This window comes from Ascidia mentula, chromosome 8, assembly GCF_947561715.1.
Source record: "Ascidia mentula chromosome 8, kaAscMent1.1, whole genome shotgun sequence".
Classification (NCBI taxonomy): Eukaryota; Metazoa; Chordata; class Ascidiacea; order Phlebobranchia; family Ascidiidae; genus Ascidia; species Ascidia mentula.
The window spans coordinates 8,164,791-8,401,516 of record NC_138573.1 but is presented as its reverse complement, the minus strand read 5'-3'; the positions used below and the strand labels follow the sequence as shown (position 1 = coordinate 8,401,516).

Sequence of the window (236,726 nt, the reverse complement as noted above, 5' to 3'; positions counted from 1 at the left end):
CGGTAAAATTTGACATCCTTTCACTAGGGTCGCTGGCACACCTTCGCATCAACTTACGTTTACTTGAATAAGGACCGGCGCCGCATTGCATTTCAATTACATCAACATTACCCTGAATACAACTAGCGCGACCTAATTACGACCTCGAATGATTTCTCAATTCTCATCTTGTCCACTACGAATCTCGTGTATTGTCAAGTCATTTTTCAACACTAAAAAAGCCGGGCACTCATGAAATTTTACCAAACGAAAACTTTTATTGAATATACGAAGTCGTTGAATGACCACGCGACTCTGAACAACGTGTCAAATAAAGCATTGTAGAGCTGCTGTTGTGAGATAGGTCACGAACGCCAAGGGCCGACCGTCGCTCATTTCAAAACCGAAAACCAAGTTACAAGTCCACGTGCATCAGAACTTAGGCTAAGCAACTACATGGGATTCTACGAAAATCAGCGTCAGGTAATAGGCTTGAAGGGTTGCGTGGTTTAGAACAACTGACACTTTCAGAGAAAAATAAAGACCCTCGGCTCAAGTTTGGATGTTCCAATAACTGAAGCTAAAAGGGAATCTGAGCAAAACGCTGCTTGTAGCAGGAACCTTTCGCGCGGTGTTGGGAAACTATAGAGGGGATCATTTTCCGGTTTAGGCGGGAGTTTTATAGAGGATCAGTTGCACCTTGCTTGTTCAGCAATTCGGGAGAATAAATAATACAGGCCTCACTGAAAAGTTCACTTTTAACTGGCCGCATAACAAAAAAGCGCAAGAGTTTTTTTTGTACGAGGTTTTTAAACTATTTGGTTTGTTCTGGAGTTGTGCAAAGCGAAACCAGCACAAAGTTGAGATAGAAACAAGTGTGGAACAAAACAAAACACAAGTGTATTGCATAAATATCTATCAGTAAAGTGTCTTTTTCACATTCCGTTGTAAGCCGGTCCTCCGCCGCCCTCCGGACAAACCCAGTTGATGTTCTGACTTGGATCCTTGATGTCACATGTTTTGCAGTGGACGCAATTCTGGGCATTGATCTGAAGCCGCATCTCACCCTCTTCACCGCCCTCAAGTGGCACATACTCGTACACACCTACATCAGATTGAAAGGTGAATAGGAAGATTGGCTAAATCTTAGCATGGGACAGAATGAACCACGACCTGGTAGCAGATAGCGTTCTACTTCACCTTAATGTATGTTTACCAATTGCAACACAAAAAGAATAGCGTTGAACACAAGCATGGAGGTAGTGTGGTTTGACAAATATTTTTGGTAACATTTTAAACACAAGCAGTCCTATTTCCCATCAAGCAAGTAATTCAGTGCAACGCGTATGCCAAAGCAACAAGCCTAAACGACTAACATGACAATACAGTTCAATGCCAACTTGAGGTCAAAATCACCCACCGGCAGGACAAAATCTTTGCTCCGGTCCATCAAACATGGCGAGGTTCCTCATCACCGGGATGTTGTCGTTTTTCAGTGTGAGGTGGGCGGGCTGATCATGCTCATGGTTCGTCCCACTCAACGCTACTGATGAGAGGAGGTCAAAGGACACCTCGTTGTCAGGTTTGGGATATTCGATTTGTCGACATTCTGCTGCTGGCTTCAGGTGCTTGTAGTCTGGACCTGGGATATTTTAATGTAGTTGGTATATTTCCATCTAAATTAATCGTGACAGAGATTGGCGATCACTGGAATCTGACAAGTTGCAAGGCAAACGTCATGTTACGTGATGTGACATAGAAGCCCTAGTGACCAATTTAGGTAAGTTTTTTGCGGTAACTGGCTGATGCAACACATGTGGAACAAGCGCAGTATACTTTTACGTCGCTTTTGAGGGAACAACACTCGTGTATGTCAAACTTATCCAAACTGTCATTTAAATACTGTCCAATCATAAATAAGATGTACGGGGACTTATATTTGGGCACTAAAAAACAGTGCAATGTATTGTACACAAAAGCAGATGCTCTGACGTCAAATTTACCCTGATGTGTTCGTGAGTTGTTTGTAGTATCGCAATAAATACATCCTGTCTGTTTCGGAGTTGCGCATCCCGTTTAACTCGTACCTGCTTCACGGATTAACGACCGACAACAGATGGTTTCTTGTTTTCATTCGCGTTAATAGTGAACAATTACGTGGAAGCTTGTAGCAGTGATTGACGATTTACGAATTGCATGCAAGCGTAAATGTTTCTAGGAAAGGAAACTGGTGTTCTTTAGGCGTAAATTCATTTCAATGAAAAAACATACCGATCGACTTAACCAGACCGTTTGTCCCATACACCGTGTGCGGCAATCACAGATGCAACAACCATTGTTACATTCTTCAACCACAGGCAACGCCGTTAACAAACCAGTCGACAACCCTGTAGTTTAACATCTACAACAAGTGGTTCTAAAACTTGTCAAGGTCAACCCCCTAGATTTCTTTGAGGCGCACCAAATTTTGAAGTCCCGATAAGTTTAATTTTCTAAAAAAAGCCACATAGAAACAATAATCAAAAACAGATAAGCAACAGCATTTAACTCGAAATGTTCCATGTGTACGGGAAAATAATTTTTTGCTTAATATCTGATGGATACAGCTTCAGTTGTCACTTTGTTTGTTCTCTAATAAATGCCATGGATCAAAAACCCAATTACGATAAGAATTGGAGCAGTAACAAACGATCCGTTGCAAATTATGTTTTACGATTGTAAACAACACATGCCACGTTAGACTGTTTTAGGAACCCTTATCTAACGTATCGAAACCAATGGGGATTATAATTAAACAAACCCCACAATGATTTAAGGAATCTGGGTCCTATATTTTTGCCCCTTTTTGGTTTATACGCTTAGTAACCAAACAGGGACCTTACATTTTATGTGTCTGTTCTGCAAGTTATTGTTTTTCTTTTACAGCAAAATACAAAAAACTGTCGTTTACAGGTAATACCTTTTGACTTAAACGTCCACGGTTCTTTGCCACGACCGAGAACATAAAAGAGTCCGGTGTACACGAGTCCTCCGAACACTCCGAGCATTGAATCAAAGGAAAGCCTGACATTGCGCACCGCCTTCAACTCCTTCCAAAGCCAACTCTCTTTTAATTTCTCCTCGTACTCGGGAACGAAAAATCCTAAAATAAATTCAGAGTTTTAGGAAATAAGGTTTAGCTTATATATGCATGTGTGTGCATATATAAGGACGTCCGTAGAATTTGTGCAAGAGAAAACTGTTTTCAATAAAATTTTCCTTCTTTGCTAAACGTTAGGTTTTACAGAAAAAAAATCTGCCAGTAATAATTTTGTGAGGGGTTGGCAACGACGACGGTATTGCGTGCAAATTTAGAAGACGAAACACTAGTCACCAAGGATTTTAACTTAGTGTTCAGGTATTAAAGCAAAAAAAAGAATGTTTTTTGTCTATTAAAAGGGTAAGAAGACTGCGGAAAGGTTGGGGACCTCTCCTTTAACGGAAGATTCCAAGGGAATTTTTCGGCTATTTTGGTTTAGGGATACCAGGATCCATATTTTTGTTTTCCACATTCACACTTCGCCGGATAGTTTTGCACAAGTGGCCAAAAAGAAAGCCTTAAAGCAAGAAACATCCCCTGTAGTTAAGGATGTAAAACGCGACAGCGATAGGTAATCACATTAACATCCCGCAATATGGACATATGTCACGATTAAGACGTGCTTATTGTGAGTTTGTAACCTTTTTTAAACCGTATCGTAAATTAAAGCATTTAAGTTGTAGCCGATATTGACACCCCGTTAACATGGGGAAAGTTGTGGTTACCTAATATTTGCATTTGACAAATGTATTTTACCTTTTGTTTCTGAGTTTCTGCTTTCGTCTGTAACTGCGTTGAAAACTGTCTCGGCGCAAACGATTCCGCTTTTCATTGCAGTGTGTGTGCCCTTGATTTTTGCAACGTTCATGAAACCTGGACTGCAGCCTAAAAAAGGTCAACAAAACGTGTATAAATCCAAACAACTTGAAGAGGCGAAGGTTATTTGTGGTTACTTGGAATAAAAATTGTTTTGTTTTATAGCAACAGTATTTACACTATATAATTGTGCAAGAAATGTTTTAAGAAACTCAACATCATTGAAAAGCAACAAAATTTTCAGCTACAATTCCACATGTTCCCGATGCATGTCAGGTAATTCATTTACTCTTTACATGGCCTTAGATGGAAACGTAGCCGATTCAAACTTGTAAGCCTTTTCGGCGACACAAAACAAGCGTAGGCTTGCTGATCCAGTCAATAACACAATCTCCAACGTGGAGGGGTTAGGGCGTTACCAAAAAAAACTTTGAGTTACCGATCAGGCAACCGCCTGGGAACGCCAGCTTTGGAATGCTCTGGAATCCGCCTTCGTTAAGGGCACGGGCGCCATACGATATTCTTTGTCCGCCCTCGAATGTGGGACGTACGGAGGGATGCTGTTTAAAACGCTGGAACTCCTTAAATGGGTTGAGGTAGGGATTTGAGTAGTCTAGGCCAACCTGTGAAAGTTTTAATTTGGTTCTTACTAATTGCCAGAATACTGCAGCTTTTGTCTCTACATCATGCATTTTCAAAAAATTATAAATAGAGAGTGTTTTAAAGGAAACGCTTTTAACATGATGAAACAATGGATTTAAAAAATATACCAATATGAGAACAAAGTACAACTTACCACATAACCAACAGACACAAGAGGTTCACCTTCATCCAGGTGGTAAAGGAATGAACCAGCATAAGTTTTATAGTCCACAGGCCATCCAACAGTATGCTCAACATAACCTGGCTTCCATTTGGATTTATCTATTGACCATAGCTCCTGCATTGTAAAAAAAATATGTAACATTTACTTAATTGAGTCGCAAATGATGTAGCTTAAGAGGCACAAATATATCGGATTTGTCACCACCACACTACCTTGATGCCAATGCCATATGATTGTGGTGAACAATTCTCTCTTAGTCTGAGATGTTCTGACTGATACAGCTGCTTGGCCAAAGCTCCATGGCAGCCTTCAGAGAAGACAGTAACTTTTGCATGAAACTCCATACCACGCTCAAAAGTGTCCTAAGAAGAGTCATATCCACATATATATACTAAGATGCATAAGATAAGAAAAAAATAACAACACAAACCTTTGGTGCCCCATCCTTCTGGACTCCAACATCATTGGTAGCTATGCCTTTGACGCTTCCATCTTCATGCCACAGAATTTCTGAAGCTGCAAAGCCTGGGTATATCTGTTATGATAAGCAATGTTTAGGAATAAACACTTTTGCGAAAATTTAACCTTTACCTCAACTTCAAGCTCTTCTGCTTGCTCTCCAAGCCATTTCACGAAGTTTCCAAGTCGAACAAGGTAATTTCCTTCATTGTACATCGGAAATCCTTCAAAATAAAAAGCCAATTTGGTATACCATACCAAGAGTAACAGAATATATAAAGGTTTTACCTTTCAAAATAGGAATAGGAATTTTCCATTTTTTGGTTAAAAACGAAAACTTGTCGTGTGTTACAGGGGTCTTTAGTGGTGCTCCTTTTTCTTTCCAATCAGGAATTAATTCATCAAGTGCATGTGGTTCCAAACATGCCCCAGACAATGTGTGGGAACCTACAAACACAACAAGATATAAAATGCAGAAAAATCAAATGAAAATCAATGTGATAATTACCAATGGTTGCAGCTTTTTCAAATAGACATACACGAATCTCTTTCCCCTGTTCTTTAGCCAACTGCTTGAGACGAATAGCACAAGATAAGCCTGCTGGCCCCCCACCAATGATACAAACATCAGCCTCATCTGTATATCGTTCCATCTCCACATCTTGGGAAGGTAAAGTCATTATATGATTTTGTATAAATATAATTTATGCAAGTTACCTGACCATCTTTCATCTTTATCCCTGGGTACCACGCTATAATGTGTGGTAATCTTTGGTTGGGTTGATGCAGATCTAGCTCCTAGTGGGACCAAGCGACTCCAATTCATTCTCTTCATCACACAAAAATGAAGCCCACGCAGTTTACCAGCACTGATGTGCTTCATGTTTTTACAATCAAATTAGTTTCTTTATTATTAGATTAACTGCTACATGTAACACAGGTAACAGCCGGGTTATATGTGTTCAAATTATGTTAACTGTTCTTGTATGTCAACTAGGATCCACTTTTTTGATAAAATTATTGTTTGAAGCACTTGCGTTCCCAGAGAAATGCGCACCACAAAACGCTAGAACGATATTGCCTTATACACAACTTTTGTTTTATATAGACGAGTGTTGGTATTTCAAAGCACAACCTTGTAAGTTTGTTTATCCTTGCCAAACTCCAAGTTCCAGTTTGTTTAGGAGAGACCAAAGATCACTTCGTTCTGGATGACTGATTGACGTGGGTGTGTGGGTGGCTTAAAAGTATCTAGTAGTGTCACGTGGATGTAAAAATGTCTTCTTTGCCCCAAATAAAAATTGTAACATGACCATTTTACTTTTTTTATTTGGAGATCTTTGTTTCAATCTTAGTGCACAATTTTTTTGACTTGTTTTACAATTCTTGTGTTCGGGGTGCTTTCTGTTAAAAAACAAGTATTTTCTTTTTAAACCACAAATGTGTTTATCAAACGTATTAAAATCATATATATAAGCAGCTCAAAGGGTTCGAATTAAAACTTGTTTGTTTCAATCATGAAGACTGTCTTTGAATTTACCAGGCTTGTGGCGCCCCCACGTGACATAATGCCAAAGATAATACAACTGAAGCATTGAAATGAAAACGTGATCCGACATTGCAAGTTTAGGCATCACGCATTTTGCACAATGGTGATTTATGTGTTAAGGTTGATGCGTAGCCATTCATAAAAACGTTGTTTTTATGCATTACATCTTGCTACAGCGTGTTTGTATTTTGGTACAAGCGTGCAAGTGTAATTTTACTGGAACAGGCAGGTTTGTTACAGGTATAGTCAGTATTTTTGTGTTTTTGACAGTGCCATACTCTGCTATAATGAAACCTGTTGGTTTATTTGCTCTCACAGACTAGATCATTACTTTGTAATGGTACAAACTTTCATTATTTTGTAAAAAACGCTATAAATTTTATCAACCAAGATGCCAACAAGTCAACCACTTCCACCAAAGGAAAAGAATCTTTTCAACAGAATACTTGTAAGTGTGTGTCTTATTACACATTATGTCCATTACAAATGAACAGTCTGTTTATTTTGTGCATTTTTTTAGAAATGCTATGAGCAAAAGCAATACAGAAATGGATTAAAATTTGCAAAGCAAATCTTGTCGAATCCAAAGTTTTCGGACCATGGAGGTAGGGTATGTTTATTGCAAGTATATACACAAAGGTGTGTTTCTCTTATACCTAATTTATGTCAATAACTCTTTGTCTTTGTTAAGATTTGGTGGATTACATTGCAAGTTACTAAGTGTTTTGATAACTTTTGGTTAATCCAGAGAATATGAAAAGTGTGTTTTAGGCTATAATACACTGCCACGTGTATTTGTTCATATGTTGACATCCCAATTGTTATTTCTACACAGAAACTCTTGCAATGAAAGGCCTCACCCTAAACTCAACAGGAAAAAAGGAAGAGGCATATGATTTAGTAAAACGAGGATTAAAGAATGACTTAAAGTCACATGTGTGTTGGCATGTTTATGGGTTGCTTCAAAGGTCCGACAAAAAGTATGATGAAGCCATAAAGTGTTACAGAAATGCACTTCGGTGGGACAAGGTATTTTCAAATAATTATTTGACCTGTAAATTTTGCCAAAAACCTGTAAACTCAACACTTACTTTTTCTTGTAGGACAACTTGCACATTTTAAGAGATCTTTCCATGCTTCAAGTTCATATGAGGGACTTGGAAGGATACAGGGTATATCTGCTGTTTAAGTAATAATCAGATTGACTGTGCCCGATTTTCAAAAGCATTGTTTTTACAGGAAACTAGATACAGTTTGCTGCAGCTAAAACCTGGACAAAGAGCTTCTTGGATTGGTTATGCCATTTCAAATCACCTGCTGAAAGATTACACGGTTGCCTTCAAAGTGCTCGAAGAATTTGCTAAAACCCAGCAGGTTTGTAAACTGTGACTATTTTGAAAACTAAGATACATAATAGGGACATTTTATTTGTCATATTGACTTGTTTCAGAGAAAATAGCCTTTTTTATTATTTTTGCGTGTGAGCAAACACATACAACTTTTTTGCAGAGTCAAGATGCACCTTATGAATTGGGTGAGCTGCTTCTTTTCCAAAATGATGTGCTGAGGGAAGCAGGACACTACCAACATGCACTTAACCATTTGGAAGAAAATAAAGCAAAGATTGTGGATAAACTTGCTTGGCTTGAAACAAAAGGTATGATCTTCAGAGCACACAAAAAATTCTCAGAAACTTACGTAAACCAAACTCAAAAGTACTATAGTTTACTATAGTTTGAATTATTATTATTAGCTGATCTTCTGCTTTGTCTTGGAAAATACAAAGAAGCAGAGAAAGTGATAACGGACCTTGTGTACAGAAATCCTGAAAATCACAGGTGGGCAGTTTGTTTTAATGCAACCAAACTCGAATTCTTTTTCATAACTTCCAATTGCTTCTTCAGGTACTATGCACAATTGGAAACAGTGTTAAACCCAGAGAATGAAGAGGAACAGTACCAAATATATGAAGCTATTCAGAGGGTGTTTCCAAAAGCTGACTCACCGCAGGTTATTCCACTTACCTTTACAACAGGCAAGTGTTACTGTACAATATGAATAATAACTGTTTGAGCAATTATTTTTTGTTACAATTTACAACAAGAAATGAATTATAGGTTTAGCTCTTCAGTTACTTTTGCTGGTTTTGAAATACTACTCTAAAATTTTAGTAATTGTATCTTTTAACATATTTGTTACAGGCAGCAGATTTGAAATGTCAGCAGATAGATTAATGCGCCATCAACTTAAACGGGGAGTCCCACCTTTGTTTATGACCCTAAAACCCCTGTACAATGATCCCGAAAAAACTAAAGTGATAGAGAGGTTAATGCAAGGCTATGTGGAAAACCTTGAAAAAATATCCAAGTTTTCTGAAAGTGGTATGTTGAATTTAGCCCATATTTACCAGAATTTATTTTGTGATTAATTCTAGAACTGTCACAGAAGTACTTATCCAATGTTTGTAAGTAATTAAACAGCCTTTTATGCTGTTTATACGCTAAATATATCTAATTGAGCCTAAAATTAGTTTAGTTGAGCAAATTTACTTATTGCACTGGAAATATGAAAAAACTTGTGAGCATTAAAAACATTTTATAGACTCCACCGAAGAACCACCAACAACATTGCTCTGGGCACAGTATTATATGGCGCAACATTTTGATGCTTTGAAGCAACATGACAAAGCCCTGAAAATTGTCGAGAAATCGCTTGAACATACACCAACACTCATTGAACTTCATTCAATGAAAGCCAAAATACTCAAGGTAGGTTTTATAGTAACTTGTTACCATATATGGAAGGACATGTGTTCAAGGCTAAACTACTTTTTTGCAGCATTTGGGTGACACTATGGGAGCTATGTCAAGCATGGATGAGGCCCAATCATTGGACACAGCTGATCGGTTCATTAACTGCAAATGTGCTTCATACATGATCAGAAATGGAATGATATCTGAAGCAGAGGAAATTGCTGCAAAGTTTACAAGGGTTCGTCAAAACATAGATGGCTTTGTCTTGTTGAAAATCTCCTAACGCTGTAAATTACCAATGTCTGTCCAAAACGTATGTAGTTTTCCTTTTGTTACTTTTCTTTCTACTCCAGGGATTGAAAATTTATTCGAGATTGTGTGCAAACTTACTGTGACCAATTATTTGCAATGATGGGTGTCTAGAAATATGAATTAATGCGTTTTTTTACCTCTGTTTTTCTTTGGCAACAGCATACTGCTTGTTAAAAATAACATATCATATGAATATTTAGGAGAATGTTAGTGTTGAAGAATACCTGAAGGAAATGCAGTGTATGTGGTTTGAAATAGAGTGTGCAACTTCCTATGCAAAGCTAAACCAATATGGAAATGCTCTCAAAAAGTGCCATGAGGTTGATAGAGTAAGTGATTCAACATAAAAATAGCTTGGGATTAATTTCTCTTATCCAATTTGATAAACATTACCTTTTTATTTCAGCACTTTACGGAAATAATAGAGGATCAGTTTGACTTCCATCAATATTGCATGCGAAAAATGACATTGCGTGCCTATGTAAAAATGTTAAAGTTGGAAGATTGTTTGCGATCCCATCATTTCTACTTCCAAGCTGCCAGGATTGCAATTCAGGTCAGCAAGACAGCTGCTACGTATCATTGGATGTTATGTCACCCCAGTATTATATTTATCTCACTGGCAATTATATAACACTTAGCCTTACTATTTGTGTTTGTGTATTATGCTAATTAATTAGCAGCTGGCTTTAAAGCATTGGTCTCCATTGAGCATGAGTCTCATCAATCGCTACGTTAATGTAGTATTGTTGTGTATACATGAGAGCTTGCGTGCGTTGTGGTTAAGGAAAATAGTTAAACATGGCTTTATCTTTTCTGTCAGGTCTACCTGCACTTGCATGATGAACCTTACAAGGCAAGTGGGAGTGAAACTGATGACCAGGATACGAAGCTGAGCAGTGCCGAACTGAAGAAGATGCGCAACAAACAGCGCAGACAGGAGAGAAAGAAAGCAGCGGCTGAAGAGAAGAAAAAACAAGAACAGGAAAAATCTGGAAAGCGGAGGTTTGTCATTATATGTTGGATATTTTGCCAGCAGTATTGTTTTAATTTAAAATTTTGAAAAATTGCAAGACATAGTAAAGCATAAGGCGAAAATTAAAGCGTATCGTTATGTACCAGTTTTGTAAGTGAAATCGATTTACATGCAATGAATTTATCTTTTATCTTCCACTTCAGGCAACAGCAAAAGAACCAGAAAAACGAGGATGAAGCTGACGCCAAAAAAGACGTGGAATTTGACCCAGAAAAACTTGCATCGGTAATTTATCTGCCCACGTGATTGCAGTCACCAGAACTAAATGTACATTTCAATGCAGGTAGCTGATCCGCTGCAGCAAGCGTCCAAGTTTCTGGCTCCCCTGCAGCTGTTCTGTGCTAAGAAGTTCGAAACGCATCTGTTCGCCTTTCAGATCGCAGAACGTCGTGGCAAACTGCTTGTTATGCTTCGTTCGCTCTTGCGCTGTGATGAAATCGCCGCCGACGAAGGCGAATTAACGGAGTTGCACGTTTGCAAAGTGCGCTTTGCCAAGAAAGGTGACGGACATTTGGCCGTAATAGTTTGCTAATCTAGAAGTTGTTAATGTGGTGTGTAGTTGACTAATCAAGGGGACAAACGTGTACTTAACTATACTAGTATAAATGGTTGAGAATTTTTAATGCAACGCCTCAAAGCCGAAATTAATTAGAAATCAAAGTTAATTGGGTAATATGTTCTAATCATTGTTACGCAACCTCTTCTGTTACAGTTCGTGATGCAAATGACGTGGCTTCGGCGGTGAGTGACGTCATCAACCAATTTGTGCCAAAGCTGTTCTATGATCTCGATGCTGAACAGTTTAACTGCGTATTCATGGCAGAAAACAACAATTCGCTGATCCATCTTTTCGCGGGTATGTTTACAGCATGTATTAAAGTGTGCCGTTTTTTCTCTAGTGTCCTTTTTACGTTGCCTAAATTCCCACAGGATGCAGATCGATGTACCATCTCGACAACAGCAGAGTGGATGAAGTTGTTAACATGTTGCTCGGCTTTTTCGAGGGCGAGGGAAAAATTGAAGCTTTAAAGGTGAAGTCTATCAAAGATAATCAGTTTGACTCCGTGTTTTAATAACAGCCAACGGTCAAGTTATTTTCAATAAAACTTTTTTTTGCGGCATTACCAAAAGTAAATGGTTAAGTTTGGGCCGTTCATATTTATTGTTGCTGCGGTAATTGCCGTCATTTGAATTTTTGAAAGCTTTTGGTAACACAAAATATGTGCAGACGTGCGAAACCATTTTCGCATTGTTGAAGAAGAAAGAACTGGGCGTTCTGACGGAAGAAACTCTGTCTCGATTTCGAGACAAGTTCAGAGAATGGCACCCAAGGGCCGGTGCGTTTGGCACCACGCCACGAAACCCTGCAACCTCTCCAATTGTGAACGGGATCGGGGAACACGAGGTTGAGTCGACGCTAGATGACGCTGCGGAAACAAATTTAAACCAGCGGAAAACCGAAAACAGCGAACAACAAAACAACAGCAATAACCACACACTAGAGACCTCAGCCTTGATCGAAAATCACTGTTCCCATGGCGACTGAGCAAACTTGAATCCCGCTATCAAGGTTTTATGTCTCCTCAGCGTGCGTGGAATTCTATTTAAAAAAAAACAGGGCGTAATATCGTCTCGAACCCCTTTCAAATCTTGTTTTAAAAAACATGCCGCCAACACTGTAATGTATAAACATTAAGCAACGTATGTTTCAGTTTGGTTTAGTTAAATTTGTCAGTAACAAATATCATAAAGCTCGTGCCGGTTACAGAACATTAACTACAACTTGTTCTCTCAGAAAAGACTGTTTCAGTTATTTATTGACTGACAACGAGCGCCATCGGTGCTACAAACTTGTTGCGTGCGCATTTCAAAATCCCTGTTTACGAAGTTAACATCCTTTGGCAAATAAAACTACGAAACTTTCACAAGTTCAACGATTCTGGCAACAGATCGCGCCTGTTTGTTTAAGTGTTCTCTATAAATTGCCCGTCACCTTCGGGGTGGGCATTATGCAATCTTTTGTTAAAACCATACACAGATTTATCAAGGACTACGGTCATACCGGGCAAAATCTTTGTTTCTTGCATTCGGTTTTGCTGTCAACACATGTTCCATATACTGCAAAGGCATGATCCTACTTGTCCCGGTGTTCACTGTGCCTGTCAATGGTGCCGACTCCAGGCACTTTAACACCAACTGTTTTTGCTTAAATCTGGCCACCCTTCATCGTTATGCTTTTTGGCGCGTTTGCTCCATGATATTTGTGTTCGCCAAATTTCGCGTAAAAATGTCCTTGACCCAAATATACAGCAACTCAAATTACAAATAAATATATTGTCAGTTTTTCATATGAGGTTCTGATAGAAGGTTTGCTGGTGGTGGGAATTTTAAAGTGATGGTTTTGGATTTGGAATTATAGCTGGCATCATCAAAATGTTATGTCAACTTACAGCAAAGAAGCAACAATTTATTTGCTTTCCAACATTTATCATCGAGCGACACATACATTCAAGAAAAGATGTCACTGGAAGGCCATGTAGTATGATGTGAAAATTATATTCGAAAATCGCGGCCTATAGGACTACTCTGCGAATGCTGGAAGCTTAAACCTACGACTAACCGATCTGACACACCACTGGTTTAACCAGAGAACACTATAATAGTGTTCTTTGGTTTAACATATAATTGTGTATTTGTAATGGATACCGAAGGAAAGTTGGTACTTGTTAAATGTATTATGAATAAGATGTTCAATGTTTCGCCTGCGCTGTTGTAACGAAAGTCACTTCTTTAAACTTGCATCTTTTATTTTTTTTTCCTGTCCCATTCGGCGAACCAGCGATGTTTAAAAAGAAAAACACTGGTGCTAACCATATTTGTCTTGTAAGAAACAAGACAGATCCTAATCTTAGCAGGTGTATGTTTTTTTCATGTTCAGGTCGCAAAATACACTATTGCAAAGGCGATGCGACCTAAATCACAAGTAATATGCCAAGGATCAAAATAACGTTTGTGTCAAAAACACGATTGGAAACAGAAAAAAATTACTCATGAACCGATGTGAAAGTTAGGCGGTGGCTGAAAATTCTCAAATTTCAAAAACGTTTGTTTACCACTATCGGTCATAATGGTGAATCCGAAACGTTAACTGCCCTTCGCTTTTATGAAAATGTATAAAAGAGACATTTAAGCAAACGTTTTTATCTAAACTGATATAACGGGCGTTAAGCACAACATAAACGTTCAGGACCAGATACTTGTGCTCGTTAATCATGGTGCAACACATTGAACACAACACAATAATGTCCCCAGTTTTATAACTATTTCAGTAATTTATTTTTTAGTGGATACGATAACTAGGCCAGTGAACATATGTTAATGTGTAAAAAAGTCAGTGTAGTCATACGACATTTTTGAGATTTGTACCGGTCAGACTGACTGCGGTGACGAAACCGACAAGCCCGGACCTGCGTTGCTTTCCAGTCGTAACGTTTTTCCGCAACAATGGCTGTAGTGAGACCGAACACTAATTGAGGTTAGTACATTTAAGCTATTGTCAGGTGTGCTTTAATTTAATAGTGAAGTGCATGAGTGCAGATTTTAATTTGGTTTAATGTTAATATTTGCCTTGTACATGCAGCTATGTTCACTTATCCAAAATATTTTTGCCTGTGGTATTTTTTATTGTATAATGTGTATGTGTGGAAAGGTGTTGATTATATCGATCTTTTGTATGTTGGCTAAAATTATAGTTATTATATATAGGCTACGTAAATTAACATGTGAAACAAAGTATTTAGTTAATTGATTCAAATATTTTTACCAGTAAATGTTTTTGAGAAATAGAAGTTTGTGCACCAGGTAGTATTCAAATCAAATATTGCAATGAAATGTAGGATATGTGGTTTGGCAACTTTGGAAAGGTTTTATGTGACTATGCTTGGAAGATAGGTATGACAAAAAATATATACTCGCATTCAGCTAATGTGTGTTTGCAAAGTGTTTTGATAACAGTTGCAGAAAATTTACACTATTAGCCATGTCAGTCTAGTATACTATTTATACTAAGATCTCTGAAACTGTTACTTAAAAACTTATTGAGCCTTTGTAACCTTTTTGTATGAAATTACAGAGCAACAAGTTCCCTCTGTGAATGAGTTTCTTGATGCTGTATCATCAGTGCCACACAGGGTTGCAATTCTCTGCAAGCTATCAGCAACCATGCCAAAGTTCGGAGATACAATTGCCGAATATGAAGTTTTAAACCCCATTGGACGTGGTGCGTTTGCCTGTGTGTACAGGGCAAAATGCAAACAGTCAGGTTATTATGTTGCAATTAAAATGATCGACAAGAGGTGCATGAGAAAGTCTGGTATGGTGTCCCGTGTAAGAAGTGAGGTTGAGATTCATGCACAGCTCAAGCATCCGTCAATTCTGGAGTTGTATCATTGCTTTGAAGACTCTGACTATGTTTATCTGATCCTGGAGCTGTGCCTCAAAGGAGAGCTAAATCGGTTTTTGAAGAGCCAAGGAAACTCACTTGGTGAAGATCAAGGTGTGTTTGTTTGCACAAACAGTTTGGCAATTGATAAACCTTAAAAATGATTTAAATATTTGTGAAATAAATCGTATTTGTAACAAATTTAATAAACATATTGTTATTTTTAGTGCGTGAGTTTCTTGGACAAATTGTTGACGGAATGTTGTATCTACATGCACATGGTATTTTGCACCGAGACCTAACTCTGGCAAATATGCTTTTGGATGATGATTACCACATTAAGATAGCTGATTTTGGTCTTGCAACACAGCTTGCACTTCCCTCTGACAAGCATTTTACAATGTGTGGAACTCCAAACTTTATATCACCGTAAGTGCTATGTGTAGGCTAGGAAATAGGGGACACATGTTTTTCTTTTAAACTAGAATATGCATTGTGGTGGACAACAGCAGAAGCAAAAAATTTAATGTAGGCTATTGGCAAGATATAATTTTCTTTAATAATGTCCTATGACAAAGTAAACACCCTTGTCAGGATTGACATAGGATTATTGTTATTAGGAAGTCTCAAGGTGTGGTTTTTGTTTGCTTAGCATTTTACCCTTTGTGGTGAGTCAATCATTCATGTTTATCTGACAGTAAAAATGTGACGGTTGGGGCTGAGCACAATGTTTACACAACTTATCAAGTACAAATATTTTTCTTCCACAATTCCACCTAATATGTTATTTAAATCAACTTTAAATACATTTGTTACTTATTTTTATGTAATGTTTGTGTTTTGTGATGTTATTAGATCTTTTATTTCTGTAGTAAAATAATAGCTTTTGTTAATCTGTCTGTTGTTGAATTTTAATGGTAGTATTGGTCACAACTTAGCTTTGGCTTTCTTATTCAAAGTGATCGTACTATATTTTGCGATTTGGAATTCGGAATTTTAAATCTACCACGTGTGCGTGGACAGTACCCGCCAAATCCTCGCGCCGTTTGGTTGTTAAATGCCCCTTCGTCAGACATGTCCTGGGCCTGCACCAGCTTGTCACACAGCGGTCACACCGACCCAAACGCTCGCGCTGTGCCTACACCCAAAACGCGGCAGGCACGAGCTCTATCGCTTTTCTTACCCGACGCCGCCTTTGTTTGGCGGAGGTGGGCCCATTTTCTGATACCACATCTATTGTCCAAGAACTGGGCTTCAATCGCTGCTTGTGCCTCACCAACAAGTAATTGGGAAAAGGCATGTGGCCCGGACTTGTTTTTTTTTCTATACGTGTGTTGCCACCTCCATCACGCATAGCGCCATTCGAGGACTTCCCAACGGACGCGTGTTTGTTGATGTACTTGTGTTTGTGGGTATTGCGGTTCGCGTTGATTAAGTGCCGATTGATGTGGATGTCAAACGTGGCGTATGTCAATGGAATGTGCCTGACGATTGATGATGGTTCAAACCTTGCCTCGTGTCGAGCGGGTTTAAATGTCGTTTTGGCTTCCAGACGTCAAAAGTTGTTTGTATGTCATGTCATAAAAATACAAAAAATAGGTAAAAAAAATTTGTACTCCCATGTCACAAAATGCATTCCAGCTAGTGTTAGCTAATATGTGCAATACTCAATTGAACGCCAGGTTTGTGTATTTAGGCCAACCGCCGCTGACCGCCTTCGAGGTTGTGTGTACACATACACCGTTTGTAAATGTAATATTGCCAAGCAAATACACGTGTAAGACTCAATTTCGGTCCATTGTTTGCCATCCAACCGTCTTGACTGACGACCGTTAAGCTATTTAAATCTTGTCCACTTCTCAGTTTTAAACTTGGAAACTTTCGTTAAAATCCCTGCGCGAAATAGCAGTTGTAAACTATAAAATGCTGCCCTATTTTTTACTAGCCAGCATATTCCCAAACAAACCGTCGACTTGTAAGCTAATATTGACTATCGGGAATGTGTTGTTTGAATCTTGACAAACTTGCATTCGCACTCTGTTCAGAATTTGCAGCAAACCGACGGTAGCGACATGGATGTGTAACGATTACACTACCAGTATTTTTTTAGTTTATCAACCGCAAAAAAGAATCAAGTTTATTTATTTTTAGGAATATGTATATTCGGGTAATTGAGGAAAATAAATTGGTGGATAATAAATCGCTACAGCCAACTTAGTCGTATCACGAGACAAGAGTACCGCTTTGGCTGGAAAAATAAACAGGTTTGGGCTTGCACCGACACACTTGTTTTCAGCGCCTAAATTCCCAGGGCGATCATCATGTTAGAACAATCATCGCATAACCATTTCCATTGTGGCGTCACAAGCCACTATTGTTTCCGAAACTTTCTGTGCAATGCGAGTATTTCAAATGTTGGTCGTTTTTCTTTGCCAAGTAATGTGTGACAGGTGTCGCTCGGCGTAGAAACTTTTACAGTCAGTTGTTTGTTCAAACTTTTCAGTTGTGTGTTTATACTTTCGGGTTGTGTTTTAATACACTAGCTATGTTTGCAGGGAAATAGCGACAAGGAGTGCCCATGGACTAGAGTCCGACGTATGGTCTTTGGGCTGCATGCTCTACACCTTCTTAGTTGGAACTCCACCATTTGATGTAAGTTGTGCTATGTAATCATACAAGATCAGTAACAATTGGCAGCGTTGAGATGCAGGTTTAAAGTTAGATATGTCAAGAAAGGTGTACACTTGACTTTTACTGCAGTATTTAAAAGGACAACCCTAATTAACTTTGTATTTGAAGCGTGCCTTTTTTTTCTACGCTAATGTAGCAGACAGATAACAGAAAAATCAAAACTTGTCAACATTTTAACAGACCAATGCGGTGAAAAGTACATTGAACAAGGTCGTCCTGGGCAACTATACTTTTCCCGATCATGTTTCACCAGAAGCGAGAGATTTAATTGACCAAATGCTACAAAAAAATCCGACGAAACGGATAAGTTTAGCCGCCGTACTGGATCACCGGTTCATGGTATGTGCAACGCAAAATAAGTACATCCTACAATTTGTATGAGTTTTTTTTTTTTTTTTAAGTTTTGACATATGCATATGAAAAAAATTTTCATTTGTGATAAAGATTGCTTTATCCCATGTAAGTCTGCTAGTCGTTCCTTTTTTCCTTACATAGAAGCCGGGAACTCGTAAGGGCCGCGAGGCGTCAGTGGACAGCGGCAACGCAACGATGACCACAAATGTGAGCAGTAGACAGGGCACTCTGCACAGCACACCTCAACAATCACACTCCAACACATCGAACAATTCAGCAGGTGATACTTACCAGAAGTCACGTCTGCCACCAAGAACCCGGCCTTTCGTCGCTTTGCCCCCGAGAACCCTGGAACCTGTGGTTGACAACTCTATTGTCGAGGGCTCTTACCAAGAAACTCTAACAAACCCAAACCCAAAGCATCAACCGGAGTCAAATTCGCGGAGACGCAATGACCGTCAGCGCTCTGAAAGCGGAGTCCGAACTTGCGACCAATATTCAACGCGACACGACAATGAAGCCCCGGTTGCATCACGCGTCCACGACATGCCGGGAAACCGACCTCCAATGTGGCGACAGCGATATCAGGAATCGTCGGATGGTTACTCAAGGTGGGATCCAGGTTATGACAGCAAGTACAGCGATGAAGCAGCCAGGGGTGCACCGAGGCACAGAGTAGATTCGTCAGAAGTCGGTCCGCTGCCCTCGAAACCAGCATTTAAAAGTGGACGCTCTGATAGGCAAGACGATTATCCTTCGAACACGCGCCGCGTTCTACAGTCAGTAGACAGCAATTCCACTGGAAGCTACAGACGACATTATGGCGGTGGTTCAAGCGATTCCCTGGCGTATGATGAAAATAGTCAATACAGTGGTTATCCTGACGTTTCGGCGATGATGCCTAGCGATCCATTTTATCCACCAGGGGGCAGCTTCCAGCCCTACCAGGCGAAGTATGAGCCTGGCTTTTATAGGTCGTCTTCGAGCGGATACAACAGCAGCAGGTCAAGACATCCCCCGTCTCCGCCAGTTCGGGACAACGGCCGACCCGCGGAATACGATGACCCATGTGGGGATAAACAGCCGATAAATAGATCCTCGTCCATGCAAAACCTATCACAAATCGAGGAGCAAAGAGCTCAAAAAAGCGGCAGCCGTCGACTAACCAGATCCGCATCCTCACGTCGTCACCACTCGAGGGACAAAAACTCTGTGACGAGCAGCAACTACTCGGGTGCGGTTACAGGTGACGACAGGTCGAGTTGTTACGAGGACGCACCGCAACACCCGACAGACAGTAGTCGTGGACGACCAGCTTCGCGCAAATGTAACAGCAATGAAAACACCCAGCGCAGTGATAAGCGGCCACTGCAATCTAAATCTGACAACGTGTGGATTGCATCTGAAACCAAGTCTTCACGGGAAAGGCCGCCGCTGGGTGAACAGAATTACGCGCATGAAAGACAAACCCGCAATGAGCAACACGACCGTTACATGTTGCGAGTTCGTGGAAACCAGGCGGACGAGGAATGTAAGGAGAACATTCCAGAACACGTTGCAAGGAGGAAAGTGGAACAGGTATAAACCTCATATTCCAATAAAAAAATACAGTGATGTATATTCGTAGATTCTTCTCTTTTGAATTATTGTTTTCAGACGGTTTCTGTTAATATTTCAGTTTGCAATTAGTCAGTTGATATGCGATGAGGGTGTGATTACACCATATATCGGAATATTCAAATACTTAGCTGTCACGCTTTTTAACTCCAGTTTTATTGCGTTATCACAGCCTCAGCATAAACCACCGAAACCAAGCAGCGACAGGGTACACCAATCCTCAAGGTCATCACACCATAGTAATGCCAGTGGAAGCAGAAACCAAAAGATCTTGCCAACGATCGACTCGCGTCGATTGAGACCTATACGACAAAAGGCAAAAAATTCAATGGTAAATTTTTTGTACAATCGAGTTGTATCGTAATAATTATGTTGTTTTATTAATATTCATCGTGTCTCCACTGTAGGTCAGCATTTTGGAGGATGGAGAAGTTTGTCTGGAGATCGTTTCTAGTAAGACGGGGAAGGACATCGTGACGGAAGTCCTCCGGGTATTGGACAACGGAAGAACGATTAAGGTAACCTGTTTTCAACGTTTTTTATATCCACCCCACCATAGGCGCCTAGTGTTCATTTTTCCATGGGGGGCGGCTATATTATGACGTTATAATTTGTTACTATGACGTCATCAAGTATCGAAAAACTGTGTTTGAATTTCAATGCATGAGGCGTATTAGCCAAAAGGGCGGCGTTAACGATGAACACACTAGATCGGTCTACTACACGACCAATAAGTACCTGTTGGCATATTGTACTGCGAGACTGACGTTGCAACAACCGATGTCAGTTACGCGAGCGAAACTAGGTCAACATATTTTGTGTGCTTTGTGTAAGAAACACATTGTTTTAGGTCTTTTTTCTTCGAACGTTACGAATGCGACGAGTTACATGGTGCGGACAGACGCGCGTAATAGCCCTCCGTTTTTTTGAAAATCGCCCCCTCCCGAACTAGGCGCCTGTGTACCCCACCCATGATATCTCACTTGCACGATACATAAAACAGTACATAGTAAAATGTCTTAATAGTAGAAACATATTAATTTGCGACTACTCTTTGGCTTGTACCATTATCAGGAGTGGGGACTTTGTTTTGTTTCATCCGCATGATGGCGCAATTTTGTGAAACCTGCTTAACTCTTTGTAGATCTACGCACCCGAACCTTGCAACGGTGATGCTGGATGCCCGCTATCACAGCATCCGCCAGTTCCTCCAAATGACGCCGCTGTGTACTCGTCCACCAGTATGCCGGACAAATATTTCAACAAGTTCAAATACCTAGCAAGGTATTTCGATTTACATTTGCTTTCACGGTATTTTGCTGCCTATGGAGTTTCTTATATGGATTCTGGTAACAGGTTCGTCGAGCTGGTGAGATCCAAAACGCCGAAAGTGACGGTATTTACAGCGCAAGCAAAATGCATGTTGATGGAGAATCACCCGAACGCTGATGTTGAAATTTGCTTTTACAAGGGTCAGTCTACTATCTGTACCTGGAATATAAAAACATCATCACTATAAAGATAGAAAAACAGCGCCAATAAATGAACAATACATGTAAAGGTAGCGTTCCAAATTTTCACAGGTGGCAAAGTTCACCAGACCAAGTCAAAAACATTGGTGAGTGACGTCAGCGGCAAAGCGGTCACTCTCGATTCGACGTTGGGTGAAATGGTCAGTTCGGAAGGTACAAAATCCGAGCAGATGTCCAAGTTGTCTTCTTTGGCACAAGACATGCTTCAACATGCCATAGAAAGTCGACAACGCTCCGTAGATGTGGAAGCTGCGATATCGGCGTTGGAGCAAAACGGAATTGGAGGCACTTCACATTTTCCTATTACTGTATCGAGGTAAACCAATGACCAAAGCCGGAATATTATGCTATGCGATTGCTGGTTTTAAGTGTGTTTCTCACTAGAATGAAAACCACAGTAAATTCGAGCCCGCGACACCTTCACCAAGTACACAGGGTTGGTCCTAATGGAAATGCGGGGCCCGATAGATACCTGTACTGCACCCAAACAAATATGTTTTTTCCCCTTAATAAAGTTTCTTTCCAATTTCCAAATTGAATTGCTTCGAGCACGACATTAACGCATTTCATCCATAGGCGCCCACCGGGTGTAGGATCAAACAGCGCACACAAGGCAACCACATCGAACGTTTCGAAGCAAGCGAAGAAAGATTCCAGCGCTCCAAACACACCAAGAAGAACGGGTCCAGTTGCAAGTTCCGCTTCCCCTCGGACACCGGACAGCCTTCCGTGTCCTTCTATTGCGGCCACAGCCTCTCCAAGCACCGTCCCGCCAATTCATTTCAGCGAATCCGTACTTTCCTTTCGTTCGAGCGCTACAGCTATGAGTCGGACTCGGAGTGTGGTCAGTGTTGGAAGGAAAGGTGAGGTGTTGTTAAATTGGCATTGCGAGGCTCGCGCCAGTGATTCTTTACCTCTTTTATCTATACCTCCTGGAAAGCACTAAATTTTGATTTATTGAAGAATTTTATACTTTATACAACATTAACTCAAACCTCGAAGACACATTTTTTACATTTGAACGATGGCGCTTCTTCGCGAAAGTTATAAATTCAGTGCATTCTCATACCGTCCTGTTAAATAAAGCGAATTTAATTGTTTCCAGACCCACAAAAACGCAGTCACTTTATGCCAATCGCCGACGATTCCCAAGTCACAAAAGCAGTGAACATTCCTGGCGTGGGAAGGGCGTGTCACCTCTCCACTGGCGATATATGGGTCGTATATTTCGACCAATCACAGATCCTCGTTCAGTCGTCAGCAACGACCGTCGTTTATGTGGGAGCTGACGGACGCCGTGAAACGTAAGTTTTTTTTAAAAAAACTTTTTAATTCACTTCCACCTGGAACCAATTGTAACAAAATAACATTTTTGTAAGGTTTGCCTAGTTTATCTCGTGTGAAAAGTTGTATGTAATCAAGCTGTTACTTAATAAGAATTTTCTTTCAGCAGCCACTTGGCTTCTTGTACGAAAGTAGTAAAAATCTGTTGCGGCGACGTGGTCCGTAAAAAATTAAAATTTTTTTTTAAACAGAATTGGTTGAACATGCTTGTATGATGGGAAACCGATGGTGGTTATAGCTTCACATACAATACATTGGTTCTATTTTTACGCAGATTCGGACAAACTGCTCGACTTCCCGAGCACGTGAAGGTGAAACTGACCCAACTTCCGGCCATCGTTGAACTTCTCGTTAAAGCCGCGCGACAAAACTCGGAGGAAGCTCAATAATATTGATCTGGTTGTTTCTTGTCACGGCTCCCAGCTTGTCCAATCATAGCTGCTGCTTCGAATGACAGTCGAGCCTCTCTCGATATTGCATAAAGACATTATAAGCTGGGTATCTTGAGCGTTATTTTTTCATGTACGAGTAATTATTTGTTTATTGGCGCCGAGTTTAATTCTGTACATAGTCAAATGGTATATTTTAGTTCTTTTATCATAGTTGTTATAATCGACAGGCCGCCGTTTTGCGTTGTTGGCAATTTGTAATGTACAAACGGGACTTTTGTATTCAAAGTTATTTCGCTGCTATTGAATTGATATGTTGTGCTTTTACTGCTGTTGCTGCTACAGTCCATACTCCGCGGTCTTAGTTGTCATCACAATAAACGTTGGTTGAATAAGTTTTGAAAAGTTATGAATAAAGAAGTCAGGCAAACATTGCATGGAAATCTATGAGGAAAGCTAAAAAAGTTCTCGGGGTGGAATCCGTCCATTCCGACTTGAATTATTTTAATTCAAATAAAAGAGAGTGGGCACACTACCATGTCTGTTTTACCTCTATCAATAGCCCTAATTGCAAACTTTCGTGCCGTGACACGACAAATAAACAGATTGGTACCGAGGTTTCAAACGCCCACAGTGACGGTGCGTTTTTTGGGGTAAAACATTGTGTAGCATGATACGCAATAGCCGATTTAAATTAGTTGTGTATTATAAGTTTTCCTACGCTTAGTATATCAACCTTGCAAAGCAATTTACTCCAATCCTATTTAAACAACTAAAGGCAAAGCTCTAAAAAAGAATATTTTATTGCAAACCCGAATATCAACGAAACGTTGAAACACGATACCAGAGCTGATGACAGTGAAGATAATGCTGGAAAAAATATCCATAATTTTGAAGTTTTAAGTGCAGTCAACGCTCGTCTGAAGGTCACTCCAATATTTGTCATCGGCATCTGTCAGAGCTGTCACAGTGGCAACTTCGCCGCTCAAATCGAGAGTCATTATCTTGCACATGCCGATGATCGTATCGCGACAATTTCGCATCCCCAGGCCCAGTTTGTTCAGATCATCGGGATCACTTCTCCGTTTTATTGCTTCCACCTGAACAAGAATGTAATTTTTTTAATAAAAATGTTGAAACACGATCAGTTAATCGTATAGGAGAATACTCCCTGCGATTTGCTGTAAACTGACGACGAATTTGATACAATTTGGCTCACGATAGGGTTTAAATCTTCCTTTGTGCAGGGCTTGGAAATCAGCCGGCCCACATCTTCTTTACAATTGTACTAACTTATATAGCCTGGCGGATGATGTTACGTGGTGCAAAATAAGAAAATAATCTTTATCGTAAATCCAAAACTTCGCAAGGTTCAACAACACAATAAACAGTGAAGGGAACGTATTTATAAGTGTAAAAGTAGGCTCCCTACTACGACCTGCTGAGACCTTTCAGATTTTGGCTTCCAGTTTATTTGAACGTGGTCCCGCAGACAAATCTCCGTCTTACCCTACTAAATGGCATGCGCTGGATTTCTACAGGACAAAGGGACTTTCACTCTTGTTATTGACGTCACACAGTTATGAACTATTGATGGTACTTAATTTGAGAGCGCATTGAATTCTTAGTGGTATCAGCGTGCTTTGTGAGGACTTTCACATCCATCCGGCTAAACATTCTTCACCGTCTGATAACAAGCACTACCCACACATTCGTCACGTTTAAATCTCAATGCTATTTCACCGCCCAACAGCCTCATTGTTCAAGTTGTTGTACCCAAGCACGCAAAATCAGATTCACGGCCGCCGAATATGTACCTGCCGAGCTTTAAATCCGATTAGTTGTGTCAGCACCGTGTCGTTGAACTGGACATCGAGCGTACCGGTGCCGTCACAGATTTTCGCCTTCAAATTCCAGCCGTTGGTGGCGTCACCGTGCAATTTTGATAGCAAAGTCACGATGAATGCCTTGACTGAAAGTCGTCGAACAACCTTGGGTAAACAAATTGAGTTGAACCAAATTACCGTCAAGTATGAAATTGCCAGTTAGGCCACTTGCCCAAGGACAAGTCCGCACATGACAATCCGCATGCGGTTGGTAAGAGTTAGGTCATTACAACATCTAACTTAGCGTTGTGTGTTTAGCACGACATTATGCCATTTGTGTTAGCAAAAAACGATTAGAATAACCTTGTAAAAGTACTTGGGAAAAGAATGTGAAAGGCAACCACAACGGTACAACGTTCTAAATATGCTGATAAAAATTATTACGTTTTTCATTGGACTGAAGACGATGAAAATGTCAACTCAAATTTTTAAACCGCTTGGGTAGTTTAATAGTCGTGTAATAAGTTTTGCAGGCGTGTGTGTCGAAATACATGATAAGTTTCCTTTAACATTGAAGGATAAACAAACCGTTTACCTCACCTTATTTGAAGAGCTAAGCTGACAAATGTAATTAACTGTGGGTTGCTCTGTTTCTTCCACAAACTTTGCGAGCTCGACCAGTTCATCATCTTCCATCGCGCTGCAGTCGGGTGACGTTAAACATGCATTATTGATAGGAGCCTTCTGTATTCTGGCAATAAGCGGCGGACACGACTCTTCATCCTCTTGTTTAATTTCCCGTTTAATGAGGCTTGTTTTGGTGTAGCTTGGTTTAACAGTAGCCTGGCGATTGTGGCTTGCACAGCCTCGCCCAGGATCGGCGTTCGCGTACTTTGCCAAGTTTTCCGACAATGGTTTGAAGTTCTGTTTGAATGCGTCTTCAATTGAAATTTGTTTCGATGGTTTGTTGTTTTGACGTTTCCCGCCCGTCACAGCATTTTGTGAAACTGAATTATTAAATAGACACAAATAAATACGTGCATGTTAGGTAAATACCCATAGATTCCAAAAACATTGATATTCTACCTGATGTTATTCGACAATCATTCACCATCACTTTGTTGTGATGATGTGCTTGTTTAACCTTTGTATTTGATATACCACATGTTTTTATTGTGCTCTGTGGCAGGATTGGTTTCAACTCCGGTGCGGCTGTAGGATTATTTGCCTGTTAGAGTTACGGGCCAGTTTAACTAAAGATACCTTCAGGATAAATTGTGAATTTATGAGAAAACATACTTGTTGTGATTCAATTCTTTCCATTTCCAATAAAATGTCATCATCAGTAAGTTCATCACCAAAATTATCCGACATAGAAGTTGATTCATTTCGGTTAATATTTCCATGATTGGCATTTGTTCCAGTTTGAAATTCAGAGTTAACACTTCCCTGCATAGTATGACTTGTTGCTTCGTCTGGTAAACCTAATTTTTGGATATCAGCATTTTGTTTGTGATTGTAATGATTGACAATACAGTAACAAAACAGACTAATTCACCTATTATGTCCCGATTTTGTATAGGCTGTGGTTGCTGGTTTGACTGCGGCACCGGCTAAAATAAAAAAAATTCACCACAAATGTAATATGGCTTTTTGACATTGCTGTAAAGGAAGAAGGGGTGTGTATATATGCATACATTGTCTGTCTACCCAGCCATTACTGTTTAAGTTAACATAAATTCTTATCACAGCATTAATAAATGTGATTTAAACTAATTGTTTATAAATATGTATATATTTACCTGTTGATTGAATGCTCTACACAACAACGCTTCTTTGGAATTTCTTTCAAACAAGTCTTCAACTTCACCACCCAAAAGCTGCACATTACTTGGTGCCAACATCAACATACCTTTCCTGCATGTAACGGGCCCCTTGATTTTCACCTGATTTGTTCCAGAAGATATTAGGACTGTGTAAGGTAAAGATAAGAATAATGACTCACTTTTGTTCCAGGCGGCAGTTTGTCATTGAGACAAGATATACTCCTGTATTCCATTCCGACCACTTCAGTTACCCCATCTGTTAAAGTCATCTTCAACATTCTGGTTGGTTTCGCTTCCCATGGCTGACAAAACATCAAAAGTCCATAAGTTACAATTTCACTGAATTTAATTTACCCATGTTATATTCCATAAAGTGAAGTGAAGTACAGTATAATATCCAATTGCTATGTTAGCATGCCCCGTTAAACAATTTGTCCTCATTTACTTTTTGAGTAATTTGAGTTTCTGCAGATACGCGTGTATTTGGGTTGTCACGGTTCTGGAACTCCAGCAACTGGCCATATAGTGGCTTAGATACATCCATAATGGTGTTGATTTGAAGACAGAATCTGATAATACATAAAAAAAAATATTTTGTTATTGCCAAGGTTTGCACAAAAACCAATCATGTCTTTACATTCCGTTTAATGTGTACTTTTCATCCATAATCTTACGCGGAAGCCTGGCAACACTCAACTCCTCCAAATCTGTAAGTAACCACTGTTCTAGGACTTGCTGTCGTAGATTTTGGCTTGTTCTTCCCTAGAGTGGAAAAGTCATTTGAGTTATTTTTAACAATGCATGTAATTTTAAACAAGCAACTACAATTTGAATTAAAGATTGAAATCCATACCTGGTTTTCTTCTTGCAGCCATTCCAGACAGGCAGTGAGCCAGTCTTTTGGAACATGGACATGCTGGGATATAAGCCAGGAATGTACTTGTTCCATGTTTAACACAATTCTACACTATATAACTAGCCAAGCAACACAAAATCATGTTCTGAAAGTAACTGTAATTAGTAACATATTACGTTACACAAATCAAGAACAACTGGAATATATTTATGAATTTAAAATATCTTTATAAACATCATAAGCATGACAAAAAGTATAAAACATTGATCATAAAATAAATAGTAAACAGTTTCTACAAACATTTTAGCATACATATCTGCTAATGTAGTCAGGTCTTATTGTTCAAATGTTTGTGCCATATATTTTAAATCAACTATTCAATATTATTTTGTTTGTATATACATATACATGCAACTAAATGAGCACACAAAAATGCAATCCATGTTTAAGTATAGAAGTTAATATTTGTTAAAAAAAAACGTTGCGTAACTAATTTACATGAAAATACATATTATCGTATCATGCTTCTGTTGGGCATTACTTCACCTATAAAAAAGAAAAAGTTTGTGTCGAGGTACTATGCACATGCAATATTAAATGCAACAGACAGATTTTTTGCCACAAATTACTCAAAACAGTACCAAACTCTTCAGCAAAAAAATATACGAAACAAAGTGATCAACTTATTTTTTATTTGTACCCCAATTATACGTCAAATAAACCAGTTTGTAAGGTTTACTTTCCAAAATTGCTTTTAGGTCATTTTTCTTTTTCCCTTCTGCCATGTGCTCCTTCACCCACAACAATACTTCAGAGCTGTTGTCACCGAAATCTTCTTTATACCATGAAAAGATCATACTCAAACCAATCATTTTTTGATCAACATCAACACGGCACCCCTCATCACTTTCAAGAAAAGCGGATGCTGCTAACTCAAGCTGGGCTATAATGTTTTCTGCAGTATATGTTTTGATTGGTGGACAGCTTTTTGCCCCACAAACTAATGCAAAATGAATCAAAGGTTCATGTGGAATAAGGATATGCTTAAACCTGGGGTCAGTTTCTTTAAAAGGTCGACTGAGCATGCCAACACCTTTTCGATTTGACCGCAGGACACCATTCTCTATTTCTTGTAAGCTGTAAGCATGTGTTCCAATAAGATATTGACATTTGTTGAAGAACTTGTAGCGTTGATAAGTGCTCTCAGGGAACCCAAAGGCAATATTTCCATGAATAACAAGTGCATTATAAACATTAATGAAAAAAGCAACTATTTCATGCCTTGTCAAACTGTCAAGTTGTACACGTGCAAGCTGGGCAGTTAGCTTTTTATAGTCCTCAAACTCAGAACTTTTTCCTATGCCAGTATAGTCAACTGTTTTGCCATCTGGTGACAAATACTTTGCATACATTTTTAACACATGTTTTCTGAGAAGTACTGACACTTCAGATGCTGAAGCAATTGAGACATATGATGGAATATTAGCATTTAGTGCTTTAGAGGGCAAATCTTGTATCAGCCTATACAATGTGCCGTCATCATTTATGGTGGTATTATCAGAATCTTTAGCTGAAACTGCAAAATGCTTGTTAAGAATATCCTGAGCAATTTGCTTTGCTTCTTGCCTATCAAGCTGCCGTTTGTGTGCAATGTAGGTGATAAGGTCATCACCTTTAAACGTTTTTGGGTTGGATGAGAACAAAAACTTTCGGTGATCATAAATGATTTTGCTTTGCTGACTGAAGCTTTCAACAAGATCAGCCAGATCATCTTTTTCACTTGGGGTTTCAATAAATTCCTTTTTCATTTCAATTGTCTCCTCGAATTTTGGTGAATTTTCTGGTGCAGGTACATCTCGGACATATTTAATTAACTCATTAAGTTGTTCATGACTCAGATTTTGAAAGTCATCATTTCCACCTACATGTTTTTCATTGAAAAACAATTGTGGAACAGTTCTCTTGTTGGTAAATTGAATCATAATATCTCTCTGTTCTGGATAATCATCAACATTAACATTTTTGTAAGGCAAATTCAGTGATTCCAACTTTGTTTTTGTGGCCCTGCAATGGGGGCAGCCCGTGGTTGTATACACCAAAATTTGGCCTAGGTAGGCCACACTTCCATTTGAAATACTCATCGTCAAGTAAGAGTATGAAATCAATTTACGCCAGGTTATAGTTGTCTACAACAAAAAGTAGAACACAACACATTAGGTAACAGATGAAATTTTGTTGACCAAGCCTTTACACACATAAATCAAACGTACAGGGCACACCCACTCGGAACAAAATCTACACTGTTGTTATTTGTTCTATAGGCTCTTTTGGTGTAACCTACGTTTAGCAACGAACCAATTATCTTAGCTGTCTCCTACACCACGACCCTAAAACCTTGTACAAATATTTCGTGCCACCTCATGTGAAGTCATGACGAATATGGTGTCATCATCTCTGAATGATGCAAATGCATTTAAAAGACTTTGCCGTCGATACACGCACAGGCCCTCGACCCAACTCGTTGTCAAGGTAAAACACCAAAAAATTCAAAACCTTTTTCGTGCTGTATTACACTTGGTTTCTGGCTTCGCATGGATCCCATACATTGCAGCCTAGCTGGATCAGCCACCAGTAATTTTAGATCTCGTTCCATGAAACATTACTGTGTTGTCTGATTATAGTGGTAGAGATCCCCTACGTATACGTGGAGGTTTTTGCCAGGCAAGTTGTGCGCACCAGCGTACTCTGACCACAATATACCCCGTAAAACCGCCGAACTCCTGTAGCTTGTTAGAGCTTGAATTTTCAGATCTCACTCCGACTTATCAGGAAAAAGTGGCTGATAAGGACCTGCGTAGTGGGGCGATTCTGCCAATCAAGCCATTGCATGAAACATTACTGCGTACTATACTTGAGTTCGAAAGACGACTTACACCTGCGACGCCGTGTGACTTTTACTTCGAATAAGCCACGGTGACCTGCCATTGCTACGTAAAATACCTTAGCAAACTAAATGTTATTACACACTGTTGGTGCCATAAATTGCTGGGGTCGTAGTGCAAAATCACTGACCCTATATCTAAAGAATCCATTTTTGATAGGGATGAGTCTGGACGAAACCAAAAATTCGACCGAATACGTAGCCTATATTACAATAATAGGGCGAATCCGATAGTCAACGAATGCGATATTACCTAACTACAATATGCCTGAAACGGTGCATTCCGATTTATCCATGAGTGTGCGCAGAAATAAATTGCCCACGCTTTTTGTGTCAAATCCTGATATCCACAAAAATAGCCCAAAATAAACGTAACAAGGCGCACGAAAGACCAGTAAGTCTTTTCATCAAAAATACAAGCGGTGCATGTGACATTACGACCAATAAATTTAAGATGGCATATATTCGACTTCGGCTGAATACAGGTCTTTAAATCTATATAAATCTTATACTTTTCGAATCGTAATTATACGTTTTATTCTTGTTGTATATATATGGCTGGGCCCACCAAACGATGTTGCCAATTGCCCGCCAGCCATTGTTTCGGGGTATAAGACGGGTAAAATTTGTTATTTTCGATATTTGCCGTTTTGCCGAAGTGGTGCACCAGTGAATCAACGGACCCAGTACGTATATCTACAAATTTTTACTGAGAGGAAGTGGTATTATAGTCACCCCTAGTTACGATCTCCCAAAGACTGTATATAGATCCTATAATTTACCTTCGCTTTCTTTTCCTAAACAAACAACATGTATTTTTTTATGCTGTATAACTTTTGGAAAAAAAATTAAAAATTCAAGTGTGTTTAGCCTACTTGGCAAATTAAGGAACTTACTGATGATTCTTGTACTCAATTGTATAGGCCTTTTAAGATAGTGGGTTTAGGCTAATTGTAGATATTGGCGCCTCATTCATAGTTCACATGTGTAAAAAGATTGTAGTAATGTGATTTACGGAAAAATGACACATAAGATAGTACACCATGGTTTTGTAAAGGCTTACATAGAACACTTAATATCTTATGGGGATATACAAAACCGAATACGAACTTTAATCAAACACAATTTTTCTGAATTTGAGTTACTGTGTCCAAGCAACCTTTTCGCATGCAGGATGTTACGATTCCTTTTTGTTTTACCGCGAGAATGCAAATATAAGTGGTCGCTAAAAATGACAAAAAATGAAGAGATTTTGAATTCGCATAATATTTCCTAGTTGGGTAAAGCATATTAAGCGGCACTGAAATGTCTTTTGATTATATGTATTGAAACGCCCTTTTCAGAAGCCTGATGATGTTCGGTATGTGCTGATTGTTTTCGTCAGCCATGACTATGAACGTCTTTCAAATTCACGCAAGTGCCCAGTAATTACTATCTTAACTCATGTAAATACAAATAGTTGTCGTCTTAATTGTTACATCACAGAAGTAAAACTATTCAGTGGTGACAATCAATGCTTCCTGAGCTCCTTAACCTACGAAACTCAATATTTTTGTTTTTTAATTTATTTAATTTAAATGAAAAATATGCCTGAAACGTTCGCTAATATTTTGTATATCATTGGACCTTCGACCAATCCCTGAAACGCTGCCATCGAACCCCAGGTTAAGAACCACTGCAGTTAAGCCGAAAAACACACGTGCTATGAGATGTTTTTGCAAAGCAACGACATGCCACTGTGTCTGGTATATTTTGGAAGTTCGACACTGAGGTAAAAGTCATACGACCCATGAACCAAGTGAAATACAAATTTTGGTTTTATATTTTGTTGGTGTTGTACTTTAAAGAATATGCCAATGAGTACGGGGGAAGCGTATACCGACAGCAAAATTTCTGACTTTTAAATGCAGTTACATCACAGGTGATGATGTCATATTTAGCATGACTTGACATAAAGTGTCTGGCCACCATTGTGCAAAGTTTCAGACTCACAGTGTAGAAGATAGCTGAAATAATAGGTGTGGTGCTAAAGTCAAGACCAAACCAGGTCCTGTTTTGGCATAGTTATCTTTGGGGGACCTTATGCCCCACAACCTGAGCGCAGTTAACAACAATTTGGTCAGAATTACTACAAAATAAAACTGCACTACACTCTGCCGTATTGTTATGTTGATAAATAAAAGCACCAAAGGAGGGGATTTTGTTGAAACAATATTGCCGGCTGATGTGCGATCATGCGTATTATCTAAAACAGAAGATCCACCAAAAACAAAGATGTCGCTTTAGGTCAGAAAAGATCGAATATACGTTGGTAAGCAACGTAACGGCAAAGCAAAAGTGTTTGGAAAAAATAGATAATGTTGTGATTTTGAGGTGCAAGAATTTGTGTTGATTGATAAAGATGAAAGGCATTTATTTATGCAATACACGGTAGGTATGTGGATAACGTCAAAAACTATTGAAAAGTTCGTAAGATTTATTTACTTTACACATTAATCAGTAGCTTTGCAAAGCAGAACTCGCAAATTACCAAACAGGGTGTGTTTCATGTCGGTATTGCGCTGCGGAATGTGCTTAGATTCATCCAAGTGTGACGACGTCGCGTGTTTTGCAAACGCAAAAAAATAGTGCAAGCAAAAAAATGTTGTGAAAGAAGTCCGCAGTACGATGCCAAAATCGAGCTATTACACTTAAGGCAGGCTTTGTTAACTAACCGGGAAAAAATCGGCAACTGAAGAAATTTAATCAAAGGCTACATTATGTTTCGTTTGCAGTTCCTCTTACAATTTTACCTGAACACAATATCAGTCTCCAATGCAAACATCTTGTTTACGATCCAAACCATCAGATGTGATTTGTCATCGTATTTGCTTAGCCCAATGTGGAACTTGACGTCATGAGGTGTTTTTCGATATAACGAGTCCGTATTTCCCCAACTACGTGGGTAGTTCAAAGTAACAAAGACTATTACCAACTCCCGATGGGAAATTCCGTCGGTCGTGGTTTGACAAACTTACCTTAAACTGGCACCCCAGATGCCCGCTTGCTTATTTAAATGCTTAGTGGTGGTATTTGCTTTTTCAGGGTTGCCCGAACCTCGGTTCATTTTAATTACAAAACAATGAACTACTTCTATCACGACTTTGATATAATTGATAATTGTAAAGAAAACAAAGGTTTTAGACAAATGTATTCAAGCGAAACTTACAAGGCGGGATATAACATGACTTGAAGCAAGTGGTTATATCTCAACATGGTCACAAAGCGCATATAGGTACATTTATATCTTTAAATCAACAGCACTATATTACCCCCGTCTGTGCGTAAATTCACAAAGTCATTCGAAAAAATCCGAACAAACAGTTGTTCAGCCAACTGTACAAACTCCGCATTCCAATATTATTACGCAAATGGAAGGCGTAAATCCCCTGAACTCGGGAAATAAAAGTCTGGTGAAATTCACCCCGCGAATAGAGTTGCTTTTGTCGGTACAGGTTTGCACTGTACTAATTCTAAGCGTACTTTAGTGTAATTTGTCTGTGTTGTTCTAGAAAGCTGTAAGTGCACATACACGCTGAACAACAAAGAAAACTATGGATGACAAAACTGTGAATTGTCCGATTGTTTCAACAAAAGCAGGAAAAGTTGAGGGCTTGGTTTTGTCAAAAGCTCTATGTGAAGGGGCAAAACAAGTGTTCGGATATTATGGAATTCCGTTTGCCAAACCCCCACTTGGCGAACTTCGATTCGAAGCACCTCAAAAGTAAGTTCGAAACATCGACCGAGTTGCCCAATCCACATCATGTTAAATAGAAAACAAGATCGAGATTCTTGTCCTCAATCACTTGTGTTCGAATCTCACTGTGGTTAATGTAATATACATAAATAGCTTTTGAAAAGCAAGTGGTTACCTCTGTTTTTGATGTTTATCCCACTACGTTAAAATTCAGCTTTCGTATTGAAAAAATTACTCGTTGTGATGATCCCTGGTTGATTTGTTAATTATTTGAATGTGACTAGTAGAACCTTTTATCATTTGTATAACTTTAAGGTGCGAGCCATGGGAAGACGTTCTTCAAGCAAAGATTCCGCCACCATCGGCTATGCAAAGTCACGATTTTGGCAGCAAAGTTCTTCCCTACCTTTCCTTCCCACTAGTCACGAAAGAATCGGGCGGAATGAGCGAAGATTGCTTACGGGTTAACGTTTTTACTAACAACCCTGATCAGGCGGCAAAAATGCCGGTCAGTAACATCTCTCTTCAACATTTAATAGGAAATAACATTCAAACAAAGTTCTTAAATTGCAGGTGATTGTGTACATTCACGGCGGTGGGTTCACTGTGGGCTCGAGTGCTGCTTGTATTGGGAACGTTTTGTGCGGAATACACGATGTTGTGCTCGTCGGAGTCCAGTTCAGAGTGAATGCGCTGGGTTTCTTTAGCATGGGTAAAGACACACCTTGGCCGGGTAACATGGGTTTATTGGACCAAGTCATGTCTTTGGAGTAAGTTCCGTTGCATTAGTATTGTTCCGAATGCACAAAAGCGTGGTCTTTTAGGTGGGCTCGGGACAACATAGCGGCGTTCGGAGGCGACCCAGACAATGTCACGCTGCTTGGACAAAGCGCCGGCGCCGCATCGGTTCACATGCACGTGACGTCGCCTCTGTCACGCGGTCTTTTCCACAAGGCAATTAGCTGCAGCGGGTCGGGCACCAATCTGCGTAAGTTATACAGCATTTTGCGTATCACAAAACATATCAAATATTTTTTTTTGATTGTTAAATGTACTTACACAGCTCTTGTGAAAGAAGACATGTCAAAAGAACGCGTTCAGTTCCTTAAAGCTTTGGGCATAAATGAAACAGATCCGGCTAAAATTATGGATCAACTCAAGGCAATGTCGGCTGAAAAAATGCTGGAAGTCCAATACGATTCGGTAAATGCAACAAATAGTTTTCCTATCTTTGGTGATGAACTCGCACATTTCAACAATTAAAAATTATGTTTTAGCCAGGAAAACAGATGTTCGTTCCTACCGTAGACGGAAATTTTATTCCTAAGCACACGACGCAGTTGTTATGTGAAGGGGATTTCGCGCCGGTGCCCTACGTCACAGGCGTCAACATCACAGAAGAAGGGAGTTTATTGACATTGGACTTTGAGGAGGGATTTTCCGAAGGCCTCTCTCAGGAGCGAGGAATGGTGCTTGCGAAAGAGGAACTAACTGTAGCGGGAATCCCGGTGAGTATATTCCACCTGCTTTGTATTGCCCTTATCAGTGGTTTCTGTTCAACATTATTTCGACCCTGCGAATGATTTCTTTGTTGTATTTGATTTTCTACAGAGCAACAAGGTTGACCAAGTGCTCGAGGCTTTAGTGGATGTCTATGCAGAGGAGTATGGGAAAGACAAGTACTTCTGGAGCAAACTGGTGTCAAACATTTTGGCTGATAACAACTTTATTGTTCCGGCGATCAACACAGCAAAAGCGCACTCTGGTAAAACAAAACAACTAATCAGGTTGGCTATAAAGTTAAAACATCTCTATTCGTATCGTCAGGTGCTGGAAACAAGACGTACCTGTATCTGATGTCGCAACAACTGCGCATGCATCACGATAAGGCATATGGTAAAGGTGTGAAGCAACGCCCGGAATTTTGCATTACTGACCACTCAGACGATCTCGCCTTTACGTTTGGCGATGCATTTGTCGACGCCCCGATTTACAATGAATCAAAGTTTCACGATGACGAGAAGGCTCTCAGCAGACAATGGATGAAAATGATCAGCAATTTCGCAGTCAACGGGTATGTCAGTAATTTTAGTCAAAATGCCAGAATGTCATAAATTACAGCTTAATGTTAAAATTTGTCTCAGGAATCCGAACGACGAAGGTGAAGAAATATGGAAAGAGTTTAGCTCAGCTACACAATCTTATCTTTCCCTGAAGTTTCCGGTCTCCTGCGAAACGTCCATGATGGAAAATCGTTACGACTTCTGGACAAAAGTAGTGCCTGCAATGCTTCGTTAGACATCTATCAACTATAGGGTGTCTGTACATGTACGTGCGTTATCTCATGAAATAAACTTTTTTCGGATGAGTTGTGTGCACATGTTAAAAGGAACTTGAAGTGGAAAAGCTGATTTTGCAACTCATTTTGTCTTGAAAACATGGTCGTACAAAAAAAATGGCTAAACCAAAACCAACAGTATCACATTATGATTTTTTATGATCGGCCACCGCATTTCCTTGGACCGGCCCTGGCTTTGTGTTTGAGAGATCTATCGGGTATGGATTTTACGAACCCTGAACCAAACCATAAACCTGTCAATAACAATTTTCCAAACACGTAACCGAATGATAAAAACTTAAAAACCTGGACAAAATCCGCTATACAAACGGTTCGGACTGTATCCGATAACTAAAGATAGGCAATGCTCGATAGTAAACTATGGGTACATTGATTGTTGATGAATGTGAGGAACCTTAAGTGTAAATTGCACTTGGCTCAATTTAAACAATATGCTTTCTGATTATGTAAACCTAAAATGAGATGGACGTGAAAAAGACTGTTATATTGCGTCCATAGTCCTCTTGTATTGTACCTGGTTGTGAAGAAGAAAAAATTACCTCCTTTTAAAAGTGTTCTAAACTTGCAAGCAACGCCAAATATAAAAATATTTCGTAATGTTCACGTACATTAAACATAATACAAGGTAGTCCTTAAAATGGCCTTTGACATTAAAAAATATGCGGTAAAATTATTACTGTTCGGGTTATGTTACTGTCACTTTACTGTTTATCAGAATTATGTCACCAACTTTCTAATTTGTACTAAAATAAGTCGCATGAGCGCAATGATATATACACGTGAATGTAAATTGCCATGTGTGGCGTTTTGATCCATTTGTGTGCTTACGTTAATTTGTAAATTTATATTCCAGAGCAAAAATGCGAATAGAAACTTGCTCGTTTTGCTCATCACCAGTCTATCCTGGCCATGGCACAACTTTTGTGAGAAATGACTGTAAAGTATTTAACTTTTGTCGCGCTAAATGTCACAAAGCATTTAAGAAGAAGAGGAACCCAAGAAAGGTACATTCCTGCTGCTGCTTTTATTAAAGATAAAGTTGGAAATCACTAAATTTATATATTGCTGTTTCAAGGTAAAATGGACTAAAGCATATCGAAGGGCAAATGGCAAAGAACTGACAAATGATGCATCTTTGGAATTTGAGAAGCGGAGAAATTGCCCTGTTAAATATGACAGAGAAACTTGGCAGAAGACAGTCGGTGCACTTAAACGTATCGAAGAAATTAAAGTCAAGCGTCATAACCAGTTTATTATGAACAGGTAAGATAGCAAGAATGTGTGTATATGTTGTTAGGTGTTAACAAAACAAGAAAGAAATTTTAAGGTTACCTACCTGCCAGATTGGAAAGTTTGTTTTTTGCGTGAAGGATTTTTTTCAGCGATTGTTAATTGTACAGATGATCTCAACGTTTTTTCATGTGTAATACTCTAATTAATATTTAGGGGATTGGTAAAGTGCACAACATTTTTGCCGATGTGGCCTACCTGCTATATTGTAAAACGTCATGCGCAGAAAATCACGAATTATCCAATCTGGCCGACCTGCTATTTTTAACAATTAAAAACAAACCTTATGATGTTAAATACTTCCATATACTGAGTAGTATTTTTTTATGAACAAGAAAACCTTAACATTAAAAAAATTATATGTTGCATTTACCAAGACCTATAAGCTATAACAATACCTAAATGAGTCTCAAATGTGTGACTGTTGTTCCACCTTAACAATCTTTTGTGGTGTGTGCTATTAAGCTCTAGTCGCATTAGGAAAAGAAGTATTTCTTTCTGTTTAACATATCCTTGAATAGAAAAAAGCTGTGAGATGACCAATTTTGTGTTTTGCTGAACAGGTTAAAAGTTGGCAAGACTGTGGAAAAAGAGGCTGATATTCGTGAAGTCAAGCAAAATGTTAATCTTGTTAAATCCCCCGCTGCTGGATTAATCCAGAAACGCCAGGAGGAAGAAATTGTGGAAGTTCTTCCTGAGGAAGACGAGGAAATGGAAAATGTGTGAGCTGTGCTGGAAGTGTACAAAGACTTTTTTTACCATTGTATTTGTTCTTGCTAAACTTTATTGGTGTCCCACAGTGCCATTGCGTTGCTCTAAGTTTGATACTTTCACATGTCATAATGTATTCCATTCAGATGATAAAATTAACTCGAAGAAATGACATGCTAACTGAATGAAATTTTTTTCTTGGAAAAAAGGTCTGGATTTTGTTTTACTGCACATGAAATGCTAGACTTTCCTTCTAAAATATTTAAAATCCATTTTCTAGACGAAGAAATATTTCCAGCAAACCTAATTGTTTATTTTAAGTGCATTCTACGGGATTAGTACACTAATAAGGAATTCATGATGAACGAATAAAATCAATGATCACTAAAATAAAAAAGGTTTCAAGGAATGTTTGTGTTATTGTGTATACATTGACAACGGTACACACAGAATAGTGTCTATTTCAATTGCTGAACACAAACAAACAACTTTTTAATGAAACATGTCAATATTGATAAAAAGGCAGCTAAGGTTTCTAAAAAATATGATACTGATATAATGTTAAAACTTGTGCCAATAAAAGTAAAAGTACAAATGCAGGTATGTGGTGGATGTGCCAGAAAAACAAATACAGTTTGTATTGAAAATCTCATATTTTGAAAGCAGGTATGTACTGCACAAGTATGGCGGACTAAAGCAGCAGATGTTAGGGAAGCACCCGAGAAGTTGGTGAAAGGATGTTGTTGGAAGATCCAATATGAAACTGACCTTCCTTCCCCACCATTTTACCAATGACTTCAACCTAAAATTGCAATTTATGAAATTATTCTCTCCATTCAGTGGCTCACAAAATGGGGTACATGTACCCACACTTCTACATTGTCAATGGCTACAACACTAACAACAGTCTGTCTCTTATTAAAACAGTGCACTCGCAAGTAATATAGTTATAGTGCAGAGACTGACATGGGGCATTGAAGAAATTGAACACTAACAATGTTATTTAAGGGTATAAGAGCAGGGTTGCTCAAACTGTTCTGGTGTGCCGCGAAATTTTCAAATTCAGAACTTAACATTGAAACAACAAAATTGTCAAAATGCTTTTGGGGGTACTGATAAATTTGAGAACAACCCCCCCAAAAAATGATATTGATAAAACTATTAGGTAAATTTGATGAGAAATGAATTCAATACAACCGCCACACATAAAATTATGTGAACTGACCCTGAAGGTGAGGTTTAATAGCACAGACAAGGCTTTTATTACAGGCTTATAAATAGAATCGTTTTCACTTCCTGTTTTTTTAAGAGTGGAGAGTCATATCCGCCTAACCTTAATAATGGTTATGATTAGGTTGATTGTAGAGGAGGTGTAATAACAACCCATTAAGCATAGCAAATAATTATTGCTTTTAAGCGAGCTTATTTCACAAGTCGCACAAGACTCTAAAATCGTTTATTTAGGCAATATACAGCTTACCTGAAAGCCTATTTCGGCGAGTTTCGTGTGCGGCAATATGCCTCTCCCGTCAAATATGAAGGCGGGTTTTAACATTTTTTCGAAAATTCGCTGATAGTCCAAACTCTGGAAAATATCACACGTGAGCGCTGAAACCAGTGCGGTGGGTTGGCTGAGGTTCGACCTACTTTAAATTCGTCCCATTCCGTACAAACGGCGATTGCGTGTGATCCGTTGCAGGCCTCGTAGGGGTCGTGACAGATGGAAACAAGATGGTCAACTTTTTCTGGTTCATTTGTTATTGTTGGATGTTGTAGCTCCCTGCGTCCAAACGAGAGGGGTTACGAAGGTACAAAATGTTTGTTTTAGTTACACAGTCACACACGCACATCAGCCGACAAGAAATGGTATTTTTACAATCTGGCACAAACTTTAGTTCCAAATATGTAGTTCAGAAATCGTTTGCTTTGTGAACATGCAACCTTTCGAAATGTTAGCTACCACATCCATCGCCCTAAAAGTAAACATGGCCTTAATTCTCCTCACCGTTTTATTTGCTTTTCGGGCACTTTGGGATCGTAAATGACAAGGTGGGCACCCTCATCCAAAAGGTATTTCGAAACATAAATTGATGAAGATTCACGAGTGTCACCTTAAATATTTAACAAAACTACTCGTTACCAGAAGTTGTACAATATCGTTTTATTGCCAAGGCAACTAACCTGTGTCCTTCTTAAAAGCAAAACCCAACAAAGTGATTTGTTTTCCTGACACAGTATTAAAGAGAGATCCAATAATGCGACTTGCAAACCTGCGGCGTTGGTAATTGTTGATTTCAATCACCTTCAAAAGAGTCGATTTATATATATTTATACTGAATAGACATGAAAAGCAAACGTTAAGTGCACATGCTATGCTTCTATATGCAGCAAGTTAACATTAGATAACTTAGACAGCCATATGCAGACAATATTTGACATGCGTTTACCTGCTGCCAGTAATCAGCGACTTCAGGCAAATTTAGAGCTTCGCACAAATAAACAAGGTTTAAAACGTCCTTCTGGAAACAACTCCCTCCAAACCCAATAGAGGCATTTAGAAACTTGTCACCTACACAAACAAAATATGCTGAAATGTTCTAAACACCCTTTAAAACGCATGCTTACCAATACGAGTGTCTTTCCCTATAGCATTAGCCACTTCACTGATATCAGCACCTGTTACTTCACATACAGCACTCATGGCATTGATACTGCTAATACGCTGAGCAAGGAATGCATTGGCAGCCTTAAAAAAGATTTTCGGTAAACTTGGGCATTTGATACAATTTACATGACATTTACAAGCCTCTTACCAATTTCGATAGTTCAGATGACCAGGTGTTGGTTCGAATAATTTTCTCATTTGGAACCCAGTGGGCATACACCTCTACTAAAGAATTCAAAGCCCGCTTGCCCATTTCTGTGTTGTCACCACCAATAAGAACTCTGTCTGGTTTTAGAAGATTAACAATTGCTGTTCCTTCTGCCAAAAACTCTGGGTTTGACAAAACCTACAAAACAAGTTAAATCATGCTTTATTTCAAATCACCAGCTTTTATTTAGTTCATTTTTAGGACTTCAGTATTTTTATTAACCCTTTCAACTATTTAAATGAATGATGTAGGTTAATCCCAAAAGATATGTGCAAAATCTTTTCGGTTTTATTTAATTTTGGAATTGGCCACAACCAACACATAAAATGAGTAAAGAGATATTTAAACGAGCAGGGCTGTTGACAAAAAAATTGTTTCATCATGCTCTGTAGATTATTAATTTAAACCAGGTCTTTCTTGTAAGATTAATTAAACACCTAGATGTTTACACATTTGCATTTTCAAGTTTTACAAGAAAACAAATTACCTCATATGTAGAACCAGGCTTATTGTTTGCACATAGTATGCGAGATATACTTGCTGCTGCCCGAACTGGTACTGTGCTCTTCTCTACCACAATTTTGTGTCCTGTGGTGACAGAGGCAATATGCCTAGCACAAGATTCCACATACTTTAAGTCAGCAGCTCGTCCCTTTCCAATTCCATATGTTTTTGTGGGTGTATTAACCTAAGGTAGAAATGAAAATATATGACAAATTCATTTATCATCAAATTAGGTTTTTCTTTTAGGTCTTAAACATTTGCCTCTTTTCATATATATACAAGGTTTTTGATCACAGTTTAACATCGAAGTAACGTTATTATTTAACATATATGTCATTGCTGGTTCCCAATAATTATATTTTTACCGTAATAAATTATTTAAAAAAGCTGACTTACTGAAATAAAAATCAGGTCTGCTTTGATGATAGCATTGTCAATGTCTGTTGAAAAAAATAGGTTCTTTCCCCTGCACCGTTTGACAATTTCTTCTAATCCAGGCTGAATAAAGTCACAACAAATTAAAAACAAACATTATCAAACAAAATATATCAACAGATTTACTAACCTCATATATTGGAAGCTCTGCAGAGTTCCATGCATCAATTCTGGCTTTGTTAACATCCACAACAGTAACTTCAATTTCAGAACATTTAAAAGCAATGACCGCGCAAGTGGGTCCCCCGACATACCCAGCCCCAATGCAACAAATGTGTTTAACTGTCATCTTACCCTAAACTTAATACATTGACCTCTGACACATTAAGATAAGATCTGTGGGTAAAACAAGAATCGTTGCAATTTCGAAATTTAGCCCACTTGAAATCAATAGCATACTTTATGCATGCCAAAAAATGTTTGTTAGTTGTAGCACCTTTCATCATGCTATCAACGTCTAGCCTTATGTTTCCATGCTATTTATGAACGTTTGTATGTATAGTGAGAATATATTCTTTATCATTCTTTATATAGACGTTACAGCCGTCACGGACCGGGCACCCCAGAGTGGCAAACCCTGTCATTTAATGCATATGCGTACTACAGACTTTGAACCAACCTACATCTCTTCTACCGATCACAATCGGATGTAATTAGGCATATAGAAACAACATTAGCATAAAAAGCTGCTAATTGAACAATTATGAGCGATATTCGCACAAACAAATCTATAAAATGGTAGCAAAGACCTGTTGAAACAATTTTCCGTCTGTGAAAAGAGCGGAAGGATCTAGAGATTGTAGACACTGAGCAAAGGGGATGACCCTTTTTTCATTGACACGAGACAAAAGCAACGAAGCGTAAATAGGTTTCGTTTAATCATAGTATAAAGAGTATACTACGGTTTAATTGTTTTTTTGATAGTCAAGGAATAAGATGTTATGATTTACCACATCATTTTCATTTGAATTAGAACAACCACGTTTGCGAATGTACATTGGACGTGTTTGAAGTAAACTTTGCCAAACAAAGGTATTTTCACAGAAAATATCAAGATAACAACGGTACATCCCCACAATAAACTAGGACAAATTGACGCCAGCCTACCGGCCAACAGTTCCTGGTAGTATTTGCTGTGTACAACACACCGGCTGCGTGCGATGTTCTGTCATGAAAGTCGTCGTAATCAAATTTTAAAATAGTTTTCTCTGTGCACGAAAAGTGCGCTAACTGTTGCCATCGCGGTTGATTTCTTGCCACTGGCGATTTATGTACATCGGTAGACCGCGTGTAGTTAATAGATACCTCAGTTTTTAATGGCAGAAACAAAACAAACAGACAGAGTCATGCCTCGTGCGAGGTATCTTCACCTGGTAAGTTTTAACTTTTAAATGCTAATTGGAAAAATATGCAGCGCAAAACTGTACTTAACTATCTTTTGTTTGTGTAGTACAAGTTTGCTAGCAAGGTAGATTTCCTTCTAGCTGGTGTTGGTTCCATATGTTCAATTGTCACCGGTGTCAAGTATCCAATTTTTTGGTTTTTGTTTGGCAATATTATTGAACAGTTCAATGAGTTTGGCATTTTAGCAAAGTGTGGTGAGAACTGCAACGGAACAACCAACTTTTCAGTGAAGTTAGTACGACTTTACAATACCTCATAATATAATGTTTCCTAAAATTTGTTTGGTTTTAAGTGCTTTTAGTGCCATTCTTGGACATGATCGTGCTGAAAATATCTCAATTGCTGAGCAAAGCAACTTGTCAATTCAACGTGTGGCATATGTGGGCTTGGTAACTTTCGTCGTGGCCAGTTTGCAAGGGTTTTGTTGGAGTTTGTTCGGATCAAAGTAACTATGAAAACTTGGTTTGGCGCAGTGGTTCTTTTTCTTTCATTTCCCACCTTAAATGAAATTACTATTTTCCAATGGAAGGCCTATTTAAATTTTGATACTTGGAATTTAATTATTTAATTGTTATGCATTGCGTGACCAAATGCCAACAAGTGTACGACAATCAGTAACACAGAATATATAACATTTTTCTTGCAACTACTTTTGTATATTTTCGGTCGACTAATGGTAATCACCTACAACCCTATAATTTCCCACTGGTTAAGAAACACTGGTCCAACGGAATAGTTAAAAGGGCACAATATTATAGTTGGTAGGATTATACAATATTGCATGATTTTTGACACGTAAGGCATGATCACCTAGCTTACAATCAAGCGATTTTCGGTAATTTGACATAATCAACAAAACAGCACTTTATGACATGTGTGAGAACTTCACTCGACCTTTGTGTATTTTTAGACAAGCATCCAAAATTAGACTCTTGCTTTATCGTGCCGTCCTTCGTCAAGATATCGCTTTTCACGAAACCGCTTCTGTTGGTGAATTGAACAAACATTTAACAGAGTAAGATTGCAACGATGCTTAAAATTACTATCAGGAGAACACATACAAGCGTTCATGTTTGCAGAGATGTTGACACCATTGAAAATGGCCTTTCTGAAATGGTTCCAGCCACGATCACCAGCATATCTTCAGCGATTATGTCGTTTGTTGTTGCAATGCTTATTAGCTGGAAACTTTCTCTTGCCGTTCTTGCACTTTCTCCTCTCCTTGTTTTTTCTCGAACGTTGGTGCTTTGGGTAAGCATACATAGGCTGTGTTTGAAATAGGCGTGATTGAAAATACCCATATATCTTTTTCAGAGCAACAATTCATTCAAAGTGCGTGAGCATAACTCTTATACAAAAGCAGGAACAACAGCGGAAGAAACTGTATCGTCCATCAGAACTGTTACCAGCCTTGGATGTCAGGAACAGCATTGTCGTAGGTGGGCATCACTACGTTGTCATTTCATTAAAACGCCATAAATTTTAACCCCTTGCTATCCAACGACAGTTACGAAGATAATTTGAAGTTTACTAAGACTACGGCATTGAAAAATGGATTAATCATGGGTGGCAGCATAGGTTGCACGAGAGTATCGATGGGTCTTATTTATGGGATATCCTTCTGGTACGGAATTCAGCTTTACATGGGCGGAGAACTACAAGGTGGTGGCGAAATTGCCAGCATCTTATTTTTAATTCTGTTCATGGCCAGAAATTTGGGAGAGGTTAGTGACAGACTGTTATTACTATTTTTCTTTGAGCTACGCATGGTGCGATAAAAAAACGATGATAATGCCAGTTTACTAAGCAGCCACTTATATAAATATAAATGCACACAACCTTATGACATTGTTATTCGTGTTGCGTGTTTTAATTAAGTACACTTCATATTTTATTGTAAATGACACAAATGCTACATTGTATATACAGGCAGTCACTGGGGCTGAAAGTTTTGAAAATGCAACGTTTGCCGGAGGACAAGTGTTGCCACTAATTGATCAGAATTCCAACATTGATGTTTTTTCAGAAGATGGAAGCAAACCGGATAATTGCGATTGGTCAATCGAATTTCATAACGTTGATTTTTCCTACGACATGCGTCCTAATGAAATGGTACATTGCTTCTAATCACAAACAGTTGCTATAAGTATTTTTAATCTTTTAGGTGTTGTCAAAATTTATGTTCTGTGTTCCAACAAAGAAAACAGTAGCAATCGTTGGATCCAGCGGATGCGGAAAAACTACTGTAGCAAAACTTGTCCAGCGGTGGTATGATGTTAACGTAAGTCATATTGCCCGTGCCGTGTTGCATGTAATAACTTTGGAACGTATCAATATTAGCGATGTTTACGAAAGCAACACAACCAACAAATTGTGGGATTTTAGAATGGCACTGTGATGATTGGAGGTCATGATGTTCGAAAGTTAAACGTGCTTTGGTTGCGACAACAGATAGGATTTGTTTCGCAAGAACCCACGCTTTTCAACACAACTATTGCCGAAAATATTCGCTGGGGACGTGATGACGTCACTGAGAGGGAAATGTTTGAAGTCGCCAGACAAGCCAATGCCCTTGATTTTATTATGGGACTGCCCAATGTATTAACCACGTTTGTACAAGCAAAATGGATTATTTGTTTAAATTTTAAGTGGACTTTTTTAATTGTTATTTTTAGGCTCGTTGAATTTAACTGCAAACGTTTAAAAAAAAGGCGTGGCTTGTTACAGAAATTTGAAACAGTGGTTGGTGATCGTGGAATCAAGCTCAGCGGAGGCCAGAAACAACGAATAGCGATCGCTCGAGCTTTGGTACGAGATCCGAAAATCCTTTTACTGGATGAGGCAACCTCTGCTCTTGATGCGGAGAACGAAGCCCAAGTTCAGTCGGCACTGGAAAAAGCATCACGAGGTCAACTTTTTAGACCCTGTTGTCATCTTTTTATTTTTTGCATTTTTTTTATTAACCTTTCGTGTAGATCGGACAACCATTATTATTGCCCACCGCCTGTGCACTGTCAAAAATGCCGATAAGATCTATGTAATGGACAATGGGAAAGTGGTAGAGGAAGGAAGGCACATAGATCTTGTCAAAAAGCCGCTTGGTCGATACAAAAGTTTAATTGAGCACCAATCTTTCAAAGGAAACTGCCGCAGACAGAATAAAGCACCAGAGGAAAGTTGTCGTAAGTTTTTGAACAAAATGTGAATGATCTCATGATTTGGGCTTAATTTTTTGCTACGTAATAATCGGCTATACCAGAATTAATTATTATTTTATGTTTCGACAGATGACCAACTTATATTGCCCGGGGCGTGCTTGTCGCACAAAGATTGTGATGATAAAAATGGAAGCGACAAAGAATCGGTTGGGACGGATAAAAAAGAAGTACCTTTTTTCAAAGTTCTTGCCTTGAGCAAACCGGAGTGGCCTTTTCTCTCTGGTGAGCCAAAACGTATCATATGATTTATAGGTTTTATATAATTTAATTCTTTCGAATTTCGAAAGATTTACTGTTATTTCTCTACACCAATGGCCATGGGGCGCTTGTCCAGATATTTATTGATAAATTTAAATTGAACAAAGCGATCAGACTTTGCAAATATTTAATCGCAGAAGGCTAACTCAACTTACTTTATTTGAAAAACTCCTGATATTTTCCAGTGGCAATTGTGTTTGCTGCAATCGCGGGTTCAGCGGACGGAATTCTTGGATTGTTGTACGGTTATTTTCTTTCTGTGTTTTTAAACTACCAACAGAAAGTCCTTCTATCTATTGCTGCGAAACAATTGACAGCTGCATTTGTTGGAGTTAGTTTAATAGATGCGGTGGCGTATACATTGGAGGTGGGAAAACACATTTTGGCACAGTTACTTCACGTTTGCCTTAGTTTTATTCGATTGCTTTATGAGTAGAGAGCCGCATTTTTCAAATGCCAAGGAGAGCTGAGTTATCGGTTGCGCAGTGGCCTCTTCCGTGCTCTCATGAAACAAGAAATAGCATATTTTGATCGAAAAGAGAACAACTGCCCATCTCTTTGCACACGATTATCCTACGATGCAGAAAAAGCGACCGGAATGACCATCGGCCGCATTAGTTACCTGACCAAACTGGTATCATCACTTGGTAAATTTGCACTTGTTGCGCAACGTAAGCACCACAGATAAACACATATTATTAAACATATGATTTTTTTGCAGTTTGTGCTGTCGTGATATGCTTTGTTCTGAGTTGGAAGCTTGGGTTCTTCGCTATTGCAATTACTCCTGTTATCCTGGTCTCAACGTTTTTTGCTACAGCGTTCTTTTTGCGAAGATCATCCAAGGGCGAGTGTATATTGCAAACTTAGCTTACACAATTCATATTATTGGCTCCACTTTGCTTATCTTAAGATAGAAACAAACATTTAATTTTTACAGGCTTATAAACTAAAAACATTAGTTGTCCATAAAGAAACTACACAAATGACCTTGATTGGCAAATTTTAGAAAAACTATTTTTCTGCCACTAAAATTAACGATTTGTTTTAACCAGCGTTTCGTCTGGTCAACGGCGAGACTTCTTCAGTGTTATGGCGCAGCGTCGGTAAAAATAAAATCTACGTTAATTTTAATGCCAGAAAAACTGCCTAGCAACAACAGCAGGGCTATTTGTAATGTATTTTGAAATCACTGTATGGTTTATAGAAGATGAAGTGGGAGAAATAATTGGAAATATAACAACCGTTGTCAGTCTAACTGCCGAGCATCGTGCGCTAAAAGCTTACGAAATCGCACTTAATGAACAAAAAAGGTAACTTGAAACTGTTTATTTTCACAGGTGTACTATAGGTTACAGTGTTATTTTTACAGGCCTGCAATAAAAAAGGCGTGTTTTGTTGGACTGTCTTTCGGGTTTTCACAAGCTGCCGTGCTTTTTGTATTTGCGGCCGTATTTCGGTTTGGTTTGTATCTAATGGTTAATGATGGTCTTCCGCCGGAAAATGTTTACAAGTAAAAATTGTTCCATTTATTTCTTCCCTAATCCCTGAGGTAACATTTAAGCCAAATGCACATTGAACATATTCCAATCTTTCGTGCAACCACCTCTTAAGCGTGATGGTGACAAAAAAGATTATAACTTACACTGTTACATGAAGCAAAATTTACAGAGCAATGCTGTTGTTGTGTTATCCTTGTTCCATTAAGAAAAAACGATTTTGACTTACTTTTGCAGGATAACAGCAGTTATAATTTTTGCCGCTATTTTGGCGGGACGCAATGCACCGTTTGCGCCCAACGTCCAGGTAGCAAAAAGTGCTGCCAAGCGTGTATTTGCGTTGTTGGAAAGACAGCCTAGAATCCTTCAGACTACGACACAAAATCACAAACCAGTATGTGACTTTATAAATTAGCAATGAGTGGATCGAATAACTGTTGCCATGTTTGATAGTCACATTGCACTGGAAACATTACTTTTGAGAATGTAACATTTCGGTATCCAACTCGACCCCAACACTGTGTCCTTGACGGCCTCAACTTTGCTGTAAAAAGTGGAGAAACTGTGGCAATAGTTGGAAAGTCTGGATGCGGAAAATCAACTTGCGTTCAACTACTGCAGCGATTTTATGACGTCGACAATGGCTTCATTGTATGCAATTTTTAATGCAGTAACGCGTTGGTGGAAATAGGTTCCAATATTTGTTTTGTTGCAGAAATTAGATGACTGTGACATTCGAAAATTAGACGTATCCTGGCTTCGGCAACAGCTAGGTGTTGTAGAGCAGGAACCCGTAATTTTCGACAGGACGATTATTGAAAATATACGGTTTGTTGGTTTGTTTGTTTGTTAATTAGTATCGCAAATCAACAAATTACATGGTTCCAATTTGATCTCGCGCCTTTGTTATTTTATAAAATTATGTCAAACAAACATTCCATTACATAATGTAGCCAACAACAAAAGTTCTTACACTTGTCAGTTCGTTATTTTTAGTCTGGGTGAACCCCTTCAGCAAGTTGATGTAGAAAACCTCATAAAGACGACATACCTTCAAGAAACACTGGATATTCTGGAAAAAGTTGGTTACCTTTTGTCCCACTTTGCCGTTCCCCATCATACTTTAAGTGTGTTTTCCTCTAGAGTGAAACGAAAAATGTGGGTAGAAGAGGTGCGTTTTTGTCAGTCGGACAAAAGCAGCGTGTGGCAGTAGCGAGAGCTCTTGCTAGAAATCCGAAGATTTTAATCTTGGACGAGGCAACAGCTTCACTCGATGCTGAAAGTGAAAAGGTTTATAAAAATAAATTCCTTGATTATTTAAAAACCATTTGCGCGTTTACAAAATAAGTTACCAGTTATATTAATAAATGAATGTTGTGTTTTTGGTGGGTAAACTCATTTACAATTTTAGATTATGCATGATGCACTGGAGTGTGCCAAAGTTGGTCGCACATGCATTATCGTTGCACATCGCCTTTCAACAGTGAAAAATGCCGACAAAATTGTTGTCATTGACAAGGGAAAAATTTTGGAGATCGGTACCCACGAAGAGTTAATGCAAGGTCAAGGAGCATATTCAAGGTCGTAACTCATTGCATTGTCCACTAGTGACTGGTCGTACGACCCACACTTGTGTTTTTAGATTGGTCGAAGCTCAGCATGTCCAGTAGTTGGACCCAGGAAGCTGCCAGCAACACTTATTTTTTTCCTTTTTTTCTGATCTTTATTGTTAGATCAAAATACGACGTGCTTAACGTATATAGTCTGCATCTCCTAATTATGACACACCTTGTCAATTCGAATAATTGTATTGTCATTTGAAGCAATGGTCAGTTAAAAAATTATCGCATATTTTTGTTACATGCCTCAATCACGGAAACCGAGCGCTAAATATATAAAATTTTCATTACACATAAAAATGGTTATTGCTGATACCGAGCATGCAATGGGTTTTCTTCCATTATTTTTAACTGTATCCAAGTCTTAGGCTAACCCACTTTGGCTAGTTTAGCTGATATATCATAACATTTAAAAAAAAAATTATACGCCCTTAAATTTGATACATTTCGTGTTTAACGTTAGGTTAGGGGCTAGCAACGGATGCCTAACGATAAATAGGCCCAACATAATCATCGTTCATGTTGCAAATGAACAAAAATAATCGGTGTGCTGCAGACAGGGAGTCTACGAACAAGTGTCCTGCACAACAACTAGAAAGGGAGTCCAGCACGACCACAATGCATGAACTTGATGCATGCAAATATTGCATCAGAAATACTTTTTCCAAAGTCGTATCTTTCATGGTTGGCCACAGCATGGCTTCCGGAGACCCACTAGTTTTATTTTTTCATGCATTTTTGTTTGATATGGTAGGGCGTTGTTCATTATGCAAAATAAAATTTGATTTGGACTAGTTTGGGAATTTACCCTATATTGCCACCGAGCGAGTTGAATCACGATGATGGTCTGTACAGTTTCACTTTATATTTAACGAAACACCAAAAAATTGTTTTGTAAAAGAAGTTTACAAAAATTTGAGTAAAAATAAATGCTGATATTATAACATAAAAATTAAAAGATTTACAAACGTGAAGTAACGCTTAGTTTGTACTGGTTTGGTGTGCGATTTTCCAAAGTGTAAACGTGACACTGGTAAAGTAGGAAGGATAAAACATTGCGATGCCACGTGCGTAGTATTAACAGTGACGTCATCAAATTATCACTCGTTGTCCTATGTAAGCAAAGGAAGTGCAGAAATAAATTACAATATAGCATAAAATCAATCAATGCAGCAAAACAGCTCATCTTTTTTCCATTAATATCTACTACTGTAATAAAATTTTACCAACTTTTTTGACAGAATTAGGCTACGTACGCAATTAAAAATGACTGGGGTAGAAAAATTAAATGAGCCAGTAAAATCTCCTAATGATCAAAAAGAGTACAGGATAATTGTTTTGCCAAATGGACTTAAAGCAATCCTGATCAGTGACACTTCTCATATGGGCGATGACGATGACCAGTCCTGCAGTGACCATTCAGAAGATGAAGAATGTTCAAGTGGGGATGAATCTTGTTCAGGTAATTTTGTTGTTTTCCCTATTGTTTCTTTAATTTCACCCAAATCATAAACCAAATTTTAGAACCAGAAGATGGTAATGACGATGATGCTGAGGATGCAAGTGATAAAAAACAGGCTGCTGCTGCATTATGTGTGGGTGTTGGCTCATTTTCCGATCCTGACAACATCCCTGGACTGGCACACTTCCTTGAACATATGGTGTTCATGGGCAGTGAGACTTATCCCAATGAGAATCATTTTGATAAATTTATTACTTCCCATGGTGGTTCGGACAATGCCAGCACAGATTGTGAGCATACAATGTACCAATTTGAGATTAACCCAAAATACCTCAAGGAAGCTTTGCAAATTTGGTCCAAGTTTTTTGTTTGCCCACTGATGACATTTTCAAGCATTGACAGAGAAGTTAAAGCTGTTGATTCAGAATTTCAGATGGCTTTGGTAGATGAAGAGTACAGGTTGGAACAATTAATAGGTCACCTATGCCAATCTGGTAACCCCATCAAGAAGTTTTTGTGGGGAAATGAGGCATCTTTGAAATTAAATCCTAAGAAAAGTGGTATTGATGTATACAAGGCCTTGCACGAATTTCGAAAAATACACTACCATGCTCAAAATATGGTACTTGCTGTCCAGTCCAATGAGACTTTGGAAACTTTAGAAAACTGGGTATTAGAAATATTTAGTTTTGTGCCAAAACCGAATGAGCAAGGAAATAATGCCAGCAACTTCAAAAAAACAAATATCCCACTGCCCATTAATGAAGGTAGTGTCTTGTGTCATGTTGTACCAATACAAGATATACAGGAAATGCATTTCATCTGGTTTTTGCCACCTGTGAAAAAACATTACAAATGTAAACCCTTGCATTATGTAATGTGGTTGATTTCACATGAGGGTAAAGGTGGTTTGCTCTCTTGTCTAAAGGAACGACATCTTGCTACCTCTATTGCCACAAATGATGAGGAACGATCTGGTTTTGATGACAGCTCTTTGTATGCTCTGGTGTCAGTTGATATTACTTTAACTGAACACGGTGTTAGAAACAAGTTGGAGGTTATTGACCATGTGTTTGCTTACATTGAAATGTTGAGAAAAAGTGGCCCATCTCCTAATGTATTCAAGGAGATCCAACAAATTGAAAAGAATAATTTTACTTACATGGATGAAGACACACCATTAAGCAACGTTGAAACAGCAGCTGAAAATTTGTTTCATTACACACCTGAAGATGTTTGGACAGGTATGATGTGTGTTTTTTGCCTATATCACAAAGAACTGGAGAAGTTTACATACATTTCATGTGTTTTGTGCACATAATTTTAAAATTTCATTGCCATTCACAGCAGAAATTATGTACATTAGAGAACATTTGTTAGTCTGCACACAACCAAAGCTTTCAGATATATTAATCCTACATGCTCAAATTAGGAATTGTCTAATGTGGCGTGTAAACAACTAACATTGTGCCTAAAACTTGTCCATTCAACAACACTGAAGTTAGTTGTTTCATGGTCAGGTAGTACTGTACATTACAAGCAACCTATTCCAGGCATTGATGTTAATGAGGTGCAATTTAAATTTTTAAAATTTACAATGCTAATCCAGTTTTTGAATCTTTGTTTATTAAACTTTACTTTATTACATGTTTCAGGAGACTACTTGTTGCTGGAATACAATCCTAAACTAATACAAGGAGTTCTTGATGGTTTAACTTCAGATAAATGTATGATTTATCTATATGACTCATCCAACAAAAACCTTGAAAAAATCCAGGTAATTCAAAAAAGTTTACATCAAATGAGGTTAAATTCCTACACACTGTGTATTTTGTTGTTTAGGAAGAACCCTGGTTTGGGACAGAGTACTCAATTGAAAAGTATGAAAACATATTTTCTAATAAGTCTTCAAGTAACAGCAATGGCCTTAACTTCCACCTTCCCTCTCCCAACCAATACATTCCCACCAACTTTTCACTCATAGATGATGGAGCTGACAAAGATTTGCAAACAAAACCTTATGTGCTGGTTGATGAACCCTTGCTTAAAGCATGGTTTAAACCAGACTACAAGTTTAATTTGCCAAAAGGATTTGTAAGATTCATTTTGAGCAATCCAGTTTACACCACAACTGCAGAACACCAGGTTTATCTCAATTTACTGATTGAGGTATTGGAATACAATTTGTCAGAGGTGATGTTTGATGCCAATGCCGCTTCATTTTTTTATGCCATATCTATCAGCAACTCCAATGATTTGCAGATTAAGGTAAAATGCTTTCATGTGTACCTTACTTTGTGTATAAACTGATAGATTTTCAAGTTTCAGATAAACCTTCAAAAATCTGCTCCTGTTGTTGTAAAAAAGCATTTGTTTGCTACAATACATATAAACAATGAAACAATGAATACATATAAGCAAATGATATCCAATATAACAAAATAAAACTTTGAGATAACAAGCCTTCCACCTATATTTTAGATATCTGGATTTAGTCACAAGCTGAATTTAGTGGTTGATGCTCTGTTTGATCATCTGTTTAACTTCACTGTGACAAAAGAAGTGTTTGAAGAGCAACGTCTGCTTTTGAAAAAGTCATACTACAACAAACTTCTTGAATCAAAACAATTGTGTAAGGATATTAGACTTACACTTTTGGAGCGACTTCGATTCTCACTCACCGACAAGTATGCAGTCACGGAGCAGCTTTCGTTCCAGACTTTTCAAAATTTCGTAAAATCGTTTCTCTCCGGTGTCAGATGCCTGGGTCTTATTCAAGGCAATTTCAACTGTAAGAGAGGCATGAGGCTCCTTGATAAATTGCAAAAGGAACTGAAAAACTCAACGGCCTGTAGATCGGTGGAGAATGAACGCATCCTGATTGTCCCGAACGATAGAACTTTCATCAAGTTAAGTGCAATGAATCTGACTGACGACAACTCCATGGTAACTATCTACCTCCAAGCCTGGCCATGTAGCATCAAAAACAGCGTCAAACTGGAGTTGTTGAACACAATTATGAGTGAGCCGTGTTTCGATATACTGCGCACAAAAAAACAACTTGGCTATAGTGTATACACAATCGACCACCACACTGCCGGCGTCCTTGGCCTCTCCCTTAACGTTCGCTCGCAGAACAGCAAGTTTAGCGTTGAAGAGTTGACCACCGCCATGCAGGACTTCTTGTGCAGGGATTTTTACAAATTGCTTAAAGATATGTCAAATGACGAGTTCGAGGAACAGTTGAACTCGTTGATAGAGCTTAAAACAGTTGAGGACACGCAGCTTGTGGAAGAAGTCGATCGTCATTGGGACGAGATCGCCTCACGGGATTTCGTGTTCGACCGACTTGAGAGAGAAGTTGCAGAACTACAGTCGGTCACCCACCTTGACATTATCAACTTCTACGAAGCAGTAGTGATTCGCAATCCACGTCAGCTGACAGTGCAGGTACGCGGCAATACTCCACACCCTAGTGGTAATGGGTCCCAGCACGAGACTGCGAACCTTACTCGGCTCCAGGTTCTCGCCCCACAAGGATCTCCTGTTGGAAATGAAATTAAAGATATTCGAGCATTTAGAAAAGGCGCCCAGTACCACCCTGTGTGCCATACAAAGTTATAACTGTACAAATCTAGAAACTTTAGTGTTTTGACGTGTTTTTGTCGTTGTAACGAAAGATTACAGTTATTGGACGTTGAAGTTTACCTTTACTTTTTAGTGTTGTGCGTATGGGATTCCCCTTACCAATCTGGATTATAGTGTGTCGGATACCGAATATTATTTCTTTTTGAAATTTACTGGTTTTAAAGTTTTCAAACTGTTCACTTCCTTTTATTGTGATTCACTGGTTGGTGCGTTGAACTGCATTCATCGTCATATTGCAAACGGTAAATAAATAAAATTAAATTGTATTGAAATTCAAAAAGCTTTGTTCTGGTAGTTCTAACCGATGTTCAGCCCCTGCTGCCCTCTCCGAAACATGGCACAGTTTTAGCAAAATTAGGAAACACAAGAAGACAGTGCTTAATGGAAAATATACGTTTGCACGATTTCGCCAACAGAAGCAATTTTCAAAAGTTAGTTTTCAAATGTTGTGTAGGCAATACAGTACAGAAATTCTTGCAAGAAGTAAAACTTCTTGTTATTTCCCCCCTGAGCTGTACTTTTTTACAAGGTCTTTGTTTGACATTGGATTCAGGAAAACGATTGTGGCGACGTCACAGTAACGTTTTGTGGTTGAATTGGTTGCATTTTTGCATGCCATGGTCGTCATAATTAGGCCTAATCAGGGCGTCGATTTTTTATTGTGTGTCGAACATCTTGAGAAAAATTGTCGTGCGTGTCGAACAGTAAAAATGTCGTATCTAACTAACGCATGAAACGATCAGGTTTAGTTCAATTAAAGGATTCTTGTACCTACATAAGTTTAGAATACACGTTAAAATAACGACAAAACAATTACTTTTGCAAGTTGTAGAGGCTGTTATGTCTCTTTTAAGGTCCGATTGAACGAAAAATGGCACTAGTTTCGTAACAATGCAACATGTTCGGTAACAATGCCACGTGTTCGGTAATAATAATGATCCTTGTTTGGAAACAATGGTTAGTTTAAAGCGCTTATTCGCTGAACGTTAAAGCAAGTGCTGGTTGGTTTTTGCATGGATTTTGTCTAAAATTTATTGCGGTTGCTTTTATTTAGCCATCTAAAAAGACAAATGTATTTTAGGTGGGGATCCCAAAAGATGATGCCATTAAGTTTTCAACGCTACGTAACCTTTCCGTTGTTCGATAATGACTCGAAATACAAATTCCTCCCCAAATAATTGTTTGCGGTTTGAAGTTAAACGACTTATACTGGCACCAAAATCTTCGAACCACTTTTGCCACCAGCATGTACTGCAAAAATTTACAACTACATGTTAATAGGAAAATCGTTGCCGTCCAATCTCCGAAAGAAGAAACCTAGTAAGATCCATGTGAATGTTGCAAGATTGGCGTGACCGATATATTAGGCTTAATTAAGTTATTATAGTAATTCAATTTATGGACTTTTGTAGATAACAATAGCGTTGTTCTGTTCGTAGTACTGATGCATACCGGTAACTTAACATTTATTCACGCCCCCCGTGTCAAACAGTGGCGTCGCGTGTCGAATACTTAGAATGGTGAAAAAGGCATAAATCGACACCCTGGGCCTAATGTTTATTTGGTTAGAATATACTTTTAAATAAAATACCTTTAAATTTCTCTGCAAGACTGTCCTATGGCTTCTGAGTAAAACTTATTTCCGGTTAAAACGTTATCTCTGCTAATCATTGGAATCAGAATTTGAATTTGTACACGCCTGTCATTCGATTAAATCTTTACTGCCACAAGGTGTGCTCGCGGGCCGCTACGCTTGACCAGTGTTTGTTTTATTTGGTCAAGCGTTCAAGAAATCCTGTTGGATTGTTGCTCTTTGTTGAACTTCGTGAGTACACTTTTCTCAGGTGGACTGATGTTAAAATTGTAATGATGTTGTTAATTTAAACGTGGTTTTTATTCTCGATCAAAGCGCAAACTATTTACAGTATTGCAGTACCTCAGAAAGTTATGTCTGTTCGTTTTGCGAGATTATCTTTTCTTAACTACTAAACTTTTTGTTATTTTTGTCAAATGCTGTTGGAAGTGTTTTTTTAACCGTTTTGTCAGACAAATAATTGTTTTCTCATTTATTTTTCTCATTATTTCATAAAGAGAAAAATGTGACTTTTTATATATACTGTTTTACTAGCTACTTAATTATTGATGAAATTTTATTAAAACAAAAGTAGTAGAAATAGGTCTTATGTGTAATGGTTTTCCTTTAATACCACCAACATAGCAATTACTGCATGACTTTAAAAAGGGTTGTTTTGTCAACTAATGATATGGGATAAATTAATGTTGTTTAAACTGTGGAACAGTGCAGACAGCTTTGACATTTAAAGTCTATTATTTTAAAGCATATCTGTCAATGCAAATTACCCTTTTCGATCATATAATTTTATTCTTATTTTTTGTTTACATGCTAGTGATTTTGAGTCTACAAAAAACATTTTAGGCAGCAAGTAATTGTCAAAACAATGCACATTTAAAAGACAAGTTGCCAAGCACTCCAACCACAAAACTGCATTTATTTACTAAAACATCAGAATAATTGATGTATGAAACAAGTATCACTTAGGTCTGTTTGTCAGCCTCCTGGCCATTGTTCCTTGTTAAAGAGATGACAAAATTCGTCATGTTATCATGTCTAAAAGTTTTACATCAATACATGTTGAGGAACAAAACTTGCTGTTTTGTGAAGTTTTAACATAAATACAACACACAATATTACTACTACAATGTTTGAAAGGAATGACTTATGCAGTATGGATAGTGTGTGTCAAACTTTATGCTGGTTAAGCGTGATGATTTGTAAACGACCTTGTTGAAATTCTGCCTTTCGAGATTGAAAACGGTGCGCGTACTGCGCCACCGAAATGGCGATTTGATGAACCCTGAACAGGCAACGAGCAATTAAATGGTACCTAACGGCGACTTTTGAAGGCAACTGCGTCTCGCTTCTTTCAGTCGCCAGTGAGGCGCAGTTGCCAAGCCGTTCGCGCGAGAGATCTAGGCCGTCTGACGGGCGCCAGCTTACTCTCCGCACCGCCTCCTGCTTGTTTACAGTTGTTGGCTTTAGTTGCGTCAGCGCACTTCAATAATCCAACGCCAAGATTGGGAAGTTAAAGGCAGATCGGTGTTGTCCACACGCCAAGATGAGAGAGTTAACGTTTTTGCGACGAAGTGAAAGATACTGCGATATTAACATACTTTGGTTTTGTATTTTTTGAAGTATTCCACTCTTTGATGAAACATGAAGACGAGCTTAACGTAAATATATATATTTTGTTTGTTACGTACCTTCTCGTGTCGCAGACAAAGCAAGAAATGGCCATTGTGTGGCTTTATAATAACGTGCGGTTGTTTTTAAGTTTCTCGATTGCCTTACGGAAATCTGACGCCACTCTGTCGACTTGTCGGCCTGCGTTGAATGAAACGAGCCACTTTGCTAGTCCGGCTTTGTTGCAACACGAATAGGACGTCTGATCACTTAACTGGCGATCATTGTGGATTGCCACGGTAGTGAGGTCACACATTTGTGAGATGTTTGTTTTGGCAGTGGGTGATTACTTAGGCCATAATACAAAGCATGTGGCCTTGTTAAAGGCGCATGAGGAAACAGTGGTCCATGTGCAGTTGAGCTTGTTTTTACGTTTAGGGAGTTGTCATCAAAACTTGTAGTATTGTACTTATAATGTGTGTTCACAATTATTTGTTTATTTTCAAGCCATTCATAAGTTTTTTAATGACTGTAGGTATCAAGCTAGCGGTCATTAATATAACCTCTTTCTGCAATTGCGACAATTGATTGCCTTGTATTTATGTATTACGGATGTTGTTGGGAATTAAATGCTACTTGAAACTCTCCTATTTCTAATCAACTCCTTGGTATATTTTACTTAACTTTCAATGCCCTTTCTCCCATCTACCATTCTTTGTTTGCAAGGCGGTTTCAAAGTAAAGGCTCTATGTAAAATATGTATTTATTTTAAGTGAAAAATGTCAGTGAAGAAAGGTAACTATCCTCTTTTACAGGTATATAGGTCAAACAGTTCTCTTAACATTAGGAGCATTTTATTAATGTTTGTCAGATTACAGACTGGTTGAGGGTATGTCACAATTGAGATGTAGATGCCTGTATGACTGCCCTGATGGAAGGGACAATTCAACTTGTTTGCTGGAACCAAAGGGTGAGTGCCGCAACCTAGCAACCAACAATGTGTCAATTTCAAACTTGAAATTGGGAACCTTTGATCCATATTCCTAGCATGCTCTTTCCTTCAGTGGTTGCTTGTGTAGCCCTCTTTCAGAAATTCATGAGAGGAGTAATATTGGACAATAAAAAATGTCTATTGTAAAACAGACTATCATACTGCTTCATAGGATATATATGTATACATAATAATTTTTGCATCATGATTTACAACTCAGGAGATAATTTGTTATGTGCAACTCATGAGGGGTGTTGGTTTTCTTGCAATCCAATTATACCCGATTTAATGTATTTGCCCTTTTTGTAACACTGCTAAAAAATTTTAGCTGGTAGTTTTTAATGTTTTTAGCAAAGTGCTACAAAAAACTATTCATAAATGAAGATGGTGAAGAGGAACTACATGCAGGTTGCCTGGGTCCACCAACCAAAAAACTTGACCAATGTCATGTAAGTATCATGATTCTCTTGTATGCCTTCTTTGAAATGACATTTTCGTTTTTCTTAACCTTGTACTCCAATTGTGAATGCAATATTTTTATGTTGAATATTAGAGTATGGCAAATCCAGAATTTGAGGATTTAACCGATTTGAAATGCTGCAACAATGCGACCATGTGTAATGACCATCTTGTTATGTCTTTGCCAAACCCCGAACAACCTAAAAGTGGTAAGTTATGTGTCCTGATATACTTTCTTTCACCCACAGACCAATCTGACAGTTTTGTATTTTGCTTGAAGGCTTTAATCTCATGATCATCGCAATTGCAATCATGTTATTTGTGGTTTTCGCCACAGCTGTCGTTTTATACACCAGGAGGTATGTACTTTAAAGCATTTTTTGACTTGTTTATATGGCCACAGTTCTTTGGTCATAATTTTTCTAGGGAAATAGTATGTCTGGTTTTTTTTTGTGTCATTTGTCCGTCATTGACCCAATTTTTTTAGAAATGTCACAAAAAATAAAATCCGTTTCGGACACAATGTCCCAAAGGAAATTGGCTGGTAGATTATTAAAGTTGCTTACATTTTTGCGAACGAAAGTATTATACCGTAAATGACCAAAATAAATTAAAAATGTCCTAAAGTTTTGCTGACATTTCGGTCATTTGACAGAAATTTTTTAGTGAAAAAAAAAACAGTAGTATCCTAACATATGTGCCACAGGTAAGAGGGCGCTAATAACCCCCAACAAAATTCCACCATCACCAAAGTGCTGCAGGTGTGAGGCACAGGTGTGCGCACAATAGGATTTATCGAGGGCGTGCTATTATCTATTGAGCTCCATTGGTAGGAACCTGGGTTAAAGAGTGGTCGTGTCCACACAGTGCTGTAGGAAGGGCCCCTGAGTCATGGCTGCTTGAGTCTGATAATACCCTACTGTATTGTTTACTGTCGCTACAATTCGCCTTTGAGCCACGACGCTTGATTGAAACGTCTCATCTTTAAACCACACACCTTAGTCCAAGCTGCAGCCGTCTCTTTAAACCAATCGACTTAATCCTCAATTTAAGCATTCCTCAGCATTAGTGTGTTGATCGACCGGTCTAAGGCCTTACCAGCAATTAAACCGCGCCGCTGCGTCGAGTGTGGGACCTTTATTATTTTATTGTGGCCTTCACCTGATAGTAGGTTCTGTTAGTGCCAACTAAAACCGCCAGGCGGGGAATGTTTCTATTTGTCGCCGACCCCAACGCGTGTCGGGTTCCCCATTCTCGCGCCTCGGCCGAAATTTCACACCTCGGCGTTCTTTGACAATTCCATTAAGTCGGTCATTCGACTCTGGCGTTCGCTAATTGCTGCTTTCACACCGCGTGTCAGGCTGTGCAAGCGAGAAGCGGAACGACGGCGGCAGGTTGAAAACGAAAACAAGAATGCCGACTTCCCGGTTCTGTACGGACCTCGCGGGGGAAAGCAGAAGGGTGTTAATGGAATGATGAACGATTGGTCTTCTATGGTCGATACATCGTCGGGGTCTGGGATGCCCCTGTTGGTTCAGCGGACTGTTTCCAAGCAGATTGAGACTGTGATGGAAATTGGCAGGGGAAGATACGGAACGGTATTACCCTTGTGATGAGTAACATTAAAAATCACTTCCTTTGTTTTATACTCCCTATCAAAAGTGGCATAAAAACACATTTGTGACTAAAATAAATTGTGAAACCATGTAAATTACGTCTGTTTGTGGTGTAAAATGACAGAAGCAACTAAAGTCATCACTGAAATACATCAAGTTCGCAACGTATATGAAATAACGTAACAAAACCTTTGAGTTACCACAGATAAAAAACCCAACATATATCGACATTGAAATCGTGAATTTCATATTTTTACCTGATAATGTGATTAGGTGATGTTGGGAAAATGGCGTGAGGAGAAGGTGGCCTTGAAAATCTTCAACTCCAAGGACGAGGACAGCTGGTTCCGGGAGACCGAGATTTACCAGACGGTTTTACTCCGCCACGATAACGTTCTCGGTAAGTAGGAGTTTGTGCGACAAGCGGCCACCACATACCTCTAACGTTACCTAACGTTTACCTAAAGAAATACAAATCGTTGGTATAACTGTTAATACATGTTTGTTGCATATTGATAAATCCAAGCAGCTTTTGATAATTGCTGATGTGCAATAAATTCTTCGTAAGTTTTGGAGGGTTTCAGTCGGAGCGCGGCCAACAACTGGCTTATTTGCTATTTATTTGATCAGATTTCAATCGCAGTTGCATGAAACGAAAGTTAACATAAAAATAAGCCCAAAATGTAGGGATCATATTTATTGTTTCTATGTTTGTTCTAAAAATATGCTTGTCAACCACAAGCACAAAACCAGCACATTTGTTGGACAAAAACAAACAATTCGATCTAGAGCGTAGGCGCGAGTTTTCTCCTTAATTTGTCGAACAAATTAAAACATAGAAATCCAAACCATTAGAAAGACCTCGGATACGTTGGGTGTTTATTTGTACGCTCTTGAATCGAGCATACTTTTACAACAGCTACCCTCCAACTTGCGGTCATGAGCATGTCGGTTTATTTGTGTGGCGCTGAGATGACGTTCCTCGTATGTTTTGGAAATGCTTCAGCTTTTCACGCAAACTCCCGCCTCGAGTGAAAATCATTCATACTTTTCCCAACACATGTATATTTTCACTACCCCTCCCACTTGCTTAACATGATGGTTTTACAAACTTTTTGAATAGTACTTTCTGTGTTTAACTGTCATATAATGTTGATATATTTGGTAAAACGACCGAAAAACTATGTTATACAGTGGTCTGACATGGTCTGGAGTCGCAGTGACATTGGGTACGCATGTAATTCCTTTATGCGACCCTCTGTTTGGTTAGCCCTATAGTATAGAAGGTCGATACGTTTTCAGAAAAATGATATAGGAAATTCAAACACAAGCATCTCCACCTTTTGTTATTAACGGTTGGATTTTCGTCATAACCCTGCAATTTCTCCATGGCGTCTCATTATAAAACTGTGTGTAGCGCAAACAAGTTTCTTTCAAATACCGTTTGAGATAGGGGTTGAATTTGCATGGTATTGCCCCCCTCTCTCTGTGTGGCTCCACCCATCCGGTCTCCCCAGGGACCAATTCGGCGACATATCGCTTTGGCTTTGAACATTTGCGCCTCTGAACCGCTGCGGATAAAATGTGACATCATGCTGCTTCGTTCCAGGTTTCATTGCGGCCGACATATCTGGCACTGGTTCGTGGACGCAACTCTTCCTTATAACGGAATATCACGAACATGGCTCACTTTTCGACTACCTGCAGAACAAAATCCTCAATGTTGCCGAGGCCTTAAAACTTGCCCACAGCGCTTGTTCAGGTAACAATCCCATTCATTTTCTTTTTCTTTTAGAGCAATGATAAAAAAATCCATTCAGTGTTCCAAAGTTGTGTAGCAATTTTTAGCTGGATCTGGTCAGCGCCGAAAAAATGCATCTCCTGTATCACAATACACGTTGGTTATGTAATTACCTGATAATTTAAGTGCTATCGCATTTCTTGTATAGGCTGAATGGTATCAATGGTTCCCTTCCCATAAAGTGGGACGTCACATTTAGTCAGTGGTCATTTTCTCCTCCGTACAATTAGTTCGCAACTATGTTTGAAATAGTGAGAAGTTGAGAGTAGAAAGTTTTCTGTGAGAACACTGAAGGACGTCTAGTTGGTTCTCACGAGGTAAACACTCCCAACGCCTGATGGCCGTCCTCTGATTGTAACCTGTTAAAATTGCAGGATTACAACGCCGTGACTTCAGTTGCGAGCGTTACGAAACTTTCGTGCAAGAATTTAAATCGCAAAGTGATAATTTTGCCAGTGCAAGGTTCACTTCACGGTCGTTCCCTCCAGGCAACGGTCGCAATCCCACAGGCATTAATTAGTGGCACAAAGCTGTAGTTCCTCTCCCAGTTTCGAGGCTTCTATTTTCGTGATAATCCGACCTTTTGGCAGCGAAGTTGTGGATGGTGGAACCTCAAACGCCGTCGTTCGCACGACAGAAAGGACGAGTTATTTATTTACTCCCGTCGCTGATCAGATTTTCTGCCTCGTTTGTAATCGCTTCACTACACAGAGATCACAGAGCGTGAACCTTTCCGTTAATCCCGCAACTTTTAGAAGCGTTTTGTCGGAACTTTCCATGGAATTTACACGCAAAACAAATTACAGCTAGCATTGAACACAACTAACTAGAATTTATTGTCTTCCTTTATTCAACATTTAATTTGCATAATCCGGGATAACATAAATAGTCCCATAAAAAATTATCCGTGTTGCCGTATAGGCGTATAATTAACAACACCAATGGTACCCTTTTATCCTTGTGCACTCAACTGTGCACGAAAACGTATTTTTTTATTTTTCTGAAACCTATATGTAGAGCAGAGTTGCGTAACTCTCAGTTCCTACTGGTTTTGTATAAATATTGCGGCCCACTCTGCATCTGCGCTGTGGTCTGGAAAATTAAGTTAGCAAATTGGAGCGTGCTTAGTGGCATGTTTGAAAGCCTATGATGTTTGTTGCATCACTGATTTCGTCGAAATGTTTCGAGTTGGCTGCGCGACCGTAAAAAACGAACTTAATCTTGTTAAATGTGGCGAATTTCGCAGAAACTACTAATAGTTCTGCAAATATTGCTTTTTGAAGGCACAACGTTTACGAAGGTTAGACATCGCATTTAGTGTTACAATAATTTAAGAAAAAATACAAATGGTGTCTAGGATTTTTCCTTTGGATTATCAGTTGCGGTGAACACAATTTCGTTTTTAAGCTCAAGCTTATACTTCAGGACAAATGCAGGTTATCTCTGCCGCTACCTCGATCGACCGACATCAACATATTGCGTAAGCTCATTCTTATCGCCCTTCCATTACGCGAATCTAACCATCCGGACTTGCCAAACACACGTTTGGGATTAGATGAAAGATCGTATCTCTGGCTCAACGATTGGCGTCAGATTACTGTAGATAAACGTCGTATTGCAATTATACCCTCCACGAAGAGCGTGTGCCTGACCTCCATGTGAGGACGATTTTAAACCATGGTCAATGGTTAATTTGAGTCATACGGCCTCGTGATTTAGCCACTCTCGATAACCAGCACACACGATTGTAATCAAATCCGGATTTATTTCAGGTCTTGCGCACCTGCATATGGAGATTACCGGCACGAAAGGCAAACCGGCCATCGCACATCGCGACGTCAAGTCCAAAAACATTCTGGTGAAACAAGACGGTCAGTGTTGCATCGCCGATATGGGCCTGGCCGTGCGCTATTCTAGGTATGTTGCCGTCCTGTTGGCAGTTGGCCCCAGTTCGGAATTTTGTAAACTTCACCGTTTTTGTATGCATGTATCTGATATGAACTCTGTTGTAAACTTTACATAAAACGTTTTAATTCATTCCCAATTTATCTTTAAAAGTCCATTTGATGACGTGGTGAGAAGCGAAATCAGGTTGCAAAGATCTGGTTAACAAAAAAATGTATTTGATTGTTAGCAATGACTGAAGAAGTCGACTGAATACAAAATCGTGACGCTAGGCTCTAACTTTAACTTTCTTTGTGACTAAAGCGGTGTTGAATAACATGGCATATGTAATGTTTACTCAGTGTTTACTATACGTCACTGCGTTTTCACCATCATTGTCCTGAAAACCGGAAATTAAAAAGATACTCCCTTATATGCCGCGATAGTTTTATTAAACGGCACCTCGGTATATACGTGCGCGTAGCTTCAGATATTAAGCAAACATTGCCTTGTTTGAGGAATGTGCTGGATTCATAGAACGGACTGCTCGTAAACGACCGTATACCGCTCGCTCCATCCCTGCTTATAACTTAAGGAATGTCGCGACAGAAGCAAATCGAATGTAGTGCGCCCCCCGCCACCAAGTCAACACACGCGACAGCCGCTTCGTGCTTTTGTGTGCAGGGCGTCCGACAAAGTAGAAGTGGGCTCGTACGACCGTTCCAGGCGCCAGGGCACCGTGCGTTACATGGCGCCCGAAGTCCTCGCCCAAAGCTTCCATCCCGACTCATTCGAGGCATACACGGCGTCAGATGTCTATGGCTTTGCTCTTGTTTTGTGGGAAATCATCAATCGCACCGCTGTGAAAGGTATGAAAAGTGAAAAAAAAACTTGCACCTAAATCTCTTTTCTGCGTTTTTCACCTCTCCGTGTCGACGTCCTGGCTTAACACTTGTCACGTGTTGACAGGTATGGTGGATGAATATCATGTACCTTATTATGACGTTGTGGCGCCCGATCCGGATTTCGAAGAGATGCGGAAAGTTGTTGTAGTGGAAGCCATTCGACCGGAAATCATGAAACAGTGGCTCGGACACCCGGTGTGTTCTGCTTTATTTTTGTGTTGCGTGGTGTATGAACACCATTCGTGTTGTTGGAAGCATGTCGCATATGGCTTGAACGAGGAACCTTATGAATCATAAGTTAAACAGGTTTTTTTGTTAAGACATCGCACCATGATAATTAATATTAGAGATGAAAGAATATAAATAAATAGATAAAATAACGTTTGTTATAAGTCGATGTATGTGTACCAAAAAGGAGAATAACAGAAATTTTAAACCCAATTGCTGTGTCATGGCAGATCGTCTCGTCGTACATAACAACGATGCGTGAGTGTTGGTCGCAGAGTCCCGAGTCTCGTCTCTCCATGCTGAGGGCGCGTAAAACGCTCAGCCAACTCGTGAACGGCTTTCAGACGCGCGGAAGCAATTCGGGAACGGACTCTAGTGGTTCGGATCGCAAGCCCTCCGTTTCATCCACCAGCGAACCGCTCAGCAGCAGCAGCGGTGGTAGTGGTGATGGTGAACTGATCCAAAACAGACAGCCCTTGTCGCACTCTGAGCAGTGCGTCACTATCTGCTAAAGATTGTTGCGAGTTTATGCAGCAGCCAAATTGATACTAGCTTTGGGAAACACGGTGTACAGAGTCTTCCTGCCTATCAAGGGCTAGTTTGTTTTTTTGTTTGTGATGCGGGTTGCCTATCATTTACGTCCTCAGCCGTGTACGAGGCCCTGTTTTGTTGTAAATGCTCGCCGCGTAAAATTTTTCTACTTGTACCGTGTGGTTACTTTGTTTGTTCTTTTTAATTGCATTGTTTTTATTTTTCTTTGTGGGGTAAACCGATGGCTAAAGCTGCTGTTGCAATTTCTATCTTTTTTGCAACCATTTTACGGTGCTGTGATTTTTCAACACTTAATCAAGCAAACATTCCTTTACTGTTTTCGCCTTGTCAACTTACGGTACTTAACATAGTCGCCAGTTAAAGAAAAAAATGTTTGCAAAATTTACACGGTCGCACCATTTGTTTGACTGCCACGGCCAAGTTGCGTCGAATGATTTTACTATTTTTCAAAAGTAATTTTTTCATAATAAATTTTTACACTTTTGTGAGTAAGTATATGGTGCAGGTTTCTCGTATACTTCAACGAATTTGGCCTGTGCTTATTAGACAGTGCTACATTTGTTGGATTGGTTTACTTGTTATGTAGTCTGTCACGTTACATCTATAAGTGATAATTTAACAGGAAGCCCATAGTTTATGCTTTTCGACAGACGAGCAAAGGTAAGTTAATTTTAAGGTTTGCTAAACTACCCTAAATCAAAAGCCCAAAATTTCGTTTGAAAGTAAAGTTTATTGTAACGTCATTTCAAAATACTGGTTTGACCACAATAGAAAGTCATTAGCTGTACAATTAATTAGGTTGATTCGAAAACATAAATGTTGTCATTGGCGTAACTTATAGAATATATTGTGCTTTATCAAAAAAAAAATTAAATAATCTGTTTCGGACGCTGCCATGCATATTCACAATTCAAAAAGGCTCTTCACTAAACCGACCTTTCATGAAGATTGTTGTGTGACAACCGCAACGTCGAATTAAATTAACAGGTTTCTTTTGCCTGAAGTGCCTTTTTGCAACAATTTTGAATTGTTCATAGGGATAACTGTTGTCACTAATGTCGTGGTCATTCATGTGTGAAACCAGGTACATATTGTTTCTACGTTGCTGTGGTTATAAACATTTTCAAGACAGTAATCGTTACAGGTCAAATTTTTTATGTTATGACTGTAAAGTTTTTTACTTGGGGATCAGTATACTTTCAACATTTGTGGATCATTACTCTGAGTGAATCCGCCGTATTTTATTTTTCAAAATATCATTGTTTACCACATTACCATTTACCAGTATTCCACCTAGCCATTTATTTTGTTTATGAGTTTACGTAAGGTCATAGTCAAGGTTGCCAGAAGATAGTAGTTTTTCGATGTGTTATGTGAAGATGGTGTTTGTCTATTTGGCTGTATGTGTATATTGGTCATTAATTTTGTTCTTTTGTTATAATCTAATTCTAGTTAAATAGAGGTTACAGTATTGAGGCAAAAGTAAATGTAAAACCACTTTAGGATTCTTTGGGGGGGCGATCGTTAGTTGTGAAGATGATCTCTACGTTTTTCTATATTAATGCATTAGCATTTTTTCATTGCGCGGTTATCAGTAAATGTTCCAAAAAGTGCGCGACATTTTTTTCCAATCTGGAGTAGTTTCTTTACCTTTATCATTATGCCATTTGTTGTCATTAACTCTATCTGCTAAACTATTCACAGAAGTAAATTTGTCAACATGGATTTTGATGAAATGTATGAAGCTGATAATGTTCAAGTTGGCCAACGTGTTGAATGTCATTATTGTGGAAGAAAATTTGCTCCAACGAGCATCAGCAAACATTCCAAGATTTGTGAAAAGACTCACAAAAAAAGGCCAGTTTTCAACTCAGGCAAACAGAGAGATGTTACATCAGGGTCAGGCATAAAAGCAATACCACGAGCTCAAACAAAGCCACAAACCAACTACAGAACTCAAAGGCAAGCACTTGGTGGAAGCAAACCAAGCTGGAAACAAAAGCATGAAGAATTCATAAATACTGTCCGAACTGCCCGAGAGGCCACTGCAGCGATAAAGGAGGGTAGAAAACCCCCACCACCTGTACCATCTGCACCAAACCCAGATTATGTCCAATGTCCACATTGTAGCAGAAGGTTTAATGAGTCAGCTGCTGAGCGACATATTCGATTTTGTGAAGAGCAGGGAAAGCGCCTTGCTAATAAGAAAACTACCAATCCAGGTGTTGCTGCTCAGGCTGCAGCAAGAGCAGCTGCACGACAATATAAACCACCCTCATTGAAGCCCTCAACCGGTCCAAGAAAATCAGATGGAGTGGAATCCAGGTCAGCTCCTGCTCGTGTTACGAGAGCAAGGATGGAGAACAGCCCTGCAAAGCAAAGGGTATCTAAACATAATGGAAACCAATACATGTCACCATCATTTGCTAATGGTGTTAGTAAGCCCCCTAGTGGAAGTGGATCTGGAAGGAAGGGAAATCGGGACTGGGATTCAAGAATTGAACCTTCCTCCAACAGACCAGTGGCTAGATCTAAAACAGGACTGAAACCAGCAAGTGGAAGTGTTACTGATGAGAACTTATACCTCAGTCAATATTCTCCACAAAGCTTACAAAAGGCAGAAAGGCCTTTGGTAAGAAAAGTTGCTGGAAAAGGTGAATACCGACCATCTGCCAAAAAAGGTGCATCGCGCCACATGAGACCACGCCATGAATGGTCATCAGACAGCATATATTCAGACTCTGACAGTGACAATGAACATTACATGCCGGCGGCTTATAAGGAGTTAAACAAGAATGTACGCTCACCACACAGTAGTAATACGAAGTACAAGTCACCAACACAAGCTGGTAAAATTAAAGTTCACCAGCCCAAAGACTTTCCCACTTACACCCGAAGATCACCTGCACTGAGATCCCCAGTTGCCAATGGTGATACATATGATTGGTTGTCTTCTAATCAAGAACCAAAGTCACGCAAGCCGATTAATGGTGTATATGGTGTGAATACTACCCCATCCCCATCCAATTCTTCAAGATTTTGCCATGAGTGTGGTGCTAGGTACCCAGTTCCCAATGCTAAATTTTGCTGTGATTGTGGTGTCCGTCGAATAGTTTTGACTTGATGTCTTGTTTGTTTATATATTTTGTACATGTCTTTTAAATCCAGCTTATCCCATAGAACCAACTACTTTGTTGTTATATGTCATATATTTTTATGTGTGAATACAATTGCATTAACATTATACCTACTATCTTAAAATATTGGTGGTGTGTTTTGTTGTTTTGTATCACCTGCATACATAAGGGGATGCACTGGTTACTAACTGTCATTGTTCAAACATTCTGTACTTTTCATTATTTTATCCCTGTACATAATAATGTGGAGGGAAAGCACCATTACTTCACTATTTTTTTATCTCATTTGGTGCCATAGTAGTTAAAAACATTATTTTGTTTCCACTGTTAGTTTCGACTAAGTTTAAATTTGTTCCATGTTATAAAAGTGCTTTATTTATGTTAGGTGGTCATGCTTTTTGACATGACAAAGTGTCAAAAATAGTAGGAAGAATTGGATATATGTGAAATATAAACAGTTGTTTTCTGGAAAATTCAAACCTCTGTACAACAAAATGGAGCAAGACAATACAACCAGACTGCTTCAATATCCAAACATTATCAATTCAACCTCTCAAATACAACTTCCCTCTGGTTTTCACCTTGTTACGCTGGAAGGCCTTCCTACCGACTTAAATCACATTAGAGTGGTGAATGCTGACCAAATCAATCCGACACAGAAGGACAAGGTAGGACATAAAAAGTTTGGTGCTAAAATTTTAGTAATTGTATACTTTTCTAGTGTTCTGGAAAGTTTAATAAAGTGAGCATTCAATGCTCACTTCATCAGATGTGACAAAATTTGGATTCCACAATTTAAGACTGATACAATTTACTGTTAATTTGTCACAATTATTTGTGTAATGATGTTGATTCACTAAAGATTTTCGTCAACACTGCAGCAGCTCAACAGGCTCCTGTAAATTTGCCTATCACTTACAATCTGATGTCTGATTCGACACTAGCAAATGAGGTAAAAAAAATTCCTTTTCTGTAAAATGCGTGTGATTTTTGGAATGAGTCTCCTAGTTTAATCTAACACAAGGCATACTTGGTATGGTACCCTTTTGATTTTAGACATGCGGAGGATGCCTTTACTGTGATGTATTTTTTACTTGTTGGTTTGTTTTGACTCTATTTAAATAAGACACTGAGAATGCATTATAACTAAATATACTTTATACGAAAGTCAACAGATCAAGTACATGTTTCAATAAATGTTTTTTTAGGACACGCAGGATTTGGATCTGCATTTTCCTCCAGCAGACAGAAAATCAGTTTCTGTTCAGTGTGATTCATCAGATAATCATGGTAAATACATGAGCAACACTTTGAATTAACCTCCAGTTAAACTTTTAGTGTAATTTAGATGAACCAATGAACAAATCTCAAGGATCATTTATGATGGAACACCTAAACAAACTTAGGGTGGGTGCAAGTGTTCATTGCCTTCGATGTATGACGAAAATAAAGTTTTGATTGGATACATTTCAGCGTAGTGGGCAATTTTGCGATGTTGTCATTCACACTGGACCCAACAGATGGCACTGTCATGCCTGTGTTTTATCATCAATTCCAAAGTTGTTGCGTGCAATGAGAAGTCACCCCTATCCAAGCCAGTATGTTTGTAATTGATTCGGGCAAAAGAAGATGATACTTAAAAGATTACTTTGTGTTTCAGAAGTGCTATTCACCTGAAAATACCAGATTGCTTTACTTCAGAGGCAGTTGGCGTTTTCTTAAACTATCTTTACTGCTCAACATCATTTCAGCTTCATGTAAACAATGTATACCAGGTTTCCAGAGTTGCTGTATACCTGCAGGTGATATAGACACCCATTTGTTTACTTTATATACCTGATGTTTGTTTTTAATGCAGCATGATAATCTTATGAAAGAATGCAAGAAGTTTGCAAAACAGAGCGCAATGACTTTAAAAAGAAATCCTGAAGATAAGATGTATCCCCTTCTTACAATTACAGATAATGGTTGTTTTGAAAGGTTGGTAGGACATTTAAATCAAGTTAACGACATACTGTAAACCAAGTAGAAATGATTGATGTTGGTTTGGTTTGTTTTTACTGCTACAATAACACCATTCTTCATAGAAGTGGGCAACCTACACCAGACGTCGAAACTATAAATCAACCAATGGTCAACATTTCAGGTCCATCAAGATCAATTAAAGGGTATGTGGTGTATGCACAAAAAACAAGCACGTTTTTGAGCCTCACTGACAACGATTTGAATTGCAGTGCCACAAAACGCACCAACAATTCAAGTTTCGCTGATGAAGGGGAAGATGAAACCAAAAAGTTTATGTGCGAAAAGTGCGGAAAACGGTTTCGTTTTCGTCATCTCATGCGCAGACATTATGATGCTGTTCACCTTAAACTTAAACCTCACAAGTGCCAGGTGTGTGGGGTTGGTTTCAGCAGACCCGAAGAGCTCAAGCAGCACCAGCCATCTCACACAGGAGCAAGGAATTACAAATGCAACGTGTGCTCCAAGACTTTCCGCCAGTCCGCAAGCCTGTACTTGCACATGAAGTTGCATTTAGGTATTTAGCTTACGTAGATACAAACAAACTGATTATGTAACTGAAATATTGATTCAGTTCAGTTACACGTAAATTGTGTTCCTTTGGGTCACTTTTAACAATGTTTTTTTGCACAACATTGGCCATCTTTTTCTGTTATTAACACTGTGAACATATGTATATGAACATTGTTGACACGAAGTTATTCCAACATCTGACGGGCCTAAATAGTATATGACTTAAATTATGCTCTGAATTTACGCCACTGTATGGGATTAGGCCAATACCACCACTCAAAATTCTTTCACAGATTGAAGTGTTTTGTAAATTTTAGCTGGATAACAAGGATGACTATGTGATTGCTATGAAATATCGCTACCAGTTGTAACATGATTTTCAGACGGAAAGAAATACACGTGCGATATTTGCGGATACCGAACTTACCTCCCCAGACTTCTTAAGCTTCATCAACAAACACACAAGAAAAACTTTTTGCCGGAGTGCGTACATTGTCACAGAAAATTTAAGGTATGTCCCCCTCTAATGTGCTTCACCTTTGCACAATTTTCGAAAGCATGCAATGAAGGGATGCGACCTATTTTGTCCCGATTCGGTCAATTCAGTCAAATGTGCCAAGGCCTCTGTTACAACGTAATATGCTTTTTGCTGGTGTATTTGTACTTTAAATACGAAAAAAATCTCATCTGTTTAAAACCACTTTTTTACAGACGGCGCGAGGTATGAGCAACCACATGGTCGTTCACAGAAGGAAAAAGAATCTTTCTTCCAGTCAGTCGGGCACTTGACAATGAATTTCTGTCAACGAAACTCGCAACTTTCATTGCTTCAAAGTTAAACGCGTTCGTGTTTCTTATCGTGTCCCCTCCGCCCATTCTGTTTCTTAATTCCGTGGTTATCTGTGGTGCGATGTCATTGCGACTTCGAGATGTCTTTTTAAAAAAAAAAACCTTTGGGATTGGAGCGTCCCTTAGTAATGCACTGCCATGACTTAACGATGTTGAAAAGGATTATTAGTATGCCATTCAAAATACATTTCAATCATCATGTCCTCACCCTGCAATGCTTTTTTGTCAGTGCTTGCCAGTTCCATTACCTTAATATGTCAACTAGATTTTTTGGATTCGCCTGTCTCGCTGAAATCATCATGTGTTATGTTCATTGCATGATAACTCAAAACATTTTGCAACTATTTGACAAGTCCGAACGACTTTCCCAAGTGTTGGCGTAACTCTCATTCTGTCTTCTATTTTGTCATTCGATTATTCTGCCACACAATCGGCCACGGCCGCTTTCGTTAAAGCAGCTCGACCACAAATGTCGCATCAAACAAAGGTTAAGTTATTTTGAGTTTATTCGTGCAATAGCAAACAACAAAGTTTGTATCTAAATAAATACGTGATAAACTAACTGTTTGACAAAATTTAATTGTACCACACTAATCTAATAAAAACCAAGTTTGTATGCGTTTTTGCAATCGCGGCCGACATTGGTTCAATATTATTGGCATTGTGTGGGAGCTTTGTGCTATTAACTATGGTGTTGTGTAAGATATTCAATGTATGCTATTCGAAAAACAAGCTTCGCTGACAAAGGTATTTCAATACAGAACAAATTATAACCTCGGTGTCGCCTGGAAATTAACAACTCATATTTTTCATTTATCCCAACACCTCCATGAAATGAACTGGGTAGGTACACTATTGGTTATTACTAGGTGTCTTTGTTACAGATATCCCTCGCCCATTCTTTGTACGCTACCCAACAAAAGGCAACAGATGTCATTACAGGTCATGTGAGAATGGGCGTATAGTTTTATTTTTCACAAGGCAAGAAAACACGTTTTAGCAATTACATAAACACTTACACGGGCAAACAGATACAGAAAGGTCGTCTAAATTTCCCCAAAACACTAAAATGTGAAATATTCGTTAAGGCCAGCAGGGTGAACAGTAAATAATGCTAACATATATACTGCCAAACATAAATAGAGGCACATCATATCCAAGGTGGGTAAGCACAGTAGGAGCTCTCACAGTGAGGTAAAAATACTTGTAGTTCATCGCGGATATTTATAAAATCTCTTTTTTTTCAATAGAGGTATTCTTCACTGCATTTCGGCCAGCTTTTCCATGAGTTCGAAGTAGAGAATACCGAGGGTGGTTTGTGAGCCTTCCGTCCGCGCTTTTGAACGCAGACACGACTCGTATTGTTCTAAATAATAATTGGATTCTGAGTTCACACAAAGCAACTCTTCCGCAAGATAGCGTGGTCAGAGAGAACCCCTGAGCAGGACGACTCCACAACACAGCAGCCAAGGCACGGTCGCTTATAGTTGCTAACACTTTTATATGGCATTTCAAAATTTTTGCAACTTTCACAAATCTATCGTCTAATCTGGTATAAACTATCTTATTTGAACAAATCAGGCAGTATTAAAGTGTCAACAGAAAGGCAGGTTTGTCAGATCGACCGTACGCAATTGTGTGAGAACTGAAATAATTTTTGGAGCTACTAAACCCAATGAATGTTTGTTCTACCCTTTCAAGAGGTATAATATTTTTAGTAAACACACAAAAATGCTTTATTACTAACCTTTCGACCACGATTTGTCGCAGTGCTTGGTGTGCCAGTGATGAAACAGGGAATTGACAGGAGTTCGAATCACCATTATATTATCCGACTGTGAATATCTTCGATAAAGTAACGTGTCCTCATATCCCCAGCCGTGGATGCTTAAATCGAATCCACCTGAGCAGATAAATCATAAGCTGAAAAGTTTTGTTGTTTTCTGTGCGCGATTATAACAATTATGTGATGTGTGTCATTGCTTAACAGTGTAGCGTAAATCGAAATTATTCATTAGCAATATTATACGCTACCAATGAGACATAATTTTTGCACAATACTCGATTCGGAAGTGAGGAACCTATAATACCGTGACATTACGCGGTATTCTGTCATGCAAAATTTAGACAAGACAAAATCTCTGCAAGGTTCCGACATTGTAATCGTGCACCAGGCGATTGCTCACACTGTTTTGATTACACCTTTTTTCTAGCATAATGCTTCTATTGTCAACTCACAATGTTTAGTTGTGGGTTTACTGACCATTTTTGCAAGAAAGGTGAATAGCTGAAATTGTGGTTGTTGGTATACGAAGAAAATTTGAAATGTGGGATCTTATTAACCACTTGCAAAACCACAAATAGCTACCCGTGTACAAGCAAAGACATAAATAACATGTTAATATTTTTGACAAAAAGTTCAACCTCATTGAATGCATATGACACAATACGCACCGATGTGCTTGAAATCGCTGAGGTACTGGCACGACATTCCGAAACCAAAGTCACGCCACAAACCATTGTCCCGCTTCAAGATCTGACGATCTCTCAATGCTGGGATGGCCTCGTTGCGATAAACGAGCGAGGGGTTGAACAGACTGAATACGACGGGATAGAAAACTGACTTTCCTGTAACAACAAAGTGAGGACTTGTTAAAGAGGGTCTGTTACTTTTTGTGAGGTTATCGTTTCTCTGGGAAAACCCGCGGTTTTTGGATATAAACGTTACATTTATCAAAGTAACGTTATTATTGTGGCCACTCTTCCTAGCTTACCAGGTTGACAAACAAATATTCAATAGTCTTCATGATGAGTTATTCATGTTCACGCTAAGTTAAATTAGCACTAGTTTTTCGTGGGTTCAAAGTGAGCCTAGCCATAAAATGGGAACTTGCCTGGCAGATAGAATTAGAATGCCTAGTATGGAAAAATGTTAATAAAAAGGTGATTTACCCTCGGATGTATGGGCACGACATTGATTTAGATATTCCTTTGTAAAGCCAATGTCCACATCACAGAAAAACATCAATGCGCTCTTGTCATGTATCATGTTCGTACCTCGCTGCAAAGCTGTAACGCAATGTTTGAAAATAAACTTCCACAAGCAATTTAAAGTATTCAGAACACAATATTTCCCACCCTTTCCTCTAGAAAACTCCTCGTTCACAACATGATCAATTGCGAAATCAGTGAAGCCAGTTTGGTTTCGCAAAACATCAAGACTATTCTTGATATCGTCAAATCCCTCTTCACCATAGCAAACCAGTATGAGGCAAACATTGCCATCAGATAAGGTAAAGTCTTTGAAGTATTCTAGAAATATCCTGAAAAATAAGACACTGTAAACGAAAAGATGACAAGTTACTGTGCATAATATAGAGTCAAAGAGGGTTTGTTAAAATTTTAGTGTTTTCATTTGTGCAAATCAATATGTACAGGAAATGTCTTCCTAGACAGGCTAAATTATGGATTTTGTTTTGCACCTACAATGTAAATGCATGACATATACAGGAAATGAAATAGGCACTCAAAACCTCAAAAATAATATTAAACATAAAATGCAAATAAAACCTAAATGTGTCTTGTCTTCCCTGCAGTGGAACAATAAAGTGGATTTTTTCATTCAATCTTGTCGACCCCACAAGGACAGACTGTGGGGGTGCAAATGGACGAAAAACAGTCACTTGGAACAGGAGGTTGTTGGTGACGACATTTTTGTTTGAAACTGGCTGGTAAACAAGCATGTACTGTGTCCCAACATTGGTTTCCGTGCGAAATAAACCTGGAAAATAACACATGATTGCCTAATACTGTTTACACGTCAGAAGCACACAAAAATTCAGCAAACAGTAATGCTTATAAACGTTGTAGAATGTAACTTGCATGGACAAAGCTAATTGACATAGGATTAGTTTGTTGCAGAATTTTACAACAGAAAAATTTGAGATTTGTTTGCATCCAAGTAAATAAAAGTTTGATGTACCATGCATAAAATCTTCAGGTGTGAATCTATAGGTGGAACTGACTTGCTGCCTCTCAGGGCCCGTGTTAAGTTTATTTACTCCCTCTACAATCACTTCATTAAATTCCTCCATCCAATCTTTTCGACTATTTAAAATGTCTTGGGGCCTCATTTTGAGACCCAGGTCAAGCTTATAGATGAAATTTCTGAAGTGCAAAAAGAATGATTATCTTCTCAGAGATCAATGTATTTTTGCATCAATGTAAGAATCTATGATCAAAATAAAAAAAAAGTGAGAAACAAACCAACTATTTTTTAAAAAAATTAAGGCAATCCTTAAAAAATTACACAACTACTTATAAAAGTTACTACTGATCAAATAAACCCCTGTTTATGACTGATAACAAAAAATGTATGAATCATTTCTTGGGTATATGATAATACCTGTCAAACATAGTGAACTGGTTCACATCATATTCATTTTTCCTTCCACTGCTTCGAAGAATTGTTGCCTTTTTTATCTGTAACCAAAATGTAACTCTTTGAACAACATTTTGACAAAGACAGCCCAACCTGTTGTTGAATGTAGTGCAAAATGCTGTCTCCATCGAAAAAAAAATCCATGTCACTGGGAATAGGGGCAAAACCAACACCGTTTTCTTTCTACATGTACAAAATAAGATAAAAAAAAATTTTTTTTTCACACTATTTTCAGAAATCCAACTAAAATAAACATATAAATTTACATTCATTGTCTTTATCACATCCAATTGTTTAGTCTTTCTTTCCAAAATTTCCTTTAAATCCTTAATTTGATGTTCCAGACTGCTAATTGCCTTAAATAAAAGCAAAATACTTGAAGAACTATATACAAGCGAAAACCAGCCAGGGTACAAGATTAGAAACTTTGTAATTTGCATCTTGTGTGATATTTTTGGCAACCTTTGGTTGCTCAGACAAGCAAATGTTTTTCGTACTAATGAAATCGTTAATTTCTTGCATTAGCAACAAAAATTTATCGAAATACAAAAGCCAAAGCTAGTATGCTGTTAATCATATTACTTAAAGTAGATGTTTCGAACTCTAACTGGGTTTATCATCAGTACTACAATGAACTACACGCAGCAAAGCGTTTTTGCTATAATGAGACGCTTTGCTGTGTGTAGCTAGTATTTTGCACCCAAATAAAAATTAAATTATACGAAGTGCAATTTAATACAGGTTAGTTAAACAGAAATTGTAATACTTATTATTAACAGCTGAAAAATATAAGTGGTATTTTGACTATGTGGGCAGAAGCAGAACTAAACTTTGTTTACTTGATTATTCTTTCCTTTTGCATGTAAGATTGAATCATGGGACTCATTTCCTGTAAAAACATGTGTTTAACAAAGTAAAGTAAAAAGAAAAATGATAATTTCTTACCAATTTGTTTTACTCTCAAAAATGACAAAGCCATTTCTGGCAAAGCTTGGTTAACTACCATTAATAACAATACAAATATAATGATAATTCCAAGAATGCGAAGAAGTTTTTTGGGAGTAACTTTCATGTCTTTTTTTGAGCAAATATCCTCCAATACAAGAATCAGCAGCTAATTACATCATTATAGTACATCTTGCCGACGCACTTATTGACCAGTTGCAGTTCCGCTTGACTTGTTACTACGTTATAGGTTATTTCCCCCGCGAACTACCCCAGGCCCCGGGCCATGGCTCATACTTTGTACAGAAGAACAGGTGTTTATGTTGAATCATTTTTATACATTTTCCACAATGCCTTGTATAGTTTGTTACATTTACTAAAATAAGTTTTGAAGTTTTAATTTGGTTTAATGTTGTTATTTCAGTTGGGAAATACACTATATTTTTTGAACGAAATAATACGCTGCCCTCATTGGCTGCGACCATCCGAGTTTGCTTCGCTTCGGTGATGTTCGTTCCGTTTCAATTTGGTTTTGCACGTTACAGAACAGAGGATAAAAAAAGGAAGTTTAGTTTGCAGATCCAGAAGCTGTATTACCAAAATGTAAGACCAAAGTTATGTATTGTTACGCGTATCGTATGTATTCCATAGTTGAAAGTTTGTAATTTGCGTGGAGGGTTTTTTTTCGGCGAACGTTAATTGCGTGGATTATCAGAAAGTTTTTCGTATGTTAAAAGCAATAGCTAATTAATGTTGGATTATCGGTAAATTTTTGCAAAAGATCCTCTGCGCACGACATTTTTTTTAATCTGGCATTACCAATACATAAAAGTGGTTCTCATAAACTATTATTTGAATCTGTGCCTAGGTTTGTCTGGGCAATAAAGTGTTGGTACAAATAGGCATAAACTTGTAGACTAATTCATAATGCTATACCGAAAATTGGGAAATTCTGGACTTAAAGTGTCTTGTGTCGGACTTGGAACATGGGCTACATTTGGCAATCAAATAACGGATGAGGTGGCCGAGGAACTTATGACAATTGCATATGAAAATGGAGTGAATCTGTTTGACACTGCTGAAGTTTATTCTGGGGGAAGGGCTGAAATATTATTGGGAAATATATTGAAAAAGAAAAAGTGGCGAAGAACAAGTTACATTATCAGCACAAAACTTTTCTGGGGTGGTAAGGCAGAAACTGAACGGGGCCTTTCTCGAAAGCACATCATCGAAGGCTTAAATTTGTGTTTACAAAGACTTCAACTCTCTTACGTGGATATTGTCTTTGCTAATAACCCTGATCCAGATACACCCATGGAAGAGGTTGTCAGGGCTTTCAACCACGTAATTGAACAAGGCAAAGCAATGTATTGGGGCACATCTAGGTGGAGTCCCACAGAAATCATGGAGGCGCATTCCATTGCCAGACAACTAAACTTAATATCTCCAATAGTTGAACAATCAGAGTATAACTTTTTCCAACGAGAGATGGTTGAGGAGCAGTTACCTCTTCTGCAAAAGAGCATTGGTGTTGGCTCTCTTTCTTGGTCACCACTGGCATGTGGCTTGTTAACTGGGAAATACTCCCAAGGTATTCCGCCTTACTCCAGAGCTGAACTCAAAGGCTTTGGATGGCTCAAGGAAAAAATTTTGTCAGAGGAGGGGCGCAGACAACAGGCAAGACTAAAGGAAGTTGAGATTATTGCTGATAGATTGGGATGTACCTTAGCACAACTTGCTATTGCTTGGTGTTTGCGCTATGACATTAATTGCTCTGTATTAATTGGAGCTTCCTCAACTGAGCAGCTTTATGAAAATCTAAAATCCTTACAGTTTCTGTCAAAAGTCATTGACCCAGTGGTTACAAAAGAAATCGATTCCATAATTTGTAATATTTAGTTTGATTGACTTTTTAGATCCTTTTTATTATCCCATTTTTTAATCCCCTTATATATTTTATTTCTGTATGTTTTGATGATATCAGTATTTTTATGTGCATTTTGTTGCACAGTAACACTTGAGTAATGTAGCTGCACTGTTACAGCAGTGTGCATTAAATATTGTAAAAACTGGGAATAGAGAATAGAGTTTGTGAAATATTCTCTAATAGACTTTTTCAAAATGTTTGTTTTTAGAACAACTTAATAAATACACCTGGTGGCAAATCAAATAAAACAGCATGCTTGGACGTACGCTGGCTGCTGCAGTTTGCAATGCAGAAAGGTTCTTGATTCCAGCAACAGCCAGTCATGTTGCCACAGCCTCCCGCATGTTCACGTCCTCGTCTGCAGAAAGTGAACACAAAGAAAAACCAACCTTTAAGCAGCGCTACCTCCAGATTTATCAGGATGCCAAGTACATCCAGATTCGTGAGCAACAGTTTGGACCTATTCCAGTTTCCCAGTGTACGAATCAACATTCGACTACAGCTAAATTCGAAAGTCGGTCCGATCAGTTATTTGGCGGGGTACCGTACTTGAAGTTGCCCATTGTGTATGTCAAGGCCAAATGGAACAACACTCGGATAACGGTGATGGATGGCGTTAAGATCTACAGCAACTTGACGTGCAAGAATGTGGGCTTCTTCAACGCAAAGAAGAAAACTGAATTTGCCGGAGAAACAGTGGGCTTGACTGCTGCTGAACAAAGCATCAACAAGGGATGTCACAAATACGTTCGTGTTGTTGTGCGCGGCATTGGCTCCGGACGAAAACCTTCTATAGCTGGTTTGTCCCGAGGTGGCTTGGAGGTAGTGTCGATTACTGACAGAACTCCGATCACCAACGAGGGTTTATGTCAGCGACCTCGCAAAATAAGACGCATTTAATAATTCTTTCGTTGTATGTGCTCTGCATTTAGTTTGAATGGTCCTAATGACGACAGTAACTATTTCATCCACTATTCGTGCCCAAGCCCCCTTCTCAAAATATTTATTTCGAAGTGCGTGTATATAAGTTAACGATTAAAAACAATGCATGTCAAATTTTTGCAACGGCAAAAAGAAATATTAAGTACGGCGTTCACAGTTTTTGAAAGCATGTGAAGTGCGGCGACTCCCCGCCCCAAAATAAACTGATCTGTACCGCTTGCTATATGACTTTGCTGGTATTCGTTAAACGCTCGTTTCCCTAACAACAGTTACACTCGTTTCGTGTGCACGACGGCTCGACGAGGAGTTGGTGTTCTGTTCTTTGTGTACAATAATTCCGTCCATTGTCACTCCGGGAAGGGTGGGCGTTACCGGGCGCCGTCTGCCCACAGGCCCTACGCTTCCCACCTGACCATATAGCTTTGCCAGCACTGCTTCCACCAAATTCTCGTCGTTAATTGAGTTGCGGCGAGATCCGTGTAGGACTTTTCTGTCGAGCTGGCGGGCCCTGGTGCGACATCCGAACCATGTTGCGATCAGAAAGAGTCCCAGGGCGAGCATAAAGATACCCATTGCCATTGGAGCAGCGCTAAGTTGTTTAAGGCGTTCTTTGTCTTTGCCGGTGTTGGTGCTTGCGCTAATGCCGATGCAAACAAATACGAGTCCTCCAAAAACCATTAGTGGCGCAAAACCACTGGAGAGCTTGGAACATCGACGCGCACGCTCCGATTCTTGCTCTGCAAATCAGTTAAATTTTTAAAATGATGGCTCTTACTTTTGGTCAACGAACTAAACAATAATCACTAACTGTGCTGATAACAGAAAAGATAATAATAGATAATAATGCACATGCACTGTTACGACCTATAAAGATTTGATCGGTGCAACTGTTCACGGTTGCCAAGATTACCATCGGCCAAGACCAAAAAAGAGCATGCTGCATTTTGATGCCAAAATTGGAATTATTTCAGAACTTTGCCTGATTTTAGAGGTCATTGTATGAATTACAGCGGCAGGATAGTAATTTTTTGGAGGCGAACTGCAATAAGTTTGTGGACTTTGTTTTTTAGGCCGAGATGTATCATGACTGTTTCTGTTGATTGCAAAAGAGAAACAACCATATTCATTTTGTTTCATAACAAAAACAAAAAAATCACGATTTCAATCACATGAGCTATACAACCCCATCAATACCTCTTCTGGACCCAATTTAACTTACAACAAAACACGAACTTGAGTGTGTGGAAAACATCCGCATTTACACGGACGAGTGCTGTCTTTCGTATTGCATTGTGAACTCGACGAACGGCAGGTTGGCATTTGTATAGTAAAACTGTTTGGTGTTTGATATTATGTGGCATATGTTATGGTCATGAAAACAAAAAGCATATGCCTCGTCGGGTCGCATTCTTTCAATATTGCTTTACTCGGTCAGAGTAACGATGTTTTTCGATTAATAACTGTAGAGGTTAAACGTGATTTGTGCCTTGCTTCGGTCAATCGTGCGTTTGGGTTCCGACAATAAAACAACATAGGCCAAGGCATTACGTCACAGCATTGCAGCCCGCTTACCGAGGTCTTTCAGTTTGTCCCAATGGTGACGGGTCCATTCCTGTCCAATGCTCTGCCTTCCGGAGGCTCTACTGCTGATTCGCGGTGCGTTGAGTGCTTCCTCTGCCAGGGAAGTTTCCCGAAGCGGGATGTTTTGCATAGCTTCGCTGATAGATGAGGAACGCGATATATAAGATATACTGCCTGCGGATGATGTTCTCGAATGACGGTCGGCCCTCGCCATTTGATGAAAATCTATATCAAGAAAATCCGTTGAGAAATATTACTTGCAAAGGTACACAAACAAGGCGTGTCGCCTAATCCGAGCATTATGTCCGGAAATTGGAGCTTTCTTGCACAACGCGGACCCATATCGGGAGCACCCAAATTTGCGATTCACTATTGATATGCTAAAATTTAAATGAGCTTACGCGTATATAAATGACGATCGAGAAATATCAAGTCAAATATAGGAAAGGTAAAGGTACACGGTGCTGTTCATAACAAGAAATTATCACAAGATCAAAAAAAAGTTTGTCTTGTTTCCTAAATTGCATGCATTTTCAATATAACAACGCGATTGCTCACCCGGTATGCTTGTTACTGACACCCTGTACCCAGTGCGCTGATGTGATGAAGATCCGGAGGGGAAAAATACTTCGTTGTTCGCGTAATCATGGTGACCCCTTCGCTCAAAATCAGATGGAGATCCATGGTTTCCGGGAATTCCTTGTAATCTGGATGAACTTCCAGCGACGACAGGGGAGTGCGACCTTAACGGGACGCTACCGTGTGGTTGTTGCCGAAAGCTGGTCTTTCTTATGAAAGTAACAGGAGTGCTTCGTTGAGGTTCAAACGCACGGCGTTTGGATGGATTTTCTTGCGCTTCGTCATGCTGTTTTCGAACTGGGTCAGTGTTTTTCAGTAGTCTTGTAGCAGACGTTGAAGAAGAAGGGGAGTCCGCACTGCAGTGCCCGCTTTCGTTTATAAAATTGTCCATTTCGCAATCACTCTCTGGTTCACGGTGCTCCATTTAGTTTTTGTCTTTTCAACTTTTTTTTAAATGCTTCGTAATTTGAACAAAATATCCACAAACTTGCAATTTATCTTTTAAATCATTGCTCTGATTTTCTGTAGGTAACAGTATATGTAAATGATAAGAATTTAGTTTGGTTGGTATACATGCAAATATGTCGGATACTATAGCTGTTAAACAATGGCTAGCCTACAGCAGACAGATTGCAGGCAACTCGCCTTTTTGCCTTCTCATTAAAAACTCATTTTTAGCTAAATCGCCTCGCACCCATGTGCACATTTTTAGAAGAAAAACCTTGCCCTGCTTTAACACTTGGTATTGTTGCGGAAGTGACGCGGGAACAATGATTTGGCGGCTCAAACTGTAGTTTATATGACGAACAAGGCATGTAGGTTATAGGTTATCCGTAAACAAAACTAACCTTTGCTGGGCTCCAAACGCAAACCAAAATACGCATTTAAAATTTTAAAATTTGAAATATTAATTTCGATTGTTTAAGTTGATTACAAAAGAAGCACGAACATATTTATTTTGTTTAAATGAATTGTATATGTTTCTCTTTTATTGTTCTAAAGTGTTGTTTGTGCCATGTCAATTAAGCTGGTTTTTGAATTTATTGTTCATTTGCGTTTTGCGTTTTGTTCATTGTTCACACTTAGGCAAAATAAAGCTGGTTATAGTCGATTGATCCACAAAGTTTTTTCGGGAAGTAAACCCTCATGTTCGTATGATGGTTGACGAGATCATCAAACATTGAACAGAGAATACCATTGTGCATTTACATTAAACGGGCCACGACCACACCCCAACTTGCGATATCCCTCAAACCTTTCGACCCGCAGTAGCAGATATAATAAGTTCTGTGCTGCTTACAGCATCCAAGTTTGTCAAACTTTTTAAACTAAACTTATCAGTCATCATTGAGTGGGTAGGCTTAATATGATGCTGAAATTGTAACACCCTGACTCTTGGTATTTCTTGAACCACCAACATGATTTAACAATGTTTACATGTGTATTTAATTTGTAACATAAGAGTGTCCTCGGACTGAATGAGACCTTGCAGAAAGCTCAGGTCTTTCGAATTAAGCAGCAACATTATATCAATAACTGCAAACAACTTTTTTGGACATGTAGTCTTTAAAGCTGTTATTCAGCTGTTTGTTTCGTTTATGGTTTTTAAAACTTTTCTAGTCTTTTTCGCAACACCCTTAATGTTCATAAAACTGTTTATATTTCAGTTTATTTCTGCTGCTGCACAAATTGTGTTACAAACTTGATCACATGCTTGAACTTTTTTTAATTATTCTTTAACAAATCGTTTTTGACATAGAAAGGGCACAAATAGCAAAAAAGGTTCTTAGAACTGCAAACTACACAGTCACACTTCGGAACTTTGCACCTTACAATTTTGCCTGCCAATTCTTGTGCGTTGAGTTAAAACAAACGGTAACAAATAACCGTATGTAACCATAACATAACCTGCGTACATTCAGTGTAACAAGCGCTTAAAATAACTGAGGAAATCCCTAAATCTGTTCGGTTATCAAATATAATAACTTCCGTTCTCTCACCAAACAATAACAAAGATCCACAACTTTGGACTTCCTAATATAATTCTGACTTGGGCGGTATATGCCCTTTCCGACTACCATTGTTCTCTGCGATGACAAGCTTCAGTATGGTAGCAGTGCTAAAGCATTGTTTGTCTTCCGCTTATCTGCCGTGTGACGTCTGATTTCATGATGCTGCGTCGTTTCCTGTTATAGGCAGCATGCATGCGCAATGTTTTTCAATTAATCATGCAACGAGTCAGCACGCGCTTCACGAGGTTCGGACCACCGGCGTGTGGGCACGAGTTGGCGCGATGACAATCTCCCCTCTGTGCTGGCGCAATGGACCACACAAGCTAAAGAACTTAATTAGGAATCACCCCAAGTAAATGAATAAGTTAATACATTTTGGAGTATGTCGAAAGTATAGGTGTAAACGTAGCATAACTGCTGGCATCTCATTTTCTTAAATTATACGGCTGTGATGTTTTATCACAAAATAAAATTTCAGATTTTGTATGGAATTTTGCGCCCAACTCGCTTTTGAAATACCTAAAATCTATTTTTCTTTTGTTTCTAATAACGTCTTTGCACTGTGTTGACAGCCCTCTACGCTGCTTGCGCAACTGCATAATCTACGATAATTTTACCTTGCTTGTCTTTTTCTTCACCTCGCGGTTTTGGGACTGTCGTTTATATTGAAAACTTGATTATATATTTTATGTTCTTGAATTGGCTTGCATGGTATTTTGGGTTCTTTCATAAACGTTGGCTACCTTAAACGCGGCACGCGACAAGCGTTCTCTTTTTATTGATATAGTCATATATTCTTGGTCCCGACTCCACGTCATCAATAGGTCTGTGTACGTCACAACGCTATGTAAAAATTTGGCTGCAAATAATTTGGTTTAGGTTATAGTTTTTTGATAAAATAGCCCAGCAGTAATCTTCCTTTCAGAAAAATTTACGTTTAGGCAAAGCAGAAAAATTCTTTCTTGGGTGTGCGGTTTCACTGTGACCATAAAGTTTTGCTGGTATGGAAAATCATGGCAGATGAAATAAGAAACGTTTTCTTGTGCAATGTCTTTTCTTACATAAAAAACCTGCAGGGTACCTATAATGTTAGTATTTAACGTGCTGTGGATTTTGTTACGTTCAACGAAATTCAGTTTGCAATTTATTACCCGAGATACACTTCAAATTTGATCGAAACATATCCTGGTTAAGGTAAATTATTTTATTTCATCACAAAATTTTTATTTCATCACAACTACGTTTCTGTTGCTCTTAATTGCAGAAAAACTGTGACTGTGGTCATGGGGCGATCAAGAAGGAATATATCCTTTGTTTGGTGTACAGAAACTGTGGTCAAGTAAACGTCACTTTGTTGAAAGAAAACCTTCTAAGATTAATAAGATAACCGATTTCACCATTCAGACTTTCAAACAAACTTTTGGTAAGCGGTTACTTTAATGTAACGAAATAAAACATTTTTTTGTTTTGCCGCAAAAAATGAATTGTGTCTATTTCTGTTCCCAAACAACAAGGTGTAAAAAGCACGTAAATCACACTAATATTATGTGTATTAATATTATGTAAATACATTCACTTGCAAATGTACACTTCACTTGATTGATGCCTTGTTGTAAAGGACACAAAATAATATGAAAAAGTTTTGTCAGGCTAAATATTTTGTTGCCTTTTCAGTAAATACGCAACCAATCATTTTACTTTATTTCTTGTCAACTAAAAATTCAATGACACAACCTCCGGGGATTATTGTGAAAGTTGTTGAAGTAAACGAGCAAGAAAAGCAAGAAGGGGAAACATCACCGTACTCTGACTTGCTGGAGCGATCGAACCATTCCCTGAAACATGGAATTGATTTACTTTAAACTGCTACAAGGTTTATGGCAACTTTCTGAATGAATGTCAATGGTTACCTTGGTTACAATTATCCTCAGTGCACGTTTTGTTGCACTCCATCACCTTGACGTCACCAACTATGAATGACGTGTTGCAGGAATTTCCGTGGTCTTGGAACGCACAAGTACGTGTAACACCGTGGAAATATCCGTTCGAGCCACCAACTGCAAGCGAAAACGGTTTGAAAGGTGGGAACTTCAGGCGTTTTGTGTCTATAGCTTACCTGATAATAGACTTGAGAAAAAGTTGTTTTCACTGGCATGTTGTATACGAACACAGTATATTTCAGCTGGTGAGTTACATTTTGTTGCCTCTTGTGGATTTAGCAAACATCTATCGTATCCATTGAATAAGCTATCAGGGTCACTCATATTTCGTGATGAAATGCACTGGGAACACTTTGGGCGGGCAGCTGCAAACAATGGAATTCAGTCTGGCTGATTTAGGTTATTTTAAAACCAAAAACTCACGCCAATCATCGTTGCATCCGTCGGTGGTGCAACTTTCCTCGCATGTAACTTTAAGGGAGTTGGTTCCTGTCACAGTTTCGTTGGTGCAAGAATTAACTGAGTTGGAGGATTGGCGGCAACTGCGTTCGATTGAGGCATATCTAATAGCGGGATCAGCTGAAATATTGGCAATTTTAGTATATAGGCTATACTTTGACAATGTAGAATATACATTGCGTTGTCAAATTGTTTGTAAATATTACCATTGTTTCGCAGGTCCGATCTTTCGTTATGATAGTAAACAATCTTGGAGTAACATTGGTTTGCGGTGTTCGGACAGAGAGTTCGTGCAGTTGCTGCGTAACATCCGTTGTTTGGACCCATACCCGTACATTGCACACAGTAAAGTGAACTTGTTTCGCTGGCCGCCAAACCTCCATCAGCTTTATTGTAAATAATTGGATTTTTTCATTGAAAAACGATTAAGGTCCCGGGGTACTAAATTTATAGCATAAACCGTTGGGTATAAGTGATTACGTGTTCCAGTGTTGCAATTGTCGGTTTCACAAGTGCTGTTGTAAGTTTCTTCAGTAAATCCTGAATACACTGGATCTGCTGGGTCAGAGAACGTGCATTGGTCCTGGACTCCATTAGCAGCCGTGCAACTTCTGGTGATGCGACTTCTTACAACACTCCCACCTGAAAATATATGTTTGTTTAATTGGCAAATCCTGATTTAACATCAGGTTCCTTACAATACAGCTGACCATTTGAAAAAAATAACGAATTGTTTATTCTTTGCTCGTTTCGTCTGCCATACGGCGAGACTTCATATTATATTTTTGCCAACAGGTCAGCTATATTAATAATTTCATTTTATCTGGCAGCAACAGCAGCATAATGTTTGTTAAATTCTTCTTCCTTACTTGCATCCAACAAAGTTGTCTTCCTTGTAATGCAGAACACATTGCTTGCTGTACTGTTTATGGCACATTGTGTACCGGCAGTTTTTGTGGGGCAACCACTATCAATATCCTCATTGCATTGAACACATGAACGATATGTAACTGTATCTGTAAATATTATGTGCAAAGCAGTTGTTTTTGGACTTCTTATAAGTTATACCAATTGTTGCGCAACTGCTTCCACTATAACCATCGTTGCAAGTACACGATCCGGTGAAATAGTTGCAATATCCGTTGGTCCCACAATCAACCACACATGACATAAGGCTGTCTGAAGTTAGAATACATTTATCCAACACTTTGCAGTCCCCAAAGAAAACGACCTACCCAGAGTGATGGTGTTGCAGTTGTCTGTCGTGCAGACGTAAGTACAGTCAAGTAGACCGAGTGCTGAATGGTTATATAAGCATCCAGGTGTGTTGGGAATCCCGGTTGTTGTAAGATCAGGGTCGACATTTTCATTATTCGGTCGTCTGCCAACTGCTGTTGGCATTCCTACGAACACAAATTCTTTGTTATTTTTGAGGAGATTTGTTACAATACGCCGCATTGTTACCGTCACTGAATGTAAACAGAGTGGAACAGTACACATTAGCTTCGGCAGTGATGGAGGTCGAGGGGACGTTTGTGACATTGTCGTAACAGTTGTTGTTAGACAATGGGTTGCCGTTAAAGAGACCGGTCATGCAATTCTTGCAGCTAATCGTCACTGACGTTTGGCCTTGAATCACACATTGTATTTTAACAAATCTGTTGAATTTTACCACCTTGTTGTGAATTTAACTTACCCCGCACAACAACAAAACTTGCCACTATCAAAAATATAAACTTCATTTTCTTGCGCAATGTCTACTCTTACGTCAAAACACAAAACCCTGCGGAGAACCAATGTCAGTTTTAAGCTGAAATTTCGTTTCAACGAAACTTATACTGCTTGCGGTAAATAATTTTATTTCATTGCTAAACGCCCCAATCCAGCTTATGTCCAGCGTAAGCATTTTGCAAATAATTTATAAGCTACGATTCGGTTGCTCCTAGCTACTGACAAACAGCCAGTGTCAGTTGTAGCTATAGGAATCAGTAGCTAGTAGCAACCGTAGTTTATAAATCATTTGAGGTTGGTAATCAAGTTAAAAGGCAAATGCCCGTAAAAATGTAGTCAGATTTCACTGACGCTTAGTATGAACAAAAGTCGAGCTGTATTTCCCTAATCCGCCATACAATGGTAATCATTAGGTTGGTTCATTATTTTGTCAGCAATGGAGTTGTACGCTTTAGTGTAATGTGAAACGACATTTTGTTTAAGAACAAAGACCTTGCCAAAATTCAAGCATTTGGGCATTAACCTGCCAGATATTCTTTACAACTCTTGCCTTATAATTTGCCCTGTTTAAAATGCGTTATCCAACAGAAACACCGCTTCATCACTACTGTAACACGAACACTCGATGTGAAAACATGAGTGGATCGTTTCTGAAGGAAAATACTTAAAGATCGGGACACAAATTGTCGGCATACTTGATCCCCATATAAGCCTATACCATAGAAATCTGTGCGAGTTTAACGTGATAATTTAGTGTAGTGTTTTAATTTAAATATAAAACCAAAAATAACATTAGGTGGTTGCTTTATTCACACCTGATCTATGATGTTTTAGTATCTTCCGTTTCTGAGAGTGAGACAGAACGAACGGAGCAGGACCAGAATGCGCATAGTGAGGACGTTGCCGACTTCTAATGATGAACCTTTGGCCTGAAATCTGACTGAAACAATGGTTTGAAGATTCGGCCTTTATTGAAAGGGCATGACTTTTTTTAGAAAATTCTCATTGGCCTTTTTTCTGCAAGTTGGATTCAAGCACTTATCACAGTCCGGCAACCCTCTCATTTGTCATAAAATGAAGTGGTACGGGCCGATAAAAAGGTTGAAAATCCCTGGATGATAAGATGTTAGAAGTTTCATATCAACTGGATTTCTCGAGCTGTGTGGCGGTAGCAAGTTTCACTGTATAGTGTACATACAACGTGTTGCGCTTCTCGTGGCCAGTTATGGCATATTACTTCTTCCGCATGGTGGAGTATTAAGTTGTAGTCAAATTAATCAATCTGCCGGAACATATTGGTGATGGGGGAAAATGAACACATTGCAGTATTGGACAGCTGCGTGGATTGTTATGCCTTGTGCATGTGAGAAGTGAGCAGGAACGTAGTATTGCCAACAGACAGTATTGTACCTGGGTGACCTGTTGTTACATTTAGCTGTGGTAAGTGATGTATCATGTCCCATGTGTATTTTTCAGTGATGTTAGTCTTGTTTTGCCTCCTAACAATTGATGTAGAGTAGGTTATTGTATGGTTTTGTTTGTTTAACATGCAAGAAATATAATATAATCATTATTACCATATTTAAGGTTTTAATTGGATCTACATAGGGTAAAATGTGTATGGTATGTGTCTATGTATTTCTTATTGTCTAAAACAGTTGAAAAGTTATACACACCATGTGTTTTGTTGAATGTTTTGTGAGATATTGATTCTAAACAAAGGTTGTGAAACTAACAAATTACAAAAGTTTATACAGAAATAATTAGTATTTGTTGCTTCGTGCCAGCAACTGAAAAAAAACAAGCACTGGTAATTTTTTTGTGATATGACATAAAACAGTATATTGCTGTTAAAATTTTTGAACATATCATAAATAATTTCTGTATTAAACCAACAGTTTTTTGTTTTTTTTTACAATGAAATGATAAGTTCGATATCCACATGTGAAGACAATTGTATATTGATTAAGCATTTGCATAGAGCACAATTAATTAAATTTTATGTTTTAAACAACAGTGACAAGATTTGTTCTTTACACATTTAGTTCAATTTTTAGATGAAAAACATAAACAAAAACATTAATTTATTCAACCCAGTTTCATTAATAAAAAATACATTAAAGAAGTGAGTAATGTGCACAAAATAGAAGAAAGTAATTCCTATTACTCCAATAAGTGAAAGGTGATTTTGCGTCGATTGCTTTCAACGAGTCCTGCCCCTGTAACTATTTCGCCACATAAATGGGACGCACAATAGCTGCGCCTTTTGGAGTCACAGTGCGTGGCCAGCGCACTGGCGAAAAGGTTTTTGCGTCTGTTGTTAAAAGTGTTGCCCTAAGCACCACCGTGACTTAGTCGGTACCTATTCACAGATAATTATACTTGCGCCAGGGAAAGGTTACAACGCGTTGTTTCTTGAAGTATGTGCTAGTGCGTCCCAACAGACTTCGAAGGGTACAAAGCAATCGGTGTTTGACCATTTAACAATAGTGTTAGTTATACCGTTAAAAAACAAATCGATGTGAACTACCAAGGATATCTGCTGCGTGGTTTGCGCCGCCGGTCGATGCGACCTCCATGAAAGGACGATCGATTCTCCGTTATGCGTATGACTAATCGCCTTGGTCCAGGTTGATCCAGAGCGACAGAGGTGCATTACATTATTAATATGTTATACACGTTGGACCGGATGCTTGAACAGCGAGAGCTCTAAGTGAGCCAATTTCGATCGGCGCTGAGGTCAAGTTTGTCTCTGTCCTCGAACTGTGGAAATAGTTGGCGTTACGAAAACACCCTAGGAATCGTGAACGGTGTTTGCGTTTGTTTACGTTGCATGCAAACGCCTTTCACAATTGAAATGGCTGTGATAAGTGTGACTGTTTGTGCCAGTGGTGAATTTGGCCCGCTTGGAAAAGGAAAATATTTTGAAAATGTCGTTAAAATGTAGTCAGGTTTTACTGGCGCTTGTTGTGAACAAAAGCCAAGCTATATTTCCTAATCCGCCATACAATGGTAATCATAAGATTGGTTCATTTTTCTCAGCAATGGAGTTGTACGCTGTTTCCAAGGCTCTGCTATTGTGTTAGTTAAAGATCCGTTAACCTGAATGGATATAATTCCCTGCGTAATTAGTATAGTTTAATTATTAGCCTATAGACTGACCTTATGCGTTGCCTTTCGCCAATGGCGACGCGTTGTTTTAAATACTGATTACGGGCTTTCTTGCAACTTCCCCCGAGTTATGTGAATTGGATTATTAGTGACACACCTTGACTTGCCAGTTACCAAATATTAGTTTTGCACCGTCGACTTACCATGAAGCTGCAAGCTGTTTTTGTTTTCGCTCTCATCGCAAACTGTGAAAGTTCTCACCAAGCTGCGGTACCAAGAAGTTACTCTTATATAAGCAACGATCGCCATTCCTGGTTTACGAAGGAAAACATTGGTCAAACATTAACAGTTTAGGTGCACCACAAGAGAAAATCTTGATTTTAGGAAGTTATTGTTATGCCAGACAAAGTTATCAATTCAAGCATAGCTGCAAGTGAGTGGTGCGCAGTTTCCTTGTAGCAGTTAATTTAATCGTTCAGTAACGCATTTTCTGCTATATGTTATGCCGAGTTTTGTGTATGAGGTGAATACTTGATTTTAGCAAAGAACATGAATTCACAATTGAAACACTCTACACCGTTTTTGTTCTACACCGTTTTTGTTTATCTGTAATAATCCTGGCTCCAAGCGTGGATGTTACGCGTAGATTCGTTGAAATAGACGTGTTCCAAGTAGTGCCATTACTGTGACGATGTTATTATTGTCGGCCATTTTTTGTGCATGCCTTGAAGTATAGAATTCAAGCCATCTTGTTGTTAGTACGCATGATTTCGAATTCGATCAGTGTTTCAGAAATCCAATATCGCTGGTAATTAGTCCGCGCTGGGACTATTTTGCCGTATGGGAATGAGTTTATGAGCGCCTTTCAATTCCCTTGGACAGCTATAGAAAATAATTGCTTAAAACTCGGTAAAAATAGCCACAGCTCAAAGGCGGCAATAAAATATACAAGCTCGATGGAATGTGACCGATTGCTTGCACGTGAATATGCTTGTGTGTCAAGGTTGCTTTAGCCGTCGAATTTTAAGTGCTTTCAAACTTGTCCACCTGTTGTAGCTCGATTTCTTTTCTTGTAATCGATACCTTACCGTTGTTCGATTGAATCCTAGACTGCACATCGATCACAAGAAAGCCTGCTTTAAATTGCTTTGTGTACCATGTTTACCTGGTCTGACAGTGCGTCTGTTTTAATAATACAATACGTTGTTTGTGTAACATTTTGCTTCACATTAATGCTGTGAATATCGACCGCTTTTATTGGACGGTGTTTTATATACGTCGTAATGATTGTTTTGTTATCGCAAATTCGAAATAAAGAATTTTGCAACTACAGACCACGGGATATAGCGTCTGTAGCTGGGAGGCGCGCTCATAACCGGACGGATGACATTATTTACGTCCTTTTTGATATATCAACGTTATACGTTATAGAGACGTGCTGGTATCGGGCGTTCTTAGCTCGTAAATAATTCATTACCTACGGTTGCCCATTGCCAGGTTGCCACAAACCCTTTAGGCGCGAGCTTCGTGATCGGCGGAATCTAAACCGTTACCCGATGCCGATGTCGGTCTAAATGTGGTTTATTTGCTTTAAACCGAAGACATTGTTTTCCGTTCTGGCCAGCGTTCATTGAGCATTAAGCAGCAAACTCGTGGGATCGCGTAGACGTTCGGGACCTGCAGTCGCGTTTGATTTTGAAAAGTCTTGGTTTAATCGTTATCGACCTGAAGCTAAATGCGTTTAACACCCTGATACATGTTCGCTTGTCACTTTTCGCGTTGTTTAGGCTGCTTGTCCCGGCCTAAATGTCACGGTGTTAGCACCCCGGATTTACACCTAGCAATCAACACGTTGCGCAGCTCTGGTTTTTGTATAACGCCAGGCTATCATTAGAGGCATCCTTTGTTGTGAGTTGGAAGAAGCACAACAACAGCTTCATTTTCTCTTTTGTTTTACAGTATTGCTGCTGGCACAGCCGTGGGCTTTATTATATATATTTTCTTCATCTGAAATCCAAGGACAGTAGGAATTCATTGAAAACTTATGGATACCTGCAAATGGATGTTACCTGAGTAGTCATCAGTTTAAGTACATTTGTGATCGGACCTAATTCTGTTTGCTGATGAAACCTGCATAAATCTTTTGAAAACTAAAGAAGCACCATGTCTGCAACCCCTGCAGCCACTTGCAATTGCTCTGTGGCCACCCCTGTTTTGGTGAGTAAGTGTGTCATGACACAACCTTCACTTTGTACATAAAATTGCAGTAGCCCTTGATTAGCAAATTACTTTTTGCACAGAGTTCATCAATTTCTGCAACATGTGAGTCGACTCGGATGTGGTACGCGTTTTTATCATCATCCCTAGTCACATTTTTTGGTGGCTTGTTGGTTATTTTAATATGCAGAATGTTCAGTTACATGTGCTGCCCTGGCTACAGGTGATGCTTGTTGGTATATATTTAAAAATATATTGTAACCTTCAAAACAACCAGATTGTGTTAACTGTCTAACTATGTCTGATATCTGACTCTGTAATAGGACATTTGTGTGTTTTGTTTACAGCGATGAAACTAAACCTATAAATGAGGGTGATGATAGTGACAGCGAATCTGAGCCAACGGAAAAGAAAAACACAGGACGAGTTATTGAAGTTGGGTGGATGACTGCTGTCAAAGACTGGGCTGGGGTTATGATATCAGCACAAACATTAATTGGCCGAATTTTGGTAAGCAAAGAAATTCTCTTACTGTTAGAGCATAATTTAACTGTATGCACACGCTGTTATTCATATAGGTGATCATAAATTCACAAACATGAATTAAGTGAATAATTTGTTTAACCAGTCTGTGTATATGTGTCAGAGCCTGGGCCATCAGAGCCCATGCAAAAAAACAAAATATATTTTACGCATTAAAAGTTTAGGATGTAGCTTCCTCCCAGCGGCACATAGAGAATCAATCATTTCACTTACTGTCATTCATTATGCCATAACCAGTGTCTAGTTTTTCTGCAACTTGTCTTCTTGAATAGCCAAGCTGTCAATTCCTTTCATAAAGTGTGACAACCAGTAATAATGACTATATTATAATTGTCCTGAATTCATTTTAACTGTCATTAGTTTTGACAGCAAAGGGTTGTGGTGTCTTTTCTTCTAAATCAAAAACAAATTGTATTTTTTTTAGGTTGTGCTGGTTTTTATGCTGAGCATTGGCGCCCTGATAATATACTTCATTGATTCATCAGAGTAAGTGATAATAGTGCAAATATATGTTTAATTGAATGTTTACCAGCACTTTAAACACTGTTTGTTATTGTTGCAGTCCAATTGAAACATGTAAAAACTTTTTTACGGATACAACGCTACAGATTGACCTGGCGTTCAACTTGTTCTTTTTACTTTATTTTGGATTAAGGGTAAGATTGATGTGTAATATTCTTATTATGTTCTTAATAATTGAAAGCTGCATTTGAATTTTTTTACAGTTTATTGCTGCAAATGACAAATTGCTTTTTTGGTTGGAGGTGAACTCTATTGTCGATTTCTTCACTGTCCCACCAGTGTTTGTATCTGTATATCTCAATAGAACATGGCTTGGTAAGTCCCACTTCATGCTCCTGTGCCAGTTCCGCTGATAATGGTTTTGTCAACACACTAAAACAAAAGGCCCTTGATTTCTTGCTACTGGTAAATGATCAATATAATCAGCATACACAATTTCATATTCTCATAAATGGTTAAACATTATCAAAAAATGAATTATGTACTACTACTTGGTACCATATGCTAGGGAATGAGTCTAGACATGCAAACAGTGATTTTCTGTTGTGCACAACTCCATTGTTTCTCAAACGTTTACAGAAAGGAAAGAACTTTTCATCAACACTGACAACAAATTTGTAATGTTGTAGGTTTGCGCTTCCTCCGAGCCATGCGCCTGTTGCAGTTTTCTGAGATTCTGCAATTTGTAAATATTCTGAAGACAAGCAACAGTATCAAGCTTGTCAACCTTCTGTCAATATTTATGAGCATTTGGCTCACTGGTGCTGGCTTCATTCATTTAGTGAGTGCAAATTTTCCAATTAAACAAGATGCCAATACAAACACTTCCAATTTCTGGAAGTGAAACGTTTATTTATTTACACCAGTGCTTCAAATTCTCCACCATGTCATATAGTAAAAATTGTTATTTGAATCGTCAGGTTGAAAACACAGGCGACCCATGGCTTGACTTCAAAAATCCACAGAAAATCACCTACTGGGAGAGTGTTTACCTTTTAATGGTAAGTTGCCATGTGTTCTTTTTTTGCGTAGTGTTACGTTGACTACCGTTTTTTTTGACGTGCCGTGTGCTGATGTTATTAATCTAACGAATTTCTGTGCAACTTCACACTTGCAGGTAACCATGTCCACGGTTGGCTACGGTGACATCGCTGCCAAAACAACTTTGGGCCGTTTTTTCATGATCTTTTTTATCTTCGGCGGCCTGGCCATGTTCGCAAGCTACGTTCCCGAAATAATAGAACTTATTGGTACCCGGAAAAAGTACGGTGGTGCATACACGTCCGTCAGTGGACGAAAGTAAGTTTAAATCGACTAATACCCCTGGGAGCTGAACGTTATGTCCAACCACATTTTCCCACCGTATAGTCACGTCTAAAGAAACTCTTGCGCCGACAGAAATCGAAGGTTTTGTCACGGCCGTTATGGCGATAAATGCGTTTCGTTTTTTTACGAGTCTCTCAGCTACGTCATTTCGTCATTAACCTGGCGATGCTGTTTTAACATTGGTTTGGAAATACATTTTTGGGATTCAAACACCTTTCTTGAGTGAACTGTCGAGAATAGCCGATAGCTATTTCAATTATAGGTTACTGACGCGACTGTTACATTTGTTCCACTGTAACTTCTATAACGACCTTGCTACAGACGTTTGAACGTGCTGTTTGTATGAACCACGCTACCCCCTCCCGTTTTTGGCACGCCAAGAGACGGTGTGCGCGCGCATGCTGACGTCATAGGCCCAGCTGTGGCGGCACCAACCTGTTGTTTTATGTCCGTGACGCCAAGTCGGCAATGATGTGCTTTTTGTTCGGTGCAGACACATCGTGGTGTGCGGACACATTACCCTCGAAAGCGTCTCTTACTTCCTCAAAGATTTTTTGCACAAGGACCGTGATGACGTCAACGTGGAAGTACTGTTTCTACACAGGTGAAGAAGGGTTTCGGATTTATTTTTTGTAGCACGTTGTGTGGTGGCGTTTGGACGCGTTGACGCAACGTGGCGTTGCCGTGACTACGACGAATGCCGACATATGGCGTGAAGCCATTGAACAATGCACGGCAACAAACGCGACATGTGCCTCCTCTTACTGGGGTGTCAACTTCTACTTACCCTCTCAACCTGGAAATTGTTTTATAACCATGTAAATATTTTATGTGGCTTATTGCGTAAAAGCCAGGAAGCTCGTTAGATCATAAAACGTGTGAAGGTCAATTCGTTTAAACGGTGTCGGCTGTTAAAGCGGGTATTAATTTCACAATGGGGTTTTTATTGTGGTTCATTTCTATTCAACGGGCTTGTAAACATTTTTGCGTTCGCAGCGTTCCGCCAAACCTGGAACTTGAGGCGCTTTTCAAACGCCATTTCACCCAAGTCGAGTTTTTCGAGGGATCCGTGCTCAATTCGAACGACTTGTCCCGTGTGAAGATGGAGGAGGCGGACTCTTGCGTCATTCTTGCAAACAAGTACTGTCTTGACGCAGACGCGGAAGATGCGTCCAACATAATGAGGTGCCTTTTTGCAAGCTCCGTAGCCGTACCATGTTAGAAAATGCGTGAAATCTAACGTTATTGGCTTGAAAGTCGGTTTAAGCGATTTTCATGTTCAACTTCTATCTTTTGCCATGGTACAGTTGACCTAAAATGGAACGGACAATAAATCGGTTCAAAATGACGTTTCAGTCTGGGTTTATAAGTAACTACAGCCCTACGTCGTGAAACTTAGTTTTGTTGGGAGGAAACTGTAATCCTGGTTGCCAAGATCTGCTATGAAACCCATCTCCCAGTTTAACGAGTTTTAGTAACAGAGACACATAGACAGTACCCGCTGTCTTTCCCCGTTGTAGTGACAACTTCCCTCACGCCGACTGTCGCATCACTGACACAACGCTGGCACGCGTAGCCCTTCCGCGCCCACTTTGCCTTGTTGAAAGTGTTGAAACTAAAGCCCGAATATAAACACACACGCGAAAACCTCAAACAACTTCTAAACAATGGGCCAGTGTATGTGCACTATACTGCTATGTTTAGCGATGCATCACCACGGGGTTTACGACAGAGCTGTGTCCTGGTCAAACTCTATTCTCTTTCTTTAGGCAAGTAAATTGACCCCGCTAAAGCTAAATGATTTGAAACGACCTACGTGTCCCTTGCGTCGGCCATTCATTATATTTTGTTTGTATACGTGATTGAAGGCATAAGCACAGCACGCTGTGTTTTCAAGGTCTGCTATCCTAACACACCTGTCCAACTTATCTGGGCGTTAATGATTGGATTTCTCCCGTAGCATTTATAGTAGATTTTAGTACTTTATTATGTGATATGAGCAACAATCCCAATGTTAAGACCTAATATTATAGCTTTAGGAAATACTTACAATTAAGATGTAACCATTTTACATCATATAGCGTATGTTGCGTAATATTTGTGTTCCTGTGAAGTCAAATAGTCGTTTTTTTTCTTTGTAGAGTAATATCGATTAAGAACTACCACCCTAAAGTACGGATCATCATTCAAATCATGCAATATCACAACAAGGCACACCTGCTCAACATCCCAAGCTGGAACGTTAAGGTAAGTTCCTTGTCTTTTGTTAATTATCTACTTGCCTTTTCTTGGTATATGCCGGGAAGTACCGCCATTACTCTTCTCCACAATGTACCGCGTATCTTTCATAGCCGTACATTTTCCTATATGCTGCGCTTATATGCGTTGATGCTAGTGTTGGGCGCTTTGTCGTACACGGCTGAACAGTCCGACGGCGCAATTTACAACGTACAGATCGATAAATGTATTGAGGCACGTTTTCTAATCGATGTGTTACAAGCATATATAGGAATTGGCCACGCACCGGATTATTTACGCATTAAAACCCATTCTAGGCCTGATTTCTAACATCTGGTCAGCGTGATGGTTAGCCCTCCGCCATTGTCGTTTCAACGTCAAACGCATTTTACAAATATAAGATAGATTGATGGTTGTTAGCAGATGTTGGGGGACATGCATCCAGTTTAACCTGTAAATGCCAATCTTTTTAGGGATTTTATGAATGATTGCGCACTGTGAATTTTGCCCAGTATACAATGGGAAATTCCATGTGATAACCCAATTTGTAACCCAAAAGTTTTTTATTGCAGTTACACATTGCAAACCAATAACGTAACTACAACGTATCAGACCACTGTACAATATTTTTTTCCCAATGAACATTTCCTATGCAACCCGAAGCTTATTCATTCATAATCAGTACGCGTGTTTTGTGAATCTACAACATACATCTCCAGCAAAAAAAAACGCAACCTCGTTATTCTGTACTACATATAAATACTTTATGTTCATTATTTCTCAGGGCGGCGACGACGTGATTTGTCTTTCTGAATTGAAGCTCGGTTTCATTGCACAATCTTGTCTTGCTCCTGGATTTTCAAGTCTTATGGCAAACCTCTTCTCTATGAGGTCCACCATGAAGGTAAAATCAATCTTTTATTCTGACAACAAACAAAGCGGACATTCATTACATTTGGATTTTTGTTTCATGCAGTTCGACGGGGATTCGTGGCAGAAGCATTACTTGGCTGGCGTCGGAACAGAGATGTACACAGAGTATCTATCCAACTCATTTGTCAACTACACTTTCCCGAAAGTGTGCGAGTAAGTTCGTAGAATGCTGCCCAGTGCATTTACACGTCAGTACGTGTTGCGCATTCAGCCTATCGTTTTGTGCGGCCCACAATCAAAGGCGACAGTACATGATCTGCTTATCGCTTTGACAGTCAACGAAACGTTGTGTCATTGTAGTTAGAAGGCGTTACAGTAGGAACTTCGCTTGATTAGCGACGGCTGCGTCGCTCGCTACTGATTTCCGTCTTGAAGTTGCGTCATGCAACTTGCAGGTGTGTGTGGACGCACTGTGCAGTCAGGCGATGAACCGAAAGTTACGCCTTGGTATCCTCGTGGTATCTTTGTGACGCTTTGTTGTCGTATCGCGCTACACGTCTCGGTTACTTATTACCTCTATATGTGTTTGGGTTCTGCTTTTCGCCCCTTAACTCTTGCCGACCTTATTCAGGTTGTGTTACAAGAAACTGAACCTGTTGTTGGTCGCAATCGAGGTGAACTACGAGAACGACGACGCCAAGTAAGTCTTTCGCATTTTTGTCTTGACAATGCGGTGAACATTCGAGGTTCCCGTTATGCGTACCCAGTGACTATTATGTCCAATATATGTTAATTCTTGAAATCGAAGACTCGCTGTACAGTAGTACACATATTGTTATGTGAAAGAAACTGGTCTGTCGAATATAGCGTTGCAGGGGATACGTGTTATTCGTCGACAGGCGTGTTCTATATGAACACCGAAACTTAAGAGCAAACACTGAAACGTCAATGCGTGCGTTGTATCCGGCCATCCTCGTTATGTCAACCGTATATCAACGACTTTTATCACATGCCAATCTTCGTTGAACACTATTACTGATTAAGCTATCAGTAAACAACGGTAAAACACACATATGTTGTTCGTGGAACGTTCCCTCGACAACGTAAATCCCATAATCTGTATTTATTCAACATTTTACGTCCTTCCCTGTTTCACGATTCAGCTATTTCAGCGGCCCTGTTGAGTATCCCAGTCTAACGGACGCGCCCAGGTAAGACACATGCTTTTTGACATCACGCCAAACATGACCCATTCCACGACCACGACCACCGCCATCTGCCATTAAGTCACAGGGGGAACGTTACGAAGCAAAAAACATGATTGTTCCCATCCTGTCTGCTTAACCCAATTCCCAAGCATTGTTTCGCTTTGCCAGTTGTTCCTCGTCACATTCACATCTCCAATATCGTTCGACATTCTTGCTACAGAGTTTGTTTTTATGACTAAATCGCTTTACAACTTAATGACTTTACCGCGGTGCCTATAATTGTTCTTTATGTGTAAATACAGCAGCTTTTTTTCCGCATGCGTTAATACCGAAGACCCTTGATTGGCGTATAGCGTGGGCGTCACGTAACATTCACAAAGGCGTGGAGTGTTGATTCAACAAACTTCTTTACCCAAGGCAAACTTTCGCAAGCTTTTCGAAACCAGCTTGCGTTGGTCGTTTGCATAAACCCGAATACGAGTTCCGCGTATTTGGAATATTTTGCAAAGTTTCAACTGAGTTGTTTTCTCAGAATCCTCATCAATCCTGGAAATCATGTAAAAGTTCAGGAGGGAACTTTAGGTTTTTTCATCGCGCAGTCGGCCAAGGAAGTGAAAAGGTATATGCCGTACGCCCACGCCTTTATCTTTGTTGCTAAACCAAAGTAGTCGATGACCCATTATTTACGACAAACCACGTATCAATGGTGAACGTAATTTAATTCGCAGGCCTTCTATGCCCAGTCATGTTTTGCTTTCCCCAATAACGCGTTCTAGCGACTGCCATACAAAAGCAGTCACAAACGACGCGGGCCGTTTAAAATACCAAATAATCGTACCCGTGTCTTTTACGCGTACAAGACCGAGAACGAACGTTAAATATCGCATGACCTCAACATATCTTCAAGGCACTCGTTTGGTCACATCAGCAGCAATGTATCGCTAACCGAAACAACCACAAATGTTGATCCATTTTATATCCCATGTAAAACGCCATGTGCGGATGTATGGTGTCTGATAAATACAAACCACTTAACGAACGTTCTTCTACTGTGTAGCTTGGTCACTATTTTCTACGATTGTATGTTGCCTCTTAATGGGCCCAACCTTTAAGTATTAGGATTTGACTGTGGTTTTATGTCATATATGTCCTATTTTATTTCGGAGACAACGGTAATTAAACCATTTGTTAAATGCTCGAAGTTTAGAGCTTGGGACTGAAGCTGGCGTTGTATTTTGTGCATTAATATTTCATTTGGGTCAAAACTGAACAATTTGTGACCCAACTTTTGAATGATCTTTTTGTTCTAAAATAAATCTCAAAAAATTAATATTATGTAACGGACACATATTCCGTGTGCCCTTTTACCACAGAGCTTGGGTTTACTGCCAAGACTGTCACAGCGACCTGCCAGACCCTTGTCACGTTCGGGTTTGCCGGTGCAGATACAGTAAGGCAACTGCGTGCGTGGCTTGCGTCAAATCGGATACAAGACTGAAGCTCGTAATTTGCCCCTTGGTGCAATTGGTTGCTACGCAACTTTGCCGTAATTGGCTCAATTACACCCCTGTTGGCATAAAATTAAATGAGTGTTGCCAAATTACTTTGCATTCACGCCATGTTACGCAAAAGGTATGTGTAATATGAAGCGAAAACGCCCTTGCGTCTGGTCCGCTTATCACACGCCGATGAATAAGTGGGCGGCTTACTCCGACCAACCAACGTTGCAACCCACAGCGCTTAATGTAAAGTCGTAAACGGCGCAGTGAAGTCATTTCACCGTTCGTATGACGTTTTACCAGAACATTTTAGGTGAGTTTTGCTAACTCCGGGTTGATTGTTTCCGCAGAGAAGTGGAATTTGTCCACCATTCAGGGGCATTTCACTTGTTGGGATCGATTATTTGCTTATTAAGGTTTAACAGCGTTAAGTGGGGTTGCTAGGGATGTCTTTCGCTCGATAAAGGTCATTGAGTATAATTGCTCACTCTGGCAGTTCCGACAATTTCAATTTCAACTTACCATCATGAACGTGCCCCCATATGTTGTATTTGGTGGAAAATTTAAAATGGCGCATTCAAGCTTGTGTTGTAAATGAAGGCTGAGTATTTTAGTAATTAAATGAAAATAAAAAAACGGATGGTGACAGCAGCAACGTTCTACCAAGCGCGCCTATCAATATAATCGCTTTAGCAGAATTTGATTTGTTGCTTTTTGCCGTAAATCAAGCGTAAATTTAATCGATTATTATGGTAGCGTCGAGGCAACATCCAACATTGAATGAACCCAGAATGCCAAAAAATGAAAAATCACCGTTGACAAAAATTACTACAGCTTTGCATAATTCCGGTTGGTTGCGTAATGATTTGCAATCAGAATTGAAAAAATTACAGACTTGCAAAAATCGCGCCAAAGTCCCATGCACGGGCAGTTATAGTGATATAACCCAACTGCATGTTGTGTAATGTGCCTGTATAGTAATTATGCTACACTTAATTCATCGCCGTACACCATTACGCAGAGCGTTGGTGTACTGTAAAGCGTGCCACGATGACCTCACTAACCCCGAGCTGATTAAGGCGTGCGAGTGTAAGCGCAAGAGAGACTCTGGAAGTAAGTGATTTGCATCCCACGTGTGTGCGCGTGTGTTTGGTGTGTGAGTGCGTGAACGCCTTTTCTTGCGTCATGACGTGTGTGTGTATACATGTCCAGGTGTATGCCACTCGCGGTTTTCCAGGAGCTCATAGATCAAACGCCCGAAATCGATTTTTTTCGCAGGCGGCCAAATGACTGTCGGAAAGGCTGTTTACAACTCCTAAAAGACAAAGTAATTGCGTCAAATTCTGGCTCCTGTAAAACCGTGGCATTATAGCATATACTTTATCACGATGCGTTGTGCGACCAGAAAAGGCTTATTTTGGACGTAGTAGTGTAGAACCACTTAGCTTTCCAACCTCCCACACTCATGTAATTTCAAAGTAGACTTTTTAAAATGTTGTCTCATCGCCGATGCCTGAATGACGATAAGCGTGTTGTGTAAGCATGTTTGAACGTATGGTGTGTGCTATCTGCTCGTACCTCTTCCTGTTAGTGTTGCATGTTTGTACACAGGAAAACGAACCATCTTACATCTGCTGGGCATTGCCAGCAAGCCCAATAACGGTGAGTTTATTATCATCATTGCCTAGTAACTTAACCCGTTTTTGTTCCTGCTTTTTCTGCCTTCCCGTAAAAATCATGCACTAAATCAGTGCTTCTCAAACTATTGGTCGCGACTTCGGGTCGCCGGTTGTAATTTGGGGGTCGCATGGTAAAAATTCTTGAGAAGACCTGTTTTAGATCATGACCCTACACTGGTCCTAAATATTTTTTTAAATATTGCCTGGAGGACGACAGTTTATTTTTTCTACCACCAATATTATTTTTTTATTCTTCAATATTCACTGAACGTTTCTTTCTCTTGCTTGCTTGCGTTCTTTCCTTGTTTAAACATTTTATTGCATGTTGCTGTTGTTTGTTTCCCGTCGTGTCCCGTCTGTGTAGTAAACCTTTGCAACTGGTGCATCTGCACAACTGTACCTGGTCACCAAATTATTCTATACCACATGCCACGTTTCCGATAAAAAAAGACCAATTGCAACGGTAAAAGAAACGTTGTTGTATCAAAAACACTTGGCAAAAAAATACTCCGTTCTTACCAAGTGCGTTACCTTAACTTGCTGAGCACGTGGTCATTGGAAATACAATACTCTACGCCTGCGATTGGTAGTTGGTGGGCAGGATACAATTTCCTCACGAAGAAATTGCATTAGCGTGTAGGGTGATTTTATGTTCTTTCGTCATTAGCTTTGAGCGATCAGATTCGAATGCCGTTGTGGCCTGGACGTAAGAAGTCCACCCAAGGTAAGGAGAATCGGACTAAAGCATCCAAAAAAATTCATCACTTCACTTTCCACAACACAACACACTAACCGCTTGCACGCGCTTAGCTGCCCATTATCCTGATTTTAACTGGTGAAATTCATCAAATTCTTGTGACCGGTTTGACCAGTTGAATGTTACCCTTATTAAAACTCTGATCCCAAACCCGAAGCAACGTGATGCCGATTTTGTAGTCGAAATGCAACCAACTGCCGATTACTTTCAATATTTGGACTTCTGTATCACACGCTTTGTGTGGTGTTTGCCACTTAACAGCAGCGGCTGTATAGCAGCAGGCGCCGCCATCGGAATGCATGTCGTCCTTCTGTCGGCCATCGCACTAGCGAAAGCTTGCACCGCTCCCAGTGGCGCCGCCGCCACCTTGTCGCAATGAAACGCAACGACCAACTCAGACCTGCAACGTAACCACACCTTGCCTCGCAGATGGAGCGACACAACTTGTGATTTCAACCGGCGACAAATCTTGCCTGCTTCACACCAACTACGCCCACGCCAAGTGTACCCCACTCAACACCCCGCAACCGCGCAGGGATAATAACAGAGCCACGTGTGAGTTGAATCTACCATGATAGTCATGTCTTCCGTCCCCCACACGTTTCGTGCTCGGTGTCCTGTCCCACCACGTCATACCAGTGTGTCGTTGCCACCCAAAGGGTTGTAGTGTCGTTTCGACTTTTAAGACCTCACCTGGCGTTATGTACAGAGCGAAGAAGGTACTTGGTTTTGTGGCCATTGTGTGACAATACTTACGCAAAGTTGCAGATTTGTAGTTTTGCTGGAAGTTTTGATGTTCGTTAAACTGTCGGTAGCAAGACAGAAGTACTGCAATCCCAACTGCACGATGGTTCGACATGTATTGCAAGGTTTGACATTTAAATTAGACAGGAGGCATGCCACGTCACAACGCGTGTTCCTGAAATTCCCTTGGCGATTTGCGGCTGTCCTTAACGAACTCCACCCGTCAGCACACAACTCATTAACATATGCAGTCAAATTTCTCCCATGCCGTTTGCTTGTTTATTTTTTACTCTTTGTCCTATTTTCTTTTTCCCTGTCTGTGCATGGCAATGGCTGCTTACCCTTTGTATTGCTTATAGGCGTACGGATATTGTGTTTCACGACGTGCTTCTTTGGCCCAATGCTTACTATCGTAAACTATTGTCGTGTTATTATCACCTGAGTTTTGCGACCAACTAACGTTTGCATGTGACTTTTGGCTACAATAACGCTTTTCCTATCACCCTCAGCGCCCGGCTTGCCACCTCCTTACCCCAAAGCCACGGGCCAGCAACAGCAAAGGGGTCGTGGTACGCCCGCTCAGCAACCGACCAACCGTTCCAGCATTTCGAAACGACGGTAAGTACACACGCCTGTTACACTAGTTTCATGTTTCATCGGTTGTCTGCTATTACGAACGAGCAAGTTTCTAAAGGTTGCGATTGTTATGTTTAGTTGCGGGCGCTGAGACCAGGGGAGTTTAGTCAGGAATAAAAATTCTTGGTTCTTCTTTAGAGCGAATGAACCTTTTTGCGTGTGAGGAATTTTTTTGTTACGAGAACCGCATTCCATTCCTTCTCGCCAATAAACTCATGAGTGCTTCAGCAATGACTGTAGGCCTCGAGAAGTTTTAACAGTCATATATTAAGATGGCATTTTGCAAACGCCTTTTACACTTTTTCACATAATCGATTTTTCACAAAACCTTTTCACAAAAAAACAAACAAATGTAATCAAAGCAGAAAGTATTAAGAAGGGATTTCTCTAGCTTTATAAGAAAGCACAGGAATACATTTGTTACTGCACCAAAGCAAATAATAAACCAGTGAGCCGTATAACTTTTGCCCATTATTACTTGCGGAAGCCCAATATAACTTTCACGGCAAACCAAGGGCTGGTTTAGACAAGCAGAATTCATTAACTTTCTTACTATGAAAGTGATTATGACCATCTGTTGCGTACAACGCAGGACATACTGTAGTTTAAATATTTTGAAAACTTATGGCAACTAACCGCGACGGGCGAACCTTTAAACGTGAAATGTAAATCGGAACTTTGATATCGTGGAATTGCTTGTGACGTTTCGGTAGTTTTTCGACTCCGCCCTGAATAATTGCACACCTGAAATTACCCTGATGTATGATTTCAATCGATAGTGTTCTGTGTAAACTGTATGTTTGTTCCAGGCACGAGTCAGCCAGTTCTGTACAGATCATCCCGACCGCTCCACCTCCCGTCAATTCAAGTCAGGTTCAACAGAGCGAAGTCGACACATCTATGAAATACGACGTGACGGGAATGTTCCACTGGTGTGCCGCCCGTGACATCAACAAATGCTTGCTGGTTCGTCGAGTACAAAAAATTGGCTCCGAAACGCTACATTTTGAAGATTCTCCTATGATTAAAATAACACTAAATGCAGTGAATTTCCACACTACAGATATAATCAAAAGTTCTATAAAAGAAATTGTAAGCGGTTTTTAAACAGCCCGCAGGCTAGTTAGCCGACTGGACCACACTCCGTTACCCAGCTGCACTGAATTAGATGCAAGTTAATATGTCTGCAATTTAGACCTGCGTATTTTAGCTTTCCCGAATAATAGCTGTATAGTATCCATTGCAAGCACTTGTGTTCTGGTCTAATATTTCTTTCCACATACTATTACCAGAGTCGAGACCGTGCCACGATTACAGTTTTAAGTGGCCACATCATTCTCTGCATATTTGGTGATGGCAAGAGTCCTCTGCTTGGTCTTCGCAACTTCATCATGCCTTTGCGGGCCTCCAATTTCCACTACCACGAGCTTAAGCACATCATTCTGCTCGGTGACCTCGACTTCATCCGAAGGGAATGGGACACCGTCTGCAACTTTCCTAAAATCTCGGTTATGCCTGTGAGTTGTGTGTTTTGCTGTTGTGTTGTCAATGTAAACATTGGATTAGGCAAGATTATGGGGCACAAAATAGTCAAAATTGATCCTTGCGGTTAACCCCGCAAAAATCTACCCACACTTAACCATAGTTACCACGTTTTGTGATCAGGGTTCACCTTTGAGTCGAGCCGACCTTCGTGCAGTGAATGTGAACTTGGGTGACATGTGCGTGATTCTCTCCGCAAACCAGAACGGCATTGAAGATCCTTCTCTCCAGGATAAAGAATCCATTCTCGCGTCGCTCAATATAAAGTCCATGCAGTTTGACGACAGCATCGGTGTGCTTCAAGCAAATTCGCACGGTCTGTTAAGATAGTTTCTTATTTGAGTATATTGTTAAAGTCTGATGCCTCTTAACACGAATCATTAAAAAGAATGCTTTCTCAGACCAAACATAACAAGGGGTGGTATTTGTCACATGTTTTTGTTCAAAATGTTTCTGGACACCTCATAAACGAAGCAGCAGCGAAATAAAAAAAAATTATCGCAGGGTCATTTTCATAATTTGTAAACTACCAATGACAGACAACACTCAATCCTTCCAGCGTTCTTTTCTTATTTGCCAATTTTGTGCATCCCATACTCCTACTGAAATTACATTCTGGTTTTGTAAAAGTCGGTCTCGGTGGTCATAAAAAATTATCAACGGATTAAATGTTGGACATCAGATAAAATAGCGGCATTGCAAAATACTTGTGGTAAGCACTATGCCGCCCACCGTAACTTGCATACACACATCTACCCATTTTCTATCCACCATTGTCTTTTGTATTTGTTATATAAACAACTTTGCCGCGATTGTAAGGTTTTATCAACAAAATTATGTATTTTTCTTTGTCTCGACATGTGCTTTTACAGTCGTGTTTGTATGCGAACCATATTTGTCGGAGAAACTACCGACTGTAGCTTTTTTACCTGAGTAAGAACGCTATTGCTATAACAGCATTTTAAAGTTCATGTTGGTTTTCGAGCTACTTGAGTTTAACAAAGTGGAGTGGTGCAGAGCTATTTGCCACGCCGTTTGCGTCGTTGTTTGGCATGCGGTTGGATAATGCGTCGTGCGTGTATGTTCACGAACATAAGTGGAGGCGTCGCTGTGGAAACCATCTGTGGCCAAGCGTACATCCCATTGGAATGCCGCAGGTGCTTTCTGTGCGCACGCACTAAACTGTTTGGAGTTCCGGTTCTTTACTGAGCTTTAAACGCAACGAATCTTGCCCCAAGTTCCCTTCCAGCAATGTAACAGCGACTGCTTCTCGCCAATCTCGTTCCATTACGCGAAAAACGAGGCCACAGGTGTCGACTGACTCCGTTTTTTGTCCCCAGCCCCCAGCTTTTCAACATCTGATTTTTTAACTTTTACGTGTTCGGAAGTTCTGTGCGCACGCACTATCTGCTATACGGTTATTGGATTTGTTTGCGCATTGCAGCGGGCTTGTTGGATGGCTAATGAAAAACTATGGTTTGCGAGACGCTCACCCAGACGCACTTGTTACGGTGATTTCCGTAGACGTTGAACAATGTAAAATCGCTGGGCCCGGATTGTGTGGTATGCTGTTACCAACGCTTGCGTGCGAAGGATGATACACGTTTAAATAATGCAAAGTTACGCTTTGTGCCTTCGCTGGTTTGCAACTGAGATCAGTAGAATAATTACTGTCGTTCCTTCGCTTCGCATATCCTCGACACGGCCTTGAAAGAACGCTAATTGTTTATGGGACTCTAGTTTTTCTTGTGTTTCTGACACAGATCAGAAACGTCAGCGTGGCGTTGTGGTTGCGGGGAGTTGTCCGCACGGGGATGTTATGAAATATTCATGTTTTTCCCTGCTGGGATTGATTTTGCGTCGCACGCATTTACGTGCCCCGGAATCAAACTTAAACTTGCGTTGAAACCTCAATGTGCAGTTATTTCCGCCAGTTGCATTTTGCAGATGAACTTTACTAGTGCCTAAACGTTTTGATGTTTTTTCGCTGATTTAATATTTTCTCCGTAAAGTTTCCATCCAATGTTTTAACTGTCCCATTTGGAGAATAGAAAAACCTGACGTAACAAAACGACGAAACACAGCATTTCTATTGCCGAATACAACACCCCGCATGCTCTTTTCCCTGACACCGAAGTTGGGCTAAAATCAATGTTTTTAACATGTGGATCCGTCGTAACGAACTAACCGCTTCTTACTCCTGTGACCCATAGTAACCTTTGACCCTTATCTTGAACAGGGTTTCCTCCCCACGGCATGGCGGAGAGAATTATTTCTACTGCGAAGGGAATAACCAGCGGATCCAACATACCCATGATAACTGAACTAAGTAAGTAACTCGAAGTCTTGAAGTTAACCATCCGTTTTTCCTGAATTGTTTGAGTAAGATTTTTCAAATCTCGCTCCGACTTGTCAAAAAAAGTGGTTGATCCAGCTAGGCTACATTGTCTGGCTGCCCAGCCTGGAAACCTTATGATCGCCATACGTTACCTGTGATCGCCAAGCAAAGACTTGTCTATCATGCCACTGTGATCGCCAAGCAAGATCCTGTCTATCATGCCACTGTATGAAATATTACTGCGTTGTTTGAGTATATACAGACAAATAGTGCTTTTGGGCGTTACTTCAACAAAATTAACGTTACCTTCCTGCACATTTTTTTCATTAATGTAAGTTTGCCTTTTAAGGAATGCCAACACACTATGGCCTTTAAGTGCTCCCAAACATGTACTCATAAGATATCATCCCAGTATATACGGGTGTTTTTGTTGTTGTTTTTCAACAAAATTCTTTGGTAAACACTTTCCACAGTCAACGACACGAACGTGCAGTTTCTGGACCAAGATGATGACGACGATCCCAACACAGAGTTGTATCTGACCCAACCTTTCGCCTGTGGAACCGCGTTTGCCGTCAGCGTGCTCGATTCCCTCGTCAGTGCGGTACGTTTGTTCTAAATAATTCGCCGCGTTCTGAATAAAAAAAAAAATTTCCCACGTTATTTACGTTCAGCCATCCCATGAATTTTGTGTGTGGTGTTAAAGATTACTTTCCACTGCATTGTTAATGTGGTTTAGTTTGCAAAAAGGTACGAACTACAACGAAAATTTTTTATTTGATTTAAAACCTTGTTGTGTTGCAGTTATATAGTTGGCGTAAATTCTTCGCGTAGCGATACGAAATCACCAACATTCGAACAATAACATGATTTAGTTAGGCTAACAATGTGCTCTTTGTCAATAAAATCCACGCTTTGTTTCATATTTTCAAGACGCCGTATGTTGCTGTAGCAATTAATATAATAATTACCGATTATATTTGCAGACGTACTTTAATAGCAACTCTCTCACGCTAATTCGAACTCTCATCACGGGCGGGGCAACCCCGGAACTTGAAGCGATCCTCGCAGAAGGCAACGCCCTAAGGGGAGGTTACAGCACCCCCGAGTCACTTGCCAGCCGCGACAGGTGTCGAGTGGCCCAACTGGCAATTTTCGATGGCCCTTTTGCAGATCTCGGGGTTCGTACAACACAAACCCTCACGTTTTATTTTTGCGATATGAATTTTGTGTATTTGGAAATACTTGCAATGAGCAAGTTAGTATATTGTTAACTAAACTTGTTCATTTCTTTTAGGCGAAACGTCAGTTAAATAAAATCAACGTAAAAATTAATAAAAAACCAGAGCTTTCCAATTAATTATGACTAGCAGCAACAGTAGCAAAGTACATGATGTTTACATGCGTTTTTATTTTGTAGAATGGAGGAAACTACGGCGACCTGTTTGTTAAGGCTTTGCAAACGTACAACTTACTGTGCTTTGGAATTTACAGGTAAATAAATGGCGTCCTTAAGAGGAAAAAGGGCGCACGAAAAAAATTCTGTACTAGTATATAAAGTTTTTTGGATTAGCGATTTGAAGGTCGTCTTGTCAATGTCGGAAATTTATTCACGTGTTACTTAACATAGGTAGAAGGACATACTTTTCATTAAACGCCGAAAACCCAGTCAATTTCAATCGATCTCGTTGCTAATACAATGTTCTATCCCAGGTTCAGGGACATTAACGATCCAGGAGCCAATCCGACTTCCAAGCGTTACGTCATCTCAAGTCCCCCCGACAAGTTTGTGTTGGTCTCATCTGACCTTATCTTCTGCCTGATGCAATTCGATTACTGCGCTGGAAACTCGGGGACGAGCAGGTATACCAATTAGTTGTTGAAAGTGTGTATTGGGTTTTACATGCTTTGGTTGCTCGTGTGCGTCGTGCAGCGTTTACAAAACAGCTCTAAATACTTTTTTTATGACCCACTGGCGATGTTTCTTGCATTCCAGCTTTCTCAATACTCTTGCTTGAAAGTTTCAAAAATTATATTTTTGTTGAATAGTTGTTGAACTTTTTGTCACACAATCAGCACAACGATAACAATAAGACGGATCCTAATCTCGAAATAATAACTGGAAAGTAAGCACGCAATGCAAGCCAAAGCAATATTGTGTAATAATTCGAAACATCTGGTTGAACGGCAAAGTCATTTGTTAAAATTTTTGTTTACATTATACAAAAATGCATTGACATTAACTAAAAATCCTTGTCTTTTGTAAAACGTTGCTTCGCTATCACTTCACTCATCTCATCTTCCTTTCCCCTTTCCTTTCTCTCATTCGTCAACAGCCAAGACCGCGAGAGCTTAGATTACGAGGACAACCTCTCTTATTCCTCATCCTCATCCACGCTCCCGCATCACCAACACATTACTTCCGAAGCATGTTGCTCATCCGACATTCCTACCAGCTCCTCTCACCTCGGCTTGACCCGCACCACGTCGCATGGCAACCACACGTATCGGAGGATTCAATGTCGTCGTCCGTCCACCCCCATTCCAGACACCCTCCCCTTTCTATCCAGCCCAGAAGTGCAACTGTCCAAGTCATTGTCCCCTACGCCGCCCGTTTGGAGTTCCGGTTCTTTACTGAGCTTTAAACGCAACGAATCTTGCCCCAAGTTTCCTCCCAGCAATGTAACAGCGACTGCTTCTCGCCAATCCCGTTCCTTTACGCGAAAAACGAGGCCACAGGTGTCGACGGATTCCGGTTTCTTGTCCCCAGCCCCCAGCTTCTCAACATCAGATTTTTCAACCTTTTCGTGTTCGGAAGAGTAGCCTTCCCGTACGTCTACCTTTCATCCAGCGCTTATTGTACCTCACTTTTTCCTTTCAATATAATTATTTTATTTTATTTGTTTTCGCATATTCTCTGTGATGTCTTCATACTATTGTCATTTTCACCGTTTCCCTTCATTTTCACTCATATCACCACAAGTCTCTTCATGGGGTAAATATGATGATTTAGAAATGTTTTTCACACAAAATTGGGGGATTTTCTGTGATAAATATTGCCACAAAAAAATTGTTTTTTTCTCTGAAGTCAGTTTTATTTTCCAACATGTAATTAACTTTAATTATCAACAGACACGGTTCGAGTTCTTCGTGGGGCGGATCGAAGGCTCCGGATCTGCCTCAACTGCAGCCGATCGACGCTTCTCTTTTCGCCTCGCAATCTTCCACCGGCGGTACGCAACCTCCGACCCGCGTGTCGCGCGCCAATCGCTCTTCTGTTTCGTCACAATCAACTCAAAACAATCGCTTCGCGCCCATGAGGTTAGCTAGCAGCGGACCGCCACCTTATGACGAGGAGGACGACTGGACGGATTTGACAATGAGTCACAACCATAGGGGACAGCCGCCAACGGCCCCACGTCGACGAAGCAACAAGTATGACGTGATTGTGGCGTGACGTCAAACCACTGGTAGAAAGGCACGTTGGGCACTGCAAATGTGTCTTCGAAATGTCTTGGTCACCTGCACTTGCTCGATGAAAACTGTGGGTTGCCACCGCTAGTCGATCTGTAGCCGTCAACGCCCCAATTTTTTTTATTTGTGTTTTTCGTGCTTTAATTTTGTTTGTTCTAATCAACGTAAATCCTAAACGTGGGGTTCGTCGAGCGCGATGGGCTTTGCTCCCTCGCCGTCCATATGCGTACTTTTTATCTGTATCTTGCACAGCGCGCCACGATACTTACCCAACTGTTGACACTCGCTGTAGCTATCCCGAATCCAAATCCTGTAAAACGCGACCCCGTTTTTTAGCGTTTTTAGTACGATCCTAGATCGTTTCGCATCATAATCTTTTGTAGAAGATGTACATTACGCTTCTTGTTTTTTTACTTGTCCTACCTTTTCTTGCCCACTATCATGTGTAGGCGCACTATGCTTTCAAGGACGGTACAAAGCGTTTAATTTTGGTACGTTTAATTTTTCAAGGGCACAAAACCGTTGGTATACACCGTCTTGGCGTTGCATGGCTTGGGAGTAGCTGCTCTTTCGATATCATGTTTTTTTTTGCAACCGCCGTCAGCTCTGACGTCGCTCCAAAGCATTCGCTTTTAGTGATTATTTTTTTACCGTCCCGCTGTTTTTTCACCGTCGACTTGATCTTGGGCGTGACGACTTTTTGCCATTTGTCGTTTAATCACACTTGCGAACGCAGAAAAGAAATAGCGCGAATCAAGTGGTTGTAAAATGCTTTTTGCGATAGCAAAGGCAGTTATGCAGATACGTCAAATAATAACAAAGCCGATGGCTGTAAGTAAGGGAAAAACAAACGGTACTGCATGCTAAAAAACCTAGGTTACTAAAACTCACTCAAATAGTGTCAATAGATCACACACAAACCACCGTCTGTAAGTATGTGATCATGACGATTAGTTGGCAATTCCCAAAACAGCTCATTTAAACAATTTTTTAGCCATCTTTGCGTTCAGCACCCAAGACTGCAAAACATACAAGGTAAGTCCCATGTTTATCGAGAAAAGTTTAGCGTTCTAAATTAATAATAATTGGATAAACTTGTAGCATTTACTAGCACAATAACGACGGGTTTAGATGTTATTACCCACAATATTTTACTATTGGTTGTTTTCTAGTTGGTGCGTCACCTTTGCTACCTAGAATATCAAAGACTTGTGACAACTCGGACGATTACATCTAATCAACTGGACTAAGTTATATACTTGAGTTCCGCGGAACTCTAGGAAAAACCAACTTAAAGGGTTCCAAGGATACTATCTGTTTTTTTTAACATTTTTTTATGTAACCTTGCCGGGGTTATCAATCAAACAAGTTTGGGAAACACTGTACTTTTGTGTTGAAGTTTTGTATTCCGGCTGTGTGCTGGCAAAGGCTGTACACTATGCGTAAAATTACCAAGAAGAAAAGCCAGTGCGAATAGTGAATCACGAAAACAATTGTACAGAAAAGTGCGACGAACAACACCCGCTATGCTCAGTTAAAAGGACGATAAGTTCCGCCAGTAAATTGTTGCTGTTAAAACGGTACGCTTAACAAGCAGACAATTATTGAACATCCACGTCTTCAGGTTGTACCATGCTTTGTAGCATTTTGAAGCTTCGAGACTGCACTGCTTTTCCCTTGGGTGTTGCATCTTGTCTATGTACTTCCCTGTACACAGCCGAGTCCGGATCCCTTGGCGTCTGCTGGCCTGTGACGTCACCGGCACTATTGGAAGATAAATGCAAACTCCAGTTTTAAATGCGACCAGTTGGTATATTATCGAATAAACGACCTGCACTTATCTATTGTGTGATAAAAGGTGCTTATGATGTCACGATGGATGGGATTCATTGGGGACTTTTTTATTTTTCGTGGTTATTGTTTATCTTCGTTGTAATTTTTTGGCACAAAAATACAAAGATTTCATCACGAATTGTTATACCACATATTCCTTTTTGCTTCATTTATGGAAATTTGGTTTTAAATGACGTAAAGTATAAACAACTAGTAGTTTTTTATACACTTTACCCAGGCAAAGAAACGCCCACTGATTGCGCTTGAGCTTGGACTGTGTCGATGATATTGTCGTTCGAGTACATTCCCATGGGCGTGTTGTACTGAGCATGGATAACCCGAGATTTTCCAGGGCCTTTCATCTGTGCATTGTCGAATTGTAATGGGAAAGTAGTTTAGACAAAGATTTACTACGTGGTCACTTACCACCATTGCGCCTTGCTTCGTTGCAGCGGTCTTCTTTAAAGCTGTCGGATCAAAAACTGGAACTTGAGTTGGTGCGACGAACGGCGCATGTACTAGTCTAGTTTCGAAAAAATAAAACCTGATCAAGGACTTTTTCAATAGAGGCAAATATTTTACTACATTGACATACAGGCTAACTTATAGACATACAGGCCAGCTTATAACGTACAGGCTAAATAAATTGTGATCAATTCACACAAGCGGTGTACGTTCTTTGGTATTGTCTGTCTTAGTTAGTATTGTTGCTAACCACACGTTTAACCACAACAACAATTCCTTGTCTTGGGACCACGTATTGCATTATGTCTATGCTATTATTTTTACTACCTCGGCGCTGTTGGGGGTCCATTGGTTGGCCGGAAGCCTTGAGCTGTGCGGTTGTGACTGGAGCCGACAGACTTTGGTGCCTGAAAGCACCACACTATTTGTTACTTCATATAAAACTTCTACGCAACCTTTCAGCAAGTTTTCTCTTATCGTAAAGTGCAAACTAAAAGCGATGTGTACAAACTTTATTATCGTTTTACCTTATCCTCCGCTGACATCTCCACACAAAGCCGTAAGCATGACACTGGTGCCTTTGTGCAAAACACAACCACACAACACTTATGCTATAAGGGATAATTCAAGCAGCAAACGTAAGCGATTAACAACAAGGCTGTGGTGGGTGAAAAGTGCGTCGCCACGTAACCTTAAGTCACATGTCAAATGTGGTGTGAATAGGTGTGCAGAAAGGCGAACTTGATCAAGGCGCGGTAAAAGTGCGTCGTTATGGCGATGCGTTCACGGTTAATTGAAAGTGAATGACGGTGTAAATTGGCGGCGCACACATTACTGCAGCTGTGATCACAAAATAGGCTGATTATAGCTACGGTAGTCGTTCACCAAGCTTAAAAGGCAATCGCTACGAGAGGGTAGAATTACAGTGTACATGTAATTAAGCGGCGCGCCGTAATACAGGTAGTAATTAGGTCTTTTATATAGGCGGTGGATACGGATGCGTGCAAGTGGCTATCGGCCACCCTCAAGATTTGAGGCAGTCCTGAATGGCAATCAATGGACGGAAGAAGTACAATCAACAATCTGACGTCATTTAAACAACAGCAATCACTACAAGCAAATGCAAAACACTCTCATGGTGAAACTTGATATATGTGGTATTGTGACGGTTGTAGTAAATTCCTACAAGTCAGAGCTGCGAACTTGTGCATTGTATGCTTCCTCTACGTTTGCACCAGAATATAATCCCACAGCTGCATTAGGGCCAAGCACATGCTTATTGCTTTCAGCTGCTGGTGCTTCTATAAAATCAGGGGTTGTAACAGGGGGGCCTCCATCTGGTTGACCTCTTGAATTGCCGCCATTTTTAGAGCCACCAGATGATTTTGTGGGAGCAGCTACAGATCTAAACCCAGCTTTCTTGGGGGCAGTTGTTGTTTTTGGTTGAGTCACATCGGTGCTGGGTGAAAATGGGGCAAATGGCTTTGCTGAACGATTATGACGAGCCACGCGATCCTGTTCCTCTTTTTCTTTGGTCTGTAGTGTGGTGTGCCATGCAAACAGGCAGGACACAAACATGCATTAAAAACATGATGGTTAGAATGCCACTTTAGGACAGACCTCACACACAGACTGTCAATTCTGTCACACAAATGTAGCAGGCAAATTTGCACAAAAAACACAAATACTCACATAAACACTTCTGTCTGCCTCCATTGTCATTTCTCCTGATGGCAACTGTGACACTTTGGCTGCATTTCTGCAAAGAAGTGTTGAAATAAATGTGGCCATGCTTTGACCAACAGCAATTCAGATGCTCACTTTTCTACAACCAAATACAATGATCCAACAGCTTGTTTGATTTTGGCCTCGCACTCATCCTGGGTCATCTCTCCAGCATATTGTCCATTAACTGTGATCAAAACATCACCCGCAGTAAGGCCACACTTCGCAGCTAAACTTCCAGGTGTGATCTAAAGATGCAAGTCAAGGTTAAAACAAAAAGCAAAGTTTTTATAAACAAGATACCTTACCCGTGTAATAACTAATGCTTGGTTGAATTCTTTTCCACCAGATAAGCGAAAACCCCATGGAGGAGAACCAAAAAGTGTGATAGATGTTTGGATTCTTGGCTGAGGCATGATATTTTTGAAGTCTAATGTTTTTAATATCTAAACTAGCGACCCAAATAACTGGAAACAAATCGTACGAAATAAAATCACACAAAAAGTGTACAGAAATTAAAAGTAGAAATAATTTTCCTAAAAACCTCAGCAATTTGCATTGAATGTAGTTTGAGAATTTTTTTTTTTATGATACTAACATATTTGTTTCAAAAGTTACATGCCACTGACCATATAAATTGATGTTTAATCGTTCATTTTAATATATTAAACACTTAATTTTGGCCTGGTTATCTGCGACCTACCATGATCTTGCTGTTCATTGAATAATTTAAGTGCCAGTACTCCATGAGGGGAATCACCGCATTAGAAACTTCCAAATATGGAAATAGCCGTAAACCCTTTGACAGAGACGAGTCCACCGTGTTGTCCCACTAGATTTTGCACCTAACCGACTCTTCTTCACGCAAAAGCTGTATTGCGTAATCGTTGACAAAAACGTTTCCTTTCATTATTGTTAAAACCAATCGCGCCAAAAACACACTCCCGAACTTGGCTTGTAACTGTCAACAAATACTTCGATGTGTTTTTGCTTTTGACTAAAACTTCTTGCATTGTCCAGTCTCAGCTTATGCTATTATTCACAGGCATTTATCATGACAAAATAAAACCTGCCTGCGGCGAAACAAATGTATTTATGGTCACAGACAGCAGCAGAGTAATATATGTCTTCCACATTTGACTTCATTGCTTTTAAGCTGTTGAAAAACGGTAAAAATCGTCCCAACGAACACACGAACTTATCTCTGCTCTTCAACAGGATACCGAAGTACATGCCTGGCAAGACTGCCTGACGTAATTTCCTGATATGCGCTATTCGGTTTAGTTAAGTGAACCCTCAAAAGTCTTTCACGCTAAAAACCCAAACTTTAGCCTGTTACGTACCTTTGTTAAACTGACGATCATGTAAAAGCTGATATTTACCCAAGCCATTACTACTCGGGTGTGGCATTTGTACAAACACAAAACTCTTTGAAGCGTTCTGTTCTTATTAAGTCGACATTTCACGCAGTTACCGAGGTTCAACTTTATAATCAGCGTGCTGTTATAACAAAAACACCTTCCATCCTATAATTCCGGACGCACATCGATCAATTTGAATAAACAAGAAGTAAGGCCGCCAACGCAAATGACTAACGAGTTCCCACCGGCTGCCGGGCGTCAAACATACGTCACAAAACCAGATCACAACTGTCGAGATTCATTTGCGCTCTGGCAGCAGCTCACCACAGAAGTCGTTCTCGCAAATTCCGTTAACTCGCACTCTCAACTAAGCTACAGCCTCGCTCACAGCATGACAGCTGAATCTATTACGACTGATAGCCAACTGCATTCTTCTCGCCGCGACGTTAGCTCGCAACCGAGGCCAGTAGGACCGGGCGCAAGCATTCAAATGTCACGCTCCCCAGGTTTGTTCAACGCGCCCGTAATAAAAGCATGCCCACCAACAACGTTATTGCCACCAACAGTCGATGGGGTGCCGGCAAATTGCCGTTCACTTATTTACGAAACGAGATGGACAGTTCGTGTTAGTTTAGTGTTGTTGTTGTTGCGAAAGACATCTAAATGTCTAAAGTTTATGACTTGCGTCATAAAATTCTGTACCTTTGTACAATCTAAAAATCTGTATAACTCTTTGCGGTTCCGAACTGAGCTCACTGAACAAACTGTCGAAGTCTATGCTGCACCTCGTGTTGTTTGTTCGGTTGACTATAATTTAAGGGCCGGCCTCTACAAATATTGTCAAATGTTGTATGTTTGTTATCCTTGGGAAAGTGACACTAAAATTCACGGTAAAACATAGCGAAGTGAGACCAAGGAAAAAAGGCAACTGTAATGGCAAAAACTGTGGAAAACTAATGACTTGCAAGATATATGTTTAACAAGTGCAAAATACAAATATATTAAGAGTTCTCTAGTAAAAGTGTTTTCCGCCAAAAAAAACATTATAAATGTATTTTCTAGTGTCTTTTCACTGGAGACGGGCACACACTTTGACCACCACTACATTGATCATTAGTAACACTCGATAGAAATCATAGTTTCGGGTCTGCTTACTTTCAGAGGCATGTATCTTTTGGAATGCTGATTAGCTTTCGGAAAGTTCCAATAAATGATAAATTTTATTTGCCATAATTTTGCAAACCGATAGAAAAATGTTTCGCATCTGATTAAGGTCCTCACTAAATAGAAGATTTTGCCTCCACTAACAAACATACCCACATGGCACAATACTATTTTTCTCCCACGAACTACGTGGTTTGATTTTCCCTGAAACAGTGCAACTATTTAATAACACTGAACCCACACGTTGGTCCCAGTCAGTTTATTTAGGCGAAAATCGGTTTTGGACACATCGTAAATGTAACTATGTCACACCAGTTGAACGCCGACGTTACTGCCGCTCACTCACTCACTCACTCGCCGGCACCTTGGGAGTCCCATAAAAACATTACCAGCGTGGGACCACAAAATACACAAGCTATGATGGAAATAGTTTTCACTTCATGTTCGACCCCATTCTCTGAGGATCCTGTGATGGATAATGGACTGGCATCCGAGGCATTGGCATGTTGGATGGTCCTCCACCATAATCTGTGTGACACAACACAAAATACAACAATCAGGTTGATTTGTTTTCGAAATAAAAACAATGGAAAGGATTGCTATCATTCAAAGATATACAATTACTTTTTTACCCCTGGGCTGTACACTGCAACAGTATGACCATTGTAACTCCAAAGTTATTGACAACAAATTAGCTAAAAACATAAACCCAACCATAGACCTAAAATAATTATTTAGTCTTGGGGTTAAACTTACTCTGGGGCATCATAAGCATTGGAGGGGGCATTCCCATCATTCTCGGGGGCATACCTCCCATTCCCGGTGGTAGGTTGGTTCCTGGAGGTGGTGGCTCCACCATGTTTCCTCTCTTGAACCCTTGCCCTGATCCAGTTCCAACCTCTGATGGCAGCGGTAATGCTGTTTTTTTAACAGAACATATGTTCAAATATTTAAAAAACATTAAGAAACAAGATTCCTACCTCCTGGAAGACCGGGAACAGGGTCATAACTGTATTGAAAGCTTGTTCTGGCCACTTTCCCTGTGTCAGAGTCTTTCTTGCTGCTTCCTTGTGATTTTCCCCATCTTACAACCAGTCTGAATTGATTTAGAAATTTGTGTTAAATGTACAAAAATTAGATCATAATGTATTTAGTGGCTCATGCAGCTATATACACTAGTAATTGAAATAGATTTTTTGGTATGTACATATCTGTACCAATACATTATTCCCAATTAGCCAGACCCCGTTAGGGTAGCATGAAAATCCCATTGTTAGTTCGAATACATGTGATATCATATTAGTTTTTGAGCATTGTTTGTAAACAAACTGTACTTGTTTTTGTCATTGGGTAATTTGTTTGGCATTGTTAACAGTTTAATATTGTTTTCATTTACAACTACATGCAAGCAACACTATGATGTGTGGTGTGGTGTGGTGTGGTGTGGTGTGGTGTGTGTAATTTGTAACAACACATGTCAAAATTTATGATGCAACCAAATATTGATAGTTCACATTTGGCCAAATCTAAATATTATCTGTGTGTGTACATTCCCAGCAGCAATATGTTACTGTTTGATATAATATGGCAAATATGTGCCAGTACCACCACAAGTTGGTGGCATTTTATATAATTGTTTTTGAAGTGTGAAATAAATTTGTGAAGTAACATACCTCTTTCCCTTCAGAATTAATCTGCCTGCACTTTTTTGTGCTGCCAACTCTGCCTCACTCCGTCTGGTGTATTGAACAAACGCACAGTTTTGTTTGGTGGCCATGTGAATCGAGCGAATCTCACCAAACTGATAAAAGTGATTTCTGAAAAATAGAAACCACTTAACTAAAACTGTACCGAAAAAGGTTTATAGTTAGAGTTGATTGACCAAATTTTGTCTTACAAAATACAAATTTGATTATATCTCAGAAACTCATTTTTGTCTGGCGTGTTTACCTTTCCCATCTAAACATACCTATTTTTTATCAAACACAAATGGTTAGTGATAAGACATAGTGATGGATCAGATCCACATTATGTAATTTTAAATCGAACTCAAGTATTAAAAAGCATCTGGGTTATTTTTTGGTTGATGATAGCTATGTTTTAAAACAGTAAATTAAAAACTGTGGGTTGAGCAGTTCTGCATTTACCTCAGGTCATCTTCCTCGATAACATCACCCAAACCACCAATGTACAGAGTAGTAATTGTTTTGTCTTCAGGTGGAGCAACAGCTTCTAGCTCAGCTGCTTCTGCAGCTCGGTTTAAAAGTTTGTTAGAAACAGGATCGTTTATTCCATAGTAACGGTCCTTGATGTTTTGGTCAGATAAAGGATCATCAGGATCTGTTGGTTTTTCATGTCTGCAAAAAGCAACACCCCAGCTAAAACAGTTTTTTGTTCAAATAAAGTACCTAGACCCCGCAAACTTTGAACTCTTAAAATTAGGAATAAACCTGACATTCAGGAATAAATCTTAAAGAAATTCATCTTGGCGTACACAGAGCAAAAAGTTTTTTTAACATCTGAACACAACTAAGAATGTGCAAGAAATGGTTTAAGTTTTAGTTGGGCATGGCTGGACACTGTCTTTGATACGTCATGGTAAGCATAGTAGAAAAATGTGTTGCATACAGATTTGGACAACTGTACAATTCTATTTGACTACTTTAATTCAGAACAACTAAGTAGCAATAACATTAGTTCCAATCAAATTTTCAACTTAAAGTTTGTTCATACCTGTAAGGACACTCCTCCCCACGCTTACACTCGCCCTTAACCCAGAAGGAGCAAATGTGTGGTCTGTTACGCTTGTAGTATGGGGCAGTTCTTGCAAGCCTCATAAGAAGATCACTAGGAGCTTGAGCTTTGCCGACAGAACCAACAGCTACAGTGCCATCAGTGTTGGCAATCTGTGACAAAATAGCTTATGTTTTAATTCTGTTATAGCTGTTTTCAACCCACAGGAGCAAAAAGGTGAAAATCCATACCTCTCTGTCTGCATTTTGATGAAAGTATTCTTTGTTAACATCAGACTTCGCTAAGTCATCTTTTATTCCTAAGGCGTAATCTCTTGTCTGTACAGGCAAACCTGAAATACAAATCAGAAAGATACATGAGCAAATTAACAATTTTTTCATTTGATGTTCTTGGCCTGGTGTCATTGAATTTTAAACTAACCATATTCCAAGTCAAGAAGGCAGGTCTGGCAGATGTTTTTCAACTTAGAGCAAGTCTGACAGACTTCAGTTTTCTTAAAGCGCATTCTTGCTCCTGGACACCACCGGAAAACAGTAAATGGACGATCGCAAATCTTGCATTCTTTTCCAAACTTTTCTTTTGTCTGCAAATTTACATAATTTAATAAAAACTTGTTGTCTATTGAATATTTTTCTTTTGTAAAATCAAGCTGCTAGAAAATAAAAAACTTTCAAATGCATGTTTTTGTGCAACTGACATGTCATACTCACCATTCGTATGTAGGGGTTGTCTCCAAGACATGTTTGACACAATACTGGAAAATCCTAAAAAATATTAGTTCGAAATCTTTAAAGATTGGCAATATGGAAGTATTTACATACATAAACTATTTAGTATGCCATACAAATTGTGATTGAGCAGCATTCCGTTCTCAACCATAAAATTGGAGCAGCTCTCACTAAACTACTGGAACAATTATTAACAACAAAAACAGTACACTAAATTGTTTGTTAATTTCATTGCGTTCTTGTGGTTTGTTGTTACAAATTTTGTTTTAAACACAAATGGAAAGGCTTAAATTTTATGTTGTTTGAGATAAAGCATATAAATAATAAAGACCAAAGGAAGCCATGTGCAGCTAAAAAATAAAGACACCCTGTCAAAACTAAACGACATAAAAATGACAGTGCTCATACTTTCCGAGACACAAAACTTTAAATTAAGGGACAACCTTAAAAATGAGGATCGTGTAGTGACATACGTTACTTTACATTCACATTTTTATTGTATTATACGATTTGTATGTGTAATTGTATGTTACAATTTGTAACCAAGCAAAACTGTGTAATATTAAAACTTACCGCTTCTTCCCAATTCTGTCTGTTATATCTGTTTGCTCCCAAGGACGTTGCCATGTTTTATCTTATGCTTAGTATTAAGAAACTAGTGCATGAAGAAAGAGTATTACTTTACTTAGCCTATATGCAATTTTTTGAAATTGTGAACTTTTAACAAACCGGAAAAACTTGTACAATATTTTATTTTCCTCAACAACATGAAATTACCAACGCAAAAAATTAGGCTCTGAAACACCATCAACACTCTCAAAAAGGCTAATCACGAATGATAAAATTGACAAAAAAGCAACAAAACGCACACAAGCTGGTTGGATACATAATGAAATCCCATGAGAGCAAATGTTGTCAGATAAAAATGTTTCAAAATGTTTTGTTGAATGTTTCATTGGCAATCTGCCCCCCAAAAAAACACAATCCGTAAAAATAACCCGAACTGGATGCCGAAAACCAGCCCAATTAGGTAGGAAAACCGCCACCCCGGCAACACTGACCGCTGATCTGACAACACCGGAATGAGATAAACGAGGCACAAATACCTTTAATCTACAGAACATTTAAAAAGATTGATTTCCGCAATTTAATCTCCCAGTAAGTAAAAAATAAGTTTAGAATTTTGTTAAATTATCCATATTTTGTCACAGTGCTATACGCCTTAAATGCCAATGAATGTTAAAGTTCATGGACTGTACTGTTGATACTGCATGCTTTTGCGTGTGTTCTGCTTTTAGCCCTACACTACTTTGTTCAGGTTGTAACGTTACAATTCTTCAGAAAATTAGTTAAATATATCAAATCGCGGTAAAACAAGTTTGTTCGTTAGACCTGTACCAGCAACAACAATATATCCTGTCATGCAGGCAATTGCAGTGGTTTGTCATGCAATAAAGTAGTAATTGTGACGATTGACTGAACCCCAAACAAGTTAAACGTAACAATGAACCGTATCCTCGCAACCAACGCAAAACAATGGACAAGTAAATGTGTTTTCAAAAATGGAAATTTAGAGTGTAGTAAATCAAAGAGGGAAGAGGTTATATTTATTGAGGTGAAGTTTTAAAGATATCTTACAAGAAAACAATGGGAAATTGCTTCGGAAGAAAGAGTGCTACAAAAGTAAGACTTACGCTTGTCTGTAACACTGCGTATTAGCTTTGACTTTTTTACCTTTTCGCAGAAAGTGCGGCAAGTATCGAAGGATGTGCCTCTTGAGTTGGAAGTGATAGAAGCAGCACACGGGACGAATGAACAAGAAGTTCCTCTGGTAAACTTCATAAAGCTGTCTTGAGTTTTTAGTTTAATATAAACTGTCCTTTTTTGTTTATATCCACTTTGTTAAAGTTGTATACTTGATATAACTAAACTTAATTGTGTTTTATTTTGCAGGAAAAAGTTGCTGGAGTTGAGAAACCGGGTAAAAGACGCTCCAAATCGGTATGAATATTTTCGACAAAGATGTTTTTTTGTTTTTATCAACAAAAACTGCCGTTTGCAGAACATCCAGGGGAAGTTGGTTACTGTTAAAGTTGAAGTGCATCACAGCTTTGATAGCACAAGTGTCGGCGAAAACGTATGTGTCTGTTTTTCCTTTGAGTATTTGTTTAAAAATCTTTTGATTTAATTTATTATATATTGCTAGATGGAAGAACCAATTGCTGCCGGTGATAATGCGTCTAATCAACTGAAGGCGGCTTTGCCAACAACGGTATAGAGATACTTGTGGATAAACGTAACGGCAAGAAAGTGATTTATACGCTTTGTACAGGATGATTCTGAAGTCAATGAGAAAAAAGGGAAGCCCTACACTGTGTTGGACATGATGTTTTCCAATGAAATTGGAGGCCTCATGAAAACTCTGGACAACGTTTTCGATCGCGTTAGTTTCCGAATTATCTGTCTACGCTCATGTGTTTTTGAAATTATTGAATAGAAATATGTTTTATAGAATGCGATTGGAAACTCCATGGTTGGATTTTATGCTGGAATCGAAAACAGGGGAATGATCATCAATTTGGATGAGCAACTGCTGAGCAAACTTGATGATCTTCCGCAGATCCAAATCCTCTAATTATTAGATACAAACGTATCATTTATGAGGCAAACAGAGCTCTCCAGGCAAAAACACTATTTATTGTTATCGACCACTTGGTCTCTGTACAACAAACACTTGTTGTTACTGTATGGCGAATAACATTTCTGTTTTTGCATATTTTTCTTGTACAATTAAACAAATATATATAAGTAATAAAAATTTGTTTATCACTATAATAATTATCCAAAGATGTATAAACCAACAATGCAGCAACATGATGACTCAGATTATCATGGTTATCTATAATTTCGTGTTGGTTCAAACTCGTTTTTCGAACAATCGCTTCAAATGTCAATTAGGATTTTCTGTTCTCTACAAAATTTACACTAAAAGCGTAACTTGGGTATAGGCTGTTAAGGCGTTTCGACAGAATTGGCGACTTGGACTATTGAGCGCATATTTGAACCTTCACAGAGAGGCAAACGATGAGTTATGTAGAAACTTTCTTTTTGTTTCTTTCGAATAATTCATTAATTTAGAGGATTCGATTTATAATATTCGAGGGAGTTAAAATACCAAACATTAAAGATCATTGAGTTTTGGGGGTGGAACAAATCATGTTATGCGCCCACGAATTGAAATATTGAGGAGGACAAGCCCCCTGCACCCCCAAGGATTTCCGCCCATGTTACAAACTATTGTACATTTATCAACGGATGTGTAAGTAACAAACAAAACGTTTCCTGAAATAATTACGTTAAACTTTGGTGAGGGTATATTTTGTTTGTATTAGTGGGAGTTAGACGGCGGGCTCGTGACATTAATTACAGCATAAACCAACCAATAGGTCTGTATGTTCACTGGGATTCCATTATGCAGTTATTGTTAATAGCAATTAAACTGATATTTGATCGTTCTTTTGGTTTGTCTTGGAATGTTTTCCAATGATTCGGTTTATTTTGAAAAACGTCCACTTTTCTTGTAACATTTTGCAACAAAAAACTTTCAAGTAGTAAAACTTACAACGAATTGAATAGCTCATATGTTGTGACCTGTCCTACTCTGATGGCAGGGGTGCACAACTCAAACAGTTATCATGACATATTGGTTGTTCATTTAGGTATTCGTCACGTGCCAAACATTTGTGTTTTTACAGAGGGGAGATGTCTTAAGAAACATTTTGTATCTTAACTAATGCACGATTATGAACGACCTCACAGGGAAATACATGTTGGTCAAAATCACCCCGCGTAACTAGTGTTGTGCACACCTACCTAGTGGTTTGCTGTTTATTAGACATGTTCAGTTTCTTCCCAAGCAACTAAAAATGAGTATCAAACACCCGGAAACTTTCGGTGGTCAAGTTTTCTAACTGTAACATAGTGATTTGCCAACTGATCGCAGCATCGACGCAGAATTCGCAGAGCCAATATATCGTCTGCCGCATAAATCTAATCTGCAATGGAAGGAAAAAAACATTCGTTCAATATATTGTATTTACAATTCAACGATCTTTGCTGGTTGTACTATTCCTTTGATGTCTCATGTAAACACAAATTCACTGTGACGTCATTTAGGTCACGGTATCCAGGCAAGCCTTAGTGTTTGGTTCTAAAACAGCAACGAAAACTCTCAAAAAGGCAAAACACGAATAATAAATTTGAAAAAAGACAACACAGGGCACACAAGCTGGATACATAACGAAATCCCATGAAAGCAAACGTTGCCAGGTAAAAATGTTTCAAAGTGTTTTGTTGAATTTGTCATTTGCAATCCGCTCTATAAAACACTGGCACAGCCCGTAAAAAAACCCGCAACTCGATTTAAAAAAAACAGCCCAATTGGGCAGGAAAACCGCCACCCGCAACGAGAGAAACGAGGCACAAGTACCCTTCATTCATAGAACGTTGAAATATAGTATATTATGCTGAAACCATAGAATACTAACCAAAACATGAAGCGGAAAATCTTTTTCGTCACGCATGAGTAACACTTTATGCAAAATGAAAAATGCATTGGCTTAAATACGATTTTGGCGGTTTTCAGCGTGGCAAAACTTTAAGATAATGCGACATAGTGCAAGGGTTTAAGTGAAATGCAAGTAGTTTTGTCATGATCTTTACAAATATCAGGATGGTTTTAAATATAACGCGCTAAAATATATTGTTTAACTGTGTGTTTCTAACCTTACATGCTGAAAAATTATCAACACATCATCGCGTCAACCTCAAAGACGACGTAAGACATGTAATTACTTCATTCAAGTGATTACGTAATTTTTTTGATTTGCATACCTGCCTCAAAATCAATCATGGGATTCAGAAACCTAATATCTGAACAAAACAGAGCCGCAGGTCACAATTTTGCATTCATCGTTGTGTATAGCCTACGTAGGGTGTTCTCATCAGTGCAGCTGTTGAAGTGGCACTGTTCTGGCTTCTACACTAGCAGGCACACTAAATTCCACTTTGTGGTACCGTTCAGGTGAACGTCGATCTGTTGGTACCAAACAACAGAGACGAACCACGACCTGTTCGACCTGTAAGGTCTCATCAGTGCAGCTGTTGAAGTGGCACAGTGCATGCTAGAAGCCTCTACACTAGCAGGCACACTAATAAATTCCACTTTGTGGTACCGTTCCGGTGAACGTCGATCTGTTGGGTAACCTATACTTAGTACCAAACAACAGAGACGAACCACTGTGAAGCAATATATGTGCTAAAAAAGCCATAATATTGGCGAGCTGCAGACAGGTGTTTTTGCGTTTAGCGCTATCAGTTACCAAGCAGATCCGTTTGGCCATAGTGCGCTCCACAGTGGTTCGTCTCTGTTGTTTGGTACTCAGTATAGGCTACCCAAAAGATCGACGTTCACCGGAACGGTACCACAAAGTGGAATTTAGTGTGCCTGCTAGTGTAGAAGCTGGCACAGTGCCACTTCAACAGCTGCACTGATAAGACCTTACAGGTCGAAACAGTGGGAGTACACACCCTGTCTGTAGCTCGCCAATATTATGGCTTTTTTGCGTATAACAAAATGTTTCATAAGGTCAAATTTTTTTGGCTTTATTTTCAAATTGTATTTACTTTGGTTGACTATATTTAAATTTGGCCTTTTTTCATCTTTTTGTGTAAATAAATATTTATAAATGTTGTGATTATGTAAAAAAATTGATATGATCAGATAAATTATTGTGCCACCTTTTTTTCCATTGGTTCTGAGCAATTCATGCCACATATGAGCCGATGCTCTGTGAATAGCAATGAACCTGCTTTTGTTGTATCATTAACCTTATTTATATATTTTTCCAAACATCACTGAGTTTTCTATTTGATGTTTTTGTATATAAATATTTGATTGTATATATTGGCTTTTAGGTCAGAAAGTTGGGCTTTTAAGTGCTGATTAGTCTGATAGCTCTAAAAAGAAAACACATTGAATTTAAAGGAAGTTGTTTTTTTTAAACTTTTGCATCGTAATAGAAATATATTTCTTTACTCTTATCATACCACTAGGTTTAATGCTCATGACACAGTTGAAAATATTTAATATTTTGTTGAACTAAACACAATTGCCTTTTGCTTTACCCAAATTGGAACATAATATATACAAATATAACCTTTTTCACTATATTTCTTCTTTGCAGACCAGTTATAAGTAAAACACATAAGAATTTGATGTAGATATGTCTTTATTAAAATGAGTAGGCTATATTCCAAAGAAACATGTCACGTTGAAGTAAAAGTTTTCAGAATTTTTGCATGTAAACACATACATACCAATTTTCGTTGGTTTATGTTGGAAGTGTTCCCACTGCCTTTGAATATTTTCAAGCAATCAACATATATTTTGTCAAGGCTTAACTTTTTCAAACCCATCTGCACAAAAATGTTGTTTTGTGCTGGATTTTACTGGCAACATTTGCGCTCAGCTGTACCAACTTGGTATTTCCTGATATTAACTGATTATGAAAATTTAGTTCATTATAATATCCATCTTGAACAAGATGCAGAAATCCCAGAAACAAGCAGTCATTATATCGTTTGTTAACTTTTTATGTCAAAATGACTTTTGCATAATAAATATTCTCAAAACACCACATAACTGTGTGCAGAGATACTGTCCTAGGAAAAAAATAGCAAGCAAAGTAGTTGATTTGACATAACAAGCAAAGTGATAATATTACTGGTTTCAGCCTTCCAATGCTTGCAAACAGCAAAAGCGCGCTACTATTTGTTTATATTTCGACCCCAATGGCAGTAGACAGCAAATCGCTGTAAAAAATGATGCGACGCGATTAATTAAAAATCATCCACTTATTTTAAAAGAGGGGGCAAACATCTTGTTTCTTCAAAAAAGATTTAAATTGTGCTTGATTTAATAGGTTTTTAAGCCCCTTAAAAAACGCCAAAATCGTATTTTGCCCAGTGCATTTTCCATTTCGCGTAAAGTATTACTCATGCGTGACGACGCACTTTCTGGCTGCGGTGTTTCCATTCCATGTTTTAGTATTCGATGCTAAAACAGTTTGTTTCCCGCACTTTAATCCTCTGGAAGAAAAAGGGAAGTTAGGATATTGTTATATTATCCAAATGTTGTCACTGTGCAAAACGCCTTAAATACCAATGAATGTTAAAGTTTATGGACTGTACTGTTGACCACGCGTTCTGCTTTTAGTCCTACACTACTTCCTTCAGGTTGTAACGTTATATTTCTTTAGAAAATTAATTAATTACATCAAATCGCAGTAAAACAAGACCTATACCATACCAGCAACAACAATATATCATGTCATGCAGGCAATTGCAGTGGTTTGTTGTACAATAAAGTAGTAATTGTGACGATTGACTGGACCCCAAACAAGTTAAACGTAACAATGAACCGTATCCTCGCAACCAACGCAAAACAATGGACAAGTAAATGTGTTTTCAAAAATGGAAATTTTGAGAGTGTAGTAAATCAAAGAGGAAAGAGGTTATATTTATTGAGGTGAAGTTTTAAAGATATCTTACAAGAAAACAATGGGAAATTGCTTCGGAAGAAAGAGTGCTACAAAAGTAAGACTTGCGCTTGTCTGTAACACTGCGTACTAGCTTTGACTTTTTTACCTTTTCGCAGAAAGTGCGGCAAGTATCGAAGGCTATGCCTCTTGAGTTGGAAGTGATAGAAGCAGCACACGGAACGGATGAACAAGAAGTTTCTCTGGTAAACTTCATAAAGCTGTGTTGCGTTTTTAGTTTAATATAAACTGTCCTTTTTTTATTTATATCCACTTTGTTAAAGTTGTATACTTGATATAACTAAACTTAATTGTGTTTTATTTTGCAGGCAAAAGTTACTGGAGTTGAGAAACCGAGGAAAAAACGCTCCAAATCGGTATGTGTTACACTGGTAAAGTTCATGAAGCTGTAATGAGTTTTTAATTTAATATAAACCGTACTTTTCAAATTATATCCACTTTGTTAAAGTTGTATACTTGATATATCTAAACTTTATTGTGTTTCATTTTGCAGGGAAAAGTTACTGGAGTTGAGAAACCGGGTAAAAGACGCTCCAAATCGGTGTGAATATTTTCCACAAAGATGTTTTTTGTTTTTAACAACAAAAACTGCCGTTTGCAGAAAATCCAGGGGAGGTTGGTTGTTGATGTGCACCGCAGCTTTGATAGCACAAGTGTCGGCGAAAACGTATGTGTCTGTTTTTCCTTTGAGTATTTGTTTACAAATCTTTTGATTTAATTTATTGTATATTGCTAGATGGAAGAACCAATTGCTGCCGGTGATAATGCGTCTAATCAACTGAAGGCAGCTTTGCCAACAACGGTATAGAGATACCTGTGGATAAACGTAACGGCAAGAAAGTGATTTATACGTTTTATACAGGATGACTCTGAAGTCAATGAGAAAAAAGGGAAGCCCTACACTGTGTTGGACCTGATGCTTTCCAATGAAATTGGAGGCCTCATGAAAACTCTGGACAACGTTTTTGATCGCGTTAGTTTCCGAATTATCTGTCTACGCTCATGTGTTTTTGAAATTATTGAATAGAAATATGTTTTATAGAATGCGATTGGGAACTCCATGGTTGGATTTTATGCTGGAATGGAAAACAGGGGAATGATCATCAATTTGGATGAGCAACTGCTGAGCAAACTTGATGATCTTCCACAGATCCAAGTCCTCTAATTATTTGATACAAACGTATCATTTATGAGGCAAACAGAGCTCTTCTGGCAAAAACACTATTCATTGTTAACGACCACTTGGTCTCTGTACAACAAACACTTGTTGTTACTATATGGCGTATAACATTTCTGTTTTTGCATATTTTTCTTGTACAATAAAATAAATTTATATATGTAATAAAAATTTGTTTATCACTATAATAATTATCCAAAGTGTTGTCACGGAATTATTTCCTACTTCGGCCCGGACCCTGCAATAACGGCTCACCACTAAAGCCAAAGTCTCTCACGCTGGTTCGCTAAATGGGCTTCTCCTTAATAAACAGCTAAAACGACGGTAAAACGTGCATATCTCAGTAAAAGCCAATACAACAATCGGTACTCGTTTTGCGACACTCCCACCCCGTACAGCACGACGCCCCTCTCAAAACTAACCGGGTCGTACCGAAAGCACCGCTTTGCCCCGGCCAACCAACCAATCAACGTACACGGAAATCAATGGGGCGTTACGGGACGACGTGGCAAACATACAAAAACGACAATTTGTGAAAATAACGTGCGAGAAAAGATAGAAACATAAACAAAAGTGCGATGGGATGTGCGTATATAAGTAACAAGAGTGATTTAAATAAACAACACAGGTGAACAAAGAAAGCATAAAGAAAAGATTTAGTGTCTGTGTGCTGTGTGCTGTGTGTCGTTGTCGTTTTCGCTACATCAGTGCATTAACCAACAATGCAGCAACAGGATGACTCAGAGTATCATGGTTATCTATAATTTTGTGTTGGTTCAAACTCGTTTTTTAAACAATCGCTTAAGTGTCAATTAGGATTTTCTGTTCTCTACAAAATTTACACTAAAAGCGAAACTTGGGTATAGGCTGTTAGGGCTTTTCGACAGAATTGCAGACTTGGACTATTGAGCGCATATTTGAACCTTCACAGAGAGGCAAACGATGAGTCATGTGGACACTTTCTTTTTGTTTCTTTCGAATAATTTATTGATTCTTTTTGGGTGGAAAATCATGATATGCGCCCACGAACAGATATATTGAAGAGGACAATAAGCCCCATGGGCTCCCAAGGATTTCCGCCCATGTTACAAACTATTGTACATTTATCAACGGATGTGTAACATACAAACCAAACGTTTCCTGAAATAATTACGTTGAACTTTAGTGAGTGTATATTTTGTTTGTATTAGTGGGAGTTAGACGACGGGCTAGTGACAATAATCACAGCGTATACCAACCAAAAGGTCTATATGTTCACTGCGTTTCCATTATGCAGTTATTGTCAATAGCAATTAAACTGATATTTTATCATCCTTTTGGTTTGTCTTGGAATGTTTTCCAATGATTCGGTTTATTTTGAAAAACGTCAACTTTTCTTGTAACATTTTGCAACAAAAAAACTGTAAAACTTACAACGAATTGAATAGCTCATATGTTGTAATCTGTCCTACTCTGATGGCAGGGGTGCACAACTCAAACAGTTATCATGACATATTGGTTGTTCATTTAAGTATTCGTCACGTGCCAAACAATTGTGTTTTTACAGAGGGGAGATGTCTTAAGAAACATTTTGTATCTAAACCAATGCACGATTATGAACGACCTCACAGGAAAATACATGTTGGTCAAAATCACCCCGCGTAACTAGCGTTGTGCACAACTACCTAGTGGTTTGCTGTTTATTAGACATGTTCAGTTGTTTCCCAAGCAACTACAAATGAGTATCAAACACCCGGAAACGTTCGGTGGTCAAGTTTTCTAACTGTAACATAGTGATTTGCCATCTTATCGCAGCATCGACGCAGAATGCGTAGAGCCAATATATCGTCTGCCGCATAAATCTAATCTCCAATGGAAGGTATAAAACACTTTATCGATATATTTTGTTTTACAAATATTTACAATTCAACGTTCTGTGCTGATTGTACTATTCCTTTGATGTCTCATGTAAACACAAATTCACTGTGACGTCATTTAGGTCACGGTATCCAGGCAAGCCTTGGTGTTTGGTTCTGAAACAGCAACGAAAACTCTCAAAAAGGCAAAACACGAATAATGAATTTGACAAAAGACAACACAGGGCACACAAGCTGGATACATAATGAAATCCCATGAAAGCAAATGTTGCCAGGTAAAAATGTTTCAAAATGTTTTGTTGAATGTGTCATTTGCAATCCGCTCTATAAACCACTGGCACAGCCCGTAAAAAAAACCCGCAACTCGATTTAAAAAAACAGCCCAATTGGGCAGGAAAACCACCACCCTTGCAACACCGCAACCGCAATGAGAGAAACGAGGCACAAGTGCACCCTTCATTCATAGAACATTGAAATAGAGTATACTATGCTGAAACCATAGAATACTAACCAAAAAATGGAACAGAAAATCTTTTTCGTCACGCATGAGTAACACTTTATGCAAAAAGAAAAATGCATTGGCTTAAATACGATTTTGGAATTTTTCAGCGGGGCAAAACTTTAAGTTAATGCGACATAGCGTAATGGTTTCAGTGAAATGCAAGTAGTTTTGTCCATAATCTTTACAAATATGGGGGATAGTTTTAAATATAACGCACTAAAATATATTTTTTAACTGTATGTTTCTAACCTTACATGCGAAAAAATTATCAATACATCTTCTCGTCAACCTCAAAATTTTTGCGCCGCCTTTTTATTTTCCATTGGTTCTGAGCAATTCATGCCACATATGAGCCGATGCTCTGTGAATAGCAATGAACCTGCTTTTGTTATATCATTAACGTTATTTATATATTTTTCCCATACATCACTGAGTTTTCTATTTGATGTTTTTGTGTGTAAATATTTGGTTTTATATATTGGCTTTTTGGTCAGAAAGTTTGGCTTTTAAGTGCTGATTAGTCTGATATCTTTTAAGGAAATTGTTTTTTTTTTAACTTTTGCAATATAAGAGAAGTATATTTATTTACTCTTATCATAACACTTGGTTTAATGCACATGACACAGTTAAAAGTATAGAAAATTTTGTTGAACAAAACACGATTGCCTTTTGTTTTTGCCAAATTGGAACTTGATAAATACAAATATAACCTTTTTCACTATGTGTCTTCTTCGCAGACCAGTTATAAGTAAAACACAACAGTACGTGATGTAGATATTTCTTTGATAAAATGCTTCTTCTGAGTATATTCCACAAAAACATGTCATGTTAAGGTAAAAGTTTTCATAATTTGTTTGCATGTAAACACATACATACCAATTTTCGTTGGTTTATATTGGAAGTATTCCCACTGCCCTTGAGTATTTTCAAGCAATCAACATATATTTTGTCAAGGCTTAACTTTTTCAAACCCATATGCACAAAAATATTGTTTTGTGCTGGATTTTACTGGCAACATTTGTGCTCAGCTGTACCAACTTGGTATTTCCTGATATTAACTGATTATGAAAATTTAGTTCATTAAAATATCCAACAAGATACAGAAATCGCAGAAACAAGCAGTCATTATATCGTTTGTCAACTTTTTATGTCAAAATGACTTTTGTATAATAAATATTCTCAAAACACCACATAACTGTGTGCAGATATACTGTCCTAGGAAAAAAGTAGCAAGCAAGTAGTTGATTTGACATAACAAGCAAAGTGATAATATTACTGGTTTCAGCCTTCCAATGCTTGCAAACAGCAAAAGCGCGCTATTATTTTTTTATATTTCGACCCCAATGGCAGTAGACAGCAAATCGCTGTAAAAAATGATGCGACGCGATTAATTAAAAATCATCCACTTATTTTAAAAGAGGGGGCAAACATCTTGTTTCTTCAAAAAAGATTTAAATTGTGCTCGATTTAATAGGTTTTTAAGCCCCATAAAAAACGCCAAAATCGTATTTTGCCCAGTGCATTTTCCATTTCGCGTAAAGTGTTACTCATGCGTGACGACGCACTTTGTGGGTGCGGTGTTTCCTTTCCATGTTTTAGTATTCGATGTTAAAACAGTTTGTTTCCCGCACTTTAATCCTCTGGGAAGAAAAAGGGAAGTTAGGATATTGTTATATTATCCAAATGTTGTTACTGTGCAAAACGCCTTAAATACCAATGAATGTTAAAGTTTATGGACTGTACTGTTGACCACGCGTTCTGCTTTTAGTCCTACACTACTTCCTTCAGGTTGTAACGTTATATTTCTTTAGAAAATTAATTAATTACATCAAATCGCAGTAAAACAAGACCTATACCATACCAGCAACAACAATATATCATGTCATGCAGGCAATTGCAGTGGTTTGTTGTATAATAAATGCGTAATTGTGACGATTGACTGGACCCCAAACAAGTTAAACGTAACAATGAACGGTATCCTCGCAACCAACGCAAAACAATGGACAAGTAAATGTGTTTTCAAAAATGGAAATTTTGAGAGTCTAGTGAATCAAAGAGGGAGGAGGTTATATTTATTAAGGTGAAGTTTTAAAGATATCTTACAAGAAAACAATGGGAAATTGCTTCGGAAGAAAGAGTGCTACAAAAGTAAGACTTACGCTTGTCTGTAACACTGTGTATCTAGCTTTGACTTTTTTTACCTTGTCGCAGAAAGTGCGGCAAGTATCGAAGGCTGTGCCTCTTGAGTTGGGCGTGATAGAAGCAGCACACGGGACGGATGAACAAGAAGTTTCTCTGGTAAACTTCATAAAGCTGTATTGCGTATTTAGTTGAATATAAACTGTCCTTTTTTATTTATATTGTGTTTTATTTTGCAGGAAAAATTTACTGGAGTTGAGAAACCGGGTAAAAGACGCTCCAAATCGGTATGAATATTTTACACAAAGATGTTTTTTGTTTTTAACAACAAAAACTGCCGTTTGCAGAAAATCCAGGGGAGGTTGGTTACTGTTAAAGTTGATGTGCATCACAGCTTTGATAGCACAAGTGTCGGCGAAAACGTATGTGTCTGTTTTTCCTTTGAGTATTCGTTTACAAATCTTTTGATTTAATTTATTGTATATTGCTAGATGGAAGAACCAATTGCTGCCGGTGATAATGCGTCTAATCAACAGAAGGCAGCTTTGCCAACAACGGTATAGAGATACTTGTGGATAAACGTAACGGCAAGAAAGTGATACATACGTTTTATACAGGATGATTCTGAAGTCAATGAGAAAAAAGGGAAGCCCTACACTGTGTTGGACATGATGTTTTCCAATGAAATTGGAGGCCTCATGAAAACTCTGGACAACGTTTTCGATCGCGTTAGTTTCCGCATTATCTGTCTACGCTCATGCGTTTTTGAAATTATTAAATAGAAATATGTTTTATAGAATGCGATTGGAAACTCCATGGTTGGATTTTATGCTGGAATCGAAAACAGGGGAATGATCATCAATTTGGATGAGCAACTGCTGAGCAAACTTGATGATCTTCCACAGATCCAAGTCGTCTAATTATTTGATACAAACGTATCATTTATGAGGCAAACAGAGCTCTTCCGGCAAAAAACTATTCATTGTTATCGACCACTTGGTCTCTGTACAACAAACACTTGTTGTTACTATATGGCGTATAACATTTCTGTTTTTGCATATTTTTCTTGTACATTAAAATAAATTTATATATGTAATAAAAATTTGTTTATCACTGTAATAATTATCCAAAGATGTATAAACCAACAATGCAGCAACATGATGACTCAGAGTATCATGGTTATTTAAATATTTTGTGTTGGTTCAAACTCGTTTTTTAAACAATTGCTTCAATGTCAATTAGGATTTTCTGTTCTCTACAAAATTTACACTAAAAGCGGAACTTTGGTATAGGCTGTTAAGGCGTTTCGACAGAATTGGCGACTTGGACTATTGAGTGCATATTTGAACCTTCACAGAGAGGCAAACGATGAGTTATGTGGACACTTTCTTTTTGTTTCTTTCGAATAATTCATTAATTCGGCGGATTCGATTTATAATATTCGAGGGAGTTAAAATACCAAACATTAAAGATCATTGATGTTTTTGGGGTGGAACAAATCATGTTATGTGCCCACGAACAGATATATTGAGGAGGATAAGCCCCCTGGGCCCCCAAGGATTTCCGCCCATGTTACAAACTATTGTACATTTATTAACAGATGTGTAAGTAACAAACCAAACGTTTCCGGAAATAATTACGTTAAACTTTGGTGAGTGTATATTATGTTTGTATTAGTGGGAGTTAGACGACGGGCTCGTGACATTAATTACAGCATAAACCAACCAAAAGGTCTATATGTTCACTGGGATTCCATTATGCAGTTATTGTTAATAGCAATTAAACTGATATTTGATCGTTCTTTTGGTTTGTCTTGGAATGTTTTCCAATGATTCGGTTTATTTTGAAAAACGTCAACAACAAAAATTCATGTGGTAAAACCTAAAACGAATTGAATAGCTCATATGTTGTAATCTGTCCTACTCTGATGGCAGGGGCGCACAACTCAAACAGTTATCATGACATATTGGTTGTTCATTTAAGTATTCGTCACGTGGCAAACATTTGTGTTTTTACACAAGGTAGATGTCCTAAGAAACATTTTGTATCTAAACCAATGCACGATTATGAACGACCTCACAGGGAAATACATGTTGGTCAAAATCACCCCGCGTAACTAGTATTCTGCACACCTACCTAGTGGTTTGCTGTTTATTAGACATGTTCAGTTGATTCCCAAGCAACGACAAATGAGTATCAAACACCCGGAAACTTTCGGTGGTCAAGTTTTTTAACTGTAACATAGTGATTTGCCAACTGATGGCAGCATCGACGCAGAATTCGTGGAAAAAAACATTCGTTCAATATATTGTATTTACAATTCAGCGATCTTTGCTGGTTGTACTATTCCTTTGATGTCTCATGTAAACACAAATTCACTGTGACGTCATTTAGGTCACGGTATCCAGGCAAGCCTTGGTGTTTGGTTCTGAAACAGCAACGAAAACTCTCAAAAAAGTAAAACACGAATAATAAATTTGACAAAAGACAACACAGCGCACACAAGCTGGATACATAACGAAATATCATGAAAGCAAATGTTGCCAGGTAAAAATGTTTCAAAGTGTTTTGTTAAATGTGTCATTTGCAATCCGCTCAATAAACCACCGGCACAGCCAGTAAAAAAAACCGCAACTGGATTTAAAAAAACAGCCCAATCGGGCTGGAAAACCGCCACCCTTGCAACACCGCAATGAGAGAAACGAGGCACAAGTACCCTTCATTCATAGAATGTTGAAATAGAGTATACTATGATGAAACCATAGAATACTAACCAAAAAAATGGAACGGAAAATCTTTTTCGTCACGCATGAGTAACACTTTATGCAAAATGGAAAATGCATTGGCTTAAATACGATTTTGGCGGTTTTCAGCGTGGCAAAACTTTAAGTTAATGCGACATAGTGAAATGCAAGTAGTTTTGTCATAATCTTTACAAATATCGGGATGGTTTTAAATATAATGCGCTAAAATATATTTTTTAACTGTGTGTTTCTAACCTTATACATGCTGAAAAATTATCAACACATCATCGCGACCGCGTCAACCTCAAAGATGACGTAAGACATGTAATTACGTCATTCAAGTGATTACGTAATTTTTTTGATTTGCATACGTGCCTCAAAATCAATCATGGGATTCAGAAACCTAATATCTGAACAAAACGGAGCCCCAGGTCACAATTTTGCAGTCATTATTGAGTATATATGTAACAAAATGTTTCATACTTTTCTTTTAATCCTCATTATGTAAAAACATATGTTGGGCAGATTGTGGTTTTTTTGGCCAAAAATGTCGGATTGTTGCCTTTGTGAGCCAGATAGGATAGGGCCAAATTTTGCTACTTTTTTCAAATTGTGTTTACTTGGTTGACTATGTTTAAATTTGGCCCTTTTTCATCTTTTTATATAAATGAATATTAATAAATGTTGGTAATTTTCTAAAAAAAAAGACATAAAATAAATTTTTGTGCCACCTTTTTATTTTCCATTGGTTCTGAGCAATTCATGCCACATATGAGCTGATGCTCTGTGAATAGCAATGAACCTGCTTTTGTTGTATCATTAACCTTATTCATATATTTTTTCCATACATCACTGAGTTTTCTATTTGATGTTTTTGTATGTAAATATTTGGTTTTATATATTGGCTTTTTGGTCAGAAAGTTTGGCTTTTAAGTGCTGATTAGTCTGATATCTTTTAAGGAAATTGTTTTTTTAAACTTTTGCAACGTATGAAAAGTATATTTATTTACTCTTATCATAACACTTGGTTGAATGCTCATGACACAGTTGAAAATATATAAAATTTTGTTGAACTAAACACGATTGCCTTTTGTTTTTGCCAAATTGGAACTTAATAAACACAAATATAACCTTTTTTACTATATTTCTTCTTCGCAGACCAGTTATAAGTAAAACACAACAGAATGTGTTGTAGATATTTCTTTATTAAAATGCTTCGGAGTATATTCCAAAAAAAACATGTCATGTTAAGGTAAAAGATAAAAGTTTTCAGAATTTGTTTGCATGTAAACACATACATACCAATTTTCGTTGGTTTATATTGGAAGTATTCCCCCTGCCTTTTGAGTATTTTCAAGCAATCAACATATATTTTGTCAAGGCTTAACTTTTTTAAACCCATATGCACAAAAATGTTGTTTTGTGCTGGATTTTACTGGCAACATTTGTGCTCAGCTGTACCAACTTGGTATTTCCTGATATTAACTGATTATGAAAATTTAGTTCATTATAATATTTACTTCAACAAGATACAGGAATCGCAGAAACAAGCAGTCATGACATCGTTTGTTAACTTTTTATGTCAAAATGACTTTTGCATAATAAATATTCTCAAAACACCACATAACTGTGTGCAGATATACTGTCCTAGGAAAAAAGTAGCAAGCAAGTAGTTGATTTGACATAACAAGCAAAGTGATAATATTACTGGTTTCAGCCTTCCAATGCTTGCAAACAGCAAAAGCGCGCTATTATTTGTTCATATTTCTACCCCAATGGCAGTAGACAGCAAATCGCTGTAAAAAATGATGCGACGCGATTAATTAAAAATCATCCACTTATTTTGAAAGAGGGGGCAAACATCTTGTTTCTTCAAAAAAGATTTAAATTGTGCTCGATTTAATAGGTTTTTAAGCCCCCTAAAAAACGTCAAAATCGTATTTTGCCCAGTGCATTTTCCATTTCGCGTAAAGTGTTACTCATGCGTGACGACACACTTTCTGGCTGCGGTGTTTCCATTCCATGTTTTAGTATTCGATGCTAAAACAGTTTGTTTCCGCACTTTAATCCTCTGGAAGAAAAAGGAAAGTTAGGATATTGTTATATTATCCAAATGTTGTCACTGTGCAAAACGCCTTAAATACCAATGAATGTTAAAGTTTATGGACTGTACTGTTGACCACGCGTTCTGCTTTTAGTCCTACACTACTTCCTTCAGGTTGTAACGTTATATTTTTTTAGAAAATTAATTAATTACATCAAATCGCAGTAAAACAAGACCTATACCATACCAGCAACAACAATATATCATGTCATGCAGGCAATTGCAGTGGTTTGTTGTACAATAAAGTAGTAATTGTGACGATTGACTGGACCCCAAACAAGTTAAACGTAACAATGAACGGTATCCTCGCAACCAACTCAAAACAATGGACAAGTAAATGTGTTTTCAAAAATGGAAATTTTGAGAGTGTAGTAAATCAAAGAGGGAAGAGGTTATATTTATTGAGGTGAAGTTTTAAAGATATCTTACAAGAAAACAATGGGAAATTGCTTCGGAAGAAAGAGTGCTACAAAAGTAAGACTTACGCTTGTCTGTAACACTGCGTATTAGCTTTGACTTTTTTACCTTTTCGCAGAAAGTGCGGCAAGTATCGAAGGCTGTGCCTCTTGAGTTGGAAGTGATGGAAGCAGTACACGGGACGGATGAACAAGAAGTTCCTCTGGTAAAGTTCATAAAGCTGTGTTGCGTTTTTAGTTTAATATAAACTGTCCTTTTTTATTTATATCCACTTTGTTAAAGTTGTATACTTGATATAACTAAACTTTATTGTGTTTTATTTTGCAGGAAAAAGTTGCTGGAGTTGAGAAACCGGGTAAAAGACGCTCCAAATCGGTATGAATATTTTCGACAAAGATGTTTTTTTGTTTTTATCAACAAAAACTGCCGTTTGCAGAAAATCCAGGGGAGGTTGGTTGCTGTTAAAGTTGATGTGCATCACAGCTTTGATAGCACAAGTGTCGGCGAAAACGTATGTGTCTGTTTTTCCTTTGAGTATTTGTTTACAAATCTTTTGATTTAATTTATTGTATATTGCTAGATGGAAGAACCAATTGCTGCCGGTGATAATGCGTCTAATCAACTGAAGGCGGCTTTGCCAACAACGGTATAGAGATACTTGTGGATAAACGTAACGGCAAGAAAGTGATATATACGCTTTGTACAGCAGGATGATTCTGAAGTCAATGAGAAAAAAGGGAAGCCCTACACTGTGTTGGACATGATGTTTTCCAATGAAATTGGAGGCCTCATGAAAACTCTGGACAACGTTTTTGATCGCGTTAGTTTCCGAATTATCTATCTACGCTCATGCGTTTTTGAAATTATCAAATAGAAATATGTTTTATAGAATGCGATTGGAAACTCCATGGTTGGATTTTATGCTGGAATCGAAAACAGGGGAATGATCATCAATTTGGATGAGCAACTGCTGAGCAAACTTGATGATCTTCCACAGATCCAAGTCGTCTAATTATTTGATACAAACGTATCATATATGAGGCAAACAGAGCTCTTCCAGTAAAAAAACTATTCATTGTTATCGACCACTTGATCTCTGTACAACAAACACTTGTTGTTACTATATGGCGAATAACATTTCTGTTTTTGCATATTTTTCTTGTACAATAAAATAAATATATATATGTAATAAAAATTTGTTTATCACTATAATAATTATCCAAAGATGTATAAACCAACAATGCAGCAACATGATGACTCAGATTATCATGGTTATCTATAATTTCGTGTTGGTTCAAACTCGTTTTTCGAACAATCGCTTCAATGTCAATTAGGATTTTCTGTTCTCTACAAAATTTACACTAAAAGCGTAACTTGGGTATAGGCTGTTAAGGCGTTTCGACAGAATTGGCGACTTGGACTATTGAGCGCATATTTGAACCTTCACAGAGAGGCAAACGATGAGTTATGTAGAAACTTTCTTTTTGTTTCTTTCGAATAATTCATTAATTTAGCGGATTCGATTTATAATATTCGAGGGAGTTAAAATACCAAACATTAAAGATCATTGAGTTTTGGGGGTGGAACAAATCATGTTATGCGCCCACGAATTGAAATATTGAGGAGGACAAGCCCCCTGCACCCCCAAGGATTTCCGCCCATGTTACAAACTATTGTACATTTATCAACGGATGTTTAAGTAACAAACAAAACGTTTCCTGAAATAATTACGTTAAACTTTGGTGAGGGTATATTTTGTTTGTATTAGTGGGAGTTAGACGACGGGCTCGTGACAATAATCACAGCGTATATCAACCAATAGGTCTGTATGTTCACTGGGATTATTATGCAGTTATTGTTAATAGCAATTAAAATGATATTTGATCGTTCTTTTGGTTTGTCTTGGAATGTTTTCCAATGATTCGGTTTATTTTGAAAAACGTCCACTTTTCTTGTAACATTTTGCAACAAAAAACTTTCAAGTAGTAAAACTTACAACGAATTGAATAGCTCATATGTTGTGACCTGTCCTACTCTGATGGCAGGGGTGCACAACTCAAACAGTTATCATGACATATTGGTTGTTCATTTAGGTATTCGTCACGTGCCAAACATTTGTGTTTTTACAGAGGGGAGATGTCTTAAGAAACATTTTGTATCTTAACCAATGCACGATTATGAACGACCTCACAGGGAAATACATGTTGGTCAAAATCACCCCGCGTAACTAGTGTTGTGCACACCTACCTAGTGGTTTGCTGTTTATTAGACATGTTCAGTTTCTTCCCAAGCAACTAAAAATGAGTATCAAACACCCGGAAACTTTCGGTGGTCAAGTTTTCTAACTGTAACATAGTGATTTGCCAACTGATCGCAGCATCGACGCAGAATTCGTAGAGCCAATATATCGTCTGCCGCATAAATCTAATCTCCAATGGAAGGAATAAAACACTTGTTCAATATATTGTATTCAAAATTCAACGATCTGTGCTGGTTGTACTATTCCTTTGATGTCTCATGTAAACACAAATGCACTGGCTGTGACGTCATTTAGGTCACGGTATCCAGCAGGCAAGCCTTGGTGTTTGGTTCTGAAACAGCAACGAAAACTCTCAAAAAGGCAAAACACGAATAATAAATTTGAAAAAAGACAACACAGCGCACACAAGCTGGATACATAACGAAATCCCATGAAAGCAAACGTTGCCAGGTAAAAATGTTTCAAAGTGTTTTGTTGAATGTGTCATATAAACCACTGGCACAGCCCGTAAAAAAACCCGCAACTCGATTTAAAAAAACAGCCCAATTGGGCAGGAAAACCGCCACCCGCAATGAGAGAAACGAGGCACAAGTACCCTTCATTCATAGAACGTTGAAATAGAGTATACTATGCTGAAACCATAGACTACTAACTACTGACCGCTGATCTGACAACACCGGAATGAGATAAACGAGGCACAAGTACCTTTAATCTACAGAACATTTAAAAAGATTGATTTCCGCAATTTAATCTCCCAGTAAGTAAAAAATAAGTTTAGAATTTTGTTAAATTGTCCATATTTTGTCACAGTGCTATACGCCTTAAATGCCAATGAATGTTAAAGTTCATGGACTGTACTGTTGATACTGCATGCTTTTGCGTGTGTTCTGCTTTTAGCCCTACACTACTTTATTCAGGTTGTAACTTTACAATTCTTCAGAAAATTAGTTAAATATATTAAATCGCGGTAAAACAAGTTTGTTCGTTAGACCTGTGCCAGTAACAACAATATATCATGTCATGCAGGCAATTGCAGGGGTTTATTGTCATGCAATAAAGTAGTAATTGTGACGTTTGACTGGATCCCAAACAAGTTAAACGTAACAATGAACGGTATCCACCCAACCAACGCAAAACAATGGACAAGTAAATGTGTTTTCAAAAATGGAAATTTTTAGAGTGTAGTAAATCAAAGAGGGAAGAGGTTATATTTATTGAGGTGAAGTTTTAAAGATATCTTACAAGAAAACAATGGGAAATTGCTTCGGAAGAAAGAGTGCTACAAAAGTAAGACTTACGCTTGTCTGTAACACTGCGTATTAGCTTTGACTTTTTTACCTTTTCGCAGAAAGTGCGGCAAGTATCGAAGGCTGTGCCTCTTGAGTTGGAAGTGATAGAAGCAGTACACGGGACGGATGAACAAGACGTTTCTCTGGTAACGTTCATAAAGCTGTGTTGCGTGTTTAGTTGAATACAAACTGTCCTTTTTTATTTATATCCACTTTGTTAAAGTTGTATACTTGATATAACTAAACTTTATTGTGTTTTATTTTGCAGGGAAAAGTTGCTGGAGTTGAGAAACCTGGTAAAAGACGCTCCAAATCGGTATGAATATTTTCGACAAAGATGTTTTTTTGTTTTTATCAACAAAAACTGCCGTTTGCAGAAAATCCAGGGGAGGTTGGTTGCTGTTAAAGTTGATGTGCATCACAGCTTTGATAGCACAAGTGTCAGCGAAAACGTATGTGTCTGTTTTTCCTTTGAGTATTTGTTTACAAATCTTTTGATTTAATTTATTGTATATTGCTAGATGGAAGAACCAATTGCTGCCGGTGATAATGCGTCTAATCAACTGAAGGCGGCTTTGCCAACAACGGTATAGAGATACTTGTGGATAAACGTAACGGCAGGAAAGTGATATATACGCTTTGTACAGGATGATTCTGAAGTCAATGAGAAAAAAGGGAAGCCCTACACTGTGTTGGACATGATGTTTTCCAATGAAATTGGAGGCCTCATGAAAACTCTGGACAACGTTTTTGATCGCGTTAGTTTCCGAATTATCTGTCTACGCTCATGCGTTTTTGAAATTATTCAATAGAAATATGTTTTATAGAATGCGATTGGAAACTCCATGGTTGGATTTTATGCTGGAATCGAAAACAGGGGAATGATCATCAATTTGGATGAGCAACTGCTGAGCAAACTTGATGATCTTCCACAGATCCAAGTCGTCTAATTATTTGATACAAACGTATCATTTATGAGGCAAACAGAGCTCTCCCGGCAAAACACTATTCATTGTTATCGACCACTTGGTCTCTGTACAACAAACACTTGTTGTTATTATATGGCGAATAACATTTCTGTTTTTGCATATTTTTCTTGTACAATAAAATAAATATATATATGTAATAAAAATTTGTTTATCACTATAATAATTATCCAAAGATGTATAAACCAACAATGCAGCAACATGATGACTCAGATTATCATGGTTATCTATAATTTCGTGTTGGTTCAAACTCGTTTTTCGAACAATCGCTTCAATGTCAATTAGGATTTTCTGTTCTCTACAAAATTTACACTAAAAGCGTAACTTGGGTATAGGCTGTTAAGGCGTTTCGACAGAATTGGCGACTTGGACTATTGAGCGCATATTTGAACCTTCACAGAGAGGCAAACGATGAGTTATGTAGAAACTTTCTTTTTGTTTCTTTCGAATAATTCATTAATTTAGCGGATTCGATTGATAATATTCGAGGGAGTTAAAATACCAAACATTAAAGATCATTGAGTTTTGGGGGTGGAACAAATCATGTTATGCGCCCACGAATTGAAATATTGAGGAGGACAAGCCCCCTGGGCCCCCAAGGATTTCCGCCCATGTTACAAACTATTGTACATTTATCAACGGATGTGTAAGTAACAAACAAAACGCTTCCTGAAATAATTACGTTAAACTTTGGTGAGGGTATATTTTGTTTGTATTAGTGGGAGTTAGACGACGGGCTCGTGACATTAATTACAGCATAAACCAACCAATAGGTCTGTATGTTCACTGGGATTCCATTATGCAGTTATTGTTAATAGCAATTAAACTGATATTTGATCGTTCTTTTGGTTTGTCTTGGAATGTTTTCCAATGATTCGGTTTATTTTGAAAAACGTCCACTTTTCTTGTAACATTTTGCAACAAAAAACTTTCAAGTAGTAAAACTTACAACGAATTGAATAGCTCATATGTTGTGACCTGTCCTACTCTGATGGCAGGGGTGCACAACTCAAACAGTTATCATGACATATTGGTTGTTCATTTAGGTATTCGTCACGTGCCAAACATTTGTGTTTTTACAGAGGGGAGATGTCTTAAGAAACATTTTGTATCTAAACCAATGCACGATTATGAACGACCTCACAGGAAAATACATGTTGGTCAAAATCACCCCGCGTAACTAGCGTTGTGCACAACTACCTAGTGGTTTGCTGTTTATTAGACATGTTCAGTTGTTTCCCAAGCAACTACAAATGAGTATCAAACACCCGGAAACGTTCGGTGGTCAAGTTTTCTAACTGTAACATAGTGATTTGCCAACTGATCGCAGCATCGACGCAGAATTCGTAGAGCCAATATATCGTCTGCCGCATAAATCTAATCTCCAATGGAAGGAATAAAACACTTGTTCAATATATTGTATTCAAAATTCAACGATCTGTGCTGGTTGTACTATTCCTTTGATGTCTCATGTAAACACAAATGCACTGGCTGTGACGTCATTTAGGTCACGGTATCCAGCAGGCAAGCCTTGGTGTTTGGTTCTGAAACAGCAACGAAAACTCTCAAAAAGGCAAAACACGAATAATAAATTTGAAAAAAGACAACACAGCGCACACAAGCTGGATACATAACGAAATCCCATGAAAGCAAACGTTGCCAGGTAAAAATGTTTCAAAGTGTTTTGTTGAATGTGTCATATAAACCACTGGCACAGCCCGTAAAAAAACCCGCAACTCGATTTAAAAAAACAGCCCAATTGGGCAGGAAAACCGCCACCCGCAATGAGAGAAACGAGGCACAAGTACCCTTCATTCATAGAACGTTGAAATAGAGTATACTATGCTGAAACCATAGACTACTAACTAAAAAATGGAACGGAAAATCTTTTTCGTCACGCATGAGTAACACTTTATGCAAAATGGAAAATGCATTGGTCTTTGGCTTAAATAGCGGGGCAAAACTTTAAGTTAATGCGACATAGTGTAATGGTTTAAGTGAAATGCAAGTAGTTTTGTCATAATCTTAACAAATATCGGGATGATTTTGAATATAACGCGCTAAAATATATTGTTTAACTGCGTGTTTCTAACCTTACATGCTGAAAAATTATCAACACATCGTCGCGTCAACCTCAAAGATGACGTAAGACATGTAATTACGTCATTCAAGTGATTACGTAATTTTTTTGATTTGCATACCTGCCTCAAAATCAATTGTGGGATTCAGAAACCTAATATCTGAACAAAACAGAGCCCTAGGTCACAATTTTGCAGTCATTATTGAATATATATGTAACAAAATGTTTCATACCTTTGTTTTAATCCTCTTTATGTAAAAACATATGTTGGGCAAATTGTGGTTTAAATAGATTTTGGCCAAAAATGTCGGATTGTTGCCTTGGTAAGCCAGATAGGATAGGGCAAAATTTTGCTGATTTTTTCAAATTGTATTTACTTGGTTGACTATGTTTAAATTTGGCCTTTTTTCATCTTTTTATATAAATAAATATTACTAAATGTTGGTAATTATCTAAAAAAAAGACATGATCAAATAAATTTTAGTGCCACCTTTTTATTTTCCATTGGTTCTGAGCAATTCATGCCACATATGAGCCGATGCTCTGTGAATAGCAATGAACCTGCTTTTGTTGCATCATTAACCTTATTTATATATATTTCCCATACATCACTGAGTTTTCTATTTGATGTTTTTGTAGGTAAATATTTGGTTTTATATATTGGCTTTTTGGTCAGAAAGTTTGGCTTTTAAGTGCTGATTAGTCTGATATCTTTTAAGGAAATTGTTTTTTTTTTAACTTTTGCAATGTAAGAGAAGTATATTTATTTACTCTTATCATAACACTTGGTTGAATGCTCATGACACAGTTGAAAATGTATAAAATTTTGTTGAACTAAACACGATTGCCTGTTGTTTTTGCCAAATTGGAACTTAATAAATACAAATATAACCTTTTTCACTATATTTCTTCTTCGCAGACCAGTTATAAGTAAAACACAACAGAATGTGATGTAGATATTTCTTTATTAAAATGCTTCTGAGTATATTCCAAAAAAACATGTCATGTTAAGGTAAAAGAGAAAAGTTTTCAGAATTTGTTTGCATGTAAACACATACATACCAATTTTTGTTGGTTTATATTGGAAGTATTCCCACTGCCTTTTAAGTATTTTCAAGCAATCAACATATATTTTGTCTAGGCTTAACTTTTTCAAACCCATGTGCACAAAAATGTTGTTTTGTGCTGGATTTTACCGGCAACATTTGCGCTCAGCTGTACCAACTTGGTATTTCCTGATTTCAACTGATTTTGATAATTTAGTTCATTATAATATCCATCTTCAACAAGATACAGAAATCGCGGAAAAAAGCAGTCATTCATGCTATCATTTGTCAACTTTTATGTCAAAATGACCTGTTTTTTCAAATAAATATTCTCAAAACACCGCATTACTGTGTGCAGAGATACTATCCTGGGAAAAAAATAGCAAGCAAAGTAGTTGATATGACCATAGAATACTAAAACATGGAATGGAAACTCCGCTGAAAGTGCGCCGTCACGCATGAGTAACACTTTACGCGAAATTAAAAATGCATTGGGTTAAATGCGATTTTGGTGTTTTTTAAGGGGCTTAGAAACCCATTAAATAGAACAAAATTAAAAACTTTTTTTAAAAAACAATAAGTTTGGTCCCTCGTCTTTGGAAATATGTGGATGATTTTGAATAAATCGTGTCACATCATTTTTTACGGCGATTTGCTGTCTACTACCTTTTGGGTCAAAATATGAACAAATAATTGCGCGCTTTTGCTGTTTGCAAGCATTGGGAGGCTAAATCGAGTAATATTATCAACTACTATGCTTGTTATGTAAAATCAACTAATTGCTAATTATGTTTTTTTCTAGGACAGTATCTCTGCACACAGTAATGCGGTTGTTTGGGAATATTTATTTTGCAAAAACAGGGCATTTGACAAACGATAGTATGGCTGCTTTTTTCTGCGATTCCTGTATCTTGATGAAGATGGAGAGGAAGATATTATAATGAACCAAATTATTAAAATCAGGAAATACCTAGCCAACACCATGTTCATACTGCTGAGTGCAAATGTTGCCAGTAAAGTCCAACACAAAACAACATTTTTGTGCATAATATGGGTTTAAAAAAGTTAAGCCTTGACATAATATATGTTGATTGCTTGCAAATACTCAAGGACAGTGGGAATACTTCCAATGTAAACCAACTATAACTTGTATATAAGTGTTTGCATACGAGCAAATTCTGAAAACTTTTATCTTTTTCTTCAACATGACATGTTTCTCTCAGAAGCTTTTTAATACATATCTAAATCAAATTCTGTTGTGTTTTACTTAAAACTAATCTGCGAAGAAAAAAAATGACTAGTGAAAAAGGGTATTTTTAATATATAAAGGTCCAATTTGGCTGAAACAAAAGTCAATTATGTTTAGTTCAACAAAACATTACATATTTTCAACTGTGTCATAAGCATTCAACCAACTGTTATGATAAGAGTAAAAAAATATACTTCTGTTATGTGTGCAATAGTTTGACAAAAATGATTTCCATCCAATTTGATTTGTTTTCTTCTCAGGGATATTAGACTAATCAACACTTAAAAGTCGAAATTTCGGACAAAAATGCCAATATACAACCATATATTTACAATGAAATCAAATAGAAAACTCAGTGATATGTGGGAAAAATGTATAAAGTAGATTACTAGTACAACAAAAGCAAGTTCATTAATATTCACAGAGCATCGGCTCATATGTGGCATGAATTGCTCAAAACCAATGGAATATAAAAAATGACACAAGAATTTATTTAATTATATCAATATTTTTTAGATAGTTACAAGTTACCACTATTTATTTATTATTTAATATTATTTGCACAAAAGATGAAAACGGCCAGATTTAAGTATGGTTAACCAAGTGAATACAATCTTTAAAATTAAGCAGCAAAATTTGACCCCATTTTATCTGGTTTACAAAGGCTACAATCTGACATTTTGGGCCAAAAACTACTTCATGTAGTACTGCACTATCTGTCCAACATATGTCTTTACAGAAAGCGGAGTTATGAAACATTTTGATACATACCCAATAATGACTGCAAATATGTGACCTCTGGGTCAGACTGTTTTGTTCATATATTAGGTTTCTGAATCCCAGGATTGCTTTTTAGGCAGATATGCAAATCTAAAACATTACGTCATCACTTGTATGACGTAATTACATGTCTTACGTCATCTTTGAGGTTGACGCGAAGACGTATTAACATTTTTTTAGTCTGTAAGGTGACTTGTAACACACGGTCAAAAAGTGCATTATAGCGCGTCATAATTAAAATCATCCACATATTTCAAAAGATTAAGGATGAAACTACTTGAATTACATTTAAATAAATTCTTGTGGTTACATTAACTTAGACTTTTTCGCCGCCGAAAAACGCCAAAATCGCATTTAACCCAATGCATTTTTCATTTTGCGTAAAGTGTTACTCATGCGTGACGAAAAGAGTTTCCATTCTATGATTTGACATAACAAGCAAAGTGATAATATTACTGGTTTCAGCCTTCCAATGCTTGCAAACAGCAAAAGCGCGCAATTATTTGTTTATATTTCGACCCCAATGGCAGTAGACAGCAAATCGCTGTAAAAAATGATGCGACGCGATTTACTCAAAATCATCCACGTATTTTAAAAGACAAGGGAGCAAACTTCTTGTTTCTTTAAAAAAGAAATTTTGCTCTATTCAATAGGTTTTTAAGCCCCCTCAAAAACGCCAAATACGCATTTAAACCAATGCATTTACTCATGCGTGACGACGCACTTTTTGCGGCGTTTCCATTCCATGTTTTAATATGTTGTGCTGAAACAGTTTGTTTCCCACACTTTAATCCTCTGGAAACAAAAAGGGAAGTTAGGATATTGTTATATTATCCAAATGTTGTTACTGTGCTATACGCCTTAAATGCCAATGAATGTTAAAGTTTCTGGACTGTACTGTTGATCACGCGTTCTGCTTTTAGCCCTACACTACTCCCTTCTGGTTGTAACGTTACAATTCTTCAGAAAATTAGTTAAATATATCAAATCGCGGTAAAACAAGTTTGTTCGTTAGACCTGTACCATTAACAGCAATATATATCATATCATGCAGGCAATTGCAGTGGTTTGTTGTACAATAAAGTAGCAATTGTGACGATTGACTGGCACCAAACAAGTTAAACGTAACAATGAACCGTATCCTCGCAACCAACTCAAAACAATGGACAAGTAAATGTGTTTTCAAAAATGGAAATTTTTGAGAGTGTAGTAAATCAAAGAGGAAAGAGGTTATATTTATTAAGGTGAAGTTTTAAAGATATCTTACAAGAAAACAATGGGAAATTGCTTCGGAAGAAAGAGTGCTACAAAAGTAAGACTTACGTTTGTCTGTAACACTGCGTATCTAGCTTTGACTTTTTTTACCTTGTCGCAGAAAGTGCGGCAAGTATCGAAGGCTGTGCCTCTAGAGTTGGAAGTGATAGAAGCAGCACATGGGACGGATGAACAAGAAGTTTCTCTGGTAAACTTCATAAAGCTGTGTTGAGTTTTTAGTTTAATATAAACTGTCCTTTTTTATTTATATTGTGTTTTATTTTGCAGGAAAAATTTACTGGAGTTGAGAAACCTGGTAAAAGACGCTCCAAATCGGTATGAATATTTTCGACAAAGATGTTTTTTGTTTTTAACAACAAAAACTGCCGTTTGCAGAACATCCAGGGGAAGTTGGTTACTGTTAAAGTTGAAGTGCACCATAGCTTTGATAGCACAAGTGTCGGCGAAAACGTATGTGTCTGTTTTTCCTTTGAGTATTTGTTTAAAAATCTTTTGATTTAATTTATTATATATTGCTAGATGGAAGAACCAATTGCTGCCGGTGATAATGCGTCTAATCAACAGAAGGCAGCTTTGCCAATAACGGTATAGAGATACTTGTGGATAAACGTAACGGCAAGAAAGTGATATATACGTTTTATACAGGATGACTCTGAAGTCAATGAGAAAAAAGGGAAGCCCTTCGCTGTGTTGGACCTGATGTTTTCCAATGAAATTGGAGGCCTCATGAAAACTCTGGACAACGTTTTTGATCGCGTTAGTTTCCGAATTATCTGTCTACGCTCATGCGTTTTTGAAATTATTGAATAGAAATATGTTTTATAGAATGCGATTGGAAACTCCATGGTTGGATTTTATGCTGGAATCGAAAACAGGGGAATGATCATCAATTTGGATGAGCAACTGCTGAGCAAACTTGATGATCTTCCGCAGATCCAAATCCTCTAATTATTTGATACAAACGTATCATTCATGAGGCAAACAGAGCTCTTCCGGCAAAAAAAACTATTCATTGTTAACGACCACTTATTGGTCTCTGTACAACCAACACTTGTTGTTACTATATGGTGTATAACATTTCTGTTTTTGCATAATTTTCCTGTACAATAAAATAAATTTATATATGTAATTAAAATTTGTTAATCACTATAATAATTATCCAAAGTGAATAAACCAACAATGCAGCAACATGATGACTCAGAGTATCATGGTTATCTATAATTTTGTGTTGGTTCAAACTCGTTTTTTAAACAATCGCTTCAATGTCAATTAGGATTTTCTGTTCTCTGCAAAATTTGCACTTAACGCCGGACTTTGGTTTAGATTATTGAGGCCCCGCCCAAATATTTATGTATGATTTGAGTTTGCTGCTATTTGGTTCAATGAATCCACAGTACAGGGACTTCGCTGCATTTGCGCAAATGCTTACAAACCACCTGCGGAGATCCGCGTCAATCTTTAAAATAAAGAAAACAAGTTTTACATTAAAAATCATAGATTTGGGGGGAGACAAATCATATTGTGTGCCCACCAACTAAAATATGTATCAAATCAAACGTTTCCTTTTGCGTTGATGGTTTTAGTGAGGATATGTTTTATTTGTATTAGCGGGAGTTGGACGAAGGGCTCGTGGCATTAATCACGCAGCGTATATCAACCAACAAGCCTATGTTCACTGGGTTTCCAATACGAGCTTATTGTATGGCAATATTTTCAAAATATTATAAAATGTGCCCTTTTTCAAGAAATTGATTTTTTTGTCATGCTTCACTTTGTCTTGGAATGTTTTTCAATGATTAGCCTACATTCACTTTTCATGTACAAAAAATCTTGCAACAAAAAACCCAAGTGGTAAAATCTTACAACGAATCAGATAGCTTTTATGATGTATCTTGTATGTTGTAGTCTACGCTACTATGGTAGCAGGGTTGCACAACTAAAACAGTTATGCCAGATTTGTTCATTTAATTAAGTAGGATCCGTCATGTGCCAAATATTTGTGTGACCTTCATACGGAGGTGTGATGTCTTAAGAAACATTGTTTGATTTAAACCACCGCAAGATTATTAAGGACCTCACAGGGAAATACATGTTGGTCGAAATCACCCCGCGTACTAGTGTTGTTTACACCTACCTAGTGGTTTGCTGTTTATTAGACATGTTCAGTTGTTTCCCAAGCATCTACGAATAATGAGTATAAAACACCCGGAAACGTTCGGTGGTCAAGTTTTCTAACTGTAACATAGTGATTTGCCAACTGATCGCAGCATCGACGCAGAATTCGTAGCCAATATATCGTCTGCCGCAAAAATCTAATCTCCAATGGAAGGTATAAAACACTTTATCGATATATTTTGTTGTACAAATATTTACAATTCAACGTTCTGTGCTGGTTGTACTATTCCTTTGACGTCTAATGTAAACACAAATTCACTGTGACGTCATTTAGGTCACGGTATCTAGGCAAGCCAATGATTAACTTGCGTAGGATGTGAAAATTTTTTTGCTGTTTGCAGAACTTAAAAAATGCGTGTTATTCTTGTGTCACCACCTTTGTTTACATTTCATTTTGTTCTGATTCGCAGGCCATTTTGTTTAAAGTTATTTTATTTTTTGCAGATTACTGTAAAAATAACTATGTCTGAAGAATCAGATAGAATCGTGAGTGAAGAAAGTTCACTTCTACCTAACAAAATATCGAAACCGAAGTTGGACAAAGTTAAATCTGTCCTGAAAAACTATTTTCCTTTCAGCAAGTGGATTTCAAACTACAATCTTAAATGGCTGCAGTGTGATGTGATTGCTGGACTAACAGTGGGACTTACTGTTATTCCACAAGGTCTGGCTTATTCTCAAATAGCAAACTTGCCTGTTCAATATGGCCTCTACAGTGCTTTTATGGGTGGATTTATCTACTGTATTTTCGGAACAAGTAAAGACATTACCTTGGGACCAACCGCAATTATGTCTCTTTTTGTAAGAGAGTATGGCAATGGTGATCCAGTGCAAGCTGTTATTCTTACACTATTATGTGGTTGTGTACAATTGGCAATGGGATTGTTTCACCTTGGATTTGTAATGTGGTTTCTGTCTGCACCAGTAGTCAGTGGATTTACCTCTGCAGCTGCTATAACTATTGGGTTTGGCCAAGTAAAACACATCCTTGGTGTATCGACCAATTCTAGCTCATTCATACCAGAGGTGATACAAACATTCAAAAATATTCCAAATGCAAATGTATGGGATATTATTCTTGGTCTCAGCTGCATGGTTTTGCTCTTATTGCTAAGGTTCGTGGGAAGAAATGTTCCTGACTTTGACCCCAATTCTGTGTGTCAAAATGTGGCAAGAAAGTTTATTTGGTACATTACTATTGGACGGAATGCTGTCATAGTAGTTTGTGCAGCGGCAATTGCATTTGCCATCCACTCCCAAAATATTTCAACTTGTAAAGTGACAGATTGCCTCACATTGACTGGCGAAATTAAAAAAGGTTTACCAAGTTTTAAACCTCCAGCGTTCAGTGAAACTGTTGGCAATACCACTGTTTCAGCTGGTACTTTGATAAAACGAATTGGCGTGGGCTTGATTATTGTTCCATTGATGGGTATATTGGAAAGTGTTGCTATTGGCAAAGCATTTGCCAGAAAAAACAACTACAAACTAGACCTGAATCAAGAGATGATTGCAATAGGTGCTGCCAACATCATTAGCTCTTTTGTCTCTTCCTATGCAATTACAGGCAGCTTCTCTAGAACGGCTATAAATGCACAAAGTGGAGTGGAAACACCAGCTGGCGGGATTTTTACTGGAATTGTTGTAATTATTGGACTTGCTGTGCTTACACCATTTTTTTATTACATCCCGAAAGCAGCACTTGCAGCTGTAATTATTAGTGCAGTTGTTTTTATGATTGATTTGGGGACTGTAAGAAAACTGTGGTACACGAAAAAGTTGGACCTTTTACCTCTTACAGTGACTTTCTTGTTGTGCTTTTGGGAGATTCCGTACGGGATTTTGGCAGGAATTGCAGTGTCTCTAATTATACTTTTGTATCCAGTAGCTATTCCAAGCTTTGAAAAGGAATCGATTTCTGTTGAAGAAGATGGGGAGGATAGAACTTTCCTAATAATTAAAGTAAAAAATGGCCTGAATTTTCCATCAGCTGAATATACCATTTCATACATTGAAAAAGCTATAGCGAGTTGTGAAAAAGTGTCCACTGTGGCCATAAGTTTTAAACAAGTATCAACATACGATTACACTGTCATCCAGGCTATTTCAGAACTGGCAGAAGATTTAAAAAGACAAGAAATAACTTTGGTTCTGGCAACAGTCAGAGAAGATGTTCGTACTGCCCTAGTAAATTTCAGTGAATGTGGACTGATTACCTTTGTTGGTAATGTAGAAGAAGCTGTTCCATCGCTTTAGTTATTTTTTTACATCCTTTTAAATTTTCCTTCTTTTTCATTTAACATTTTACAGAAGGATTTCAAATAGTACAAGTTTCTCTGTTAATTGCCTAGTGTTGGATTGAATTTTCTTTCATTCAAAATGCGCTTTCAATATAGAATTTAAGTTTCCTGATTTTTTAAATCACTGTATTTATTGTGCCAATGCATGTATGTGTCTACTGTCAAACCATACAAGTGCAATATGTATCAGTATGCAGCTATTTATAATTTTCATGTACAAATACATCTTAAATGTTTCAAAAATTTCTACAGGATTTTTGCCTTTGTGTACAAAAATTCCAAGGATACTGCTCAGAACCATTGGTGTAGCTAGGCAGGAACCATTGTATCCTCTAAATCTCTCAGTTATAGATCTGAATTTCGGGTTTTTCCAAATGGCCCATTAGTAGTTTAACATTTTCAAGACATAATTTTCATCAAGTACGCGATATCTTACGTGTTAAATTTAAACTAAAAACTTTCTTGCTCGAACCCACACAGTTTTTAACTGGGAACACCACTCTGTCCGAGTGGAGGAGTATGCAACAGCAAGTAAACGCAAGTAGCATAAGAGAAAACCAATGCTGTATGTGTGGTAAAGGTTACAAATGCCATGTATTGTTTAGCAAAACGCAAGCTCGAAAACTTAACATGTTCTTTCATTCTTGTCTTGGGGATTTTTATACGACGCAGGGCAGTAACTACTTTTGTTTAGTACGTTTAAATTCTCCGACGCAACGCTCTAGTTCACCGAGGCCAGTACGGGAGAGGATTGAAAAAAATTCAAAATCTGCTGTTCGTATGTGCGTTTACATTGCCGGAAATGCCTTGTAGCACCACGCATGTTTCCCAAAGTAATTCCTCATTTAACTGGAACGCAGTCGAAACGAATGATGCAGACGGAGGGTTCCTGCAGAACTCCCACAGCTTTTTGGCATCCGGCTCGACGACAGACCTTGTTTGTTGCATCTTGTTATAATTAACTACTATGTTATCTGCTTAGATTCAATCTGCCACCCAACTACCAAACTAACACAGCAATTATACTATCGCTCAATCAGCATGTTTTCTGGTTCTTATTGCGCTTCTACGCAAGCACAGTCTTTCAAAAATTAGGTCGCTATAAATCCATCACGTATTAAAGGTCACTTTTTATATCAACTGCCTCAGTCACTAATGCGCTCAGACAAAGCGTTTATTTCACGCCAAGTGATATTGCAATTACGTGTCGCTCAATTAATAAGTCTGCTTGTAGAGTCAATTTCGTAGTCTACAGCAAGATCACGCAAGCAGACTTTAGTAAGTCACAGCAGCAGCCAAACGAATTTATTTTAAAGCCTTTACAGCAGATCCGTTCAAACAGAACATTACGTTTTTATGAAAGATAGCTCGCAACCGACAACGATTTTAATCGCGCATATATCCTAACTTAATTAGCAGCTTTATTTGCTTGGGAAAGAAAAAAAAGGCTTAATTGTAGAATAGGATCTTGTTTCATAAATTGCATATTTTCCTGCTTCTCGAAGCAGGGTTGTCAGACTAAAATAAATGCCTGAACTTTTGTAAAAGTCCAGTTAAAAGGTATTTTCTGATAAAACGTAACCTTCTCTGCGACAGAACTTGGTTTCATGCATTTCGCAAGTTGTGCTTACAATAGAAATTTAAGGTGATTTTTCAAAGTTAAAGACTTGAAAGTTCATTTTTTGCTTAAGTACGTTGGAGAGGCACGCTTTGTTTCTTAACGGGTTATTAAACTGCTTGTCTTCCGCCCATATGCGATGATTCATTTTTATATTTTGGATAAATTGCGTTGAGTTTTTCACATATTATTTTGTTTACCATATCCACAACACTATTTTAGGAAATTTGGCTTGTCATAATGCGGAAGATTTTAATAGTTTGTTTGGTCTTTTGAAACCGCTTTCAACTCTTTACATTTACACCCCGGCTTTCGCAAGGCTCCTCTTAATTCTCTATATAGCTATCTCGCTTTCGCTACGTTTTTCAACTTGCGCTACTTTCTCTTAGTCTTATTCGTCGTTTTTTTGTAACTTTCCTCGTCTTTGATGTCGCCCTAAATATTTGCAACTCTTTCCGCAAATAAACAGATCGTAACTTTTGGTCTCACAGATCAGTTCCGATCTCGGTTTTGGTCTCAGATCGAACTTGGGTCCAAGAACGGATTACCGGTGACACGGGACCTGTAGCAAACTTGGTGTCAGACTAAGACTTTCTTGGCGTGACTTGATGTTGGGTCGCGGTGATGCAATTTCGTCAAAACCTTCGGACAAACCATCCGCGTTCCTGCACTATTACAACATCACTGCAAACACACACGTGGCTACGGTAGGGTTTCATAAACGGTGTTTCACTAAATAACATTATTTGAAGAAATATTTTGTGTAAATTGTGAAACACAGAACATTACAAGCCAATGTGTCACCACTTTACTTTTTACTGCAATCGCCCTTTTCCTTTGTTGCACCGCAACTCAACTATAAGAACATACAATACGTTTGGAACAAAAAACTGTGAATGTAAAGAAGCTGGGCGTGTGTTTTTCGTAGTTTGTTCACCGAATCAAAGTTAGATTTAAAAAAATTTGAGATCCCTGGACTACGAAACAAAACTTCTAATAAAACAAGTTTATGCAGCAAAGCATCAAACAAGCACGCAACCAAAAAGAACAACATTACCCATAATTTACTGTCAACACTCAACTTTACCGCACAAGAAACACTTTCGACAAAACCAATATTTGCGGAAACATCTGATACTTTATAAAATCAATTCAAGCAAAATCAATTGACGTAAATTAATTTTTTAACAGTAATTTACAAATACAATTTCTTAGTTGTTGTTTTGTCGTTCGGTTACTGTCGTTGAGTCCATATCCAACTCTCGAAAAGGTTAAAAGCATATCTTTACTTGTCCTTTTCATCCATGATCCCGATGGACAAAATCCTGTTTTCGCTTTTTGTAATAGTTTGCCCCTCACTTCAAAAACTTATGTTTGAATAAGTGTGAATACTAGGCATGCGGGACTCGCAGTGCGTTGAGTCGATCTTTTTTTACGTCGTTGGAGGCTGAATTAGCTTAGAAATGGCGAGTTCTGTTACTATAAGGACGAGAAAGTTTATGACCAACCGGCTTCTGCAGGTATGGAATTCGCTCATGTTAAAAAATTACTTATGTTTCATCACTGGAGATCGGTTTATCTAATTATACCCATCTGACACAGTAACTCCTAGATTGGAAAGCTAGCATCTTGCGCTGGTAACTAGTAACTATTTTCGGCGAATGTTATTTGCGCGAAATTGCCATGGTTTGAGTATATGGTATTGATTAATTTTTATTGCGCTAATTGCTGGTAAATTGACAAAGTGTTTTCCAATCTGGGGTAACATAAGATACAGTACATTATAGATATTGATGACTGTGTTACAGTCACCGTCACATGTTGGACAGATCCCTTATATACCTTGATAAACAGTTCATTGTCTATATTTAATCATTTGCTTATTGCATTGAATAATATAAACTTCGAATAGCTATGTGTGTTGTTTAAGCAAACTACTAATTAACACCATTTGCTAAACTTCATTTGGCAGCTTATTATTGCTTAAATGCTTAGTTTTGGTGTAAAGGCTAGGTCGTATACTCTATTTTACTAATAATGTTTTTCTTTTTAGCGAAAGCAGATGGTCGTTGATGTCCTCCATCCAGGCAAAGCAACTGTCAGCAAAGTGGCAGTTCGTGAGCAGCTTGCAAAAATGTACAAAACCACATCCGATGTCATCATTGCGTATGGATTTAAAACCCAGTTTGGTGGTGGCAAAAGCAGTGGCTTTGCTCTGGTCTACGACAACTTGGATTACTGTAAAAAGATTGAACCCCGCTACAGACTGGTCCGCCACAAGTTAGCTGAGCCAATTTCCAAGCCGTCGCGCAAGCAGAGAAAAGAGAGAAAGAACAGACAGAAGAAATTGAGGGGTACTGCCAAGGCAAAGGTTGGGGCCGGAAAGAAGTAAACAGTACACCATTTAATGTCTTAAATTTACTTTGTGATGTATCATGCCTCTCACTTTGTGAATAAAAGACGCACAAAAGGTTTTCTTTGCAAAAAATGAGTTTATGGGTTTAAAATTCCATTTCATTGTATGTATGGTAAAATTGTGGGGTTATTTACCCACAGTCAATTACAACAACTTTAAAACGCTGAAGATATTGCACCAAGTTATACAATCAATATGTCATAACAATAAATCAAGCACAGTGTCAGACCATTTCAAACGTCTTAGAACATCTTTACATTGCTGAACAATTTGACTTATTTCTGGGCATTGAAGTAACACTTCTTTTGCTTGGTTTAATGTTATTTCACTGGAACCAACTGGCATGATGACATCTTCAGAATCTAGACAAATTCCTGACATAAATAACTAGCAATACACAAGTCAATAACATTAACTTACAACATGTACAATGTTTTCCACATGTTGCTGACTTATCTTCACTTGTTTCCATGGCACAACTTCTGTCTTCTGTTAAGGATAGAATAGATAAGTCGTGCATTTCTCCATTTCGTACACAATTATTTGAGCAATCTCTCTGTGATGACAAACTGTTGGGTTTGATTCGCATGTCTAAAAAATCTTCTGCAACTTGATTAGTCTCAATTTTTGATATCTCTTGCAAAATTCTTTCTGCATCAAGAACAATGTCATCTGTAATTGGATGCCCTTCATATGCTGCACTGTACGCCAGAATTCCTCTGAGAATAACAACTTCGGTTTAAGATCAAACAGAAATATTCTATAGACAAATCATTAATTTGTTACTTTAAAATTCCCTTTATTTGGGATAAGAGAAAAGATGACATCATTCCATGCCTAAATCCATTATTAAACCCATCTTGTATTGTTGCATTCTGTCCAGCTGTTGCTCCAATAACATACCCATCCTTAAAATGAAAAAGCGTATAAACGGAAATACAGGCAAAGGCAACTGGAACGTCTTATTTGCGGTTACCTTTTCCCTTGCAACATGAACTTTGTTCCACTCCTGGCTTATAATGGCCATTTCACTGCAATCCTCATCGAATACATCGTCATCCATAGTTGACAGTATATGTAGCACTTGGTTTGGCAAGATTAGCAACAAAAGGAACCTGTATACTTCGTCTGACAAAGTTCATAGCAAAGCACGAAACAAAACAACATTCCCAGATTCTGTTACGCCCGACTGCTTTACGATACGATTCAATAATTTCCATAACCCATGGTTACGTTTTTATGTTGCGTTATTTTGTTTAAATGCCATTGTATTTTATTGTTACGTCAAATGTAACATATTGCCCCATTTCTGTTTTTTTATTTATTATGAGTCAAAGTTGAAAAAATAAAATCTATGACAGAATTTTAAAAAATCATACAAATATACATAAAAATTTTTGAAAAGGGTTAACGTGTAGCTGTCAAGGAATATCTGTTGTAGTTAAGCACTCCAAGCTTACCGCGCTTAAGCGTAATCGTAACCGAGATAATGTAAATGGCTGACGTTTTTTTTTATGTTTAATTGTGAATTGGCAGATTCAGTTAATCCTGCTTATGCTCTAATTCAGCATTTTTGTCTAGACTGCAAAAACTATGGGGTATTTAAATCGACAATCATGAATAAGTTGTTGTATGTTTTTTTGTGAAAATGTCGGCCACCTATACATCTCAATGATGAAAAAGTTATAGCTGATTAAACCCAAAGCACAAGCATGGCTGGCAGATTTAAATTGCAACAAAATAACATGCTTGAAATGTAAGTTATTTGTCTTTGAAAAATCTAAAAGTTTAACTCCTGTGTTTGTGTTGATGTATTCAGACGCGGCCTTTCAAGGGGCAGCATGATGGACCATGTGAGAGATGAGGTGCTGCCTCCTCAAGCATCTTCTGGAATGTTTTACTTTGACCAATCCAATCTTTCACATTTACAAATAGTTAGTAGTTTAACTTGTTACAAACAGCATGTACAGCAATCTCTGTGCATTTACAGGATTCTGATGAAGATGATGATAACTCGACAATCAATGGTGAAGCAGATGGAAACATTCGAGCATTCCAAAGCAGCCCAGTGCATTCTGATGATACGATCACTGCTTCAGGTGTTTTTTTTTTGTTCATAAAATATGTTTTTACTTTTCACTAGCTATGCCATCCCAAAAGGCAAAAATCACTGTGTCAAAATATCAAATGTTTTATGAAAAAGAGCATTCCTTTAAGACATTTTCCCATAAAATAAACTGTCATTGTCTTTTAAGACACATACTGGACTGGGGAAAATGGCTTTGGAACTGGAAATACGACGGAAAGAAGCTCTGTTTACTCCTGGGGTGATGATGTAAGTGTAAAAATTGGTTGGGGTCAAAATAGATATATCTTCATCATGTGTAAATAACATTTGTTATGTAACAAGGGCTTTAAATAACGTTTGTTAACCCTTTGTAGACCAATTACATTTTCTTGAAGCTCTTATCTTAACCCTAATATGTCAAAAAAACATTAAGATTCCACATATACAGCTCTTCGCATGTTATAATTGCTAGACTGTGTGTTCCATTGTCGCTACAACTTGTAAAGCAACATCTAATCCTGAAAGTTTTTATTTATTAATCACATTAGGGAAAGCAATTGATTATTTTTGTTGTTGGCAGGAATTTGATCATCAAGCAAGCAAACAAGTTCGTCAAATGTTTCAAGCAATAGAGCAAATGCTTTTTGAAGGTGTTCTGTCTGGAAGCACATCTTTACAACATGAATGTCGGGAATGGATGTCTTCTTTTCCACATCTGCGAATTCTTGGAAAGCAGGTAAACTTTTTTTTCTGCAATGTAGAGACGCTTTTCCAAACAAACCTATTTGTGGGCTACAGTTTTTTTAGGATAAAGTGAACTTTTCAATGTGTGCTAAGTAATATGTATTAATTGTTGTGTCTTCAACTTTCACCAGTGTATTTTGGGGTTTGTCTTTGTATCTTTTTGTTAGAATTTTATCGCATTGCATGCTTTTAGCTTAATAATTTTATTTATTTAACAACATTTGGTTTTCTTAAGTTAATATCGCCAAGAGAGGAAGGGTTCCAGTCTGTTCCATCAAGTACAGATACAAGCAGAGCACATTCCAGGACATCATCAGATTTATCAAAACCTGCTGATGATGAAGGGTATAAATCAACAAAGCTGCATTTTAGAGTAAATCAATTGTAAAATATTTCAATTGTCGCAGCCTTATGATCAAAGGCCACACCATGTACACTGAACCAGTTCCTCGCCATCTTTTACCCCAACCTGAACCAGAGGGTGGGCATGTTTCACCTGCCACTATTCCTCCTCCTGGAAGTGACATGTCTTACTTACATGAGGAAATCATTGAGCAAGATGGATATGTTGAGGAGTATCTTGCCTATGACATTCGTGAAATGTAGGTGATATAATACAAAGTGTATATTATAACTCAAGGGGGTCCCCTTTTATGTGTTGTGGCTTTGATTTCCTCCTCATTTTTGTAAAGCCATGTTTATTAGAAGATAATTACATTGATTGACATTCAAAATTAAATGGTTAAAAAAAACTTTTTTTACCTTCAGTACATTATTGAAAGTTGGAAATACTTGCATTGTTTTTTAACAGGGATGATGAGGAAAATGCCAAGAAATATCATGTTCCGCGACGTCGGAGATTGGGCTTTCCACCAATTACTCCCAATGCCTGTGTTAAAGATACTGTGTTAAATCATCTATTTGACCAGGTCTGGGCGAACATTGTAAGTGCCTGGTCAAGGACAAGCTTCAATGCTAAATCATCGCTTTTAAAGGTCAGTTGTTATGTGTATATTTTATTGTTGATAGTTTCACAATTTAGTAGTCAATGCATGATGTCTTGGCTTTCAATTGTCCATTTTTCTGTTTATACAATTTGTTTTTGATGGAAATTTCTGTAGTTTCTTCACACTCGCAAGCAAAATTATAAAACATCACAATTATTATGATACAATAAAAAAAAATATCGTTTAAAATATACAGATATATCAATCAGAATATTTTGTATACTTTCACAATAGTTTTGCACCACAATGAATTCTCTACTTCTAATTCCACTTCATGCAGTAGATAAAGTTCCACACACCCCCAATTCACACATTTTCTTGCTCAAGCTTGTTGATTTCCTTTGTATTTCCATTCAACTATGTACCAGTTAAACATGTTTATGGAAGTTCACAACAGGTTTTGAAAACCTTTTTAAAGTGGCAATATATTTCACAGCAAATGCTTGAGCATAACGGTTCCATGTCTGTGGATGGAGATCACCCAACAAGCAACAAGTCAGTTAAGTCCCTTCACAGCAGACCAGGTGATGAAGTTGGCAAACTTGTTCCCAAACAATCAGCAACAATTGGACCAAGTATGATGTACATGTCGTATGACCCCAGAGGTACTAGTCCACTAATAATTAATACTATTTTTCTTGCAGACATTTTGAACAAATAAGCCCTTTTTTAGCTGCGAAAAACCATGAGTTAATTAATCTAAAATAAATGCCAAAGCTATTATGCTTGCACAATGAGAAGCATGATAGCTTTGGTATTTATATTCATAAACCCTTTCTCTCATTGGTATTTGTGTAGCTGGTAATTGTGTCACTGATAAACAATTTGAGTTGCAAGTATAGTATAACAATGCGAGAAATGCTAATTTTAAAGAAATGTCATTGGCAGTGCCTAAATAATGCATAAGTCTGCACCAACTTGCTTTGTCTGATGCTTTTATCTTGCATTTTGCACCTATAGCTTAAATAGCAACAATTCAATCTCACACACCTAGCAAAAATATATCATATATAATCCTTGTATTTGAAAAACTGTTTTCATTTAAATCTGTGTGAATCAGTGTTTCTCAACCTGTTTTTTAGTGTGGCCATATGCTATACCTCAGGTTTTTAAGGAGTTTCATAAAAACACAAAAGTTATAATAAAACCACAAGAACATAGCAAAGTTATGCAAAGCAATTCAAATATGAACTTTGTTTGAACAGCAATTTCTGGCTGTTCCATCGGTAAAAGCCCTAATTATTTTCACATAATGGAATAGACTCCCTGACCAACAAATAGGGTTGACTGTTTGGGTTGAACAGGTTTGTTTAAACAGTAAGCAAATAACTGCACTTATGACAGAAATAATGGGTGCAAAATAGGTTTAACTTTCATGTCAAATACAAAATTGTGCAAATCAGTATTAAAACTTTTTTCTGAATAAACGGCATATCAAACATAAATGCACTTAAACCTTTGTCACAGACATTTTATTATTAATTAACATGAAATAGTGGTTGTATTGTTAAATTTAACATTACAACTAGAATAACGCTGTTGTTTCGGATTTATAAGATTATGACGATGACTACTACAACAGCATGCGTACTGGCATCGGTGTGGACCGTTCGTTTGGTGGACCTGTTTCCCATCTCTTCCCATCCTTCACGAACCCTTCCAGATCTTTCTATCCGAGCGATTCGTTATTGCCGCCATCCAGGGGCAACTACATGGACGTTGGTCGGCACGTGTCCTTCGCTTCTGTAAGTATGAAATAGTGTATTTTTGCGGGTCGCAGGGATTTACTTACCTTAATTTGGGCAGTGTGCATAGTGTCCAGGAGGTAAGATACAAAATTGTCCTAAAATCTGCGCATTCGTACAAGTTTGGATAGTGCTGTTGGTTGCAATTTGTTAACTTTTCACACTTTCCCAGATTAATATTTGTGTGACTCTAACTACGCAGTTTGAGGTTATGTGTGCAGTGTTTCGGTCACGAGTATTTGTTTACAAATGACTTTCAACCGATGTTCCGCCGCCTTTTTACCGTGACGTAACACTTATAAACTTTCAAAATTTAGCGGCACACTACATATCAATATATGAGTTATGACCTCACAAAAGTATGTGCCCCCGTTGCTCGGTAAATCCTGCCTAGCAATAAGGTCTTGATTGGCTTTAGCTCACCTGGCTTCGTATTGGGACACCGGTTGCGAAGCACTGCTCTAAACAATGGATTTTAAAGTAGTAAAATCTGTTGGATTTTCAAATATAAAAAAATTGCAGGGTCGTCTCTCGACTGCTCCTCATGGTAACATGGGAGACATGAACTCCCTCAACGACCTGATGAAAATCAGCCAGAAAAAGTTGCAAGTGCGGAGTGACAAAATGCTCAATCAGTAAGTTTGTGATTCGACGAGTCATGCAGGACGAAACACTCGAATCCCTTGCGGCTTTACAGGAACGACGACCTTAACGCACCTTTGGGCCAGGACAGTCGCTTCGCCATCCGCCCATCGTCGAGTCAGTTCGCCAACGGAAACACATCGAACCTGAGCATTGGATCTGTAGCTCAACACCTGTCCACTTTCAACATGGGGGGAGCTCCAAGTCCCTTTGCACAGAACAACAGGCCGACCACGTCGAAAGACAACCTTCCTGTTGCTTCCAACCGACAGCCAAGCGCAACAGGTCGAAGCAAGAGGTTTGGCAAACCTGGCCGACTCCTGCCTCTTGATGGGTAGGTTGTAAAAAATCGCAAAAACTGTGCTATGTAGATGCCACATACCAATAACTAATAATAGTCTTTCTGAAAGCATTAATTATTTTATTTTGCAGTCGGTTTTCAAGTTGCCGAGTCTTAGTGGCCAAAAGCACAACAAAGTTTTTTAATTATACTTAAACAGACCAAAGAGACTGTACAGTTACAATTTTATTGAGGTTCACGTATCCAGGTTTGTGTTTCCTCTTTGCAGTGCGAAGACGCCGAAAGTTGACTTCGACGGTTTTGTGAAAGCGACCAAACTCACGAGACCAGGAGGTAACGCTCCGACAAGCTCCAGTTTCGGCGGGATCCGCGTTAACTCACCTCCACACGCATTCCAACCACCTCCCACAGCTCCGAACCCCACCACTGTAGGCAGCTCCTTCTGGGTCAACCAACGTCTCCCACCTATTGCTCCAGGCCTGGAATCCTTGCATGAAAATAGCTTACTGGATGTCAAGAAAGCGGTATGTTGGTTGCTGCCAGTGAGTTAAATACGAGATAATGTTGTTACTTCATTTTTGTAGAGAGGAAAAACTGCGCACATTCGTATATCGAGTGCCATCGCAGACGACAAACAAGTTTTCAAGGGACTCGACTTCGTCTCTCGGCCGAACACCACCCACACATTTAGGGTAGATCCCTTAATGTAGAATCCCGATTTTTTTTCATTGCCGCTGAAGTGTGCTCTTGTTTCAGAGTGTGACTGAAAGTGATAAATATCAAACGCTCGAGAGTAAAGTGAAGTGGAAAATATATAGATACTGTCATAACTTCGATTGTTTTCTTTTCTTTTGAACGATGTTTAACGCCTTTAAAATTGCGATCAATAGGCAGACAACATAATTCCGAAACGCGCAACCTCCGTAACTCCGTCCAACCTGACGTTCGGTGCTCAAGGCAACTCGATAACAATCGGCAACCTCAAGTCGACCAGTCCTTCCGGAGCCTTCTTTCAAAACTCTCCGGGTTCTAGCGCCCCCTACCCACAGCACTCCTCTTACAGCCCGGATAATATTACCGGACTTGCTGGAATTACAGGTTTGGTTTGATGCCATCTTTATTATGTATGAAGAGATGTTGTCGGACTAATTGATTTCTTTTCTGATTTGCCCTTTTCAAAGTAGGTATTTTGTCCTGGAGCTAGAGAAGCAATTACTCTTGTTGCTTTTAGAATACTGAGGATGCCGCATAGGCGAAATATATATATTAAAACAAAACATCTTGGTTGGATGATTAAGTAGCAATCCTAGTTATCACTTTTTGATAGTTTTTATTTGGATACCTTTCTAGGTAAAGGAATCAGCATGGTGGGAATTGGGCAACCAAGTTCCCCTGACGAGGAGCCGGCACCGCCTCAAAACTCCTGGGGTATGTATTATAACCACAAGTTGTAAGATAGAACAATGGTTTGACTCCATCCTATCTGTGCCTTAGGTCACTCCTCTCAAAACATATCCGCGTCTCAGGTTAGAAGGAAGCGACCGGTAATGGGTTTCACGTAACGCGTCTTGCAAGTGCGGTTGGACGTAAGTTTGCATCTTTATTTCCCTGTAGTTGTAGTTTATAAAACTGTGTGGTTGGTTATCTATAGCTTCAAATTTCTCTTAGGCATGCATAACTTTTAAGTTAGCAAGTATTGAACACAATGTTTCTTTGTATAGACCGCCGCCTTTACAGCATGGCAACAACGGCCTTCTGACGTCATCCGTGACGTGGCTCTCATTACATGTGATTGCCGCGAACCAATTAGTACACAATGCACGATCCATACCGCATCAGGACTAACCGTTGTTTAGTGCAATATACCTCGATTGAATTTCAAGTGCGGTGCTACTTGTACAGTTGATGTAGCGAACGGCACCGAAGTTACTGCGTCTCTACTTCTCACCCTTGCACATACAGTGTATTACAAATAATTATCGCGTTTGCACGAGAACACATATTGGTAACTAATATGGACTAGTGCGTGATCGAGCTTCACGGCACAGTATTTAAATTGAAATTGGTTACTGGGTTATAAGAATTTTTAGACAAACACTATAGTCCATATATAACTGATGTAAAATTTATTGGCAGTATAGACACGTCTGGCAATAAAATTTACAGCAGTTATATATGGACTATATTTTTGTCTATGCAGTACCGTCAGTTATTTTCCTGGGGTTACATGATGTTTGGATGCATGAAGAATAGAAATACGACGCTTGTGTGATCGCAATAATGTTGTACGTCACATTTCACGTCGAATTCTATGTTATTATTTTATTGGACTTGCCTGGCGCTTTGTGGAGCGGCTGCTCGGTACTGGTATAACCTGTGACTTTTTTTAACTATTTTTACACCGACCGTTTTGCTATAAAGCACGTTCTTCGACCTGACTTTTTGAAGCCAGTGCGCCAAGCAGCTACACACGTCATTTCGCGTTTTTGTTTTTCAATAAAATGTGCCCCTGCAAAACATGTCTATTTTTGGCAGAAAATGCCTACCAGAGAGAAATGAACTCCCACGTGGCGGTGGGCCGCCAGTTTTTACACTTCAATAAGATTCTGTTAATTTTAATTAGATTCACAAACAAGCATTAATCAGTTACCGCACTGGGCTGCCCACTTTCGGCCATAATTAGAATTAACTATGCAATTATTACGGCAAACGTAAAACTCTCGCAACATTGCGTCTACCTCCTTTTTTGTTATGAAACAATCCTGATGGTAAACAGTTTAACTTTCAGTGGTTATAGGATTAGAATTTCAGCAGATAGTGCGATAGTGTATGAATAGATCTCAGAAAAAACGTCCTTCGCTCCTGTATATCAACAGGAGGGGAGCAAATGGGAAACTAGAATCTTGGACGAGAAAATCAGCAACGTCCATGTAGTGATTTTGAGCCTATGCTATAGAGATATTATCTGCGGCATTACTCCGGGTAGCAATTTTGATCGCAGTTGAAATATAAAACAACCTGCTTGGACAACAATGGGATAAGGTTGATTTTTCCTTAAAGTACCTGGAGCTCTAAAGAATAAAACTAAGTTTTGCTGCATCAGGTCGGGCTACTCGGCTTAAAACAGTAACTTATTGGCAATATTGTGACAGCTATAAACACCAGTATACGCTGGCTGAAGGTCAGATACATCTACCTGTGGCCTAAACTAATGGTTCACCAGCGTATAGCATAGCTAGCAGTACAGATTTAGGGACGAGCAATTCTGACCGTTTATTCCGTTCATCATCGTAAACCACACACACAACAACGCCACACCCGGGATCTCGAAAGGTCCAATCCATATTATTATCTGATAAAAAAATCATAATTTCCTGCGTCATGGACGCCGAGCGCGTTAACACAACAAGTATATTTTTGGCGGTCGGCGAGACATTTTAATTCTGAAAACGGCACAGGAGTTTTTCGCAGCGCACAGGGACGCCTTGAGAAGGACGACGGTAAAGAGGAAATAGATTTACAATGCGGAAAAGCAATTAGTTTTTACATATACTCTAAGCGGATACAAAGTTTTTAAAACAAACATGTAAATGCATATTGCCCTAGTCGGGGGCCACAGAGCGACAATAAATTCGTTCTAGGGTCACGCAGAAGGACGAAGAGAAGCTATACAGTATAACGATGGTGCACGGTGGCGTGACGTGTTTAACGGCGATTGGTGGAAAAAATATCGTTCGGCCAAGATTAGTGTTATTATGTAGAATGCAAATTGTACGCACGAACTTGTAGAGTTTCCTAATTCTTTATTTTTATGCCTAAAATGTTACCAATATATTTTACATTTGTTTATTTCGTAAACCAAAATGATGATAAAATCAATTAGTTAACTGTTGGTTTTCTGTCACCAATGTCAGCTTGAAAAAGTGCGAAAATTTGGTTCCTGTGTTTGGTGTGGGGTGGAATTTGGGAGGTGGAAAAAGTTGTCACCGCTGTGTTGGTTGACTTGTTACTCTTAAATGTACTGGCTCAACCATCGAAAACCTTCACCGTAACCTTGCTTTTTCAAAACCGAACACATAAAAAGCTCTGTTGGTCGTGCACCACCCAAACTGGTCAAGGGTACTTGGCCCTGTTTGAAGAAAAAAAAGTAACATCATAAAACTGCATGTTTATGAAATACCATTGCCAGTGAACTGTTGAAGATGTATTGCTGAGCTTTTACAAATCACACATGACAATGTTTACCTTTCCAGTAGATCGTAAGCAGAACATGCTTCTTAGTTGATCTTCACTTACTGCACCTGCCATATCAATCTTGTTGCCCAAGATTAAAACTGGTGCATTGGCAATTTGTTCATCCAATAGTAAGCTCTATATTGTAACAAAAAACAATAATCTACCAGTACAGCTTTTACAACCTAAACCAATTATATACATAAATTGCTCATCTGAGATAATGCCACTCATTCAGAAGTGCAAACTGTAAAACAACTACAAACATCATACATCAAGCTCTTCTTTAGCTTCGTGGAAACGTTCTCTATCAGCAGCATCAACCAGGAACACAATTCCATTGACAGCAGGAAAATAGTCTTTCCAAACTCTTCTCGCTAAAAAATGTACAACATTGTTTGTTCATCCATCACGCTAATTTACATCTACTTTCAAAAATACACGGATAAACAGTTTATTTCAAAGCAGGGAAAGAAAATTTGCTAGAAAAAGATATATATGTAGTTTTTGGTCTATATATTTGTATATATATAAAGATAATATTTGCAGTGCACCTAACCACCATGAAGAGTTAAAAAACAATAGTCTTCAATAAACTAATAAAAATATCAGGAGTTTGTATAGTCAGTTATGCACCAAATGTCACTTTTAATCTACAAAATGCCTTGAAACTAAGATTGTTATGAAATAATTTAGCCTTGCTGAATCAGCAGTTTTAAATTGTTGGATGTTTGGGTGCTGGTTGGGGACAAAGTTCACTTTGGCTGGTTTCATCCACACACACACACACACACATACACTGTACTAACAGCTGCATAAAGCATTTCACATATTTACTCATACCTTGTTCATGTCCACCAAGATCATATGTTGTAAATGATATGTTTCCCATTGTTAAGTTTTCTGATGCTAAAAAACAGAACAATACACTTTAAGAGTATTTTAGACATTTACCAATCTTACAGACAACAAAACATTCTAGCATGAATAATTAACATGCCACAACATACTACTAACATCACAAAAGTATGTATTAACCCAACACTTTTATAAAAGCATTTTGTGAGTAAACAAGTCACTTATACTAGCTATGTACTTGGGTGCATTGTGGGTTCATGAACACTCATTTTGTCATCTTTGAGCATATGAAGTAGGGTTGTTTTTCCAGCGTTGTCCAATCCCAAAAACATGAGCTTTCCACTCTTCTTGTACAAGCCCAGGAAGTGCAAAGCACTTTTAAACCAGTCCCACATAAACATGACTATGCCAGTAGTGTTTACAGGAACTCCTAACAAAGCATTAGGAAAGTATCTAAACAAATATTGTATCAAATAAGCTGTATTTATTTGCTTAAATGTTAAACAAAAATTCTTTGTTTGACATTTTTAATTTCAAAGAAATTATGAGCAAGCTATTCTTTTAAAATTTTACACATACACCAATCTTCAAATTTTACTGCCTTTGCACACTAGTTTTGTCTTTTCAACTAAGTATTTGACACAATTACACAGATAAATTTTTGAAAATAAAAACTCGTCAAAACTTATAAAACCAATACAAACTACTGGAATGTTTATTTACATTTTTACACAGCACATACGCAGTAAATATTTCACATGAAATTACTTTTCCTAAACATCTACTTCAAAATAAGGCAACAAAAGAAAATCAACAAGTCAAACTACTTTCTAAACAGTGGACTTGTGGCATTTTGGTTAGCTCTGAATCAGCTTGACACGCACGACTAGTTCCAAGCGTTTGCCCTGACGTCAGTTTATTTATCTCTCACAATTTCTTTGTTTGTCATTACTAATCAAACAATGGACTTGGTCCCCAAACTGTCTTTTAATTTTATTTTAGATTTGTTTTTGTTGTTTGAATATAATGAAACTACAACAAAAAGTGGAATTATTTTGCCACGTTTAGACAGTAAATTTCGCGACCTTTGAACCTGCTGTTGCGTCACAATCATATTTTGTGACCGGCCACGGCATTGCCATCTAGTGACCGAAGCGTACAAGATGGTTAGGGACAAGTTGAGTGTCAACAATTATGATGGTGATCTAGTTTGTGTGAATTTGGTTATTTGTTATATATAACAATAGTATGTAAAACTCTTTGTTTACTGATTTGAGTAATGCAAAATCAGTTACAATTTAGAAGTATTTTGGAAGTAAGCACTCAGAAGCATCCTGAAATTTTGGGATCATTTGTTTGTAATGTTACTTGTTAATTTGAATAAATGAAAAATCTGTTTGGTCAGGATTTTATTAAGCATGTTTCATATAATTGTGTCAAACACAATTAATTATAGGCAACTGAAAAAACTTCTATACAGTTGTCTGTATTTAGATCTTGTTTTAGAACTAAAACACATAAACTGTGCATAACTTTTTACTATTTATACTCATGTGCTTGGATAAATACAAGATCAACATCAGTAATAGACTAGAAATTATCATCCACTTATTGGTTCAGAAAAGTATATTAGGCATTTGGTTTTATTCAACCAAGAACCAGAGTTTTTGACGTAAAGTTTGTCAGCTTTTTGTCTGTGTAACGCTGTATTGTCGAAGAAAAAAATCTGCCAGATTAGAAAAATTGTTCCTCCAGCCACAATGGCCATCCACACAGATAAATATACACAAGAAGTTGGCTAGTCTGCGCAATTATAATTCATCAAAAGAATTTCGCACAAATTACTTTCCAATCTGTAATTTAGATACACCACAAGTCTAGATGCAGTATAATATTGTTTTACCAAATAATTCAATGTTACAACAGTGTTTAAAGATATGTAAAGCTACTCATATGTGTTTTATTATTTATGAATTCTTTTCGTTTCAACAGGTTTTTTGTGCATACAACTTATGTTTACTTCGCATTTATATACTAAATGGCATACAATCAACATTACCAAGCACCACAGCAGCCTTATGCGCAATCTCAAAATCAACCTTTTACAAATGGTAATTTGCCCCCTATGTCATTGCTATTATGTGAAAAGAGCATTTCTCTTGTTTTCAGGCCCTCCTATGCCTGACTATACCCAGCATCAAGGCCAGCCAAAGTCTATGCATGGTGTGAACCAGCCAAACATGAATACTCACATGGGACCACCTGGACAACCGCCGTACAATGGAACAACATCTTCAAGTCATAACATACAACCTACAAGACCAATGCCTAGGTATGCAGGTCCCCCAGTAAATGGACCTGGAATGAATCACATTGGTCCACCACCAATGGCTTCGAGTATGCAGCCATACAACACTTCACCGTCGCAGAAGTACCAAGGGACTGTGCAGCAAGGTGTTGCACCACCTCCTGTAGGTCCACCACCATTGCAACACCAACATGGGCACGTTGGTGCCACCCAAAATGGTCAGCCTGACTCTTATGGAAGACATGGTGGGCCACCAGTACCTAATGCAATGCAGTCCTCAAGACATGCAGGTGTTGCTGAAGTTCGTTACAATTCACCTCTTCCGGGTCAGCCATTTAAATCATTTACTCCACCACCTGGCCATCCACCAAACAGTCATTCACCGGGTTTTCAAGGTATAGTTTGATTATATTTGTGGGTGGATAGTGTTCTACTTTTGCACAGCATGTCATTTTGTGTAGTTGGATGTTTGTCCCCTTGTATGCTTAAGGGTACCACTGCCCTAAACTGATGATTTTTCTTTTGTCTTATCCAGGAATGACACAGAGAAGTTCAAACAGCACTCCCACTCACCCAGTAGTGCATCCAACAAGTCAAGGAACTCCAAATTTGCCAATGTCCACTGGACACCAAATTCTTGCTCCTCCGCCATTGCCAGGGCAACAGGTATTGTTCTGGGTTCCAGTTGTGTGTAAAATGTTTGATTTTCATAACGCAGTTGTAAGTCCACGGATAATATTTATGTAAGGGTGGGCCAATACAATGTCCCAAGGCCATCTTAATACTAATATCCTATGTGGTAACTAATCTTTCAGTACTTATTTTTTTAATAACATAGGTGAAATTTAATTCATTAACATATAAATCTAGCATCACCCATTTTCTTAGTTGTTCTACTCTAAAAAAAACCAAAAAGTTTGCCTTATTATACACTTTGTGTAGAAGTGTTCCTGGAAATTTAGGTTTGTATGTTATTTTACAGATGGCAAATAGACAAACTGTTTCGCAACCTCCGATCTCCACTGGTGGGGGCTCATTTGCTGCACCTCCTTTACCAGGACAACAGGTGTTTTGTAGATTTCAATCATGAAGAAAATTTTGAAATTAATGCAGTAACTAAATGGTTTGTCATTTATGCAACTCTTACCTTAGTGTTGAAAGTAAAAGGCATAATAAACTCAAAACTTAAGACATGGGCAATTGTTGCAATTTAAATACAGATGTGCATTTGTAGACCTGTATACATCATATTGTGGCATTAAGTAGTACAAAGGATTTCATCCACGTTATTTTTTTGCAGATGGCACACAACCCGACTGATTCGCAACCTCCCATCACTGGTGGGGGAAACCCCCTTGCTCCACCTCCGTTGCCGGGACAACAGTATGTACCTCCCCAATCTATTCGACCCCCACCTCCTATGACTGGTCAACATCCCACTTCTGTGGCACCTGGAACTCAAACCATGCCACCAGGTAGACCAACTTTATGGAATCAAAAAGTAATTTTAATAAGGCCAAGTACACTTTTTTGGGTAATCCTCTTGTTGTTCATTACAAATTACCAAATGTAAAGTATTACTAAGTTACTTTAAATTTTTGTGTTCAACGATGCGAAGGTTGTTTGTTGTTATTGTTTTTTACTACTAGTGTTGTTTAAAACAAGGATGCGCAACAACATGTGTGTCAAAATATTGTTTGCTATCCAGACACATGTTCAATCTTATTGATTAAGAAGTTGAACTCGCTTTGAGTTTTAAAAACAAAAAAACTGCAAGAAAAAGGATATGAAGTCATCGTGTAAAAATCAAGTTTTTTTGTGTTGTGCACCCTTGGTTTAATGTGTAACATCAAGAGAAATTAATTGTGAGTGTTGGGCATACAATATTAATGTGCTAGCAAGTAACTCTTACATTTTAACATTGTCATCATTATTTGCTGGTGCTTGGTGCTAATTTTTTAATGCCACATTGTTCCCCTGCAAGCACATTGAAGTTATGCTAAGGTTTGACGACAATATTTTATCTTTAAGGACGTGGTGTCATGCCACCATCTGGTCAACCACAGGTGCATCCTCAACCACACCCTCCACAACAACAACAACTATCAGCATTTGGGGCTTATCCGCCTAACATGCAAAACCTTACTAATTCAATGGGAAATATGGGAATGGGGGATGCTAATCGACCACTTAATCTCATGCAGGTATGTTTGTTAATGTTTTCATATTTTATAAATCCATTATTGCAAGAAGTCAATATAGTTTGCCAACCTTTCCAGGAGACAAGGATTTTGCCACCCCAGAAACCCGTTGAAAGTCCTCTGCGATTTGAAAGTAATTCAGAAGGAATGTTAATCCCGCCAAACAGGAAAAACTGCAGTCCTGAGTGAGTAAATATTTCTTGTAATAAAGTAATAATTTCACTGGACCATTGACTGGTATGTTATTTGGAACATTATTACTTGCCTAGTTATTGTGCAGTTATAACCAAGCGTATTTAAATTAAAAAGTCTTTGCTTGAAAGTTATTTTGTTTCTTAAACTTAACCCTTCAGGAACAAATTTCAATCAAACTTCATCTTTTTTAAGTGTCCTGAGATGTACACTCAAGAGAATCCCACAAACGAAGGAGTTGTTAGGAAAAGCGAAACTTCCATTTGGATTAGTTATTCACCCATTCCGGGATTTGACATCACTGCCAGTTATATCAGCTGGTAAGCACTTTGTGATATTGTCCAATAACAATCAAGTAGCATTTGCCTATTTTGCAACATTCGCTTCATCGTATCTGACACAGCAAATTTCAATATTGGAGATGTAACTTTTTTATTACATAGCATTGTGCAGTCATAAAATTGTTCAACAGAAATTTTGAATTAAATCATTTTTAGGTTCTTAATGTTTACTTAAAGTATTTGTTATATTTTTTTAAGTGTGGTTTTTACTGTAAATCGCCAAAGTTTATTGTGTACATAACGTAAGCTATTTAGTGCATTAATACCAAAGTTAGAAAGATGAGTTAAACCCCATGTAGTCATTTACATGCTTATAAAACTACAAAGGCTGTTTGTCAACATCCTGCTGTATATCCCATCATGTGTTTTCTTGAAGCCTGTATTCATGTCTTTGCTTTTCTCAGTGCAAGATTAGCTGAGTCACCTGCCATTCAGAACATGTATTTTGTAATTGTGCCAAGACACTGTTTTCCCACAGTAGTACATACATCATATATAACATACCATCATATAATAGTATTGTGATCAGTTATATGTGGGAAAGAAAAGATATTTTAATTTCCAAATTGACACCTTTTTATAAATTGCCAAAATTGACGCCTTTTTATAGCTTGAACTGTGAGTTGTTAGAAATACAATATATACAACAGTCTTTTTATTTACTTATTCTACTAAAGTGCTTTTAGGTAAAATAATGTAGTTTTGGCTTTGCCGGTTGTCAATCATTTTTGTTTATGATTGAAGGAACCATCGTGAGGTGCAAAAGGTGTCGGACATACGTAAATCCGTTTGTAAGTTTCCTCGATGAGAGAAGGTGGAGATGTAACATGTGCTTTGGTGTCAACGAAACACCAGAAGAATTTCTGCATCATCCTGTATCAAAAACATATGGCCAGCCCCACACGAGACCAGAATGCACCAATGCTACAATTGAATTTATCGGTATGTTGGTATAAAAATTACACAATTGTAGCTTACAATTTGTTGCAAATGGTTGTGTTCGTAACATAATCAGGAAATGTGCTTTGCTCTAGCACCCCAAGAATACATGTTGCGACCACCACAGCCTGCTGTCTATCTCTTTTTGATGGATGTTTCACACTCAGCTGTTGAGTCCGGATATCTGCAAGTCGTTTGTGATGTATGTGAATGTCAAGTAACTTACAAGTTATACCGGCATTAGTAAATGAACTCCAGTTGGCTTAAGTTGATTTAATCTAACACTGTAAGAAATAATCACCATGTTTAAATATACATCATTTGACTTGTAACACTGTGTTTTCTGAAAACCTTTTTTTCTGGTAGTTTTTTGCAACATTTTGTTTTAGGCTCTCCTGGACAACTTGGAAAGACTGCCTGGTGATCGACGAACCAGAATCGGCTTCCTCACTTATAATGGTACAATACATTTTTATAGGCTGAGTGAAGGATTGGCACAACCCCAGATGATCGTTGTGTCTGATATTGATGGTAAGAATATGATATCTTAAATCTATTTCACTTTGAGCTATAAAGCACACACATATTACTTTGTTAATTATAATTTTTTATATACTGCAAATTAAAGTGGATTGATATCGTCACTGCAAGTTAAATTGTTGATTATTTCCCACTTATTCTCCATAGTTTAAGTGTGTGCCACAGTGCACTATTTAGTCCTTTTTTTGTTAAATCATTAATTTCAATTAAATTTAAACTGCTAATAAGTTAGCAGTAAAATTAAATCCAGTTAAACACTGCCGATGTGTATCTGTCGCATGATACCCAATTAAAAGTTGCCAACATAAAATCCAGTTATAATTGTTAATAAAATAGACCAGGTTGGTCCAAGATGTTTCTTGAGCACCTTAGAATATTCCTAATTCATTGTGTTTCAAATATAAATTTGGGTTTTTAAAAATACGGTTTGAAATTTTTAAGCAATCTATTTATTTGTAGGCAGGACATGTATTTTGGCAGACTCCCAATCTTTTTACCTTGAGTTGTTAATTTATTAAGACTAATTTTTGTGCGTAGGACTGCCAGTTTTTCACTGTATCACAGCCCCACATAATTACAACCTTGACCATCCTCAGTTGCAAAGCTCTTCCTGCAGAGATGCTTAAATTTACAATTCTTTTCTGTGCAGACGTTTTTCTTCCAACACCTGAAAACTTGTTGGTGAACCTTCATGAACAGAAAGACCTTGTTCAAGACCTTCTTCATCAACTTCCCAACATTCACAACCCGGAGGCTGAAGGTGAAATCGACACTTACTCTGCTCTGGGTGCTGCTCTTGAAGTTGCCAAAAAGCTGATGGTATGAAACTGTCTGTTTGCTATTTTCAACAATGTTACTCCTTGATATGTTGCTTAATCTTGATATATTAGTTAAAAGTATAATTCTAGAAGATATTGGCTTGAATTACAACAACTTTGCAAATATTAATATAGAAGTATTGAGTAAAGTTATGGTAACTAACAAACTCATTTGAATCAAATTTTGCAATGCAATAATAGCTATGTTAGTTTGTTTTCATAGCTGAAATTTTGCACACTACAAATACCTACTTCACAATTATTCCTAACACTTTACATAGTTTTGATTTAGTACAATTTTAATTGTTGATGACAAAGTTTGATTGATTCAGGAAATTTGGCATAATGACTTTATTGATTATTTGACTTCAGTAGACTTCAGAAATGATAATCTCTTTTCCTTAGAGTCCATTTGGAGGTCGTGTTACGGTGTTTCAACAAGCAATTCCATCCATTGGACCTGGAACACTAAAATCTAGAGAAGATCCGAATACTCGTGCAGGACAAGCTCCAACTGCTGCTCTAAACCCAGCCACCGACTTCTACAAGAAGATGGCCCTTGACTGCTCTGCTCACCAAGTAATAAAGCTTATTTTAAGCGAAAGTTTCCTATTGTCGAATAATTAAAAAGATAAAAAAACATTTTATAAAAATTGGTTCAGTTTTAGAATTTCATAGTATTTTTTTGCCGCACAAGAATTTGAACCCTGGTTATCTTGGGCAAAAATCTTAATCAGGTAATAATTAAGACTTTTGTCACCATTAAGCTTTTGTCTTTTTGTGCTTTAGGTTGCAATTGACATGTTTTTCTTCAACTCCCAATACATTGACATTGCCACGCTATGTAAGTAATCCATTCATTTTTTACTACCAACCTATGTTTTGGAAACCAGGAAACTGTAATATGTGCATCCTGGTTACGACATAGATTTCTATTGACTTTGCAACATTGTGTTAACTGTTCCACAGTAAAGACTATAACTCATTGTGTTTTAAGTTGTTCATTGGCCTGTTTTGTCTTGAGAATTTAATTGTCCAAAAGAGCCTATTTTTATGTCAATTCCTGTTCACCTTAATTCTTATGCAAAATACTCAATGCAATTCAAGCATTAGTGTCTTTAATTAACTTAGATTTGTTTGATTAATTCTTTCCCCCAAATATTGTTACAACGGTAACTCTGTAGTTTCGACCGACAGAAAATACATTTTCCCATCTGATACAAAGTTGTTTACGTTTCCCAGCTTGTTCATCGCGTTTCTCCGCCGGCGATCTTCACTACTACCCATCACTACACGTTCAACACAACCCCATGGAGGTGGAGAGGCTGAGGAACGACCTGGAACGTTATCTGACAAGGAAAATCGGCTTCGAAGCCGTAATGAGGATTCGCTGCACGAAAGGTAGGATGACTCACACTTGCACGGCATAAATACCGTAAAGGGCTGAGCTTTTAGTGTACCACGCTTGTCTATGCATAAAATGATTTCCTAATTTCTGTGCTAAGTTCTTTTTTTGTTACATTTAATGTAAGTTCACATGCAAACACCAAATTACAAGTGAAAACATTTTAGCATGACAAGTGCACCTTTCTATTGCACAAAATATGACAAAATGACACTAGGAGTTAAAAGAAACTCATCCACAGGACCCGTCGTCAAGTTGCGGGTAAAATACGTAACCATCTTCTAACTCGTGTATCTTCTCACATTCTAAGGGCTGAGTATTCACACGTTCCACGGTAACTTCTTCGTCCGATCAACCGACCTCCTTTCACTCGCCAATGTAAGTCCCGACTCCGGGTACGCAGTCAACCTTACACTCGACGAACCTCTCACTGACCAATCAGCGGCGTGTGTCCAGGCTGCCCTCCTCTACACCACAAGCCGCGTAAGTTTGTTTGCTCATTGAAATCTAAAATCTGGCATATTGTTTAATGTCAAATTCCGTCCATGTATTTATATCGGCGCGTTTTACGCTGTATAACTTACCCGATTTAAGTTTGGAAAGGGTAGTAAAGTGTTTTTTTGCCATTTAATTTGTTTTATTGATGCAGTAACTAATTTTGGTCATCATTTTAATCTGCGAGATAATTTTAGCGGATTAAAGAACATTGCAAAAAACCATATAAAAAGTGATAAAAATAAGATAAAAAGTTTAACAGCAAATCCTAATATCAGGGCGAGAGGCGAATCCGAGTCCACACCATGTGTATTCCAATCGCAAAATCCGCCCCCGAGATTCTGAACAACGTGGATTGCGATGCTGTGGTCGCTCTGCTTGCTAAAATGGGTGAGTCCGGTTATGTAGGAAGGGCAAATGTACAAAGTACACGACGATACGGCCCTGTATGCACTTGCACAACTGTCAATGGATATTACGCAGTAAATTAACTCATGTAACTATATATGCTTTGTTACTGCATTAGTTAAAACACCTTCGTGCATTAAAATTCTATTTATCAAATGTAACATGCCGTTGTGTGCCCTTGCACAATACATGCATTTGTATAAAGCTAGCATAGGCAATGGTAATGCTCCAAGACTACCAACGACCACCATTTATACAACTTACCATGCTTTTGGCAGGTGTTGATCGTTCGGTCACTGCATCCCTGCAAGACGCCCGAGACGCGATTCTCAACGCTGCCATTGACCCACTCAAGGCGTACAAGGAGAGCCTACCACAAGCCATGTCGGTGTCCGGCCTTTACGTTCCGCGCTGCTTGCGTCTCTTCCCACTTTACATTCAAGCGCTGCTCAAGCACGTAAGTGACGTGGCGTTATGTGCGTCACTCGCGTTCAACAAAGCGGAACGCATCAGCCGCTTAATAATTTTTTTGTTCCCTTGCCTGCTTTTTTTGTTGCCTAAATAACACTGGTTTGGTTTTGAATCTGAAAGACAATATTTGTAAAGTTAACATGCCCACACCTTTGTATGAAATACAGCAGTATGCGTGATATTGTTAAGCACTATTGAGAGACTGCACAAGTAATTTGCTGTTTTCTTAAGTAACACCGAACATATTATATTTAATATTTAAAAATAATATATAATATTATGTTGTTTAGCCTTCATTTCGATGTGGTGTGTCAACCCGACTTGACGATCGCGTATTTTCAATGATCAACTTCAAGATGCAGCCGACCTCTTACTTTCTACAGGACGTTTATCCAGATCTTTACCGGGTGGACGACCTGAGTGAGGAGGTAAACTTTCCATTGTCTTCTGCCATTAAATATAATCTCATTAAAAGTATTACAAAATACTGCTTGAACTTACAAAGGGGATCATTATCAAATACGTAGAGTCTGGTCCTTGTACAGATTGTGTTATTATGTTGGTAAGCCAATCCGACACAGAAATTCGACCTTACACAAAGTAACCCCATGATTGTTGTTCAGAGCGCAGTCAACGTCGGCGGAAGGGAAGTCCCCCAACCCGATCTGCTGCCACTGACGGCTGAATCTCTTTCCCAGTCGGGGAGTTTCCTTCTTGATTGCGGTTGGCGAATGTTTCTGTTAGTTGGCCGACAAACTCCGCAAACCTTCATTAAAGACGTCCTCGGCTCGCCCCAGTTCAGCAACATCGACGAACCAATGGTGATCGGACTTTTTTCCATTTTACTGTGATGTTTGGTTATTTTTAAATCAACGCGTATCGTTTTAAGTTACTGTTTGAAGTACGCTTCTAGTTTCTTGTAATAACGGCCTTGATCTTGCTTGCCTGCGATGCCAGTGAATCTTAAATCAAATATTTTATTTTTTTAGTATTCTGTGCCGGAAATGGAGAATCCGAACTCGGAATTATTCCACAGTTTTATAGAATCACTTCGGGACAACCGACCTCACCACGCTCCAATACGTGTCATAAGGTACTCGAACTGTTCACTAAATGACATTACTAAAATTAAGAAAAGCGCCCTTTTCTTTAAGAAGTGCAGTCATGAAAATCACTGCCACCAGTAGTCGAGTAAAAACGATTTCAATTGTTAGCTTGTTCCTAAGTACTGTGTTATCAAAATACCCCATAACAAACTTTTCAAGAAGTAGATTGCAAATTATTGTACACATTGCATGGTGATAAAGAATGAGTTTGCAAAATTAAAGAAGAACATTAGTTTGAGCGAAAGCTCTTTCTATGAAAACTGACGTGAGAAGTAAGGTATTTTAACCACTTTGTTTCGTTCAGGGACGACAGCCGCGACCGACATCTCTTCTTTTCGCGTCTCCACCAAGACCGAACTGAATCCTCGATGTCTTTGCAGGAATTCCTCATGCACTTGCAGCAAAAGCTCACTTAACGTTTCCCAAGAGACGCCACAAAACCACTACTTTGGTACAACGTGACAACCGTATACCATCGTTTCATGCCCGCCCCGTTTGCAATAGTGTAACCCCGAAGCCTCTTAGTAGTTTAGACGCCGACTATGGAGTAACTCGCGTAACCGTAGAACGACGGCTGTGCTACGTAGTTTTTGAAGTACATGACGCTTGTACTGATCACTTCAAATCGTCCGAGCGGCGGCGATTTTTTCCTGCGCTCATCAGCTGCTAGGCAACGGCCGCGATCAAATCAATATGGTCCAATCACAGAAGTGCACGTCAACTTGTACCGGACACAGACTTCACTGGGCGCGCACCGCTTTGACGTTCAAATGCTATTTATTGTTGCGTACAGCGTTTCACGATTTACCGTCGACTTTAAGTTTTACATATATCTATGTCCAAAGTTCGTCTTTTAATAAGTGTTGTGGAAAAGGGTATACGGTCAAACCAAGTGCCCGCTATCTATTGCTCATGGTGATCTGTCTTAAAGGTTTGTGTTTATCAAAGGTAATAATTTAACAGTTATGGCCGTAAACAAAATTTAGAGAACCCCATCTATAACCAATCTGTGTCGATCAAATGTTATGCAAGCGTGCTGTTCACAACAAAATGTCGTAGCGATATACGGCCATTTACATATATATATATATATATACATACATAACCACACCGTCGTTCTTGTGCGCGTGCGTTCTTTGAGCAAGTTTGTAACATACTGTATGTAGGCTAATTTATTATAAGCTGTGTCTTTTTGTGCCCTGAAAAGTGCTATATGTCTTGTTTTGTGTGACATGATTTTGGGAATCCAGAACACACAAAAACGTTCTGGTTCAAGTGATCTGGTCTAGCAGCGTTCGCGTATTGGTCGGCTTTAATCACAAACTTTGTCTTGTATTTGAAAAATATTGGTTTTTATGACATGTTACACCTCATTACTGCTATTTCGTTTAACTCACGACAATGTATATAGCTGGTAAAAAGAGCATATAGTGGTGGAGTGCTTTAACGCGACCGCAAGACGTTTTTAATGCTCATTTCTTGGATAATTATTCACTATCAACTTACTCGAACTGCATAATTTGTTCACATGTGCCGTTTTTTTCCTAAACTGCGATGCTTGTGTTGTCGTTGTGTTTTGTCGCTTTGAAATCCGTGAATTCTGTTGATTGTACGTTTCGGCTTACGAAAATTGTCTGGAATAAATTTGCCATTAATGGAACAAACGCGATGCAAGGAACGTTGGAGGAGGTATTTCTTTTTAAATTTCATGTCAAAAAGGAACAGGTAAACCTCATGAGTTGATTGCTAAATACTGCTCTTCTGGCAAACTTTATTTTTATCGACGTTTTTCGACATTTCATACCTCCTGATGAAGGCTGCTGCATAACAGCTGAAACGTCAAAAAAATTAAGTTTGTCAGAAAAGTAGTATATAGCAATAAAGTATGCCTGGCAGCGTCGGTAACAATTTACTCATGAATTGATCTTCCCAAAATCTACCACGAATGTTTGGTATCGTAAATTTTTGTTACGCTTGGCTGCTCATGTCGAACGATGTCAACACTTGCAGAGAAAAGCACGTGGAGTATTTGTAATGTGATTGGCAATATACGTCATTTTGGAAGGCTTTGTTTAGGTAAAATCTTTGCCATAAATAGATACAATGTCATTCCACTGGTTTAACACCAATACTTTTTCAAAACGATTCAAAAGTGTTATATTTTGAATGATTAGCATTCTTTCTACATTATATGTTTTATATCATAGTTGTAAAGTTCAATATCCCATGTTTTGTTTCACATTTCATTACAAGTTTAAACAAGGTTATACTATTGATCTTAATACATCTGTTAGTTTATTAATTTTATGTATGAGCAGCAATGGAATATTTTGCAACCTCAAAACATTTTAAAGGTATATTTACAGAGTCCTTTACAAATCTTCATGGCAGACCCTTTGCAAAAAAAGCGAAAAACTGATGTTGACGATAGCACCATTCAGAACTTCATTGAATGGATGGAAAAGAGAAATTTTGTCATTTCACCCAAAGTGAAAATTACTGGTGAATCTGTGAATAGATATGGTCTTATCGCCATAGAAGATATTCAAGAAGGTGAAGAATTGTTTCAAGTTCCCAGGTGATATATCAATTCATACTGATTTGCTTCCTACCCAGCTTACATTATAGTTCATTTGATTTCAAATTTCTTTTCTTATTGTCATGTTGGAGGTGAATTTACTCATATATTACCTCAGTAATATAAATTTGGTCATGGTTAATATTTTAGATCAGCTTTGCTTTGGGAAGAAACCAGCGGCATTGCGCAAGCTCTGAACTCTGATAATATTCTTCGAAGTCAAAGTGGATGGGTTAAGTTGATTCTAGCGCTAATGTTCGAATACACAAATAAATCTTCATTTTTTCGACCTTACCTGGATTTCGCCCCCTCAACCAAATGCATGGACCAACCTATGTTCTGGAATGATAACACAAGGCAGTTGCTTAAAGGTAGTAGTGAAAAGTTGAGAAGTATTGTGATTGCTGATTAAATTACCTATTTTTCAATAATTCTGGTTTTGTTCAAATTTTCTATTTTCCAATAGGAACTGGTGTCTTGGCAGCAGTATCAAGTGATGTAACCATGATTGAAAAAGAATATAATGACATTGCTCTTCCATTTATTAAGAGAAATGCTCAGCTAGGATTTGACAACAACATACATGGTCTAGACTTGTACAAGCACATGGTAAGTGAAAATGATTCACATAAGTTGGTCATTAATTATAAAACTATAAAAACACAATAACAATTATTTTGAAGCGAATCCATAATGATCAATAAGCTTTAGACTGTTTGCACTGTTTCGACTAAAGTTTTGTCACAATAGGAATGGTTTTAACTAAAAAGGTCGAGAGGTTTTCCTGCAGAAAAGCCGATATTGCTGATTATTATTGGCGTATCCAGAGGGTGTCAGAGGAGTCTGGACCCCCACTTTTGTGAAATATTTTTGTCGGTTTTGATAGCTAAATAAATGCCACTACAATTTTTTCTAAAAAGTTGACCTAAAACCGCATTGTGCTTGCATTAGCCTTTGTTTCCAAACAGGGAGCATTGTTACTGAATGTTTGGCATTGTTACCAAACATGTTGCATTGCTACGAAAACAAGTGTCATTTTTCGTCAGTCCAAGGGCAAAATGTTTTTTTTTTAGTGGTGACATTTTTGCAAAGGCCGTTTTCCTATACATAAAGTCAATTAGTTTAGTTGTTGAACATGTTGCAACCTTACCTATGTTGAAAAAACTGGTATCACTATCAAGTGTGCAAAAATAAAATATAAGGCCACCGCATTCCAAGTATTTTTTATCTGTATGTTTTCTTGATAACTTAAGCCACATTTGAAGTGCTACCGCAAAAACTCGCATTGAGTGTTCCATAGTGTTAGACAAGCCACCGTTTTTTGTGATGATTCACGCCAACATGGACATAAGTATTGTGCAATACTTGACCACAATTAACCTTAATTTAAAGCGGAAAAAAACTTTTTTGTATTTGTTGATCATATGTTTACTTCTGTAACTTGTGTTTGTTTAAGTAGGTTGCATTTGTCATGGCATACAGTTTCACCGAGTACACTGATGAGAAAGAGGATGCAACACCATTTATGGTAATAATGTAATGCTCAACTAATTCAATACAGGAAAAATGTTCATTTTTCTATTTATTGTTGTATTCGAAAGGTGCCATTAGCAGATGTTCTAAATCACATTGCCAAACACAATGCAGAACTGGTGTACGAAAAGACTTGTCTGAAGATGACTTCAATACAACCTATTGAAAGTGGAACTGAAATTTACAATACTTACGGTCATCTTGCAAACTGGCAACTTTTACAGGTGCTCTTGTATGTAAAAAGTGATTACTGGGACTGATGTAGATTATTGCACAATCATTCAAGATGCCTACTTGAAAGAATATGTACAGCATTACCACTATTTTGAAAACAACAAACATAAAACAAGAGCAAACATTAGGAATATAATCAAATGCACAAACCCAAACAGTTGCATATACTTTATTTTAAATTTTTAGTGGCTTTACTGTAGTTGCCAACTTGTCAGGTATACATACACAATACAAATACATGTCAACCAAAATTATCCAGGCTATCTGCTATTTTTTGAGTTATTACCCTCTGGGTTCTGAACTTTTTCTTGTTGCTTCAGTAATATCCACAACATATAGATAAATGTAAGTATTTTTTGGCCTGTTTGACACCCAAAGTCAAGTATACATTATAGTAAAGAAAATATACTATTTTCATAATTATCTGTCAAAATTATTGACAAAGCAGAGATGGACAAAAAACATATGTTATATGCATGTCATTACTGTTCGACTGGTCAATAGAAACTACTGTTTTCAAATTATTTATTGTGAGCAGTCCACAATGGTTATTAAAACCATAAAACACCCATTTTTTGCTGCAGCGCTACGCTGTTTTATACGCACATAGTCAATCATAACCTTTTCTCCTTCTAGTGCACAGTGACATATGCCATGAAATAATGATGTGTTTGCTCATTATATGCGATCTATTCAGTGCACATGACCATACTTAAAGCATTAGTATGTTTTAGGCAAACCCAAACCAGAAAATCCAAAAAAGACAGCCTTTTGGTTGCATTCATGAAAACTGTATTTTCACGTATCAGAAATGACAGTGCAAATTTTTACCACAAACTTTGTGATTACTTTAGTACTTTTTTAGTAGGAAGTTTGGTGTATGCAATAAAATTAATTTTGTCCCCATAATATATTTGCTGCCAAAAAAATTAAAACTGCTGATATGTTTTCCCAGATGTATGGTTTCGTTGAGGAACACCCTTGCAACATATATGACACTGTCGATTTAAGTTTCAAAATGTTTGCCAATGCTTTAAAAGAAAACATGATTACCCAATACAGCAAAAAAATTAGCTGGTTGACTTCTGAAGGTAAATCTGCATTTACAGAAAAATTAACTTTTCTTTGATTCAGTAAAAGCGTCATGATCTTTCACTCAAAATTTATCATTATTTTGTTTTTTGCTTTGGCCATTTAAAGTTCTTCTCTAAAGTTATTCATCACTGTTTGTTTTAGGTGGACTTGAAGAAAACACACCAATCACTGTTGGTATGAACGGGGTTTTAAGTTGTCAGGAGTTCAAACTAATATGCAGGCTAGTTCCAATGTCTGGCGAGGAATTTAAGGCTTATTGTTCCAACCTTGACTCTGATGATTGGGAGAGTGATTCCTCTGAAAACTCTGATAATGAATCAGAATTTGAGATGCATTCTTTCCAGAAAATTAGCAAGATGCCCCAGAAAACTAAACTTGTTCTTAAAGGAGTTGTTGCATGTAAACTAAATGAGTTTCAAGACGATTTGATAACAGACTGTTCGACAAAGATTGATGAATGGAGATGTTCCAGAGCAAACATTCTTGTTCGTGGTCAAAAAGAAATATTTAAGAAGTTATTAACTGCTATTTCCAAATAAAGTCCTCTCCAAACTTTTATGTTATTGGCAATGGAAGAAGTGGTGTGTTTTGTTGCAAATGCTGCCCTCTGAACTTGCTCTAATTCACTTATTTTTGAGATATAACTGTTTGGAAGCGGTTAGTAATGTTGCAGCTGTTTTGATACAATGAATTAAATAATTGACCATTTTTTTATTCGTGAAAAAGACATAATGATCGAAGTGGTATGTATTAAACATTACAATCTTTTGTTTAGTTCACTATTAGTTTCGAAAATTCTAAAAAATTTAACTAGTTTGCATAAACGTTTGTGGTATTGTTTTTTTGGGATAAATCGTTAGTTTGTTGCACCAAACACCATATTTTGTAGTAATTCAGTTTATTTGGATAACCTTGTACTGTGTGGTTAAAAAAATCAACACATTTTCATAATACACACATGAAACCACGCATGCCAATGCTGGAATGGGTCTCAAACTTAATTGAAGTGGACATAGACACAAACAGAAATAAGGTTTTTTTTTTATTAAAAGATAAACTTCTCAATTTCAAAGAGTTGATTTTAAGTTTACTGGAGACAATGAGCTCCCTGACAGCAATGCAGCTGGTCAAACACACATATAAAAGAGTTACCTAAGCATTCTGAAAAATGTACAAACAAATGAACACAACCTATATCTACATGAATACAAGAGGTAAGAATGCTGTCCATGCCATCTTTCAATAATGAATTGCCTTCAAACCATTCACTTATAAAAGAAGGAGCCTGATTCGGCAGTGTAAAAATCTCGGCATCTTGATGATGACTACTTTGGTTTTATTACAACTTGATATAACATTCTTATCAGTCCTGCAAAAAAGTTCTTTCTCAATCTTTCTTTCTCTTCAAGGTGCCTTTTGCTGTCCCTTCTTGCCGATCAGAGATTTGTGTATGTGAGGAATGACACCTATAAACAAAATTCAGTGTTAACTGTGCTGTCCTTCAAATTACCACCAAAAATACTCAGAAATCATGTACGCTTTTATATGCAAAGGCAAGATGCCACCATTGGCAATCCACCGAAGCTATTTCTTGTGGATAACATAATTACCTCCTCCTGCAATGGTTGCCTTGATAAGAGAGTCCAGTTCCTCATCTCCCCTGATTGCAAGCTGCAAGTGACGTGGTGTTATTCTTTTCACCTTCAGATCTTTGCTAGCATTTCCAGCCAACTCTAGGACCTGCAGCAAACCAAATACATGTTAGAATGATTAAGCCAACATATATTGGACACCAAATGCTGCTTCCATACCTCAGCAGTCAGGTATTCAAGGATGGCGGCACTGTACACTGCTGCAGTAGCACCAACACGTCCATGAGAAGTTGTCCTCGACTTTAAATGCCTGTGAATACGACCCACTGGAAACTGCAAAGAAAAGTAAGTTGACTACTATTGTACACAAAGACATGTAAAATTTTACAAACATTCACTCTACAATACATTTTGTGCCACTTCAGAGTATGAATACAAAAAATCATGAATTTTCAAAGAACTTTGAAGGGTTTATTTCATCATTTGAGGCACAAAAAAGTAAAAAAGCGTCAAGCTGTATAAAGTAGTAAAACATACCTGAAGCCCAGCCCTTGCTGACCTGGAAATGGCCTTTGCCTTCGCTTTGCCAGAATCTTTGCCTGCTTTTCCACCTGCCTGTAGAACAAAATATATATTTTTTAATTAAAGTGCCGCATGAGATCCAAATTATCACATTTATTACTTGAGAACATGAAAAAAATCATTTAACGTCGTTGTACAGTGGTTTGGGGAATACGCCCAAAGTATGCGCACGCGCAGTTAAATAAACACTCCCTTGCGCACAATCCATTTTAAAGTGAAGCTGAAATTGATTTCAAATTTACTAAGCTGCATTGCCATTTCATTCCAAACTAAACACACGTCAGCAATCACAACATTATTATTGAACTAATTATGGTGAGTTTTCCCGTGGATGGCTTTCGTTTCTATTAAATATTTTCGGATAAGATACTCACCATTTTGTCTTTGTTCTGTGCGTTGCAACTGCTATCTCGCCTGACGTAGACTGACGCGTCACCTGACCGGAACGAAGGCTTCTCTCTCTCACACCGACGTCACGATTCTCTCCACCAATCACAACACGCGGCGCTTCTATTCAAACAAAAGGCGGCGTTTTATGGAGCGATTTTTCCCGCGCTTCTTTACGATCAAAACATTCAAGTCAGGTTTTTTACAAAGAAGTCTAGTAATTGCGCGCCTTTTGCACGATCTATTTATCAGAGTCCCCTTTTTTCCGCACTACAAACCGACTGGATACGGACGTGACGGCCCATTTTTTTTTTAGTCATGATAATAACGCTTCTTTGTGTTTTGAATGACAACGGCATTGCACTAAAACCAGCGCACAGCGCTTTGTTTGCGCAATAATGACCTAAATCACCTCACAATGCCTGGGCGATTTACTCGCAGTCGCACAATAACATTCCCTGACGCATGTAATTAAAGAAATGAAGTTTTATTTAAACAAAAAATGAGGCAAGAAACGAATAGAACGAACAATTCCTGAAATATATCACCAGAGTCCACTGAACGAAAGTAACACCATGAAAAAAAATAATTCACAATTATATAGAACTGGCAGCCAAATAGTACATAATTACAGGGAATACGGAGTACGCCTAGGGTTCAAACTACCGAGACAAACAAGTTCCACAGTGATGTTTTGTTTATAGTCACTTTAACCTACATTTACATTCAACGTCGAAACACTTTACTCTAGTACCTTCTTGGTCGTGGATTAGGCACAAGCAGCCAGACAAGAAAGCCATTCAAGCTTGCACATACTACATATGGTTTACTGCTTAACAAACTTTCCACGCCCTCGTCCCAGATTAATAATCGAGCGTGTTTGAAAGGGCAAACTCGTTTCACTGCCGGATATGCTGACCTGGTCATGAGAACTCTTGTTAGAGCTGGACCCAACTTGTGCAGCGGCAGCGTACGACCGCTGTGAACCGCTTTGCGGCAGCACAGGATATGTTTTGCGAACAGGCGCCGCGGCAATTCCCGGTGGACTGTATCCAGAACATTTTACGGTATTTTGAAACTGAGCCGCCATGATACCAACATTTGCAAAAGGTTTCATTTTGGGGCGTCGATTTACTTCAGGAGCTTTGGTAAAAGATTTGGAACGAACATTTGGCTCGCTTCCCAAGGGTGGATATTGGTCTACTATAACGTTGGTTACTGTGGATGCCGAAGATTCGGTATCCACAGACCGTGTGTCATCATCTTCTTTTTCCGAACCCTTCGAAGCGGTGTAAGAACCATGTCGCACTAATTCGTACTGCCCACGGTATCGTATATCACGTGATCCAAACTGGGGCGGTTCGGTTTTCATGTGCATCAAATTAACTGGAGCCCTCACTGCAGCATCATAACCACTTTCTTTTGACAGGGGATTTACTCTGGGACCTTTGCGCCGCGGCATTTCATCTATAATAATACGCTCGGGGGGCGTGACGATGTAAGATGGCGCTTGCCGGACGGGCAGGTGGTTTTCGGTGATTTCAAAGCCATACACCGTGGATAGGCAATCGCTCATCCAATAGCAACACTTCTTAACTGTTAGCAGAGCACAATGAATACACTCTATATCATCGTGGTACTGGCATTTTGTGCCTGTTTCGTAGTCGTACATTGAGCTGTTGCAACCGTCTTCAATAGTCGTACGTGAAGGCCTTGTGATTCCAGCGTGATCAAACAGCTCTACTGCAATGTCTTCAAGCTCAAAGACTTTGTGTAGACGGTTTGCTATGCCGGCTCTTGCAGCCATCCAATCCAAACAATAAAGCGTTTTACGTAGCTCAGATACACGTGAGTACAGTGGAAGATAAGTATGGAAATTGTTGCCATCTTTCACGAATTGCAGTAATTCCCTCCACATTTTGTCGTACTGCCCACATGCACGTTCAAAGTTTGCTTCTGGAATCCGATGTGTCCTTTCTCCAAATATATTGACCTCTGCCCGCAAACCCATCTTTATAGGCCCTGCAACACATCACAGACAGCATCAGGATAAGGAAATGATGGAAAATTTCCCATTGAGAATGACACTAAACTTTATATTCCATAGAAGAAGTTCTTGTTAATCCCAACACGCTTGTAGATACCACTAAAAATATATTTACTAACAATGCTTACCAGGATCAATAAAGTAATGCCAAGTCCTCAAAATGCCACCATTTAATGTGTAGTCAACACATGCTACCTCACATGGCTGGTAACCCTCCTCATCAGGAAGCTCGAACAGGGATTTGAATGATATGATGTAGAAGTGGACATCGCAAACGCCTGTAACGACACCAAGAAAAAAGAAATCCTGCAAGAACTCCTTACCAGGTGAAGTGCAAGTTAATGGTAAATTCCTTACCAAATCCTTTTGGCCAAAGATCCCTGGCTGCCTTTCTATTCTCTTTCCTTTTCTTCTCCAAAAAGTCATCAAAATCCACACGATCCTATATAGGTTTGGGTTTTAAACAATGTTTTATAAGCATATTAACAGTGGCAATCGGTTGCAAAACTTACATCAATTGGTTTACCAGTGCAATCAAGGCGTCCTGGTCGTGGTTGCTGACGATTTGCCATCTTCCACTCATTTGCTTTTGCTTCATATGGAGCTTTTTCCCGAGCAGACATGCCCTTGCAAAACAAACTTACTGTTATAAAAGTGCTACAATTTTGCTACTACCCTCAACAAAAAAGAAAAATAGAGTTCAACCTTCCATTTTTCATGAACTAATGGCACGGCTTCACTTTTATTAGCAACAGGCCTTCCTTGTTTTTGGAGTTCCTTCACAGTTTCATCAAGATAAAAGCTGAATGCATTTTTTGGTTGTTTCTTTTTATTCTTCCTTGGCTTGTTCGTTGTGATATGTTGTCCCCCAACAGCATACATTGCTCAAATACTTAAAAAACTACACAAAAATCTCTGCATAAACAATAAAGCTATATACCAGGAGGCAAATAATGTTTTTGTAAGCCAGTTCAAAGTTACAAATTTAAAAAAGTTTCATGACGACAATGTTTTTGTTCAAAATAAGAAATGAGATCGCCATAATCTTGCATGACAAACAAACACAAATATGTGGATCAAGTGCAATTTTTTAATTTGCATACAAGCAGTTGATACAAAAAAATTATGAACTTTTTATATATTATTAAAACTAACGCAGTAATATTTCAATCAATGGCATGATTGGCAGGATGGTCCTTGCTTGGCGATCACAGCTATCATATTAAAACTAATTCAACAATTTTTATGATTGAATATTACTGACTGAAAGCAACATTGCACCATAACTTATTTACATTTTACGTCTAGAGGTTTTTAATAAAATGAACGCTGTGTTCAAACTAAAAAATAAGTTTGTAATTTTTTTTCTTCAAATAGATTTTTTAATGACATATTTGGTCACTGTGTTTGTCAAAAATTGTATTCGGCATACTATTACAAGCAAAGGCAGTTTAAAACAGTGGTGTCATGATTAAAAACATTTTAGAGGCAGTTCTATCAGAAAAATTGAAAATTTACATAAACAGGGATGTCATGTGCTTATGTATGCCTATGAAAAGCGGAAGATACTTTACACCGGGTCACAAAGTTTTTTTCCAAACTTGATCCACATATCAGCCTATGTAACATAGAAATCTGTGCGAATATTAAAGCTACGATTTCGTGTTGTATTTCAAAGTAAATTTACAGACAAAAATAACAGGTGGTGGCCCTATTCACACCTAATCATTAAAATTTGCACAGATTTCTGTTATGCAAAGACATATACGAAGACCAAGTTTGGAAAAAACTTTGTGACCCGGTGTAGTAGTATTTTCCATGAAAAGCAGGAAATGCCACTAAATCATAATCTGTCACATCACCAAAAAGCTAAATATTTTTTACAACCAGTTCGAAAATTCGTAGACAGGGTTTTATGTCCAAATGTCACCACTGGTTTTCAGTCATGAAATTTGAAGGGACAAAGTTTGTCGCATCACCAAAAAGCAACATAATAATTTTTTATTGTAATTCTGAATGTATGTAATTTCATTGTCAACAACCTACAATTCTACCATGCTACATGGAAAAAAGGAAGGGGAAGGGTAGCAAACAAGTATTACATTACTCACACTTTCTTAAGTTAAAAAAATACACATAGCCTATAGTTACATTAGAATAGAAGAAATGTTTTAAAAAATGTGTTTCATGCCAGTTCGTGATTTCTCAACCTGTATTTGAAGGAATTCATGTTCAGCAGGGAAAATGCCAAAGGACCTAACTATAATCATAGGCATCATAAACAATCACTGCTTTGGCAAAAGTTTAACCTCACAGTACATGCACAGTAATTACTTTAGCGTCACCCATATACCAGAAATTGAACAGCAAAACATGTTATACATGAGTTAAAAGGATGAAAGCACAGAAAAATATTCTTTTCTTCTTCCAAGACGATCATGGACAAAACAGACGCCACCCTATGTCAGCGCATTTGCAATAAAACGTTAAGATTTTTTGAGTATCATCTGTTTATTACGGTTAACAACTTCCAAAATCTTACCAAATGTCTACACTTTAGCGGTCAAAGGTATCCGAGGTTAGAGAACAATCAACATATCCTTAGAATAATTTGTCCAATGCAGGTACCGCGAACCCGAAATGCTTGGTTCAGCGGGAGGAACATGTCGTCTATGGTGAATAGCGTGGGGCGTCATTTAAAAAAAAAACTTGGCACAAGCGGGAGCTAATAAGTTTCGGCAAGATATTTATTTTTTGAAACGAATTTTCAATGCGGCTTATGCCATGTTGCCAGGACTTTCAACCGGAATTCCGAAAGTAGGAGGGCACCTTCGAATGTATCCAATGCGAAAGGTACGACATGTCGGACTTTTGCAGACTTTACTCCCCACTTCCACAAAGAACAGTTCATCTCTGCAGCATTGTACCGCCACAGTCCATTCTTTCAAACATCCCCAGCAGCGTGTTGATTTAGATTTAGAGGTAACCAAGATTTCCTCTTTGCATTCTGGACAGTTCAAAGAAATCACACTTTAGGAGAGACTAATTGACTTGCTTTTGGTCAGGTCTTCAGGGCTTCTTGTTGGTCGTTTTCTGTTGGTCCGCTTATCAATGGGCGTGCTTGCGTGAGGTGATTGCATGGCGTGAAACTCAACGGTTAAGTTGTGACCAGCAATTGTGTTGGACACTTTGGCACTATCACCCTTTGGACTCTTATCAGGTTGCTGATCCATAGTTGCCATGCTTTTTCTTTAATTCTGTGTTTAAACGTTTTGGTAACTGAACATTTGCAAGCTCTGCTAATCCAATTTACGTTTTGGGCAAACGAATTGTTTGTGACCGTTTTCCCCACAGTTACAGGTTGCTACTTGTCCATGGTATGTAATATAAAATTTGCAGTCCTTTATTCTGATGTAGCTTTGGATTGGGTTATCTTCTATAGGTCGCATACGTTCATTGTCACAATACATACGCCTGAAAGCAAACCTTCTCTTCCTTTATGGTGATTCATCTTGGAAACATTGCCACATTTTTTTTTTGTTTATTCTTTTGCTATTGCCTGGTTTGGAAAAGGTATTGGAACCCATCCTACAGCGACATTAACTTTGTCACTTTCGTAAAGTCGTAGGTGTGTTATTCCTCCAAGGGTACTTTAAGCTTTGCATTGTAACATACGTCACAGAAACCAGTGCTTGAATTGCGTAATGTTTTGCGTGCAGCTTTGCACATGTACTGCATAATCCCATAATGTGACCCAAATGATTTAGCCATCGAATATTCTCGAGTAAAGTGATTCATTCAACATCCTGTTTACCACATAAAATGTTCTCCTATGCTTAGGTCACATCACACCTATGTTCTTGTATTATATTACTTCGAGCGGTCCGTGATATCACGTGACATCATTGACCAATCAGCTCTCAGTATGGAGAGCATTAAAAAGCCCAGTTTAGACCGGTAAATTCATTCTATTTGATTCTATTTGATTCCATTCGATTCTACTTGTTCTATCGTATTACTGTTACACTGCTATTATTACTGAGACTCTACAAGCTATTCGCCGGCTTGGGATTTATTCCCACAGCCTGATAATAAACTGTTTATTTGGAATCAGCGGTTTGCTGGTGAGAACGAGGCAGAAGCAGATTTAACAATCGAAGAGACTCAATAACCGTTCAGGCCATCGAGATACTGTTAAATATCTCAGAAACACTTCGAGTTATTTACAGCATATAGGTCGAGCACAACTCTCCCCAACGTTGTTCGTGCTATGCATCGAATGCCTAGCAACAGCGCTTCGAAAGAATACAAAACATCTTTACTTGCAGATAATTGTTTTACTAAAGGTTCAAATGCGGATTTCACCAAAATCTTTCAAATTTTAGAGGAGTTCGGCGAAATGCCAGGTTGCAAAGTAAATAAGGTCCGAATCGCACAAACCAACATAAACCATTTCAAAAGGATGGACTTCAATGGCCCTCGGAATCTTTAAAGTACCTTGATTTTTTTTTATTAACTACACTCAATTATTATTGTACTTTTGCGACATTGTGTCTATAATTAACTCAATAGTGTTTTTATCTTTAAAAACCAAATCACTTTGGCCACATTTTGTTATTGGCGTTCCGTGCTTGCAAAGAAACAATTGCAAAGCACAATTACCTAAATGGAACTATGGCATCGGGACAGAGTTTACCTGAACAGCTGACTATGCAGCCCACGCGATTACTCAACCGTGCAGATGAATGTGACTACACGGAACTTTGCGTCACTTGCTGGTGAGACAACCGAAAAAGCCACACAAGTCAAGGAAGTAAGAGGTCGCAACATTGCAATTGTATTAAAGGCTTACTTGTTGCTGTGCACAGCTAATAGTTTGATTTGTATCGGTATACAGGTTAGCTGTTTAAAAGAGAAATGCACAGGGCTGGTCCACAAATGAACCACTTTGCTCCATATAATACGCAGGCAACGAGAGGTAAACGGTCTGACTATGAGGATATGCCACAATATGAGGTAATAGGGCCACCAGCGAACAGCGAATGTGCATCAGTAACAAACGAAAAAGTTCAGGAAATTCTTTCAGTTGTTCGAAAGATTGAAAAACACATCAGTACTGCCTACCAGCCACCGAGGCCGTCAAAGCCACTGGAAGCAAAACCTGTGGTGAAGGAAGTGAACCTAGGTTGGTTAAAGTTTCATTAAAGTGTGTTGAAGTCACGTGATAAATCGCACCGATTGATTTTTTTTTGCTCAGCCGAAGATTTTCTCGAACTGCCACCTCCGCGGCCGCCCAAAAGTAATTCCGGACCGGCCGAGGCGCACACAAAGAACTTTCCCTCGTCGCAATGCACAACTATTGTTAACAACCTTAGAAGTGTCCGAAAGTTCATCGACGACAACTTTGAAGATGAGTTAGTGGACAAGGAGCATGCCATGCTGGCCATGAACACACTGGTCAAAGCATTCGGCCCTTAAACACAGAGGGAACTTTTGTTGAACTTTCTTGCCACTTGAGAAGTTTGATTGAACCAGGAAATGAAGCTCAGTGAACTTTTTATTTTGGCCCCCCTTATTGCGTGCGCTATCGCATATTTCTATTGTTGTTAATTCTTTGTACAGAATGATTCATCGTAAAACCATAAGCGTAAGTTTCACCATGCAAACTAAACTGTGGTATCTATAACTTATAGAAACGCGACATAAATCTCTATGGCCAACGCATCGCAGACCAGTGTTATATTTTTTGTTGAAAGAGTCCCAAAACGTTTAAATAACGTCACAATAATCAATCTGGCACCTTTTTCATGTAATCATGCTGGAAATCAAAATTGCTGTAAATTTAAATCCCCAAATCAGAAAATCATTGTTGTCTAATTGCGTTTTTTGAAAACAAAACACATTAAAGTTTTCCTTGTGAGAGAGAGACTTATCTTTCAAGTTTTAAAAAGCGTGACACATTTTGGTTTTTCATTTGTACCGATTTTATAACTGCTGCTTTTTTTGAAATAGAAAATAGGGTTTGTAGATATCAAGATTTTAAGGGTGCAGAAACACTGATGTCGTTTATGAAATATAATTATCAGACCCAAAATCCTACAGCTTGGGACGACAATCTGGTCGGCCTGAAAATCGATTCTGTGAGAAATGAAGTGTACAAGCTGGACAGACTTATAAAGGATAAATTCCCTGCACTTGAACTCAGTGATCCACCGCCCTCAATAAATCACGAAAGTACGTACTCATTTTTAAATGCATATGCAGTTATGCAATAGAGTCTGTCCTTAAAACAACACATGTTTTTTTTCGTCGAGCAGAAGGTTTGCCATTTCAAAATCGCCCACTGCCGAAGCCGAGTAATCCGACGGGAGGCTCCAGGACGCAAGCAAAATGTTACGACGAAACACAAGTTCTGTTTATGTTAAGATTGCTCGACGACATAAAGTCTTTCCTTGACGTCCAACTTGCCGATGGATGTAAGGAAAAAGCAGATAATGTCAAGTTAATTGAAGAGGTTGCTCGTCACATCAGGGGACCTTATTAATACCACTTTTGGACGCGTCCGTTGTATACACTTCGTATTCAATGAATAAATTACACCCCGAAAACCGTTTCTGTGTTTCAAATTCAGAATTTGTACGCCAACTAACAAATGAATGAAGCTTGTGAAACTTATCTCAATAATAATAACGATCTGAATGCAAGTACCAACAAACAAACATTGCAATGGAAAATTTGTAAATGTTTGACATACAGCTTAGCAAAGCATTGCAACTGTTTCTGCAAAGAAATATTAGGCACTGTTCCAAGTTAGTTTCACACTTTATTGGTCGTTTCAGCAACTATACAGCTCAAGTCACTCGAAAACAATATGTACAAAAAGAGGTCAAGCGAACAAATAAGATACAATAGACGGGCGAAGTGTAGCATCGTCGAACCATGTTGTTTTATGACTTTCTTGAACTGCCGGAAGTAAGCAACGCCACTTTGACCTCCTGAAGAAGGTTCTCCTTTTCAGATCGTTCCGGGTGAGTTTTGGAGAAGTTTTGCGCAATAAAAACCTCTACTTGCGCAACTTGAGCAAGCAGGAAGTCGCACTGCGTCTTCGTAAAACTATGCGACTTTGCTGATCCCTTCAGTTTCCTGAATGTGAAGTTCTTTTCCCTAAAACTGTCCGATTTACCGACAGAGGACCCCGCTTCTTTTTGCTTATCCTTCTTTTTCTTCTTCTTCTCTACAAACAAAATATCGTCATTAATGGAGTTGATTGTTTTTAAAAGCTAACTAGAAGCGACAACGTAATTTCTGAATATATTTTAACGGTTCACGCAGCAACTATTAGACATTTGAAAAGAACAGTCAGGTAAACAGACACCAAAACGAATTACGATTAACTTTAAATAAATACAAAAATTACCTGATTTTCCACCTTTAGCATAGGAAGCGGGCTTGGGCGGACGACCAGGCGAGGGCAATTTTTCCACTTGCAAGCGATTCGTCATAGACGTGACCCTGTTAAGGATCTCATCAAGCGCGTCTACCGTCGCAGATTCAGTAGGTGCAAACTGAAACATGTTTGGAACCTCATACGCCATTTCTTTCTGCAAATAACCACGTCCAATCAATACGTCCTTGAATAATAATCCTTGTAGACAAAGCTGCTTTGAAAACTCTAGGAAACACGACTGATGAATCATGCAGGCCAACCGCTGGCTGACTGTAATTAAGTTTCGGTGTGCACTCCACAACAGCATATGACGTAGCGGATATGTGTTGGCAAACATAGTCAATGGTGTGGCTACACATGTAATGTGGACCACTGTATTATAACATTAATTATATACGAATTTTCATGAAACTACATTGCTGTGCATTTAACGAAGGCTCTAACGTTGTAGGTCAGAAGTCCGTATTGCGAGATCTTACTGTGTATCGTAGTTGTACGTGTTTGTTTATTCATGCTGCAAATAATAATTCTAATTAATAGTCGCATTAGCGTCCTGGTGTTAAAGGATCTTTGCTTTAGACGACCTCATATTTTGTTCCACAAAAGTCTTTATATTTCGCCTACGTTCGCCAAATAGCCCTGTCACGCTCCGCTAGCCACAAGCTTACACCGAACAAGCAGACTGTTGTTGCGAAGCGAACGCCAAGTCTTTGTGTGCTTTGTCTACTCTGGGTTTAACTTGTAGTCGTGCGTGACGACGGCGTTTGTGAATCTAGTTTTTCAGCAATGGAATTAACAAACGCTGCTCATTCACCTTATTACTCTGAGATCAAGGACAATTACTACATAGCTCAGCCAATGACACATAGTCAAAGTACCACAGAGAGCAAAATCGACGAAGTGCTTATGAGAGTGCGGAGAATTGATAAGGAGTTGCACAACGGCGGGGTAAACAGGCCTGTTGTACCACCAAAGCCACCGTCTAAACCAGGACGAGTTACATCGCCAAAAATGCCTTACGGTAAGCGTCACTTCAACCTTTTAACGCATTTTCGAAAAGCATTTTAAACAGGAGGTTATTGTGCCAAACAATTTGGTGCACCGAGAAACCATTGGGATCAATATACTGTGAATTCAAAGGTCTTGAGAAGGTTAAACGACTAAGTCAACAACAAAATGCTTCAGAACACAATCAATAGTTGGGTATGTCCTAATCAGACATTTGCACAGAAACTGCGGAGTGCCAGGACATGTCAAATGGAGCTTTTTACACTATGTTAAAATGAGTATATGTTTTTATCCATTGCCGCCTGGCTGTTTATAGCACACCGTGTCAAGCACACCATGAGAGCAGTATGCTGTGTTATTGCTTTCCTAAATACTGCGGGATACATTTCTGTAAACAGTGTGGCAAATTTTGATGTCGTGTTTTAGAAATAATTATTTAGTTTTAAACTGCTGCACGGATGCCAATCCAAACTCGCAAATATTAATTTAACAGTGCGGTTTTTGTTAGGAAATCAAGTAAACGTTTTTGAAGTTACATACGAATAAACTCCAGTAGCATCATTGTAACTTAAACAAGTAAAATGTTTGAAATACATTTATAAATGATACTTGAAATATATTTAGTAATAATTCGTTTTATTACTTCGACGTCAAAAGACTTGGAGTCACGTGATATTGTGTAAAAACGGGGTTGTGCAGAACGATCGCTTAAGACACGTTATTTGCCCGGTTTGCTTTTTCTGTCGTCACAAAATCTTGACAGAACCTTGATGCGAAAAATTTACCAGCAGCTTTGGTTACGAAGAAAGTTGTACGTAAATAAATGATTCAGGCACCAAACTTTAATGGAAGTTAATCAAAAACGTTTTAAAAACGTGGAAACAAAGAAGGCAAAAAATATACGTAAAGTTTAATGAGATGGTGCGTTTTCCTAAAACGAACTCCACAGAGGTTGTGAACTGGTTTGCGCATGTGTGAACTTCATATATGGTATAGCAGCTTGTGTTGTTCATACACAAACACAGTTTGATGTTGGCCGAGTCGCGTTGTTCTAAACAAATGTTTGCTTTCCGTCTTTATCCACGCAGTTTCATAGTTTTGTGTTTTGATTTATCGTTTCACAGGAGTAAGCAGTAGCGATGTGCCGCCCCCTCGGCCGGATAAGAGTCGCAGAAGTAGTACTCTGCGCTCCTCTGAGTCATCCAAGACACTACCGAAGCCTGAGTGCGATTTCCTTGTTGTGCAGTTGAAAAACGTGCGAACATACCTTGATGAAATGGTTGATGACGACTTTGACGGCAAGCTGGAGAATATTTCGACGATCGACAGCGTTATCAGTGCACTCCTCTGTCCGTAGCATTATCCAGAGCCTTGCCATATGTTTAAGATCTTCAGTTTCCTGACGTGGTTGCAGACAACACCACGCATAAAGCAAACAGTCATCGCCGTTTGATAATCTGTGATTATTTTTTTGTATATGTTATGTCTATTATTGAGCATTTTATTTGTTAATTCACTTCTCTGTGGTATGTTTGCCGCCATGTTGTAGGCTGTATAGTGTTTTATAAACAGAGAGGGCGTTAATTTGCTATTTTGCATTTCTTGCTTTCTTTCGCGGGAGTATTTTGGTTTGTTATTTTTGGACTCTTATTGTTGTGTCACATGTCCGACTTTAATTAGGCAATTGTATGTTATTGTTAATTTGTATTTTGTGTAATGAAAACGTGAAAAACGTTTATCTTAAAGATCTCAATGCGTGTTGCTTGGCACCAGCAATGAAATCTGCAAAGAATTGCCGCACAATTGGAAAGTTTCCAGCAAGACAAATGTTAACAGTCAAGGTATTTCCCAGCGCGTCGCATGACAAATACTGTAAGGGTGAATGTGCAAGAAAAGCATGCAATGTCGAGTGCGACCTTTGGATTCACTACTGTAGTAACTAGACTAAATCCTTTTGCTTTTGCTGTCGATTTTGTCACGTTTTTCTTAAGTATATTTTGAAGTCTTGCTTTTTCGAATACATATTTGCAATAACGACCTCTGAGTGGTAACTCTCGTTAAATCCTTAAATGAAGATATTACGCGAAGCTTTGCAGAATATGTGTGCGGTTCTTTTTGGAAAAACAAGTAGTTAAAGTTGTATACGAAAGTTTTAAAACCTCAATAAATATGTGTGGCGAACGTAAATTCCCATGTAATGTTAAAAGTGGTTGGATGTTGAAAACAGAAATCACCAAATTGTTGTGGATGTTTTCCTTTAAGTCTTTGAGGAAGTAACACGTTCTGCACCTCTTGGCAGCACATCGTCCTGTGAGATTAAAACCGACGGATGAGTAAATTCATTTAAGTGTGCGCGAAAATGCCTGTTTTGGTGTGTCTGCGTCAACTTCACTTTCGAGCCAGCACCGCGTTAATGTTGCCAGGTAACGGCGACTCTGTGTCAAACATTTGGTTGCAATTTTCTTCTCACTAATATTTTACATGGGAAGCCTTCTGCCCAGCTCAATCTTTTATTTTTGCTGTTGTTTGGACATTAAACGAAGGAATTTATTCGGTTAGGTGAAATGTATTTTACTGTGTAATGTGTTGTGGTACAAATAGGGACAAGACACTCTACAAGTTTGACGCTTCCATTACTAAATGTGAATCAAAATAAAAAAATAAATTTGGAATATAGGTTTTCTAAAGGGGGGTATTCAGTGTTTTCTAAATATCCTGTGGGTGTAATTTTCGGAAATATTTTAAACAACAAAGAAAATCTCCAGATGGCGACACCATATATGAGTATTATTCTGCATACCATATATGAGTATTTATTCTGCACACCATATATGAGTATTTATTCTGCACACCATATATGAATATTTATAAAAACCAACAACATTTACTGTGTTCCTCGGTTGATCTTCTTGTGACGGTGTATGATCGAGATTAATGCAGGGTCTGCCTCCTTTCCAGTTTCGCAAACACGGGCGTGCTCACCGCAGATCGATGAATTTGTTGATTTAAAATCGTTTGCCTGGAAAATAAACAACATGTCCTATTTAGTGTTACGTCACGCATAAATATAGTTTTTTTTTGTGCCAGGGTTCTTCCACGGACTACCCACTGTTTCTGTTTCGCGGTAGTACCAGACCTTGGGCAAAAGTGTGAACAAAACACAATAACACCTTGCACATGATTGTTCTGAGAGCAAAAGAAAACGTGAACTCGATCAAATTTTTTTTTTTTTTATTTATCGGACTTGCCACGAGCGGTTTTTATACTTGACATACTTTTCACCATATTAAATACAAGATAGTATTGCATCGTATGAGTAAGTGCTATATTGGAATATAGGCAGGGGTTTTCGTTCGCTGTGGCGAAGATAATGAACTGATTGCCGCACGATAAGGATTTATGAGAAAGAATATTTCTTGATATTTCATGATGTATGTGGCTTTCATACGAATTCTCCTGTTAACATATGTCGTGTCTCTTTAAGTAGTCATATAGTAAACATGTAAAGCGGTTCGTGTGCTTGTCCTTAATGATGATTTTTCCAGCTCCAATACATCCAACCGTAATAAACCAAGTATTTCAAATGCTCCTTTTTCGTTAAAACGCACATAGTGTAAGGCACACATGGAATTGTAAAGGTTTGAAAGTATGTGACTTTTACTCAGTACTTGGACAGGCTTTGTGGCAAGACTTTCCGTCTCGGATCAAAGTCAAAAGAACCAAAACATGTACAGGAATAAATTCCAAACTTTTAACAACCTACTACGTCATGGTCGTCAAACCTAACACGATTTTTTAACGGCGTAAACATTAAAATCATTTGAGACGCTTTTACAGTTTATCGTTTGTCACGTACAGGCGCCAGTGAGCTGGAGTTGATCAACCGCATGAAAGTAAGCAATTCTGTCTGAAACATAAAATTATTTGGAGTGAACTTACATAAACCCTTTTTTAAGCAAGTTACCCAATTTTAAACCAAACATAAAATTAAACTTTACATAAATTCGTTTACAAAACCTCAACCGAACACTATTAATCTCATAATCCTGACAACAGAAAGGCTGACCCACATTACAAAAATAGATAAACATTGTTTTATTTGAAACGGTTCGGCAACACCTCAGCATGCCATCATCAGTTCATTATTTAAAAAAAAATAGAGTATAAAATGAAAATATAAGACAAATAAAATGAATTGTGATGGCGTAAGGTGTTGTCGAAACCTCTTTAAAAATTGAACAATAAACATTGCGGAGGATGTTGGCCCACAACATGGACTCCGCAACCTTGTAGGCCATAAATATGTTTCTTCCAGATCAGCTTCGCGTGTGAATAGGAATGATTTATGCGGTAACTTTGTCACTCTTCCCCGTAAAATAAACTACGTTGTGGCGATTAAAGTTTGGGACAATTAAACTAAATGCGGCCATTTAAATAACTGCAACCCCAGCATCAGGTGAAGCTATTTTTGTTTCAAAAACTCAAACAGGTGCCTCACGAGATTTAGGTTGTCGTGTAGGACTAGATAAACAAGGGGGGATTTTTAGTGGCGGTCCCTCTCGTAAACATCGATTGGAGCTCAGCCGACAACATACGGCCAGCGTCGCACTCTTACAATGGGCAAAAGGCAATTGTAGGTAACAGCTGAAATGTTCCGCCTCGCTCCCTCCCCCACAGAGGAACGACTGAAGTGGTCATAAACCACATTCGTATCATGACAGTTTTTAGAATAACACAGGCTATACGAATATAGAAGCCTGTATATCTGCACCTTTTAAAGTTTCTTTGTAGGAACAGATTTAAAAGGAAAACCCCTTTAACCGAACCCACGCGGTCGGACATTATTTTAATTAAGCTTCTTCTTCTAGATCCTGGGATTTGATTACTCAGTCAGAAAAGCAGACACGCGAAATTACTAAAGCGGAACGAAGCATCTACAACACCGTTGATGTGATGGCTTACCAGACTAACTCCCGCGCAAACCGTTGAAAAAAATTTATTGCGCGCAACTCGTAAAACTTTCTGTTGCATCAGGGATGAATTCGAGCATATCATAAATAGTTGCATGGTGGACACGAAAATGTCACTCTTTTTAGTTCATTGCAACGCATTCTTGAATTACAACAAAAAACTGACATCCGTCAGTTACAGCATCTGTTGCACAATATATTTCGGGATCGGAGTCGCTCTGCAATGAAACTCGGCATTTGGACCTCATTGTTTGTTTTCAATTTTCGTGCCGTTTCTGCATCACAGGATGCGATTAAATTCCCCGTCCCAAATATACGCCAACAGCTCTTGTAAATTAACCGAGCATCTGTTCTTGTAGAACGGTGAATCGGGGAACCCTGATCGTCAAACAAATCATGACGTTGTTTGCTTTTGCTGGCTTGGATGGTTCAGTTTATAACGCGGCGTAGGTTCCACTGTGTCGCATTTGCAAACTGTCTGGGTATCGAGCAACCGGTTATGATTCGAACCTAGAGCAATATCAAGTGTAACTTTTGATTGTTAACGACTCAAGAAAGATTTGAACGAAGTAATATTTTGACGACAACCTGCAAAGGATGACGGTTCAGCGACAACGACGTGGCATTGAATCTTCTGGCACCGAGCAGAGACGACTAAGGTACCGATAGATCCTGCAGATAACTTAAATATTTACGTTACGTCTCCTTGGGCAACTTTAGGACATTTTCTTATATTGCATCATTTAAAAGCACTGTCATGTAACGTATGCGTCAAGCTCAGCAATCAGAGAAACAGCAATATTGTACAAATTTATAAACAGGCTGACTGCTTTACTTCATAGTCTCGATATCATGGCCGGCGAGACTAATTTTGTGCGTGCTTTTTCGTCCTTGCATCAGTCGAGTAGAATCGCACAGATCGCCAGCAAAGGTGGTGGTGGTTAGACTTCCATAACAAAAATCGAATCTTTTCATGGCCTAATATGCGAATATTTGTTATACATGGAAGCTGTGTTCCATAAAGGCTGTACACTGCCGCATGCCCTGGTTGCCGCATTTTTCACTGCCTTTTATAACCAAGCCACCTTTTGCGGAGTTTTACAAAAAAACGAGCGTTTTTTATCATTAAATAGGAGCTCGAAATCTGGTTATTGTTTTATGTGTTTCCTGTGCATGTTGCTTGCAATATCACGTGTCCGCCAGTCGGTTCGAAGCTTTTCGCTTGGTTCCACAGAAATACGCACATTTTTGATGTCCATGAAATTAATCAGCGGAATCTTTCTGAGAAGTTATGTTACAAAAAATACTTTGACTTTCCTGGTTATAGATTGTGGATGAATAAAAGAAATACGACTGTTGAAAAATGAACGAAACTGCTCGTCATTGTTTTTGCTCGGTATATTTTCGCAATAATTTAATCAATTCCATTTCATAAAACTGTTAAAACAAGTTAACAAACAAAAATGAAAAATTTTCGCTGGGTGCATTGTGGTCATGGTTGCCACCGAACTGGAAATTGAAATAAAGCCGACTGGAAAAGATTGACATTTTACCTTTGATATTGCTAAATTTTGTAGAAATGTGATCTTGAGACTAATTTTCTAGGGTCATGTGAAAATGCCAAACAAACCATGTCCGTAAAACACAAAGTTGGGGTTAAATCCAGTGATGAAAGTAAGCCGGAACAGCCTGGAACGCCGTTCCGGTAAAATAATACTTGCCGGTGCGTTCTGGTTAGAAGTATACAGCAGAAGTGTCCCCGTTTCGAAACTATGCTTGGTTCATCATCAGTACTACTACCTTTTGCACCCAATTATGTATTTATTTCAAGGCTTCGCGATTGGCTGGAGATGAGAATTGGCGATCAAAAATATCCAGGACTACGCTGGGATAACGAACGAGAAGGGATCTTCCGGATTCCTTGGAAACATGGAGCAAGACATGGATGGAGAGAAGAGGAGGATGCGAGACTGTTTCGAGAATGGTCCGAACACACAGGTATATGCAACGTTTCGTCATCACGTAATTGCCAGATTGTCGAGTACGTTTAGTACGTTCAAAATGCGCATAGGATAGTAAATTCCAACTGGTTTAAAGAGGCTTTCAAAAAGCTTAGATAGTGCATGCTCTGTTTTATCTAACCAACATAGGCTGAAAGCGTAAGCAAAGTTTACTCTTTCGTACACCCCGCATAAATTAACACACATGATAAGTATTTTGAGTTTTTTTTGAAAACATAAACTGTTTTCCATGCCAATAAAAATGCACGACTGATACCCTTTCCACAATACCCGTCTAATTCTTGCATTAAAATATTGTTTGCAGTTTGAAGTTGTTGCATTTCCATCTCCAATTGATTGCATTTGCGTAACTTAATCCACACAGGTTTTTCGGTTCTTGTTTGGAAAGTTTTGTAAATATTTGTAGTTTACCAATGTTAATTACACATTTCTTGCGATCTCTTAAACTGAGCTATATAGCAAGCAATAAAAGCCAACAATGTTTAATTCCTTCCTTTTGCATCGTGCTAATTTGGTACGACACCCTATTGCGACGGTCATGTCAACAATAACACGTCCTAACATGTTCGTGGAGGTGAAACGCTTTACAACTGTCGTTACTTAGGAGCTTCACCCAAGGACGTCAAACAGCACAAAGCAAATTTTCGATGCGCCCTAAATTCCTTGCGAGACATTGAACGCCTCCCAGTGAGCAACAATGGAAACCGGGGTGACGACGCATACCGACTTTACCGACTCTTGCCTAAGCGAATAATAAAAAGCGGGAAAAGTAAGTCTTTTGCGCCATTTTGTACAAATCTCGTCCAACATGCAATCATTGCATTTTATGTTAAAGAATGGATCAGAAAGCGAACGCCGTCGTCCCCAAAAGGTGGAGGCAAAAGTCACATGACACAGAAACGAAGGATTGCTCCTTCGTTCCCAGAACAGCAAACTTCGCCCTTCTCGTCGGCTATCGAAATTCCTCAATTGAGTTGCTTCACAGGGTCGTCGCTCGGGACTTTTCCGCCCACAACGAACCCATTTCAAGACTTATCGCAGTTGACGAAACAGCAGCAAACAAGTCAACATGCTCAAGGGGGATTTGGCGGAATCACATCGCGGCATGTTGGACTTTGCCAGCCCGCTGTATCGCACACCCCTTCGCAATACACATACGCCTCCACGCCGTACACTGCTTACTATTCAAACCCCTCGCCCGCCCATTCGAGCCATTTCGGGGAGAGCGCAACCGATTTGTTGCACGCAAACCCAGCGAGTGTTTACTCGCAACAAGGAAGCACTTACAACACAGTGACAGGGGAGTTTGCCAAGACAACCTGTCCTGTCGACGGTTATGGAAACTACAGCGGGGTGGGATTCTTTGCGTCGTCGCACAGCGAACATAACGCAACAGACATGATGGCACTTGCCAATCCCGCCCCTATTGACACCCCGCCTATTGAGGACGATGTGGGGCCGATTAATTACAGCATGGCACCTCACGATTTGACGTCCCTCTCACCTGTTGGCATGGACTTGTCAACTTGTCAATTGCCTTGCCTTCCCGATGACGCAACAAAGTACATGGAAGGTATAAACTGCTGAATACAAATTGTCAGATTGTTTGAAATTAAACCATCAATCGCAAACGGAACCCCGCATGATACTAAGCTTATTGATCGAATGACGATTTGTTTAATTTACGTTGTGTCCGTGTATTTAGCATGGGGTCACGTTTTGTACAGATTGAATAAACAACAATTCGATATAAACCTCAATTCCATTTTATAAAGGTGGCGGCGGCTGCCAACAAAATTGGGATCTGACGGCATCTGCGAATGACCACACTAGCACGAACTTTGAGATTGCCTCAAAGCTTGATTATGACAACAGCTCCAACATCTACCGTTCATTAGAGATGGGAGATGTTGAACTGCCTACAAGTTTCTCTTATCTAGCAAACCGATCCAAGTTCGGCAGCAACGGGAACATATCGACAAGCGACACTTTTCTCAATTTAGCAATGGAGGATTTCCCCGAGGTGAAGACGGAATACCTGTCAGGTAAATTAACTTACACCCGGACCGGGATTATCTTTACCCACGAACAAGTAAATGTATTTCCTCTTTTAGACGCGATAAGCTCAGACGTGGAAAGCGTGTTCGGCGAGGATGTACAAATTCCAGAAATCTTTCGGAGTTTTGGATCAGCAAACAAACCTCCTCTGTTAAGCAGCTCGAGCAGCACAGGTAGCGTGAATGTTTCCGCCACGCGCCTTCCATCAGCGTACACCTTGCTGTCGGCCAGTCCCAACGGCGACGAACTGACCGGGTCGCCGCCGTGGAGAGGTGTCAACGGGAGCGACGAGGTCTTTCAAGATAACTTCTGTTCGGTGTCGCCCGCTGTAGTTTACGGCAGCTAAGTGCGCCAGGTTGCAGGCCATTGCCGCCGTTGACGTCACGCGGGGATTTTACGCGTTAATAAACAACCCGTTCGTGTGAAGTTAAACATGCCGGGGCCTATTTTGTACGGGACATTTTTAGTAGTTTCCTCGGGGTTGCTTCGCAAACAACCGACATTTGCGCGACGTCGTCTTCTGTGACGTGTACAAACTTGCTTGTGTTCAATATAAACATATACCGATATCTCTGTTTGATTTCTCGGTGCTTGTGCGACAAAATCACCTCTTATTTTTATCAAGATGTTGGGCATTCCCCGATGCCTTAATACGTGCTTGGCGCGAGTTCCTTCGTTGTGAAACCTTTATTTTTATATTAAAAGGGACCTTATTTAAATGTTTACGCTGCGTTATGCCTCACAATAAACCGGCAACACTGTATTTTTTTTTTCTTTTTTAGGATTTGTTCACAATGGGGTTATCCGTGCCTGCGCCAAAGCACTTTACATTTATTGTGTGTTTTATAGTATTTGTTGCTTCAGCGTGTAGCTTCATCATAATTTTATCTGGTTGTGCAATTCGCAAAAAAATATAATGTGTGTTGTGAAATGTCTGTACATGACCATTCATTGTTACTAACAGTATGCACATATACTACCTCTACAAACAAGAAGGTTATAAAAAAAGAAGGATAGAAAAGATATAAAACCTAATTCATTCACATTTGACATATGGACAAACCGTGGAACTTGTGCCCCTTGACACTACACAGAAAACGTTATACAGATATGCTAAAATATACGGTCTGCTCAATTCGGCCGGATTACATCTTGTTCTTGCAAAAATTCCAAAAGCATTTTGTATTATTTCTGATTAACTATAGCTGATAGCAATCTAAAGGTTTTTGTTTTAAACAATTAAATTCAAGACATAATACAAAAAAGGAATTTAAATTTGAACAAGCGCTTTACGTAACAAAGCACAAATTTAATCAAACAAAGGTGGAGTCCCCATATAGCTTTGACTTATTATTTGTGTCAAAATAAACATCTGGCATGGTTGGCACTGTGAATCGATTTTTGTTCATAAAGCGTATTTGTATTATTGCAAGCTACGTATCAATTAGACATACGTAAGTCCAAATTTCAGAGTACTTGTTTACTTTAAACCGGGCTTTGAACAATTAGATGCAAATGTGCCCTAAGAATTGGCTACTTATCCGTTTTTGGTACACACCAGAGTAAGCATTTCGTTGTTGACCAATTCAGTCAAGAGTTGCTTGTATTGACTTCCTACTCGTTTGTTAAATGCAAATCAATGACAAAAATGCATTTAGAATTATATTGAATTGCAACTGAGTTTTGAGCATAGATTCAATGTATTTGTATATCGTGATGTTAAGATTTTCTTTTAGTTGGTACGATGATGGTTATGATCACTTTTAAACCACTTTACGTTTTGATAAAGCGTACGACTAAAGCCGAATTATTTTCCTTCATGTTATGGCAGATTTTAAGTTTCTGAACCAATGCGACACTAGTAAAGACGGAGAGTAAGTTATTTCGGTTTGTGCAATGTGAATGAACAAATGAATAAATGTGGAATTCGCCGATCGACGCCGGCGTAAATGGTTCGTAAACTCACGGTATTTCGAACACCCTGGTGGTTGTTGCAATCGTAGGTCGTTGAACTTCAATACCACGAGTCTCCAAATATTGTTAACATTACAAAGGCCCAATTAGACTCAAGATTCTTGTAAGTGGGTGGGCGAATAAGGCAAGTCCACTATAACGAGGCCCGTTAACTGTTGACTACCTCAAACAGCAGTCATTAATGAGCTCGCGCGTTCAATGCAAACCTTTGCCACGCGTATTTCAAGTCTAGAATCACGCTGGCGTTTAGTGCCACCCAGGCGTATGGTGGTTAACTCCGATCCGTCGAAAAAGGTTAATTATTACCGAAGGGTTTAAACCACAACGGCCAGTCGAGGCATGCCACAATGAGACGTTGCATGTCTTTCACAAGAAAGCAAGGTTGTAGTAAAAACGTTGGTGCGTTTGTTCGTAAATTAGGGCCACACACAGGAAACAAAGGTTTATGATTAGTACACACGCAGTCAGTCAAACCCACAAACCCTACAAAATAAATTTCAATCTGAGTTGGCCATTAAAAGCGCAATGAACAAAAGGAAAATTACAGCAAAACTATCGCGTTTTTGTGTCCAAAATATGAAATGCTTGATATATCACCACGTACGTAGTATAGACATACGAAAAACAATGAGAATGCCGGCCAATATCCAGAGGTGGTATTTGTGCTTGACAAAGTTGTGATGCAGTTGGCTATATAGCGATATTTCGAAAGTGTCATATATATCCATCCATTGATTCATTGTACGTAAATGAATCCCTTGATAAAAAAATTGCACATTTTATGTTTTTTGTCTTTTCAACCGTACTGATAATGCTTCACGGGTCCATTTAACCGAGCTGATAAACAATGTCACATGACCAAAATCATCGAGTAAAAACAAAATTTAGTCATTAACAACGATATTTCCAAATGTTGCACTGATCGGAAATCATTGCAATGAATTGCAGATTTTTATGTGAAATATTTGAAGATTTTTGCAAATGCTGTGCTCGTCACATATGTTTTTGCAAAGATAAAAAGTGCAAAAACACTTTTAAATGCACCGAGAGGTTTGCGTTCAAGAAGGACGTGACTTTTTCAGCCCATCAATGTTTGATCTGTTGGTTGCGGTTTTAATGAATCGGTTACGCCACATGACACACAGGAATACGTTCCCTTAAGGTAGGCATTACCTCATCATGTGCAGAGTTCGCGTATCCATCTCTTGGTGCCCTTTTCCAAAACATTGCATTTGCATTTTATTTTTATCAGTCCAGCAAAGGGTTTGACCCTCCTTTATGCAAACATGTGTTAACAAGGTTTATCTGAAAACTCCAACGCCGACATGATTTTTTTTCAAATATTAGCGAGAAAGGGGGTTATATTTAAATAAGGGAGTGTTACCAAATGGGAAATCATCTACCATCCTTTTTTGAAGGTAATTAAACTTCCACCATTGTTTGACTGACCAAGTCACGGGACTCCTGGAATTCCGCGTGGTCACAGACTATCGCGATTACTCACGGCATACAAACAAATGACAGCTTTTGATTAAAATTGGAAAAGGACACTCCGATTAACTGATCCTGACTTTTAATTTACCTACTAAGAATTTGATAGACATGTCCTATATTTCTATCCACAGGTTACAACGCACGTTCTGTGATCTATATGTGTTTTATTTAAGAGGGTGTTGTCCCTAATTTTTTCAACATATTATTGTCCTTGATTCTAAGAACTGTCTTAATTTATGAGTGGACGTTCGTATTTTCAAGCTGTTTTATCTCGAACGATGTTAAAATTTTCTTAGTTTTGCTAACATGTTTTGCATGACATCCCAGGTCCATGGTTTTGCATGGTTAGTTATATTTTACAATCGTTCTGGATATAACTGGCAGTTTTTCCAACGTTTTAATTTTACCACTGAAGTAAAAATTTATGTCTTTTTCATTCCATCGTTAGGAAAGAAATCCAGCTTTGATTGTTGTTCAGGAAGATTAAGATTTAAAAAAATGACCATAAACTAATAGAAAAAAACAAGTTTGTAATGAAACATCACAATGCTGGTTAAATATTCCGCCCTGGGTTACCGAGAGCCGACATGTTAAAATATCTCATTGTCGAAGTTACTGCTCGGAAACGAGACTGTTTTGTAACAAAACAGGTTTAACTTCAACGTATTTTAACTGTATTTCGTTCGCAATGTGGCAGAATAATATTAATACAAACGCACAAAAAAGTAAAAAGGTCGTAAACAGAAATAGGAAACAAAAAAGTACAAATGTACGGTAAAAAAATCCAACAGCAATCGTATCGGGCGCACGGCGATCTGCCCTTTCAAGGGGTTGGAGTATGGTTGGCTGCGTACTGCGAGTCACTCGAGTCTCAAAGCAGCCGGAAATAAGCAAAGCTTGATAAAAAGCGATTGTTTGGGGGAAAATACGCACGGAAAGCGAAAGCAGCCGCGTACAAAAAACAAATAGTTCGAATGATGCGCTTGTGTGTTTGGCCATCTGTGCTGTTCAACAAAAAAAGAAAATCATATTGGCGGTTCGAAGAAAAAGGCAAGTTTTTGCCGCTTTCGGCAGCGCAAACAAAACCGCGAAACTTTTGACGAAATGCTTTGACATGCTTCAGTGTAATAATGCACTCATGTCTTACACTATTTGCGCAATAACAAGTGAGTTTTTAAAGCCACGCAACAGGAAAAATTTAAACCGCACCGGAATTTCGAATCAAGTATATGAGACCACGGGATGAGTAGGTGTGTATACCATATACTGCCGTGACGGCTCAGAGCGTACAAAAAGCATAATTCGTCGGAATAGTTCATTTAACAGCAGTTGAGTAAGGAACAGGCAAAGACAGGTCACAAGTGCAATTCGATCGGTTGAACTGGAGTCGCATGCAGACCAGATCGAACAGAAATGAACTTTTGAGGAGTTACGTGAACAGGGAGAGGATGTTGTCATCTTCCGTGTTGTTATTGCTGTTGCTTGTGGAAGTGGTCAAGGGGAGACTGGAAGAGTTGAATATTTCGTCCAGGTCGGGGAGACTCTGTACAACAAAGAATGTTAATATTCTTGACATTGCAAAATCTTCAAATAAGCCCACAAAGGTTTGCAGGGAAACTACGCTATGGGAGTACCGCAGGGCACAAAGCACTCTGTCACCTACGATCATTGTAATATAATAAATTGGGCTGGCTGTGCAAAGAAATACGATATTTGCCAAAGACGTATTTTCAACCAACCTGCAGCCCAATTGGATCGTCTGCGTCGGTCTTCATGCTTTGTTCGTCCACAAACGGAGGAAGTGACGTAACTCCATTTGTTTCCACGCCAACATCCTGGGTACCCAATAATGTCTCCAGGGTGGCGTCGAACGAATCACAGGTAGGCAAACTCTGAGGGCCCAAGTTCAGGGTTTCTGGGTTAGTGTTGCCAGCTGTTGGGGTCATCGGGTTATTGGACGAGGTGGAATTGAAGGTGGTGTTGCCCGACGAGGGAGTAGGGCAACAACCAATGGACTGTGGTGTGAGGGCGTTGCTACTCGAAGGTCTTATCGGCGTACTGGGACCTTGTGGTGTTTTTGGGTTTGTCGTGTTTCGACGCTGTGGAAAAACAACGTGTTTGAAAACGTGTTTTTTTTTGTGACAAATGCATCATTACAAAAAAGACAAATAAAGATAGTTCACCAGACATAATACTGAAGACGAAAGTACACATTATAAGTTAAATCGATTTTTGGGAAAGCGTTTATGAAAAATCAAAAGATTAAACTTAACATTTACAGTATCTTGCTTTACACTGCTTTCACATGTGTACAAATAGTTTTTGACGCAAAACTCACGTTGGGGGAGCCAGCGTTCTTAAAGAAAGCGGGATGATTGAGTTTTCTTTCTATGGTAACCACATCGCTGGCAGCAATGTTATCGCTCATCTCGGCTGGCATGGGGACGGCCGAGGAACTGCATTGAAATCGAGGAGTATTGGACGAACCAGTTTGACCGGTAGGGGTCGCCATTGAGCCACCTGAAGTGATTCGACTGAAGTCGTAACTGTGCGGAAAACCTGGCAAGCAGATGGAGATCGATTTCATTGGAAGGCCAAGGGATCAATAGAATTTGTATTACACGTACTAGATTGATTGACACTTATAGCGGTTTATATGATACAAGTCTTGCGAATAAAAGCCAAAGCACAGTAACCATTGAATCTGCAACTACATCAAAGGAAAAATGTACAGTATGTTCGTAGGTTGGGTTGTACTAATTAAAAAAATAGTTTGAAGCGCAATATCAACGCTAGCTTATAGAAAGTTTAATCCAATACTGATATATGGTTTTATGAACGGAAAACTTTCATATTAAGTGTTGTTGTGCTCTTCAGGAACTGAACAGGCGTGGTGTCAATACGAGGAATCGTTTAGCGACACATGCGCTCCGTCACGCAACATAACATGTTGATTCGCCTTAGTTGCCAGGAGAAATGCACTGACATTTTAGCACCAACAAAAAACAAAGCTTCATTGAAATCTCGAAAATACGCCTGGTCTTCTTGTGAGCACGGCTTTATCCTCTATAACCACGACAAGTTCGGGTTTTGTACGGGACCGCAAGTCGGTGTCGCGAACGCTTTACTTACCGGGATTGTTGTCATTGTTTGGGGTGGGTCTGTTGCAGGGCAGTGATGAACCCGGACAGGGAGCAGGAATGTTATTGAGGCCGATACCGCGTGGCGAGGTGACGGTACGCAGACGCTTGTCTGAAAAACATCGGACGATCGGTCAGAACAGGGTCGTGTGTGTGTGGCAATTATGAACCAGAAAGGGAAATGAGGAACATCTTTTTTAAATAGACCGTGGTGTTTTTTTTGAAACCCAGTGGTTGGCTATATTAAAGTGACGGTGTTGCTAATTCGCGTCAATTTTTGTTGCTACTGTCTTCAGCGTGTCCCGAAAAACAAATAGTCATTTGAATCTTGTTCGATCTAAATTTCAAAAACCACGCTTAAAATATTTTCTGGTTACACGACATACTTAATGGGGGTCCGTCCGGGTCCGGCTTGATTGACATCTGCTCCGGCCGGGGAACATTCATCTCTTGCTTAACGCTCAGCACACTCATCATTGCCTCCTGCTTCACCCCAAACTCGCCAGGTTCGTTTTTCACGTGGAAACCAGGCGGATCAATCCTTTCGCTTTTCACCATCCCACCGCCCCCGGGGGCATCGTCGAGGGGTTGGTAGATGGGAAACCGGGGCATGGGGGTGTCACCCGGGCCAGGCAACTGACTCCAATGGCAATTGGCGTCTATGGCAATCATATTGCAGTCGCGATCTTGAAGTGACTTGAATATGCCCTGTAGGAACTCATCGATCTCCATGGCGGCCGGAGGAGCGTAATTTCTGTCGAAAAGAAGTTACAGGTTTGTTTATTGTTGTTAAAATGTACGCTGTTGTTAAAATTTCATGATTTTAGTTTCCGAAAAACACACAGCACTCACCTACAAATGGGACATATCCACGATGCGTTGTCACTGTTGATCTGGAGGTATGACTCAAGGTCAAAACACTGTAAAGCATATAGCCAGTTTATGGAATGAACATTAACCTTTTCATATCGTCCATTAATGCTATAATTGGAACACTGTTGTTTCTGTGTGCTTTGAACTTAAACATCCCGTCACTGGTTGCTGGGGATTGTTGACCGGAGGTATAAACCGAAACGTGTGAACGGTAAGAAGAATTGCACAACCACAAGCTATTTTGATCACGTTCGATTATGCCGCCCAGACGTCGTTTCACTCGGCACCACGTTGAATGCGCAGTGCATTCAATATTTTATGACGACAAAAATAGTCGTAATGGCATATAAATATATTAAAGGACATCACGAAACCCCATTAAAGGGTCGGGATTTTTCTGTCCAATAATAGTCAAAAAGACAATATTTGATAAAGGCCAGTTGGGGGTTGTTTGCGGATTTTCGAAAAAATCGAGCGGACAGACAATATTTGACCGCACGGATAACGGCGATTTTTCGCGAATAGTCTTAAATAAGCTGTATACAACTGCTTGACTTCTTCTAATTATTGTTATATCTAAACTCTACAATTTAATCTATATACCTGTATGTGCTTGCAATCGTGACCACGCGCTGGGATCTGTATTCTCTTTCCCGTGATGCAACATCGCAGGGATATGCGTACAGATGTAATAGTTTGCTCGCTGGAGCCGCTGCTGTCGCCATTGGTAGCCGTCGTCACGATGGAGTTGTTTGCAGCGATCGCTCCACTGGTGAAGTGACGTTGAACTGAAAGGCCAAGGGGACGGCGTATGAATATTTCATTAGTCCTGTCATGGGCGTCGCGTCGCCCAGGTTAGTGGTGGTCCGAAATCACGTAATATACATACTTGCCATTTCGGACCACCTGTGCAAAGTGTGTAACATACATTTTAACTTGCGCAAAACAGCTCTCAAAAAACATTTTTAGGGTCAGACAAACGTAACCGAAGTTTATATTAAGTATATTATGCCTTAGAACAAACGGGTTAGTAAGTTAACAATATTAAGTAGCGTGATGGTAAATTAACAATTTACAACCAATGAGAACATACTTTTCGTCATGCATCGGCTTTCAGGAAGTGCTCGCTTCTGCAGTAGTTTGAGAATGCATCTGATGGTGGGAAGTTGTACGAATTGAAGGCTGAAGAAATGTGACTGCGCATAATAACACAACATGCGTTACAAAAGTGCAACGCAGCACGTTTGCGGGAAGCATTCAGAAAACATTGTGGTCATTTAAGCTCCCTGGCTACGGCAAATAAACTTAAATAAACGTTTCATTTTGTGAAGTACTATATGCATGTTAATCCAGCAACAAGATAACAACGTGTTTTACTAATGTTAGTGGCCTCGTGTTTTTAAACAACTGCTTATGGTCCCTTTTATCTCGCTGAAACGTCAGAGGCGACGGCGTTGCGTAGGCGTGAAATTAATTGCACACAAACAAACAGGTGCGACGGGGTTTGGCGAATCACTCACGCAACAGCAGGCGGAAACGGTTATGGTGATTTCGTTTCGTCCGGGTCGACAGACTTTCTTCAGGTAAAGCGGCTTGTGTGTGGTTCGCAACTTGCCTCGGGTGATTGGCATCGGCGTGCCGTTGACGCTAACCTGTAACATACAGCAAAGCGTTCAGGAAGGCCGATGGTAAATTGATTAACAATGCGGGATCAAAGCTGTGTAGCCGGTTGTTGGTGTTTATTGTTTAGATAGGTTTGGCCGTTTACCTGAACGTTCTGGGGCCAGTTGGTGTGCTTTGTTCTATCTTCGTGGTGGTAACACTTGAACTGCAAATCCAGGTCCGCCCTGAAACCCAGAAAAAACGTTTTTGACAAAACTACACTGTTCAGAAAATCATTGAAACTAAATCGGCGAGATAGCGGTATTGCAAGCAAGCAATTTATGCTCTATGCGTTCGACACGAGTATGGCCAAATTGTTGGTTTGACACTTGCCATTTAAACAAGTATCGACCACCGTCATACTTACAAAGTCCCTATTTAATTAAACATCCGCAAATTTACTACCATATATATTGCAATATGACCACAGCCACATGCCCGTAAAACAGCATTGTGTCAAGTGTGCGCATTTTGCCAATATTGACTAAACGTTGGTAGCGTGTGCGCTCGGTTTGCAACTTGATCTACCGTCGCAATACATTGTCACGGTGCCCTTTATTCCTACACCACACGACATGAAATATTTATCGTCTGTAACAGCGCGAGGCGAGCGCAAATGACACTATGACTCAACCACTGAACGGCGTGATATTGAAGGTCAAAGCAACACTGTCGCGGTGTAGTGAAATACAGCAGTTCGGGGAAATTTGGCACAAGAGAACTTACCTCTCATACAGGGTTTTATGGATGTTGGGCTTGATGGTAAAAGCTCGCGTGCTGATATTTCGGTTGTGTTCGAGTCGAAACGCATCCAGAACTACGCCGTCGCGGATCGGAAACACCACCAGTTGCTCGTCGCCTGGAAAACACATTAGGTATAATGAAGCAGGTGTGTTCGAAGGGCAGCAAGACAGATAAATGCCACAGCAACGCAAACGTGTCACGACCTTTTCCTCGTTCGTGAGCAAGTTAAAAGCCCAGAGTGGCATGTTTCCTACCTAATGACACTCCAGATAATGCGGTTGCACCCCGAATTCCGGCGTGCAGAGCGCGGAAACGGCAATGGCCCGTTGAAACTCGAACAGGTAAACTCGTCACGCCACGTTCAGTTTCATAAGCCGATGCCTGGGTGTCGTGTGACCAACAGAGTAATGCGGTTGCTTCGATGCCTAAAAGTGGTGGCCCAACCCGGTAACGCATGCCTGGGCGCAGGCAGTAGGCTACGCCCGCTTAAAGTCGTCTTGTCACGAATGGAGCAGTGGAGACCGCCGCCTGATGCATGTGCCTGCCACAGCGCATCTTCCGTGAATACCCTTGAGGCGATGGCGACGAGACCGTGGCAACCGGAGAAAAGACCACGGATACCTTGCGACGACTGGTTGTGACCAGCACGTGGGTTGACGGGTAGCTGCAAACCCCGATCTTATCGCGTCGGAGTCCGAACAATACCACCCGGTACCACAGTCGGTTTAAGCAGGCTATCACTTGCTGGTTAAAAGTCAAGCACCTTGAGCGACATTTCTCGGCGGATTTGGGCGACGCGTGTGGCACATTTTGTCGGCTGGCGAGGTGGCAAATCTCACCAGAGCACTGAGATCAATTAGGGATATTCTCTTACGAGTATCAATTCCTGACCGACAAGGCCATGTCTGGCAGTTCGGACAGTTCATTACTTCCATGTCAAGAAAGGAAAAACACATCAAAAAGTTCCACTCGGTACATACCTTCGCCGTCAAATTTGTCTATATTCGGGTAGGGAGGAACATTATGGGCGCTACCGGGAGTCAGTGGAGGCGTCGGATTGCCAGGGATGGGATTCGGTTGCTGCGAGTTCGGATACGACACCCCACGCATCTTTAAAATCATAAAGAATTCACATGAATCTTTTTGCAGAAATCCAGCTGCTTTGCAGTCGGGGCTTATTTTACCGCTAAGGCGAAATCTCATGTGACAAAAGCCGGAGGACCACCGTGTTAGTCAAGTTTGTTACATGCTGATAATACATAAATCGCCACAAACTTTTACGGAATCCAGAAGTCGTTTTTTCACGAATTTTGCACCGTTTAGAAGGGTGACGAAAAATTATTGCGTACCTCGTTAATATTGTGAGGGGGATAAGGTCTTGGTGCCTGTCCGTACGGATGATGATTGCTCATAGATGGGTTCGTCGGGTAAAACTGATGTTGCGGGGAAAGCCCCGTTCTGGGGTTGTAACCCTGGGGGTTTGGGGTCGTGGGACCAGGGGTGAGGTGCATGGCAGGGTGTGTCACGGTGTCCGTGGGCTTGTTGAAGGGCCCGGCCATGCTGGGCGTTCCGTTGTAAGGCCCTTGTCCAACCGCCTGTGCGTGAAAGGCATAGTCAAGTGGTGCTCGAACGTCAAGTTATAGTTGGGCAAAAGGCGTACTGGTGTTGGCCAACAAGCACAACTCGTTCAATCATGTTTCAAACTGACACTTGGATTGGTAAAACACAAATGACTGACTCTCCACGGACCAATCAAACACATCATCTAACGATGTCCCTTGTTTTTATAAAGTACAGTTTATCAAATATGTGTGAACGGTTAGTAGGTAATCTTAATTTAAAGGATTTAAATGTAAAGTTGAAACTATGGCGTTCGTGCTAGCAAATACAAAATTAATGAAACATCGTATCAAATAACAAAACAATGTATGCCAAATAAAAAGCAGAAACACAGCGCTATGGCAATTTTGCACACCTGCTGAGGTCTACACGATTGCTTGTACATATCATTGCAGATAGGTCCGTGCAGTGACCCCGTCCTGGGTGATCCCATGCCGCCGCCCATCTGGTAAGGAGCGGTTGTGGGTTGGCCCCGGACATAATGTGGAGACATCTGTGGCCTGGAACGGTTAGCTTGGGACATAATCGGAAACCCCATGCCTCGCTGTTGGTTTGGCGAAAAATGCTGGCCTGGATGATGAGACACGTTTTGGTGCATGTGGTAATTGCCACCAGGATGTCCGACTGGTCCATTCTGCATCTGGAAAACAGTCAATTTTAGTTGTGGTTAGTATTCCTGTTGAGTTCATGATTATGAGAAAGACAGAGAAGAATACTGCACATTGTATGGGCACAAAATGTTGCTATTAAATTAAAAATAGTGACAAGTGACAAGGACCTTTGTCGCGCCACATATACAAGCCTTTTGTACGTAGTAATACCCGTTGTTATGCTAGTAGCACTCATTAAACCAACAGACCCTCGGCACATGTATTGTAGACACCGCTCTCTCACATGCATCGCGCAGGGAGAACAACAACAAGCGAGAGAAAAACAAACGATCAAACGGATTGTGGGGTGAGGTGAACGCTCGCGTATAGCGCAGCGAACCAACTTGTGGCGCGCGATGTGGGGGTAATGGATTGAGTCCGTCGCTTCCACTGTCAAAACAAATCGCATTCCAAGTCGCGATCCCATCTTCGACTTGTTTGGCAGAAGAGACTGCAACGCCTTGTGAAATGGGCGCCATTTTGTCGGGGGCAAATCGTAGAGCAAACTGTGCGGCCGCTTATCGTACTCGAGAATCAATAAAACGCAACCTGTCAAGGCCGACCGTGTCTCATTGGTGCTGGTGGCATATGATCGACTGGTGCCCTTCCCTCGGCGCTCATTCTTCTCGCCTCTATTCCTAATCCCGTATCGCAAACGCGACATTCCAGGAAATCGGGGCGTGCTGTTATTGTGGCGCTCTTCCGAATGGAGAGGGGGATTACATGAATATTTTACCAGTGCCGCCATTGACCCATCGATTAAAGTCGTCTCTATGGTGAGAGTGAGTCTTAATCGCGTGCAAACGGGAAGAAATTGGGAAAATGGAAGCACATTTGAAAACGGTGAAAATGGGATAGATGACGACAAAATATTTTGCTTTTTCTTGAAAGTCTACAGAATTTAAGAAAAGAACTCAGTTTGACTTGACAGACTTAACAACCGTTTTTCGTGTTTGGTCGCTGAAGATAAAGCAAAGACCCTAACCACATAAATCAATCCCCATCGAGCGAGAAGGCCTCAGATCCATGGATGCGCAATTACCATTCAGCGGCATTTGCGACGATTTGTGGGCCACTATATCCTGCCGCCAATTTGCCAAGGTAATTGCAGTGTTCGATGTAGCAATTAACACGTCATCTTTCTCCGGTAAAAGTGGGCTGCAGGCGTATCTATGAGCCAACCACGCCCAACAGCAAATGGCTCAATGTCGTTTTTCGAACCGCAGCAATGCGCTATGTGCCTCAAGCGTTCCAACCAACACACACTTTTTAAGTTTGCATTGCCCCAGTAGAAAATAAATTGACAAGTGATGAAACACCCAGCGTTACTTGTGTTGAAAATTTGCTTAACGCTAGCGCTTATCAGTTTCAAGCCAATATAAGGGAACCTTATCGATTTCGGTAGCGGCGAAGATTAATTGTCGTTCAAGTTGTGTCGCCCCGCAGTCGAAGACAAAACGCGCAGTTTCATAAATTATGCACAGCTCGTGCAAGTCGAGTGCCTCGCGGCGCAATACTTGTGGCCGTGGTTTACGTCGACGAAAGGAGGACAGGAGGAAGCCGCTCCCGGACACCGGTACAAGCTTCTTTGACAATTGTGCATAGGCGTTTGATACCTTCTCCGTCCTCGCAAAACTCACATCAAAGGGTATCAAGACGGTGTGACACAGTCGGCGGTAAACGCGGAGCAACACACCGGACACAGGGTAGACCACAGATAGCCGGGCACAAGCCGTTTGATGTGGTGACCTGGAGAACATTTTCCAGGGCCCGCGTCAGCATCGCCGCGGGGTGTTTATTTTGCTTAGATTCGAGAAATTTGCGCCGTAAGCAAAGCCTGTAGCCGGCATAGGGTCTCGACCCGCGATAAATCAGAACTTGTCGAAAAGTTCACCGGCAAACACCTGAACCTGCATTCCGCCGTGGAAGCCCGAAAACATAATCCTGCAATCCCAGTCGCATCCATCTTAGTTTGACGGGTCGGCGAGCGCCAAGAGGTGACGTTTATGGGGCAGTGAATGTATGAGCTCGTGTCTGTCATCAAAGACGGGACTAAATCAAAGTTGGAAAACTAGACTGTCACCGCTCAGTACTTTCTAGTGTTTGTTTAGCAGATGCTGCCGGTGCCGCACCCAAAAAAACGCGCCCCGGCGTGTCTCGTAAGTCCATCTAACTATCGAATCTGCGGTAGTATTTGGAGCTATGACGTCACGGGTGAAAACGACAAACAAACATCTGAACAGCTCAGAGGGGCGTTTTCGCTGGCCTGTCATATTGCATTCCCATTGGAGTAAGTTGGTTCCAAGCGCGGGGATTGTCTAAACCGGTGGGAGTACAAAATCGTGGAACACGTGGTTGCATGTTTGAGCCATATTGTCCCAGGTAAATTACGCGGAGATCGTAGATATTGATGAAAATTTCGCGTGACGTTAGGTCCTTGTCTGTAAGCACCCATTCAGCAGAAATAACAACTTCAGTCACCACGCGTAACGGTGCCAAACAAACGCTCATTCACCAGCATTATGAAGCGCCGAGCTACATTGACTTTCCGCGCTGGTCGCCGTATGACGCAAGTCGATGCTTGAAGGTGTTGCCAAACAAAATACCAAATGCGCAACCAAGAACATAGAGAATTTCAGCGGACCATCACCGTCAAGTGCGCGGGTTGTGCAGATAACGCTCATCAGACACGCACATGCTCATCAAACAGACAGATTGCCTTGGGCATCAAGCGCATCACTAAACTGTTTTCGGGAATGACTCCCAGACACGAAACGCTAGACAGAATTATTAACTTGGAATATTATTGAAACGTTTTTGATCTTCCAACGATATTTGAAAATAAACCTACTTAAATTGCCTGTTCGTTGAAATCAAATTAGACCAGGAATTTTTTGTCCAAATGCATGTACTTTCAACTCAATCTTACACAGCATGCTTTTAGACAAGGCTCAGCTGTTTTAATGTTGATAACAAGGGGCCATAATAATATATGGCCGCAAAAATTATCGCAAGGAAACGCAGCGGTCGCTTCTCGCCGCGAAAAGTTCTGCTTCCTGTCACGAGCTTCTGACGTTCAACTCCTAAAAGTGTAAAGACGAAACGCAGGCGCCCACACAACGGAATAAAAGCGATTTTCAAGGAAATTGCGTGTGTGGCGATTTCGACAAAAAGCGTCCACTTGCACTTACCCCCTCGTATGAGTTGACAGGGCCGTGGTCTCGCTCCTTCAAAAACGCCGTGGCAGTTGCAGTGGCGGTTGCTGCTGCTGCTGCAGCTGCCGCAGCGGCCGCGGCTGCCGCTGCTGCCGGAGGATGATGATTCTGCTGACAAAGAAACACGTTTACAAAACAAAGATTTTCTACAATCGCCCAAACGATGAATATGTGCTAAAAATCAACAAATACCTGATCAGGTCCCATTCTGTGTCCGGGTCCTCCCTGATAACGATCAGGTCCCATATTACGGTTGTGTGGTGGGTACATGTTGTGTGGAGAGTAGTTCCCGCCCGGTGACTTGGTGTGCATTCCGCCATAGCCGTGACCATAGTTGCCTCCCATCTGATCGGCGGCATGATGACCCACGTGCTGCTGGGCGAATGAGGTTGACCCAGACTGGCTGTGCACAGGCACTGGGGCGGTTTGAGTAGTCGAGACCCCCCAGACTGTGGTTATGACTGATAAGGATGGGTGTTGATTTAGTGGAGGGCCTTGCTGTGCTCCTTGATTCCAATTTCTACGAAAGTTAGCAAGTTCCAACACATTTGTATTTACTTTTCATCGACTATTTTCACAAACCTTTGACCCATATGAGGTTGTGGGTACTGCATCTTTTGTCCCATGATGTCCCCACCCATAGGGTTCGGCCCCGGACCAGACATGGGGTTGTTAGGCTTGATGACGTCATGTTGCAACGTCATGATTTTTTCCAAGCTGTGCAGCCACATGGTCAACATAGCTGCATTATAAATATTTTTATTGTGAATTGAAAAATTCCTCTCGCAGATACGATCTTGTAGAATGTAGAAAAAAGTTGGACCTAATTAAAGGGTTTATTTTCACTGGCAGCCAACACAAACCATAACCGCAGGCTCCGCGTCAGTGACGGCGGTTAGAAATAGGAAATATAAACAACAGCAGAGCTTCAGAGGCGATGATGCGAGGCTTTTCGACCCTAGCAGATGGGGTCGAGAGATGGAAAAGTGAAATGCGATTTTGATTATGTGACCGAAGCTAAGGTGCGCGGGCGGGGATGACGCGCGACCCAAAGATCGCTTTTATCCACAAAGGGGAGCCGGCAAAAATTGTTTGCATTACACAAGAGCTACAAGCGGTCTCAGGTCGCCCGGGGCGCCGCGGCTCACGCGATTGTCCGCTATTTACATTAACTCGCCTGCCAACGCGCCTATCGCGAACTTGATCTTCGCTTTGCGAGTTTTGAAGTTATCCGTGATAGACCCTATACTCAGCAATGCCGATATTTCCTCCGATAACTGGATTTTGTTTGCGACAGGCGTAGCCAGCCGCGCGTGACAATCGCCAGCTACAGGCTAATAATTAACTGACTAAGTTTCAACGAGTGTTTTTTCACTTTCACCTTGTCATGAAATGATTTACGAAGTACTGGGGGCATTGATATCTGCTGTTCGCATGCGCGTCGTCTTTGAAATCGATGCCTAGCGAATGAAGAAACCACAACGCAATAACCGTCTGCTTTATAGGTTTTGAGTGCAGGCAAAAGATCACCAAGCGTCTCAATATCATAGAAGTTATTGGACAGTGGCGAGCAGATATGTGCCTGTCTCAATCGGCTAGGTGAGGGAGGCATTAGCGGGATTATCGCGGGATAAGTGCCGCAAATTGGGTAAAATTGCTTTGAGACACTATGCTTGCGGCAAGCGATCCTATCCCTGGCCTCTGAAGTGCGTCACAACGTCCGGGCGAGTCCTATCTGTTTGTAATCATCCGCGCCCGAGATAATGTGCTCCATCTCCTCAGTCAGCTGTACAGCTACGCTAAGCTGTGAATGTTGCGGGTATGAGTGACGCGCCTAACATCGAATACTGATCAAGTTCCAACAAGTACGAGAAGTTTCAACGCATTATTGAGCGCCTATCATAGCTAGTTTAGTTGATCCAATTGTTTAGTGGACTTGAAACAAATAACTGCAACAAACTGCGTTATGGTAACATTTACCCACATTCCGGCGTCGCGAAAATTGGGCATCGCACACGCCCTAAGCGAATTGCGCATCGCTATGTTTATTTACGCTGCGGTCGTGAACGAACTTTAACCGACAACCCAGTTCTTGGCAACAGAGCACACGCGGCAAATAAGGACATCATATTACATGACATTCGAACAAGCGCAAACTCATATGCCTCAACGCAAAACAAAGCGCGTGTTACTGTGGAAACCTCGTTGGGAACGTAACTCTGACGAAGACTTTGCATAATTGATGGCGATAATTCTTTACAAAAACGCATCTAACGAAACAATGACGACAACAAACATATGTTCGGGGAGAAGACAAGCTCAGCAGCAGAGGTGGTGTTATGGGTGTTGGGGTTACAAAACTTAGATTCCACAACTTACATGCCGAGTTTGCTTGGAAACGGTCTCGGTGGTCATTGCAAAGTGCCAGGAGACGATAGCAGATGTCGAGGTCGTAGCCTTGCTTCCCCGCCACATCGTTCACAACCTGAAGGTAAAAATAAAATGAGATGCATGCACGTTACCACAGGCCAGCTTTTAATGGCAAAGTACGTTTGAACTATTGGATGTCGTCTTTAGAAAATACAATGAAAAGCACACTAATGGTGGTAAGGTTCCATGGAGCTATTTCCCGAAACTATCAACACCTGAAGAAAGGACTTCCTGATTGGTGCTTGGGTAGCGGTTTCAAACCATATTTAGTTAAACATCATTTCTGCGCTTTTTTGTTGGTGATTATTCTCCTGGGCCCGCGCTTTTAGTAAGGTCCCATCTTGACAGCAGAACAATAGAAATGCCGCCTCCGCACTGCACGCCTATCGACGGAAGCGTGAATTCGACTATAGACCTCTTGCCATATGTTGTGGCGTTTTGATTCTTTAAACATAATAATGCGCATCTCCTATAATACCAAAAATATTTTGAACGAAAACCGACAGCTTCTTTACTCCTGTAGGATTTTAAGGAGCACGCTTTGGTTTAGGGATCATTTCGAATTTTAGTGATGGTCACATACAGTTTAACCAATCGGACAAAAATGCAAACTGAATTGATGCGACAAAAAGGAATTAAAGTGGCAAATACTTGTTTCTCTGACTGAGATCGATAAACCTAACCCCCACACCGTTGATTGGCTGGCGATCAGGCGACGTCGCGAGCTTTGTAGAGAACGAGAGAAGTTCGACACATAGGTTTGAGTAAGACCGTTTGGTCCGTTGCGCAAAATCGATGCACTCCTTCTTAATTATTAATGGCGGCCTCGAGGGCGAGGGGCAAGCACCATTGCCCTGGTGGCATCACTTTTACCACTGAATATTCTGTGCGCTTTGTTAAAAGTAGAACGCCGTTGTTTAAAGTTTTTTTTTTAAGATGGAAGTAATACAAAAAAATACAACAGAATCATTTTACTTCGGGGGCTTTAACTAAGGCAAACGGGCCACATTGGTTTTCAATGTTTTTTGTTATTGACCAATCAGACAAAGGCGGTCTTTGACGACGCGATACTAATGAACGCTAGTCGTCGTATCGAGTTCAGTGCGAACGGGGTTAAGCCGGAAAAGTGACCATTGTCTGGAACGGGTCACTTGCGCGCGTTCGAGCGTGGAAGCGTGGCTCGTCTTTTGCAGTTTGGCGCCGGCCCGTTAGCACGCCACAGACCGTGACCAAATTCTCCGACCACGTGATTGGAAGGTGTCCCAATTAACGCTTGAAAACGGATCAGGCATGGTGTATGGCATGCCGACAGCGAAAGAAAAATTGCCAAATAAGTGCCGTACAAGGCGCAGGGGAATGCTGCTACTTGACTTGAGCGACGCAATGAAAAGTGCTGATTAAGGAGGTAGCGCATTACCGGTCCAGCTTTCAAGGCCCCCATTCGCGCGCCAGCGACAACGCGCGAGTCAGCGGCAAGGGAGCATGATTGAAATTCTCAGCGAAATTTAGGTAACCCGACACCCGAACCGCCTTGTTGCACGCATGCACTGAACCCACCGCAGTCACGTGTCTACCAAGCATGTACAGAATGGATACAGCGAGGCAAAGTGGCCGTAAAGTTGTGTCACAAAACCACAAGGTTTATTTAAATGTAAGGAGAAGCGCGTGGTCGCATGAGTCGGGATGCATTTTCCTCAAACGCGGATGCATTTAATCGGTCTGATTTGAATTCAGGCGCAGTCAATTTCCGTCAAGTGACGCAAGTAGTTAATTGGAAACACTTCCACTTTTGCAACGGAATAAAACCGGGCGCTTCACGATTAGGCACAAAGCACGAAGTCTCGTGTGAACCAAACCTCCTATAAGCTGCCTGTCAACGGCGGACGCAGACATGGAGGGTGGTTAACAAAGCAACACTTACAGCCAGACGAAGATCGCTCAGATAAACTTGGGTAAAGCGAACATGCCACAGGCAGGCGGCGCGCCGATGCTGCTTTCAGGTGCCGTAACCCTATAGCGTTCAATTTAGATTGTCTGAGCTCAAGTCGATAAAACAGGAAATGTCCTCACCGCCTTCGTCTATCGCGTTGCATGCCGGGGCGTCTGCCTTAATGGTGCGTAAGTGGGGTAAGAAGAATAATGCAAGCTGGATCGCTTAATCCTGCTTCGCGCCAGTAATGCTATTTACTGCGTTCCATATCACCGAGCAAAACTAACCACTCTGCCGTGGGACCGTCCGATTCCTGTCGTCACGGAGCTGTAACTGACAGGTCCGCCTACAAAATGCGAGCCTCCTCAGCGAGACATATATTTGGTTTCGCGGAAAGAAAATGGCAAATGTGAATCAAATATTGTTAGGAAACAACCTTAGGGCGATTTATAACTGCGCATGAACCAAGCCACTCAAGAACCCGAATCAACTTGAGTTTTTCTCAATTCACAATAATGTATACATACAAATACGTGGGTTGCACGCGTTTGTAGATCAACTAATAGGTGTTTACTTGAAGGGCGACACGACACAGGGAGAGTTGGGAAATTACCCAAGGGAGCATCAATAACGGTGGCCATACGCGCTCGAATCTTTCTGCGACGATGCGGTCACAGGCCAACGAGTTTATCGATCTTGTGTGACATCACGACACTCATCTACGAGAGACCTAAAACGTTAGTAGTGGACGGATGTGTTTGACGATAAACAACTTTCGTAACTGCAAAACATTGCACCTCGCAGTTTGACTAACGGGTTAGTAGGATAAGCCAATGCAATTACGACATCTTTGATCTTCGAGTTAGTTGTCATTTCATCAGGATTTCCAGTCAAATTTTCATAGTTTTTTTGCGAATTTCTAGGCGTACTTTTTAAATACGGCATCAGCTTGCCTTTGAGTCAAGCCGAAAACGAGCGTTCACGTCAGCGCGAGTGGTTTAAGATGTGGTTTGATGCGGGCGCGGCGGGCGGATGTAGAATTTCTCGGTCCAGAGCCTTCCTAAAGACACTTTTACCGGCGAGCAAACAGAAATCGCGGAGCTGCTGAGGATTTCAGGGGGGTGACATCTCCGCCCACACGTATATATATTGCTTACGGTCGATCTTCAGTCACGCACCACCGCCAGTGGACTTCGCTGTTTGCGCCACTGGTCGTTGTTACACAAACGAACGTGATGAGAAAACGAGACACGAAACGTCACGGCGAGAGCTTTGATCCGAAGCGGTTGAAAACACGCCTATATTGCGTCGAGGAATTCGTACCCTCGTCTCAATTTTGCCGAGGAAATTTGCCCCGGAGCAGATGCATAATCGCACGCCGCAATAAACGAGTGCGACCGACCACTCCATTGCCAGTTGTCGGCCGCGTCCTGGGTCACGTTTCGTATTTCGTGCTGTTTGGTCACGGCTCATTGCGACGCGGCATGCCCAGGCGAGACGACGACCCCGCACCAAATGGGGCAACAGCCTCACCTGCGAAGATGTAGCTGCTCCCAGAGGGTATTTGTAGGCGAGCATGTGTTGCGGAATATTACCGGGGACCGCCGGGTCGTGGTTCGCTAATCTTTACGTTGTGATCGCGCGGGGTTGAAGGAAAAAAGGGGGCGTCTCGCGTTAAACAATGCCCCGTAAGCGCGAGAATGGGCAGCCGTTTTGTCTGCGCTGGTGCGAGCCGAGATACATATTTGTGTTGGCTCGGGAGGCGGCCATTCCCAAGTTTAACGAAAGCGATCGGGCGGAACTCGCGGAAACTATTTAGATGCCGCGACAAGGCACGATGCGTCCCAAAAGCTGAGCCGTGTTTACTTAGCAACCCGAAGTCAGCTTCACGCTAAATCTAACTGGAACGTTATTCAAGCAATTACTTACGTATAAGACCAATGCAACTTGTTTCGTCGGTTGGTTAGGTGATTATAGTGATTTAATTTACCGCAGAAATGTGTTAACATGTAAATAAGCCCTAGAATAGACCTTAAGGTGTCGAGGGCACCATAAGAACACATTGTACCCCAGCGATTTTTTTAGGCCGGCAATCTAACGGCGACCATTCCTCGCAACGCTCTATTTGGCGCCTGATGGATAGACTGGCATTGCAAGGGCGCCGTTTGTCGTTCAGCAAATCGCCTAATGGCGACAACTTGAACTTGCCTAAAAGTGCCCATCAGTTTCGTTTCAATTTAAGACATGAACTCCTCGAATTTATCTGCCAAAACCGCGTGGCGTATTTACGACACTAAACTATCCAATTCTTTACACTTACCATCAGACATCCCATCAGTGATTGATGAAAGTGAGGCTGGAATGCCCGAGCGTCTGAGCACCAATCGAAAAGCTCTCGCGCTGATTTTGCGAACATCTGTGGGTCTCGCAAGTGCTGCAATCGCAGAAACACATTTTAGCGTAAGCGCATGCCGGTTTATTGTTGTAACAACGACGAACATTTTGTTACTCACGTTTTGTATGCACTGCAGTCGATCAAGTGTTTGTCTCGTGTGTGGGTCATGATTGAGGGGGTTAGGGCCCCCCATTGGGCCACCCATTGTCCCGCCAACACCCCCTCCCATTGGCAGTTGACGCATGGCGTGGTCGATAGTGGTAGAGCTCATTGGAGATCCAGTAGGTTCTATAATCCAATAATCCACCGGTTTTTGGTGCTTATTAAGGTCGTTTAGAATAGCTCCGCAGTAGAAGGCAGTCAGGCTTCATCGGAGCACTTCACGACCCCCGTTAACTGGACGCAAGCACATCTGCTCCAACGACTGGATACGTTTTTGTTTCACGCGTTTGTGCGCTTCGGTGAGACGGATTTGTAAACAAACAGACCTTCCCACGAGTTGTCTGTCCCTCTTGATTTGACGCTAATTGGTCTTCGCTCTCTATGGCGTTTCGTTGTAATCCAGGGAACTGTTCATACGTTCAATTGAGCAGCAGTTGTGTAAAATCTAGTAGCTGATTTATTAAAACTGGCGACCTGTGTTTTAAACAAGAAAAACAAAACAATTACCCTATATCCACTAGTGAACTAAATCTTCGAGGTATTTAAATTGCACTGGGTTAAACCATCTAATTCGCCTCATTGTTCTCGATTACTACTCGCGCATTCCGCGCAGCGACATTACAGCATTCTTATCGATCAACTCACTCCAATCCAAACTGCGCTCTGTCTGTTTCCACGCCGAAGCGAGCTCGCACCCTCGCGAGCAGGTCCGCCGCGCTATAATGGGCGAAGAATTCACTTAGCTCGTCGCTTTAGCGGCCGACGCAAAACACAGAACAAATTTCGCTGCAAGCTCTCTCTTTTTCGTGATGATCCATCTTCGGACGCGCGACGCGCAAGGAGCAAAAAGAGAACGCCCGCCCCGCGTGAAAGCGAGGAGCAGCGAAACACCCGGTTTGGTGGCGTCAGCGTCGCGTTAGGTCCTGCACTTTCCAG

At 39.1% G+C, this 236,726-nt stretch overlaps 34 protein-coding genes across 40 annotated transcripts; 19 read left to right on the top strand and 15 right to left on the bottom strand.

Annotated features, from left to right (window-relative positions):
* Positions 1-295: 295 nt before the first annotated feature.
* Positions 296-6,080, bottom strand: LOC145910227 (electron transfer flavoprotein-ubiquinone oxidoreductase, mitochondrial-like). The gene is made up of 12 exons (XM_082997274.1): positions 5,877-6,080; positions 5,668-5,820; positions 5,448-5,606; positions 5,292-5,383; positions 5,131-5,235; positions 4,913-5,062; positions 4,671-4,814; positions 4,314-4,497; positions 3,815-3,943; positions 2,939-3,121; positions 1,400-1,621; positions 296-1,084 (listed from the first exon to the last, which is right to left on the bottom strand). Exons 1-12 carry the CDS (start codon positions 6,040-6,042, stop codon positions 915-917), a joined length of 1,857 nt encoding a protein of 618 aa, XP_082853400.1. The 5' UTR covers positions 6,043-6,080; the 3' UTR covers positions 296-914.
* A 944-nt stretch (positions 6,081-7,024) lies between these two features.
* LOC145912503 (N-alpha-acetyltransferase 16, NatA auxiliary subunit-like) lies at positions 7,025-13,118 on the top strand. The gene is made up of 19 exons (XM_082999985.1): positions 7,025-7,156; positions 7,229-7,313; positions 7,544-7,737; positions 7,812-7,880; positions 7,948-8,082; positions 8,218-8,365; positions 8,462-8,546; positions 8,613-8,747; positions 8,914-9,089; positions 9,310-9,476; positions 9,547-9,699; positions 9,974-10,102; positions 10,180-10,329; positions 10,597-10,778; positions 10,953-11,034; positions 11,093-11,309; positions 11,522-11,665; positions 11,740-11,840; positions 12,038-13,118. The coding sequence occupies exons 1-19, from the start codon at positions 7,100-7,102 to the stop codon at positions 12,353-12,355; spliced, it is 2,727 nt and encodes a 908-aa protein (XP_082856111.1). The 5' UTR covers positions 7,025-7,099; the 3' UTR covers positions 12,356-13,118.
* Positions 13,119-14,158: 1,040 nt separating this feature from the next.
* LOC145912612 (serine/threonine-protein kinase PLK4-like) lies at positions 14,159-23,566 on the top strand. Of its 2 annotated transcripts, none has more exons than XM_083000144.1 (14): positions 14,159-14,344; positions 14,942-15,364; positions 15,478-15,679; positions 17,806-17,902; positions 18,122-18,280; positions 18,437-19,873; positions 20,085-20,243; positions 20,320-20,430; positions 21,057-21,196; positions 21,269-21,384; positions 21,496-21,760; positions 22,021-22,307; positions 22,550-22,748; positions 23,063-23,566. In XM_083000144.1, the coding sequence occupies exons 2-14, from the start codon at positions 15,031-15,033 to the stop codon at positions 23,175-23,177; spliced, it is 3,621 nt and encodes a 1,206-aa protein (XP_082856270.1). In that variant the 5' UTR covers positions 14,159-14,344; positions 14,942-15,030; the 3' UTR covers positions 23,178-23,566. The 2 variants fall into 2 exon arrangements, with proteins under 2 accessions (XP_082856270.1, XP_082856269.1); XM_083000143.1 differs by lacking the exon at positions 14,159-14,344 and adding an exon at positions 14,648-14,760.
* Positions 23,567-24,026: 460 nt separating this feature from the next.
* LOC145912305 (recQ-mediated genome instability protein 1-like) lies at positions 24,027-27,891 on the bottom strand. Of its 2 annotated transcripts, none has more exons than XM_082999728.1 (11): positions 27,683-27,891; positions 27,467-27,591; positions 27,275-27,398; positions 27,009-27,131; positions 26,806-26,949; positions 26,562-26,616; positions 26,303-26,487; positions 26,090-26,231; positions 25,604-26,010; positions 24,995-25,168; positions 24,027-24,277 (listed from the first exon to the last, which is right to left on the bottom strand). In XM_082999728.1, exons 1-11 carry the CDS (start codon positions 27,776-27,778, stop codon positions 24,077-24,079), a joined length of 1,776 nt encoding a protein of 591 aa, XP_082855854.1. In that variant the 5' UTR covers positions 27,779-27,891; the 3' UTR covers positions 24,027-24,076. The 2 variants fall into 2 exon arrangements, with proteins under 2 accessions (XP_082855854.1, XP_082855855.1); XM_082999729.1 differs by having other exon boundaries at positions 27,504-27,591; positions 27,683-27,835.
* Positions 27,892-28,357: 466 nt separating this feature from the next.
* Positions 28,358-29,864, bottom strand: LOC145912309 (uncharacterized). Its single transcript, XM_082999732.1, has one exon. It carries the CDS (start codon positions 29,824-29,826, stop codon positions 28,369-28,371), a length of 1,458 nt encoding a protein of 485 aa, XP_082855858.1. The 5' UTR covers positions 29,827-29,864; the 3' UTR covers positions 28,358-28,368.
* A 3,087-nt stretch (positions 29,865-32,951) lies between these two features.
* LOC145912307 (fatty acyl-CoA hydrolase precursor, medium chain-like) lies at positions 32,952-36,724 on the top strand. Its single transcript, XM_082999730.1, has 10 exons — positions 32,952-33,056; positions 34,178-34,389; positions 34,678-34,870; positions 34,936-35,132; positions 35,187-35,350; positions 35,426-35,565; positions 35,640-35,870; positions 35,974-36,127; positions 36,190-36,436; positions 36,507-36,724. The coding sequence occupies exons 2-10, from the start codon at positions 34,220-34,222 to the stop codon at positions 36,658-36,660; spliced, it is 1,650 nt and encodes a 549-aa protein (XP_082855856.1). The 5' UTR covers positions 32,952-33,056; positions 34,178-34,219; the 3' UTR covers positions 36,661-36,724.
* An 818-nt stretch (positions 36,725-37,542) lies between these two features.
* On the top strand, positions 37,543-38,737 carry LOC145912310 (putative ribosome biogenesis protein RLP24). Its single transcript, XM_082999733.1, has 3 exons — positions 37,543-37,725; positions 37,797-37,984; positions 38,575-38,737. Exons 1-3 carry the CDS (start codon positions 37,582-37,584, stop codon positions 38,735-38,737), a joined length of 495 nt encoding a protein of 164 aa, XP_082855859.1. The 5' UTR covers positions 37,543-37,581.
* A 646-nt stretch (positions 38,738-39,383) lies between these two features.
* LOC145912308 (UDP-glucose 6-dehydrogenase-like) lies at positions 39,384-42,866 on the bottom strand. The gene is made up of 11 exons (XM_082999731.1): positions 42,665-42,866; positions 42,496-42,597; positions 42,083-42,283; positions 41,536-41,733; positions 41,348-41,468; positions 41,170-41,291; positions 40,904-41,024; positions 40,728-40,833; positions 40,370-40,502; positions 40,203-40,307; positions 39,384-39,524 (listed from the first exon to the last, which is right to left on the bottom strand). Exons 1-11 carry the CDS (start codon positions 42,821-42,823, stop codon positions 39,429-39,431), a joined length of 1,464 nt encoding a protein of 487 aa, XP_082855857.1. The 5' UTR covers positions 42,824-42,866; the 3' UTR covers positions 39,384-39,428.
* A 1,014-nt stretch (positions 42,867-43,880) lies between these two features.
* LOC145911858 (ATP-dependent translocase ABCB1-like) lies at positions 43,881-50,583 on the top strand. Its single transcript, XM_082999301.1, has 25 exons — positions 43,881-43,907; positions 43,985-44,169; positions 44,231-44,383; positions 44,849-44,953; positions 45,018-45,189; positions 45,253-45,377; positions 45,446-45,666; positions 45,872-46,050; positions 46,103-46,219; positions 46,324-46,536; positions 46,666-46,846; positions 46,914-47,114; positions 47,226-47,378; positions 47,600-47,781; positions 47,851-48,061; positions 48,136-48,267; positions 48,631-48,727; positions 48,787-48,927; positions 49,151-49,307; positions 49,367-49,564; positions 49,629-49,741; positions 49,910-49,994; positions 50,057-50,203; positions 50,325-50,494; positions 50,556-50,583. Exons 1-25 carry the CDS (start codon positions 43,881-43,883, stop codon positions 50,581-50,583), a joined length of 3,693 nt encoding a protein of 1,230 aa, XP_082855427.1.
* Positions 50,584-51,792: 1,209 nt separating this feature from the next.
* On the top strand, positions 51,793-55,821 carry LOC145911155 (nardilysin-like). The gene is made up of 5 exons (XM_082998405.1): positions 51,793-51,994; positions 52,057-53,238; positions 53,650-53,771; positions 53,837-54,262; positions 54,476-55,821. The coding sequence occupies exons 1-5, from the start codon at positions 51,799-51,801 to the stop codon at positions 55,616-55,618; spliced, it is 3,069 nt and encodes a 1,022-aa protein (XP_082854531.1). The 5' UTR covers positions 51,793-51,798; the 3' UTR covers positions 55,619-55,821.
* Positions 55,822-59,663: 3,842 nt separating this feature from the next.
* Positions 59,664-67,766, top strand: LOC145912520 (bone morphogenetic protein receptor type-1B-like). Its single transcript, XM_083000014.1, has 11 exons — positions 59,664-59,814; positions 60,187-60,284; positions 60,389-60,503; positions 60,575-60,653; positions 61,655-61,892; positions 62,184-62,310; positions 63,520-63,672; positions 65,484-65,628; positions 66,280-66,464; positions 66,565-66,695; positions 66,959-67,766. Exons 1-11 carry the CDS (start codon positions 59,736-59,738, stop codon positions 67,238-67,240), a joined length of 1,632 nt encoding a protein of 543 aa, XP_082856140.1. The 5' UTR covers positions 59,664-59,735; the 3' UTR covers positions 67,241-67,766.
* A 1,222-nt stretch (positions 67,767-68,988) lies between these two features.
* LOC145911087 (uncharacterized) lies at positions 68,989-70,802 on the top strand. The gene has a single exon (XM_082998329.1). The coding sequence runs from the start codon at positions 69,001-69,003 to the stop codon at positions 70,402-70,404; it is 1,404 nt and encodes a 467-aa protein (XP_082854455.1). The 5' UTR covers positions 68,989-69,000; the 3' UTR covers positions 70,405-70,802.
* On the top strand, positions 70,783-73,803 carry LOC145911088 (uncharacterized). Its single transcript, XM_082998330.1, has 11 exons — positions 70,783-71,085; positions 71,280-71,369; positions 71,626-71,707; positions 71,766-71,824; positions 71,891-72,015; positions 72,078-72,219; positions 72,276-72,397; positions 72,505-72,585; positions 72,652-72,956; positions 73,336-73,463; positions 73,664-73,803. Exons 1-11 carry the CDS (start codon positions 70,912-70,914, stop codon positions 73,739-73,741), a joined length of 1,386 nt encoding a protein of 461 aa, XP_082854456.1. The 5' UTR covers positions 70,783-70,911; the 3' UTR covers positions 73,742-73,803.
* A 1,226-nt stretch (positions 73,804-75,029) lies between these two features.
* LOC145911085 (chondroitin sulfate N-acetylgalactosaminyltransferase 2-like) lies at positions 75,030-79,410 on the bottom strand. Its single transcript, XM_082998328.1, has 12 exons — positions 79,188-79,410; positions 79,082-79,131; positions 78,509-78,598; positions 78,336-78,425; positions 78,207-78,283; positions 77,784-77,968; positions 77,372-77,582; positions 76,940-77,124; positions 76,754-76,870; positions 76,256-76,429; positions 75,549-75,704; positions 75,030-75,167 (listed from the first exon to the last, which is right to left on the bottom strand). The coding sequence occupies exons 1-12, from the start codon at positions 79,312-79,314 to the stop codon at positions 75,061-75,063; spliced, it is 1,569 nt and encodes a 522-aa protein (XP_082854454.1). The 5' UTR covers positions 79,315-79,410; the 3' UTR covers positions 75,030-75,060.
* Positions 79,411-80,059: 649 nt separating this feature from the next.
* On the top strand, positions 80,060-81,109 carry LOC145912537 (voltage-gated potassium channel subunit beta-2-like). Its single transcript, XM_083000036.1, has one exon. It carries the CDS (start codon positions 80,115-80,117, stop codon positions 81,084-81,086), a length of 972 nt encoding a protein of 323 aa, XP_082856162.1. The 5' UTR covers positions 80,060-80,114; the 3' UTR covers positions 81,087-81,109.
* A 120-nt stretch (positions 81,110-81,229) lies between these two features.
* Positions 81,230-82,271, top strand: LOC145912538 (small ribosomal subunit protein uS11-like). Its single transcript, XM_083000038.1, has one exon. The coding sequence runs from the start codon at positions 81,367-81,369 to the stop codon at positions 82,012-82,014; it is 648 nt and encodes a 215-aa protein (XP_082856164.1). The 5' UTR covers positions 81,230-81,366; the 3' UTR covers positions 82,015-82,271.
* Positions 82,272-82,274: 3 nt separating this feature from the next.
* Positions 82,275-84,733, bottom strand: LOC145912536 (uncharacterized). Its single transcript, XM_083000035.1, has 3 exons — positions 84,196-84,733; positions 83,629-83,862; positions 82,275-82,793 (listed from the first exon to the last, which is right to left on the bottom strand). The coding sequence occupies exons 1-3, from the start codon at positions 84,638-84,640 to the stop codon at positions 82,300-82,302; spliced, it is 1,173 nt and encodes a 390-aa protein (XP_082856161.1). The 5' UTR covers positions 84,641-84,733; the 3' UTR covers positions 82,275-82,299.
* A 3,105-nt stretch (positions 84,734-87,838) lies between these two features.
* Positions 87,839-90,412, bottom strand: LOC145911829 (uncharacterized). Its single transcript, XM_082999268.1, has 11 exons — positions 90,324-90,412; positions 90,092-90,256; positions 89,863-90,030; positions 89,696-89,806; positions 89,497-89,643; positions 89,108-89,269; positions 88,834-89,013; positions 88,592-88,747; positions 88,345-88,533; positions 88,139-88,285; positions 87,839-88,063 (listed from the first exon to the last, which is right to left on the bottom strand). Exons 1-11 carry the CDS (start codon positions 90,367-90,369, stop codon positions 87,972-87,974), a joined length of 1,563 nt encoding a protein of 520 aa, XP_082855394.1. The 5' UTR covers positions 90,370-90,412; the 3' UTR covers positions 87,839-87,971.
* A 1,277-nt stretch (positions 90,413-91,689) lies between these two features.
* On the top strand, positions 91,690-115,822 carry LOC145910914 (calcium-activated potassium channel subunit alpha-1-like). Its single transcript, XM_082998131.1, has 31 exons — positions 91,690-91,798; positions 95,429-95,686; positions 95,770-95,909; positions 96,010-96,196; positions 96,654-96,715; positions 96,792-96,885; positions 96,955-97,066; positions 97,381-97,532; positions 97,672-97,752; positions 97,869-98,050; positions 98,571-98,681; positions 99,074-99,262; positions 100,219-100,324; positions 101,100-101,219; positions 101,292-101,401; positions 101,820-101,888; positions 102,352-102,399; positions 102,929-103,015; positions 104,917-105,008; positions 105,507-105,557; positions 106,242-106,298; positions 107,585-107,693; positions 108,521-108,677; positions 109,004-109,228; positions 109,377-109,569; positions 111,493-111,582; positions 112,065-112,195; positions 112,578-112,772; positions 113,012-113,085; positions 113,305-113,454; positions 114,724-115,822. Exons 2-31 carry the CDS (start codon positions 95,633-95,635, stop codon positions 115,046-115,048), a joined length of 3,753 nt encoding a protein of 1,250 aa, XP_082854257.1. The 5' UTR covers positions 91,690-91,798; positions 95,429-95,632; the 3' UTR covers positions 115,049-115,822.
* A 634-nt stretch (positions 115,823-116,456) lies between these two features.
* LOC145911253 (PDZ and LIM domain protein 3-like) lies at positions 116,457-119,560 on the bottom strand. 2 transcript variants are annotated; one of them, XM_082998535.1, is made up of 7 exons: positions 119,397-119,560; positions 119,185-119,336; positions 119,056-119,122; positions 117,691-117,770; positions 117,325-117,421; positions 117,133-117,260; positions 116,457-116,829 (listed from the first exon to the last, which is right to left on the bottom strand). In XM_082998535.1, exons 1-7 carry the CDS (start codon positions 119,502-119,504, stop codon positions 116,667-116,669), a joined length of 795 nt encoding a protein of 264 aa, XP_082854661.1. In that variant the 5' UTR covers positions 119,505-119,560; the 3' UTR covers positions 116,457-116,666. The 2 variants fall into 2 exon arrangements, with proteins under 2 accessions (XP_082854661.1, XP_082854662.1); XM_082998536.1 differs by lacking the exons at positions 116,457-116,829; positions 117,133-117,260; positions 117,325-117,421; positions 117,691-117,770 and adding an exon at positions 117,861-118,899.
* A 2,305-nt stretch (positions 119,561-121,865) lies between these two features.
* LOC145911255 (pre-mRNA-splicing factor RBM22-like) lies at positions 121,866-125,867 on the bottom strand. Its single transcript, XM_082998538.1, has 11 exons — positions 125,825-125,867; positions 125,669-125,735; positions 125,078-125,131; positions 124,788-124,950; positions 124,598-124,698; positions 124,347-124,519; positions 123,761-123,970; positions 123,287-123,430; positions 122,594-122,709; positions 122,370-122,531; positions 121,866-122,141 (listed from the first exon to the last, which is right to left on the bottom strand). The coding sequence occupies exons 2-11, from the start codon at positions 125,720-125,722 to the stop codon at positions 122,047-122,049; spliced, it is 1,272 nt and encodes a 423-aa protein (XP_082854664.1). The 5' UTR covers positions 125,723-125,735; positions 125,825-125,867; the 3' UTR covers positions 121,866-122,046.
* A 31,385-nt stretch (positions 125,868-157,252) lies between these two features.
* Positions 157,253-159,297, top strand: LOC145911306 (sodium-independent sulfate anion transporter-like). Its single transcript, XM_082998607.1, has one exon. It carries the CDS (start codon positions 157,256-157,258, stop codon positions 159,047-159,049), a length of 1,794 nt encoding a protein of 597 aa, XP_082854733.1. The 5' UTR covers positions 157,253-157,255; the 3' UTR covers positions 159,050-159,297.
* Positions 159,298-162,094: 2,797 nt separating this feature from the next.
* Positions 162,095-163,183, top strand: LOC145910373 (small ribosomal subunit protein eS24-like). The gene is made up of 2 exons (XM_082997471.1): positions 162,095-162,231; positions 162,765-163,183. Exons 1-2 carry the CDS (start codon positions 162,175-162,177, stop codon positions 163,101-163,103), a joined length of 396 nt encoding a protein of 131 aa, XP_082853597.1. The 5' UTR covers positions 162,095-162,174; the 3' UTR covers positions 163,104-163,183.
* LOC145910372 (uncharacterized) lies at positions 163,176-164,292 on the bottom strand. Its single transcript, XM_082997470.1, has 4 exons — positions 164,104-164,292; positions 163,914-164,035; positions 163,548-163,846; positions 163,176-163,489 (listed from the first exon to the last, which is right to left on the bottom strand). The coding sequence occupies exons 1-4, from the start codon at positions 164,188-164,190 to the stop codon at positions 163,326-163,328; spliced, it is 672 nt and encodes a 223-aa protein (XP_082853596.1). The 5' UTR covers positions 164,191-164,292; the 3' UTR covers positions 163,176-163,325.
* Positions 164,293-164,700: 408 nt separating this feature from the next.
* LOC145911135 (protein FAM149B1-like) lies at positions 164,701-172,140 on the top strand. Its single transcript, XM_082998384.1, has 18 exons — positions 164,701-164,883; positions 164,947-165,061; positions 165,118-165,226; positions 165,383-165,462; positions 165,776-165,931; positions 166,175-166,284; positions 166,347-166,541; positions 166,751-166,934; positions 167,383-167,551; positions 168,504-168,691; positions 169,214-169,326; positions 169,389-169,667; positions 169,903-170,158; positions 170,219-170,326; positions 170,525-170,732; positions 170,985-171,062; positions 171,129-171,220; positions 171,356-172,140. Exons 1-17 carry the CDS (start codon positions 164,840-164,842, stop codon positions 171,194-171,196), a joined length of 2,460 nt encoding a protein of 819 aa, XP_082854510.1. The 5' UTR covers positions 164,701-164,839; the 3' UTR covers positions 171,197-171,220; positions 171,356-172,140.
* Positions 172,141-172,882: 742 nt separating this feature from the next.
* On the bottom strand, positions 172,883-175,174 carry LOC145910647 (small COPII coat GTPase SAR1B-like). The gene is made up of 5 exons (XM_082997837.1): positions 174,964-175,174; positions 174,711-174,776; positions 174,141-174,244; positions 173,880-174,005; positions 172,883-173,763 (listed from the first exon to the last, which is right to left on the bottom strand). The coding sequence occupies exons 1-5, from the start codon at positions 175,124-175,126 to the stop codon at positions 173,647-173,649; spliced, it is 576 nt and encodes a 191-aa protein (XP_082853963.1). The 5' UTR covers positions 175,127-175,174; the 3' UTR covers positions 172,883-173,646.
* Positions 175,175-176,358: 1,184 nt separating this feature from the next.
* LOC145912286 (protein transport protein Sec24A-like) lies at positions 176,359-187,607 on the top strand. Its single transcript, XM_082999711.1, has 23 exons — positions 176,359-176,518; positions 176,554-176,836; positions 176,895-177,428; positions 177,569-177,699; positions 178,016-178,099; positions 178,334-178,508; positions 179,065-179,237; positions 179,313-179,419; positions 179,622-179,746; positions 180,512-180,709; positions 180,802-180,908; positions 181,096-181,237; positions 181,896-182,065; positions 182,470-182,643; positions 182,854-182,908; positions 183,307-183,465; positions 183,780-183,952; positions 184,243-184,354; positions 184,651-184,829; positions 185,134-185,271; positions 185,467-185,664; positions 185,833-185,936; positions 186,254-187,607. The coding sequence occupies exons 2-23, from the start codon at positions 176,764-176,766 to the stop codon at positions 186,363-186,365; spliced, it is 3,423 nt and encodes a 1,140-aa protein (XP_082855837.1). The 5' UTR covers positions 176,359-176,518; positions 176,554-176,763; the 3' UTR covers positions 186,366-187,607.
* A 332-nt stretch (positions 187,608-187,939) lies between these two features.
* Positions 187,940-192,016, top strand: LOC145912483 (N-lysine methyltransferase SETD6-like). Of its 2 annotated transcripts, XM_082999959.1 has the most exons (8): positions 187,940-188,025; positions 188,316-188,527; positions 188,678-188,898; positions 188,994-189,136; positions 189,987-190,055; positions 190,129-190,284; positions 191,250-191,385; positions 191,531-192,016. In XM_082999959.1, exons 2-8 carry the CDS (start codon positions 188,334-188,336, stop codon positions 191,926-191,928), a joined length of 1,317 nt encoding a protein of 438 aa, XP_082856085.1. In that variant the 5' UTR covers positions 187,940-188,025; positions 188,316-188,333; the 3' UTR covers positions 191,929-192,016. The 2 variants fall into 2 exon arrangements, with proteins under 2 accessions (XP_082856085.1, XP_082856084.1); XM_082999958.1 differs by lacking the exon at positions 187,940-188,025 and having other exon boundaries at positions 188,118-188,527.
* Positions 192,017-192,355: 339 nt separating this feature from the next.
* Positions 192,356-194,079, bottom strand: LOC145910724 (histone H2A.V). Its single transcript, XM_082997924.1, has 5 exons — positions 193,938-194,079; positions 193,519-193,596; positions 193,201-193,314; positions 193,000-193,129; positions 192,356-192,855 (listed from the first exon to the last, which is right to left on the bottom strand). The coding sequence occupies exons 1-5, from the start codon at positions 193,938-193,940 to the stop codon at positions 192,794-192,796; spliced, it is 387 nt and encodes a 128-aa protein (XP_082854050.1). The 5' UTR covers positions 193,941-194,079; the 3' UTR covers positions 192,356-192,793.
* Positions 194,080-194,776: 697 nt separating this feature from the next.
* LOC145911620 (protein maelstrom homolog) lies at positions 194,777-196,879 on the bottom strand. The gene is made up of 5 exons (XM_082999018.1): positions 196,703-196,879; positions 196,510-196,623; positions 196,355-196,439; positions 196,126-196,275; positions 194,777-195,972 (listed from the first exon to the last, which is right to left on the bottom strand). Exons 1-5 carry the CDS (start codon positions 196,877-196,879, stop codon positions 194,777-194,779), a joined length of 1,722 nt encoding a protein of 573 aa, XP_082855144.1.
* A 3,872-nt stretch (positions 196,880-200,751) lies between these two features.
* On the top strand, positions 200,752-202,602 carry LOC145910705 (uncharacterized). 2 transcript variants are annotated; one of them, XM_082997900.1, is made up of 4 exons: positions 200,752-200,817; positions 200,895-201,182; positions 201,255-202,231; positions 202,315-202,602. In XM_082997900.1, exons 2-3 carry the CDS (start codon positions 200,915-200,917, stop codon positions 201,473-201,475), a joined length of 489 nt encoding a protein of 162 aa, XP_082854026.1. In that variant the 5' UTR covers positions 200,752-200,817; positions 200,895-200,914; the 3' UTR covers positions 201,476-202,231; positions 202,315-202,602. The 2 variants fall into 2 exon arrangements, with proteins under 2 accessions (XP_082854026.1, XP_082854027.1); XM_082997901.1 differs by having other exon boundaries at positions 200,764-200,810.
* Position 202,603: 1 nt separating this feature from the next.
* On the bottom strand, positions 202,604-203,965 carry LOC145910704 (uncharacterized). Its single transcript, XM_082997899.1, has 2 exons — positions 203,415-203,965; positions 202,604-203,231 (listed from the first exon to the last, which is right to left on the bottom strand). Exons 1-2 carry the CDS (start codon positions 203,779-203,781, stop codon positions 202,945-202,947), a joined length of 654 nt encoding a protein of 217 aa, XP_082854025.1. The 5' UTR covers positions 203,782-203,965; the 3' UTR covers positions 202,604-202,944.
* A 143-nt stretch (positions 203,966-204,108) lies between these two features.
* Positions 204,109-206,489, top strand: LOC145910706 (uncharacterized). Its single transcript, XM_082997902.1, has 2 exons — positions 204,109-204,465; positions 205,577-206,489. Exons 1-2 carry the CDS (start codon positions 204,231-204,233, stop codon positions 205,807-205,809), a joined length of 468 nt encoding a protein of 155 aa, XP_082854028.1. The 5' UTR covers positions 204,109-204,230; the 3' UTR covers positions 205,810-206,489.
* Positions 206,490-217,633: 11,144 nt separating this feature from the next.
* Positions 217,634-236,260, bottom strand: LOC145910535 (zinc finger MIZ domain-containing protein 1-like). Of its 2 annotated transcripts, none has more exons than XM_082997688.1 (20): positions 235,747-236,260; positions 235,554-235,667; positions 231,253-231,358; positions 229,456-229,615; positions 229,066-229,393; positions 228,850-228,984; positions 225,364-225,648; positions 224,738-224,983; positions 224,369-224,498; positions 223,371-223,503; positions 222,751-222,829; positions 222,503-222,634; positions 222,076-222,178; positions 221,586-221,770; positions 220,962-221,029; positions 220,496-220,863; positions 220,102-220,221; positions 219,308-219,528; positions 218,709-219,068; positions 217,634-218,512 (listed from the first exon to the last, which is right to left on the bottom strand). In XM_082997688.1, exons 1-20 carry the CDS (start codon positions 235,897-235,899, stop codon positions 218,399-218,401), a joined length of 3,540 nt encoding a protein of 1,179 aa, XP_082853814.1. In that variant the 5' UTR covers positions 235,900-236,260; the 3' UTR covers positions 217,634-218,398. The 2 variants fall into 2 exon arrangements, with proteins under 2 accessions (XP_082853814.1, XP_082853815.1); XM_082997689.1 differs by having other exon boundaries at positions 228,850-228,981.
* Between the last annotated feature and the right edge of the window lie 466 nt (positions 236,261-236,726).

What these genes read in the sequence shown, in the direction of transcription:
- LOC145910227 (XM_082997274.1), bottom strand. Translation starts at nt 6,042, where the DNA reads ATGAAGCACATCAGTGCTGGTAAACTGCGTGGGCTTCATTTTTGTGTG. An exon ending in TAAAGATGAAAGATGGTCAG is followed by an intron (nt 5,821 to 5,876) that starts GTAACTTGCATA and finishes TACCTTCCCAAG; the next exon opens with ATGTGGAGATGGAACGATAT. An exon ending in TTGTGTCTGTTGGTTATGTG is followed by an intron (nt 4,498 to 4,670) that starts GTAAGTTGTACT and finishes AAACTTTCACAG; the next exon opens with GTTGGCCTAGACTACTCAAA.
- LOC145912503 (XM_082999985.1), top strand. Translation starts at nt 7,100, where the DNA reads ATGCCAACAAGTCAACCACTTCCACCAAAGGAAAAGAATCTTTTCAAC. An exon ending in AGAAATCCTGAAAATCACAG is followed by an intron (nt 8,547 to 8,612) that starts GTGGGCAGTTTG and finishes TTGCTTCTTCAG; the next exon opens with GTACTATGCACAATTGGAAA. An exon ending in GAAAAATTGAAGCTTTAAAG is followed by an intron (nt 11,841 to 12,037) that starts GTGAAGTCTATC and finishes AAATATGTGCAG; the next exon opens with ACGTGCGAAACCATTTTCGC.
- LOC145912612 (XM_083000143.1), top strand. Translation starts at nt 14,709, where the DNA reads ATGTGGTTTGGCAACTTTGGAAAGGTTTTATGTGACTATGCTTGGAAG. An exon ending in TGAAATTTGCTTTTACAAGG is followed by an intron (nt 21,385 to 21,495) that starts GTCAGTCTACTA and finishes AAATTTTCACAG; the next exon opens with GTGGCAAAGTTCACCAGACC. An exon ending in GCTGACGGACGCCGTGAAAC is followed by an intron (nt 22,749 to 23,062) that starts GTAAGTTTTTTT and finishes ATTTTTACGCAG; the next exon opens with ATTCGGACAAACTGCTCGAC.
- LOC145912305 (XM_082999728.1), bottom strand. Translation starts at nt 27,778, where the DNA reads ATGGAACAAGTACATTCCTGGCTTATATCCCAGCATGTCCATGTTCCA. An exon ending in AAAGAATTGAATCACAACAA is followed by an intron (nt 26,232 to 26,302) that starts GTATGTTTTCTC and finishes TAACTCTAACAG; the next exon opens with GCAAATAATCCTACAGCCGC. An exon ending in AGCTTAGCTCTTCAAATAAG is followed by an intron (nt 25,169 to 25,603) that starts GTGAGGTAAACG and finishes TGTTTACCCAAG; the next exon opens with GTTGTTCGACGACTTTCAGT.
- LOC145912309 (XM_082999732.1), bottom strand. Translation starts at nt 29,826, where the DNA reads ATGAGTATTTCAAATGGAAGTGTGGCCTACCTAGGCCAAATTTTGGTG.
- LOC145912307 (XM_082999730.1), top strand. Translation starts at nt 34,220, where the DNA reads ATGGATGACAAAACTGTGAATTGTCCGATTGTTTCAACAAAAGCAGGA. An exon ending in ATCAGGCGGCAAAAATGCCG is followed by an intron (nt 34,871 to 34,935) that starts GTCAGTAACATC and finishes CTTAAATTGCAG; the next exon opens with GTGATTGTGTACATTCACGG. An exon ending in GACCAAGTCATGTCTTTGGA is followed by an intron (nt 35,133 to 35,186) that starts GTAAGTTCCGTT and finishes GTGGTCTTTTAG; the next exon opens with GTGGGCTCGGGACAACATAG.
- LOC145912310 (XM_082999733.1), top strand. Translation starts at nt 37,582, where the DNA reads ATGCGAATAGAAACTTGCTCGTTTTGCTCATCACCAGTCTATCCTGGC. An exon ending in AGAAGAGGAACCCAAGAAAG is followed by an intron (nt 37,726 to 37,796) that starts GTACATTCCTGC and finishes TGCTGTTTCAAG; the next exon opens with GTAAAATGGACTAAAGCATA. An exon ending in AACCAGTTTATTATGAACAG is followed by an intron (nt 37,985 to 38,574) that starts GTAAGATAGCAA and finishes TTTGCTGAACAG; the next exon opens with GTTAAAAGTTGGCAAGACTG.
- LOC145912308 (XM_082999731.1), bottom strand. Translation starts at nt 42,823, where the DNA reads ATGACAGTTAAACACATTTGTTGCATTGGGGCTGGGTATGTCGGGGGA. An exon ending in CAGACCTGATTTTTATTTCA is followed by an intron (nt 42,284 to 42,495) that starts GTAAGTCAGCTT and finishes TTTCTACCTTAG; the next exon opens with GTTAATACACCCACAAAAAC. An exon ending in AGCCTGGTTCTACATATGAG is followed by an intron (nt 41,734 to 42,082) that starts GTAATTTGTTTT and finishes CTTGTTTTGTAG; the next exon opens with GTTTTGTCAAACCCAGAGTT.
- LOC145911858 (XM_082999301.1), top strand. Translation starts at nt 43,881, where the DNA reads ATGCCTCGTGCGAGGTATCTTCACCTG. An exon ending in ACAACCAACTTTTCAGTGAA is followed by an intron (nt 44,170 to 44,230) that starts GTTAGTACGACT and finishes TTTGGTTTTAAG; the next exon opens with TGCTTTTAGTGCCATTCTTG. An exon ending in CGACACAAAATCACAAACCA is followed by an intron (nt 49,308 to 49,366) that starts GTATGTGACTTT and finishes CATGTTTGATAG; the next exon opens with TCACATTGCACTGGAAACAT.
- LOC145911155 (XM_082998405.1), top strand. Translation starts at nt 51,799, where the DNA reads ATGACTGGGGTAGAAAAATTAAATGAGCCAGTAAAATCTCCTAATGAT. An exon ending in TGGGGATGAATCTTGTTCAG is followed by an intron (nt 51,995 to 52,056) that starts GTAATTTTGTTG and finishes ACCAAATTTTAG; the next exon opens with AACCAGAAGATGGTAATGAC. An exon ending in AAAACCTTGAAAAAATCCAG is followed by an intron (nt 53,772 to 53,836) that starts GTAATTCAAAAA and finishes TTTGTTGTTTAG; the next exon opens with GAAGAACCCTGGTTTGGGAC.
- LOC145912520 (XM_083000014.1), top strand. Translation starts at nt 59,736, where the DNA reads ATGTCACAATTGAGATGTAGATGCCTGTATGACTGCCCTGATGGAAGG. An exon ending in CTGGCCGTGCGCTATTCTAG is followed by an intron (nt 65,629 to 66,279) that starts GTATGTTGCCGT and finishes TTTTGTGTGCAG; the next exon opens with GGCGTCCGACAAAGTAGAAG. An exon ending in AACAGTGGCTCGGACACCCG is followed by an intron (nt 66,696 to 66,958) that starts GTGTGTTCTGCT and finishes GTGTCATGGCAG; the next exon opens with ATCGTCTCGTCGTACATAAC.
- LOC145911087 (XM_082998329.1), top strand. Translation starts at nt 69,001, where the DNA reads ATGGATTTTGATGAAATGTATGAAGCTGATAATGTTCAAGTTGGCCAA.
- LOC145911088 (XM_082998330.1), top strand. Translation starts at nt 70,912, where the DNA reads ATGGAGCAAGACAATACAACCAGACTGCTTCAATATCCAAACATTATC. An exon ending in AACACCTAAACAAACTTAGG is followed by an intron (nt 71,825 to 71,890) that starts GTGGGTGCAAGT and finishes GATACATTTCAG; the next exon opens with CGTAGTGGGCAATTTTGCGA. An exon ending in GCACATGAAGTTGCATTTAG is followed by an intron (nt 72,957 to 73,335) that starts GTATTTAGCTTA and finishes CATGATTTTCAG; the next exon opens with ACGGAAAGAAATACACGTGC.
- LOC145911085 (XM_082998328.1), bottom strand. Translation starts at nt 79,314, where the DNA reads ATGAAAGTTACTCCCAAAAAACTTCTTCGCATTCTTGGAATTATCATT. An exon ending in GGAAGACAAGACACATTTAG is followed by an intron (nt 77,125 to 77,371) that starts GTTTTATTTGCA and finishes CTTATTTTTCAG; the next exon opens with GATATTTCTAGAATACTTCA. An exon ending in TCGTGCCCATACATCCGAGG is followed by an intron (nt 76,430 to 76,753) that starts GTAAATCACCTT and finishes TTGTTGTTACAG; the next exon opens with GAAAGTCAGTTTTCTATCCC.
- LOC145912537 (XM_083000036.1), top strand. Translation starts at nt 80,115, where the DNA reads ATGCTATACCGAAAATTGGGAAATTCTGGACTTAAAGTGTCTTGTGTC.
- LOC145912538 (XM_083000038.1), top strand. Translation starts at nt 81,367, where the DNA reads ATGCTTGGACGTACGCTGGCTGCTGCAGTTTGCAATGCAGAAAGGTTC.
- LOC145912536 (XM_083000035.1), bottom strand. Translation starts at nt 84,640, where the DNA reads ATGGAGCACCGTGAACCAGAGAGTGATTGCGAAATGGACAATTTTATA. An exon ending in GTCAGTAACAAGCATACCGG is followed by an intron (nt 83,863 to 84,195) that starts GTGAGCAATCGC and finishes TTCTTGATATAG; the next exon opens with ATTTTCATCAAATGGCGAGG. An exon ending in GGACAAACTGAAAGACCTCG is followed by an intron (nt 82,794 to 83,628) that starts GTAAGCGGGCTG and finishes ACTGATTTGCAG; the next exon opens with AGCAAGAATCGGAGCGTGCG.
- LOC145911829 (XM_082999268.1), bottom strand. Translation starts at nt 90,369, where the DNA reads ATGAAGTTTATATTTTTGATAGTGGCAAGTTTTGTTGTTGTGCGGG. An exon ending in AAGCAGTTGCGCAACAATTG is followed by an intron (nt 89,644 to 89,695) that starts GTATAACTTATA and finishes TAATATTTACAG; the next exon opens with ATACAGTTACATATCGTTCA. An exon ending in CAATTGCAACACTGGAACAC is followed by an intron (nt 89,014 to 89,107) that starts GTAATCACTTAT and finishes TTTACAATAAAG; the next exon opens with CTGATGGAGGTTTGGCGGCC.
- LOC145910914 (XM_082998131.1), top strand. Translation starts at nt 95,633, where the DNA reads ATGTCTGCAACCCCTGCAGCCACTTGCAATTGCTCTGTGGCCACCCCT. An exon ending in GAAGTACTGTTTCTACACAG is followed by an intron (nt 98,682 to 99,073) that starts GTGAAGAAGGGT and finishes TTGCGTTCGCAG; the next exon opens with CGTTCCGCCAAACCTGGAAC. An exon ending in TCCAGCATTTCGAAACGACG is followed by an intron (nt 107,694 to 108,520) that starts GTAAGTACACAC and finishes TGTTTGTTCCAG; the next exon opens with GCACGAGTCAGCCAGTTCTG.
- LOC145911253 (XM_082998535.1), bottom strand. Translation starts at nt 119,504, where the DNA reads ATGCCTCAGCCAAGAATCCAAACATCTATCACACTTTTTGGTTCTCCT. An exon ending in AAGCATTAGTTATTACACGG is followed by an intron (nt 119,337 to 119,396) that starts GTAAGGTATCTT and finishes TTGCATCTTTAG; the next exon opens with ATCACACCTGGAAGTTTAGC. An exon ending in AGGCAGACAGAAGTGTTTAT is followed by an intron (nt 117,771 to 119,055) that starts GTGAGTATTTGT and finishes TGGTGCTTTCAG; the next exon opens with GCACCAAAGTCTGTCGGCTC.
- LOC145911255 (XM_082998538.1), bottom strand. Translation starts at nt 125,722, where the DNA reads ATGGCAACGTCCTTGGGAGCAAACAGATATAACAGACAGAATTGGGAA. An exon ending in ACAACCCCTACATACGAATG is followed by an intron (nt 124,951 to 125,077) that starts GTGAGTATGACA and finishes GTAAATTTGCAG; the next exon opens with ACAAAAGAAAAGTTTGGAAA. An exon ending in GGGGAGGAGTGTCCTTACAG is followed by an intron (nt 123,971 to 124,346) that starts GTATGAACAAAC and finishes TGCTTTTTGCAG; the next exon opens with ACATGAAAAACCAACAGATC.
- LOC145911306 (XM_082998607.1), top strand. Translation starts at nt 157,256, where the DNA reads ATGTCTGAAGAATCAGATAGAATCGTGAGTGAAGAAAGTTCACTTCTA.
- LOC145910373 (XM_082997471.1), top strand. Translation starts at nt 162,175, where the DNA reads ATGGCGAGTTCTGTTACTATAAGGACGAGAAAGTTTATGACCAACCGG. An exon ending in TGACCAACCGGCTTCTGCAG is followed by an intron (nt 162,232 to 162,764) that starts GTATGGAATTCG and finishes TTTTCTTTTTAG; the next exon opens with CGAAAGCAGATGGTCGTTGA.
- LOC145910372 (XM_082997470.1), bottom strand. Translation starts at nt 164,190, where the DNA reads ATGGATGACGATGTATTCGATGAGGATTGCAGTGAAATGGCCATTATA. An exon ending in TTCATGTTGCAAGGGAAAAG is followed by an intron (nt 164,036 to 164,103) that starts GTAACCGCAAAT and finishes TTTCATTTTAAG; the next exon opens with GATGGGTATGTTATTGGAGC. An exon ending in CAAATAAAGGGAATTTTAAA is followed by an intron (nt 163,847 to 163,913) that starts GTAACAAATTAA and finishes TGTTATTCTCAG; the next exon opens with AGGAATTCTGGCGTACAGTG.
- LOC145911135 (XM_082998384.1), top strand. Translation starts at nt 164,840, where the DNA reads ATGGCTGGCAGATTTAAATTGCAACAAAATAACATGCTTGAAAT. An exon ending in ATCTTTCACATTTACAAATA is followed by an intron (nt 165,062 to 165,117) that starts GTTAGTAGTTTA and finishes GTGCATTTACAG; the next exon opens with GATTCTGATGAAGATGATGA. An exon ending in TTTACTCCTGGGGTGATGAT is followed by an intron (nt 165,463 to 165,775) that starts GTAAGTGTAAAA and finishes TGTTGTTGGCAG; the next exon opens with GAATTTGATCATCAAGCAAG.
- LOC145910647 (XM_082997837.1), bottom strand. Translation starts at nt 175,126, where the DNA reads ATGTTTATGTGGGACTGGTTTAAAAGTGCTTTGCACTTCCTGGGCTTG. An exon ending in TCTTGGTGGACATGAACAAG is followed by an intron (nt 174,245 to 174,710) that starts GTATGAGTAAAT and finishes TACATTTTTTAG; the next exon opens with CGAGAAGAGTTTGGAAAGAC. An exon ending in AAGCTAAAGAAGAGCTTGAT is followed by an intron (nt 174,006 to 174,140) that starts GTATGATGTTTG and finishes GTTACAATATAG; the next exon opens with AGCTTACTATTGGATGAACA.
- LOC145912286 (XM_082999711.1), top strand. Translation starts at nt 176,764, where the DNA reads ATGGCATACAATCAACATTACCAAGCACCACAGCAGCCTTATGCGCAA. An exon ending in CGCTCTGCTTGCTAAAATGG is followed by an intron (nt 184,355 to 184,650) that starts GTGAGTCCGGTT and finishes TGCTTTTGGCAG; the next exon opens with GTGTTGATCGTTCGGTCACT. An exon ending in GCAACATCGACGAACCAATG is followed by an intron (nt 185,665 to 185,832) that starts GTGATCGGACTT and finishes TTATTTTTTTAG; the next exon opens with TATTCTGTGCCGGAAATGGA.
- LOC145912483 (XM_082999958.1), top strand. Translation starts at nt 188,256, where the DNA reads ATGTATGAGCAGCAATGGAATATTTTGCAACCTCAAAACATTTTAAAG. An exon ending in CAAACTGGCAACTTTTACAG is followed by an intron (nt 190,285 to 191,249) that starts GTGCTCTTGTAT and finishes ATGTTTTCCCAG; the next exon opens with ATGTATGGTTTCGTTGAGGA. An exon ending in TAGCTGGTTGACTTCTGAAG is followed by an intron (nt 191,386 to 191,530) that starts GTAAATCTGCAT and finishes TGTTTGTTTTAG; the next exon opens with GTGGACTTGAAGAAAACACA.
- LOC145910724 (XM_082997924.1), bottom strand. An exon ending in CAGCAAGGGCTGGGCTTCAG is followed by an intron (nt 193,315 to 193,518) that starts GTATGTTTTACT and finishes TTTTCTTTGCAG; the next exon opens with TTTCCAGTGGGTCGTATTCA. An exon ending in GGCAACCATTGCAGGAGGAG is followed by an intron (nt 192,856 to 192,999) that starts GTAATTATGTTA and finishes TTTTGTTTATAG; the next exon opens with GTGTCATTCCTCACATACAC.
- LOC145911620 (XM_082999018.1), bottom strand. Translation starts at nt 196,879, where the DNA reads ATGTATGCTGTTGGGGGACAACATATCACAACGAACAAGCCAAGGAAG. An exon ending in TAGTTCATGAAAAATGGAAG is followed by an intron (nt 196,624 to 196,702) that starts GTTGAACTCTAT and finishes TTGTTTTGCAAG; the next exon opens with GGCATGTCTGCTCGGGAAAA. An exon ending in GCACTGGTAAACCAATTGAT is followed by an intron (nt 196,440 to 196,509) that starts GTAAGTTTTGCA and finishes AAACCTATATAG; the next exon opens with GATCGTGTGGATTTTGATGA.
- LOC145910705 (XM_082997900.1), top strand. Translation starts at nt 200,915, where the DNA reads ATGCACAGGGCTGGTCCACAAATGAACCACTTTGCTCCATATAATACG. An exon ending in GGTGAAGGAAGTGAACCTAG is followed by an intron (nt 201,183 to 201,254) that starts GTTGGTTAAAGT and finishes TTTTTTGCTCAG; the next exon opens with CCGAAGATTTTCTCGAACTG.
- LOC145910704 (XM_082997899.1), bottom strand. Translation starts at nt 203,781, where the DNA reads ATGTTTGCCAACACATATCCGCTACGTCATATGCTGTTGTGGAGTGCA. An exon ending in TGCTAAAGGTGGAAAATCAG is followed by an intron (nt 203,232 to 203,414) that starts GTAATTTTTGTA and finishes TTTTGTTTGTAG; the next exon opens with AGAAGAAGAAGAAAAAGAAG.
- LOC145910706 (XM_082997902.1), top strand. Translation starts at nt 204,231, where the DNA reads ATGGAATTAACAAACGCTGCTCATTCACCTTATTACTCTGAGATCAAG. An exon ending in ATCGCCAAAAATGCCTTACG is followed by an intron (nt 204,466 to 205,576) that starts GTAAGCGTCACT and finishes ATCGTTTCACAG; the next exon opens with GAGTAAGCAGTAGCGATGTG.
- LOC145910535 (XM_082997688.1), bottom strand. Translation starts at nt 235,899, where the DNA reads ATGAGCTCTACCACTATCGACCACGCCATGCGTCAACTGCCAATGGGA. An exon ending in CCCGGACGGACCCCCATTAA is followed by an intron (nt 220,222 to 220,495) that starts GTATGTCGTGTA and finishes GATGTTTTTCAG; the next exon opens with ACAAGCGTCTGCGTACCGTC. An exon ending in ACGATCCAATTGGGCTGCAG is followed by an intron (nt 218,513 to 218,708) that starts GTTGGTTGAAAA and finishes TTTGTTGTACAG; the next exon opens with AGTCTCCCCGACCTGGACGA.